The sequence below is a fragment of the Phymastichus coffea genome, unplaced genomic scaffold, assembly GCF_024137745.1.
Source record: "Phymastichus coffea isolate CEN01 unplaced genomic scaffold, Cenicafe_Pcof_1.1 PCOF00052, whole genome shotgun sequence".
Taxonomy (NCBI): Eukaryota; Metazoa; Arthropoda; class Insecta; order Hymenoptera; family Eulophidae; genus Phymastichus; species Phymastichus coffea.
The window spans coordinates 11,982-300,339 of record NW_026706863.1 but is presented as its reverse complement, the minus strand read 5'-3'; the positions used below and the strand labels follow the sequence as shown (position 1 = coordinate 300,339).

Below are 288,358 nucleotides of genomic sequence, written 5' to 3'. Positions count from 1 at the left end.
GAAGCTTAACTATCGCGTACATAATAGAGACGTCAAGAACAAAAGATAAAAAAAGAAAAAAACTTACACTATTATCGACACTATAATAAATAGTTGACGCAACTTTGCGTGTCGCGACATTATAGACAAAACCCACAAGTGGGCGAGGAGAAAAAGAGACAAGAACGATCGCTTAAGTACACGATATGAGCCAACATGCGTATATGAACGAGTGCAGCGATAACGCCATACTGGATTATCTCCCCCTTATACATATCGAGGTAAAAGTATATATATATATATACTTTTCTCGTTGCTCGTCTACCTTCCCTTCGCTCTTCTTCCCGCTACGCCCGCTGCTGTAATTTGCCGTTCCGTTATTATTTCTTGCGAGGGTCTCACTCTCACGGAGTAACTTTCAGTTTGCCCTCTTACTTTTAGAATAGTGAGCGATAATGTGTTGTCAAGATGCGCGAGCGAGAAGAGTATTACGATTGCTTTGGCATTCTCTTTAGCCTTGGAGTCGATAACCCCAACTTCAAATTTGGAAATTACTTTTGTATCGTATTTGCTGGAATATTTTGCCGTCGCTGAATCCATCCCTATTCGCGTATCTCCATCAATGGATCGCATAAGTGTGATGGCATTATAATGATCTTTCTAGCTTTTCTCTAAGTACGCCCGATCGTAGCCCTTCGATTAGCTTCATACGATTCTTATTTTGGACTGCACGATTGTAGTGTCGACGTAAATTAGTTTTATGACGCGAAACACAAATTAAGCATCAGCCTCAATTAATAGATTTTCACCGGAGTCACATTGTATACATTGAGAGATCCCCAAGCGACAAAAATTGTAAACATCGCTGTTAAAAATCACCAGATATTTGCTTTCCAAACAATTTTTCATAAGAATATGAATTAACGAAAAGTACCCACTTCAATATTTGTAACTTAAATTTTCAACTAGGATACATCGTCAGATAACGCGAATGAATAATTCTGAAATAATAATACCGATATCCTGGAATGAAATATCAGCCAACGGGCGGACCATAACTCACAACTTCACCTGCAACCACCAACAAATCAGACATTTTCCGCTCAATTCAGCCTCCCTTATAACCTTGCCGAGTCATCAATTTTCCTCTTTCTCCTGTATAAGCCTGCCAATTCATGAAAAAAAAAACAAAAAAAAAAAAAAAAAAACTTGAAATTCCCTGCGCAAGGAGAGAAACGAGCGCGGAGAACATTAGCCCTCGCAGGATACTGTAAATGTGGGTGCGGTTGCGTGGCGCGTGCGGGGCTCGCGACAGCTGTGTGCAGTGTGTGTGTCTGTTGCACCTGTCCTACGCCATCACCTTATGCTTTCTCTCTCTTGCTCGCCCGCTGGTTTTTTTCTCCTTTTTTTTTCCCTCCAACCTACCCTTCGGGCTGGAGCGTCAGATGCATTGCACGCGTATATGCGATAGCCGTTGCTGCGGACAAATTGATTGCATCGTCGTTGTCTGTATTTCTGCGAAAGGGCGCTGCTGTGCGCGCGAGAGGGATTTTAAACTGGAATCAGATTGCGGAATGCCTAGAACGGGATATGTTGTGGTCATGACTTTCGTTAGATTGATCGAGCGGACTTTAAAAATTCACTCTATTAGCGAACTTTGTAAGTGTGCACTCATTATCTTCGATATATTTTGAGATGTTTTTCGAGCTTCCTCGATTGCTGACTGATTCGATTTAAATGTCATGTAGCTGGCGAGTCGTCGTACACCAATACATTGTCATCAACGAATCTCCAATTCAGAAGAAAGAATCTAGAAAGACACAACAAATAAAAGTTCCGATTCCATAAACGCCATCTGTCCTCGAAATAATCACATAAGAATCAAAATGTCCACTCTCCATCCCTCACCCGTCAAGTAAATCATTACCCACTTCCGCATTCAGCAATAAAACTCCCAAGTGAGCAACGCCGACTCGACTTTCTCTTTGGCAGTCTCTCGAAATCCACGATACACGCAATCGAACGAGAGAGAGAGAGAAAAAAGAGCGAAACTTGTCTCAAGCTAATGAGCAGAGCGGCTTAGCGAGCATTTGCAACGCTCACTTAACTATTCAAGGCGGACGCCACTCGCGCTCGCGCGTATTTTTACCGATGCGCATTATGCGTGTTATTGTCGTTTGCCGCAGTAGCAGTAGTGCATGTGAGCGCGCCCGCATATTAAGACTCGGCACGCGTGTGTCGTCGAGACTACACGAACGCTGTACTTCTTCGGGGCTAACGGGATTTAAAGGCCGATATATTGGTCTCTCTTCGGTTTTTTTCTCTTTCCTTCTGTTTTTTTTTTCGTTTTTTTACTTTTCGGCAGCTGTTGTTCCGTTTACCACGTGAAAAGTCAATTTCTCCGCGGCTGGGATTTCATCGCATTGCCCGAGAAATATCCGTAGAGACGAAAAAATTTAGCTACGGACTGCTCGCCATGATCGTAAAACTTTCATCCTGGCTTTTCCGCCTATCCGCTCGGATGTGTACAATCGCTGAGCGCGCGCTTGACCCGATGACGGAAACTTTCGCGACGACGACGCGCACGGCACAGGATGCGCGTGACGATTGTGCGAAATGACGTCCGCGTATGTACTTATCTTATATATACTTGTACACGTTTAGCGTTCGATCGTCGTCTTCGTCTTACATAGATAGTCGCGCGCAAAATTATTTTCCCTTTTCTTCTTCTGTTTCAGCTGAAGACCGCTGATACAAGCTCATCGATAGGCTAATTACCGGAGGCTTTTCAATTTAGAACTCGATAATCTCAAACTCACGCCGTTTCCGCGCTGCACTCAAGTCGAACAATCATAGTGAACATTGAAATGCACGAAAGAATTTGTGAAGAATTTAAGATAAACGATATCCAAGCCATCGATGAGTCGTAGGTAATATGCCATATTTTTAATTTTATAACGACTGCACAGCAATTTTTCGACAATGAATATACCGCCATCTCTACTCGCGATGAACAGTGGCCAACTAAAAAACAAAAAAGGTATCATTTTCACGAAAGCGCGAATTATCCAGGCAGCGAAACTCGCGATCTGTCACTGGTCGCGGCGAAAGTACGAGAGAGAGAGAGAGAGAGAGAGAGAGAGAGAGCAAGCGCTGGCGTGCGGCGCGATGACAGATGTTGGCGCAGCATTAGATAATTAATCCGCGTCGCGCGGCTCGAGAAGGAGATATTGTTATTGCCCCGGGGCGTTACGAGCCCCGCGAGGTGCGCGAGGGAGAGAGTAACCAGGGAGAATCCCTTAGAAACGAGAGGTTTCCAATTACCCCCGTCATCGGCCGCGCGGGCTTCGTGACTGACCCCCCCAACGTCGGAATATTAAAACTGCGCGCCAGACCTTCCGGGTCTCGCGTCTCTTCTTCCGTGGAGTCGCTTTCGGGGTGTTTTTTTTTCTTTTTCCTTCGTCCTTTGTTTTATTTCTTATTCTCGTTGACGCCTTCGACTGATTTATGAAGCGACGCGGACTTGTCGCATCTTCGTGGCGCTGATTTGATTGTGAGCTCTCTTCGCGGGGGTGGCTCCGTGACGATTGGTTTTCGGTTCGCCGGTTCAAGCTTTCGTCGAGTAGCTGCGAGCACCGGTGACAGCTGCTGATCCTTTGCCGCCTGTAAGACTTTCTCTTGGCTCTTTGCAAAATTACCATTCGCTCGGGGTAAAAAGTGTCCGAGAACCAAGATATGACGCGTGAAACTGTTGTAGTCGCGATGGCCGTCTGACGAAAGCTTCATCATCGGCAGCTCTACCGCATTCCTTTTTGTGCGCCGCAATCAGGACCGAAAAAAAAGATCATTCCACCCGTGTAACAAGAAATTTTCGGGGCATTATCCTGGTACGTTCGTCTCGTCATTATCCGGCTGCGCGGCGGAACAAGAGAGAAACCATCGAAGAAGAAAGCCGGGAGAGAGGATCAATAGCTTTGCTCTCTCTCACTCATTTCCAACGTTACCCTAGTATTATCTTTTTTATATATACTCGCACATATACACACACAAGCCGGCGGCACGCGCCGGACAGCTGCCGCGAGGAGGTTCACGACCGCCGACGATCGAGAGACAAAGGGAGAGAGGAGATAACGAGCGAGTGCGCGAGTCAAGGTGAGATGTGCGGGAGACAGATGCTAAGGTGCTGCTCGCTCTCCCTTCCTCCAGCTTAATTGTCGCCTTTTTCCTCGACGCACGCTGTGCCTGTACTTACGTGCGGGAGATGGTCGTTGGAGTTTCTTTGGATGTGTGTCAACGGCGGCTAACTGTCGTTTTTCGAGGAGGGCTACGCTGATGCGGTCGTTGCCTTGTTTTAATTTTCTTTTTTTTTTAGGGAGATGGACATGACCGGGGCATTGGCACGCTAATTATTTTTACTTTCGAGCTGGCAACTTTGGTCGACGCGGCTTGCCGCCTTGTGGTTGTCAAAGCTGATGGATAACGATTTTGTTCGATATGAAATTTTGGACTGCAAGTCACGCTTAAATTCATCAGATTAGATTCGCGAGCGCAGCGTCTGTTTTACATGCGTTTGACGGAGAACGGTTATCAAGCTACTTCAACATCGAGGTCGCGTCAGGGTCAACAATGACGTTCACAGTGCATCAACGAAATAACGATTTGACAGTGGCATCCTGTTGTTACTGTCAGCAGCGGACAAACGACTAGTGTAGAAATCGACGATTTTTCAAATTCAACTGCACCAAAGATCCGTTCGATAAAAGCTCTATTTCCAGCTACGCACCGAGTCGAAAATCCAATCGGCCGAAAATTACAAGAAAACAATCTATCCAATCAAACGCCTATTTTCTCTGCACAAAGCCGGCCCTCAAAAATGTAAAACTACATAACGCATCTCCAATTAGCCTCGAAAATTACCCCGTAAAAAGGAAGCCCGGCAATAAATAATATGCCCGCCCGTAAAGTCCGAGAAGAAGAGTCGATAGAGAGATAAAGAAGGAGAAGAAGAAGAAGAAGCGGCACGCGCAGCCGCCTCGAGGAAAAAAAAGAGGGAAGAGAGAACACCTTGCCCACTGGCACAGACGAGAGCGTTGGCGCGTGCCGGCGTGTGTCAAGAGAGAGAGAGAGAGCATGTACTGAAAAATTGAATAGCCTTGTGCGCGGTGACGGCTGCATTGGGATCTGTCGTCGGTGGATCCGTGAATGCGTCGCTGCGCGGAATTGCTAATTATGACGCTCCTCCTTGCATTTATTTTTCGCGCAACAAGTGTCTTTATTTATCACGGTTGCCACCGCCAAATGACAGCGCGGCTAGCTAAGGATCGAGCGTGAATTTGACGCGTCGCGGCGGCGATGAGTCGCGTATAATCGGCGAGAGAGTGATTGCCTTGGAGCGGTCGTCCCGACGATCAAAGATTCGACTGGAAAATGTAATCGTGGCAATCGCCGGGAAATCCCATGCAAACTCGAGCTCTACAGTCCGGCCTACGATTCTCAGGACGGTTCCTACGCAGATCCAATCGCGCGCACTTCGAGCGTATACGCACACGAGAAAAGAATGACACAATCGGCTATGTGGCAGGGGGAGGGGGGGGCACTCGGTTCGCTCGCTACAGCTAGGAGCAGGAGGAATAAGTCGAGCAGCCTGCGCAACATCTTGCAAATGCTCTTTCTTTCTCTCTCTGTCTGTCGAAAAAAATACCTGTTTTCTCGGTGGCGGCTGCGTTTTAAAAGGGAGAGGAGAGCAGCAGCAGCAGCAGCACGCGCCTCGCCGTGGCACCTGCTACCGCAACTCGCGCGCGCGCGTAACTCGAAACGCCACGAGCCTCTCTCTCGCCCGCTTCTGATGATCTTCTCTTCGGGCGGCCCTGTTTTTTTTTTTTTTTTTCTTCTTCTTTCCTTTTTTTAATCTGGTTTTTTTATCTTGCTCCGAGCTGAGCATCGGGCTGCTGATCTTTCCGCCTTCGTCTTATCCTTCTGCTGCTGGTTTCCTCGAGAAGACCGTTTTACGCTCGCGTGGCACGATTATCTGATAAATTGCTGTATTTATCAGATATCGATCGGAATGAACGTTGTTTATTCATTGGGAATCAATGCGATTGACATTAAATAACGGATGAATTCGGTAGAAACGCACTGTTTTTTAACGGAAACAAAAAGAAATTGGTGAAAACACTTTGTCGCGAACACAAACTTATCGCGCTTTGCAATATGTATACGGTTGTAATTTGTGAAAAGGATATCGTTGCGAAAAGCAGCTCAACGCCTCTCCGTGCGCAGAGCGTCCAGGAAGTGAATTCTATGCATTCCAGCGAATTTCGCCTGTAAGCTGATCTCGTCAGCTTTGCGGATAAATAGCTTGCGCGTGAACATGCCACTCGATTGCGCAACGATGACACGCTGAGGCAAAAATCAAATGAACGACGTTCAATCGAACGCAAGCGTAAAACGGCACACAACGCGGACTTCCGAGGAGCCCGAAGGCAAACCGCTGCACAGCCAAACGCGAGCGAAAGGATGCTGCTGCTGCTAAGGCTGCGGTCAATTGTCTTTGTTTCTATCTTTTTGCGGCGCGCCCGACTGCCCAATTCAGCTTTTTCTTCTGTTTTGGTCTCTTGCTCCGGCGCTTATACGGCCGTTCACGCCGATTACTCACGGCGAGCTGTAACGTAAGCCGCGTCGTTTATTTTCGACCGCGTGGCAACGCCAGAGATTCCGCATTGCTGCGGACGGACAGATTTGCAGCCGGCTGCTGCCCTGCTGCTGGGCCGTCTCCTCTCGAGCGTTCAACTTTTTTGCTCGCGCCGAGTTTCGAGAGCACCGCGGGCGCTTCGGACGCGATTACGATGCGTCGAGCGCGATTCGGTTGCCGAACGGTAGATGCACGAATAACGAGCTCGACAACGTACGACGCGCCGACCGGGTGAACGCTAACGACGACGATACCTTAACGCCGTCTCTTATCGCGGGAATCCATCTGCGCGCGCGGCGACGCTCGTTGCCGCTCGAGAATAAAGGGAAAGAGGCAGGCGAGCGCGCTCGTAACCGTCCGGCGCGAGCTCAAACATCTGCATCCAAGAGAGTCGCCGCGCGGTAGCCGCGCGCAATTACCTCGGCCGAGAAAAACGCATCTCGGCGCGCGCGCGCCTGTGCCTCCCCCCCCCCCCCCCTTCCTCGGAATTAATCAGCCGCGCGCGCGCCCGTCGTCCAATTAGCTGATTGCGCTCGCGAGAGAGAGAGAGAGAGAGAGAGCAGATTCGGATAATGGCAGCCGGAGCATAAAGGTGCCTCGCGCGAAACTGCGAACATCTGTAGAGAGCGGCAGCTGGGATCGCGCTCCTTGCGCCGAGTCATCTGCTCGCGGCGCGTGTGCGTGACGTGATAAACATCCCCCTCTTCTTTGCCGACCACGCGCACCTTTATTGCCGCGAGCTCTCTCTCTCTCTCTCGGCATTAATGGATATTTATTAGTCGGCTATCTCATACAGCTGACACGCGCTCAAGAGAGAGAGAGAGAGAGAGAGAGAGAGAAGGAGAAAAAAAAATAAAGGAAAACGCTCGTCGCTTTTTATTGTGTTGCGGCTGCTGCGCCGACGCCGTGCCCGCGCGAATTCACGTTTACGGCCCTCGCGCGTAATTGCAAAAGCAGATGACGCGACTCTTGCGCGCCGCTCCCTCGGGTGCGCCTTGAACTCCCATTTTCGACAAAACTTGCCGAATGCAAACGATCGCCCAAGCGACTCGCGGTGCTTGTATTCGCGCGCGGCTAATCGCGGGAGTGACACCGACGATTCGAGAGCGGAAGCAATTGTCCTGCTTTCCCACAGGCGATGGGGATCCCGTGACAAATATTTGGCGCGCGTGCGGGGGTGCAACACTATATCCGCGCGCAAAGTCGACGCCACGTGAGAAGAGCACACAGACACACATATGGGACGACTTTGCGTGAGAGTGAGAGCGTATCATTTCATCCGGAAAGACGAGAGATGTAGCTTACGTAACGCTGGGTAAAAAGAGACACGCGCGTGGCGATCGGAAATTATATTAGGGGCTGCATGCTACGGGTGCGTTGGCAAGTTGCGGGACAGATGATCGGGATGACTTGATTAGCTCGGTTCAATTAGGCGACGTCGCTCTTCCGTCTTTTTTCATAAACAAGCACACCGTACGAAGGACGCGATGAAATAGTCCGCTCGCTCCGTCGTCAGCACCTCGTACCGCATAATTTGCCTGCTTTCGAGTACAATCGCAATTCATTTTCTATTCCGAGTTCCCTCCGAGACATTGAAATTTATTGGAAATAGTATCCGCGGACTTGTTGGAAGGAAATTGACCTCTCGAAAGCCACGAGCGTCGGCTAGTACGACACGGCATTGATCATACTTAACCGAGCGTGAGGCACACAAGAGATCAAAACACACGGAGCGATTATCGGCCAACAAAGGGATTAATTCCGCGTATGTTCGGTGCTAGTCATCGCCCCGCGTCAATATATACTTATATAAAAGTGGGCACCACGCCCGTAAAAGGTAATGACTCCGAAGGAAGGTCGACGAGGGGGGAGACTTTAGGGGAACCTTCCATTCGACAGCATCCCTTTTAATAGACTGTATATCGTGATTTACAGGCGAAAATTATCATACGGTCTTCTAGCTTACACATGGGAATTGCTTCTAACAGGCCTTCACTAAACTTTATCTCGCAATCTGATTTATATTACACGGCTCTTAATGAAATCAACGCTGTCTGTTCTGCTTTTTGTTCCTCTCTTAAGTGACGAATCCAAACGGCAGTCATTATAGCATCTGATAAACATCGAATACAATGCGTCCGCGTTCGTATATACATAGGACGTCGTGTTGTGCGTTGTAGGTTCTTTTGCATCTTTCCTTTTTCTTTGACCTCAGGTAAATTAGATGCTTATGAGTCGGGCCTATTGATTTTTAATCGACGGATACTTTTCTCCTGCCGTTGCTGCTGCTCGTGTGCGTTTCTGGATACTGGGCTTTAAGCTCGTGTTTTTACGCGTTTCTTTTTCGATATTGAATATCTTCAGAAACTTCTCCATGGACTTGTGTGGCGATTCCGGCCAGTGAAAGAAACAAGTTGCAGACGAAATACAAATTAGATAATGCGATCGCAACGGTTTTCTGAACATTCGAATTATTATTAATTTGCCCACAGTAACTAATGGAAAATTTCATACGGAAATTCGAGTCTTGCCAGTAAAGAAACCCACAGTTGTTAACGACTATTACCAGGCAGCAGGCAACAAAACTGGATAAATGGCACAGCTTTCAGCGCAGCGTTACAGTGTTATAAGAAAAGAGCAAGTTCACCACGGAGCTATCAGCGACGACTTCCGCACACACACGCGCGCGCACACACATACTCATTGAAAAAAAAGAAAGAAGGTGGGAGCTGTCGGTGGTCGATAACGGGAGGAGACGCGCGATTTACACACACACACACACACACACACACACACACACACACACACACACACACAGAAGAAGAAGAAGCGGGATGTACATCGGACACCGTATATCCTGTTATTCGTCCTACTGCTGCCAGACCAGTGAAGAAGAAAATCATAACACACCTATACGATTCTGTCATCCTCGGCTTTCGTTTTGAAAACCTCGAGTCGCCGTGACGAGCCGTGCGCATCCGCTTTTTCTTTTCTTTTTTTTTTGTTCGTTCGTTCGTTCGCGGACAAATACGACTGACTTTTCTCTCGCAACGCAGTAGGAAGCGGCGATCTTCTCTCGATGAAATCGAGGAATCGACCGTCGGCTGAGCTTGCGAGACAGGACTATCGGGATCGTATGGGTGGATACAGATCGCGAAACGAGCTCGGAGGAGATCGAAAGTCCCCTGAAACCCTAGCGCCAATCATTTCCAGACTGACCCCGTCGACTTTGCGAATTAATGTAGCTCGCACGGGAAAAATGTTGCTCGCCGCGACGTCGCCGTTCGTCCGATGATAAATTTCGCAATCGATAATCTTCAGTTTGAAGCGCAGTAGACGCTATTCATTGCGAGCTTCGGGCCTCGGCAATTATTCGCTGACGATCCCGCGAACAAGTCTTTCGCGATCGAAACTCGGACTTGGCCGTGATGTTTTCGCGCTCGGCAGCTGAATGGAAAGACGACACAATGACACTCCGCGCGCAACAATTGTGTTCATCGGAGCGACAGATCCCGACGAGCGAAAAGAAAAAAGCACGGATGATACATCTACATGCGAAATTGCAAGGCGGCAGTTTCTCCTTTTTGTTGTTTCGCTGCGGAGAGGACGCGCCGCGCTTGTATTATACTCGTGAATTATTTACACTTAAAAGTCACGCGAGTACACGGCCGGCCCTCGCTTACGTGCAACGCGGCAATCTCGCCTCGTGTACGCGCGCCCGCGCGCACGTGAGTTTTAAGCGGCGCGAAGACGCGTCGGCTATTAATTTGCGACCCGGCTGCGCGGCGGAGAGCCGGTGTCGCCTCTCCGCGGCGTCGAATCTGTCGGCGCGTCTCGAGAGGTGCTACGTAATGGCCCCGCGCGATCGCTCGCACGCGGCAAGAGTTACGCGATGCCCCTGCCTGGCAGCGCGGCGGCAGCAGCTCGTCGAATTTCGCGTGCCGCACGCGCCAGCTGTATCATCTTCCTCTCTGCGCAAGCGTCTTTATAACTTTGGTCTCCTTTGACGCGCGGCCTATAATTTGAGAACGCGCATCGCGTTCTTGTTTTTTCTTTTTTTTTCCTGTCGGCCGACTTGCAAGGTCGCCTCCCGTGGAATCACTTCCTCAAACGATTAGGAGAGAAGCTGAGTGGCGGATTTTTTTCTGTTCGCGAGACGAGTCACGTGCTTTTGTGCGTCTGCCAAGCGATAATTATCGCCGTTGCCTCACAGTCGTTTCGTTGTCCGCTACGATTGGAAGTCTAGTGTGCTGTCGTCTTGCCGACTATATTATCAGTCTTATGATTCACGTTGATTTTGCGGAGAAAATATTGAAATAACTTTGTCGTCAATTGCAAGTTCACCTCGTTAGATGCGTGATAAAATGTAGGATTGCCGCGCGAGTCGGACAAATCTCGTTAACGCCTTTAATTAAGACGGGCATCGGCGACGCTCGAGAGCCGTCGCTCCCGGAGCCATCTAGCGGAAGGTACGGAAGGATAAGCAGCTGCGTTTGTCGCGCGCGAGAGTCGCCCCGGCGAGAAAGTAAATGAGCCGCGAAAAAACGAAGGCGGCGGCGGCGCCGTTGCGCGAAAACCCGTACTCGTTAAGCGGCCGAGCCGCGAGGGATAAGATAGCCGCGCGGCGCGGACACAACCGGCTTGTCTCGCGGCGACTCCTCTTCTGCGTGGGAACTGGTCTGCGCGACGGAGACAGGATTAGCGCCCGCGCGAGCCGCGCAAGACAATGCCGCGGACTGTGCCGCGTTCCGCAAGGCTGGAGATACGCGCCGACGCTCGCGCCGCGTCGAGGGAGAGCCCAAGGTCTCTCTCTCCTCCGAGAGCTGCTGACGCAGTGCCGGGACGCGCGGCGGGCATCTACGCGCTTCCAAGGACTTCGCGCTTGGACTCTCGACCGCTCGATTGTCTTGCAAGATAGATAGACGACCGCGCTCGGCGACCAATTTCTCCATCGATCGCGTCGATCGCACGTATTGTGCGAGTGAAACACTCGCTTCATCTAACGAGACAAGCAACATTGAACGAGTATAATAATCACCTCGTTAGCATTCATGAGGAACAGTGCCAAACTCATTCATGACGACCAGTAACAAGAAACGTAATGATATATCAATTCTCGTTGATGCCAATTCACCACGAGCAAATTGACTTGTACCACTGTTTTTTTTTTTTGTTGATAATTTACGTCTCAGATAACAAACGAGAACCTTCTTTTTTTATAACTAATAATTTGTATTTTTAAAACAAATATATTTCACGATTGAAACATTTGTAAGAAAGATCGTCAGCGACAAAAACGGTAACTCAACTTTTTAATCAATCGCGTATCATTTCTAAGTACGCTCTTCCAATTTCGGTATGTTACGACGTTCAGCGACTGAGCACATCTTACACACGCATTCTCCTTTCTCAACCAATAAAAAGCCGCGAAGCAATTCAGGGACATCTGTTTTTTTTTCCATACATAAAACTTACTCTCTCTCTCTCTCTCCCTGGAGATGATTGTGCGCGTCTCTCATTATCGTCATCATTATCTTTCAAGCAATAATCATAATTCAGCGTCGCTCGCCTCCGCACAATATGCTACGCTGCTACCATACTCGACATGCGAGCTCACTTCCGCTCTCGAAGCTCTCCCTAATGGGGCTTCCAGCTCTCTTGTTCTTTCTCTCTCTCGCATCGATGCGGCGAGGGAAAATACGAAGCTGCTCTGGATTTACCGGCCATTTCGACTTTTCGCTGGTCGGGACGCGGAAAAGCTGTTAGACTGTGGCCCACAATGACCAGGGGGGGGGGGGGGGGGGGGGATAGTTGAGTCGCGTGACCCGGCGTAATTTTGTACGCCATCGCGCTGCTTTTTCGAAAATTTAATCGCATTACCAGCCCGAAATAAAGAAGCTCGCTCGAGCGATCGGCCATTCGGCATCGATCGCGCTTGGAAACTGGTGAATCCGTGCGCGCGTGGGGCTTCCCCTATCGGGCTTTCGCCGTCCCCACTCTCTCCTCGCATCTCCCGCAGCGGCGCTGAATCTCGGCCTTCCCTATTCATTTCTTCCCTTTTCTCATCTCTCTCTCTCTCTCTCTCTCTCTCTTTCTAGCTGCGTCCGCCCTCGCTCCCGCCCCCTCACCGTTTGCCGCAATGGCGTCTCTCTCTATCTCTGGAGGATTTCGGAGGAAAATAGCGGCGAAGGGCACCGGATATAGCGAGAGCTCGTTGCAGCGCTGCCAATTAACGTCGCGCGATTAACTTTGCGAACAGCAAGAGATTGGAGCAGGATTCGCGAGCGAGAGCGGAGACGAAAAGTCGTCGGGTTAATTAACGGAGGCGCTGCAGAGGGGGAAGATGAAGAGGGAATCCCTCCTCCTCCTCTGTCGCGCTGGCCGCTTTATTGATCGCGTGCGCAGAGCGCCGCCGGGAGACTCGAGCTCGCGCGCCTAGCCGCCGTCGGCCCGAGAGGACCAGCTCTCTCTCTCTCTCTCTCTCCTCCCACCTTGTAGGATGAGCCGGGTGGTTCGCGTTGCCGTGGTTACTCTCGCACACAACCGCACCCTCTCTCGTTTCTCTAGTTTTCTCTCTCTCTCTCTCTCTCTCTCTCTCTCTCTCTCTCTCTCTCTCTCTCAATTATTCACGAGCTTACCTCGCGAGGACAGAATCCAATGGTATCGAGTCGAGCTAGAGCTTTGTGCTTTCTCTGCTGCTTATTCGAGGCAGGATTCTTTTTACGCGAGAATTATGCATGAGGCAGATCGATAGTGCAGACGATGGGCGATGCGTTCGCTTGCCTGTCGGTCGAGATATGTTACATCGATTTGGGTGGATTTCAGGAGGACCAAGGCATCCGCCTCTGGTTAGCCAATTACTTTTAACGGCTATGGAAATCCGTTTGTGCGACGTTCACCGGTCAGTTCAGAGATGAACTCCGATGAATTTTTTTGTTTATGAAAGAGGTTGCGTGAAATGAGATAAGCGCTAGACGAAATGGCAATGAGGCGCCAACGAAGCCCAAATGGCTCTGTGAACAGTTCAATTTGAACGATCTCTCATCTCGATCTGTTATCGATGATCTAGCTTGCACTTTTGAAGAGAAAAATGTATATATAAATTTGTTAATTTTACGCTGTATGTACTTATTCGACGCATTATAATTTATGCGCGCAGCTAAACGAACCGCGTGAAAAGGCAAAATACACCACCCCAAATGATTCTTTTGCTTAACGCCTCTGGCCAAGCGCCTCCGCAGAACGAGCAATATAATTTCAAGAGTGGGTCTATACTCCCTCGCTGGTATGCGCGTCAAGACTAAGGAGATGGCTCAGCGTGGAAATCGTCATTTCCCGCGTGCACGCATGCCTTTCACGTGTTCGTCAATAATAAGCGTCTAAACGTTCGCGCGTGCGGCTTACTCCTTTGGGAGTCCTCGTCGGTGATGCCTTTTCGATGAGCTTCGGAGAAGATCGATCCCGCTTCCCTTCTCCGAGCATGACCGACTCTAATATACCTACATCAACGAGGGAGGGAGAGAGAGAGAGAGAGAGAGAGAGAGCGACGCGCTTATCGCTACATACCGACGATCTCGCGATCAACCCGAATGCTTTGCCGGTGGGAAACGCATCGATCGTCGGGCGACGCGGCGTCACGACGCGTTTGGCGGACCGGCACCGTCGAAACTAGGTCGAAATCGCATGGGACGCGCGCGGCGCAGTCGCCGAGGGAAAAGCCCGGCCGAGCGAGAGGAAAAAATAGACGTCCTAGCGGAAGGAGAGATGAGAGCGAGGTTGGCGGCTCTCGGCGCGGTTCGCTGCTGGCGGTGTGTTGGGCTTTACACACTCGAGCGTTGCCCGGGCAACGCGCAGGGAGGCAGCAACGGGTCAATACCTGGCCGCCAACGCCGCAACCGAGCGAGGGGGAGCACAGCGACGCCGGCGAGAGGAGGATAGAGATACCTGCGCCGATGAGGAGAGGAGATAACGCGGAGAACCGAGTTGCGCGCGCGTTTCTGCCAGTGTGTGTGGGTGTGTGAATATTCGTACGTTTGCGTATGTGCTGCGCGAACGTGGATGTGGGATGCTATGTAGAGCGTTTTCTCGTTCTCCTCTCGTTGCTTCGGGCGCGATGAAGGGCTAGACGACAGTTTGTCGCGGCTAATCGCAGTCGCGATTCCACCGTGACAATAGCGCTCGAAGCTGCAATCTGCGCAACGTACGATACGTGCATTATACGCCCGCGACGAATGAAAGATATAATCAAAATAGCGCTCTATTTGCGCAGAGGCAATGTCACAGGCATAGGCCGACTATAGTCATTTGAAAAGATTTAAAAATTCGCGCGACTTAAGCGATCATCGTGTCACACATAGCCAACGCACGACTATAGTCTCTCTCTCTCTCTCTCTCTCTCGTGCATCAATATTCACGAGTCTTCAACAAAGGGTTGGCAATAGAGTTATTACCTATCCCGTTGAAAAATTCATCGACTCTTGTCGCGCGCGCAAACTTTTTGACGCGGAGAAGGAAAGTTTTGAAAATTGTTGACCTCAAATGTATAATACAGGCGCGCACGTGTCTCTGGGACTTGGAGGGTGGGAGAGAGAACGAGAGAGTGAGAGAGAGAGAAAGAGAGAGTGAGAGAGAGAGAAAGAAGACAAAGAGGAGGAGGGTTGCGAGCATTAGCCGAGTCACTCATCCGCAGAGCCGGCCGGAGGGTTTTCAAGTCCAGCCTCTTCTTTTTCTTTCTTTTTTTTCTTTTTTACGAGGGCAGCAGCAGCCAACATGTCCGCCGGAAACTCGCCGGCAGTTCCTGCGCGCCCGTAGCCTGCTGTCCGAGGAAATTGACTTCCAAGCGCAAAAGGGGGAGACTCCAATGAGAGAGGAGCCGCGCGCACGATGTTTCTCGTTCGCGCGCTCGCTCTCGCTCTCCCTCTCTTAGCGAGCTGCCTGCGGGTTTGATTTTTTGCTCTCGGAGCTTGTGCGCGCCGAGAGAAGTACTTGCTCGAAGTTTCTCGCGTGCCGCTAGCTGTTGCAGCTCGTTATTATTTCACGTTGAGATGCGCGCGGCGATCGGTATCCACGTCAACGTCTGCAAAGTTTCCTTTGGAGCACTTCGTTCTGGGATTCGCATCGAAAATAGAAAGACAACTGAAAATTCACTCGAGCCGCGCACTTGGCGCGCGTTTTCTTATTTTCAGACTGAAAATGAATCCATTGTCGCTTATCCAGCTTGCCTTATCTCCACCCGCATTCGAGAAAATAAAAGAACTTGCCCGTTGTGCCCGAATAAGAGAATGTTATCGCTAAAAGCTTCAAACTCAACAAAACATTGTTCGACCTCAAAGAAATAAAAAAAGAAATGGAAAGGTCGCCTCGGGCATGGTTTTCGTCGCGCGCGCGAATCAATAGTCCGCGGAGGAGCTGTGAAAAAAAAAAATTAAAAAAAAAAATCAATGATACAATCTCGCCGGCGAGCGCGCTCGTCTCCGATGATTCAGCAAAATGGAGGCTGAAAAGGCCAGGTTAGGGGTGTCGTATCCCCACCAACGCAGCCGACCGACCGCCGCCATTATCTGTCTCTCATCCCGGCGCAGTTCGGCCCCTCTTTCTCTCCCCTTCCTCCTCTCGCTCGGTAGCTTTTTGCTTTGGTTTGCCTCTTTTTTTTCTTTTTTTTCTTTTTGTTTCGCGGCTCCGAGCGCGGGAGAGGAGAGCGCAATCGCCCCGGCGAACTGTTTTTTTTTTCTTGTTCTCGTCGCGGTGAGAGGATATTTGCTACCGAGCTTGTGGCTTTTACATTACGAACGTTGGCTCTTCCTCGCGTGCCACGGTTGTAGCTCGTTGTAAAACTCGTCGCGTTATCGTCGTATTTTATTCCCCGACGCGAACGTCGGATATTCACGAGTATTTATTAGGACAAACACGTCGTAGATCCGCCAATATGCCGATAGCGCTGATAGTTGATGGGAGCAATTTAGCCGAGTTCGCTGCATACGAATTGATAATTACGCGTCGTCAACAATCGACAACGCAGATCGCGAGATATTTGAATGTTACTCGGCGCAACAATTCGCAAGGGTTAAAACTCCGCGCAATAACTATCCTCTCTCATTAGTCCATTGTCCAATGCACTCCCTCGGTAGATCTCTCCCCATTAGCAGCGCGTATAACTTCTATATAAGACGCCACGTCGCGATAAAACTAAAGGCGAGCTAATTATACGGCAGCCGCAGGCTCATTTAAATAATACAGCTGGCGCTGGCGCGCGCGGCCCAAGTTTATTAACATCGTCATCTCGTTGCTTGTTTTTTTTTTTTTTTTTTTTTTCTTTCCTTGCTGCTTTTCGCGCTCATTTGCACACTCGCCGCCGAGAGTAAAGCTTTCTTATCTCCGAGCGATGGATGTCCTCCCTTTCCGCCGACCCCTCGCCGGCATCGCGGGATTTGAATATTTCTCGATGTATCTCGAATGTTCATCTACGACCGTGCGTACGTGCGCCGATGAAAATCATCCGTTCCCTCTTTGTCGTGAGCTGTTGCACGTGGAGACGATCGCTTCTCGGAAATATGTGTGTGTGCGTGCGCGCGCGCGCACGTTGTTCGACGGGGATAATGGCAATATTGCTCGAGCGAGTGCTCAATTATTTAGCTCGTAGCGGTGAGACAAGCGTCCTTAATACCTATCGAGCCGTCGTGGCCTGGCGTAACGTCTTAGCTCCTCGATCAACTGTCGCGTTCGTCAATGAAAAGTGCCACGCGCGAGCCAGTGGGGCGATCGTTCGTCAGCCGCGGTCATTACACGTTATCGCGCTGAGAGACGACGACCCGCGGACTTTTCCGCGCGAGCGGCAGCGACTTTCTCTTCCCCGAGAGAGCGAGCGAGCCAGCGAGAGAGAGAGAGAGAGAGAGAGAGAGAGAGAGAGGAATGCTCATCGCGTCAACGGACGAAAACAACGAATCATCATCTGAAAATGCATCACTGATTTTCGTGCAGCGAAGATGAGTTTTTCGAAAATTACCTTCGGAATCGTTTTCTTATGTGCTTATAACGAGTTGATCGTTATCTACCACGTTAACCTACTCAAGTATGCTCACGCGCGTCTTTAACGGGAAAGTATGATTGATCTAGGAAAACAACTTTTGTCTTTCTTTCTTTCTCTTTTCTGAATCAATTCCATTGATCTCGAGGTGTGTGTATATATATATATATATATATATATATATATATATATATATATATATATGCGCGAGGAGAAAACGCGGGACGAGAACAAAACAATTTCCAAAGGCGTGTCTTCGAATTAGCTAATTGGAATTGAAAGCCAGACGATGAACTTTTCCAAACTTTTAGCGTACGCGCGAAAGTGTCCTGGCGTATTCGGTAACGATATCGGGACATACGCATACGTGTGCACGTCGCGTCATCGTCGCATCCGAGATCGTTGAACTCGCGAGCGCTCCTCTTTGCTATTTTTCTCCTCTCCTTTGTCTTTCATTACTGTTTTGTATTCATTTATGGATGCAAATGATGGTATAGATAGTGAATTATTGATTTTGCTCTCTCTCTCTCTCTCTCCCCCCTTCTTTCTCGGCCATTCGGATTCTAATTGCAACGCGATGAACGAATGATCAATAATTCACGTGCTCGAGAGTAGCGCTCGCCACGTCGATTTTCGCCCAAGCCGAATCGCTGTCCTAACGAGTTGGCGCGGGGGTCGCTCGTCAAATCCCACAGAGCGGAGCCGCGCCCATTCGCGGCTAAATCTCGTCCGCGTTCGCGCCAGCCGCGCGCGTCTCGCTCGCTCGTGGCCGCCATTTGGCCGCGTGCGGTACGCGCGGCCTCTCTCTCTCTCTCTCGCTCATTCCGCGCCGATCTACCGCTCTTCGGCGCAGCGCGTTTTCCCGGCACGATGCGGAATGTATTGTGCTCCGCAAAAATGTCCTCTTCGGCGGAAGCGCGAAAGATTTCATCTTTTCCGGCTACGAATGTCCGTCGACAAGATCCTCATCTGCAAACGGTACGAGCGGTGATTTTCGCAAACTTACATTCCTGAATGTTGTTGTCCCTTCTATTGATCGACAGAAATCCACTCACCGACGATCAGTTCCAAGAACAAGGAGAGAGAGAGAGAGAGAGAGAGAGAGAGAGAGAGAGAGAGAGAGAGAGAGAGAGAGAGAGAGAGAGAGAGCCAACGTGCAAGTTGAAATACGATGATTTTTCCCCCACCGTCACCTTCGTCATTGTCGTTGTTGTATAGTGATCGTGCTGATCCGCTGAGCCAAGTATATTATATATAGCGCAATGTAAGTTGCTTACACATCGAAAATCTTCATTCGCGCAAACCTGACTTTCTTTTGTTCTTGTTCTCACTCTCTCTCTCTCTCGCCAGCTCGTTGGGACACTCGATATCTGACCTTGCGCAAGGTTAATCCGATTGCGCTTGCTCGAAAGGAGGCAGGAGGAGGAGGAGGAGGCGCTGAGCGAGGATGATCGCTGCGGGCAAATACAGAGAGGCCTTTGGGATTCCAGCTGGGGAGCGAAGGCTGCGCTTCGATCGCGCCAACGTCGCCTCCGAGACTTCCGCGGGTCTCGATCGTCCTCTCCCGCGCGAGGTGTCTTTCGCCGTACGACGCCTCGGTGGTAAGTCGAGCGCGATGGAAAAGGCGAATTAACCGTCGGCGGACGCGGCCGCGCCCTCCTTCGCGGACGCTGCGCGCCATATATATATGTTCATCGCAAAAACAGGAGGTGCACTTTTCCACGCAACCGGCTAATTATAAAAGACGATAAGCTCATCTAGAGAGCGCGTATAAAATGGTCGGCGCTTCATCTTATATATATATACACAGAGCTCTCGAGCTCATCCGGATGCGAGGGAATCAGGCGCGCGACGAGACAATGAGATGAGGCTATAGAAGCAGAAGTGATAGGCGCTCCGCGCGCGGAACGAGGGCGCGATGTTAATGTTTACGGATAATCTCGGCGCGATTATCTCGCCGCGTGAGAGCCTGCGTTGCGCACTTGTCTCTCTCTCTCTCTCCTCCTATCGTTCGTTTATGAAAAATTTATATTTCGAGCGTTGATTAACCGACGCGCGCGAATCTCGGACAATCGAGAACCAAAAGGAAAAAGACGAGCGCGAGATTACATTCTCGGTTTGAATCGGCGAATTATGCAAACTAGCCGGAAACCTAATGTCTCCTTCTACCTGAATATTCAAAGCACTTAGAGAGAGAGAGAGAGAGAGAGAGAGAGAGAATGAATAAGACTACTCGATCCTAAACATCGCAGCTGAAAAAGAAAGAAAAACGGAAGAGTCAGTCGAAAGAACAAAGAGAGCCCTCGGACGAGAAAGTCACCTCTACGCGCATACTCTCTCTGTCCGAGCGCGCCGTTGACGTTGCACACACGTGCGAGGGGTCCACCTGAGTCTCACATGGTTGCTCCTCGCTCGGCACTGCAACACGAGCACGTACGTATACAACGTTAGGGACATCCGGGCAGCTGACGCCGCCGCCGCCGCCGCCGCCGCCGTCACCGCCGCTGCGCACTCCGTCCGCCGAACGAAACTTACTTGGGACTTCGGTTTAACCGACTCCACATCCTCCTTCGATTAAACGGAATTGCCTTCTTCTCCGTCTCGCGCTGCCGCGGCCCGGCCGCCCTGTGCGCCGCGCTCACTTAATTGTCCCTCGCTTTTGCTTCGCGCGCGCCACCGATCTTCGGCTGCATTTCGAACGATCCATCTTGGCATGTCCCGCGGCTGCAGTGTACTCGCGCTTCCGAACAGGTCCGCTCGTCGAAAAAAAATAGTTGCGAAGGGCGGCACCCCTATTTATTTTCATGAGATTTGGGGAATATTGCCTTTCGTCTGGTTCGTAAAGTATTCGCGCGAAGTAGTTCAATACCACGAATGGTAACGGTTGAGAGGAGTGCGAGGCGATCAACGCTCAAATTTATAAAAAAGACCTACACGTCTGTACTTCAAATGTAAATACGATGTACGATAGTAATTTGTAGCGCATCGCGAGAACGAGCGAGTTTTGGAGCGAGTTGGCGCAGGAACGCCGGAAGAAAATTTGAAGAGTTGAATGCGTTACGCGAAAGAGGAGAGAGCAAAGGTTAAGCGATAATCCAAGATATGGATTGACCACGGATTCGGACGAAACTTTTCAACTGGATTGGTCGATCGACAACATTTTCAGGCGCAGGGAACTGAAGAACAATGTCGCGTTAATGCCAAGCGGCGTTAAAGTTGCACGAAACATCCATACCTACACAACGGCATGTAATAATTTGGCTTTCTACGTTTTCGCGGATAAATACTCGGCAGGTAAAATATAAAGTTCTAGAGATGAAAATGACATTACGAGTGGTGTGCCGATTTACGTATACGTACATGTTTTAGTTATGAGATTCGTTTGGCAGTAATTTAAAATTGCGATTCAGCTTATATGCGTTCGAGGATTTTGCCAACCAGCGAGTCTGATTCGATATTTTCCAAATTCTTTTCTTCCTCGATAAATACACGAGCATGGTTGCCGCTTCTGATTAATATCGTCTCAGATTTAATTTGCACTGATCCTTGACGTACGTAAGATTTTACTCTTATCGATTACTCCGTACAATCTACTATTACGATACTGTACATGTATCGCGACCGTTGGAAGTATGCTGGCGCGTATGCGCGTCTCGGCTCCGGAGCCATCTGTATGTATGCGAGTGTACTTCTCTCGCTAGCCAGTTTCCCTCCTTAGAGTATACTTTACTCAAAACAACAAAGTCCCCTTTTTCTATATAAGCTCTGGTTCTGTAATTTCGATGATGATTAGTATTTTCCAAATAGCCTGAAAGAGGTCACAATGCTTTTCTCTCTTGTGCGCAATACTCTTTGAATTCTATACCAATTCAAAAATAGGTATCGTGTCGTGACGATAATTAATTTTTCGATATTACTTTTTTTTTCATTTTTAAACTGAGTTGAATCGTTCGAGTAAACCCAAAGTATTCCTCTCTTTCTCTCTCGGTCATCATCGAATGAATAATCTAGCAGATATGATGATCACGAGCAATCATCTAATTTTCCGTAATGCAAAACGTTCCATACGGAACCTTCATCTCGCGCAATCATCTCCCGTTATATCTTCCACATGTGCAACGCGGGCGCACGCGAGATTATACTCGGAGAATCCTTTGTCAACTTGAAAATTTTCGTGCGCATAACGAAGCGACAATGTAGAGCAATGGAATCCCGCGGCGCGAGCGTGTAGGACCAACCGCAGGAAACGCCCGACATCCTCTTCCGACCGACTTTTTTTTGCCTCTCTCGCGCGCGCATGCTGGGATTTCGCGTCACGCGCGATGACTTTCGAATTTTGTAAGTACTCGAAATTCTAAATTCTCTTTTCTGCTGGCTTTGGACTTGGATGCGCGTACGCATAATTGATGCTTTCGCCAGGTGATTAGAAAAAGTAAGGAGATTAGCGTGGTTTTCTTTGTGTTTCAACATTTTTTCAACATCATATTTTCTTCGTGTGATTTCCTAGAGAGTAATTGACTTTTCTTCTTTACGTACCTTTTGACTTTTTCAAATATTGCTTTTCCGTTAGTTATTTGACTACTCGAATAGTCAATATCCAATTGAAGCTTCATGGAATTTTGGATAAGCTTTGAAAACGTTTTACAATAAGTACCTTTACTACCTCAATACTCGACGGTTCTATAATCCACGTGAAGTCGAGAAAAATTACGAGAAACATTACGAATTTACCGGTCCACTTAGAATCCCGAGCTTCACTGAAAAATTAATCGTTACTGGAAAGAAGATGCGACGCTCCGTTTAGCATGAGCGCACTTATTACACTTTTTCCACTCTCCCTGCCGTCATGTTTTTCGTTCTCTTCAACTGCTTGCGCAGAATTTATGGAATGTAACGTTCACTCTACGATTTTAGAGGACCTCCGGGTATCATTAATCACCTACAGGCGTCCTTGATTTTTATACTGGTATGTATATGAATCAGGTCGCGTGCAGCGAGTTGCACCGCGACATTTTTCTCCTCTTGTTGTTGCCCTTATACAGAGGGAGAATATAATCTCTTTCTCTCACGGATGCTTCTCTGTTGCTGTTGCGACAGCGCAAGTATTATATGCGTGACCGGCTAGTTGCGCACTTTTGCAGCTGATTATAAAGCCGCGTGCACTCGCGTGGGATCCTGGGCCTGCATTGTGCGGATTCCTCTGTGTGCAGCATCTGCGTAAGACTCGCTACTTGTGGAGTAATGTGTACTCCTTTTTTTTCTTTCTTTATTTCTTTCTCGGCTCTTTCTTGGACTTTTGTAGCGAGAATGTAATTGCTTTAAAAGAGTTGCAGGATGAACGAATCATGTATATGCAAGCAGTCGTTTTCTACCTTTTTTTTATTATAAAAATGTTCGTTGTTCTCCTATTTATGGCACACAATCAATTGTGGATGGCAATTTTGTCATTTATACAAATTTTTTTATATACAATCGTTACATTTCGAAAACGCGCTACTCGAAAAACAATGGACCTTTGCATCTAACCTTACCGAATTATGAATTTTACTATCGCATAATCTAGCAATGCAATACTGACTCTTTTTATTTTCGAATGCTCTGAATGTCATCTGACTATTTTCTTGTTGATTACATTTGGCATCGAACCGAATCTTTACCACATCAACCTGACGTTCTTTACCTATTTTAATAAAATGGTTGTCGTTTTTGGATCCATCGCAATCGTTCTTTGGGCAGTCAACGACGACCAGAAGGAATCCGCCATTTTTTATATTGTAGACAGCTGCTACAGGAACATCATGTTGACGTTTAGGTATCAGTAATTTATACAATAAAAGTTGACCTCTCTGATTGAACTGCCAGCATGTGATGCTTGAGTTTGAACTGAAGTGATAGCAAATGCCAATAGCTTGGTTGGCTAACGAAATCCCACTGAACCAATTGGATCTTGTGAATGGTGTTTCTTTTAAAATCAGCTTCTTGTAATCTGTTGATAAGGCGATATGTATTTCATACTTATTTGTTACGTTTTATGAACCAAATGTAAAATAAAAGTATACTTTGAATTTGACGAGTGAGAGAAATTAGACAAAACTTTTAAACAATACTCACCATCTTTCTCTCTGGTCGCGAGATATGCAATCGATTGTTTATCGTTGCGATTAAAAACAAAATAACCATTCTCAGAGTGTCCTGGTTCAACCGCTACGATGATGTCAATATCCCATTTGTCATTGTATATTGGAGTAGGCCAATGCTCCGGACCAGATAATTTCCGAGCTTTCTTGTCAAACTTAACAATGCCATCACCAAAAGTACAATTGGCTCTAAATTTACAGTCGTTCACCACATCCTTAAGTACTAGCTCATACGTATCTTGTGAAGCAATGATGTTGAAATACTTTTGGTAAGCCATTTCAACAGTGAACTGTCCCAAATAACTATGCACCGTCGTCCCGAAAATTTGGCATTGATCAGCCATGTGGACAACGCTTGTCTTTAAAATTGACAAACCATTGCTCGTCGTATTTTGCGATTCCATCCACATAATAATAACCCTATCACTGCCAAATTTAAAAACTAGTAGACTGTCATTCACAAGTGTTTTTGGTATCTCAGACTTAAGTGTCACAGTACACTCACTCGAAACGATTGTGGAATTTTCAAAAGCTTCGGCTGTTACAGAAATGATACATTTTTTACCTAATTGTGGCTGCGACGAATTGCATCGAGCGTAAAGTAACTTTGTATTATCATGCCACGGATGATTTTTGATCAATTGACTTTCCGTAAAATTGAATGTTCTTGACAAGATTTGAGCGTTAGCGAGATGTAAAAAGACTATCACAATTGCAAGAGTCGATAGCATGTTGCTGCTGTCCACGCGCAATTCCATTCGCAACTGACCACAAGCTGTGTCGGTGTTACTTTTAGATGCAGGTTGATTACTTGATTGCCTTTTGAAGAGTTGGAACATGTGCATGTAGTAGTTCGCAAATGAAGTGGCAATGATACTTAGCGCGCTTGCCTCAATTGAAATATACGAGGTTAGATAACGTTGACAATGGCATTTATAATCAAATTCATGAAAGCTGGAACGAAATTGATAGAGTTTATTACGGCGTGACACATACGAAAATATGTATTTATTTCTATACTTTGAAAGATACAAATTTCGAGATATTGTTTATCGAAACACAGATAACGCAGATTCGTATAAGAGTATTGTATATGGCTAAGCGAGATTTTATTTCATTTTACAAGCAGTTCATACATTTCGACAACTCGTCACTGGAGAAACATCGTACAAGAGTATTAAGACGAGTAGGGTGCTGGAATTTACTCTCACAAATTTGAATAACACAGTATTGACCTTTATCATTCTCGAACAATTTTAAAATGATATCACTTTTATCAGTAGTGCATCTCGGTTCTAATTTGAACTCCAGTGAGCCTACTGGACCTTTTTCAGTAACTTTCATCATGAAGAAACGCTCGTCGTCGACATCGGGACAACCACACATCGGTGAAGTTGATGTCATTACTAGAAGTTCACCTTGTTGCAGATTATGAACAGCTTGGAGATATCTTTTGTTTGGTAATTCGATTTCGAACTGCGTTTTCATGTTGATCACACCTGCTTGATCCCAGCGACAGCAAGAGAAGCTCGAATTTGTTTTGACGACGTTGTAACACCAACCCATTGCTTTGTTGGCCATTGAGAAGACACTAAACCAATCGGAATCAACGTATGGCGATTCCCACAGCATCTTTTTTTTGTAATCTTTGATAAAAGATTATTTGAACGATAGATTAAAAAATTGTTTCAGTGAAAAATCGAAAGCACAACCATAATTTATACTCACCATTTGAATCCTTAGTGACGAGATAAGTAACTAATTTGAAATAATCATGATTGACAATAAAATAGCCATTTGAGGGGCTTCGAGGTTCAACTGGCATTACAATACTGACAGCAGTTTCATTATTGAAAAGTGGAGTAGGCCAATGATCAGGACCAGACAGTTTCTTAGCCTTTGCATCAAACTTAAAAATACCATATTCTATAGGGCATTCAGACCCAGGTGTACAGTTGTTAGTTACGTTTTTGAGAGTGAATTCGTAGTAATCATTGAATATAATAACATTCAGGTTCAAACAACTGAAATCAATTTGCTGCTCTGCGTACTCGTGCACCTTGGCATCGAAGACCTGGCAATTATCAAGTATATGAATCACACTTGTTTTTAGCGTTAAAGATCCAGAATCATTTCGCGAACTTGAATCTTTCAGCGTCTCTAGCCAAACCAGAATAGCCTTGTCCTTTCCAAATCCGTACACCCAAAACACATTACTTATCTGTGCGTTCGGCATCTCAGGTTTGAGAGTTATTTTACATTCGTCCGTCAGTTCCGTAAAATTGTTGCTGGCATCGAGATTCAATCCGACAATACATCGCTTACCTGACTCTGGCTCCGTCGCGTTGCAACGAGCGTATACCAATTTCGCAGTATCGTGCCACAAATTGTTCGTTAAAATCTGTGTCTCCGGGAACTTGTAACTTTTTGCAATCGTGCTAGTTTCGGCACTACATAACTGTAGTACACTTAAAATTATAGCGAGAGCCGACAACATCATGTGTCGAGATGTGCTTTACTGACGCGGTTCAAGTCGTAACTGACACCACTACGTATGAGCATTTAGTTAGAATAGGCGCGATTGATTGGTAAATTGTATGACGTGACGTGTGTGACTGCATGTAATGCGTTGACACGACTATATCCAGTTAAATTCGCATTAAGCTTCTTCGATAAATCAGAACGTGACCGTGGACACTGATTTTGTGTGAGAATAAAATACTTAAGTGTAATTCATTTTTCTCCTATGTATAATGAAATATCGATACGATTGTATATATGTATTTTTGATTGATAAATCAAATTTTACAATTAAAATATTTTCAAGTAATATTTCTCATTGATGGGAGGAAAACCATTTTTTAATCGATAATTTAATTTTTTGAATGAATTTCGGCCAGATTTACATTTATTTATTGTTTGCACAGTATTACTTAGTAAATATTGTGAAATATGATAAAATTTAGAGGAAACAATTAATTCATATTTCCTTTCTATTGCATGGATCATAGAGCAATTTTCTTGCATATCTATTACAGTCGTTCTTCAGGCGGTTGATGTAGCGTAATCTGAATTAGCAACGTTTCTTCACCGTGATAATCATTGCCTCTTCCATATCTTACTTATTGGTGAAAGTCTAAGTAAATATTTCCTGCTACAAGTTGCGTTAGTCATATTGAAAATTTGACATTGATTGATCATAGTTTACAAATAAAAGCTCTTGAGTTGAATTATCTTAATAAATAATATCGCTTGTTCCAATACCTCTGCATCAAAACATGAAATTATAGAAAGATTCAAGTTGGAGCTATTCAGCTTTTACGATTGTTATTTAAAAATTATGAATAAATAGATTTTCAGTAACATAAGAAGGATGAGTGAAAAGAAAAACATATAGGTTTTATATTTAAAGTTTTTATATTCATAACGTTGATCATACAGAAGTGTTCGTTGAAAAAATGAAATTTTCATTTAATAAAAGCTTTCAAATCAAATAATTATTATCGCTTTAGATGAAATAGTTTTCCTCGGGTAGAAAATCTGACAATATTTAGAAATTCACAAAAGAGAAGGATAATGCCTAATAAATATGCAGTCATAATTTTCTGAATATTATAACTTTATTACACTAACAATGTCATTATTATACTAAAGTATATAAGATATTTATTTGTATTTGATACATTTAAATTTCTTTTCCGTTATTTATAGCGATTAAATTAAATACATATATAGTAAATTATATACTAGAGTAAAAAATTAAGGTGCAAATGGAGTGTTAATTTCGTTTTTTCCTTCTTGATCAAATTGCCAACAGGCAAAGGTTGAATTTTCAAGAGATTCGCACAAACTAACGTTATTAGTCAGTGAATATTTGTATTCACTGGCTGATGACTTGAAAAAAAAACTTGAACACTGCCACGCCAGAAAATTTTTTTCTTTGGAGCAACAGCGGAGTAATCATCTTGAATCTTTTCCGAATTAGTTACTCCGCTATCAGAAAATATATTTAAGAAAAAGACTTTTATACTACCAATAATGTTGTCTAATGATTTTGAAACGAATTTACCATTAGATTTTTTTCTAGCCAGGGTTATCTTATAACTATCAGTTATGTAATATCCTTGTGTGCCTTGAGATAGTTTAGCAGATTCAACGCTGTACCAACATGAATATGTACCATTAGAAAGTAAATTTAACCACAATTCCGGCCTAGTTAGTTTGCTATTTTTATAATCAAATTTATATAAAACGTAGTCACAGTGTGTGGGATTAGATTTACATATACTTATCTTATCTACAAGTAACAGTTCGTAATTCTCGTCGAAGATGATTACCTTTGGACGAAAATAATACAGTGAAACGAAATTTTTATGCTGAACTTCATATTTCTTCTTTGTTGCCTCAACCGTGTGACAGTTTTTCATCATGTCGATCACGCTTGTCTTTACGTTAACGGATCTAGTCTGATTATAGTGAATCGGTCAAATTTTGTTCCTTACCCCAAACGATAATAGCCTGTCGCTACCGAATTTGTGGGATTCGCAAAAATCCATGACCACACTGTCTGGCATCTTGGGTTTCAAAAAAATTTCACACTACTGTTAAACCAGAAGTTTCGTCAAAAGCACAGGATATCATGGTAACGAGGCATCGTATTATTGTATTTGGCTGCGATACATTATGATTAGTATAAATCACTTTGGTAATATGCCCTGTTCCGTAGCTCACGTAATCGGTCTCTGATAATGGATACAGTTTTGTGAAACCAGTAAATTTAGCACTGCTGATGCTGAGGAATGTTATTAAAATTACTGCAGATAACAGCATTTTACTGAAGCTATTTTCGCGTGATCTGAGACATAACTGACATTACTAAGTTCTGATAGTTACGTTATATATACATTTAGCAGTTGATTGAGAGAATTCCACTTATTAAAAATGCACTATTTCTATCTGTTTACGAGTAGACAGTGAAACTATAATAAACCTATTAATTTACTACAAGCTCACTATGTCACCAAATTAACTTAGTAATTTTTTTAATAATTTTCAAATAACTGCATCAATTATTGAAGTCTTTCCAAAAAAAATCGACATTACGGAGTAGTAAAACAAAATATGATATTTATTTGAAAATATTTAAATAATTTTGTGTTCTATTAAGTAATTTCACATCTACGCATTGTTGAAGTGTGTAATGTGTAATAAGTGTGGGAAATTTTTATTTACTAGTAATTTGAAAAAAAAGATGTAATATTGTATTATTATTATTATTATTAAAGTGCAATATTTACTTGCAATTTCTGTACTCAAGTGAATCATCGTCATGCAAAAATTGCCTCCTATTTATATAAACAATTTGTCAAACAGATAGATATTAAATAAAGTATAGTTTATAAAGTTTCCTCTACTTGACGTGGACTTTGCCAAATTTTCATGCAATTTGCACAATTGAAGAAACGCGCCATACGAATAAACTCGGAAGCATTACAATTCGTAATTGTTTGTATCTCATAAGCAAATAGCGGATATTGGATAAATTAACATCGTATTTGTTATTCGTATAATACATTTAGTGGTGCTTACATTTGTTTTTAACATTTTCTTGTGATCAGTAAATTACATTACACTTATTTAAAAGAAAGTTAACACATGATAAATTGAAACAACATTAAGCATTTTTATCTACTAATTATGAGTGTTTCTTGATTTCTACTTATTCTACATTTAACATTTTTAGAATTGAATTAGAAAAAGTAGAATTATTGTCACTTTGAAAATCATCGACTTTTTCATTGTATAATCCACGTTTAAGAATAACCATTAAATTCTAACTCGATTACATTTATATTACAAGTGATTAGTAGCAAACGCATTTCATTAAATTCTGAACCTAATATTCTTTATATTACTGAGAGCAAAAAATCATAAATCACAAACTCTACAAAGGCGACTTTCTATTGCAACTTTACATAAATTGGAATAAAAATATACAAATTTTAAGGAATGTAAAGTTATACTTTGTCTTTTAATACATTTTATATACCGTTGTCTATTGTATTGATTGAATGTAATTACTAATACAAGCCATTCAATAATCGAAACACTACATATATTCGTAATTGTATAAAATATACTTTCCGGAAGATTCGGTAAAAACACCTCGTAATCACAGAAAGTTAATACATGATAAAAAGAAAATATGCCAAGTTACCAGCTTAAACAACATGAATCAGCTGTTTTACCAACGGCACAACTGTCGTACCAAGTAGTGATGGTATCGGTTGAATTATGAAATTTATTTGTAAAATAAATGTTTATTGCATACAAAATTATCGTTAGGCATACAATATTTTTTAAAGATATTTTACCTGCTTAATGAGGCAGCTGTCAAGTTACAAAAAAATTTATTTACGCATGTGGAGAACTCGTCGGGAGAGAAGCACTGTATATAAGTATTTATCGAAGCTCCTACCGACTCTTTAGGTTTTGTTATCATTTTCGCCATGCAATATTGACCTAGTTTATTTTCGAAAATTCTGGAATCGTATATGTGTAAATAAGGCAAGACGATCTTGAAGTTAACTTCAACAGCCTTCGCTATACCTGTATTACCGATCTCTACCAGATATTCTTGACGTAAGTGGGTCCATACCGAAACTAAGAGTCCGCCATTACGTAAATTGTATACATGGTTTATAACTGGTTTGTTTGGATGTTCAATTTTCAACTGCGCTTCTCTGAGGATCTGGCCATTTTGATCAAGTTGGCGACAAACAAAAGTTGAATTACCAACAGTTTCACACAAGCCGATAGTAACGTCAGTCAGTGAGTATTTAATTCTTTCATGTGATTTGTTGAACGATCTGCTCCATATCAGCGGGTTATAGCCATCTTTGGAAGGAAAAGCACATAATAAGTGTCACATATGAGAAAATTTTCTCATAATGAAAATATAGTTTATAATAATGATATTCAACATATGTCAATTGAATATTTCTTCCAAAGAATGTGTTGAAAATACTAAGTTTAAAGCTTAATAGCTTTTACTGTATAATTGTGATACTCACCATTTGATTGTACTGTTATTTGTCCTCTAGCTAATGCAATCGAATGAGTATCGGTTATATAATATCCTTGTATGCCTGGAGATAGTTTGGCAGATGCGACGTTATAAAATAATGAGCATGTGCCATTGGAAAGTGAATTTGGCCACTGCTCTGGTCCCGTTACTTTTTCACCTTTGTTGTCAACTTTGTATAAAACGTAATCGCAATGGGTAGATTCAGGTTCACACATGCTTATCTGGTCTACAAGTAATAATTCATAAGTATCGTCGAATACGATGACTCTTGGGCGAAAACAATACATTGAGATGACGTTTTTGTCTTGCACTTCGTATTTCCTCTTTGTGGCCTCGACAGTATCACAATCATTCGACATGTCGACCACGCTCGTCTTTACCACGACCGATCTAGTCTTCTCATTTGGAGTTGTCAAGTGTTGTTCCTCTCCCCAGACAACGATAACCTTTTCATTGCCGAATTCGTGTGCCATGCAATGGTGCATAATTGTGCCACCCGGCATTTCGGGTTTCAGAGAAACTTCGCACTCTGCTCTTACGTCAGGAGAATCGTCAAAGGCGCTTGATATCACAGTAACGATGCATCGATTTGTTTTATTCGGCTGTGATTCGTTGAAACGGGTGTAAATTAATTTGGTCATATCACGTCTTGGTCGGTTTGTGTTGATTTCAGACTCCGGGAATTGATAACTTTTCGTAAAACTATTTTTTTCAGCATTACCGACGCAAAGTAAGGTTGTCAAAAGCACCATGGAGAGCAGCATTTTGCTGATGCTCTCTTCATTCGTTGTGGTTAGTAACTGGTTTATATCGAATGAAGAGGAGATCTGATAGTTGAAATACCTATAGTATAGTCGTTGATTGGAAAATTACACTTTATCAAATGTTCTATTTTTAGTCGTTTACAACTAGTCAACGAAATATTAACTAATTACTTCCTGACAGCAAAAATAAAACGTGTTCACGTAAATTAAATATTTTCTCACCTCTTTAGTTACAAATTATGGCGGTAGTTTCTTCAATACCTTTTTTTCATCTTCGCACCTGAATTTTTTATTTGTTTGACGTTCAATATTGAAACTATACTTACAATTTCGACAGGAAAAACAAAAAATTAACTTAAAGTATTATTGAAAACTCTTTTCCAGGTTTTGAACTATTTGTTTTGATTCCGTAGCATAATAATCAATAATAAACCTTACCCAACAGGCATTCGTGGTTTGAAGTAAATTTTGCACTGTTGTGTCGTGTTTAAAAAAATCTATTTTATTAATTATAATATCTAAATATTCTGCAATAAGTTAGAAGAATTATTTTGAATTTCATTTCGTTCTTTTTTCTGAATTGTTTTATATTTCGAATAAAATGTATACTATGGAGTATCGACTTGATTCGTATTCGGAAAGTTGTCCAATCAAGTTGATGGGATATAGCTGCTTGCAGAAAATTGTTATTTCAAATATATTGTTTGTTTGTAGCTAAGATCTATTCTCTAGAAAATGAAGGTTAAAAAAACTATTCGTTTGCAGTTTTGTCCTTTTGCTGGACATTTTGTACATATTTGACTTATTTGTGACCCTCGTCTTCTTTAGTATCCTTTTTAATGGATTCACGATGTTTACATATAACTAGGTACTTATACAAAAAAATTTACCAAGATGATAAATTATTCAACGTAATCATTTTGAGTGACGATAACAGGATATCGGATAATTTTTCGACCTATCTAATGAAGCAAGCGGCAACTGTATTGCAGATAATCTTCAGTATGAAAGAAATGAACGCTAATATTTTCAAAAAACTGTACCTATTAACTTTTCGATGCTAACAATATTCATCATGATTGGTAACACCAAAGACCATAAATCGTTATCTTTAAAAATTTACCTAATGATGGACTTCATAGTTTAACTACAGTCTATTACAACTCGATGCAAGAGTTTGATAATCTTACATTAGAATAAAACACATTCATTAATCTTAACAATTTTCAGTAATCTTGAACTCTAAAGTTTATCGACTTGTCTGTTGTAGGTATCATCTACGAAGATTTTATGATAAATATCACTATAATCAATTTAGGTGTGGCACTGCTGAGTCATTGATTTAAACTACTGAAATTTGGACAGATAAGCTAATAAATAACATGCAATAATGTATTGCTTTTAATTGAGTAATAAAATATCGTCGTTACTTCATACAAATACTTCATTGTATAGTTTCAAACATATGCCGTGTAACGTGCAGGTAATAGACGTGCAGTAATTTATGTTTAGTGAAAATCAAATATCAATTTTGCGTTTCGAATTATTTGAATATTTTGTAAAATTTGGATTTACGTACATTACTGCATACTACTAGCACAAAAATTTGAAAATGAAAATTGACTTCTCAAGCATTTAAACTTGCAGAACATAAGTTGTTGAATCGATTTGTGTGATTTAAAGATCAAATTTAGTCTTTATTTAATTTTGCTGATGTTTTAAGAGATTGTCCACTGAAAAGTTAATAGTTAGCTTAGTATCTGAATTGTTACCATAGTCATGACCATTTGGTCGTGTAAAAAGGTAAAAGAGAGAGCTTTCCGTCATATGGTTGTAACCCCCCAATGTAATAATATATAGTATATTCAAGCCTGGCAATTTAGGATCCCAGTTTAATTTTCATCTGGACTGCTCCGGAAAGCATTCAAGGCTAAACAAAGACAATGTACTACCAGAGGATGGGTCGAAAAATAAAAAGGTCGGCTGGCGCGTTTTTCGTGTAAAAAGGCAAAATAGGAGCTGAAGGGGGCCGACGGATGAGAGGAAGCAGCGCGTGTGCGCTCAGGTGTGACTCTCTCGCTTTTTTCCTTCTGCGCGCGCGCACGCGTGTGTGTATTATTTTTAGCCGGCGCAACCAGCCTCCTCTCCCCCTTCTCCGCGTTATTACCACTCTTTTCTCGCACTCCGGAAGTGCTGTTTATCCACGTCGGTCTGTCCCCTCGCTGCGCGCCTCGCGGAGATAAAAAGCCACCGATAGGCGCGCGGCTTACGGGCGTTACCGAAGGAGACAGAGATGACGCTGCAGCGCGCTGCCCTCGGCCGTGCGCGCGGCTCGCCCAAACTTCTCGCCGATTCGCGTCGCGAGCGTGCGACTCGGCTCGCGCGAGGCAGGCCCCGAGGGAGGAGCGCGGCCGTGATTGCACGGCGGCGGTGCCGCCGAGTCATCTCGCGCGCCCCGAGAAGGAGGCCGCGTTGTAAAGGCGATCGCACGGGTAGTACGCGAAACGAGCGAACGCAACGGTCGCGCGGGAGTCCCCGCGGCGTGGCTGGAACGCCACGGCACGCGCGCGGCGAGCGCTCGCGCGACAGCGTAACGTACTTAGCGGCAGCGCGCCTATCGTCACCTGCACCACCTGTCGCGAGCGGCCGGCACGCCTCGGACGAGCGAACGTCAAGGCGGGAAATATCTCCCTCGTTCGCTGCGACAGCGATGCGTTTTCTCTTTGATCTTGAGCAACTCTTCGATAGGCATAGTTTATCGATACCTAAGTTCTCGGCTCACTTCTCAGCGTTAATTTTACTTTGTGCTTTGTCATTGTAAACAACTTGAAAAGATCGCCAAGTTATAGAACCAGCGTGTAAGCTATCCGAGTCTTCCGAATGTATTCCGTAGCCAACTATGGAAAATACATTTTTTTCTTCGGTTACTATCGTTACAAATATTATTTGTTTTTGTTCCGACAAATAGAAAATTGCAAACAGCTCCGAAGTAACGTAGTCCAGCGAATGAAAAGGGTGTCGAAGTAGAGCAAGTCGTACAGCAATGAAAATCGAAAGTATCCGATCACTTGGAAAAGTACGTGCACGAAACGCGAAAATCGCAGCGCTAATTCTCGTATGCTTTGCAGTTCGTCGTCACGAGCCATTCCAGCGAGCAAGGCAACGATTAATCTCGCAAAGCTAGCGCGCACCGTCTTCCACAATAGTCCCATAAGCATGTGAATTTAAAAAAAAAGAAAAAAAAAAAAAAAAAAGCCGCACGACTATACGCCGCGCTCGCTACACATTCCCTCCATTATACTCGTTCTGCGTGTTATTACAGCTTTGACATGGCAATAATGTAACGACGTCTAATGGGCGCAGATTGCGAAAAATAAAAAGAAAGAGCACCGCGTCCACGAAAAGTACGCGAAGCGACTTGACGTCGACCTTGGCGTGAAAGAGAGAGAGAGAGAGACAGCATCGCGCTCGAAATTATTCGTTTTTCCTCGAAGCCCGATAAGAATTTAGAGCGGTCACCAGGCGCGTGAATATTCATGCGTCGCGCTGCGCCTCCTCGTCGGCGATAGAGTACGCGCGCGCGCGCCAGTGCAGGAGAATAGGCGGCGCGAGCGAAGAAGTGCCCGGCAATAATTATCGTTAATCGAGTCCTCGAGAGCTCGTTTACGTAAAGCTCGCGTGGCTCGGCCATTGTTCTCTCGTGCGACGGCGGCGAGCCGCTTCCAACGCGTCTCGCGTACTCGAGTATACCGCGCTCGGGGACGTCTTTTCTTGTTCGCCTGTCGTCGCGAGCGAATCTCAAGAGTCATCGGGATCCGTAAGAAATTATTCTCCCCGATCTTTCGGTGGCCACAGCCTTCCATGCAAAAGCCACGGGGAGTCAAGCTCGATGGGGACGTTATTCGAAATTATTGCCATAATAATAACTGGTGTGCTCACGGACAATTTTTTTTTTTTGCCGTTTGACCTGAATCTCTCTGTTCTATTTGATAGTTTCATATCGGGTCGCACGCGCTACAACGGCTCGTCGCGTTCGTTTCATCGAGCGAAATGAAAAGACTTGGCTTCGAGAACCAAGTTTCTCGACAGTGGCGACCTGTACTTGTCTATCTCAGTCTATTTATCCTATTTAACCGTTCCTACTTGTTTTTCCGGCGAGATATTCCGAGTTGCGTCAGCGGCATAGCGAGCGACATATATGGCGCTCGACTCGTTCTTTTTGCTAATTTCCTCCGCTAGATAAAATCGAGCCGACTGCGCGGCTAGAGGCGAACTTCCGATCGGTAATAATCGCAGATTCGACGACATTTCAAACGAGTCCACGCCTGGGTTCGTAAAATATGTGAGCGCCTAGGAAGCGTAATTAGCGAAGCAATTCAGTATCGAAAATGAAATCACACCGTAAAGATGCAAATAAGACGCCTCTGTAAACCGCCGCTGAAGAATTTTATCCGTAGTTGCGCGAGGTTATAGCTAGCTGCATCAAGTGGGACAAGCGAGCTCGCCGCGGCTAATTAGGGCTGTTCTGAATAGCGAAGTGAGGTCAGGACTCGCGTGTGTACGTACAACGCCAACGTCGCGCGGTGAGACGACGAGGCGGAGAAGGGGCCGACGAGACCTTTTCTTCAATTCGCACACTGACAGAGCGCATTGTGCCTCGTGAACTTGTGGTTTATAGTTTGATGTGCTTTCGCTGCGACACTGTAAAGCGATTATAGAGCGAACGAGAAGATAGACTTGTATAACGTGTCAGCGCCTTCATCGCGTTTACGCATAAAAGGCCGTAATTTTCTTGTTGCTCGAAGCGAACTTGGTTTTTCGTTTTCCTCTTCTTAACTAATACAGTTTTTCCAACTTTTTTGTGTAATCATCAATAAGAACTCGGATGCAACGCGATCTATTGCCAATGCAGACGCGCAACAAACTCTGTAATTCGACGTTTATGGTAATAAACTCCTTCGCCGCACGCACGAGACACAACAGCGAAGCAATTAAACAGATACGTGTAAGCTCTCCCCTCTGTCGAGCGCATTAACTCCTTCGAGTTGGCTTTTTTTCAAGCCTCCACGCGCAGAGGAAAGCATAAATTGTGCGCCGCGAACGCGCACACGTATGCATCCAAGTAAGGAGGAGCTGGGAAGGGGGGAGGGGGGCAAAAGCCAAAGCACCTAATCGGATGAACAGATCAGCGTCGCAGCGTGTGCTCTTGCCGCGGTGCATCCTCCGCGCGCGCCCGCCCTTTCCTATTAGCCGAGCTATCTGCTCCGTTGGTAATTTTTACTCCCCTCTGCATATGCTCGACGCAACCTGCCGTGAAATGTCTCTCGCACGCGCGCTCGCTCCACGCAGGCTTTACAGTGCGACCGGCGGCGAAGATTTTTATTCGCGCGCGAGAAACGTCTCTCGTAGTTACTCGAGCTGCTCGAGGAACGCCGAGAGAATGGCAACGTATCGAATTTTCGCAATTCGTGATACGCGGAGTGGTCGTCCGAGGAAGAGAAAGGGTATTTCAAGCTCGTTTCGACATTGCCGCGCGACGCAATGAGTTAACGATTCGCCGTCCGTGTCGTCGAGAGCCGACGTCAGCGGAGATGAGAAAATTGACTTGGTCGGCGATTCTCCGAGGCAAGCCACGAGGAAAATTATAAGAACACGAGCAATATCCACCGAGCGAAGAAATAAAAGTCAGGAGATAAAGTCGCGCGCGAGACAAAGAGAGGAAGAGCGAACGGACGAAGGAGAGGCGGGGAGTCGAAGAGCGCGCGAGTGTAGAGGAGGCCGAGAGCCAGCGGAGCAGGGAGAAAGAGAAAAAGAGATGCCGGAGAAGCGATGGTAATTCCTAGCTGGGAGACTCCGAGAGGTTTCCCACCTTTTACGGTTTCCCTCCTCCGCACAACTCCACTACTGGCTCCAGTGCTCTGCTCTGCTCTGATGTTTCTTCTCTTCCTCTTTCTTTTTCTCAACGCGTGTAAACGAAGCTTTTGCTTATGATATTTTTTATTAATGAGAAGGATCTTTATTTCGAAAATCATGATTTTGTATATTTGTTGATACTTTTTCAATCGGTAATTTAATTCATCTTAGAACAATGGGTAAGGTAATATTTCGATCGATCGCGATATACATTTTTTTCAAGATGAAAGTCGTCCGCAATGAAAGCTAATCGCCAATATACGAGATAATATATTCAATAATAAAACGCCGCAACGTTAAAATTCGAGAAACTCGCCTTTTAACAGCCCCATTTAATGATCGTGTAACGCATAAAAAAAAAAAGAAAGAAAGAATGCTCCGCGCCGTGCCGCGGCATATCCAATAACAGGGAGATGAGAGCAAACGTAAGCCGAGACAGAATGGGACCAGAGAAGTGGGAAATAAAGCCGGAGAGCGCAAACGCACGCACTACAAGTGCAAGCGACCTTGTCACTTCCGCGGATTCATGAATTTTATCGACGCCAGCATCAACGCGCGGCAGCTCGAAATCACTTCGCGCGCGCGCCGAAACGCTTTAGCGCCCGGGCAATAATTAAGATTTCGATCAATCCCCGCGTGACCCGGACTTGACTCTTGAAACGGCGCGTTTCGAGAGTTGCACGTTAATCAACGCCGTCGCCTCCGCCCGTCCCGGGAGGAGAGTCTTTGTCTCGCTTGTGCGCCGGGAAGTTTTGTTTCTTTCTTGCTGCTGCTGCTGCTGCTGCTGCTGCTGCTGCTGCTGCTGCTGTCGGAGGTTGGCGATTTGAGTAATTTATTCCGCTGCTGATTGCTCGACGCTACGATCCGTTGCGGATACGGACTCTATGAATCTCCGAAAATTATTGGTCTGACAATCGTTTAAATGGGAAATGCCGTTCGCGCGTGTGGCATTTACGTCGCGTAAAATTTGCAGAGTTCGTTGGGACGCGATTGCATTGACTCTCAAACGCGACAATGAAGTAATAGTTGAAAACTGTTCCGCGCGCAACGCTTTCGAAAATCTTAGCTATCCGACATTTTCGTGGATTTTTATTTTACGGTGAGCTATGGACAGCTGACATGCCGACCGAAGTGCATATCGGAATCCTGCGTGAAATAACACCCTCAATGTGAAATAATACCAAAAGACACTCCTGATCGCCGCTGATAAAGTCTCATTCTTGATTTGCTTAATATAGACGCTCGCACTGCCATCATTTTTGAGCAATCTCGGTCATTCTCTTAGCCTTTTCTCTCATGATATTCCGTCTGGCTGACGCTGCGGGTCTCTGTGTGCAAATTTTTGCAAATGCTCCTTGCGCGCTTGCAGCACCGTGAGAAACAGTTTACATGCCGCTTTTTTGTCTGTTTGTTCTAAAGTGGCCTTTAAACTTACATTTTCCGAGAAAATACACGCGTCGATGCGAAGAGAATCGTAACGGTCGAGAGAAAAAAATAAATAAATAAATAAACAAATAAGTAAGTAAAAAAAAGAAAGAGACGCTTCGCGGCAAAAGCAAACGCACTTTCCAAATGGTCATCGTTGTCGCGATGATTGCTTATGATCCGCGTAGCGCGGCGCGCATATTTTCTCTTTTTACTTTCACCCCGTGACCACGTTGATTTATGGTTTGGTGGGCTTCCGTCCTTCTTCTGTGAAAATCCCGTTTCTCGAACTCCACCTATGAAAACGCATCTCTATATACTTACGAGAGAGAGAGACTTCTTCGATTGCGAAACATGTATGCCACGTAATTAGCTGCTATGGTATATAGACGTCCGACGACGCGATGGAATTCTTCTAACCTATGGCTTTCGGTGTACTTATATGCCGATCTAGAACCTTCTCCTCCGCTTCATTTCGCTACTTCAGTTTAATTCATAAAGTACGAGCTTTGACTATTGTACTTCCAACAATTATTCGACACTGTCTGTTTTGTTGCACCCCTTCCATAAACTTGTCAAAATTCACTTTTTACTCTGCAAAATAGCATCTCTCCAAATTATATGTTATAATTTACTATTATTTAAGGGTCTATTTACTAAAAATTTTTATCGACATGTACAGGAACTTTCCAATTTTTACCGAATATTATAATATTTTAATCCGAGGTAACACTTGCTGTTAGGAGAGCTAAAGCTAGACTTTTGAAAATTTTGAAAATTTCGGTGACGTTGGTCGTTAACATAAACAAACTGTTGAATAATTTTCAAGCTCAGCGTGGTCAACGAGTTCGGTAAAAAATGACAAGCTCGACTTAAATTTTGCAAGTGCTGAAAATCTTACTGTAGTTGTTAATTAGTACACACGGTGGAGACTTTACTTTTCTTTACTAATAATATATTTTATAATAGTGGAGTCCAAAGTGAATAGTGTTTGGTATAGGAAAGGACTAAAACCCAAACTTGATTTTCTGAAAAAAACATAGAAACTTGAAAATTGAAATCTCGATACCGTCCACGAGTATTAAGAAGCACCGTAGACAATTTTGTATAACTTTTCTCAGTCATTTTTTTGTTTGAATCTGTAGCATCGCTCACATGCATAATACAGATTCCAAGCTCATCGTCAAGTGCAAACATATATATATATATATATACATACACACACCGATCAAAGATATAGCCAGTGGTCAGAGTAAGTGCCACGACCGTGACACATAAAATAAAAAAAGGAGAAGAAGTAGCGACACGATGAGCCGTGCATTGACGACGAGAGACATTCAGTGAATTCCATTGTTCCGCGTACGTTATCTGGGCCATGTTCCACTGCCTTCGCGCATGCACGCCAGACAGACGACCACGACCAGGATCGCGACGATGGTAATGGGATTCGCGAACGCCTTGTCGATCGATCGGGACAGAGCGGGCGTATTTCGATTTTTGGTCGCTTGCAAGAGTCGTCTTATCTCCGACCTCGCCACGGTTGAATTGGCGAAAATGCAGCGAAAACCACTTGGACTTTCGCACTCCCTCTGTTCTAAACGTACATCTTAAGGAGCGCTCTTCGCCTCGCTCTTCCATTTGAATTTTCAGGTGCGCGGAAAGGAGGCGCGCGCTCATCTACGATTTCTTGCTCACTCATACGTGTAACGCTTTTGTGCCTTTGTTCTATTATGTTATGTTCCCTCGATTACCCAACACGCAAATCGTAGCTTTCATAGTTTTCGGGCGTCTCATTGTCTCTTTATCTTCTCGTTAGACAATCGACGGCGCTTTGCAAAAGCGTCAAAAATATTAAAAGTTGCGCGCTGCTCCGTCGCTGTACGCAATGCGGTTATCTATCTGCACCTACCCGAGTGTAAAACTTCTTCGAGAGAAGTTTCGAAGCAGCGGTGGCACGAAGTATATACAACTAGGGCATGTCGCCGAGACATGGAAGAAAGAAAAGAAAAAGAGCAGAGCATACGTGCGGGTATCAGAGCTATATTTGTCCGCTGAGCACCAGTAGGAGAAAGGGAATGGGAGTGAGAGAAAGAGCCTGCGAATCGATATTGGCTAGGCGCACTTTTGCTACTCTGGCTCGAGCGGAGTTTTACGGTGTCATCGCTGAAAATGCTACACATTCGTCTATTCTACCCAGGTAGAGCGCGACCGTTACGCGACTACTCGCCTGCGTCTCTCTCTCTCTCTCTCTCTCTCTCTCTCTCTCTCTCTCTCTCTCTGCCTCTCTCTTGCAGTGAAAGAAAGCTTGCAAAACGAACCCAATGTGTATATAGTATGAATGGTACACCAACCATTGGTTCTGTCCGTCCACGCAGTGTAAATTATAAATGGTGGACAGAATTAGTTGTCAGTGAGGGTACATTGGAAATGGTTGAAGTTTCAGATTTTTTTAAAGGGTCTAGTCGGAAGAAATAGTTGAATCTGTTCCGAAATTTATGAAAAGCCAATTGAACCATTGTGTTTGACATAAACAAACTTCTGAGCTCGCTACCTTTTCAAACCAGAAAATGAACGATCATTCACCAAATTAAGTGTTGAATCTTTGTCTTCTTATTAACGATATCTCAGTCAATTTTCAATCTAAGAAACTCTCTTTGGGATTTTCAAACCTTACAAGGTCATGCTATTCACAAAAATTTTCGCGCCACATTCTTATTTTTAAAAAGATTTAAAGATTTTTAAATCAAATCTTTCAAAAGCAAAGACCTTCTTGATGCCAGGAAAAAAAATATTTTATGCCATAAAAGTAGTAGTGGAAGTCACTCAAAAAAAGAAAGAAAAATTACGCACAACCCTAGACTACCGCTATACCTATATGGTGGCGGTGGTGAACTAGGGCCTTCAGTGTTTTGATATCCAAAGCGTCATGTCGTTGCCGGTTCTTCCCTACTCTTGGCTCCAATGGAAGCAGCGCGGTCGGTGTGAACTTATCCTGATGTGACAGGGTCCGCCCGTCGACTGCTTAGGAAGGTGATGGTGATGTCAACGTCATTCTCTTCAGATGTCGCTGGTATGACGATATAATCGCTGATAAGCTTGTGCGTCTTTTTGCGTGAAGTCTAAAATTAGCCAAAATATCTTGTGACGCTACTTCTCTCCATCGTAGTCGCAAAGCTCGGCCGCGATCTCGGCTTGAAGCTCCATGCGGCTATAAAATATCAGTGTAAGCTCGCCTTGTATTGGCTTTGGCAGTTGCTGGAAAGCTGAAATGTTGCCGGTCATGATGTAAGCGATGAATTTTACAGAAACTTCACAGTAACTGACAGTCGGGCTGCCATTGGTATTTATATGGGAAAAGAAGTAGGAGGTATTGTTTTTTCTCGCTAGAAAAGGGTCACGTACAATGAATTTTAGATTTTTCTGTTTACTCCGTGCAAAGCACTTGTGCTTGTTATTTATAAAATTAGGCAATTTATAAAAAATATTGAAACAGTTTTTAAATCTACCATTTTTCTGCCTGGGCTTATACTAGCCCGATCTGAAAACATCTTCGAGCACAATAACGCTTGTGTCGCTTAAGTTATCGGAGTATCAAGGAGCTTACTCAGACTCACGTAAGGTCTTAGCTATGGTCAAAAATGTGTAACAAATGCGATTTCTTTATACCATTCATCATTTTTGAAGATTTGAAGAACTTATTACGGAATGCTTTGTTTTTTAAATGTTCATTTGAACAGTTTTAAATCGTTGAGTAGTATAGTATTGTAGGGCTGTGTAGTTTCAAAATTGACCAAGATATTAAAAAAAAAAACAGTAAATAGTACTCTTGCCCATTTAAACCCATTTTCGGCTTAGAGGAATTTTTTTTTATCGAGATATCATTGAATGAAGTTAAGTCTTTTAGCAGTTGCGCAACAACGTTAAAATAATAAGTTACACGGGTTAAGGTAATTGAGATTCAGGGGTCTGGCATTATATGGTCATAGATTACAGGAGACGGAAGTTAACCCATTATTACCCAAACAAAATCCAGATCAGATAATACCAAACTAACCATTGGATCACTGTCAAGATGGAAACAAATTTACCCGTGTTTATTTTTTTTTTCAATTTCAATTGTTTAAATTGAAATTATTGAAACAAATTTAATAAAAATTTTACGGTTTCAAAAAAAAAGATAAAGCCAATCACTTCTACATTTAAAAATACTTTGAAAATCTCTATACCATTTTTCTGTCAGATTCTATTTTGTTCGAGTATTATTGTTAGAAAATAAAATATTTAGCTTTATTCGGAAATCAAGATATTATTTTAACTAATTGCACGAGACATTTAGGCATGATTTTTTGTAACCGATAGTTTAGGGTTAGGTTTAGGCAACAGATTATATGTACAAATTGCAAAGCTTTTAATAATTTATTTAAATAATTTCGCATGAACAATTGGAATTGTGTATAAAGTAAAAACAAATTTTTTATCCGTTTTGATAGTGATCCCATGATTAGTTTGGTGTTATCTGGCTTCGATTTTGCTTTGTTAATAATGGGTTACGGCAATTGGGGTTCAAGGGTCACAGGCTACAGGAGTCTGAGGTTGGGTTGGGTTAACAAATTTTCCGATTAAACGTGTGTTTCCATTTGAATTCTAAAAGTATTATTACTTTTATGTACTTATTTTGAAAATCTTTCTTAAGGCAACGGTTGTAAGAAAAAAAAATCTGAAACATATCCACAGTATTCTACGTAGAAAAATAACCATTTTTTTCTTATAGATTTTCTTAGATTATTTGAATATACGGAGTTATGGAAAGTTGGAAAAAAATATTAATTCCTAGGAAAAATGGTTGTCCGCACATCAAATTTGATGAAAATAATTGTTTAATGGGTAATTTAGATAAGATTTTAAAAGAGCTTTAAAATGATGTACTTCAAAGTCTTTTGCGATTTTTTCGATAATTTTTTCGAAAAATTTAGAAAAATATTTGATGGAATTTGTAGAAAGAGCTTTCAATTACGATCTTGCTGTAATTGTAAGTTACTTTTCGTCAAAGATATAAAACTTTAAATTTTAACCAATTCCACTCGTGGGAGGATAAAAGTACCTAGCCGGAACTGTATGCTAGGAGCAAGCGACACTTGCAAATTTGTATATTCGGCGGCAAAGTTGTTTGCACTTGTAGAAATTACGTTAAAGTGATAACAATTGTACTTAGACTCTTTATTGTATGGCGTTGCTTACGTCACAAGTAGTATCGCTCTTCCAAATTATTTTACGCGGTACACCGCATAAAATGGAGACAAGCAAAGAACGATACCGAATCAATAACGTTTTATTGAGAACTCGCGCATACGTTGCAGAGAAGCCATATACTATAACTGCGCATTGTGAAGTTGCTACACTGCGCACGACGTATGCGCAAAGGACAGCAATCAGGCTCTTGACGCCTCGTTGGGATCTCGCGCATATACTGCGCAGAAGCGCTGTATTGTACTGCGCTATGTGATACTGTGTATAATGCGCACAGGACATCACTTTGATAAAGGCCTTTCCAAACTGAGGGAATATTCCTGTAATCTTCTTATTCCGTGTGATTTTTCACTTCCCGGAACATTAATATAGTTCACCGTCTACCTCCCTATATACGTAATCAGTGGTTTAAGAAGTACAGAAGGCGCGAAAACATTTGGTCTTCTTAACTTTTTAAACCACACAGTATGTTCGCAGACGTATAGATGATCGACTGTACGAATATTCCGGGAGGCACAAAATCACACGGAACATCACAGGAATATTCCCTCGGTGTGGAAAGGCTATTAAGGCTCCGATTTCAACGTTTCAAGACAAAGATTGCTCCAAACGCGCACGGGCCATGCAGACAAATCGACCGCGCCCTCACTATGGACGGAACATTTTTCAGCTTGTGACGCTGTGACGTCATCCGCCAATACGGCGCACACTTTTGTTGAATATTCGAATATGAATTCCGCTTTTAGGCTAGATATATTTCAGATCATATCTAGTCTACATAATAGAAATTTATTTTTATTTTAATCGTTACGTCACAACGCTAAATCGTTTATTTATTTCCTTAATTATTTTAAAAATACGATTTAAGAAAAACTGTATGTACCCCTTTTCAAAGAGTTTTCAATTGAAAATATAATAGTCATTATATACAGCAGTGGTTTTGTTGTATATTAGTCGACGAATAAATTAACGTTATCAATATATATGTATAAATCACAAAAATACTGCGTACACACTTAATATCTCATTAGTATATGCAAACATTTACGGATTTTTTAAAACATTTAATAATAAATAAACCACCATTCAATTCTTCGATAGGCGTATTATTAACAAATATACAAACTATTTGCTCTATTTACAAGCGTTTTCAAATGAACTTCGATGAAAATTAAAAATATAGCAAGTCATTGCACGCAACCTACTATCGTATCGTAATGATGAATTTTCGACGTTTGAGATCAAACTGTGTATTACTTCGAAACTGATTTCACATGCTATTCGCAATTCATTACTCAACAGTAAATCGCAGAATCATTCAATAAAACATCGTGTGATATGAATTGTTTGAATAAACCATCATTTGTATTCGATTTAAGCTTTTCGTAGAGAAGAGGGCAGTTGCAGTTGATCGACATTTGCCGTTGTTATCGAATATCTCAACGATAAACTTTATATTTTCATGGCAACAAATATCTTAGTTTATTAGACACGCATGAAACACATTGGCAAGAACTTTTAGCCATATGTATAGTGCATTCATTTACCACCTGTGCAAAATCTTTGAGATTCATATGGCATGAAAATCTTTGACAACTCACGGGTAATGGTATTTATTTTTCAGTTCTGATGATTGGTACATTTTGGTGACTTCATCGATATTATTTAAGAGTGACACAGCTGATTGATACAAACATTTTCTTCAATAGATAACGAAAATGGCAACACGAGTTTTAACGTTTCAAGCATTAATTAATCCATCGCAAAGTGAAATCTTATCCATTGTAGCGAGTGACACAACACGCGTTAAGTCGATTATCACGATGTTGCTTGCAGGTAACTTGTTTTCACTACCGGCAGGTTTGCCATCACGAGCGAGAAAACAGCAATATTTGAATTGAATTAACGGTACGATAACTTGTGTGTAAAGCTGTAGCAAATCATTTAATGTAGCTATCTCGTTCGACTTATATCACATTATATCGGCTACAAATTAAGACGTACTTGATACACAGCAGCAAGTATATTTATATATAATAAACAAAAAAACGTTTATTACTATTATTGATCGTATTTATATATTTAACCTTTTTCTATTAACAGTAATTTCGAACAAATAGAATCGAAAAGTATGAGCAAAATTATAACACGAAAATAACGATCTTTTTAATTTGAGTAAAATATCCTTGGCTATAGTATAATATTATGGTTCACCAAAATAAAAAGATAAGATTAAAAAATGTAATTAATAGATTCAGTTAATAAAATTGTTGTGCAAGGTTCAATTTTAGTGCTTTTATAAAATACTTTTATAAAGAAATCAAATTAGATGAATAATCGATAAAATTAAAAACCATTGCATAAAAAAATAATTTCAAAATTCGTAATTGAACGAATTCATTTTGAAAATTATACTGTAAGCAACTTATTGGAAGCACATTGTACCTGATCAATAAATATATAATTTAAACTAATTTTCAAAATATTCAAAGAATGGGTAGAAATTTACGATAAAATATATTAAATTGAAACTAGCCTGTAGAAGTAATCATTTATTTATAATATCATACACAAAGATACAATAAAAGAAATTATCATGTGAATATATTTATAGCTCTATTGATTCAATGATTTCATACAAATTAAAATACAAATTAAAATAATTTCAAAGTTTTGAGACAAACGTACAAATAATTTCAGTCTGCAAGTTTATCGGTAGCATAGCTACGGATGTTTTAAAGTCCATTTCTTCGGTAAATAGCTTTTCAGCGTTCTTGAGAAAAAACTGGATCGTCTGCTTTTTCAATTCGTTCGCATTATTCTTATCGGCTAATAATAGAGTATCATAAACATTGTCGAGGTTTAGTTGTTTAACAAGAATATATTCACACCGCTGTTTGAGCGACTCTAACTGATACTTTTCCGCGACTGCTAGAACTTTGTCGGCGAGATCTTCGATATCGTTCAATTTACCGACATAAATAAAATACAATGTTTTTTCTATTACATCAGCTTCGACATCTTCAATGTGTACTCTTCCTTCATTGCTCTCACGCATTTTACTCTCGAACATTGCATGGAAGACGGGACTGATAGCAGCAAGAATAGCTCGATGAACACGAAATTCTCTCTTTTCAACGATAATTTTAAAATCACTGAACTGTCTATTATCGAACAATTTTTTCAAGATTTCCTCTGAATAATTATGAGCATATTGTACCTCTGTGAGCTTATCACGAGTATTTGCTTCGCCAATACAAATTTTACAAGCTATCTTCAATTCATTATTTGACAATAATTCCTGTCTATTCCATAAATCACTTCTCAGCACAAAATCTTCGAATATTCCATCAGATTTACTTATATTTTCATGAAACAATATAGCTTTTCTTGTAAAATGTCTTTCGTGATCTTGATCGAGTATAGAAATTTCAACTGTAAACTTCTTGTCTTTGTGTTTTTCTTTATTCCACAGATAAAAAACGATACCAATATAGTCCACATTTTTAAGATTGTAACCAGCGACGTAGATGTCCAAAGTCCATTCATATTCATAATTAAATCCAATAAAAATAGGTGGTGATTCGTGAGCGTGTCCAAACCCACTAACATTGTAACAATTTATGAAGTCTTTTATGAGCCAAATATATTCATACTCCATATTCGAATGTCTAAAGTGTGATACTTTTATCATTTCTCCAGTTCTTCTTGTAATAGACATTATTAATAAACAATTTCCAACACAAAGAATAAATAAGAATCGAAAGTTTTATAATACACTACAAAATTAAAAATCAACCTTTCCCTAATGCACAACTCGATGTGACTGATGCTACATATAACTTGAAATATTCTGGTTTTTGGTAACTCGCTACTTGATATCATTAAGTCACGTATATTCGATATGACATGAACTTTTCTGTAAATACGTAAAATATCTCTTCAGAGGATCTCGATAAATTCAATTTATTTTATGTAACGCGCGTTTAATATGTAAAGGGTTAAAAACGGTTTTCATCATTGTACTTGTATAATAAATCAACAGGTAAGCATAGTAGTTATGTAGCTACAGAAGTTGATCTTTGCTATGAACCAATTTTTTTAGACTTACAACGAAATAATTTTTTTACTACAATTTTGAAAATAGTTTGAAAAAGAGTTTGGTGATATATTGTCTGAACAGTATATTTGATAAATTTGTCGAATAATAAAACATTTCAAATAATTATCATTATAAAAATATTTTACTGTTCTACTTGATAATGATGTTATCTATAACAGTTGTATCTGAATCGTTTCTGAATAATACCCAGAATGAAGAAACGTTTACATAATGCTGAGTATTCATTAATTCATTATTGATGAAGAAATTTGCGAATAATTTAAAAAATGCTGATTAAATCAATGTCAAATATCAACATTAAACAATATTTATTTAGAATGAATAATATCTCAAATAGTAAAATGTTTGTAAACAAAATTTATTTTTGTCTAACTATGAAGAATGTATTTCAGAAATAATTAATGATAAATTTATAATAACGAAAAATATATTAAACAACTACGGAGTTTAATCTATCAAAGTATCAATTATGGCTGTTTTTATATCTTGAGATTTTTTAATTTTAGGATAGGTTAAGAACCTTTTAAAGGTTAATCTTATTCTTAATATTCTGAATATTATGATAAACGTTCATTAGATTCAGCTGCTGTGTAAGAATATCTGCGCACGACAAATTTTAACTTTTTGATTTATTGTATGTGTACAGAATTAAATAAAACTATATATGAGAATCAATTACACAAATAAGGTCAGTTTGCAAGACAGCAACGGCTTGAATCTTCGCATGAGGTAGTCTTTTAATATTTTTTAGGAAAAAATTGGTAGCCTCTTTTTATAATTTTTTCTCATAGTTTTAGTTAATCAATAAGAGTATCGTACATATTGTCGATTATAAGTTCATTAACGAGAATATTCTCACACGAATGCTTAAGCAAGTCGAGCTGTTTTTCGGCAGCTACAAGAACTCTATCAGCCATATTATCGATATCCTTTAACTTGCCGATGTATAAAATACAATACCTTTTCCGTGATGTCTGTTTCAACATCTTTAATGTGCATTCTTTCTTCGCTAGTTTTTTGCCTTGTGCTCTTGAATATTACATGAAAAACTGGACTTATGGTGAGAATCGTTTGATGAACGCAAAATTTTGTTTTGCTAATCATGAGTTTCAGTTCACTAAATTTTTTGTTATACAATTTCTTTCAGGTTTTTAATATAATTAATTTTTGCATATAATTAATTTTTGAATAATTAATATAATTAATTTTTGCAGCCTCATTAATAATAACTGGCCAACCAATCCCAATTCTTATAGCGATTTTAATTCATTATTATTTGGCACCAGACCTGGTTTATTTCATCTCTTTTTAACACAGAATCTTTAAATATTCCGTCAGATTTATTGAAATTTTTGTGAGTTAATTAAAGTAAATTTTCTGGTGATCTGCTTTTTGTGGTCTTGGTCGAGTACAGAAAGCTTAATTGCGAATTTCATATGTTGGTGCCTTTCTTTATTTCTTAAATGCGGGCACATACCCACATAATCAGCATTTTTGTAGTTGTAACCAGTGACGTACGTATCCAACGTACATTTATATTCACGATTTGGACTAATAAAAATTAGAACTGATTTGTGAATGTACCCAATACCATTAATATCATAACATTTTGTAAAGATTTTTTATACGCTAAGTATATTGATACCCCCACTCGCACACACTTTTCAAGAAAAGTAAAATTTACATGCGAGAGTAAACCACCGCTAATACCTAGAACCTAAAGACTGTTTCGAAATAAATTTTGTATCTGCAAGAACTGAAAAATGTTATTTTAATAGTAGATTACGTATTTAAGTCGGCAAAGTATTAGTAAGTTCGTAGCACGTGAGAATTGACAATCGAGGCGGAACCGAGTCGAGGTAAAAATACATCAATACTGTACTGACCCAAAGAAACCATTATTTAAAAAAAATCTATTAATAAAATTGCTTATAATTTTGAAATAAAATATTAGAAATAACAGTCAGATTGTCTACAATACTTTCATTAAATTTAACACGTAGTATCTAATATACATGATTCGGTAGTCTACTCGTACGAGATTTTCCTTTATAATAAGATATGTTGTGACGTTTACATTTGAATACACTCAAATTCATAATTGCACAACATTATATTTTGAAACTCCATATGTTATTATTGATATGGCCAGTGTTCAAAAGTGGTAGCTAGCACCGCCATCTATTACGTTACGATCGTCATTTTTCTGTTTTGGTAAGCTTAAAATAGTAAATTTTCGTATAATAATGTTATAAATCGGTTATGATTGTTTTATTAAATAACAATACATATAAAATCCACAGTAAGCTTTTTTTTTTGGTTTTTTTTTTAATTGTACATAGTAAGAGGTATTTTTATTTAAGGATACATCGGACAGTTATTTAATTTTTAGTTCAACATGTAGTGTATTATTATTGAGAATCTATCTCAAGTAACATGATCTACAAGTACACAGGCAACTATGCTTTCCTCAAAATCTCTTAGAATTTCAGGAAAAAATGTAGTATTCACCCGGTTTGATTTTAATTGTGGAATATCATTGCAGAAATAATCGGCGGTCATCTCATTTATTAAAAAAATTAGTTTAGTGAATTATAGTGAAGAGATATAATTCACAAAAACATGGTTAAAATTTCATAAAAATAATGCGATATTGATGAAAGAATATCTTTTATAAGAATGAGAGTTCTAGTAAAAGATATATGAGATTTTATCCGTTAATTTCAACCTAATTAGCAATAACATTGTCATTATTCTAAAAACAAATAATCGCGGCTTACAATTTTTCTGTCTAGATATTATTGGAAAAGCGAACAGATGAACATGGTGCATGAGTATTCGTAGATAAAAATTAAAAATTCAGTATTAAATACAATTCACGTAAAAATAGATTTTGCTTAAAGCTTAATTATTAAAAATAAATAAAAACACTTGGAAAATCACCCTTTTTGAATCAAAGCACGTATTATTTCTATCATCAAAGACCTTGAGAGTAACTGAAGTTCACTAGTGAAGTCCTCCATGGTCGAAAGCTCTTCAGAATGTCGATAGAAAAATTCCAAAGACTTTTTTTGGAGAATACTAGAATTATTTTCTTCAGCTAGACGAAGAGTGTCATAAATGTTTTGCATAGTCAGTCGTGCGGCAATAATATGTTCGCATATCTGTTTGAGGTCGTCGATCTGGTATCTTCTCGCGGCAATGAGTAGCTTATCCGCCATAGCTTCGATGTCTTCCAGTTCCTCTTTATAGATATAGCGAAGTAATTTGTCCATGATCATGGGTTCGATGTCGTGAAGTTCTACTTCAACCGCGTCGGTATCGAATGTTTTTTCGAAAATAACACTTCGAGCTGCTAGAATGGCGCGATGTACCTTAAATACTTTTCCTCCAACGACCAAATGGAAATCGGCGAATTTCATAAATTTAAATATTTTTCCGAGCGTGTCTGATTGGGGACAGACCGTATGTGACATATCCATTCGAGTATGCGTTGCGTTAGAAAATATTGTGCAGCCAATCTTCAAGTTGCCATCCGGCAAAAGCCGGGGGTTCTTTAATAATTCCTCTCGCGAAATCAATGTTCTAAATGTTAAGTATAACTTGTCATTCGCAAGTATTGCTGTTTTTTTTGCACAATGCGCACCATCTTCATCAATGATATAAGCCGAAATCATAAAAGGCAAATCATCGTAATATTCCATATTTACAAGTAGTATTTCGAGTCCGACGTAATCGAAAGATTCAGCATTCCAGCCTGCGCAGTAGAGATAAAACTCCCACTCGTATTCGTGATTTGGGCCTGTAGAGAACCTTGGCGATGTCTTCCAGAGGCCAATCTGATCTGGCTCGAAAGAAAAGTTGCGAAAATTCTTGATTAACCACGCACACTCGAATTCTTCCTTCAGTCGATGTACATTGCGTTTTTGCGTGATTAGCCCAAACGAAGGCATTTTTGTTGCCTGCATTTTTCGCAATAATCACGTTAACTTATCTATCACAAAATACGATGTAAGTTTGTAGAAGTTGAAATAACAGTCAAGTAAGAGAAGTACTTGTTATTGAAATCAAGATATTTTATGCACTAACGCTGACTGCTCTGGCTGACGGTTACTTTTGTTGTGCTCGCACGCCTAATCACGAAGTATTTATATATTATACGGATTAGATGCGATGCTCACTTACGACTATACGCATTCGTGTGTTTATTACAAAATTTCGATGTGTCGAATGAAGATCACGCTGAGAATACAAATTCAAATATCAAATTTAATTTACTTGGGGCTTATAAAAATGGTTGATTCAACTTAACTATTAAACTGTATTGACCATAATTTTTATTTTTGTTATATCCTACTTTGTTCTTTATCGCACACACATTTTTTTCTTTCCCAGCAATTTATAATTGATTTTTTAGGTACATATAAATTATTCATTCACCTTTTCTACAAATAAATAAAATTCTCGTACAATTAATACATATTTTCACGTTATTTAACTACTGCTATCACTGGAAAATAGCAACGAATACAATAACAATAATTGGCTCTTATTTCCTGTTTTTTACGATCAAAAATATGTTTTAATCATTTTTTTCAATATACAGTGTACTAGTATCGAAAAAGTGATGATATTAATATTGTCCGATGCTAGCAATCAATTTGAAGTCACAATTTATTCAACGTTGTCAAAGTAATCTGGTATATACGCAAATAAATTAAAATATGTAAAAATCTGTCAATACTGATTTCTTCAAACGACAAACGGATCAAGTAAATTATGAGTGAATGAATCACAATTTGTCGTCAATTGTAACAATATCGAATTTTAATGTTAGTGTGAACTAAGATTAGTAGTAACATAATTGAAATTATACGACATACAAAAACTATTTGAATCAAACTGATCATATGGGAAAAAAATTATTTTTCTATGACTTAAGCACAAATGATGTAAGCTTGTAGATTATTATAGAGTGAAGAGGTCGTAACTTTAAAATCAATTTTTGAAGAGAGTTTTTTTTATTTATGATAATATCAATACTTTAGTTGTATTAGATGCGGCAACTGAAATTTGTTATGAATTACTCAATTAACTGTCAGAGAGCAATTTAAAATCTTTCCGTAAATCTTGCCATCTTACAAAGCTTTGAAAAGTTCTAACACTTGTGCGTTACTGGAGTGTTCTTGTTTAATAATCCCATGTACCAATTACGTTATCATTATAAATATCTATTATCATTGCAAAATATTAAAAAATAATCTTATTGAACATGATTGAAATAATCAATAAGATCAGGGTCAAGAAACTCTCAATTCTAAGTTTGTGACAAGACAAGCGTTAATTATAAATAGACGTCATAACGTCCAAATATAAAATTCGATGAAAAATTAAAAAATTATACTCGGTTCAAAATATCCGAAAATTCCAAAAAAACGTTCAACGCAGTAGCCCAGCAGTATAGAAAGGAGCAAAGGAGTTCACGGTTACACTTGGAACTTGGCTTCCGGCGTCACGGTATCGATCACTTCCTCCACTGGACGCATTGCAGCAGCCCCGCCAAGCAGCAGCAGAGGCAGCAGCATCTCGGTCAGCAAGAGGGTCGATAGACCGCGACGCCCCTCGATTGCCTCCATACATTTACCTGCTTGCGTATAATCGCCCGACGGCTTTTTTTTTTTCACTTTTTCGCTCGATTTTGTTATACGTTAATTTATTCGAAATTCAGCCACGCTTCTAAATTTGACGAACTCGGATGATGATTCCAGGCGCTGCGAGTCCGTGACAAGATTTTTCTACAAAATTAATTAGATCGCGAGTGCAGCGCACGAGGCCATATTTGGCATGCATCTGTATTCGAGGCGAACATTAGCTGCGAAATAAGATTGAGCGTTGATTTTGTTATATAAAATCGCGTCCTTTACGTAAAAATTTGGCATTCAAGGCACGATCGAAGTGTCTCTCGTACCATGCGATCGCAAGAAAGATCAACACCGCCTCAGCTTGCTATTTTTCTTTTTTCTTTTTATTTTGTTTTGTTTTCGGTCGCCTTTCACGCCATTCATCACCATCTTTACGTCCCTCGTGCTTCCAGCCTTTCTTCATGCTCATTTCATCTGTTATTCCGAGATTTATTTGCCTTTCTCTCTCTCTTTTCTGCCATTCTTGGCGATGTATCGCTCTGTGTACAATTTTGAGTTGCACGCGGCATAAGAAGTCGCACGGATTCGACGTAGACAGTCCGCGAAAGCGCACGTTTCACAATGGATCCTACAATTTTTGCGATGTATTCAATTAATTCTTCCGATCTTTGATTTGAATCCCCGGACGGCAATCACGCGTCGTCGTTGCAACAAATGGGCCGTCGCTCGTCGCTGATTCCACAACTCATTACTCATTAACGGCTCGGCTGCAGCACAGCGCATAGAGCCGATAAATCAGGTCTGTCGACCGGCGCACGCACAGTGGAGAGTCGAAGGCAAGGAGCGCGGGGGCACACCGCGGCAGCGTGTGCGGTGCGTAACCCGCGCGTCGCAGATGCGCCAACGTCACGCGCATACCAAATGATCGAAAACCGAGAGAGAGAGAGAGAGAGAGTTCAGACTCCGCGCGTTCCTCGTCACACGTCGATTGGAATTCAAAGCTCGACGCGGCGGCGAGCTTTTTTAGGTCCCCCGATACATGAGTGAGAGCTCGACAGTCGGTGGACTTTCAATTCGACGATATTGATGCATCACTGCGACACTCTTCTCGTTTTGTCGAGCGAGATTAGCTATTGTTTAGACGATTTTTTTCTTTCTTTTTGTTGGATGTTCATAAGGAACAATGGTCACGTACGTGAGTTGCGATTGAATACAATCGGAGACGTTTCCGTAAATGGTTCTGCAGGTGACTGCGCGATGTCTGCACTGGGCTTATTACAATCGGCATAGAGTCCAGCAGGGATGAAAAATACGTTCGTATAAGAAACTTTCATTGTAATCGTAATTCGATCGTATTCGGCTTTACAGTTACGTTGAAATCGGATTGTCTTATCATTCGCGATAAATAAAATGTCCCTTCAAAAAGTTTAATTATTCTTTTCCGACCGTAAATTACTTCGAAAACAACCTGAAGCTCACACGACGCGACACTCTTTGATTCCCCATCGAACAAAACCAATTACTCATCGAACAATCACATCCACCCGCGACCTCAAATTAGCAGATCTTTTGAATTCAAGACTTCGCATCGATCGAACAAGCGCGGCCCTTGATTCAGCGTTACAGAGATAAAAAAAAAAGCAGACGAGAGACCCATAATCCTGAAAAAAGAAAAAGCCACACAATGCGTAATTAGAATTCTGCCTGAACACGAAAAATACAAAAAAAAAAAGTAAAAGAAAAAGATCGAAGAGGTCTCTCAGTCATAAACACGACAATCAATCGATTGAGCTTTCTCGCTTGAGAGTGTCGAGAGCGCAACGACGATCCGGTAGTCGGGTCAGGCGCAGCGCTGAATTCTTATGCTAATGCGAGAAAGGAGCGCGCGCTCCAGCTGAGGAGAGAAGAGAAAGAGAGAGAAAGAGACAATGGATCCGCGCGTGTCGCGACTTTTGTCGTCGCGAGCTCTCCGTTTTGTGCCCTCTCCCCGGGTTGGCTTTATTATTTCTTTCGAGTCGACGGGCTTTCGAGAGCGCGCTTCCGCTGGGAGTGAGCTTTGATTTACGTTTTTATTTTATTTTTTTTTTTTTTTCGTATCGTCACGCTGATGACGAAATCGGATCGTGTTTGGCAGATGAGGCGATTGCGCTCAGCGGGATTGCAAAACTAACGTATATATTCGATTAGCCAATTCGGATAAACAATAATTACTATTCGAATCTGGTTTTTCCAAGGCGAAGAAATCAGTTTGAAAATCTCTCGCCAATCTAGTCGTTACAAAACTGTCTACACGTCTAGTTTATCCATGATTCAGTTGAAAGTAACTAATCGTTGTCTTGACTTGATTATATTAATCTCGTGCTGTGCAACATAGCTTCGCAACTAAGCTTCAAATATCACAACTCTTGTCCGCTAGATGATATCGTGCAAGTGTTATCCGAACATAGTCTTGTTATCTTTGGCTATTATCATTGCGCGAAAATATTGTTGGTTTTTGAAAGTTTCGTTGCAATAATTAATCGATAAATTACCAATATCGCATTTGCTACGTTTCTTATTCGTCACTTTAAGAAGTAGATCGGTATTGCATTTGTCACTTCAATTAGCCAAACAATAATTTCTATGAAAGCCGTGCGATTCGCGCGGCCTCCATCTCAGAGTCGTTCATGGAGCATCAGGCCGACCCACGCATTTGTCTCTGACGCGCCGCGGATCGTTGCCTCTTTCGGGAATCGAGCGCGCCGCTGGATTCGTTCGCGTAAAAGGCGCCCGAGAAAGCGATAGGCGTGGCTTATTGATTTCTTGGCGGGCCGACGCGAGGTGAGATCTCGAATCACGGACTTTGACTTTTAGACGCGCGCGCGCTGTGCTGATTCTTCTTTCGTTCGTCGTCAATTATGGCCAGTGACTCGATGCTACCGCGACTTCGAGTAAGTCTATTTTTCTTAAGCTCTTGCAGTACGCGGATTTGTAATTCGAATAAAAACGAAGGCAGACGTAATCCAATGTCACGCGAAGTTTTGTAGGCAGAGTCAACGATTCCTAAAACCAATCTACGAGCAAGCGAACGGCTCCCTCAGCGGAACGCTCGTACGCATTCGCGATGCACTTCGTCCTCAGAATGGTGATCATCATCAGAATCCCGCGGATGATCACATTAACATGCGTACATACCCGTTAGTTTACCCGATGATCATTTGGCTCTCACTCGCGAGCAAAGCTTCTTCGCATTCGTGTCGCGTGCGTCTTTCGAAAGAGACATCTCTTTTCTCTCTCTCTGGGAGAGAATTTCCTCCCGCGCGTGAGAGAGCAAGCACAAGCTCTTGGCACGTATTTTTTCCCTTGGACTTTTATATTGCTGCGGATGAATTACACTGGTGTTTCGGGCTGATTTATCGTTTAGGGCTGGCTGGATTATACGCAGGCTCATGGCGCTTTTAAAGCTCGCTGAGGTTTTTGACTTTTCACCGCGGATGCTAATTTTTCGTTTCAGTACGAGAAGAGTCCTTTGCCGAGCTGATGTCGCAGACATAATCCACGCGCCGCATTATGACGTTTGCGCTATAGGATCACACGAATATCAAGGTCCCGTGCACTGCTCCATCGAGACGCACGAATTTGCAATTACTATCCTTAACTGTCTCTCCCGCCAAAACGAAAGGAACGAACGCACAGGACAATAAAGTGAGCCAAGAGGCATCAAAGCAAACGATCGAATAGCCGGTAATCTGGTATAAAAATCGCGCGGGCTGAAAAAGAAGAGGCGCATTACGAGCACTGGCAATCATCACGCGTTATTAAACAGCAATCATCTTTTGTCCGAAAGGAAAAAAAAAATGAGCGAAGAGGCAGGGACTCGCTGTTTTTTCGAGGCAAGGCCGCGGAACATCTGCCACGGCGCGACGACGCTGCGGCGAGCGCACGACGGCGCAGATGAAATTAAAGAGTCACGGTCCAGCTGCTTCGACGACTGTAGCTTACGACTGCTATCGGCATTATATGCCCATCACGGTCCAGAGAATCCGCGCCAGACGTAACTGCTCTCGCGAGGACGTGTGCGAGCGCCTGCTATGACTCACTGTGTGTATTGTGGATGCGTGTATATTGTTTCTTGACGTTTCTGCACGATTGTCTTGTTTGTCGTGGATCAGTGAGAATCGCTTCGTTTCCTTTATTCTTCCGAGGATAGTTTCGATTTCGCATTTGCCAGCAATGACTAATGCCTTCGCCCGTGATAATGTACGGGAGAATTTATTTTAACATTCATTGCTGATTCGCCGTCCTGTCGTGAGAATTGATAAAAATCATTGACGTTTGCGAGATTACAGAAAGCCATAAGTGCTTCCTTGATGTTGTATCATAAAATTGAACGCGCGGTAGACATTCGAGCACGTGATCTATTATGTTAATAGCCATTTCTGCGATATTAATTATGTATTCACATTCTAACGTACTATACATTACACTGTACATCGACTTGTCCTGTTCCTGGCCAACTCATTTCAACGTGCTGGCAAATCCTGAAATGATAGGTATTCATAAAATAGACACACGCTGCTACTCGAACATGCCGATTTGCATCGCGTCGGGGATATGAAAGGAAGAGGATTTCTTTTACGTCGAATCGTTGATAATCCATTCGCGTAACCGCTATCTGCTAATAACCCAGTCACTTTAGCGAGGGGGGAGCAGAGAGCGACAGAAGCAGTGCAAGAGAGCGTGAAGAATGCGCGTACATGCGCGCGCGCGCGCGCGCGGCACATTTAATATCGGCAAAGTTAGTTGCTCCTCGTAATACACATATCTCGGCGGTGCGGCGCTGGCGTACAGTTATGGGCATACGGTATATACACACCGTGCATTTTTTATATAATAGCCCGTGCACGCATGTGCGAGTACGGCGAGCGAGAGCCACGAGACAGTCCGTGATTCGAGTACGGTTCCGTCCATTAAATGAAACTCGTCCACTGTGCTATGCGCTGTTCCTTTGGACGCGAGCCTAATAAAGACCACGTCTCTTTCGCCCGCCGTTTTCTCTTATGAAATTCTCTTGGCTAGGACGGCTTTATTTATCGTGCCGGGCAATTTCAAGCAGAAAATGCGGTAGCCAGAGACTCGTTTCTCTCTCTCTCTCCCTCACTCTCTTTCAAAAGCGAGATTCGAGGTTGGATTGGGTGTGAGATAGTTTTTGAAAATTATTGTTAGATGTTTAGAATGAATCGGAGTGACGAATGCCGCCATAAAGATATCAATCTCATTTTGCTAATCTTACTTGCCAATCTGCAAGAGAATCTTGATTTCGCAAAATAACACATATTTCAGTACTTATGTGAATCTTGAATGGGACGTTAGCTGAACATTACTACATGTGACACACCGGTAAACTAACCATTATTATAGTATTTATAATGCATTAAAATTAGATGGCAAGCGAGGGAGTCGATTTATTGAAATGTCAATTATTTATACAATCAATCAGCTTATCAGTGAGCTCTAAAATTTACAAGCTGCTTCAAGAATTACGCGGATTCAACGAAAGACGCTCTTCTCCTTATCGATTCGGTCGGCGTCTCAATCTTTTATCGGCAAATTAGGACGTCAGCGCGTACTTTCTCTCCCTTTGAAGCCAACCGCGTGTACCTTTAATCCGCTAACCGAACGCTGTGCCTTGCATCAATTACTTTTTTCGCAGCAAAACTCTCGCAGGAACACAGGAGGACATTTTGCCCAGCGCATAGAATAAAAAAAACCGGAATTATATTGTCGAGGGATCTAAATCATCTCGAGATTGTCGTTTCGCCTCTCGCATACCCGGACACTTTACCATTCAAATGGGCGTACGTGAGGCGACTTTGCTGACGAGGGTTTTTCAGGCATATTAATTTCGAGCTTTGCAGAGCAAGGCCCTATCCCGGATTGCGCTCTGTTCAGCTCATTTTCGCACAGTTTATCGTCGAATAATCGTAAATCCACGAATCTAACCGTTGAAATTCGCTATTCGAACGTCGTCTTTCCGCGTGTTTATGAATCAATCAGCTCAAACTGCTAATCCGCGTCGATGATGGATTACCGAAAGCTCGACTCGTAAACAGTTTCGAAATGCAGACTCGCAGACAGCGGCGCGCTGAGAAATCGCGCGGCTTTATTATTCAAGACCATTTCACGATATTACCTTCTAGTTTATCTTGGCGTGTGTCGGTTTTAGGCAATGCAAATGGGTCAAGGGGGCATATACGAATTCAAGCACACGCGCGTTCACGAGCGCTTGCTTTCTTGCAACACCGCACCGGACATTCGATATCGGGACGCGTTAATTCGATCCTCAGAGCACTGTTTTCCCGATGTTCCAGCGCGACACCCGCGAAGCGTTGTGTCGTAGCGCTATAACTCAAGGCCACTGCGATGTAACGATGTACGAAAGTGGATCCACGTAAACGCACCTCGCCCTCGTTGGGTCGTCGATGGCTTTTCTTTGTGTATAGTGGGTGGAAGAGACGACGAGGAATCGCACACGCGAGAGCGCAGCCACTTCCATTTGGTGGCACGATTATAACAGGCGGTCTCTGAAAGTTGTTTCGCTTTTCTAAATTGACACAGCGAATCAAGCAAATCTTTACAGCTGGTCTTTCGGATATTAAGCTTATTGGCGAGTCAGCGAGACGAAGGTGAAAAATTCTCGCTGTCGGTAGAGTTGAGTAAAGCCGATCGAATGGAAAATTCAATGAGACATTTCCTCGACCAGAGCCGCTCCGTTCCATCCTCTTTTTCTCCGAGTGGCGACGCATTCGGATCACGCCCAAGGCGCCGCAAGCACGTAACATCTTTCTGTTCTTGGGAAGAAGTCGTCTTCTCCTTTTTCTTCCTATACACAGTAACACCTTTGGCAGTAGCTGCTTTTCTGAGATTACGACTTTATCACCAGCGGCTCAAAGTCATTCTTCAAATTTTTATCTTTCGGCGTACTTGATGATAATAGAGAGGACATCGATTAGTTCATTTATTTATTTTCCAGAATATTTCATCTATTCGTCTCGTTATAAAAGCTCATTTCATACGATGAACATACAAATTCAAACAGTTTGTTTAAAATAACTCTGCATTATAATAAGCCGATTCCTAAAGTTATCAGTTCGAAGGCACCTAGCGACGATTCGGCAACGCAGATAAATATTTATACGATGCTTGACATCCAGCCATCGCTCATCGCGACAACTTCGGTAGAGCCTTCGACGTCGCGTTTCATCGGTAAAAATATATAAAGCGCGCGACCTCGCTTACGAAGGACCCGTACGTTTTATCAGCAATAATCATCGAACGGGGCGCCTCATCACCGGCGGACACGTACGGGCAGCACCAGGCGCAATAAGATTTCTTCGCTCGGGCCATTTACGGACGGGCCGGCATCCTGTCCGCGTTACGCGCGCGCACGTTTTATTTATGCGAGATGCGCGGCGACGGCGGTTGCTGGCACCGAGCGGCGAAAGAGTATCATATCATCCGAGAGCGTTATGGGCCCTCCTCTTGCCTCGTCGGCCGTATTTGGGCGGCGAAGCGTCGCTCGTATGCTCGATGCATTCCCAATCGGCATCTCTGCGAAATCGTCATTTCTTTTCTTTATTCGCTCCTCCGGGGCATCTTATGCGCGATTGGTATTCAATTGGGTGATTGGTGCTCGCGGAATGTCTTTTTCTTTACCGAGAAGCGCGATGAATTTGGCTGACCGAGCTGCTCGCCCGATTCTCCGAAGAGCCTGCGTTACATGCGATTTTCATCGCTCGTATTCGGTTGCGACCGCGAGGAATCAAGTACTCGTATATCTGATTCATTCTATATGATTGACAGATAAAACAGACGGCGTGTAGTGTGGATGATTAATTTGGAGAATAATAAAAATACCTGCATTTTCTCCGCAATTCTTATCAACTTTACGTCATAAATAATAAATAAATAAATACCAGCGAATTTAGAAACAGTGTACTTTTCTATCGCGTCTGTCGATGTATGGTCTAAGTGAATTGCTCGCACCACGTATCCACAGTAATTTACAACTACAGTGCGTGGCAGCGGTATTTTTCGCGCTGTTGGTTAGATTACTGTGGAACGAGCTTGGACATTGGAAGCGACTCGTCGAAGGAAAGCAATGGAAGGCGAACAATGCCGGAAAGGCTGCGACAGCGGGCGCGGCATGCGTACGGCCAATCTCCGAGTGAAAAGCGCGCTTCTCCTCCCGGGCGACGTCGACGCGACGCCTCGCTCTTCTCGTCACGAATGAGAGGGAGAGAGAGAGAGAGAGAGAGAGAGAGAGAGAGAGAGGAGTCTCGTCAAGCACCCATCGCACGATCGGCGCGCGACGAAATCTCGGATTCCATTAGCGGAGAAATTATAACGGTTCGCCCGGGCGTCACCTCCGTGCAAGCAGATACGCGCGATCGATCCTCTGAATCGTAAGTATACGTGCGACGATCTCACCGCGAGGAAGGAAGAAGTAACGCGCGAGAGAGAAGGAGATTCGATTAGAAACGCAACGCGCTGAATTTTAACGAGACTTCCTCTCTCTCTCTCTCTCTCTCTCTCTCTCTCTTTCTCTCTCTGCGACGCCTGCGGATGGGCATTTCTGTTCAAAGAGGTCGGCGAATCCAGCGACGAGACTCTCATTGACATTCATCGCGCCTGAGCTGCGTCAGCTAAAGTTATAAGGGATTCGGTTTTCCCATTATTACGTGGCAGAGATTTTCCACCTAAGCTTGCGTTTGGTAATTTTAACCGAATTGCTTGTTGTTGAGTATAGTAGAGGATATTACGTGAGATTATTGCACAGCATTACGTAAGATTATATTAAATTATTCTCCACCGTGTTAAATACTTACGATTCACATGTTTAAATAAACGTAAAGAACCGACGAAATATGTGCAGGTATTGACATCTACTGAGCTTTACTGTAACTAGGTTCGCTCGTTTTAATTTGCGAGCCAAGTTCAATAAGGACATTAATTTTCGTTCATTGACCATCACTAATGTGACACTTGGCGTTTTCTTTTTCATTTTGCGAGCTGTGTGTTTCTATCACTAAATAAAAACCCCAACTTTGTCGTTTCCTTCGGTCGATTAATGGTGATTTAGAACTTCGCGAATCGTAAATTGACTTGCAAGCTTCTTAATTGTTTTTTCCGTATTTATGGCTGTAATGCTATTTAAAACATGTCATTATAATAAAAAAAATTGTTTATAACATGAAGTTCAATTATTTTTCAGTACAGTATTTCATTTTTCGATGTTCAACAACAGATATAATAGGACTCTGTAGTATAGAGGATGCAAAATGCAACTAGTTATTTGCAGCAGTAGATATGGTAGGTGTTTATTACGTTGTATAATCAATTCAAGATTTTATAGGTGTAAATCGGGGATTTTTAAAATAATAAGTTGCCATTTACGTAAAATTAAGCGAAGAAAATTTGCACAATGACTATGGAACAAAGTAACAACTAACCTTTTCTCTATCTATTACTATACATATATAGATAATCATAGGTAATTAAAATAAACTTTTTTTTTAATTTTACCAATTAAGCTGGATAAAGATGAAAATAAAATTTTTGAAGTTTCAGAGAGTAGAAAATTTATTCAGATTATAGTTATGTAGAAATTATTTTAGGATTCTCCGCTCCAAAAGATATTTTTTTCGAAAATTTTGCGTTTTTAAGTTGTAAAGTGCATCAATCATTGTGACGGCTTGGTTCAAGTAATCGTCAATTTTTTGGACTTTTTGTAATTCATAAAAATACATCATGTAAAAATTTCTTCTCCACTCATTGGGAATAGTAACATTATCGTAAAGGAATGACTAATAATTGGTGATCTCGAAGGAAGCACTCGGTCAATTTACTGTTACAGTCACTTTATTTCTAGAAAAATTTGGAAGAAACAAGTGAATTTCCATTGGGCCAAGTGCTATTTAAATAATTAGATTAGGGTTCGTAAAGAAAAAACACACGACTGACCGAGATTAAATTTATATGCTTTACAGCGATGAAAATTAAGTGAATTTCAATTCATCATGAAAGAGAATCGTGTCCTAATATTTTATTAATGAATTGTTTAATACTTGGTTAATGAAAATAGGTTTTACCTAGAAAACCTTTTCTCATGAACAAATTAAAGAAATCCCGATACAAGCACCTGTAGCCAAATATTGCTTACGTTTATTGTTGTTTGATGTTTGATTATAGGAATTGTCTTATAGATAATCGAGAAGCATGATTTGGGAATTACTTTAATCAATGAATATGCATTGTATTGGCATTAAGACAAAGGTTCATTCGAGTAGAAACAGCCACACGAGAATGCCTCCATTATCTGCACCCGTGCAGAAAAATATTAACCTTTCCTTTTCTGCTAGGCTTCTGCAAAAATTCAAATAGCTTGAACTTTTTAAATCTCAGATTTTTCCAGCTAGACTTACGAATTGTTTTGAAAATTATTTAATACTGGCATAATTTTACTTTAGTATTTCAGCGCAGAACTAATGTACGTTGCGCGATAATATATTGATTCACCAGTTTTATTAATTGAGGAAAACATCTACTGTCTTTATATCGCTTCAGCTCATTTTCCTCACAATTTCAAATGACGATACATGAATAATAATATTGTAATTATAAGTGATAACAGGTTTTGTGTTCATAATTTTAGAAAGATTGACAAACTTGAGGGAATTCATCGTTAATAGGGTATAATTTTCTTCAGCTCGTTGAATCCAAAATTAAGGATACAGATCTATCAAAAGAAAGTATGAACTATTTTTTAAAATAAAAAATTATAATCTTTATTTTTTTTCTATCACACACCCCGCATTTTCCACGACAAAAAAAATTAATTGGTCGAACGTTACTAGCACATGTATAATCTGTTTCAACTACCTCGCATATAGTCATAAGGATTAATTCTCATTGTCACATTGTGGAATGTAATGCTCGACTAATACTATTTACATACATGCTTTCACACAATATTTCCGTTGTGTCTTTTTTACCTGCTATATTTTTTCGAGCGTTCGAACAATACTTTGGTTATAATCTCGAGTGGTATATGGTTGCTAATCTCAATCGAATGTGAGAGAGCAATCGTCGTTGGATTTTTCGTTCAATGAAAATTTTCAAAAACATATATAAATTGAGTAAAAGTAAAAACGCGTAACAAAAACAATTTTTCAAAAAAAATTTATCGTCTTCACACAATATCAAATCGCTTTCTCAAAATATGAATCCTGAAACAGCAAATTACTGACAATAACTATTAAAATTAAAAAAAATTTTTTTAGATAAAAGAAAAAAAAAGGAAGAAACTTAAAAATGTAATGTCAAAGATCCTAAATAAAAAGGGATTACAGAGAAATTTTAACGAATTTATAGTTTATCCACGTTCTTTTCTAACGTATTGAGCTCTTCGCTGATAGCCTTAGGTAGATCTTCTCCAACCTGTGAGTCCAAGTACTCTTTTAATTCCTTAACTTCCGTCTTCCAGAATTCCTTTGGCAGACTAAACAATTCCTTCAAGTCGATGTTCTCCTTTAAACCTTCCAGATTAAGTGATTCGGGTTTAGGTAGATAACCAATTGGCGATTCTACGGCAACGTCTTCACCATCGATACGACGAAGAATCCAGTCAAGAACACGAGAATTCTCACCGAATCCTGGCCATAAGAAACCGTTCGGACCCTTACGGAACCAGTTAACGTGGAAAATTTCTGGTAGCTGAGCATTCTCTACTTTCGACATATTAAGCCAATGGTTAAGATAATGTCCAAAGTTGTAACCGAAGAACGGCCGCATTGCGAATGGATCGTTCATGATGACCTTGCCCTGTAAGTAAAATGAATACTCAGCTTGATTGCAATTTTGAAAAACTGCATTTTAATAAAAGAAAACCAACCTTGTGCTCAGCAGCAGCAGTAGCCTCTGACCTCATCGTAGCGCCGATCAAAACACCATGTTGCCAGTTACGTGCTTGATAGATGAGTGGTACGCCAATGGGTCTACGTCCTCCAAAAAGAATAGCATCGATTGGTACACCTTTGGGGTCTTCCCAAGCTGGATCTATGATAGGACACTGCACGGCTGGAGTGCAGAAACGAGAGTTGGGATGGGCTGCTGGTGTTTTCGAGCCGCGCTGCCATGGTTTTCCATGCCAATCTGTGATCTAAAATTAAAAATTGATTTTTTACTAATTTGTATAAAAATAAAAAATCGTTTATCTTGATAAAATAAATAAACTCAAATAATTTACCTGAACGTTATCTGCAATTTCCTTCTCCATGCCTTCCCAGTATACTCCACCATCGCTGGTCTTAGCAACGTTGGTAAATAGAGTATTCTTAAAGATAGCAGCCATGGCATTGGGATTGGTAGCTGAGGTGGTACCAGGGGCGACACCAAAGAATCCATTCTCAGGATTGATAGCACGAAGTTTACCCTCCGCGTCGAAACGCATCCAAGCTATATCGTCACCAACGCACTCGACTTTGTAACCTGGTAGAGTTGGTTGCAACATGGCCAAGTTTGTTTTACCGCAAGCACTTGGGAATGCAGCTACGATATAACGTTTTTTTCCTTTGGGATTGGTTACTCCTAAAATCTGTTAGAATAAAAAGATTAATTACTTTACCATTCCATTTGCATGTTCGAATGAATTAAATGTAAATTACATACCAGCATGTGTTCGGCAAGCCACCCCTCGTCTCTAGCGATGGTAGATCCAATTCTCAGAGCGAAACATTTCTTTCCAAGCAACGAATTTCCACCGTAACCACTGCCGTACGATACGATTTCATTCTTGGCAGGTTTATGAAGAATGATGGTACGTTCGGGATCGCACGGCCAACTCTCATCGATTTGAACACTTGAATCAGCTTTTGGTACACCAACAGAATGAAGACACTTGACGAAGTCACGCTTGTCTAGAGTTTGCAATACTTTTTCACCCATGCGGGTCATTATACGCATCGAGCATACGACATACGGCGAATCCGTTATTTCGATTCCGATCTTTGACAGAGGTGAGCCTATAGGACCCATACTAAATGGAATCACGTACATCGTTCGACCTGAAATGAAAAATGATATATTTTGAAATATTGAAAATTGATTGATGAAATTATTTTCTTTCGTTAACAATCGACGCTTGGAGCAATCGCTATCAAAACTAAGCAATGTTTATCGTCGAGGTTACAGGCTATCAGTTTCATTAACGCATTGATAATCTGCAGTTATTTGATCTACTCCTAAGTCCATAAATCTTATCAGCATTTCTTCAATTACCTTTCATGCAGTTAGGAAAGCGTTCCAAGATAGCATTGTACATATCGTCCGGGGCAATCCAGTTGCCAAGAGTGCCCTTGACTCCATCGCGAGGAGTCGGTATCGTATCTTTCTTGTTTGGGGTGCTGATGAATGTTTTGCTCTCGACGCGAGCTACATCAGCTGGATTCGTTTTGGCGAGCCAACTATTAACACGGAGTGATAAATCTTTAAGATAGAACGATTAAGGCGCATTGCGTTTTGAAAACTTACCAGTTCTCATACTTGGGCAACGGTTGGACAGTCCCTTTGCTCTCTAACAGCTTCAAAAGTTGGGTATTTTCAGCTTCGCTTCCATCGCATACGTAAACGTCATTGGGACGGCACAATCTAACAGCCTCCTCGACGAAAGCACGGATCTTCGGTGCTAGCGGTGTACTAAGACTGCTGTAGACTGGTGTGTCGGCGATTCTATCGAACGAATCGTACTTGGTGCTCGATTGAGTCTTCGCTACTTGGGTCACCATCAGTCTGGCGACTCTGAAACACGCGAATGACTTCCTAAGACTTCCAATCAATTTGCTACTACTGCCGCTGCTATTCACACTAGCTATATGGCTTCGCTTGCTAACCCCTTTACATTCATTAGTCGGAAGGGATAAAATTGATTTGTTCGGCGAATTGTGTAATTGTGCTGATAGACATGACGTAATTCTCGATCGAGAATCTTTCATTTTTCTCAATAAACATATCCGGGAATGTATGTGTATAAATATATCGAGAGTCGTCTAACTTTGACACGACACCAAACACATAACCGTTAACGATGGAGTATTTTTAACAGTTTGTTTACTGTGTAGTAATGATGATTTCAGAACGCGTACTTAATTGAACGTTAGTACTACCCGAACAGCGACGGAGCATCGTACGTAAACTTGACATTGACCGGCGTCAGAGCAAATCTGTTGAGAATCGTCACTCGAAAGATCAATAATTTTGCTAACTGCGTCATTATTAGCACGTTCAATTACGTAAAGTAGGCGCATGTGAAGATTTTTTTTGCTATTTAGCGGTCAAATAAAGAAATGACGCAATATATTGAAAATAACGAATAAGCGGAAGAGTGAGTAATTAACTATAGGTGATGTTTGAGGACTAAATGGATGATAATGGATATTCGTAATAGCACCTATATGCCATTTTAATGAGATTTGTGAAAGACGATTGTCTAATGATTTTAAGTATTAGGTAATATTTATGTGAATAGGCGTATGTACTTCGCGTTTCATTTAACAGCAGAAGCGACAAATTAAAATTAGAATAACAAAGTGTCGTAACGTGATCGATCTCGAAGCGGCCCGGTGCTATTTTTTTATTTTGAGTGTTGGCTCAATTAGCTCTGATCCAAGCCTAATTCGACTACTGCGCGTAACGAAATGAAGCCTTCAATTGAATCACATCTCTGAAATAACGTATTCTCGACAATATAAGTGATTACGTCTATCATTAGTAATTTCCATATAACGATGATTAACGCTCGAATGACATGCATTTCTAAATTCGAATAAGATAAAAAAAAACGCCATCGAGTCATAACAAAGTTTTCACTTGCAGCCAAGCAAACCGAGGAAAAAGTCGTCTAGTCGACTCGACGCATAAAAAAACTGACAATATCAAATGACCAGCTGACCGAAGGCTCGGTCCAAACTATCAAGCAGATAAGGCAAGTCACACGCAATTTTTCACTCGCGTCTACTATGCCGTCAACCAGTGTCCGAAGTATCATTCATTACATCATCCGGTCGGTCCCCCCTTTCAAGTTCTCTGTCGCGTCGTTTAAAAAAGTATAATGTCTCGCGCGCAAGTTGGCAAAAAAAGAGCGCGTAAGCGAGAAACTTGTCTCTCGCGAGCGAGCCAACGGTGAAAGCTAGTAGCTGTACGGGAAATTAGAGGATTCGTATTGGTGGTCAATTATAATGTGGGTTACTGGCAATTTCGAGAAACGGCCAGGTTGGAAAGTATAGATGAGGCAACGTTCGAGAGAGCCTCGATATGTTGACTTGACGCGAGTGCAATGTTTCTTTTTTCCGCGCGCGCAGTGCACAAACACGTTGGCGCAGCTTCGTTGCCGTTGCCGATAGACCGTAGATGCGGCTCGCTCTATGAGTTTCAAGTAAAATTTGAATTTTTGAAATACAAATGAGTGATCGTTCGGTTTCCAGGCTACTCTGACGAGCTGTTTTGTACTTGGCTAGCAACGGTCACAACTTGAAAAATAATTCAACGGCAATTAGAAAAAGTAAAAATGGAATAAGCGCAGGCGTTGAAACGGTTTATTTATATAAGAGGCCGCAAACGGGTTTGTTGGAAGTTGGCTAGAAAGCGCGGCGTGCACGTGGACATTGGCGAGTAAACGCAAGAAGGAAAGCTTACTGCGGGTAGCAGGTCTCCATGGTAATGGGCATCTTGCCGGCGGTGGTCCCGGGTGCGGCCGATCTCCACTTGAAAGTCGAAAAGTCCCTCCTGGCGGCGCAAGTGGCGGCGGTGCGCTCAAGTGTAACGGCTCTTGCGACGTTTGATAAGGATGTGCCTCTTGAGTAGGGCCTTTTCGCCTGGTTCCAAGGGTACGCTCCTCGCAGGCTTGACCAGCAGTTGTTCCTCTGCAATCCCGTTTCTATCCATCGGATCGTTGACATTATGCCTGCAGCCGGCCGCGTCGCGGCTTTTATACTGGCTCGCGGGGAAAATCCGGGAGGATCGGATCCGCCGTGCCCTCTCTCGCGAGCCGAAGAAAAGCCTCCGCGCGCGCTCGCGGCGATAGGTAGGGATGGCGAAAAGCAGATTATCGCGACTTCCGGTGTCGCGGACGACGATGGTGGGGATGAGCGCGAGAAAAGGTCGCGTTGTAGGCCCGCCGCGGCTCAGAGATCGCGCGGTCAGCGAGGCGGCCGCGTCTGGCTGCTGGTCGACGGCTGCACCGTGTCCTGCACGTCCTCGTTTGTCAGCGCGACGAAGCGCTGGCCTCCAGCCTCTCGTGCCGTTCGCCGGGAAAAGGGCTCGCGAGCTACGCTGTCAACTGGCTCTATCGAAACTGCGCGCTCCGCGCTGCCTTTTATATAGCGCGCTCCGCGCGCTTGTTTTTCGACGACTATATCTTGCACGAGAGCCGTGCGATCGAGCAAGAGAGGCTTATTTACGCTCTCTCGGGCGGTGCTTGCTATATTGCCCTCACGTACGCGCGCACACACGCTACAGTGTTGCCAAGCGCTCAATATGCGCTTATAATCTTTCGGGCGGACCATCCCGAAATTTTCCTATGTCGCGAGAGCTTCGGCTTCTGCTCGCTTATGCGTCCTCCTTGCCGATTAGTCGAGTATCGTTCATTTTCACTCTTCTCGGACCAGTGTCCCTTACCAGTAGACAATATCGTAGATATATCCAGGCAAATACAAACTTTACGATATCGTCCAACTGAAAATATTCCGTACTATGATTTTTTTTGGTGCTGCTGGGCCACTTAAACAGAACGCTAGACTTTTGCCTAGCGCAGATTTCAAATGACATTTCAGTATCTGTCCAAAGTAATAAACACTTTGCTGAGATATTTTTAAAACCGATTTTAAGAAGGCACTCCAACGTGCGGCCAATTCACAGCTGGAACACAATTTCAGATAACGAAGATAGCAGTTTCATAAGTATGCGTGACGCAACCTTGTTGAACTTCAAAATTAGTGTACTCATCGAGCACGCAGATAGCATATTTGGAACGAAACAAAATGCATTACATCGCCGAATAGTAAAAGAGAGCCTCCCGTCAAACAAACGAAAAGTTGGGGGGGGGGGGGGGGGGGGGGGCTCGACGAGCAAATCGCGCGTGCGTGTCGTCGAAATCTAATGTCGACCAATCGCAACGGCCGGATGGTCGGTTTGGAGTGCCGTGCCTCCATATAACACGCTCCCGACAAAAACAAATCTATAGGTGCGATTAGGTAGACACTCTTGTGTGGCACGAAAATCGCCGATTTAGCCGAGCAACGAATGGCCCTCGATAGATTTATGAATCGGATTGTGAATCACCGGCCTTTGAGGAAAGTCCTTTTATTTATAGCCTTTAATTATTTATTTGGATACGGGGTGGTGAATACTCTTTAGTTTTCACGTGTGGTGAATTGAGTAATACATTTTTTAATAAACTTTGAATGAACGTTGCGCCAACGTTGGCACATTTGTTTGAATGCGACGCGCAGTTGACTGAAATAACAGAAAAAGGCATGTTTTATCAAGAAAAGAAACCACTGACATGAGGTAGTGCGTAGAATACAGATTTTTTACGGCTGCCCTTGCATGAAGATAAAAGAAAAAAGTGATAATCAGGATGAAACAGTTTCCTTATTAGATAAAACTAGAAGCTCGGATACGCATCATACGGGCTTGAAAAGTCCAACTCTCTTTATGTTGTTAGATAAAACCCCGTGGAATTGAGTGAGATAAAACTACACCATCATCCTTACGCACTGAAAGAAATGAATAGCGTACGTCATGCACGCATCGCTTTTACAGCCAGTAAGAAACAATAATTAATGATAACATTTTCAACATAATTCTTATATTTGGTGATATCTTTATGTGCTATACATACTTTTTCCTCGAGACCGTACGATACATGTTCGAGAAACCGATTCTCGTGTGACTTTCCACCCTCGCTTCGACTTCGCTCGGGCGTAGATGCCCCACACGAGGCAAGAATCTCATTGCCCGCACTCGCATCGCGATGTATTATTTTTTTTAGCTTAATCGTGCTCACTTAAAAGGTATATCTAACTGAGAATATACTTTGGCGAAACAAAGTCGATGAAGAAAACAACCTTCGCGAATGATTAAAAATAGGGCAACCTCTGCTGATAAAAGCAAATCGGTCGACTTTGAACAACGAGTTCTTTGTTATCCCCCTGTAATTGTGTAAATGGCATAGAAGGGGCTTCGAAAAAAAATCACGATAATGTAATTTTTCTCAACGTACAAGGTGCAGTCGATTGCGCTCAAGCTATATTTGCCGTAGTTTAACGATGTATGTGGCAAAAAGCAGTACAAACTTTCCGCGAAATTAGACTCCCATAGCAGCAACTTCATAATACCGTAAGTCGTAGTTAAAGGTTTACGTGATCACGTAGCTATGCACGAGTAACGTAAGTCGCGTGGACACGCGCTCCCAGACAGCTGGTCGTTGTCGTATGCAGTGCATTCGTCTACGCCTGATAGTCGCCACAACGGCTGCTGATAAACGGCTTCGTATCCCCCAAGTGCGATGTTACATCCCGTGGAGCTAATTTATCTTTCTCGGACTACGATTCATTAGACCGCGGCTTTGTTTCGCTAGACAGTGATCATTGCTAAAATTAGGCCACATGAAATCTTAGTGAACGTTTTGGCAATCGTGTGTCTGATTAGGTAGATTAAGATGGATTTCTAGTTAGAAGGTAATTTTAATGGGATTATACTTTGTGATGATTAAAACTGAGATGACAAAGACCGTAAATACTGTTGGGTAATGGATGTAAGATAAATGTTCCCTGAAGGCTTTTTAAACTATCCCGAAGATCAGTAATGTCTAGTTCAATAGTTCACTAGAAGGAAGGAGAGTGAAAATTAGAGTTTCATGTTATTAGAAATAATAACAAATTAGAACTATGTGTTCCAAAAAAGATAATATCACGACACAAAGAGATATAACCTTTCCATTCAAACCAGTTGTTTCGTTGTTAATCTATGGATATAGTCACGATGAACTTTGGATCCAAGCAGATAAGTTGCAATTGGATAAAACTAGATCAAGCCCACCAGAATTTAAGAGATAACGCGATGACGGCGTCTTTCAACAAATTATTTTTATATCGATTGAGATTTGTTTACCCGGAAGATCGTCATTTATACAATTTTTTCAAATGAAATGCCTCGATAAACGAATAAGGTCGTCGCATTTTTTTCGACATTCGTACAAGTGCTTCACGTCTAATGTTTTATTTAAAAAACTGATTTACATGTAAATGTTTTATCAACAAGGCATGTTTACTAAAGTATCAGCATTGTCATTGAGTTATCTGGTGAAAATTAAATTGTAAAATGAAGTTGATTAAAATTATTAGCACTGCAAAGAAGTAAATAGAGAAGCCAGCTTGCGATATTTTACGCAAATAATGTACAACCAAACTTATAAATTTATTCTCCTAACTGTATATTTTTTTTTTATTTTCACATCTCCTATTTCTTAAATATTTCTATTACAAAATGTTAATTTTCTTTATTACAAAACGTGAGTAATAACTGATTTAATATGATTTGGCTCTTCATAAAAAATATACGTCTAGACGATACATCGAGTATCATATCCATCTTACTGGAAATATCGCGCTTGTCATATTGTCTGCCTGTTAATTATAAGACATATCTATTGGCAAATGTACTTTGCCCTCGAACTTTTATCCAATTACCGCAATGCATCATTAGTATTAATCAGACGCGAGACGTAAAAGCTTTTCTATAGATGTATGTTGGGAAAAAAGCAAAAAAGTAATGATGAAGTAACTACTGTAGGATCATGTACTTTTAATACTTTTTTAATAAAAAAAAGTTATCAACTCATTGAAAAACTACAAAAATAAAAAGAAGCAATATTATTATATTCATTCAACATACTTAATGGCTGAATATTGCATTGATTTGCACTAAGTTATAAACTATTATCATGATATGAATATCGTTATCAAGCTTCGAATCTGAGATATTAAAATGTCAAAGCTCAATTGGAAGATTTGCAAGTACCGGGAAGCAATGATGGAATAAATAAAATTGTACTTATCACTAATTATCGATAAATTTAAATATAATCTTGATCGAAAAGTTACCAAGAACCGGACTTTTTTTGGTTTTACTTGTTGTTACGTCATATTACGATCACAAATTAGAATAAAATTTGGTATCTTAGACATTCTTAACTATTTGTCATTGTTTAAGTGAATGTAGAAACAAAGCAGAGCTCATCGACGCGAAGTCATTTACGTTTAAAAAAAATTATCAAACGACATATATTTCGATAAGTTGACAATGGCATAGGTTAATTTTTCTGTGTACAAGAGTCAATTTTGCAAGAAAAATGCATCACGCGATTTTGCTGTCAGCACAATTGTTTACGATGTTGTTCATCACAAGTGTTTTTCGCGCTCACGCGACACTCAATACCAATGACCAGCTTAGTCGACGAGCCCCAGAACACGGTGATGTCAAAATCGACATTATATTTCTTTTTTCTTATCTTGGAAGCTCCGTTGGTTTTCGATTTTTTCAACGATATCAGTAATTTCGCCACGTTGTCAACGTGAAGACATAGTCCTTTTTATGATATTGTTCATTATCGACAATCAGGCTGAGAGTAAATATAAATAATTCTTTTGAAATTCTTAATTCACATAGCTTTGTGAATGGATATAAACAGTGTCTATTGTGGAAATTTTCCTTGTTTACCGAATATAGATGAAAAATTCATATCTTTGTTATAGGTAAATCATTCGTCGGTAAATATACGTTGTTTCGTAAATTTCCTTTGAATATTTTTCAAAATAATTAAATACGTTCCAGTAATTCGATGGATATTGATTCTGACTACACAGTTGAAAACGTAGAGCAAACGTTCGATCGACAAAACATTAGCAATAAATCATAGTGTGCTATTAACAAAAACGATTGCTGGTCGCAAACAAATAAGGCTTTCGCTAACGATAAAGTATAGTAGAAACTTTATTGTCGTTTGGTGCGAGACGCTCTTGTTGAGGGGTCAAAGCAGCAAGCCGTGATAACAGCGTTTTGTAATAATCAACCGGTCAATGCATCGCGGGGGTTTCGAATAAAATTGATGTATGATGCAAGCTGTCTTTGCTATCTGATAAGAGAAGTATCAGTTCGAGGACAATTTTTAGACGTCGATAGTTTAAAAAAGTTTTTGAAAGTAAACCAGATTTGTGCCATTTTTTTGTTAGGTGCTTCGTTCCATTGAGATCAATGTTAGAGAAACTGGTTTTAAGTGATACCTTCGTATAGTTCAATTATATATCTGATATACATTTTGAAATGCATAACGATTTATAAATATAAGTGAGTCAGTGATATTAACGAAGATTTGTCCTCGTATATTGAAATTCTGATTTACTTGTGTAACGGTGGTATGATGAAAATATCGGTTCAATTTGCGAGATAGCTTAAACGTTGAAAGTAGAAATTTAGAAGGTGAATTGCATCATTACAAATTGTATCAAATTAAGAGTGAAAGAGAAACGAAATTTTTCTTTGTCAAGGCTTCACTTTCGTTTCGTTATCGCCGTAGTTGATTTATTTTGAGTTCTTGTAATATTCAAAGATTGATGTTAAAATATAAGTAGATAATTCTATGATTACTGAATTAGTAGATTCAATCTTTCTGTTTAACAAGGAAGAACTATTTATATCAAGGATAAGTTTTTTTTTAGTTATAAAAAATGTGCTAAAATAATGTAGTATTTGCCTTGACAACATAGAACTTTTAAACCAAAGAAACCTAAAGGCGGAGAGACAAGATTATATGGTAATTAAGTGGTCTTATCGACTACTTGACACTCAAAGAACTTGTATTCTTGGAAGAAATTAAGCATTTTTAAACCATATATATTTCGCATAAAGTTTGCAGATATACAAACAAAGCAAACTCGATTGTGTTATTCTCAGAAATCGCAAATATACATAGAGATTTTACTATTAGATATTCGGTTTTGTGTGATAAAAAATGATAAACATAAGACATTTTGAATTAGTTCACTATGTCATAAGCAAAATCTAAGATTTAAAAAAAATTATTTTCAATATTATCTCGAGGAAGTATCGTGCTTTTTGTATTCACTGGAGAAAGAATTTTGTAATTTACAAGAGAGAAGAAAAATCGGGAAAAGAGGTCCAAAATTACCTGAGCCAGCAGCGATTGGAAACATAATATTTCTAATGCACGCAAAGGAAAGAGCAAGTAAAGCCGACACATAAAAGCCTCGAGCTATCTGTCGGCGTGGCGGTCGGGCCCCCGGCATACGTCACTCGAGAGAGTCAATTCTCTCGGCGCGAGACGATTCTACGTCACTATGTTTGCGGCGCGCTTCGGTGTCGTCCGATTTGGCACATTATTGCTGCAGGCATTTTTCGAATAGGTCGCGTCGGGTTTGTTCACGGAATTTCTTTTCCCATTTCTTGCTCAATATTTTTGCAAAATAAATAATTTACGAGAGGTTTATTTGCACTTTATTTATAAATAGGCAGACATTTGAGAAAAACACGCTGAAGAACAAATGAACTTTCACTTGTCTGTGGCTAAAGGGATAATTGGATTTTATTACAAAATAAAACAGCAATTAGAGTGATTTTTGTTTCAATTTTTAAGCTTCAATTTTCTTCGCTTGTTGAAACTGCACGTTCCGGGTAAAAATATTTCACTCTCGGTTCTGCAAATGAATTCTCGTAAGCTTAAAATGGCTGAATTAATAAACCAGAATGAAAAAAGTTAAGTAGTATTTTATTTATAAATCTTTTAGTATCTTGACAGTCAAGACTTGTTTATCTTGAAAACATCGATGATTAAGGAGACCAGCCGAGGTCTAACAGTAAGGAGATAGTCTACTCCTAATAAGCTACAATTTTCCTCTATATAAGTACAATAAGTACAAAAATTTCAATCACAGATCCCACGAAGTCACTGTTTGCATAACATTTTATTTTTTGAAAAAATTTAGTTTTCCGTGCTTAAAAAAACCAAGAAATAGTTTTCTGAAAAAGGGCTCTGATTCAATCTCGAACACAGATGCCAATAAAGAAAATAAACTCTTCCACAGTGATTATCGTACACTAACATTCAGAAAAGTGTGGTAAGCTAATTTTTTTTTTTAAATAAAAAATGAAATGTTATACAACTGTGACTTCATTGGGCAACAAGGAAAATTGTAGTTTATATAGAAAGTTCTTTAAGAATAGATAAGTTTTGTGACGATATCTGTATTAGGACAAATTTGACACAGAGATTTAAAAAAACTATAAAATATCAATATTAGAGCTCGGATGGTTCCCTGGTTGAGTAATATAAAAAACATAATTCTTGTATAAATTTGATTCGAGTTGGTTGATTTTCTCGAACAATTTCTAAATAATCACGATTGCTGCTGCCGCCTACAATTAAATTTGGTAAGCTGAGCAAGCTTCAATAAAAGCTCTACAGAAATCTACTTTATCTGATTAGAGTAACAATGTTGTTGTTATGTATCGATCGTGTCATACACATAAAATTTTATTTATAGTTATTTCAACAAATCTTTCGCTGTGAGGAATTTTACTAGGTAACACTGAAATACTTGAACAAATGCCATTTACATAATACACGTTTTAAAAATATCCATCTCGCGTATCTTAAGTTTTTCACCCCGAAAACTTGTTTTTCTTTTACTCGTTTGTACATGTACCACGAACACTATCCTCGGCGGTTTTACACGGCCAATTTTAAATGGCTATTCTTAAAACATTTATTTATTTGTTAAAATAACAAAAAATAACAAACGTCCAATAAATACTGTAGTTATACAAGTTTGCAACGACATTTCAAGTACTTTAAATCATTCACTTATCTTGAATGTTCTGGATATAGAATTTCAAGCAAACTTGTTTGCTGACATCAGCAAAATACAATCTTCAAGAAAAAAAAAGTACCTCTCTCGCGCATATTGTCGGCAATCATCGGTGACTAAACGTCGTTCTCTTACTCGTTTTAGATAAAAAAAGTGCACATACAAGTAGGCCTCGACTCTATTCCGCGCAGTCGTAAAAGTAAAACATTCGTTTCCCATACAAAATAGAATTAAAGTGAAAAATATGAAAAAGGTCGATCGCTTCCTAATCAGAGGTTTGAAGAGTCAAGGGCCTAGCGCGACATTGACGGCCCTGACCGTTTCGACGTGCCCAACTGCTGCAGAGCGACAGCTGAGTTGTGCGTTGGTGGTTTAGATATACATACATAGTTTAGGAGGGACGAGTGGGGAGAGATTGGTTGGCTCATCAGCTGTTTGCGGCGAAAGCAGTCCAGCTGCGCAGCTTACAAAGGCGAGCCTCAGTAAACGCAGAGGCAGAGCGCAGAAGTTGAATCGGTGTGTGGTAGTGTTGGACTTGAGAATCTCTCTATCTCTATTTTCCTCTCTCCCTCTCACGCTTTCGCTTTTCCAGCGAACAGTTGACATGGCCGCTGCCTAGTATATAGTGTCGAAAAGTGCGACGCAGTGTACGTGCGAGAGAGGGAGATAGCAGCGCTGCCAGACAAAGAGAGCGAGTTTAACAACGCGCCAGAGAACTGGCGAAGCGAGGCAGTCCCCGAGCGTCAGTAGCTTACAAACAAACAACGCAGTTACAACTCTCTTTCGCACGCAGCACAACTTCTTCGATGTCGTGTCTTCTGTCGCTATAAGAAAAAATAACGACGCAGAGTGTAGTGCGCGTCTGCGTGTTTGTGTACGTGCGTCGTTGAAAACCTTTGCTGAACAACAGCAACAAGAATCATCAAGGCCAGGATGTTGGAACTCGAGGTCGTACCCGAGAGATCACTCGGCTGCGACCACTGGGAGTTCATTTTAGGTAAGTGAGAAGTATAAAGGCGTGACAACGAAGTATGTGCCTGTCGTTCACCGCTTTAGCAACTTCTATACACTCTTATCGCTGAGTGTCCCTCTCTATTTTGACAATGCGCGCATGTAAACAAACCACTGTCGCGCGTGAAGAAGACGCTATGAGAGTCTTCTTTTTTTGTCTTATGTAATTTTTGGAGGGGTTAATTGATTCGGGCGTTTTCGAGTAGATGACATCAGGATGTATGCTGATGCAATTGTATACGCCTTGACACTGCGCTTTCTCTCTCTCACTCCCTCTCTCTCTGTCTCTCTCTCTCTCTCTTTTTCATGTATGCAAGAATTGTGTGTATCTTTGTTATGGTTTCGACGCAGTTTACCTAACTGTTCCTTGACCCTCTTCGTACCACCATATTCTCACCGTCTAGTACACGCATGCACGTATACGTCTCAGCTGATGGGGTAAAACATGTATACATGCATTTTCCGCAATTTTGTCGATATCACTCGTGGTATTTAAGATAACACATTCACGTTTGGTCGATTGGGCAACAATATATAGATCGAACGTACGATTTTTACTTATTGATACAACAGCAAGCAAAATATTTTAATAAAAGATATTTTTTGTTTGTTTTTGTTCTACAGGCATGCATTTTTCCCAGTCTGTATCAATAATACAGTCGCAAGTGGGCATTATCAGAGGAGTACAAGTACTATATAGTGATACGGTATGTATTGAATTTCACATGAATATAATCATCTTAATTTTAAAGTGAGCACTGTGTATGTGTAAATAAGTCTTCCAAAATAAAATACATCAACACCTGTTAACAAAGCTTTAACAAATGAATATTCTGTCATGTCTAAGTGAAAAGTGTTGAATGTTCTTATGTGTAAAGGAATTTCTTTCATATAATAATGTTCAAGAACATTTGCAGAATGTTTTTGAGCTCTAAAAGTATTGCTAATAAAATGTAAATTCTTTTAAGTTGTAAAGAAAATCATTTTCTTCATTTTACACATTGTCAAACTGAAATATTACTGGACATGAAGTAATTGTATATTTATTCTCCTTTCAGAATCCATTAGAAGTAGATCTAGTTATTAATTTACCTCACGATGGGGTTCGGCTCATATTTGATCCAGTTGTACAAAGGCTTAAGATTATTGAAATATATAACATGAAGCTAGTTAAACTTAAATACTGTGGGTTGCCATTTAATTCTCCAGAGGTCTTGCCATCTATCGAACAGATTGAGCATTCATTTGGAGCAACTCACCCAGGTGTTTATGATAGTGATAAACATGTGAGTTGTATACATTTGCTTGCTTTGATTAAATTAATGTTATCTGTCAATGAACTGGCAAATATTTTTGATAAATTTTATTACATTCTTAATTTTATCAATTTCTATTTTAGGTTTTTGTGTTAAACTTTAGAGGATTAGCTTTCTATTTCGCAATCGACTCTGAATTTCAACCACGATATGCTCATGGCTTGGGTTCGTTACAATTCAAAAATGGATCTTCACCACTTGTGGTCAAAACAGCTATTTACATGGGAAATATGACACCTGGAGGTGGTTCAAATGGTGAGGAACGCTGTCTAAAAGATCCACCACCACCTCTGCCTTTGGTAAGTGTTCTAAATTATTAGTGTTTCAATTTTATTGAAGTATTACTAAGTGTCTATGTTTGATAGGTCTGTTATCATAACAATCTCTATTTGGAAAATGCTGAAGTGATAAGAGATAAATCTAGGACTACAGGAATCAGAATGCATCTATTTATGGAAGGTAGTTCAGGAAGTCGATTAGTTCTTGAACCTAAAAGACACAATTTAACAAAAGAGGTAAATATTGATAAATGTTTTTCCTTAAATTTTATTATCAGTTTAAATTTTAATTAAAATAATTTTTATGACTATGTGAACTAGAGTTGATTAATAAATTCTTTGATTTCAATTATTACACAGTTACAGATAATCATTATTGCCACTGAAATGTAATAAATCATTAAAGAGCTAATTTTTTTATGAAACATCTATTCTTGTGACTTCTTACATTCATTTTCTTGCTTGATATCGAAAATGAAATGTAGCTAATCGAACAAATAGAAAAAAACAGTCTGGAATATTAATCATGTGTATGTTTTCAAACAGATTCCTAAGCTGTATGTTTATCTAAAAAGATACTTTTATCACTGTTATTTTTATTTATATCCAGTAAACTGAATGATATAATTTGGAAAATAGTTCACTCATTTAATTAATGATTAATAATAAGTAATAATTTATTTCTTTCTATAGGTGTGGTTTGGTGATACCTGCGAAGATGTTTTAAGTGCTCTTGGGGCACCTTCTCGAGTATTTTTTAAAGCTGAAGATAAGATGCGAATTCATAGTCCACATGCTCATAAAAGGGACAAAATTAGACGGTCGGATTTCTTCTACAATTACTTTACTCTTGGTTTGGTGAGTGAAAATGCTAATTAATTGTTTTACCACTTATGGTATACGAAAATTCTTATATCATATGTTTACAATGATTTTCTGTGTACATAGGATATTTTGTTTGATGCAAGAACACAGTGTGTGAAGAAATTTGTACTGCATACCAATTATCCTGGACACTATAATTTCAATATGTATCATAGATGTGAATTCGCACTTACTTTACCTGCAGAAAATTTCAAAACAGATTCTGGAAATCTCATAGATGTTTCTCCAGCTCAAGTGACTGTAAGTAATATTATTTTACATTTATCAAATTTAGTTTCATTAAGTTCGTTTTAAATATATTTTTTTACTCGATTTTTTCCGCTTAATATTGTGTTAATTAAATGACTAAAATAGTACATTACGATATAAGTGCGGGAAAGTAGATTCTTGTCTCGTGTGGCGTTTACGCCCGAGCGAAGCGAGGGTGGAAAGATACACGAGACGAGAAACTCTTTCCCGAACATGTGCCGTACCGTATTTTTTGATACGACGTGTGGAAAGTGCGATTTTCAACGCACGTTTTCTGCCGAGCGTGCGGGAAAGACGCACTTTGCGCACGGAGTGTCGAAAAATATTTTATAGTTAAAAATTCTTATTTATTTATAAACAATAATTTTTATTTATTCACGAATTTTTTTAATTTCTTTTTACAGTTATAAATTATTATTCTATGCATATAGTTTCACGCTAGTAAACTAAATTTGAAATTGATGTCATAAAATGTACAATCTTCAAAATGATTTTACACAGTTATAATTTGAAATAGACATGCAGTTTTTATTGTTTATTCAAAATATTAAATCTATATACTTCTTTGAAAACTTAATTTTCTTATATTACTTAAAATTGACACAAAATAATTTTTATCAAACCATATCAGGATAATTCTTCAATAATAATAATAAAGCATCCCAAATTAAAAAATCACAATAAATACAGATAACTGCCTATACAAAGTGGGATCGAGTGAGCGAGCAGTTAAAGGCATCATCGCGTCCAGTGGTTCTAAACCGTGCAAGCTCGACAAACACGACCAATCCGTTCGGCTGCACCTTCTGCTACGGTATCCGTGACGCCATAGTCGAGGTGATGGCTAATCATCACATCGCTAGTGTCACCCTTTACACTACAAGCGCGTGACCCTGGTAAAATCAAGGTGGTTGCACATCTTAAATCAAACATACAACAAATGTCATAAAAAAAGAGAAAAAAGTGACCGCCGAAATGATTTGAATACAATGTTTCGTAAAAGCTCTGAGCAGTAACAGCAGTGCAAAGAGCGCCAAAAAAATTTAAACATGCTGCGTAAATCCCGTAAAAAAATTATAAAACAATTTGAACGAGAGATACATGGCGTAAAAGTAAATGCTTGACTTGGGACGAGGTGAACGTCGAATCGACGTTTGGTACTGTCCGTTATAATAGTCGAGCAGATTGAGAACAACTTTTGACAGTCGTAGTGAGAGAGCGTTCAAGTAAAAAAATTACAAAAAAATATCTAACTTGTAAGGATTATGAGTATTTAAGGCAAGCTGATTATTATTATAAGGAGCACATGCGTATTGTGTAAAGTTCGAGTTCTAAGTGTCATAGATATGCCATGGTTGTTGTTTGTGTCTTGATCGGTTACTGATGTTTTTATTTTAGTTCTTTCGACGACGTTTGACACTTGTGCTTTGAAAATTTTAGGCATCACATCTGGAGCCGTTGCGCGAATTTTAAATTCGTACGAAAGAGCTCTTGCTGCAATTTTATTCAATGAAATTCGTCACTCATGGTGTGTACGTGATTCAAATCATAAAATATATCGTCGAGTGACGAAAAGTTTTAGTTGTATTTTTTTATTCTCTGATACGGGTTTCTAAGACCTAAAATTTTTCTTTAGCGCTTGTGTTGAATTATGTAAACGTTTAGTAAACATGAAACCAGTCAATCTTTTTTTGATATGTGCAAAACAATACACACACATTCACGACTCATTAAAGATAATAAAGAATAAGATAAGTCTTTTTGTATGATGTACTGAAGTTGGCTATGTCTGTGACCGAAGTAAGCGGTAATCAATTTTTCTTTTTGTTACTTAAAAAACAAAAATCAACATTGGCAATATTGTTGAGTAGAAAGTCAGTTATAATGGAGATAGGCAAAATGCAAACCTTAAGTGATAACTTGTTATTTTTTTCGTAATGTGTAAAGTATAAATTCGATATACATAAACAATAAATTAATCTGATGCGATTCCGATTCATAAGTTTACCAAAAAAAAAAAAACAAACTCGAGGATGTCAAAAAAGAGCTAAATATTTTTATATGAAAAAAATAGCACTAACAAAATTTTTTTAATTCAACTTGTTATAGATGTATTAACTAATTACAACAATAATAATAACTACAATAATAATAATATTAATAATAGTAATTAATAATAATGATAATTAACGAATGATTGCGAGTGAGAGAATCTTTTAGAATAATTACTAAGCAAAAGCAAGTAAAATGTCGATGAAATTCGTAGAAATTATTTTGTGATAAAACTTGTGGGTCGGAATCGCAGTTACCTTTCTATGTGCAACGCAATGGAATTAGGTATGCGAAAATTTTAAGATACTATATCGAGCGTACATTTGATTTCGAGAACTCCGGTAAAATGAAAACGAAACAAAATTTGACATCACAACGAGACAATAATTATTTCACGCAGCATAACATAACAGATCAATATATTAAAGGTTCCGAATTTTCGGTGATGTAAGATAATATGTGTTATTGCGCACACATTATCTTTCTCTGTACCTTTCTTTTTTTTTGTTTTCTTTTTTATTCGGGGAAGCTAGTGTTCATTTGTAATACAAGATTGAGATTTTGTTAATTTTAACCTGCTATTGTTTATCGTTTTATTTACTTTAATTTACGAGGATATCTTTTTTGTTAGTTTATGTCCTGCTTTTCTCCTCGCCAAAACAAGCATTGTTAACAAAATGACTTTTTTTATCTTATAATTGTCGGATTGCCGAAATTAACCAAAAAAGAAGTAACACTGAAGTGTAAAATAAAAAAATTGTCTCAACGTATAAATTGTCCTTTTTAATAGTTAGAGTGCAAATGGATACAAATAAGCCAATAAGTTATAGTTAAATTTTTATTTAGCCATTTTGCACTGACACAGGTGCTTCGAGTTGTGAACAATTCAATATTTGCTACTTGATTATATGCTTGAATGAGGCTTATATGCCTCATTGGTAGGAGCTTTGTAAAGGCATGGTCGGATGGTTTTCTTTATTTTCATTTTGTCACACATTAAACAAACAAATAGATAGTTTTCTTAGATGTAATAGATTTAATTGTATTTATTAACTGGATTAGAATACATACTCGTTGGATTTTTATTTCATTCTATTTTCGAACGTACATTAGTGAATTACTTTCCAAACAAATGTTTTTTACATTCATGATTTTTTTTACAATCGTATAATAAAGAAAAACATTGGGGACGTTCACAATTATAAATATTAAGTTTTAAGATATATTTGCTGTACGGATCTTATATTTAAAATGAAGGTAGATAATCAATGAGACTTTGCACTGTGCAATAAAATCGTTTTACCATAGCCTTTAAAACGTTACGCTCCTACAGTTATTTTTATTCTAATTTCAAATAGCGTTGATCTCTTTTTCTCCTTACATTTTGTGCTCTTAAACTTTTTACAGTTTTGAAATAAAGTTTGTACATATCCGGAGTATCACTAAAACAGATAAACTAGTTAATAGCTATCTTTAACTAAATACGGAAAAAGTGCATAGTAGAAGAAGTAATTACCATATTAAGGAAGTTTTAAAAATAGGGCCCACAAATATTCGCGTTTTTTCACGTCAGAATTGTAAATACGTATAATGTACCGTTGTAGCGTATAATCTTCAAGTTTATCTCTTAACGATAAGTAAGTAGGGGACATAAAAAATGAAAATGGCAATTATTACGATGTTTAATGCTACACACGAATACCGAAATTATTTTACTTTAAAATCTATTACATATTCGTTTCGAAAGAAATTTTTTTGTACCGACATGTATATTTCTACATACATTTCATTCGTTACTATTGTACAAATAGTTTTATTTCAATTGTAAAGAAAAAAGTCTGTAAAAAATTCCAGCAGGATTTTGTATTTGTTCATTATATTAATTAAAGGCATGTTGATGTAAACTAAAAGTGTTTTAACTGCTTCTTTGCCAGTAATTTATTTATTACTTGAATAAAAATATCAAACTTTTATTCGTAATACTGTGTTGTATATGTTGATGATTCTGCGACTGTCCAATCCTACATGTTTCATTTTCGCAATTTCTCTAAAGTTACGAATTACCTCGTATTTGTATAATACAACAGTGAATTTTTTTCTGATGAAACAGTGAGGGATCGCGTGGAAACTCCGATAGCGTAAATGAAATGTCTAGATGTGTAAAAATAAAAAAAAGCAGTGTACAATGAAGCAAATAATACCTCTCTAGTTACAAATTTGTAATGTTCTACGTTTAAGTTCTTCGAATAAGTCTTTGCTCACTGAAAAATACAGGATACGTAGTTTTCGAGTGCGCTTAAAGTTAAACCGTTTTTTATCCTTCTCAATACTCACTAAATTTGTATCATTTTCAAAACTTGCGTGGATATCATTGAAGAAAAATTAATGCGATCGACTGGATGAATAACCAATTTTTTTAATCACACAAATTCTGTTATAACAAAATATTATAAAATATGTTGTAAATAATATCAGAGAGCCCTAATGGATATAATATTGGAGTAGCGCTTACAAGCCTTCTTAAGAAAGTACACTGGAATTATTCAAACAAAATGAGTCTAACTTTAAGGGCGCTTCCGTTAAATACAAACTTTTGAATAAGGGTACATTTGGAAGAGGATGATTGTCGAATTTTTTTTGAAGATTCGAGTTCTATCCATACTCGGGAAGCGCACAAACGTTTGCAATCATATGGTTTGTAGATGTTACAAAATAGTGAAATTACACGCTACTCCATTGAATTTATTAAAATATGTAACCTATTAAAATATTACTAGAAAAATATTAATTTATTAAAAATTCAAAATCATTCATTTTCTTTAGATATTCTGTATCGTAGCCTTAGAAGCCATAATCAACACACTTTTAGTTTTGTAAATGTTAAAAGAAAAAAAAGCTTTATTAACTTCTCGTCTAGGAGCGTGTGTATGGCAATTTGTTGTAGTATTCGTACAAAATTATTGCGTGATTTTTTAAAAGATAAAATTTGATGGCGTGAGTGATTATCACAGTAATACGTACAAGTTTAATTTGTACAATAATACCAAATTATGCTCAGTTTTTCCATTTCATATTTGTTGCTATCATAAAATTGCGCTCATACATGAGAGTATATTGTATAATAAAGTATAAAAAATAGTTAATTTGTGCGTTTAATGTTATTCGATCGCATACACTTCGCATTGCGTGACCTTTTGTATGTTATAAAAACCCGAAGAATAAAAGATCTCAAAAACACTATACATCATGTTTTCATTATTTACAATTAATGTTCAATTGTCTAGTTATTGTTTCATTGTATCAGCGATAATGTAGATGAAAAAATACTTGTCTTTTATTGCTTATCAAAACATTAGTTGAGTTAGAACTAGTCAAATCATTTATCTCAGTTGTTCTGCAATCTAGCTATAGCTTCATTACACAATACAGCATCGATCAGAATGTATTCAGAGATAATTGTACAATAATCAATTACCAAAGCAATCATTTCAGCGCTATTGAATATCGACTCTCTAATTTTCTTTCAAAATTACGCCTTTTTGGAAAATCGTCAAATGAGAGAAGCGGCGACGTTTCATTACCGAGAGAAATATTAATTGAATTGATATCAGTGTGAATTAAAAAGCTCTATATTGGCTCTCGTTTCATTACAAAAATCCGTTGCACTCTTGCTCACTCTCCAACGCGCGCTTTAATGAAAATTCCATTGACCTGCATGAGCTCGAAAAAGCGATATACGTTTCGCTGCCGAATTACGTATTCACTTTAGGTCGGGATCCAATGTTCTCTCTCGCGTTCTTTGGTATATTATTCACGCACGCAGCGTGTCGGAAAATCATTTGCTAATAATTAACGTCTCCGTGTGCTGTTTATCATTGCTCATTATACTGCACGCGCCTATATGTCATTTCAATGCTCTAATTGAAAAGACATAAAACAACGGCATTTTGAAAATTACGCAATGTATTTATGAGAGAATGGTAGTGGACGAGGATGGTGAAGCTAATATTTTTGAAAAGATCGTTGAATCATTTCTTTTCGAAGCTATCAGTTTTTCAGGCCCGTCAGTTTATCTAGCCGACTAACTTGAAAATTAAAACTCCCAAGGATAATTAAACAAACATTCTTAAGCTCGTAAACTTTGCACACGACAAAGAAAAAAAAATGAACGGGGGTCTCTTTCGCGACAGCCTGCAGTCTTCAAAATAAATTAAAACTCAACAAAGCTTCCCCCGAGCGTTGTGAAGCGCAAGTAAACTTACAAAAAACAAAAAAAAAATAGAAGCCGGGGTACAATGAATAAACGAAACTCGAAAGCAGTTTCTAAATCCCTTTTTCTTTCTCCTCACACAAAGCAACGGCAGCGACTTTAATGAATTTCTTCGTGCGCGAAATCGCCTCTCTCCGCGATTGGGCAGAGATTGAATATTAATGTCGTTACGCGTCACTTTAACGTCAAGTTAGAAAACTAGTATGCTGGCGGTGGCGTAGTGCACTGCTTAATTGAAAAATGGACCTGTAATGCCCTGAGGGAATGAATGCGTTATATCCTCGTTCACTTCGTGGCTTCTACCTTCTCTTCCGTAGATGTATATATATTGGCCTTAGTGTGTATTAATTAAAACAAAACATACGCAACTTTGTGTATATAGGATGGCGAAAAAAGCTATATGTGCTGTTATAGTCTGGCGTTGTTTTGAATTTCATATAGGGATGACTTTTTTTTTCCGGGAGCTGTAACACACCAACTTCCAAAAGTGTTTCATGAAAAATTAGTAATACAATAAAAGCAAAAAGTGAACGTATGTATCGGAATAGTACTGTACAGACAATTCAATATTTTTATTACTGTTTAATTATTAACGGTATTTGCGAGGATACGAACAGTAAAATCATTGACAAAGAAACGTTTCCTTTTAAAATGGTATTCAACTCAACGTAACAATGATATTTCATTACAAAGAGAAAGTAAGAAATATATTGAAAAAATTATATTGAATTAAGAAATCCACGTTAAAAAAAAGTATTATTATTTATTTGAAAAATTCATTCCTGATATGTATGAGAAATGATCTGTCTATTTATTAAATTGAATATTCAAACGACACGGGGTAAAAAATATTTTGGAGTGTAAAATTGGGATCAAAAGTCAATACTCGAATAAATTGCTAGTTCAGGAAACAGAGGAAGATGAATGTCTTCGGATTATTTTCATCAATAAAAAACATTTTCAGGGAAAATTACTTTTGCACACGTCCGATATTTTTAGGCTGATTTATTTTTTAGACCACCTAGTTTTTGTAAGTTAGCGTTGCATTTATCTCTCCTGATCATTTTTATTTTAACGCGCAGTGAAAAGCACTTAAAGTGCATCTCTGCGTGATAAATTGCTTAAATAAATTCACCTAAACCAGAGTATACATAGAGCTAGACTTGAAAATTACATTTCCTTTTTGGTATGACCTGTCTTTTGAGTTGTAATTATCCTCATTTCATTTTGAATGAAACTTTCATGCTCTCCAAAAGTTTAGAAAATAGTTACTTAATGAGTTATCACGGAAAAAGGCTTGAATGAAAGTATATTAACTTAATTTCACCTTATTTAATATGTTATAAGTAGTTTTTTATTTATTTTTTTTTCAAAGAAAAATAGCGAAGTCGAACGAAGAAGCTTTCAGTTTCTCTTCCGTACAATCGAAACCAAAGAATCGTCGATAAAATTATTTCCCAATGAGGGTGTCGTATTACTCCACGGGAGTCGCGTATTCCTTTAGGGACTCGCAAAGAGATTACGTTTCCTTCTTTAATCGGTTGCTCGCGTTCGACTTTCACAGGAGGATGGAGGAAATATTTACGTTGGCGTCTCTTGGTCATAACCGAGCGGTGACGACGACGGTCTCCACTGGGGCGAATAAAAAGTTCGCCCGTTGATGCGCGTCGAATCCTATTGCTTTATGTCCGGCCAGTCGAACGCGGTGACGCAGAAAACGAAACTGGAAATACACCTTTTCATGGGTGAACTGCGCGCTCGCTCGCCCGATCACTTGTTTCTCTTCTTTCTTTTACCCTTCTTTTTTTTTGCATCCGATATTCCATTAAAACTTTTCAATGCATGGTTTAATATCTTTTCTCTTTTTTTCTTTGTCGGCGAACAACTAAATACACGTGTTTCAAGGAAATTTATTTAGAAAAGAGTGTTTAGTTTAATGATTAATTCTCGTGCGGCGTAAAATTTCCATCAAAAGTATTTGAAGTAGTCTTGGTCAAGGGTGAAAAGAGAGAGGGGAAAAAAGTAATGTAATATAACGTTAGTGAATGCACTTCCGCAAAAAGGCAAGCTTTCAAGAGGGAAACGTGTCAAACATTCATTCCAAAGGAAAATTCAATAATGTGCCGAGAGAAAAAATACTTTAACCCTTTTCAGCGTTATTTTTTTAAAAATCAAATACTCGCAAAGAAAACAGCAACTGCGTATACAAACAATAATCGAATTTTCGAAGCGAACGTGTCGCTGTAAAACATTCAATTTCACACAGACGAAAATCACATTTGCGCAGCGTTAAAGAATCACTCGACTATGTTAAAGCCAAGTTTTTCAAGAATTTTTTTCGCCTTTTCGCTTCATCAGCAGTATGCAGGTAGCTTGGAAAACGTTTTGGTATCGCTTCGAAACCTGCGCCACACGCCTCTAGCTTAACAAGGGAGCTGTTACATGTGCATTTCTCTGTTACTGGCAGGACATACGATAGGTTTTCGGAATGAACGTATTTTGCAACCAAATGTTTCAATCTGCTGCTTGTCTGTATTTTTGTTGGTAAGCTTATGTTACAAGGACTAAAGTAAAATATGTAGATTTTTTATGCAAGTTTTGGTTTAATTACAAATATTTTACCTGAATTTATAATACTATATAATAGCAACAAATCTGAGCTACTTATACATATGTATATATATATATTAGTAGCTCAGATTTTTTTCTGTTCATATACACGTATATATATGTGTGTGCATGTATGAATAAATAAAAAAATTATTTTAAATAGCTGTCATTTTCCAAATTGAGCTGAAATCCATACAATTCGATTGCAAAGTTTAAATGAAAGAATTCATCCTGAATTCATTGCCATTGCGGTTTAAGTTTATAAATAGATATTTCAAATAATTCAATGAAACTCAAATATACTATCTTGTAAAATTTTTATTCTTGGATAAAGTAAATAAAATATATTCTATTTGATTGAAATTGAATTGATTTGAGTGCTTTCTTTAGGTAGGTGGAGCCATTAGAACGGCGAAAACAGGACTTTCTTTTATAATCTGGAAATTGCGGTCGAAGCGCATTCTATCCACCGTTCTCATACAATCTGTCACCATTTTTCCAGAAAATTAGAAGCAAAATTAATTTTTTAAGCTCGCTCCAGCGAGTTAAGCAACATCAACGTTGTAATAATTGATTGTCAAATTTTTTCTCCAGCCAAGAAAATTCAAAAATAAACGACAAGAAAGCATCCTTCGCTTTAGGTTATACGCGAAGCTTTCGAAGAGAGAGCGAGAGAGATGGTGGGGAATATAAAGCTCGTATAACCCACTCCCACCCTTTGCTCGTGCGCTACTCGGTTTGGCAGTGGTGGGAGAACTGGTAGGTCGAGCTTGCGCGTAAGATCACCCCGTGGTCGCACAGTTTGGTATGTCCCAAGGTGCAGTCGTTCTCTCTGGCTCTGGCGCGAGACCACGTGGCCGTTGGCAATCGATAGTGCAGTGTGTTGTCGCGCGGGGGTCACTCAACCCGAGCTTGCGCGCGAGGTCAAATCGTGATAGTTGTGCCACAGTCGGGCATCGAGCGACAGCTGCATCATACCCTCGACCGCGCGGTCGAGTCATTTTCCAGTTGCAGGTCGTTTCGTCGACGGCTCCTTCGGCCACGACGCGCGACAACGTATATTCGCTCGCGGTGCCCGCTGCGAGTTTGCAAGTCGAATAAAGGTGAGTGCGCGCGCGCGCGCGCGCGTTACCCTCGTATCTCGATCGAGCTTCGCGCTGGGGTAAATGGCCTAATTTCGCCGACTGCTCTCATTTTTATTGTTGTTTATGTTTATACTGATTAAGGATCAAAGGAACGATGGACTTTGAGATGTGTCACGCGCAAAAAATTTGGTTGAATGTCATAATTATGCGAGCAGGTTACGCGATTCCGGGTCAGCGAATTATCACAATGTATATTGAAATTTCAGTCGTGGGCTTGTTCTTAGAATGCAATATGTTGCACATGCTCTGAACTGAATTATTTTTGCCAAGTGACCGCGGAAATGCTTTATAACCTAAAATTCAAATAATTTCAACTGGATTTGACGCATCGATGTAAATATTGCTTGGACTTTATTAAAATGGGCGACGATACAAATGTGCATGAAAATAGAAGCACGATCACTCAGCCGGAAATACGTCACAAATGAGTAGCTAGCTTATGAGATATTTTATTTATTTTGTTCTTTGGATATCAACGTCCAAGAATACTGGCAAAGTTCAATATTACTGTATAAATCTTTTCCACAATGTGAGATATTCGTTCGCGCATGCACCTAGTTGTAACGTATTATCTTTAATCTACGCAGAAACTTTCAAATATTAGCTTAAAATACGACAGAGAGATAAATGAAGTTTCTCCGACGTACAAGTAAATCAAGATTCATACTTGGAAGATTTTCAAGTTACGGGTAGGTCGTTTACCTAGAGAGAGAGAGAGAGAGGAAAAAAGAAGCAGCGGCCTCTTGGACTTGGCGGCACAACTGTGTGCATCAGCACGCCGAACGAACGCGGAAGATTTATTGATTTTGGCGGCTTTTAAGGGTCTTTCTGTCTCTTTCTAGTTCACGAGCTTTCTCTCTCTCTCTCTCTCTCGGTTCTTTCCCATCGTGTGCTTTAGCTTGAAAACTGGGATACGGCCTGCAATCCTAGATCTGGCCAACTTTTGACTAGACACTACACTGCACGGGCTGCTGCCTGCTGCCTTGTTTCCATTTCTCTCTTTTTCATTCAACTTTCAGGTTGTTTTTCTCGAGGTATTAGTTTTCGACGTAAATGATTGCTCGAACTTTGTCGAGAACTTGCGAAGCCTCGCGTTCAAAGTTCACTTTGGCTGTGTGAATGGTAAATTGATACACGGTAATGAAATACGTATCGTCGCTTTTTAACGTTTCAATTAATACGATAATTTTATTTAATTGACATCCAAAAGTTTCGCAATAAATATTTTAAAGTGACATTTTCTTCTAATTCCAACGCTAGACATTTTGAAGTAAGTGTTCCACATTTTCAATTACAGAATGTACACATTACATTTTAGTCGACTCAATAATCTAGTTTTGTCCTTATTAGTGTCGAACTTGCTTCACCTGCGGTACCTTGTTTGCACAAGTCCTGGGTCATGATTACTCTTGATGCTTCGTGTAAACATCGAAAATAACTAGACCAATATCATAGTTAACGTATAATGTAAACATTGATGCATCTAACTCGAAGGCAATTCAAAATGGTAATGAGAATAAAAAATTGTTACCCTTTGTAGTTGTTTTGAAATATCCTTTTAATTCGAATATGCCAACCCGGCGTCACTAATGTCAGCACAAAGCCTATTGCTACCTAGGAAAAACCATTCTTTTACATTGCATGTGTATTGAATTTCGGACTACAAGAACAAATAATTGGAAAAAGTTTTGCGCTTTTTCATCCCCTAGGATCATGCGCTATCACATAAATCTTGTTTTGCTGCTGTTAGACTGTCTTTTACCTCAACTACTCTGTGTTCTACTCTCTTTAAAACTTCCGAGCGGTAAAGCAAAATTACACTTGTTATTCAATAAACATCTCGAGCGCTAATATTGTTTCGTATTTTTAATAAGTAATGGAAGATTCAACGAGGCGAAAGATTTTATTCTCGCTCAGTATGAAAAAAATCGATCTGACATCTAAAACCCTTTCACTTTATCGTTCCCAGCGTAAAATCCAAGTAATAAAACAAGGATCTCAAGAATCATGAATTTCCTCACTCGAGACTTCCTCTATATACGTCTAGATACATAGATCTATCCATCCTCGCTTCGCTCTTACCGCGAAATCCTGCGATAGCATTAGACTTCCGAAATCTTCTGCAGGATTTGCGCGAGCGTGCGAAAATAGGCTTAAGGGCTTTTTCGAGGAGATCGCCGGTAATTATTTTTTTTTATTTCGCTCCTCGTTGTACGTCGGCCTCGTCAATTATATCTGAACGCGCGCCGATCGGATTATTTCGAGTGATTGAGCGACGTTCAGTGGCGATTAGTTATAGGGCTTGCGAGCGAGACCTTAAGTGAAAATTAATCGCTGTTACGCTAGGCTCACTCTCTTTCAAGGTGCAAGTTTACCTCACTCAGGTGATCAATTTGTGCTACTCTCGCTTGGATTATGGCTCTTCTTGTTGTAGATTGTTGCACGTGATGAGGCAACTTTACTGCTTTTATCGATTCAACTTTGGAGGACTTTAAGTGATTGCGAGTAAGCTTCCTTTTCTTTTATTTTTCTTTCGCTTGGCAAGACTGCATGCTATTGAAAGAATGAGTATACTAATTTTTTTTGTCGTTTCATTACAGCAAGCGAAAGAAGTGATCTTCTGTCGTAGCTTTTCGAGCGTTTAAGATTACATGCTTCAATTCTAGTTGGCGCAACCAACAAAAGGAATGAAGCCTGTCAGTGAACCTAGAGCTCGATCTTTACTATTATTCCCAAGCAACAAAAATTGTTTTCATAATACACATCTCTGGGCTGTTTGCTTGCAAAAGAGTTATCATTGCACTGCATTTCTAATGGCTACATAAATCGTAAATTTTTTTTAAAGCTTGTACGATTGTTCGGTGATTATTAGCAAGAACAGTATAGTGCAGATCACTAGTTATTTTTATTTGTGGATTTCAATTACTGCACTCAACAAGGTCCCGCAAAGTGCACAATTGCTAAGCTTTTCCTGCGGTGTGCTAGTCAATAGAATAGCTCTTGGGACTGTGAAAAAGAACCGTGTGAAAAGCCTCGTTGAAAGCAAAGGGAAAAAAAACATTCAAATTCTTTTCTTTTTCATTAATTCGAACACGTAGAGAAGAAGCACGAGGGATTCGCTCAAAATTATTGGCCATTTAAGAGTAATTTGTGTGAGTTCTATCGAAATAAGCAATGCTAAAATAATAACAAAAATACAACGCGCCGGCAAGGGAAGGATTGAATAATGCATAACCTTGCAGCTCTCGCGATCAAATTATTCCAGCAGCAGCGAGTTCGCGCAAACGTCAGAGATTATACGGCATTGAACGGCGCCGCGATTGTTTTCGCATCTGTTCAAGATTCCGTGTGAGAGATCGGGAGCAAGGCGTAATTTTACTAAGTGCAATAATTATTGAACGTACTTCAGAGTAGAGGCATACGTTTCAGAAAGGAACAATTTTTTTTTTTTTGCACCCTGGAAGAAGAACGGAAAAAGAATGCCGAAAGGGATTCTTCTTCTTCCGGTGTGCTCTAAAGTATTTCTTTTAACACTGATTTACATTTTGGCACGCTGCCATATTTTTGTATGTTTACCTTGCTTCATTCACGCGGCTTTATATCTTGTGGGGTCAACGAAATTCTCTAAAATGTCTATCGCTCGTTGCTGCTTTGCCTTTTTCTATGTTGCATTGAATGGATGGATATAATTGAACTGGATATTTCAAATTGGGACGTGAAACTATTCGCGCGCGCGCGCGTGTGTCCGTGTGCAATTGTTTTTCAAACTATTCCAAATACGTTTCATATTCGACTATTGGATCAAGTTTTAAAGCAAGAACGCGTGTCTAATCACGTTCTTTCAGTTTTATCAAAGTGATCAATTAGTCTAAAAGTTCGAATAGAATATTTGAAAAATCGTTTTATTGAAATTTATGGAAAATTTGTTAATTAGTAAAACGTCAGATTCTAGTTCGTCGAATATTCCGCTTCCAAGGTTCCAATTTCATCGATATTAAATTTATTGGGCGTTATTCGAGTTATTAATTGGCTTTCATACTTCACACAAATGTTTGTGAATATAAAGTAGCTAAATAACTTCCTTTCATCGAACTGTGATCAGGATATACGTCGTAACGTATATCCAAATCGCAGTCTATTTAAAAAAATATCCGGATCTACGCTTATGTAGGGAAATATGCAAGTAATAGCTTTCTTTGCTTCGCTACGGAAGCTACTAGTTTTTTGTACTAGATGTATATTTTCATCATTACAATTACACGAAAAGCCATTGAAAGAAAGATTAATTCGATACTTTAGAGCCGTGAGCAATCGGGAAAGGATAGCGTTGACTGTCGCGCGTAGCGTACGAATATAAATGCGAGAGAGAGAGAGAGAGAGAGAGAGGACGTCCATTTGACTTGGCTCTTTATCTTCGCTTCTAATTTTCTCGGGGGGCAATTCGCGCGGGCTTTTTCGCCCGAGTCGAGAGCGCGGTTGCCTCAGCCGCTTCTGCCTCTCTCCGTTCCCTTTTGTCACGCTTTCACTCCAGGTATACAACTTTACGGCGATTGTCGGCCGACATGATTAGCTCTACTTTCCTGCCCCCCCCCCCCCCCCCCCCCGCTTTAAAGTGCCGTTCACGACGCTTTAAAAGGACTTAGGATTTCGCTGGCTCTTTTCACGGTTTCTGCTTTTCTCGCGTTAGAAATTATGGGCGAAGTTTCAGAATGCTGTTTGTTTCTGACTTCTCGTTTTCGGTAAAGGGAAAATATGGAGCACGTAAGGGTAACGAGTTCACATTCACTACCGACTCTGTAGAATTTCACTCCATTCTTTGGTATTTCACAATATTTTCAAGTGTAAACATTTGAAATAACCTTCCTTCTTTTAAGAACCGTGGAATGCTGTTATTAACGAATGTTTCACATAACTATCGGCATAGAAGCATCGTATATAGGGCAAAAACAAAAATTCATTATCCTCAAGGAAAAAAATCATCAAGTTTACTAATAAGCATTCCGCAATTTTCTACGCTTAGCAAAATTATACCGCATGGCGTTCTTCAAACAATAAGAATTTCTGCGGTTTTCTACTCCCCCCCCCCCCCCCCCCAAACAAAATTCCTTGCTCTAAACATGAAATCGGTATATTGGATTACTTACGTCGGTAGAGCTGAAAAAGTATAAATCAAATGAAAATTCCTCCTCGAGGTAACAAGTTGTTATCATCTGACTATTTTATTGTATTTTTGGTTCGTAAATGAAATTACAGATGTTGCAAGTACTAGCAGTGTTTCATGGAATACAGCTTCATATAAAATAAAAAAAAAACGCGCGCAGAGTATTCATCAGCCCTCAAGCATTTTAATGTTTCTAATGAAGACGCGCACGTAGAACACAGGCAGTGCGCCCGCGCGTGCTTTTAAAGAAAAACTTAATTTCCTCCGTAGCATGTATGTACATACATTTTCTTTTTGCGCCTCGACGGTACAATAATTAGCGGAATAAACGACACGTGGATGATTCGTGTAATTTCCAGATAATTAAACGCAACGGTTGCTCGTTGCTTTGTATGCAGTCATATGCTTGTGTGTGCTCATTTTAGTTGCATCCAATTTGCTGTTTTTTTCCCTTTCGCGAAACTAATGATTAACTACACCTTACATCCATTACAATTTCATTAATATCAGAAGCAAAGCTCATGCTAGTACCTAGATAGATATGATATTGCGAGAGCGAAAGTTCCCTGTGTGCGCGTGTGAGTTTTACTACCCTGCGAGTGCCTTTGTACACACGTTGGCTTTGCTTCAATTCCGCTGAATTAGAAAATGATTCGTGCTTCTAGCGCATGGCTTCCCGCTCTTATTAACAAGTCGAGCTTTCATATATGCCTTTTCCTCTATCTGCGTTCTTTTACAATACTAAAACGGACTTGTCAAATGTCTATTTTCATTTAGAAAGTAATTTAACGAAATTTCCTCCATCATTCCTTCTTCGATTAACGGAAAATTTGTTTCTATTCCGGCAACTCAGTTTGTTTTCGAAATGGCACATTCACACTTGCGACAAAGATTTTAAAGCATTTCATTTTTGGGATTCATCATGAAATTATCTTTTACTACTTTTAATTGACCTTTGTTGAAGATGTACGAATATTATTCTGATTTCATACTGGAACTATCGAGATTAATTTTTCTCCTTAACGCTCGCTCGATACTTTATCTGTAATTTAAATATTTTTTATCAAGTTATCTTTTGAATATTAATAATTAAGTTGATTGACCTCGAAATAATTTTATATTGAATTTCCACATTTTGTTTCGTGAATTGAATTTCAAAACGATTTTTTGTTGTTGATAGTGAAAATTTATTCCATTTATATTTTATATATTTTTCAAATCTTTAAATGTACTTTTCGCGAAGCAAATTGTAGACTATTTTTATACTCTGTCCGTGCTCGCGGTTATGCTAATCCCTCCTTTGCACGGTGTACCGCGCGAAATTCAAGCATTCTTAATCTTTGTTCTAAGAGTGCTGTGTATCTTATGTCGTTCACATTTTTCGAGGTATCCTAATTGCAAATTTCATGAAATTCACTTAATGAATGTGTATATCTCAATGAAATGTTGATCTAGTATATCGGGCGAGAATCGTAGTCAAGTGTCGAAATTAGGTCATAAAATTTGATAAAAATTCATTGCTTCAACTGAATATACGGGATAAAAATGACATATTTTGATCGGAATACAAAGAGTGTCTTTTATCAATTTTTTTTTTCAATTTATTAGGAATTCATAAAGCCTTTGTGACCTTTTTATCAGAAAATAAAAAAATAACCGTTAGTCGTATCTCGATGAAATATCTTGACATATAAATAACCGTCGACACACTCGCACACATCTAAACATAGAAGGAGCATAGTGGAACGTTGCTTTCAATGATCATCCGTCCGTCCTACATATACGAGGGAGACATAAGCCACGGCAGGGTTATACACGTCGCATCATTCACGACGTGTCAGTCATGCTAATTCGTGGTGACAAAAAGGGGGTCATCACCTACATCTTTAAGGTATGTGTATGTTTCGACTTGGCCGGAAGAAACACGTTTTTTTTAAATGTTACTGTGAGGTTAATGTCAAATAACGAGTAACTTATGTAATCAATACATTTCTGGAAAAGAAATCTGCAGGATTACAGGATTCCAGTTACAGGACACGAATTTGGTATCGAAAAGTATCGACGGAAATTTTTTCTTGAATTAAAAATATACTTTTGGAGAAGAGAGTATCGATTGATGTCGATATTAGGGCGAATGTACAAGTTATAGAGGTCAAGCGCTTGATCTTTATATGCGAAAGAGGACTGCTAAAATGTAGGACATTGGATTCTAGCAGATTGAAAGGCAATATGGTTTATAAACAGTCAGAAGATTACGAGTTGATAAATAGTTGATTTTATTTTTTGTTCAAGTGAATTCAACAAAATCAACAGTTTACTTTCTACTTATTCATTGTATTACAATATATTTTTTAAATATTCGTTTTGATTTATATGATTGGCGGATTTTTTACGTAATACCTTAATTTCAAAAGTATAAATAATATAATTTACAAAATTTGCATAATCGATTTTGGATAACTGCCGTCTGACCAAAACTAATTTGTACTACTGCAAGTTAGATAATTTGACCGTTATTGAATTTCATTTTAGGATTATTTCGAGAAAGCCTATGTATAAATATCTTGGAATTTTATTTAAAAAAAAACTTTTCTAAGAAGTACTATGAATACTAAAGCTAAGTGAAATTATCTATGATATATGAAGATATAGAAAAATCTGAACGTTTACAAGACTCTAAGCATTTCATTTTTTCTCAATGATTAAACGAAATCTCACGGTATCCTCTCTCCTGCACGTGTTCTCTTGGAAATCCTGTTCGCATGAGTAGACAAGTCGTCGGCTCAATCAGATCGCCAACTCGTAAGACTTTTTCCTTTACAAAAGAGAGATTTAACGAAGGACTTGAGCTTACACGTGTACGTAAACAAACCATTCGATCAATATTCGACCTAAAGCTGTTGTTTGTACACCTTCTTTAGGAAACATAATCTTCTATATGTCTTCAATAATGGTGAACGTATACGCATCGCGTGAAAGACAATGTTCTCGTTTTAATTGGAATAGCTGGATTCGATTTGGCATCGTACGTATTTTGGTCACTGGAAGGTGACTGTTAGTTTGAATGGATTATCGTTAAATTTTACGAATAAGTCCGTAGTATTTCCTTACGGTATAGATTCAGATATTGAACCTTCCAGAAACAGCTTTTACATCGAAATAAGTATTAGATTTCATAATTATTAGATTACTCGCTTAACTTGGCATGAAAGCTTACATTTATTTGATTATAACGGAAATTATTTTCAAACAGTAAAAGTTTCGAATTACGATTGTTAAACTTAAGAATGGTCCAACGATTCAATATGAAAAACGATTTGATTTTGATGGCATCCACTTCAAAACCTACAACAAAGAATAGTTTAAACAATAACTAATCAATCAATTATTTGTCAAATGCTTTACTGTGCTCTTTTACAGACACCTTTTCCCCTCTTCCCCTCTACATCATCGTCGTAGTGCACTCTGTGTCTACGTATTCCTCTCACACTGTGGGGTTACGCTAATAAGTGGGCTTACGCTGCTTCGCTAATGTATTCCATTACACGTGTGCGCGCAGGGCAAAGTAAGACGGAGTAGTACGCGAAATAAAAAAATCATCATTCCTCCTTTGCTATTTTTTTTTGCGGGGTATCGTTTATTATGTGGCTTGACTCGGTGAGTGTTTATGTGTGTGTCACGTATTTTTTGGTCGAGAGGAAAGAGAGAGGCAAGAACTAATGCCTCGGAGTGGCTTCGCTGCAATGCCAGCGGAACTTTAGTTTTTTTTTCTTCTGGTACGCACTTTAGCTTCAGAAGCTGAAGCATTTTCTCAAGCTTAACCGTTTTTTTGCTTCCCCGAGCAATATATATATATAATTTTTTTTTTCATATGGATGTCGGACAGGGAAGAGTGAGGTGTGTGCGTTGGGGAGGCCGATTGTGCGCTGAATTTTGATATCTTTCGGTTCTTATTTTTTCTTTTTCTTTTTGCGTGTAATCTCCGCAATGGTTCTATAATAATTCATGGACGTTCTGTGTTTTTAAAAATATTTATCTGATGGCTATTTTTGCCGTAAATATTTAGGGTTTAAAAAAATACGTTCAACTTTTGAACGCTCTTTGTTATAAATTTTGTAACGTACTAAAATTGTTCATATATATATAGGGTTCGTTTAGAAAATAGAACGAGGTCATCCGTAAGATACATTCATGACAGTAATTTTTAAAGGCTTATAACTCGGCTAAAAGAAAAAGCCCCTTAATGTGTGCTCTCAAAATCTTTTTAGAATTTTTTTTTAGACTAAGCTCGTAAAGAAAAACTTTTTTTGAAAACTAGACACATTTTTCAGCTTGATCTCATTCGGTAAATTGTAACTCTCATTAGTGTAACATATATATTACGCAAAAGACTGAGAAAATTACGTATTAATCAATTAGACAAGTCTCCCTCAGTGGAATTCGTGTTCGAACGTACACGTCGATTTTGATCGTTGAATTACAAGGGAGAAAGAGAGAGAGAGAAAGAGAGAGAAAGAGAGAGAGAGGAGAGAGAGAAGAGAGAGAGAGAGAGAGAGAGAGAGAGAGAGAGAGAGAGAGAGAGAGAGAGACGACAAAGGAATATTGCTATTTCTGTGCAGCCGACAGGTCGATCGGCTGGCGAGACCTTTAGTGTCTTTCTCTCCTGGTAGTTTTTCTCGGAGTTTCTCTCTGTTTTTTCTGTGGCTTTGCTATAGCGCTCTTCGCTTTAACAATTTTTCCGTAGAAAAGGTAAATTAACAACGCATAAGTACATTTTTTTAAGCTTGTAAATTTAAAAGGATTCATTACTATCCGACCAAGTAAATTTTCAATCGCCACACACGTTATCCTTCACATTATCGTTTTAATCTTCCGTTATCTGCTTTACCGTGTTGTTATCAATGTCGGGGAGGGAAACTTTCATTGCGCGCACGCTTTACCAAGGATTTTTGAGCTATCGATAGCAAGGATCCTTAGAACTTGACAGGTAATTTCAAAATTTTATCTGAATCCATTTCGACGATCATGAAACTGTAACAAGCGTGTGACTTTTTAACTAGCAAACTTTGTACCTTGTTTCATTGAGCCTTTATTGATGGGAAAACTAACTGAAAATGATATTTGTTTGTGAAACCTTAGTTTCGCGGAGAGTTCATAAAGTTCCGATCACGAGAGCTCAATAAGATCATATAGATAGATTATAAAAAAAAAGTTTGGATAAACACGTATTCGAAAAAATAATCTAAGACCGTAATTTCGAGAATATACTGTGCAAAGTAGTAGTAATCGATTTCGATCCAACGTTCACATATAATCTGTCCGAAAACACTGCAACGAAAATTCTTTCAACACTACACGCGAGCAATTTTCCATGAGCAAACAGCACGTAATATGCATATTAGAAAAGACATAATTAAAAAGTAATACGGCAGAGTCGCAGTCGATATCGCTAATTGCGACAATGCTTGGTACGGCTGTGCCATTATCACCGCGTCGCAATTGCTATACATTCGAAAAGTATTTCTCCTCCTTCTGCCCTCTTGAACATGTCTCTTATCCTACTGGCGCCCTCCTCCGCTCTCCCTTCCTCCTTCTATCGCGCGAAGGGGGATGATGATAGAAACGCATGCGCCGTCGGGTTTGTTACGCTTTACTCGCGAGTCTCGCGCCAGTAATACGTGAGGTACGCTGGCGAGCGGTTGCGATCAAAAAAAAAAAAAAAAAAACGAAAACAATTCGTGTGCGCTTTTCTCTCCTCCATTTCTCTATTTTTCCATTCTCGACTGTCTTCTCTTTTCGCGTGTGTGGACTTCTCTCCCCTTCTCTTTCTCTCAAACTATGCAGCAATCTGTCGTTGTACAGCAATAGCCATGAAGGTACAATCAACCATCTTCCATTTTCTTTAATTATTTTCAATTACAACTCTTTTGTTTTGCTTTCGTTTACGCGTGCTAGTCATACTTTATGCTCGTAGAGCTGACTGTTAGTAGCTCCTGTTTCATTAGCGCCACGCAAGTCGCGCGAACTGTTTTGGTTTTTCTATTCTGCGGTGTCAACGTCTTGACGTGAACTCTTGTTTGATAAAAAATCCACGAGTCAAATGAGTCTTTTTCAATGCTATTGCAATGTATTTTTTTTTCTCGGAGCAATAAAAGAAAGAAAACACAGTGACTCCATTTCGTAAATAGACGAATATAGGTATAGAGCGTGGCGGCTACAATGAATACGCTGACAATTGAATTTTTAACAAGACCGAGCTACACAAATCGATCGCAGCCTTTCTATTTTTGTTATTGTGTGAGCAGGCTTGATCCCGTAATTAAATTATTTATCTTGTCTAGATAACTGTCCTAAGTAAAAGTATCTGGTTATCTACACACCGATGCAGCGCTTTGCTCTTAGGGTTTCATTCGCATTCGTAGATGTGTGCGTTTAAAGCTAAACTCGACGTTACACGCCAGCTTTACCTTGGCGCGCGCGATCTTTTATCGTCGTGCATTCATTCGATGTTTCGCCTTATCGCAGACAGGTAGATTTGATATTAAACGTTAATGTGTCTCGTGCGAAAGATTTGTTTTCTAAAAGAACTTTAATATCACAAGCGATTGGATGTGCAATTCATTTCCTGTTGCCAAATAAACAAACGGCAAAATATCGGCGTCCACTCATTCTCGGGATAAAGAATACGGGGATGGAGGAAGACGCGTACGAACTCGCCAAAAATTGTCCGTCGTCCCGTGAGACGTCGACATTGGCCGCAGTGGGGGCAGGGAGGTCGTAATATCCCGGCAACGAACGAACGATCAGCCGGCACGGATGATTGACTCGACTGTTCACTGGCGCACACAATAAGACGAAGGAGAAGATTACGCTACGACGCCTTTGGCGTAGCGATGACTTTCAAAACAATATTTATCCGGAAGGCCGAGCACATTCTGCTTGGATGCACTTGTCGCCGGCTAAATTTACGGTCGACGTATGTGTTGCTTCTCGCTGAGGGCAGCAGCGATAAATCGCGCGTTTTTCGAAACAAAAAAATATTACGTTGATAATTTATCTGCCTGTTAAATGTGTCTTCTGTTTTCATTGGCTTTCTTACGAACGACGTTAAGGCGAAGAAAAACAAAAAGAAAAAGCTGAGCAGTCGTATGGAGACACTTAGACCTTATAGATTTTAACTATGAATAGAAAAGATCTATATTCTCTTCGTTAAGGAGTGTTTCTTAAGTGTGTCAAAGCAGCAAGTGTCAAGTTTGCTCAGATAAACTCAGATAAACAAGTAGCGTTGTATCTAATGCTTCATTAAAATATTCAACGATCAAGTTTCGCGCGGCTGTCAGTCGATGCAGTACAAACTTTATCATTCGAGAGGGCAATAAATCATGAAACGTATATAAAAGTCTCTTTATTATTAGGTCAATCTTGATAAATCCATTATTTATGAGCATCATGTAGAGTGAAAGGATGATTTTGGTGCATCTACTAGAGGGTGCGCGATGTCAGATTTATTACAAATTATAGGCTATATATATATATATATATATATATATATATATATATATATATATATATATATATATATTTGCTCACAACTATTATCGGAAGCGCTTTAAAGTTATGACTGATAACAGGCAGCTGGCCAACGGTTTACTCGGAGACTAATTTCCGTTTTGGGTGTTCCACCCCTTTACTTCCCCCCTCTACACATATATATATATACATTCTGAATCAATATTTCAACTTATAGGAACTGCGCACCAGCGTGAACTGTGTATACTTATTATCTTTTTGTGCCTAAAAAAGTGGAGAATTTTTCCATTGAAGAAAAAAGCAAAAGCATTACCTCTTAAAAGTTTCCAGCATTTGTTGAATCTTATGAAAGGCATATTTTCTTTCCAAAATTAATGCAAATTATTATTTCCAAGGGAGAGAGTTTCATGGGCATTTTCCCTCTTAATTGCCAATATTAATTCCGCAATCGGTAAATAACAAGCGAGCTTCGAATTTTCAGGACGCGAGTACCAATATAGGGAAGACAATTTCATTTGTCCTCTTTGTGAAAGATATTAATTTTCGTTTGAAACGGAAGATTCTATGAGTTCCTCTCTGCCCAAAGAAATAAGCTAACAAGTTTTCTCGGACTTGAAAGTTAAATAACGCGTGATTTGCTGCAATAAAATATAAAAAAACATCTTTAAATCATAATAATTTAAATCTTATGGTAACATAGCTTGTTAAAATAACACATAGCGTGTACAAGTTCCATAAATAGTAGATTACTCTACTAGGGAATACAGTAGGCAAAGTACGCACCGTGTAATATTCACACAGTGTGTGTTTGTCTACTTGTAGTCCAGTGTTGCGTATACTAGTTTTCCGCACACCCCCGTAAAGGGGTGATATTGCGCCCTCAGCAAGCAACACAGAACGGCATCGACTATTCAAAGGTGAAGTGAATCGCGCATGCGCGCGATACTTTTCTCTCGGACTGTCCATGCGGTTCTATGCTCCCTGCTAGGAGGACGCGCGGTCACCACTTTAAGCGTAGTATGGGGAAAAATCTCTTACTAAGAGGCCACTTTAGCGTAGAGATGCGTGGGGGCGACTATAAAAGATTTTATGAAATTTCGGATAAAATTCATGCGCGCTGGTACGCATAAGAAGCTGTTCTCTTTTTGCTTCGCGAAAGGCTCGAACTCTCGTCATAGCTCTCCGGGTAAACTTGGAAGAATTCAACGCAAATGAAAATTCTCACATTGTTCAAAATAAAAAGTTGTCTATCTTGAGGCACTACTGCGTCATAACCAGGATAGTTGTGCTAAGAGCTTGAACTTTCGTCGCTTTAGCGATTTAACACGCTCGAGGGCTGATTAACGGGCGCGCAGGAGGTTGTTTGCTCGATAAAGTAACGGCGTTGCACGCGCCTACGGCGAATATCAAAGGGTATGGAAATACCTTCAATGTTTTTTTCCTTTTCTTCGGCAAAAGTTGAATTTCTTCAAGGATGCTAGGAGGCATGCATCGCCGCGTTCTCGTTTCTCGGTCTTATTAGAAACATTGATTATCGATACGAAATAAAAAAGCAAGAGTTTTTTTTTTTTTCATTATTTATATATCGCTACTGTGACAGTGACTTGGTTCACGAGAAAATAACGTGGATATTTGTAATATTAAATGCTTAGCATTGGTGGTGATAAGTAATGAGATAAGTAATGGCCTTAGTCAGACGTCCCAATTTTTCGTACGAAGAATATCCTTTTTGGAAATTGCGGAATAGTTATTACGGAACTTGAACTTCGATCGCTTAATCGCAATCTCATTCTAATTCTTTCAAACCTAAGATTTTCCCGAAAAAAATAAAACACACGCACATTTGTACTTGTCAGCTCACCCATTTTATTTTCAATCTAGTCAATCAGTTTTTCTTGTTCTCATCGGTATTAAAATAACTCCTCATTAGAAAATATCGCATTATACTAAAAAAGAAGACGATCATTCGAGAAAAGTAATCGGAATGAAATGAAACGTCGAATGGGAAAATTATGCCAATTGAAACGTCGTTGCGTCAGCAAGCGGTATAAGGAGCGTATACGTTCCATTGTGCGTTCACCCCGTTGATCGCGCGCTCTACGCGCGGAGTAGAAATTGGGTCGGCGAAAGGTTACAGGTTACTGTCCCGCTTTTCCCGACGTCAACGAGCGCAGAGGAGTAGAGGGGCAGAGAAATGCTGCGCGTCATCCCCTCTTTTACTACAGTTCGCCTTCCCTCCCTTCCCTTCCATCTTCTCGCGGGATGACCGAGCGAATGCACTCGTCTCCCACTGTGTTTCCTTAGCTCCCACTTATTGCGCGATATTGACACAGGTGCAACGGAGATTTCTGGGATTGAGGATCTAGTTTTGTTTGGTTGATCGAAGAATCAATCATCGCGATGCGTTGTTGTTATTGATTGTGCCGCGGAGATTTTTGCGAATGTAGGTTTGCTCCCGTTTGCCTACGCTGAGCGCAGTTGTTCAACCATTCTTTTGAAGCATACTCCGAATTCCAGAGATTTTTTATTTTAATTGCAAGTTTCCTGTTGTATAAACATTCATTATATCCGAGAACGTTGAAACGTTGATTGGGAATATTTCACGGGAAATATTTTCTATCAGCGCATTTCTTAATTTCTTAATAATTCTTCATGTAACTTCAACAACTGTCGAAAGCAGCGGTCTTGAAATTCATCGACAGCGTCACGCCCATTTCGTAGAATGGCAATCTCAACGAATTTCAGTAACGTCTAGTAATTCGATTACAAGGTTTCTAAGAGCTTTGCGCTCTCGCCGAAAATATAAATTTATTACATAACAAGAGTGTGACTGCGCGCGCGATTACATTACCTGTGTCGTTGTCTGCCTACAACAGCAAAATCACATTAGCGTGTACGTCCGTTTCGAGACACCGCGGAAAATCCACGTTACTTTGCGAACTTTCATAACAAAGTGCGATGTGATTCGGTGAATAGCGGGCACGTACACGCGTCGGAAAAACTTTTCACCGGCTGTAATATTGATCACGTGCGCCGTCGTTGTTTATCTCCGCGACTTTGTCGGGGCTCGCGCGTATACGCGAGCTTCGCGGCCGAAATGCAAGCCGAAAATGAAAATGAGAGATAAAAGATTTTCGGCCTTCATCGCTGGTTCGCATTAAGTGGGTGGATTCGGATTACCGCTACTTATCGTTTCGTAATGCTCGCCCGTTCTGATACCTGGCGATGCATTATCGACGCAAATCTGGATTTCACTTTGTTCCAGTACTTGTTAGTTGCATAATTCATTTGTAATTATTTGCTTGATTGGGTTCGTTATAAATATAAAAATAACCGACCGTCGCGTAAGTTTTTCTTTTTTATCTTTAATTTTGCTTCGACGAGTGATTTTCAATTGGAACATGTCGAAGCAACTCATCTCGACGCTCGTTTCGATCAAAAAGTCTTGTCGTTCGTTGTGGCTTTGTAAATTTTCTCGCAGACCACGTATGAGCGCAAGGGTTCGTCGGTTTTTCTTGGCGAAATTTTGGGGAGGGACGATACGAGGGACAGTGCGTGTTCCTGCAAGATAACGCGCTCCCATTTCCCGTGTACAAGCTGCTGATCAATATTTTCCATTCTGAATTTCTTCCATCGAAAAATGACTTCACGAGGCTAATATGGTTGACATGCTGTTGTTAGGAAAGGTCGACGCGTAAGATTTTTACAGACAAATATTAAAAAAAAAATATTTTCGCTTGCTGTTATTGTAGGTGAGCTTTGTGTTTGTTACTTTACGTAAGTCATGTTTAATCCAGCGTTTCACTTTGAACTTACGCAATTATAAAGCATGGAAAATAATAAGGTCGATTGGATAATTGGTAGATTATTAGTTTCTATCGATATTTCCGTTTCATCGAAAACGTGTTGTTCTTCGAACAAACTATGTCGAGGATAAGCTAGCGTTCATTAAGGTCTCAGATTAAGAAAAAGTTATTCATTTTTTATGATGATCAAAGTCATAAAAATATTTCAATGTTTTATATACTTTCAACGACATCTACCTTGATAGTCCAATTAAATTTATCTTATAGTATAGAAAGAAAATTTTTTAATTTTCTCTGAAACGTTTTTAACGGAATTAATTACTAAACAAGAAAATAAATTGTCATTTTAAAGAGAATTTGATATAAATCACAGGACTTCGGAAAATACTATGTAGATATGAGAAATTAGTATATTTTCAATAGTCAAATATTTATACATCGTCGAGGAAACACATGTATTTTCTTGAATAATACGATTTATGTTGTTACGGCTTGTTCTAATTGCGTAAGTAAATTATTTCAAATTAAATATATCACTATACGTCTGATTCAAGCATAAAATACACTTTATTGAGAGCTTCACGAAAGAAGGTTGCGAAATATATTTAAATAAAATACTTAAGATATGCACGAGCAAATGTTATAATAGGTACTGAAGCTCTATGGAACTTTTTTACAGTCTCTCAATTAAAGAATACCGGCTACTTAGACTTACCTTTTCCGTAATGTACTCTCATAATTCACAAAAGAGATATCGTCTCTTCCGATTAAAAGCAAATCGAAAACCTCGAGGTGGCTGCTTTAATAATTTATCTCGTATCGAGCCAAGCAAGTAAGACTACTAGTGTCGCTGGAGACAAAGCTTTGCAAAAGAAAATAAAGCGTTCGCGCAAGTAGAGTAACCTGGTCAAATCTAATTTTCCATTCCATTCTAAGTAAGTTTTCCCCGCGATTAACTTCCTTCGAACTCGAAAGCTATTTAAGTATTTCAAAGTTCGCACGCGCGCGCTTTCTTTGATACAGCCGTGAGGCGTTATAAATTAAATACTTTAGGATCCATGCTTTACTTCGGATAAAAATCTTTCGCTTTGAGTAACGATTGAATTTTGACAATGTAATTAGATTACAATATGCCTTACGCTCGTTCAATGAATATTACATTTTCTTTTTGGCTCATAATTGGCTTTCGGGAAATCCTATTTTCACGTTCTTTTGCAATGAGATTACAGATGCATTTTCAGTTCTTCCACGGATCAATCATTCTCGAAGAAATTTTATTTTCGTAAAGCGAGCATCGAAATTCAGATCGTCGACTCATCGCTTGATACCTCTCTTTATCGATCGACCCGGCAACGGGCAAAAATTGAATAATGTATAAGTCGATCCAATGCTGAGCAGCACTGTAAGTGGTTCAAATCGATAATTCAAAAAAGCAAAGAGAAAGGAAAAATCTTCCTCCAACTCTTTTTCCTGTAATTTTCGGAGCCTTGAAGCGCGATGAATTCATGACCATAATAACCCCGAATAAGAGAAAGAAAACACGTGCGAAATATCTGCGCGCCAACGAGGCCCTGAATCATTCGGTTCGGCTTTAATAAAGATCACCGAAAACACTTTCCCAGCTAAATCACCCCGTCGTGTAATTAGCGGATCCTTTTACTGCACTTTGACCCAAAATCACGTCTTGCTATCTACGGATCGCGTTGTGCGCGTAAAATGTGAAAACTGACAAATTTTTTCTTTTGCCACCTCGCTCACATTTGACCGAGCCGAGCGACGGTGTATTTTGCATTATCAATTCACGGAAAGCCTCGAAGCGTGCACGGCAACGTAATAATTCACGTCCCCAAAGGAACGCAATTGACCCACATTACAAGCAAGAGCGTGACACATCCCAAGAGGTATCCGAAATACATCGGCGCGTATAATTGGTCAAGCCTTGGGAAGCAGCAGCAGCGAGAGGCGATCTTGCTTTAACGACACTTCGAAAATTCAATCTCGACCGCACCGTTTACCGACCAAGAGCGAAAGAAATTCAAAGCTCAACGGAAACAAACACGCTGTCGCCCTAGGATTCACTTGGATGTTCTTGGGACTTTCTTTCTTTAGACGCGTTAGTGATGTTGGTATCTTGACAAACCTCAAAGCCCTTTCTCGTCATGCATTATTTCGGTAAGGCTCCTTCGAATACATTGCAGTGAAAATAAGATCACAAGGCGCTTGTTCATTATTAGAATAGAAATAGCTTGTATTTATGCGAGTACGTCCGTCTATGTATAATATAGTGCGTTCAAATGTCTTTTCTCTTTCACGGAATCTCATTAATTTTTAAAATTGAATGACAATTTGGAAATTGTCATTCAATTTTAAACTTGCTTCGTGAATGTGGATGCGACTTTTCGATCCTCTTCTAATATCGTTTTGCTTTCTTCGTAGGCCATTCAATTTTAAAAGACTATTTCTGTTATAATAACAAAACTTTCGAACAATTGCTCAAAGAAACACGTAATTAATAAAACAGTGAATAGAAAAGTTATATCATCGATTGTAGTAAGCAAACAAGGGTAGGAAGCAGCCATACGCTAACGGTGTCTTAATGATGCATATTATTTCCGGCATAAACTACGTGAAAACAAAAAAAGAAACCGAGCGAGCGGTCTATGATTATCCGAACGAAAAAAACGGATCGAGCAGTGGAATACGGAGGTTTAAAAATAATCATCGATCGCGGGTGTGAAGCCCCAAGCGCGAATTTCATAGAAGACAAAGTGCTCCTATAACGAAGGTGGTGTGGCTGCAATTTTCACCTCGTCAAATGTACACATGCGAATTGACAAACACAAACACTTGCGCACATAGAATGAAAATTCTCGCTGACTTGGTGTGTTTACCTTGGCGGAAGGTGGAGAGCCGGGGGGGGGGGGGGGGGGGGAGGGCTTTTGCGATCGACGTTCCCTCCGTCGGGACTTCGATGACAAGCTATATAGGCAAGCAGCAAGTTCGTTAGGCGCGCGCAAAGTGCATTCTGCAATTTTGACAGGCGAGTTAAGCGGCACGTACACAGAAGCCTTCGGTTATTGGTTTCCACCGTTTCCCCGCAGCCGCCGTCGCTTGTTTTCCCCCGACCCCGCGTCGCCCAGCGGCCGCGCATTCGGCCGAAAGGTAAGCCAGGCCGTACGACTAGTTTGTCCGCGCGCCTACAAGTCGAGACTGCGGGCTATCGCGTGATGCAGTTAGCTGATGAAATACACCGAATACCGCGCTTCCGTTTAGCTCAACTTTCACGGCGGTAATTGCTTATTTCCCTTCGATGAATTCCCATCTATTAATCCACTGCCCCGCGCTCGCATTCAAATATTATTTGGTCGGGACAGCATTTGCCCTCCGCAGTGTAGTTTCCAGTCAAATGTTCATCGCGTTAAATTTAATCGCGACAATTTAGCGGAAATTAATTGACTTATTAAGAGACTGTTGATCGTAATGGAACCAGTCTGACGAGAGTTCCAGAGCGGTTTTAATCAACCGAACTTCCAGCTTCAGTATTAAACGCCCAAGCATTCGTGGTACTGTTTCAGGGTCGAAAATGAAAAAGAAATTCTTGGTTGTTTTCTTCTTTGACCACGCGGTATTCGACAGGAAATTAAGCAATTAAACTGGTCTTGTCTCGAAACTACTGCCGTTGCCAGATACATCCGTTTCCGGCATGTCGGTTATATATTGATCGTGAAAGAGAAAAATGAGATCGCGCTTGATCAATTTGAAGTGAAAAATGAAAGATTACCGCTTGGAAAATTCTCGTGGCAGTAACAGCCTCACAGAAGTTTGTATGTATGCATTGTTGGTTCTGTGCAAAACTTTATAGCAGCGCCAGTCAAATAACAGCAGCTTAAGGAGTTAGACCTCGGTGCTGTAAAGTTTCGCCTCGCGATAATAACTTTGCTATCTAGTCTACATGGAATATAATAACAGATCTGACATGGGAAATCTGTCTTGGAAACTTGTTTGCTGACTTTTTTAATGAAAGTTTATATGTCATTTTTATGCTCACGAGCCTTACATTGTCTTGTTATATTGAGTTTACAATTTCAGTTCGTATGACTGGCGCACATTTGCAATTGACTACAAATTGCGCAGCAGTCAGAAAATGTCTGATAAATTACAGCAATCAATTATCGATCAATTTATCTAGTTAGCTAATTACATTACTTTGCAAAATAAACTACAAGTGATAAACAAAAAATTACATAGAAATGACTATACATTTTATTTCTTTTGCCGAAAGTGAAGTCTTACCGCTTCTGCAAATTCACACCGTACAGACCGACTCAAATCTCAAATACATTCTCAAAAGAAATTTAATAGAAAAAAGTCAATTTGAGTTCGGAAATAAGACATTAAATGCATCCCGTTCCATACAATTTTCCCCTCAATGTACCAACTTTAGCTTTCCCCATGGCAAAAAAGAGGGGCTCATTGAACTTGTACTACTTCGATGTAGGGAAAAAAGAATTGGTTTGCCTCACTTACGTAGATGGATCCAAGCGATTTCCGTTACTTTAGGGGAGGATTTCTCGCTCTCACGTTCTGATCTCTTAGCAAATGAGTCCGATTTGTGATTCCTGTTCATACTTGGGTGTATGTGTGTGTGTGTTTGAAAGCAGGGAGAAGTTATCTATACGAAATGTACAAAAAAGACGAAGATGTACGTGGGGTGAGATATCGATGAAGTATCACGCGTCTTGCTAGTAAATCTCGATATCGTTGGGAATTTTTTTTTTGATTAATATTGTCGGATTGGATGGTGTGGATTTTTCGGAATCTACTTGTCTTCTAATGATCTTTCAAAACTGTTACAAATACGGTGTTCTTGTCGGAGTGGGCACGATGTTATTGTTTAACCGAACCCAATCCAATAATCAAATTATTACACCATGCTCGCACGCGCTATTTATACCAGTCATTCAAATAACATAGTTAATTACTGTATCAATTGAATATACTGAAAAATATGTCTATTATCGCGCATTGACTAAATGTCATCGATGTTTACAGTGGTAATTAGATACGTAGTACGGAATAGCATATGCTGATCGTACACAATAGTGAATATCGAAACCTTAATTTCCAGGAATTGCGCATCTCATTAGCAATATTAATGCGGTTGCGTTCAGCTGTAAAGTTTTGCTCGCTTTGGACACTGTCGGGCGAAACTCGCTAGACTTTTATGCTCGTCAAATGCCAATACTCGTGCTTCGAGTAAAGGGGAGCCAATAGAAAATAAATCTCTTCAAGATAATGTACACAATTCCAAGCTAAGAGCTAAGCTCGTCGTTTATCCTCACTTTACGATCGACAGTGTAAGGCTTTTGCGAAACTCTTGTATAAAGTGAAATCCATATACACGCCTATCAGCTATCAAATTTTAGCTTCGAACAAAGTTTCGCAGACCGTCTACGCGGATTATACCACCCATGCAGGGTCCGTCGCTTGCATAAGAAGACGACGAAGCAATTGCAACGCGCAGATCGCACACCTTCATCGAAACGTTTAATTTATGCCGCCTGCGAGTGGTTAATATTGTTTGCTTTATGTCTTTTGAATAAATGACGCGGTGGTGACTTTCAATTTCAGTGGCAATTAAGCTTGAGTAAATTGTGGGCGTTAGAAGCGGCGAGCTTAATTTATTCATCGTGCGCGCAGTTCAAGGATGAAATCATAATTGTGACGCGAGCAAAAAAAAAAGTGATTTATAATTGTTTTTATTTTTCTTCTCTCGCGCCTAATGTTTAATCTCGGTTGGATCGTCAATCATTTTCGTTGATGCGCTTAACATAATTTATACGACGTAATAGCACCTGAAACCTCTTTCAAAAGGTAACGGCACGCGCAGTTAACGGACACGCTATTTTAGACATAGATACGTTCAAGCAAGCTGGTTCGCGATGAAGAACGAAAATTGTATAAAAGCTAGAGCAGCGATGAAGTGCAGGTTGATGGTGAGCTTGTTTCCCCGAGCTATAGCCAAGCGAACTACATTCGTATCGACTTATTGAAACATCAGCTTCTAGCCTACAATACGCTCACATACGCTCGGTATGATGCATCATTATGAATGTATAGTAGCGAAAAATTTCTTTGCTATTGAATGTTGTGCAAAGTATCCCTCGTAAATTGATTTTATGCCGTGTGCTGCTTTTTTCTTTTACGACCACGCTGCTCGCGCACGCGGTCAGTTTACGACGTGAGATGCCATTTTTCTATAATATAAAAAAGGATTTTTTTACGATCACGTTTTGAATTCTTCATTGTGTGTTGCTCCGAAGAAAGGTATTAGTAGAACAGTATTTAATAATACGTGTTTTACGAGGGTACATGCTATAAGTTCAAAACAGTACTTTTGTTTTTTGACTCGAGAGAAATATTGTGGTGATAACATTCAAGTATTTTTCAATTTTTAAATGTAAAATATAGTGGACTCAAAGGAAGCTTACCGCGTAAAATTTATGATATAAATAATTTTTGAAGGTGGGAATAAATAATTAAATCAAAATATAGAACAGTTTACTGAACCGCAGTGCATGTATTTATTTCACAGTTACTATCATTGCTGTTTGAATTTCACGACCGAACTGCACTTCCAAACATTACGACGCAATTACTCGTCTGGTCATGCATTAGCACTCTCGCGCGAAAGAATAATGGAAGGTACTATATATAACAATGGAAAGACACTAAAGTAGAAATCCTGTATATGGATACTTTCGTATGTAACCGCAAGTCTGATCCTGTTCGAAAATGTACTTTTTAGTTCTCGTTGGTTTACAATAATTTGTTTTATCTCATCTACAAAGGTCTTTGTGCGCAGCGTTTGATTATTTATACCTTTTTTTCTCTCTTGGGTAATATATTCAAAGTTTCCCTTGCGTTCTCATTTATTTTTCTCGTATTCGCGGAGCTGTCGGGAATATTCGAAACAAATGGAGTGTAGGTTCGCGCTAAGGAAGAGAATAAACGAGAAAAATTGCCCCTACTTTTGATTTTTTCTCTTTTGAATTCCGTTTTTTCTCTTTCCATTTCACGGAACTGAAAGCGTTTATTAAAGAACTAATAATTGTGAATATGTAAATGAAAATTGATTGTTGGGTAGAAAAATATTCCGAACGATCTAATTAACACGTATACAGTTTTTTCTTCACTGGAACTCAATAGATCGAATGAAGTTTTCCCCCTCCTACGATGTAGAGAATAGAATTTGAAATTGGGTCAACTGACAGCCCTTCATATCCGTTCAAAGCTTGTGCTAATAAGAGGGTTAAGGATCCAATTGTTTCAGAAGACTTTTGTGTTTTTTCTTTTTCTCCGAATATTGAAGTTCCACGCTCGTGGTAATTACGTTTTTCCAATTTCAAAATGTTTGCCGAGAGATAAGAAAACAAAATGTTCTTTCCGACAATAATAAGTTCTTACACGCCTGGTAAAACACATTTTGCGCCATACTAATCTGTTTTATTGCGACTTAAAACATTTATTCGAAGTACTGCTCTAACACTTTCACGTTAGATCAGTAGATAGAAAGAAAGAGAGAGATAGAAAGAGACGTAAATATAGGCAGTTTTCTCGTTCAATTTTCCAAAAGTGACTATGCGTAGGCATATCGAGATCGAGCGAACGAAAAGGAACTTGTTTAACAGAAGTCATCTCTTCAAGAGAGAGAGAATCGTATTACTACGTGCTCGATTATGTGTGTTAGATCCGATCAACTTTATTCTGTCGATGTTAACTTTTTCTCGTCCTTTAACACAGCAACCATCGGCACACAGACTATAAAAAAAATTCTTATTTTGAGTATGCAGTCAGCTTGAGAACTTTTGTACTTTTCTTTTATCGTGCACAATCGTATGGTTCAATCTTTTTTTTTATTGTCGATTCAAGCGATAAGACCTATCTATTTTTAGATCATTTTTGCAATTTCGTAGTTGAAAAAAGTTAAGTTCTGAAATTTTCTGAGTACTTATTTTATAAAGAAATTCTCGGAATTTAAAAAAACCTTTGTTTATAGTGACCATACAAGTTATATGATCATAGCTGACATTGTATATATACGTATATTCGGGCGAGAAAAAATCGTATTATTCGTTAGATTAGCTAAATATTAGGATGTATCTTTTAAATGACACCAAGCAAAGCGAGTTAAAAATGTCTCGAGCTGTGGGCGTATATATAGTCTGTGACGAACGTTATTTCAATGTTCGAAATGCAAAAGCGTGTACTACGAAGCTACTACTTCTATAAAAACGCGCGCGACAATGGGAATGAGCAAGTGATGCAGAAACAAGACTCTGGCATTTCAGTAGATAATGTAAATTCAGTCGCAGTGCGTTCAATGCGAAATGAACTCTATCCCTCTCGAAAATGAATGCGAGCTTAGCTCATCGAACGATATTTGTTAAAACGTAAATTATAGCGCATCGGAAGAGAGACGCGACCGCCGACTGGAAAAGTGCACGGCGTCGCACACGTGTACCGCAGACGAGCTTGAGCCTGTCTTTAACCGATATCGCTTTCTTCGGTTAGGTTTTTCGGGGTCTGTTTCTAATTAGGCATCTTTCATCGTGCTTGTTATAGACCTCGTGATGAAATTTGCTTCCGGGTAACAAGAGTCACCCTAAACGAAAATGGCGAAGGCGAAAGAACGGATTATCATGCAGGTTGACGAGGTGGTCAGCGTGGGTGTGACTAGTGAGCCGGCGGTGCGTAAGGTCTATTAAAAATGTGTATCCCCGGAAAAGTTTCGACGATGGAGGAAGAAACAGAATAGTGGGGTACTCGGAACGCACCGAAAAGGAGAAAAGAAAACCTTTGGCTTCTTGAGCTCGAGCCAGCGAACTGACAAGTTGTTCTCTCTCTGCAATTAGAGCGGCACGCGAATACTTTGTAAACTATGTAAAATCTCAGAATTCCCGTCTTTTTATTATATTTATAGATTTAATAGTGTCCACTTGGTTATATTGGATTATTCCTCTTCGCGACAGGCTTCTTTATGCCTTCATCTATTGCCGCATTGTATTCTGGATTGGATTTAATTTAAATAAAACTCCCTATAAAACTATTAAAAAATTTAAATAAAAATATTTATTCAAAAAGTACGATATACTCATTCGGCGTATTCAAAATTATTCCGGCTCTCATCATTAACAATAATTTTTAACCCGTCTACGCATCGAATTATACTCGTATGAGTACAAATACTTTTAAGCCCTTGCATTCGTTATTGAATTCACTGTTGCATTTTTAGAAGCTATTGTGCTCCTGGCACAATGCCACGGGATCTTTTCATACAATGGAAAATCGTGTCTTTTTGGATCGTCATTCACGCAATGAAAAGTATAATTAAAATTTTATTCTCTTCATTTTGCTATTTTACAAAAGCTGAACGATATATAAATCTTCTTGTATTCGAGCGGCAAATCACTTCATTTGCATCCCTTATCGGCAGATAAATCATATCACCTCTGAAACAACGTGACCGTTTAAGCGTGTACGTGTATGCACTTCACGTATAACCAGTGTAATCTCTTTTGAAAATCTCTCAGACACAGCTCGACGACGCGACCGGCAATTGTTGTTGTCGTAACAACAGAACGGCATAATTATGCGTTTTAGGAGCTGCACGATTAAAGCCTATAATTATGTCCTCAACGTGGCAGTCGACGCCTAAGCGTTACGATAATTGAACGGTTAGTGGTCGTGCAGCAGCTAACTCGAAACGAAATGCACGCGTGAGCGTCAGATGTGCTTGCACACCTTAAAGCTTTTGCGCGCTCGACCTTATTTCCGTAGCCGAGGAAGATTACTACTTGCGGCCTGCTTTCTTTTCGTAGTCGCGACTGCGATGTATGAGCTTCTTAGTGAATTAACGAATTCGCCTGTAGTATATATTAGCATCACGACTCATTTCACTTGACTGGTAGTTAAATGACAGCCTAGTAGTCTGGGAATTGTAATGAAATGCAATTTAGTGTATTGGAAAAAAGTCGTAACGCACCTAACAACATTGTTACATATCCTTTTTCGTCATATATCGAGATATCTGCCAATCGCAAAGGGATACGTGTACAACACTTCAGTCTCTCAGTGAAACTTGGCAAAAAGAAAATACGTGCTGCTCATCTCAAAAAGTTTAACTTCATCTCAGGCACAAATTACTCGTACAAATTTGTACAAGACAATTGCAATGGTCTTTTTTCTCCTTAGATATATGCTCAGTGAATTGTACGCGTTGCTTTAATATTTCTAGCGTGGAAATAACATTGAATAATTATGGAATAAAAGATTATTTGTTATATAAATTGCATTGAGAACTCATTCTTAAATTTCTTGCAAAAGAAGGACGTTGTTCTTAATTAATGTTTTCCACTGTGGAGTCTTAATGAATTTCATTTGGTTAATAACGTTAATTGATACGACAATTACGCATTGCAGAATATGGTCGTTCACCAATGAATAATTAACGTGATGTACAACGTTGTCTTTAGTATTGATAATCTATTAGCGACGTGACATTGTCGCTAAGACAATATCGAATCTCCATAACTCGTTAAGTCAAATCGATTGTAAAGCCTGAAGCTTTGATGTTAATTAGATAGTACCATGGATGTATGTATTGTTATAACAAAAACTCGTCACTCAATCTAATCTAATAAGAGTTTGCAAAGCGAGGAACACGAAGCAAATGAATCAATCTCTCTGATGCGAAACGCGTCTAACTCATATCGAAAACAGCAGCCTCTTTCATTTCCCTAAAGCCAAGTTCCAAGGCGGCGGTTATGAAAGTTCAACGTTTCTCATTAATCGCCGTTGGCATGTTACAGGTCAAAGTCGTAGGCTGCCACAGCAGGAGCCACGTAATCGGACGTTGCTGCCGGAGTCGAGTAGAGTGGCAGCAGAAGCTGCGGAATCAATAAGCGGAAGGATCTCTCTACTACGCCTCTAATTCCATCCGCGGAGGTGAACTCAACCACTATAGCTGTCGGAATTTCTCGCTGTACTGGTGAAACCGATATTATGCATTTCGCGCTCACTGCCTAAAGAGCTCGACACCTCTCTGCTCGTAATTGGATATCTGCCGAGATAGAAAGGGAGCTTTTTTTGCGGTGTTGTCGCGACTGTCGACCGACGAGTGCACAACTCATGGATTTTTTTTCGTTTTTTCAACGACATTGCCGTTACACTCGTACCAGGCATATAAATCCAAGCAACTAAACGTCCGCGGAGTTGCATTTCTCATCCTTTGTTCCGGAAAATGTTAAAAAATAAAATAGGGCCTTTTTACGTTAAATGTAAATAAACTTCTTAAGGTTCTGATTTAGACATAATCAATCGAATACGCTAGCTACGTATTCGTAGTGAGATATAGAATATTATTTTTCTTAAATCAACACGTGCGTTTCATTCACTTCCGCTCAATCAAACATCAATATTAGATGCTCGTCCCACTCTGTTTCATTCATCCCCGCATTCGTGAAGCATTCAATTCTCTGCTTGACTACGAAGTTGAGAGGAAAGAAATTGCGTTGGATAGAAGTGTGAGAAAAAAAGATTGAAGCTTATATTCCACTTTCAGGTTATATTCATGATTGATTTTATTTATTATTTCACGAAGTGGAAATTCACGTCTAATTGAAATAATGTCGAGTTACCGAAGAAGTAGTTTTTCCAAATGTGCCAAATCGATAATGCAATGATGTCTGTTTGTTCGCAGTGCAACAACAGCGAACGAAGCCCCGGCAGAGCAGAGCCCGCATGAATTGGCATAGAAAAGAATAAACAAAGCCGAAGCGTCAAAGCAAGAAAAAAATAAATAAATAAATAAAAATAAAAAAGCGGCGCGCGAAACGATTCAGATTGAAAAAGCTGGGTCGCAAGCGGGCCCGAGGGGGGCGGGAAGTGCTGCTCTGCCGTGAAGGAGATAAAAAGAGCCTCGTGACGGAGGGCCTTCGCACGGCCCTGGCGCGGCTGCGGCACGGCACCCCTTCCGGGGGCTCCCTGCCGAACACACCTAATCCATCTTCGACGCCCGAGCACAAGGCGCACGTAAGTATCGTTTGAAGTCGACACCTTTTTTTTCAAACTGTTGATGTTTCGGGGGATATTGATTGGTAACTGTGTACAAACTAAACCGTGACAAACATAAATGAAGTAAATAATAAATAAATCAGTGGACTTTGTGTTGACTGTATTCTATGCCTGTATGTTTCATCAAAGTCCAGATATGGGCTATACATGGGCATGCTCATTATTATTTTAATGGACATGAATATAGTAGTGGCAGCTTTTACTGTGACATGAAAGTCCCGATAAATCGAATGTGCAGGAGCTCTTGTGTGTATTTTTTCCGGATGTAATATGTCGAATAATTGTGATTTCAAATACCTATATTGCGTTGGTTATGTAGTAATAGGCTTAAAAACTCCAAATTCCTAAAGCTATGACGATTAATATTATCTCTTTATCGCACCTGCGCATAATATACTGCACGTGCAACCTAAACTTCACAGACTCGGTAATTGCTATTGTATCTACAGTTCTGATTTATCGACATAAAAGCTTTACCACTTTTGTTCGTATTCCGCAAACAACAATCCGTAGCGAACAAAAAAGCAATGGTACTCAAGAGAGCGTGAGAGAAAGCCAAACGGCTCTTTTCATAACTGGTTAAAAAATGTTCCTTTTCCCTCGTCTCCCCGTGGTGATGGTAAAAGCCTTCGCGTTCCCGTGAGGTCGAGCGAGATAAAAAAAGAAACTTGCAGATTTCGCAGAAAAATCTTCCCTCTTCTGGCAGCGCAATTCTGCAGCAAAAAAAAAGCAGGCAGAGCCAGACGTCTAAAAATAAACCGCACTGCAGCATTGGCAGCTACCGCCGAAAAACGAGCCGCCGTTCCGCTTGATAGAAGAGAAAGAGAAGAGGTCGACTTCGTTCCTTCGGCGTGCTCCTCTTAACGCCGCCGCCGGGGAGAGTTGGCTCCCTCAGGGCCATGCAAACGAGCGACCCTAGCAACTGACAGATTGATCATGCGGATTATGCCTCTTTGTTTTTTTTCCCTTTCTTGCTTTCGTCCTTGTTTTCCATTTCTTATAGATAATTTTTCGATTATGCTGATTCAGATACTATGAGGCAATTCTTTCTTTCTTTCTTGTTAGCAAGACGCATATTTTCGATCGAATTTTTGAAAGCTCGGAATGTCTAACATTGTTAAACCGAACAAAAATCATTACAGATCTTAGACTGCTCTGTTTTTCTTTTCTCATTCCATTCCAATTTTAAATAGCGTTGCTGTACTGCTACTATAAGTTTCCTGCCTCATGCTATTTTCTCCAAGGTAATGGGGTAGTTTATTGCTCGTTTAGTCCGTTGGCCGTGCGGCGCACTAAAGGCTGACTATTACTACTACGCTTCGCAGCGGAATCTTTTTACTTTAACTTCGTTAGAAGCAAAAAAAAATGTAAATAGGGCAGCTGGTTTCTTTCATTCCGCGTGAAAACAATAGCATAGAAAGAGGTGGCTTGTATGCGTGGAGAGCGTCTAAAGATATGTGCAATTTTTTAATAATTAAATTCTATGTAATTCGCTTGTCAAAGATTGTTCATTGGGTCAAACAACAAGTTTCGTGAAAAACGCACACGCTTATAATTTTCAAAACATTCGACGAGTAAATCGCATTCGTAGCGCTATTCTTTGAACGACATTTATTGTGAATTGTGTTAGAAACGAAAACGCACAGTTTTTATTTTGGAAAAGTGCTTCAAAACACGAGTAAATAATCTTTCATGTAGCTTTTAATTGCCATTCAAAGAATTTCCGAAAGAAAAAAACTAACTAAACGCTGAGTAAAGTTCGTCGGATGAAATTGTTTATTCATACCGTCAACTCAAAGCCGACATGGCAAATTAATTCACTCGTTTCGTACACACAGCACACACAGCGACCACGTCTGCACGCCATTACACCCAGAAGCAACAACAGAACTAAAGTTAGCAAACTAGCAGGCATAATAATTATTCTCCTTGTCGTGCGTTGTATGTGTTCAACGTATGTGCGAGCATGTCGGCATTCTCTCTTAGCTTCCGACGTGACTCGCGCATGATTTTGCGCATGCTGATTAGACACGAAAAGTCGAGAAGGACGGCGCCACTGGCAAACGAGAATAGCAGCTCCCCAATAGCAAAGTCTAACGAGGTGTAAATAACACTTTTTCTTCTTTCTTCTTTATCGTCTTTTTTCGTTGTGGAATTATTGGATTCTTTTTTTTTTAGTTCTGGCATTGTGGTTTTATTCACGAGTGTACTATAAGCTACTTAATTCTTTCCGTTTCGACGCGCACACGAAAGAGCAAAAGTTGCTTAATCCGTGGCGGCAGTCCACGAAATCCGCGAGACGAGTTAAGAAAACCAATTATACCGCGTAAAAAGAGTGAGGGAAAGAGGGAAGCAGTGTCGTCGTTTATATTGCATTCTCTCTCTCTCTCTCTTTCTCTCTGTTACTATATCATTGCTGGCTTTCAGCGACACTTTTTATTTCTTTTTCACGAGAAATTTTATAGCCGCTGTTGCTTAATTACTTCAGGAATTTTTTCGCTGACTCAAAGATTATTTATCAGGGTCAATTTTGTAATTAATTTTCAATAGATTTTTTATTCCATTTTTCCAAGTTGATTTAATTGCGACAACAAGCAATTGTTGCAAATTGAATTGCATCGAGTTTACTTGTATCTCAGAATGATTGATAATTTTGTCGAAATTAAATAGAATTTTCTTTCATTTGTTCACATGACGCTTTGCACAATTGCATTTCTTCTTCACCCAAGGCAGAGAATTAATTAATACTTCCAGTGAAAAAGCAATGCCATATGAACTCATTTCTTCGTTTACGAATGTCCATCAAATAGATTTTCTATTGTGCGCACTTGAAATACGCTATCTGTTGAAAACAGCTATTTGGAACAATAAAACCGCTTATTGATTCAGTACTTCATTTATTTTTGATTACGTGCTATGGCCGTAGATAAATGAAAAACGTATAGGTAAAAAGGGTTATGATAGTAAGGCTGAGTCGCGTAGTCTGTGACAAAGCGAAAAATGAAAAAAATAATAGACACGAGTCACGAGACATGAGAGCATAGCCATGCTCAAGCTGCAATTAAAATTAATGAACTTCGCCACAGTTGAACACCATTGCACGCACAGTAAGCAAAGTAAGAAGTACAATTATGTCAGATAGCCTTTCAAAGTGCGTGCATGTGCGAGAACGGTAACAGACTCATGGTGTAAATGAAGTTTTATACTCTTATGCTTTTTTGAATGAAGGCTTGTGTATTATGATTAGATTTGTTATTAAAATTGTATTTTTTCGGTGAAGTTAAAATTAAAAAAATATATTTCGAAAAAAATATTGATCCATCTGGAGAGAGACGTTATTTATGAATATTAAATTCAAAATTGGATTCGGATGAGAGTAGCAATTCGAATTAAGCTCGATCAATTGATTTTGACCGTATTTCCAGAAATTTTAATTTCGATTAGAGTGATTTTGATGCCATTTTCATGATTAATAAATTCAAATCATATTTAATGACAAGGAGAAAGTCATTCAAAAACAGTCAATGCCAGAAATAAAACGCTTAATTAATTTTAATCGAACGTGATATGCAAAATTATTCGAAATATATTCTTTCATTTCATTGCAAAAATGATATCTACTTATTATTAAATTTGACTGACTGAGCAGTAATAGGTATTCGAATATTAGATTTATATCAATTTATATCTGTCTGTCAAATTTATATTTAAAAGAGAAAATTACTATCGAGTTGGAAAGTTTTCTAAAAGTAAAAAAATTAATCCAAAAATTTGCTAGCTTTTGTTTCGTTTTCTTTTTTATTTGTTTGTCAACACATAATTAATTCGCTATTAAGAGTATAACGATAGTATTGACAATAGGTTTCTATTTGTTAGATGATAACAGTTAAAAATCAAATAGAAAAAATTAAAAAGAACACAAGAACCGAAGCATACGTACAACGCAAAAGTTTGAAATTATGTCGAGCTGTTGTGATTTACCGAACTGCATTAAAAAAGATAAAGACTTTAAGAAAGGAAAAAAATATATACAGACGTGATAGGAAAATAAATCACACCAAGTAAAGAAAATGTATAAGGATATACTTAAATTTTTTTTATTTTAGCATGCATACGCTTCATATCTTTTATTTTCTGCTGAAAATTCAGTATTATAACTTGAATTATCTTCTGGCATTATGCGGAACTTTCATGTGCAATAGAACTTCCTTTTACAACGGAACTGTCACTCAAAAAGTTCAATTATGTTTCTTTGCAAGGAAAAAAAAATTACTTTATTTCAGTTGACACTGAAATAAAATTCAGAAGCAGCAAAAGAAAGCAAAACTTTAATCCCGCAAATTAAGCCACATTCGAATAAGAAACATCATGTGTTCACATAATTAATCCAATAATCCTTTGGTAAAGTCAAGTCGATCTTACGAGTGCGTGCTCACAAATGAGAGTAAGAGGCAAAATTATTTCGCGTTAGTTCGAATCTTCTGCCACTCGACGAGATTACGCAAACAGACACTCGAGGTTAGCGTTTCAGGACGACGACGTTGAATATACTATGGTGGAATCTCGCTACGTGCGCGGTTACTGTATAAGCATCTCCGGCGCATTGTGTCTGACGACGAGACGTTGGAAACGAGAGATACATATGAGGGGGCCTTATAAACTTAAATTTGAAAATGATCCGCTTAAATTTATTTAGTTGCTTGAGTGCTGCTGCGGCGAATGCGGAGCTCTTCAAGTGTGCGCCAGAGCTCTTTACTTGATTTTCACTTACGACCCATCGTCGTCGTCGCTTCATTTGTAATGGAGTGGATTTTTTTTTTTCCTTGCTTGAAATTTAATTTTGGACGAAATTTTTTTTCGAAAGCTTCGGTTTTATTCATTCAAATTCCGATAAATTTCTAAAAGGAAAGGAAGAGGTTGTAATTAATAATCCGATCCGTAAAACTAAGTTTATTAGTGCGCTGTTTCCGTTTGATAATACCGATCGATATAAATTATGGTTTTCCATAATATTTTAGATTTACGTCCTTCCAATCTTTTTTTTATGCTTATTACATTTGGCAATAACAGAATCTTGCGAGCACTACATTAAACGTAAATACCTTGGTAATCAATCGACGAAACGCTAGTATTAGTGGCGTATACATCAATCCGTCGGGCAAATTCCGCAGAGGGCTAAAACAGCTGAGGCTCATCATTGAGCCTTGCGCAACCCATCAGCAGTCCGTCCAGCCATGTACCAACATATATGGCGAATGAGATCAGCAAAGCGCTGAAGAGGCAAATCCTCTCAAGCGAGTAATGGCTGTAAAGCATTCGTGTGCTCCTACCTGATAACCTACGCACACGGGTAATTGCAAACCGGGCTTTTATTTGTATCTTCTTAATTGGTTGGCCTGTTTTGCTGATTAATCTCTAGTCTCGATGATCATGATGGTGATGATGATGATGATGATGATGATACTGTCGCTTGGATGAAAAGAGCTTTGTTCCCGGATCCTCCATTGTTATATCTCTTGAGCGACGTTCTGTCGTCTGGACAGGCGTGCGTGTAGCGATATATTGTATATTCTCTTCTTTTTTTTATTGTAATTCGGGCTTGGACTTCTTTTGTGGCAAAGAATTGAATGAAATTGAATGGAGAAATTTTTGATGAGAACAATGGTTCCGTAATGAAAAGCTCTTGCATGTTTTAATGCGATGGAATCACGATTCATATAAGTACTCGTATCTCGTGCTTGTATGCGAGTTTTAGACAATTGCAAAATAAGTGGAATCATTTTTTTTTTCAGAACAAAAAAGTTCGAGTTATACGACCTAGATATCGTATCAAAATGTATTTGATTATTTCTTACATATTCAATGCGAAACTTGGGATGATTTAGAAATACGAACTAACTTTCATTGATAATCCATAGCCTCTCCTAAACTTTCAAATAATTTCTTCTTTACATACAGCCGTTTAGTCGACGAAGGAAAAATCTAATGTAAGAGACTTTCTTCGATGTAAGGCTCAACTAACTTTACCATATTTAGCCCCTTTCATTACAGTGCAAAATACAGTCCGAGCAATTTATACAGAACGAACGCAACAGACGGCATGGACTTTTTATACGTCATATTCATTAATTGAGCATATACAATAAGCACGCAATAAAATAACTGCAGCTGTTTCCATATGTGACTTATTGATTTTACTTCTCTCTCTCTCTCTCTCTCTCTCCGTTGCTTACCGAACCAATTTTCAGCGTCCACATAAATTCCAGGTCCACGTTGGCGGCAGTAATCAGTAAAAGACAAATAGCTAAGGCGCTTGAACATCCTCGCGCGTAAAGCGTGTTATACGCTGCGACACGTAGCCGTCATATCGGACAATTTGATCAGTTGCTTGTTTTACATGCTATGTACACACTGCGCGAAGGGTTCGTCGTTTAATGGCTCTCTATGCGGACTATATACGGGAGACAAAGGCGCGGAGCTTTTTATTCTTACTTTCTAATGGTGTACTCGTGCTGCTGCTACTTTTCATGAATTTTCTTCGGGCTCTAACGATGTCTACGATTTTTCTAACTAATTATTTACTAAACGTAAGTAGATTAACGAATGTCAATTAATCTCGAACAAACCAATTTCAATTTTCCTATTCACTATCTTGGAAATCGTCTGCAAACACAGTTATAGTAATTGCAAATAAAATTACAGCTTTTTACAAAATGTGTATAAGTATCAAACATACGAAGGTCGGTAACCACTCATTAACCTCTAGTGTCAGCAAATATCCCTCAACTTTGAGGCATCGGTCACTTGTCATCTAAACAACCTCTCTCGTAACTTTAACGTTCACATAAACAGACCTGACTGCCCGTTCTATAGTCAAGGTAGAAAGCACAACATACACGCATACGCACACGCACGCACACACACACACACACACGCACGCACACACACAGATATAGAACGCTCAGTAGAAGCAGCGGTAGCATTAAAAAGACTTTGCTTAGTCGTAAAGACATTGTGTATAATGCTCGTCCGTGGTACTGTCAACAATGCGCGCTAAATCGCCAGAGGCCTTGCACTTGTGGACAGCCTCCCCAAGGATAAGACGTTACGCGACCTACATCCCCAAAACGCCGACTAATAACACAATGAGGGAGAAGGGGAAAATAGGCTTATGCTCACAAATCGATCGATTCACTCTCGGCTGAATAATAATGTAAGCGGCGATGAGGAGGGGGCAAAGAGAATCGATCCGCGAAAGAAGGGAAGATAATTTTATTTATGTCGGAGGCTCTTAACTCAAAGGGGATTTAGACATCGAGTGGAACCACTCGGTGGTACTACGTCGAACTTTGTACAAGCGAAGAATTTATGCTATGTACAGTTCGCGTCTGAGTCTGAGCGAAGGGCGAGATAGGCTGAAGACGTATAGCTTTACTGTTGTACGAGAGGGGAAGGATTTCTGTGGGCTCTCTTCCTTTAGAGAATTTTTTGGCAGTGTACATTATTTTTATCGGAATTGAAGACTTGTTTAACTGAAATAATTCGTTCGAGATGAATGTTAGCCCGGTCATTTTATTAACGAGGGATAAGAAAACTGTATTACTTTTAGTTTGTTTTTGTAAGCATTTAATACTGTCGAGGAACTAGGAATACGTTTTTTGAAGCAAACATAATTATTTCGAAGCACTGACGCAGACAATATGATATCTGCATTTGAATTTTGCGAAATTCAATTATCTGGAGGTACTTTCGACGCTGGAGTTTCTGAGCACGTGTCGTCTATATGCAAACTTTTCATCTCATCTCTTTTAGCGAAGAATAAAAAATTACTTGCTCCACTTTCAACGTCGCCGAATAGAATTTTCGGAAACTAGTTTCTTTTAGATTTCAAAAAAGCGCACGGAAATTCATACTTTCATATATTGCATTTTATCGCGAAAAAGAGAGATCATGTCGCTCAATATTGCTCAAAAGAAAAAGCAGATATTGCTTTTTCATAAACTCCAACGTGAGAATCTCGAAAAGCAACGAAATGGCGAAAAGCTGCTGTTCGCCGCAAATAAAAATATCAACATTTCAATGACTCGAATCGTAAGCCTACTGGTAAAGACCGTTAATGAAAATTCTTGGTGGTTTTCAACAATGCAACCTGCAGGGATGCTCGGAGCAGCGTGGTTCGGCGGGCAGGAGTTCGGCGGCGTGGGTTAGCCATTCAGCAGCTGCCGGTACCACGGCAGCTGGCACATCGGGACGTCACCACAACGGGGATCATGGTTCGCGCGGTGAAAGTGATCTACTCGCACACGCCGCATCGGCGCTACGTCGCTTCCATTTCAAGTCGGTTAGCCGTACCGTGCCCAAACTAGTCATCATGGGCTCCAGTACTGCATCCGAAAACACTATCAATACCAGCACTGACAGTGCCAATACTATGGTCACGATGGTTAGTATTTTCCCTTATTTTTTGAATGAATGATTCAATTGTCCAATCTGCAATTTCCCAACGTTAATTGTATTGGTTAGTATTATATTTTGGTTTTTATGCGAAACGGGTAGATTTTTTCAATTACAATACACAGTTGTACTGTAATTAGAAGAAATACTTTGATGTTCTATTTTATTTGAAATAATGAAGAGGTTTTTAAACGATCATTTTTATATTCTTTTTATGTTATATTTATCAATTTCTTTTATTTAAATATCTGAAAACTCAAGTGTAAATAAAAGCCTTTGATGGATGTATTTATATAGTTTCTTCCACGTATAATTATTAGTTTAATTTCATAATTTTCATTAGTTTAATTTTTACGGAAAAGTTAGTATTTACGTAATTATTTATTTGCTTAACTGACATTTTCGACACTGGCACGTAAAATAAGTAAAAAAATTGTAAATACAAACATAATTTGATTTTTGTTGCATAAGACAACCGAAAAAAATGCAATTGTTTTCGCCACAAGAATAAGTATTGATATCATAAGTATTGATATCACTGCGCCAAGTGCATACAATATAGCTTTCAGTGTACATAAACGAGAAATACGCAATACGCCAGATGCAGGCATCCGTCAATTAAATTGAAACCGCAAAATGTTCGCGTTCACTCGTATATATGTGATCAAAGGATATCCTTGAAATCAAACAAGGCCGTAGACGTATATACGCATGTATGTTGCTTTTGATTGCAGGTAACCACAACGGACGGTGAGCCACACGATGATAGCTTGGATCTGATGGACATACCACCGGAGCTTTCGCCGCCACCTGTGAACGACGTCGTCGCACCAGCACCAGTTCACAATAATGGTATAGTCGTCGCGAATTCGACTATTGTTACTACTAGCATGAATGGAGTAACAGCGCCAGTTACCGTTGTCGTCACATCCACGTCGCCACAACTACAACAGCAGACCATCGTTAAGCCATGCGAAAATGGTCTTCCTGTCCAGTTGGTAAATAAACAACAAATTCGCGCGATATTCAGTCGACGAAGCACTAGTTTCACGTTCGTGAATCACCGCAAAAGTTAATCATCCGAATTCATTAATCATCCTTCGAATGAAGGATAGCACGTGAGCTGGATTGAATCACCAAGCTTTGTTTGTGGGCAGAATTAAAAAGAAAGAAACGAGCGTGTAGAACGTTTCCCGAAATAAACCGATATGTGGACCTAGATCAACCTTGCGTACACCTATTATAGGTAAACGGAACTGCAATGACCAATGGACCATCTACCATAGTTCAAAATGGGCATGGTGTTGCAAAAATAGTGCCAACGTTGTCTTCGGCGAACTCGGGTGCAGATAGTCCCGGTGCGCCTCCACCAACACCAATGGTGGGTTCGCAGCAGGAGTCAAGGTTTACCTTTACCTCTGAACAACGTGCCAGAATACCAGCGTTACCTGATCTCAAGGCTCTCGACTTCTTCAGGTTTGTTTGATTATTACGTTATCATCGCGCACGAAGAGAGAGAAAAAACTTGTACAAGCGCTCGTGATGTCACTTGCTCGGCTCGCTCGCGAGTGGGTTTAAATTGCTTTCATCCAAGTTTCTCTCGCGTGACTAACTTTATTATCTGCATTACAGTACTTTTACAAAAGTAATAATTCCGTTGAATATAATTTTATCGGGAAAATTGTGGGGTAATAGTGTAGGAGAGAACATTTTGTTTCTTTTTTTTTTTGTTTTTGTTTTGCACACGTGCGCGCGAATGGTAGGAAATCACATATTTTTAGTAAATTTATGATGGCAAGATGTGCGGCATGGCAAATAGAAGCTTCCTTTTGTACGCACGTGTCGTCGAACTTTCCAAATTGCTCGAGGCGTGTCGATTCCCGTACGATTCGCACGTGAAGCTGAAACTTTTCCTATAGGGTACTCCCTCGTTTTCTTTTTTCTTACTCCCTACTTAACCGATCCCTTAGGACACACTTACTACATGTTTCTCTCTCTTTTCTATATTGGAAGAGTATATACGCATCTATAGTTTCATTTTTCCTGTAATTTCGTTGGCCGCAGCGAGGCAACCTCGCCTCGAGCCAAATGAGAAAGAGGTCAAAACGTGGTCGGAGCTGGATTTTTCTTTGACTACATATATATTTTTTGTATTTCGTGTTTTCAGATGGGACGCTAGTTTTGTTTAGCATTGTTATCGACAGACTGAAAAATTCGATTTTCATTAAGAATTACGTTTACGATAAAATTTTTTACGAGCCGAAGCGTAGATTTTTTAATGTGTCAGATTACAAAATAAATGTTTTAATTTCCAGCAGTTAGAGTAATTTCTGAAATCTTAATGAGTTTTTGAAATTATTTTCCAAATGAAAAGAGATTTTTATAGTATCGGATAGCTGTATTTCTAACAAGCGAACTTCGGAACAACTTTACGAGCCAATCCTTTTTGATTAGCGCTGAAAATTCCATTTCTAATGCTCTATATACAGCAAGAAAAGCAAGAGATTCCGAGATTTCGCATTGAAAAGCATTTCCTACTAGAGATACCTCATAAAGCTCCGGCGAACTCCTAAAATACAAGAAATAACGCATGTGGCAGAGAAAAATCCCGAGCTAGCATCAACAGATATCAATAGAGCTAGGTGTGCTACTGGAGAAGTTATATAATGCACATAGAAAATAAACGACTCCCATTTCAGAAACTGCCATAAATCATTGATGCGGGAGAGAAAGCGGTGAAAAAGTGGAAAGACGGAGTTTGTTGCGCTAGCTGGTGCTACTGCTCGGCTGCAATCGATAAATTCGTCTTTTCAACCGAGCAAAGGAAAAAAATATACGAAAGTAGGCGACGACGACGAGCCGTCGAGAAGCTATGCTCATTGTACCCTTTCTACTTTTGTTGAATAATCTTTCGCGTTGATACAGATGCTCGCTAGTCACGCTCTCTCGAAAATTTAAAAATTCCTCCCAAATGAAGACGTATCTTCTTTTTATTCATCGCAGATTGCGAAATGGGTTTTTCGCGAGAAAAAGATCTTCCGTAGCAATCTTCTAATGGAATCGAGAGTCGAAGAGGATAATTACGCGACTCCGTTTGGGAAACGTTGGTCCTTTTGGAATTCAATGAACTCACGTATTTTCTTCGCTCCCTAAAGTTTTCGATGTGAAAAAGATTGAAACGTCTGAGGAATATTTAATAAGTTTAAAAGCTTTCATCATAATGTAGTCTTAATTCAAGAAAACTGATAGTTTAATTGAAGCTTAATTTTAGTAATTCTGCTCAGCAGAGACTGTATAATTGCTTTAGTAACGTCAAAGAGGCGCGGCGGTCAACTGTTCATTTGCTGCTTAGGTTAAACATGAAAAGTTCAGAATTATATTTAATGGCTAATCTAATGAATTGGGCTACATTATGCGCAAAATTGAAAGGTACTGAGATTACACCTGCAAGAGCACAAATCTAATTCGCTATTGGTTTTGCAATATTGCTATGCGTACACGTTTTTCAACAAATTTCTACGAATCTCTACGGCAGGAAAAGCAATACTCGAATTTTTCCGCGGCGTTATTCGAAAGAAGCACTTTTGTATTCGTGGAAAATTGTAAAAAATGCAAGATCGTTATTGCTTTGTCTTACAGCCAACCGGTACGAGGCTCAGTGGACGCAGGCCAACCAGCGGACGCTCAGCAGATAAGCTCGATGTTGGCACTAGTGGCGGCCAAGGACAAGTTGAGAAACGGCTCGGTTTCGCCGCCATCGTCGGCAGTCACGACAACCAACTTTGGCGCTGCGACGAACGATCATAATCATCATAATCAATCGATAACGAACGGCGTCGCCGTGACGAACGGCGAGAAAAGTCCCGTGAGCGAGCAGTTGAAGAAAAGCCCGACCAAGCCAAACATCAACGTGACCACGAATCCGCTCGACATCTCGTTGTGCACTACACAAATCGCACAAAATAACAATGCTGGCACTGGAGCACGAAGCAGAAATGCAGGTTAGTTGCAAGCCGATGGTATCGTGATAATAACGGCAAGGATTTTGACGCACAGGTCTTTGATGATGATATTATTATTATTATTATTATATGCGTCTTTCGTTTTTGTTCGTAAAGTTACATACTTGTTACGTATACCCGTTTATATACCTGCTTGTTCAAGTTTCTCATTATTATTGTAAGCGTTTATAATGCAAGTGACAGCTATCTCTCTCTCTCTCTCTATCTCTCTTCCATGCGCTCTCTTGCAACCTTGTGTTTTGCGATTTAATGGATCCACGTGGAATTTTAGCCATGACTGTTCCAATTAAAATGTTGAGGCTTTTGTGTGCCTCGCGACCCGAATTATTAACTCGCTAATGAACCCGTCGGTTTATACATGTATATTTTCTTCAATTAATGACACACGAGAAAATAAACATTTATATAGTAGAAAGTAGAACTTTCTGATCAATATCAGACTGTTAATTGGAACATTCAACAAGAATTGCTTAGTTGTTATAAAGCTTCCGTCTCTCGCCGTCTTCATGCTATAACGCGATCGATCAATGTAATTGGCGCTTTTCCAGAAAAACTTTACAACATCTAATTATTATATCATCATCAATCAACGTTTAGAACTAATTTTTAAAAGGTTCAGTCTTGAAGATCGTAACTCAGATGCCATACTTTACCTTTCTGTTCTTTTTTCAAGAATGACATTTTTTATATGCAAGCACCTACTTCTATCGTAGTTCTCTGAATTCGTCATATCAATTCTTATTCTTTTGTTGTCGTATGTTCAGGGTATCTTTCGCGAGAAAGTGACAACTTGTGAGTGGGAAGAATACATTGCATTGCGAAAATAGATAATCAAAATTATATTCTTCCCGCGCATAACTGCACAAACAAAGCGTATTCCACAAGACAAAAAGACAGACGAAACAAAAAAAAAATGATTTGATGTTCTTTCTTTCAGAATCTCATCCCCTCGTATCGACCATTCATTCATGGGTCAGGCTCTTTTTCCCGTTTTGCGCAATAGGTACATAGAGATGTTTTTGCCGCCCGAGAGGTGAGAGAGAGAAGTCTAGCACTATTGTTTGTGTGTGTGTATCTTTCTTTCTCTCTCTCTCTCTCTCACTCTCTCTCTCTCTTTCTCGAATCTCGCGCGTGCACGTGACGAAATAAAATAAATAAAGCAAAATACCAATCGATGCGTGCTTTTGTGTTTCTTCTGCGTGCGCTTGTTCACACACTTTGCGGCATTGTGGCCGAAATAACGACGATGCAGTTATATAGAATGTCACAGTGTCCTCGTTGATTTCGGCCAATCACACACTTTGAAATCTCGTGCGCAATTTGCTTACGTAGATATATCTATCTCTTGTCCGCTGTACAGCTTTTTACTGGCACTCGCTATTACAATACCGAATGCATTGCGTTTACTTTTAGTTTAGGAACCAAGGGAAGTTTCGTAGCCGATGCAAGCAATGGGCTTCTCCGGAGTGCATTTTATGTATTTCAATCTGAGCACGAATTTCGATAGTGGCTTGCTAAAAAAACCCATTGATTAACAATTTAATCGTTTCAATGGTCATAATTAGTGTATTAATCAACTCACCGATATTATGAAAATGGCCATGCATTCCTCTTCACATATCGAATCCATGGAATTTTTCGGATCCAAAAAAAAAAATGTTGAATAGAACTTGAGATATCTCAATTTTAGTTGAATGGTTTCGTTTAGCGCCTGCCTTGCTGATTCGCGCTCGCGCTGCCTATGCCGTGTTATTGTTTCTATCTCGACATTGTTCGATTCTGAAAGAACCGGTGCATTCGATATTGGATGGTAAATACACGACACATTTCCGAATTTCAATGAGATGATCAATATAATTCTCACGGTCATTTAATCATTTACTTCGTTTATAACTAATTCCTCGTGAATTTCTGGTTAAACCATAATCATAATTCGTATTTAGTAAGTCAAAATACATAAAAGATGCGTTGATCAATGAACTAACCACGGCCGTTTAAACAATTAAATCGTTACTGACTAATCGTCCGTAGATGTTTGAGCAACTCACCGCTGGAATTCGTAAGTGGCTCGAAATATACATAAAATGCATTAGGATGGAGTACGTTACCCCCTTCGGCCACCAAACCCCCCTTGTATCTTAAACTATTTATATTCGCCGGCAGATGACGTACCGAGGGCACACAATCGCTCACTCTCTCTCTCTCTCTCTCTCCCTCTATCGGGTTTATTTGAATGGAACCTTACATAAATCGAGTTGATCGTATTAGAATATCTTGGCAGATATTGTGCTGGCGCAAGAAAGACTGAAATTTGCACGATGAATGCCTTGGGTATATTGTGTGTATATATATATATATATATATATTTGAACGACAGAGCTGTGGCTGACTTGTATATGGTCTAAATTTAACGTTTGAGTGACAGATAATGTCCGAGTGAGATTCCAGATCATTTCAATTTAGTTAATGATGCCGATCTTAATTTGGAATCGTTTTTTGAGAATTTATCGATCGACAATTAATATAGCTGCCTTTATGACGATAATTCCAACTAAGTTTCTATTTTATGAGCTATGCAAATAATGAATATTTCACCGGGACAAATACAAAAGAAGATGAAGGTATATACTCACGATTGTAATTTTTCAAATATCTCCACACCGTAAAGTAAAAATTTATCAATCAATAAAGACTTATCGAATTTGTTGCAAAAAAAGGCTATGAATAGAGACGTGATCGGTAAGAGGGAGAGTAACTCGATTGAAAAAAGCACTCTATTTGAATAAAGTTTTTAATCTCTCTGATACACTCATGCCTCGCTCGGTACGTCAAATACCAACTGACTCATACGCACACGCGCACATACAAGTACCACCCAACTAATTCCTTTTGATCATATACGCAGATTGGAAAAAAAACTAGCCGCGCGTTTGATACATACGACCGCGGCGCATTTTATACGTATGTGATATGATTTAACAGTTGCATGCACACGATCACTCCGAACTCGCGCGAAACAAAACGTTTTTTCCCATACACTTCTCGCGAGAGTGCAGCCAATTCTCGAAGCTCGATTACTTTCGCGCGCCCGCACCACCGCCTGTTCGGCTGTAAAATCAGCGAGGGTGTGTATGTGTTTTGTTTTTGCTTTGTCGCACAACCGCGAGACGCTGTCTGTTTTTTTCGCTGCTTTTTTGAACTCACGCGCACACGTGGCTGCGCGCGCGCGCGCGTACATCGAAATTTTATTTTTCTTTCTCGGTTAGCGGTCCGTGATGAACGCAGTTAACAAGAAAAAGAATGATTTTGCTTTTTGCGATCAAAATGAGAGTGGATCGATTTGGAAAGAGCGAGGATCAAAACATTTTTATCGGAAGTACCGCGTTGTTCCTTATTGACGTTTTGTATCGACATTGTCCATATTTTGTGAATTAGGAATGCGCTTGCAAACAGTTCAATACGATATATCCACACAAATTATGATTGAACACGCTTTCGTTAGTGTTGTTTTATTCTAGTGAGTATATTGCAAGGTAGACAAAAGCTTGATTACTCTTTTCAGTGTCAGCGCTAATATTGATAAATACTGATTGCCACACTATTCTGTATTGCTACACATAGCATTGTATCGGACTTTATAAACACAGTTGCATTGAATTTATTGAAGAAGAATACCAAGATGCAATTAACTAAGAAAATCGCTCATGAACTAATGCAGACGTTTATTCTAACAAATGCCAGTAAGATAAAAACGTTGAATACCGCTGATTGAATGTTCTGCCATTAATCTTTCGTTGGTTTTTTCAACGGAAGGACCTATAATGCTTTTCATGCGCAGGCTTTCAATCGGTTTGCGTTTGTTTGATGCGCTGTAATAACAGTTGCAGAAAACTTACAGATAGAATTATTTGTATACAAATTTTTGTATTTCATAACATTAGAATTTCCTAGATGAACTGAACTGTTTGCACAATTTTGAGTGTTTTTTTTGGATAATACGTCAAAATAAAATTTTTGAGTGCAATTATTGTTCTGGAAAAGAAATTTTGAAACAAATAAAACAGAAATTGATTTTTCTTCTCTGAACGTAAAATAAAGTAGCGTATAATCGCATTCTCTGTCTTCGAAATTAAAAAAAGAAAAGAATAATGGCACACAATCGCACGAAACTGGGTTGACATAGAAGAGCGTTCAAAAGAGTATCATAAAACGCCGCTATATACCCATCTTATCCAAGTACTTTTTGCACGTGAAAATGTTTTCGTGCGCGAGGTGCGACTTTACTGAGGTGCGATTCGCTGTCTCAAGGATTCTTCGCGGTAAACACGCGAAGCTTGTCGGATAGCGAATTTCGCCTCGAAGTTCCGCACCCCAAGGCCGAGGACACTAATCGTTCAAACTCTTTTTTTTTCCTCTCTCCTTCTCTCTGTCGGCTTTCCCTCTTGGTTATTTCTCGTTGGCGTTGAAAAAAAAAAAAAAAAAAAAAAAAAAACAAGGCGGGAATCCCACCACTGGAAAAAGGACTGCCCAAGCGACCATTGTTGTTCAACAACCTTCACTGTCATTGGACGGCGGCCCTGCTGCTACGATTTTGTTGAGGCCTACCGATGCCGAGGCCATGAGGAGGGAAGAGAACATGAGGCAATTGTTAGATGTGGCTAATACATTGACTATGCAAGAGATACATGATTTTGAAATGAGGTGAGTGATTGCAAAATTAATTTTTTCTATTATTTCTAAATTGCGTGCAAACGAAACCTTAACTTGATGTTTGTTTTGATTTACAAAACTAGCTTAACGACCGATTTAGAGTTTTGAATAATTTAGTATTCCATAAAGGATTAATTTGTTATTCATTGTAGGCAATTCATTAACTAAATTGCAATGAGTCAACAGAGTTAGCGAAGTGGTTCCATTACCGTTAATCAATGGAAATTATTAATTAATAATTAATAATAATTAATGTATCATTTTAAAACCCCAACAATCTCACATTATAATTTTGAAAGGTCCTTTTAGGAATTGTAAGAAAGTTTAATAATACAATTGTTTTTCAAACTGAGAGTATATCATTCGATTTGTTAACATTTTTAATAGAAAAATTGAATAAAAAACCCAGAATAACTTCTCTCAAGCTACTGTTAATGGATAAAAACTATTTTGAGAAAAGTGGCACTATTCAATGTATTGAATATAATTTATTTATAAACATTTATTATTCTGAAATAATAATACAATTCTGAAATAATTTTGGACATTGTTATTATATTTATTTTTGTCTCTTATTTTCGAAAAATTATTTCTATTTTCCTGTATAAATTTACACAGTAAGATCGAGAGTGATGACCTGAGGTCTTCAGGTAAAATATTTTAATGCTTTTGAACTCTTCTCTGTACCCTTAAGAAACAATTTAACGAGTGAAAGGATCGTTAGAGAGTAGATAGTCGAAGCTGCTCTCTATACGATTTACAAAAGGCCTTCATTAAGTAAGAGCAATTTGCTCGTGATATATAATTTTGAAGTGGAGAAGAAGAAGACGAAGAAGAAAAAAAAATTATATTGCCCCTCCTCTGGTCTGTAAGGCTCGGCTAATTTATTAAGACAAGTGACGAGTATAGAGGGCGAGACAAGAGACAGACGGCGGACTAAGGGGTTGGCTTGAGAAGATTCTTCGAGTACCATTAGTATGGCTTTCGTAGATTTGTGTAATGTTAAATTTCTTTTTTGACAGAGCAGAATCGTAATTTTAGTAGTGACGTTTCTATTATGTTGAAACTACTTCTAAAACTATTATTTCAGTTAATATTCTATTTTGATTGTTTTTCTTCAGAGAAAGTACATACTTTGAATTCATCGTAATATAAATAAATACCCATTCCCCTATGAACTCAAATATCATGTCTCTATCTGCCGAGTTATGTTGCCATCGTTCGATCGATCTTCTTTCCAGAACAATATTTTTTTCCTTATTTCGATGGAAGTCAGTGCGTATACATCAGCACAGCGTGCTATAGCTTCGTAAAGTGCGATAGCATCGAGGTGATGGTCAGCGTCGTTAAAAGCGCTTATAAACCTCGTTCGTTCTTCCCTGTCTATATCTACGTCGTAGCTTGTTTCTATCTTCCACTGCTGCTTGGAAGTTTCCTGCTCCGGTCCTTTTTCTTTCTCGTTGTTTTTACGATAGGCGTGTGCGGAAAGTTTTTCTAATGCAATTTTGATCGTGCCAGTTTTAATTGAGATTGTTATCTGAAAAAAGAACAAACAAAAAACTGCTAACTATTGTATAGTGCCTTTTTGCCGCTAAAAGCCAGCGAAAATGAAAAATTCCAGCCGCGCTATTTTTGAAAGCTACGATTTGAAAGTAATTTCACGCTGACGAACAATACTGCGCCTGAATAATAGATTTCGAAAATATAGGCCGCGGCGCGTAATAATGGCTACATCAAAAAGAAATGCTGAAAACGCGTATTTTTCCATTAAAAGGCATTTAAGAGCTTTCTGATAATCAAATTCTACAGCACGTACCGCACATTATTTTGTTCCTTTTTTTCGTACTCACTGGAGGTCCACGCGCTTACGTCAAATTACATTTCAATTTGTCGTGTAGGTGTCCTTGCCATACGCCCGTTATTTCGAATACGAAATTTTATACTTTCTCATTGCTCCCGGTATTTGACTGTAAACGCGCACATATTCATATTTTATCAAGTACGTTCCACTTTTTCTTCCCTCGCTCGCCTACACTTTCCATTGAAAATGTGCTCGTCGAGCGCACGAGGTAATCGACGGCACTTCTTTGATGTATCGTTCAATGCGCCTTGCTTGCGCGCGACGAGTGCGATCTATTATGAAAATGCGGCCAACGCGGAGACAGACTTTTTCTTTTGGAACGAACGTGCCGCACCAAGTAGCGTACAACTCGTATTGCAGTGTACTTTCGCAGGCGAGCCTAACGAAATGAGATTGCAACTTTTCTAACGATTGGCGAACAAAATGAAACACTCGAATCCAATGCGGTTTTGAATGTTCGTCTGTTTGCCAATTCAGCTCGATCCTCAATCTTGATTACGGCTCAGACGTTTATGATTGTCATTAATTTTGCTTGAAATTCTTCATGATGTACGCAGAAGCAAATGGAATGTCTTTTGTATTTTCTTTGTCTCGTCTCGTAAAAAATAATGCTTGTAGTTCTCGCCACCTTTCCCTTTTCACGCCCCCTTTACATTGAGCAAGTTTAGGTTAGTACGTCGTGAAACAAGGTTCTTTAATTTCTCGTGCTTGAGTATGGACATCAATGTTATAGATACTTCCGTTTATTCTAGTAGTCATTAACATGAAAGTACTTGGCGAGTTCTCATCTATTTTTTTCTTTTTCCTCTTCAATCTCATTACTCGGACAACATTTAACGCTCTCAAGATAATAAATTTCTAAAGGCAGTTTTATAGTTTAGTGATTTGCCAAGTCAAACCAAAATAGATAAAGTTTAAGGCAGTTAAACTCTCTGACTATTTATTTCCACCAACAGCACAATTCCAAGTTAGAGTTGAACATCGCGCGAATAAGTTGAGAATCGACCAATTTAGGGAAAACTTTTGCAATGTCCATTCGCTAATTGCTTTCCATGTTGTGTACTAAACTGTAAACAAAACTAAAAAGTCCATTTAAGTTACGCACGACGCAGCTTTGGCAAGCAAATGAACTAACTCAATTAATCAAACTGTTAATAACGAACGGGAGGTACAACAAAGTTACGGTGGTAAGAAATTCGATGGCTGCCTCGATTTTTCCATATATAAAAGAGCGAGTGACCGACACACAATGGACACCGCTAATCCAATGGCCCTCGCTTTTTCTTTTTCGCCGATTCACTGTCGACCCGTACACACCACGCGATTACTGTGATCGCGCGCCCCCGATTTCTCCGATCTAATCTCGGCCATTAAATCCCACGAGTAGCAAACACCGCAGCCCAGTTTGCCTTCTTCTTTATCGTTCGATATTCTCTTTCGACCCAGCGGTTCTTGCCCAGGAGACTCTCTCTCTCTCTCTCTCTCTCTCTCATCTAATCTTTGCCCGATGGATTTCGAATCATACTACCATTAATTATACGGAACTTCGTGCCAAAGAGACGCAAAGCACGTAATTATAGATGTGTCTCTTGTATTTCTTTCGTTTGTCATCGTGGGATCTCAGAACGCTCGTTATGATGAGCTAATTTTACGACGTTTGCATCGCGGTAATTAAGAATGATAGCTTTCGCATTTAAACGATGAAACACAGTATTCCTATTCAAGCTTAATGAATATTTATAATAAGACTAATGAAACTCTCTTGGAAGCAATTTAATATAAAATATTTTCTGCGGGAGAAAAACAACTTTTCACGATAATGAGATTAACGCCGCGAAGGAAAAAGACCACTTGGTTATAGTTAAAGAAGCACGTGATACTACGTCCCACACTCGTCGGATCGATAAAGTAGCTCGGCTAGTATTTAGGTACAGGCACGTGTGCTCATCTAGCCCACTTAGCAGTAGCATAGGGACTGGCTAATAATTCATTAAGATTGTTTCGCGGCATTGCGGAAGAAGAAATTATTTTCTGTCGCTTTCATGTTTGCTCAGTTCGACTTTTTAATTTGCTAATATTTCATCAGCACGGCAGCAAACTAATTAACCGAGAGATAAAAAAATGCGTCGATAGCTCGACACATTTCGACGCTAACTTCTGAAGGCTCCGAACGAATTTCAACATGATTGATATGTGACGTGATGGATCTTGGGTAATTATCTTGTTTGCATGTTTGTTAAGATACTCGCGCAGCACAAAACAATGTAGATTGATCTAATTGTGCAAGCTGTAATACAGCAAGCACGTGAACTACATGTTTACGTTCTTTACGTTCCTTGTAATCTCCGTTCTTTTCCGGATCGCGATTTTTTTCCTCTTCTCTCTCGATAACAAACACGTTCGCATGATGCATAACGTAAAGTGCGTGTCTAAAGGTAGCGGTGATATTTCCGTTTACACCGCGGCTCTTGGAAGCGAGTAATCTACCTGAATTATAAGGAGAAAATAGACTGCCAGGAAAGAGCAGGCATATTGCACGCGAGTCGGCATTTAACCTATTCGATCAATATATCACGCTCCTTTACCCTGCCAGAGCTGCTCATCTCTCTCGCTTTTCACGTACCTTTTCTGCTTTTATTTTTCTCTTGGATTCGTGATCATTTCTTCAACTTATTGCATTTTATTATCCGAAGACGTTCTTTTAATATCTCGAATATCTTTTAATTCCTGTCGAAGGAGATAAAAAGTTGGAAAAAGATTATTTTTTTTTGTAATTAGTTACAAAAGTATTTTTTGCAAAATTTTTCCGCGCGATGCAATGTTATCAAGTTCAGCTTCAACAATCCTTGGTGGAATAAGAATATGTTTTTGAGCATTGTAAGTATAAAAAAAAATGCTAGCGAAGATGTGATGGCCTCTACTGATTTAGAGAACGGTCAAAGAAAATACCGATTGTACAAATGCGATCACGTTTCACACCCTTTCATTTTACTCACGCTTCGCAAGTAAAAATTGTAGCGTGCACAAGAGGCGAAGTAGACTGAGAGGCGAGGAGAAAGGACAATTCAAGCCTCCTTCAATAACCGAAGAGCTCCTTATACTTACGCAAATCACGAAAAAACACAAAAAGAAGAAGAAATGAGAAGATAGAGAATGTGACAATAAAGGATTTGCTTCGCCACTCGATTTTATTTGCCAATGAAACGGAAGTCCAGGATCCATACGTCGTTATGAGCCAACTAATTACCGCCGGCGCTAGGGCAAAGTACTCTTCTATCTTTCCGAAGGAAAAAAAGCGAATCTCTCCATCGACTTTTAACCCGGATAAGCTTTGGCTGTCTGATAGCATTCTCATTTAAGACTTCCTCCCCTCTGTCTCTATCTTCTTGTGCGTATCGTTTTCTCATTTAATCCTTTTTATCTTTGGAAATTTATTGGGGACATGTTCATTTTTCTCTGAAATAATCATGGACGATGGTCATTTAGAAATGACTCGCTTCACAAGGGAACTTGAGGAAGGTGAGCAAATCACGATTAAAATAGCTATTTTCATGTGGAGTGATCAACTTTGAATAGTTAATTATTTTAAACACTAGTTACTGTTATTTTTTAATCGTATCAAAGTTTTCTTAGTTTGTATTCGAATCGTGACTGGATAATTTACATAATTCAACTGATTGAAAATGCAATTACTAAGATTGGCTACCAGCATATTTGTCGCTTTCAACCGAAGATATATGTGCTTATCAAGAACTTTCGATATATCTAGAAAAGTTTGATAGTAATATTTCGCCAAAGATTGATATATATATATATATATATAAAAAAAAATAAGACAATTTATCTCGTGTGCCGTTGAAAATTTCGTAAGTTGCCGAAAGTAACTTGCAAAACTTTCAGGCGCATTCCCCAACAGGTTTATTTTCCCCAGGATTCCCATACATATTCGTAGCTCTCACTACTTTCTCTAGCTTCCCCTAATTCTTCGCTTTTCTCCATTCTACTTTATCCGGTGATAGACGTGCGCGAACCTCTTGGTTGCCTTGAGTTACGAGCCGAACGATCCGGCGAGTGTACTTTATTTAAAGTTGCGTCTTTGCGAACTTTGCCATCCTTTCTCGACTGCATTAGAGTAGTTACTCGCTTCAAATGTAAAGTAGGACTGAAAAAATATGACGTTGCTCGGTGTTGGTGTATGGCTTAAAGGAAATTGAAAAGAACTCGTTTTCGGCTTTTACGAACAATTTCCACCCTTCCACGCGAACTCAATTTTCTCTTTCAGGTCAATATGAAAATCCGCTTGACGCGACAGACGGCTTGCTTTATTTTTACGGCTATCAGAGTTTCTTGTTGGGGGCAAGTTACTTCTTCTAATTTTCGTGTAAAGCATTTTAAAATGTTCCACCTGACTATTTTTACGCTCGTTCCACTTGGGTCACCGCTTCGTCGTGTTTCAAAGCGCTCACGGTGGAAATTACATTTTTGAATGCATGCATCATACACAGGACTTGGCTCTTTGTTGGACATAATATCACTTTTATATTGGACACGTAAAGTGATCCCTTCTAATTAAGCTGCCGCTCGCGCGATCTAATAATCTTTTCATTTCGTTATAGAGCGGAAAATAAATGCCTTTCTAAACGACCACGTGATTCCATAAATAAAATTGGCTAATGCTGACGTGAGGTTAAAGTAACCTCATAAGGCAGCTCTGTTCGTCTACTTTTGCACCGACTAACGCTCGGCTTATTTTCACCCGTCAAATGTTCCAAGGATATGACTCTGCGCGCTCGTGTAAGAGGTGCGCTAATCACAACTTTTTATGACAGAAATACTTTTTAACCGAAAGGGCCGTCACATACTCTTTTATTATTCATAAGATATGGTTGACCGTTGCGAGACTCTAGCATCTCTTTCATGATAGATAATATTTAATAAATTCTTATATTCATTTCATAATTGCTCAAGTTTTAGCAGTTAATCCAATTTTTTTATATGAAATTTCACGATAAGCAAATATCTCCTTGAATACCAGAAAATTAGCTATTTCCTTGAATATAATCCAATGGAAATCTTAACACTCATCCCTTGTTTGGTAATGTGCCTTACGTTGCTTGTGCTAGAAGTTTGTTCCGGGAGCGTAAGAACACTCAAACGTTTTTACAAGATATCCGAAGAGTTTCAGAACACATATAGTGTAGCGTGCAATAAAATCACAATTTGCTCATATAACGGTGTCGCAAATATCTTGTCCTGTGTCAGACCGAGCATAGATATTTATTGCCGAAGTCCGATAGTGTCGTCGAGAAAAAAGGGAGAAAACTTGTAAGCCTCTTTAGTGTACTTTTGTGAACGCTATCATTTCTTCTCCCCAATGTTGCTTCTAGTTCCTAGCGATTGTAGTATAGCATAGAGCAAAAATCTAGAAAAAAAAATCCGCAGGGAATTGTATTAGCTAAGTATACGAGTTGTAGAAAAATATTACAGAAGTTGTTATGGAACTTTTGTTGGTGTTTAACTCTAATGATTATAAAAAGTTGAATGACAAGGTTTTGAGCAAGTATTTTTACCACTAACACCAACTACTTAGGAAACATTCAAATTAAAGTTCCGCTTGGAAAGGTATATTTGAACAATCTCTTAAGTAGAATAAAACAAACTCCATAACAATTCGAATTCAGAATAACGAATCACTAATTTTTCAGCAAAAATACATCGATTGCTTCGAAGTACCCGAAGACGTATTTTTTCAAAGTTCAAATAGCCAAACCCAATTCACGATATAGGAAGAACAGTTCTCTGTCGAGAAAAACGGATGTTTTATACCGAATTGAAATCCAGCGACGGAATGACTTCCAACTTTTCGCCAGCGCGCGAGAAAATTCTCGGAGTCTGCCGAAAAATATGCTTATGTAAATTGCGCGTCCCGCTTGACCCGAAGAGCTTTCCTCAACGTGTATACTCTCGCGCCAACGTTAGCATTGTAGATTCGGAACGAAGTTTTGCGAGGAACTTTATTTTTTGTCGTTTCGTCTTCGTTAAAAGAAAGATATAGTCGTCGTCTACCGTGAGTTATTTTGTTTAGAATTGCGGTCGCGCGGGCAAAGCCGCTGAAAACGGCTTTCTACATTCCACGTCCCGCTACCTACTTTCTGCTTCTTTTGTTTAGTACTAAAACTGCACGCTTTATTTATTTCGCTCTCATTTTCTTTTGTTTTATTATCAGTCCTATATTAATCTTTTAATTCTTGTTCGTTTATGCTTCAGCATCCGTCTTTTTCTTGTCTCTCTCTTTTATTTCAGTAATCCTTTCTTATCTTGTTTCAATTATTCGAGAAACAAAAAGTTATACCATCATTCTCTTTTTATTGTAGTCTTGCTTGCGTGAAAAGTTAAACAACGTAATTAAGAAATGACTATAAGCATAAGTTATTTCAACAGTATTTCGGAATTGCCTTTCATTCTGTTATACGCCAACAAAAAAGTATAAGTGCAGAGAACGAAAGACCAAAGAAAACTTTTTTTCTCGTTGTTAGCTCATGTTTTCCAAGTTAATCTAGCCCCCTCGTTTCTTCTTCGCCAGACATTCTTCAACTGTGCCAACATTTACATTATCATTTCCTCCCGTGCACTTTTAATTTAAGTAAATAAACTTACTTGGAGAATGTTGAAAAATGTGCAGTCTGAAATTCGGTGACAGCTAGACAAGTTAGTTGTTGCTAGCCGTCAAAAAAGCTTTAGTGAAAATAAAAAAAACGAGATGATTAAGATACAAGTACATTGCAAGGTTGCGAAAATTTCTGTTGGGATTAAAAAAAATGAGTGAAAGATGCAAGGTTATATATAATTTGCAATGTAAAAAATTCATCTTTCTCTCTCTCTCTCTCTCTCTCTCTCTCTCTCTCTCTCTCTCTCTCTCTCTCTCTCTCTCTCTCTCTCTCTCTCCTCTCTCTCTCTCTCTCTCTCTCTCTCTCTCTCTCTCTCCTCTCTCTCTCTCTCCTCTCTCTCTCTCTCTCTCTCTCTCTCTCTCTCTCTCTCTCTCTCTCTCTCTCTAGTAGATTCTGGACGTGACGAGTTAAAAGATAAGGTAAGGGAGGAAGGAAAGCATGTTGATTATATAGGATAAGATCACTAATTAGAAATACAGCGCGTGAGAAAATCACTCGAGACTCTTGAATATTCATCGGAGATTCCAGAGAAAAAAAATGCCGAGTATTCTCAAAAATAATGTTAAAAATTCTCCAAAGTATAACTCAAAAGTATATTCATTTTATGGCAGTACGTAGACCAGGACACTTTCAGTAAACATCGCATTTTTACATACAAAAGTACTTAAGTATCTTTAATTAAATTTCATATTCAATCTCACTGAAGGTATATTTTTTGTGAAGCTAATGCGTTTCGTAGAAAAAAGAGTGCTGTGGAAAAAATCCGATTACGTTTCGCGCACGCGATAGAGAGAGAGAGAGAGAGAGAGAGAGAGAGAGTTCAGAGCGATCCTGCCAAAAGGATTTTTTTGTGTCTTCCTTCTAAATTAATGTAGAAAATCCTATTGCCAGAGTCTTTGTTCATAGAAATCTTTGCAAATCAACTTTTTGAAAGATCTTCATGTAGCGATTTTGTTTCTGAAGACCTTCGTATAATAATTCCAAAATAGCAGATTTAGACTTCTGTTTTTTATATTTCTTATTGGAAAAAAATTGCACGTATGCAGCAAGAAAAGCTTCAACATATCTAGCTATTGTTCGTACAGATGAATAATTTTTCACTTTCAAAGTAGCTATAAAATATTTATTTTCAGATATTACAAATATAATTTAAAAGAAAAATGTCGATCGAAAGATAACATCAACTGTGGCTCTCAAATTTTTTCATAAATTGTCAATAAACCTAATATAATAAAAATTCTAGGCTTCTAAAAAAAAGAAGCATGAAAAACTTGAGCGGCTCGAGCTTTAGCTTGGCCAAGCTTAGCCCGAGACAGCTTGAATCTTCAAGATCTTAAAAATTGTAGGTTTTTTCAACATTTTTTTATAATAGTAACAGATTATTTTTTTGTGACTCAGTAAAACTTAGTCAAATTGTTTGATGAGCTAGAAAACTCGAATATTCCGATAGAGGTACGAGTCGAACTTCAGCCTACGTCAGCTTTTGCTTCGGAGCTCGAGCCAACCTGAGTCTTTGTCAAGGCCTACACAATTCTTCGATAAATCAATGAGTAGTATACTGAACCAAGTGCCTACAAGCTAATAAAGACATAACTCATTGTCATCAACGAATTCTTCAAGCGACGAGGCATGAATAAAGTCCGCAAGTATGTGCGCTCCTTTCCGCACAACTGCCTATTCGTGAAGTCGATCGAAAGGAGAAGCGAGACGATGATTCGTCATTCTTAAGTGGCTCAACGACAACGGTATAAAACAAAATCATCCGAGGAAGGACGAACGAGGGAAAACGAACACATAGCCTCTGCCAAGTCAGGGAGAAAAATGAAACTTTTAACGAGGCGTGCGAATGAAGAGTCAAAAGACTGGACACTTACCGTGGAGGTGAGAAAGCACTTTTTTGCGGTTGACGTGACATACTTTTTTTCAGCGCTGCTTTTGAAAAACTACCGAGTCCTGTTTGTTTTGTGCCGAGAAAGAAATTTTTTATGACCGCGTTACATCAATCACGCTGACGGCATCTTTTTTTAACGTTAAAAATACGTTTTCTTTAACGTTACCATGATAATTCACTTATTTACCTTCTGGCAGTGATTTAATTTAATTAGCCAGCTAAGTGAAATGATAAGCGAAGGTAAATTAACGTCTAATATCCAATTTCCGTACACTACAAAATGGAATTTACGTACTATAGAGAATTTTGAGAACTTTGACGTCACGGAATCTATCACTTATACATCTTCATCTTCCCTTTCGACCCAAACACAGTGCAAGAGTTGAAACGCGCAATCTAAACAAAAACGCATAAAGTAAATTCAAAACGATAACTTGGTTTGCAAAGAGTAAAAACGAAAGAGAGTTAAAGAGATTTTACGTCTAGGAAAAAAAAAAAGAAGCGACGACGACGTCGAGATAAACAGAGCCTCCCTGGAGCAAAGTGTAGTTAAGCCGTCTGAACGAAGTCTGCAGGATCAGTCTGTATTGCGCGGCTGTTTATGGTCAGCTCAGGGACGGGAACAACGTTTGAGCTCAGAAGAAGCGCTGATCCTCCAGGAGATACGATGCGCTTGTGTGCCCTCTCTCGCCAGAGATTTTTTGGCTATTGCACCACGTTGTGTGACCGTGAAAGTTTATTATGCAACCAGATGATTTTCTTTACTTTTTTATACCGCACTTTTGCTTGATCTTTTCAAGAAATTTAAATTGACTCTTACTTTTGACAACAGCCTCATTGACTTTTAAATGCCGAGTAATCAAAACTTGGAAATGCATTTTAAAGTGGCCCCGTTGAAAGCTAATGCCTACTCTACTAAATCTAATTAAACGAAGTTTAATCTTGGAACTAACATTCATTAATGTCCATGCTTATACTACTTCATTACAAGGGCTATTTTATTGTCATTTCATTTTCACGGAATACAAAGCTAAATGTTAGTTATATTTTGTTTCGTGGAGTAGTTTAGCCCGAAACACTCAAATTTTCATTACTAATGGAAGTTTGATGTTTGGCCATATAACCGACTTATTTCACTCATGGCAATAATATGTTCTCACCAACAAACTTATATTTCCCAATAGCTTCGCTTGAAACATCCCCATCTAAATCGTATATTTCACGACCTTCTCGAGTTTATTAGTTAAAATCCATTTCTATAATAAAATAAAACAATCACTGTGGCACTTTCACATTTTAATACATGCCCATGACCGTCACGAGCATACGTTTTTTTTTATAGCGGTCAATACAATTCGTAACTCGTAAAAATTTCTCATAATACTAATAATGCAACGTTTCCTTTTTTAAAATCAAAATTGACCGCATTTTCATTCTTATTACTGCTATAAGAAAACTCTTGTTTTATAAAAAATATAAGAGCCGCTGAGATTGACGTTTCGTTATAAGAGCATACCTGAGTTTGAAATCACCCCGATTTTCTATTTTACGATCGCATCGCTCAAGAATTCTCATGGAGTCGCGCACACACGCGTCTATATACGATGCGCCAGCTGCGCCGATGCTTCTGCGACAATGCGCGCCTGACCAGAGGCCGAACTTTGTCACTTGAATAATATATGAGCGGTAAAGATCCCAGAGAGGCAAAAATGTTCTGCTAGTGTTGCTTGTGAAAATAACTTGTGAAAAGGCTAGAACTACTCAATTGCATAAATTTTTGAAAAACGAAAGATTTAATTCACGATTAGCAGAAACGAATTTTACTTTAGATTTAATATTTATGGATTGTTCAAATTATATTTAAATGTGTTATAAAAGTTAAGTCAATAAATTCATTTTTATCAAACATGGATTATAAATTTATTTTTACCACTATTTTCTGATGCAATTATTTTCTATATTTAAGTTAACAAAATGACGCTAGTTTTTCAGAATAAAAGGTCTCTTGAAAGAATGAAGAATTTAATACTTCTGCCTAAAAAGTCTTTCAAGCCACAGTTTTAGAGTGCACTTAAAATATCTTAAAGGTCTTTTTGAACCAAATTTCAGAAATGTACGCTCAAGACAATGCGCAGCCTCTTGTTACGGCTTGATAAACTATCAATGTGCGCGAGTAATTGAAACATTAAAAAATAATTTTACTGACTATAAAATAAGCAATAAGTTTTTGTATTCTTGGAAGAAATAAATCGAAATATTACAACATTTTGATATTTTGATATAAGTCAATTCGAAATTGTGTACAAAATAAGCAATACAGCAGTTAAAAAATACCCGCATTTGCACAAAAATGCTAATCAAACCTTCTTTACACACTCACGCAAACGTACACACACTTATATATACACACCAAACAGATTTACTCGAAATTCGAAATTCGTAGACCGTCGGCATCCGGGAAATTCCATCGCCAGCAATAATGCAAGAATCCCGCGAAGCCGAGATACTTCATAAAACTTCAAATAGCTAACTAGCAGCCTCTTGCAGTGGCGTGATTCTGACGTGACTGAAAATGCAGCCTGACAACGACAAATCCGGAATCAAAATGTCTCTCTTGCGGTTCACACAACTTTTACTGCCGTCGAAGAAAAATCTATTCACCTTTGAGAAAACAACTAAAGTTGCTTATGTTCCAAACGTAAATGGAACAGAAGAGAGAAAGAGACTTTCGTCGTTGTGGCTACGTTTGCTTTGAGAAGTCGGCTGTAGATTTTCCTCTTTGCATGTTTTATTTTCAGACTATATTGGTTTTCTTCGACACTTATACTGAAAGTTTTCAGAAGAGGGCATGATTACATGAAAACTTTCGTTCCGCACACTAATCCGGTTCGTTGATTGTTAGCCAATTAAATTGAGTTTCCCTAAACAAGGCACAGCTTTGTGCCTTGCGCGTGGTGGGTTGATCGAATGTATTAAGTTGAAACTAATTGTCCGGTAGTATTCTAATCACAGTATAAATTAATGTGTTCAAAACTGCTGTTAATCTATCACGCGTTCTCTTTTTATAAATTAAACCCGCGTAAAGTCGAATAGCCCAGAGTATGCTACAAATCTCAGTGTCGCGAGTGCAATTAAAAAATATTCCACCTGCCTCGATAAAAACAATAATTAACGTGTGATTAAGGTGAGTGAGAGAATTTTAGAGTACATCGTGCGTTTGTGTGCGTGCCAACTAGGCCATTTTCTATTGTTGCAGTTCGCGTCAGTAATCAAACTGTGCATTGCTGCATCATTACTGGAGGCCGACTTTTCGGTATTCCCCTTGGATGGAAATTGTTTCATTGATTCGATGCATGACATTGTTGAGACTGATTGCAATTAAACTCTGATGGGTGTAGAACTAGAATTGAAAACAATTTTCATGTACTGTGAAAATGCGAACATTATTCTTCAAATATTTTCACTCATGTGAAATGTTTAATTGCTTTTCCTATAATAATAGCGGATTCCAGTTGTTGACTATTTATTGTTCCATTGTGAATAAACAAATTTTATTAAAATACCGTTCACACTTCAACAATACATTTTTCATGGAACAAATTGAACGATGCATACATTTCTTCGTGTCGGCTGTAGATTTATTCATTATGATGAGAAAGTTTTTAAAACGACTGTATGTAGATGGCTGTAAATAAAACTTTTGAATAGTTAAATGTTGTGATATTATATACATCGAATGTTATTTCCGAACTGAATAAAAGCGAATTTTTTATTTATAGTTAGAAGTTTTGTCGAATTGTGCATGTCGGCTTATTTTACATCAATCAAATTTGATGCTATTCAATATATGAACTATAGGTTTTTTATATTTTTGGAATACTTCTAGGATTTCTTTCGGACCTAAGTAAAAAATAATATAAATGAAATTTAAATTATTGAAATTTTTAATTTCATTTGAAATCAATATAGTGTAGTTTTATTGTTTAGAGCATTTTTCAAAGAATCGATGTTGTATCACATAGTAGTATTTTTGTTTTGAATATTGAATAAAAAATTATATTTATGTTTAATTTGTAAATTAAATATTATAACTTAAACTATTATGGTTAGCATATACTTTTATAGCACAATATGACTTCTTATTATATATTGATTAATAATATTTCTTTGTGAAAATGTTATTAGTTTTCTTGATATAAAAAAAATATATTTTTATTATGATTCTTTTTTTCATAAAATCGATTGCTTTAGTTAGTTTGTCAGTATGACTTTTATTTTGATGTATTCTACTGATTTTTATTGTAATGTATTTATACAACATTTATAAACAGTCGGAAATAAAAACGTATATTATGTTTTTTGCTCACGTAAAGGATGACGCATTTAATTGACCATTGTAATCCCATTTATTTTTAGCTTTCACCTTAACGGGCTTTACCAAAAGAGATACAATATATATGTAAATGTACATTTTGTAATTGCATTTTGTTATATTAGAAAAAATTATGAAATGGAAAGAAAAATATGATAGACTCTCAGTAAAACATTTTTAGTAATTTAAGAATGATTTTTATTTAGTTAAGGTTTCGTTTACGGTTATTCATTGTATATAAAACAAGTTTATTGCGATAATATTATTAATCTTTCAATCCAACTGAAGATAAAGCTTACTGCTGTGTACAAGCCGAAAATTTAATCCGTAATTATTTTGTTTGTCAATTGCAGATATGGTAGCCCGCACCACAGTCGTTCGCAATCGGTAAGGACACCAGGTTCACGAGCGTCTGGTCGTCCTAATTACTTGTGCCTGCCGCAACAACGTTCCCGAGTTGCTTCAATGCCGAATACTGGAGTCGAGGAGGAATACTATCGACTACGCCACTTCAGTATCACTGGTAAAGGGGTGGTCAATCGTGGCGATTCACTCAAAAGCCGACGATCCAGATCCAACAATAGCGTCGCCTCCAGCAACTCGAGGTACGTGCTATTGCTTTTTTGTCTTCGAACGTCGCGCGGCTTATATTTTTTTTCCTTTTTCTGTTTTCTCTCCGAATTACACGGGGTGCTGACTCTTTTCATGGGGCACCCGTCCGTGATTCTTTTGTCAACGAGGCTGTGCTGCTGTTGTGCTATATTCTCGCGCTGCTTGTGTCAAAATAGGATGATCGCGTGGTTGTACGTTGCTAGACAAAGACATTTTTACGGATATTCCCGGGATTTTGCTATTTGCAAAGAAACATACTTCCTCGTATTTGGATTTTTATTACTACGTTATACATTTTGGGTAATCTCAGAGATAATAAAACGAACAATTTTTTTAGCATTATTTTCTCTCGCAGTTCCCTTATCTTTTTGGAAGTAAACACTTCGTTAAAGCTGATGTAACGTAATTTTTACTTGTTTGTAATGCCGTAATTACAGAAGCTCCTTGAAAGTCCAGGAAAATTGTTTACAATGGTATTAACCCCATAAATTGCGTTATCTTGTAGTTGCTAGAGGCTTCCTTGAAGATATCTAAAGACATTATCTGATTGCGCTGATAAAGTCGAGGACGAAAGAGAGTTCATTTACGTTTTAAATTAAAATCCTGAAAGCTACTTTCTTTTAGCTTATATTTACTTGGCGAAGTTACTTGCTGCTAAGTAGAGTGATCTATATACCGTCGTAAGAAATTGAAAGTGTGAGGATATAGCTTTGAAGAAATAAAAGGAATGTCCGACTGCGTAACTAAAGCTTAAACTTGAACCTATTTTAAGTTCAGAAAGTTGAACGCCAGAAAAACATTGAAGTTCAAAGTTTGTAAGCTTGGCTACAAAACTGATTAACTAATATTTCAGTTAAGTTCAATCAGCAAAAAATATTTTTCCTAGCTCCAGATGCAGACTCTCGCAAACTCTCGCGGCAAAACTTTAGTTTTCTCATACACCTGACCATAATCGCTTCGCACTACTGGAAATTTTCCTTTTCTTGAGTCGTTCAATGTTTTGAAGAGGAAGGATGTTTAATTCACATGAGTTCCTCTTCCGCAGCGCTGAGTAAATGATCTCACCATTTAGCCTGCTAAAGCTAGTCAAGCGAGAATTGTCAATTCCACGTCGTGGCAGCAGATGACAATGGCTGGGGTGGCACGTAGTTCGCCGCTGTAGAGAAATCAGTCAAGCCGAAATTCCCGAGGTGTCGTTCGGCAGGTGCACCGCAGTGGCTTTAAGCTTGTACCTCGTTATCCACGTGTGTGCGCACGCCGACAAGGGGGTTAAGCAAATTTCATTCGTCGCAGATAGTTAAGCTGTCAACGTTCACTTTTGTGCATTTAGGAAGTACCTCTCCGTGGTGCGCCGAGACGATGGATTTTCTCGTTGAGTTCCTTTTTGGATTTTCGAGCTTCGGTTTGTACTTGTTGATTGGAAATATTTTTAGATTCATTGATTTTTCTATTCTACTTGTATCTTTTCTCAGGTTTTCAAGGTACCTCGTTTACTACCTGTATGAGGCGTCGTTTCTTCTTTTTAATATCCTTTTTTTGCTCTTTATGCCCCCTTTTCAATCATCGAGATTTATCAAAATTTCGCATTCCAAAGTAGTTATTATTCGCCACTATTTATTTCTTGGTGTAAGGCCTTCCTTCTCACGGGTAACTGGAGGACGCCACCAATTCCCTCCAGTTACTTGAGTAATTGCTCAAGCTGGATTTTGAATTAGTAGAGTTGTGGTGATAATTTTGGCATGTACTTTTGTTTAAAAAATATATTGATACTTACTAGAAATCGAACTAAGGCCTCCCTTAGTTATAAAAATCCTACAACTGCGGCTATCTGATTGATTGATTTTGTTGCGATTGCCTTACTTTGATATTTGAGAGAAAATATTTAAATAGAGACAATGAAAATGACCAGTAGTTTGAATAAATAGTGAAAATTAAACAATCATTATTATTACGTGAATTGAAAAGTAAAATGATTTTCTGATTGTTTTCTGAAAATGGTATTGAATGAAATGTGTATTTTTGAATACATAAGTAAACTCTATACACGATTAAATAAATACATTGGCATCGAAGATAAAAATGTATATATCAAAATCAAAGTTTGGTATTCCAATAAATGTAAAAATCGAAATGACATGAAAACGTAATCACAGTTTTTCCCCTCATTCTCCAGGATAAAAAAAACAATGTGCGTTGCTTGTTGATTTGAATGTGAGACATTGAAAAGCAGCGCACAGTACATTTGCATTAGCTTAAATATTTAACTGATGGTGTAAAATACACTCACAGTCCAGAAATTTTCTTTTGCCCACGATAAGTTTTCCGAAGGCGCGTGAAATGCAAAATAATTCAAACGAGTAAGAGAAAAAATATCGAGTTGAAACACCTCCGAATCGAAACTAAAAGGGACGACGCTAAAGCCGATTTCCAAGTCTTTCCAAGTTTATCTCAACAAGATCAACTCTCTCTCTCTCTCTCTCTCTCTCTCTCTCTCTCTCTCTCTCTCTCTCTCTCTCTCTCTCTCTTTCTATCACCAAGGAGGGTGGCGCGTTAAAGTGACCAGCATACGAGAGAAACTGAACCAGTGGAAAATGGAAATGGGTTTTCTATTCAATTTGAATTTAATAGATACGTAGATTCCACGTAATTAAATTCACCTCTTGGCTATTTATTTACTTTACCGTTTAATTAACAGTTGTTTGTGATATTTTCCAATGTATTGTAGTTTTATAATCATATTGAATAGATATTGAGGTTTAGTGTTACTGATCTTGCGAACATGCTATGCATGCCTGAAGTAATATTATTATATTCGTAAAAGGTTAATAGCTTTCGGGGGAGATCCTATTTGTGTTATCAATGTTATGGTATTAGGGAGTCACATACCCCTATACCCTTGGCTTTACGAAGTAACATGATCCATACAGTTCTATCAACTAACGACCAAATATAGGAGATTCATCAGATATTAGTTAGGTAAATAAAATTTCATTGGAAAAGGAAAATTTCAATATATTATTATTTTTTAACGACTTTCTTCCTTTTCCTGCAAATGTCCGAGTAAATGGAAATGTTTGTGAATTAGTCGCGAAAAAAATGGAACTTAGGTAAAATTGAACTTATTAAAAATCATCCTTCTCGCACGTGGAATACATGTACATTAGAATTGTGCATCCAAAATGAGTTGCATCATCCTCGCAAGACCTACCCCTTTACGATTCGGGATCACGACATTTTAGACGCGCCGCGCTCGCGGTATGTTCCATATTGAAGTATGTAGCTAAATCAATTATCCACATCGCAGAGGTATCGCATTAGCATGTGCATCGAATTCTCCACGCGCGAATACATATACGCGACGAAAAGTAATTGTGGGACGCATATTCATGCCGCTCAACAGAACTTCGCCTGTATGCATATGCAGATCTACGTGTGTATGTATGTATATATACATATGGGGCTGCTTTGATATTGGAATCTTTAAATTACACGTTATTTTTTCTTATTTCTCAATATCACGCGGATTTTTTAATCCAAGTTTCTCTTGTACGTATATTCGAGTTATTTTCCAATGTACTTTCGTGTTTTCTTTATCGTACTTGCGTGAAAGTGTATCGTCGTACGCGTGTGTGTTGTATATAAATGAATGTTTAGTTTTTGTTAGAATTAACTTGGTGCGATTGTAAGATATTTTATTCATCTGCACGAAACGAATTCTCGAATATTTCAATATTTCGACGGCGCGAATATTCACGAAACGCGAGGCAGTCACATCCTGAATCAGTGCATCATCGAACGAATGTACGTAGAATTAGTGACGCCAAATTGATGTCAATTGGAGCAGCTTAATAGCAATGGCGGACCGACCGACGGAGATTTTCAGCAAGATAAACAGCAGCGTCCGAGGCTCTAGATCGAACGCGTGAGTTTACGTGTGGCGATGAGGCGACGTAGACACACGTGTTTGACTTTAGAGAATCGGGCCAAAGTTGCAGCTCCTCCCTGTCTACCACTACCAAGATTTCCAACTTTGTGCCTGCGTGCTCCAGGTTATCGAGTCTTCAACAATGCTGATTGGCTATTGTGCATGTGGTGTGCCAACTAGTGTTAATTGAATTACTTGTGTAAATTGCCCACAATTGAAGGTGGATCTTGAGGTCTGAATACGAGTCTATTGGATGCGATAAAGTTTTGTATTTGAGTTCGGAGCGTAAATAACAATGATATGCTACATTTTCTACGTTATCAATGACATGATCCATATTTGTGTTATATTTATTTATTTTTTCGATTTTATAAAAAGCCAACGTTGATAATACGAATTATTTTACTTCGAAGATAAAAGTTTGAGCAATGTTTCGTCTATAAGTTTTTTTCTATCCGGGCTTATTTTCGTACATTGAATTTAACAATTTAACGAAGTGTGAAAAATCTTGAGAAAAATATTCCGTCGATGTCAATGTGTAAACTTAGAATTTAATGTTCTCCTTTTACGTGGGAAATCATACGGAAACGCCAAGAGGAAATTACTACTGTTTATCTACGAATTTCTCCTAATTCTACCTACGAATTTCCTAGTTTAAGTAAACTTTTGCTCATGGTTTTCCAGTAAAACTAGGGCAATATAATTAACGATATTAGCACTGCAAAAGTTAAGAAAATATATTGAGGTAAAAATAGCGAGAAACAAAGGAATGTGTTCTTTTTTCATATCTTGTTTGCATTGCACACTGAAACTTTTGCACAATAACATTAGAACGCTTTTATACAAGAAATCAAAAGACCAGAAAGTTTACACTTAGTCTCTCTCGGAGAGGCGCTAAACGATGATCCACTTGCGTCAGAGGACGGAACACAACTAACGGGAGTGCCCGACCGGTTGTATCAAGGGGTTTTCTTTCCCTCCTTGGCTCTCTACCTCTACTTCAGGCCCAAAGGCTTTCTGTCAATAAGGCGTCGTGCATCATCATCCCCTCGCTAGATGCTCAATTTTCCGCAGGGAGGGATTCCGCTTTTCTCTAAGACCGTAGCGTGTTCCGTTCGGGGCATGATGAGCCGTCTTACTTTCGTAAGTACTCATACGCGTAATTCGGGAGAGGTGGTGTCGATTTTGCGATAGGTTTGTTTTTCGCGAAGGAGTTGGTTTTACGCGTGGCCGAGAATGTTTCTTACACATAGAAAATCGCCTTTGATACCCGCACGCTCACATATAATAATCCGCTGCGAGCTGTTACATTTTCATTATTTTGAGGGGGACGGCGATTACAAAGCAGCTAATACGCTTCTTTTTTCAAGTTCTCCGGCGGACGCATCACCGACTAATTATCGTGCCGGTACCCGAGAAATACGTCTCTCGGTTTTTATCTTTATCGGCCGGCTGGACATTGGGTTTTCCCCGATCGTAAAAAAATTCGACCAGGTGTCGTAAACGTGATGAAAAGATGTCTTCCTTTCATACAGGGAAAGAAACGACAAGTTCAGCCGAACACGTGCGCGTCGTAAGGCTCGGAAATTTCCTTGACACCGGCGCATCTCTCGCAATCAGATTCGCTTTGGGAAAATCCACACGAGCCCAGGTGAATGACCTATAATGCCCCGCAGCATCTGTTTTATCTCGATTCGGAACAAAATAAGTACGAACCGCACTTAAAGTGTATTTTCAAAAATGGACGTTTATATCGACCATAATAATACGTATTATGTTGAGATGTGTAGCGGAAAAAAATCGAATTTCTATAAGACAAGTTTATTTGATTGTCAGCTGTGACATGGGTTACTTGGTGTCCAGGAAATTGCACCGGGTCGCATGCTCGTGCGTCATTCCGATGTCTTATCCACCATCAGATTTATTACCAAGCAACCGTCGGCTTATTTCTTAACTTGTTTCCCTCGCTCGTAGCATTTCTCTGTATTCTCTCTGCTCTTCTTTGAGTCGCACTTCACTTTCTGTCTCGTTTACTTCGAGCTCATACATATGCTGCATCTCCTCGAGATTTGCTTTTCTTCTTTTTATTTCAATTTCTTTTACTACTCACTGGATTATCTACCATTTTTTCAAGGATGAAGTGAATTAAGTTGCCATGGAATTTGTTCCTATTTAGTCTCTTTCGTAGATTGGGAATGGTTTGAGATTTTTTTTATTTAAGCAGAGACACATAATCAGACACTTAACGATATGGATTACTGCTCGGTGTGCATTATTTTCATTAATGTATTTACGAAATCTGCAATAAGCTTGATTATACTAAATATGAATATTCATAGGAGCATAATTATATCGTATTGATTATCAATTGATATTGACAATTGTATTAATTGATGCGTAAGGTGAGAAAAACCAAATTCTTATATGACGTGAATTAATAAGGATGAAAATAAATGAGAGAACAAGTTTGAATGGAATTTTGCGAAATCACGGTGAAATAAAGCCGTTTATTCTGAAAACCTTATAGGTATAGCTACGTTATATTGCATCGACCTAAAGCGTGCAGAAAATAGACTTACGCGAGAATTTCCATCATGTCATCTTGTGTGCTTGCTGTGAACATAGGGGCTTATAAAAGCAAAAGAAGAGAGAAGAAGCCTTGGTTAAAAGCCTCGTTAAAGTATACACCTGAATGGTCTCGTTCTCTCAAAACACACAACCTCGGTTAGCCTTCTTTTTGGCCAACAGAATTAGTCGGGTCAGTTGTGCGGCAAAGGCGGCTTCTCGTATACGCGCAAAACTTATAAATGGGCTTGACGGAAAATTGATTTTCGCGCAGGCTTCTCCTCTACATAGCCGTTATGGATGGCCGAGGCTATAGGCAAGTGCATTCTAGAGGGCGAGATTGATGAGGCTGAGTTTCCATGAAAAATGAGTTGCGGATGAGTTCGTGTAAACACTGGCTCGCTGCTCGCGTCCCGTTACGAACGGCTGATCCGTCGACGACGTGACTTTTTATGAATGAGTGGGCCCCTCTCCGTTTCTCTTGCGTGAACGCGGGTACAGCGACATGCGAGATGTGAGCTTGGGCATTTTTATGATCGCGCAACACAAATACCTCGTCTAATGCACGTTCCCCAATTAACGAGAGAGTACACTTGATAAAGAAAGGAAAACAATAACAAAAGACGACTGATTGCTCGTCTACGTCAGAGAGCTGAAAACGAAACGTCTACATTTCCCGCGATGATAAAGATTATGTTTATTCACGGAGGGGTCGAGCCACTCGTTTCATTCTGCGACACTTACAAAAGAGTATGCGGATTATTTGGGTACCGACTGCTAAGAGACCGTGAATGGAAATTGCCAGGATCGCCATCTAGTTATACAGTCAGAGTTTCTTCTCCCTCTCCCTTCTCTCTGCAAACTTTGCATTATCTTATCTATCCAAACAATTTCCAATTGTACGGTGAGCATACAGCGCGTGAGCATTACAGCGAATGCTGAGGGAGAGAGAGAGAGAGAGAAGTTACGTAGCTAAATCCGAAAGCAATGCAATTTCGATTCTATTCCATTGATCGCTCTGCGAATGTCGTTCATACCTTCGACGAAAAAATTAATTCATGTATTTTATTGTGCGCGAATGATTGGTATATTAAGTAATTGGTATATTGTAGATGTAATTGATTTGGAGCACTATTCGACGAATAGGTTGATTTGTAGGCTTCAGAACACTTACCAATAAAGTGGATATTTCGTAATGCCGTAGTATTTACGGTGTAATTACCTAATCAAGAAATTCATCATGCTTCTTTACATATAAATTGTATGCAATAGTTAACATTTATTTTTTGTTTTTTTTAACCATGAACGGGTATACCATTATCAAATACACTGCTGATTCTTTGTAATGTTTCGAAAATATTTGGTCTATCAACATCATACTGAATTGAACGTTTGGAACGCTTTAATTCTGTCATAAAGTCTATCATGATTCGTTGGATATACATAAAGTATTCAGCAAGATTTTCCCATTTTCTGTTCTTGACTTCGTTTAATTTCTTGGTAAGACGAGTTTTGTATGGTTCTTGTAAACCACGGATTTCTTCAATAGTCCAGTTATTCATTGCATTGATCACGTCATTTTGATATTTATTGTAGCGAGCTTCAATCGATGACCAGAAAACGACCATCGTAATGAAGAGAACCTTAAAGTGAATTAAAAATGTACAAGAATTGATTTTGTATGATTGTAAATTAAATGTCATACCATTTAATAAGGTTTTAAGTTTTAACGAGAATTATTATAATAATAATCGAGACGACAAGTTAATACAATTTTGATATGATAAAATATTTTTATATCTACGATTAGTTTTCGAAGATCTAAAAATCACAAAAAAAGAAATTCAATTTTAAATGCAACATTGTCATAGTAAGATAAAAATGCTATATCAGTGAGGAGGTATGAAATAAGATCGATTCTGAAGTAAACTTGATCTCAGATCTAATAAAGGCTAATACTCACAGAGTTGAATACTTCATTTTGACTAAAGCAGACGATTTACTAGACTGATGATGTAACTAAGGTATGAACGTTTATTTTATAGTGCACTAAATGCTTTATTTGTCTACCAGTTATCACTGTTTTTTCAGAAAAAAAAAGAATTGTCCTTGTTTACGAGCATAATTTTTTTTTATCAATCAAATGATATGGCTACAGATAATCCAAAACGATATTCCGCAAACACAGTATTAAATGCTCGTTAGTTGAAATAACTTTTAAATTTTATTGTATGACCTTTTGACCGTCTCTTATCCAATGACTATTCACATTGCAAAAGACTTTTACGTACTGAGCGATACTAACTGTTTCTAAAGTAATTTCCGTGACAAAAGAGGAGACAAAATAATTTTAATTTAATGTAGGTTTCCCATTGAATCGCAAGCACATTTTATTTCATAATAATGATAATTAAAAGCTATGTAAGCGTATAATCTATAAGCTCTTACATCTTAATGATTTTTTTCAAGCGATAATCATAATAAAGTTGCAATGTCAAGATAATAAAAAGACATATTACGTCCGATTGCTGTTACGTTTATTCACTTCAGCATAAATCATCAATACGTTAACATTGAAATTACTTGGATAAAAAAGTTACTTCTAATCATTATTTTAAAAGATATTTGATTGTCGATCCAAACGAGTAACAGCGTTGGGTACAGACTAATATTCACCACAATTGTTCTCCCAGAACATCTTATAATATAAATCATTTTGACTTGCAGAATGCTTTATGCGTTTCACTTCATTGCGGAAGGCCCTTATGTTTCGTTTGAGATGCACAAAATATTCACCAAAGTTGGTGGCTTCGTTAAATTTATTAGTAATACGTATTTTGTAAATATGGGGCACGTCAGGCACTTCCTTGAATGTCCACTTAATCAATCATAACATCTTGATATTTATTCTAGTGAGTATCAGCTGATGAACAGGAAACGACCAATGTAACAAAAAGAACTTTACGAAAATAATTATAGTATGTTGAAATAGAATTTTAGGCAATTTCTGATGTTTTCATTGTATTCTATAATTTTATTACCAACACTAAAGATTTAAGAACCGTAAAATTTCAATAAAGTTTAATGAGAAAAACGTTTGGTAAAAGTGTGCACGATATAATAATAAATATTTAAAGAATGAAATCTCGAATATATTTAATGACGGTAAGCTATCGAAGATGAACGTATATGCAATCTTAAATTTTAAAAAATATCTGCTGTATTGGAAATGAATAGCACAAAAAGGAATGGGGTAGCACAATAGAAATGTTCAAGTGTTGTAAACCCAACCCACATGCACACCTTTCAGAAAAGGTAAAATTGGTTCGCGAAAAGGGTGCAGGTGCCTATAGTGACTGTTTCAAAATCAATTTTCCAATACGATGTGTGCGAGACTAGATTTGAAGCACTCTTGCTTTCCTGACTCTGTGTAAGTCGATTCCTTGCGCACGGAGGAGTATCGAGAAAGTTTTTGAAATTCATAAATAAAATATGTCTCAACAAATAATAAAACCGACGGTCGTTGATGTTTAAAACTTTCGCTTTATGGTCACAATCAAAATTATAATTCCTATGCGTTAATTTCTCACAGCACTTGATGTACAAGTATCATAAATATTAATAAATCCGAATACTTAAGATTTGTCGCCCCGGCAAATCCCTTATAGTAAACACTGATAGATATTTACGTCCGAAAGTAACAGCTAAAGAACTTCCTCTTACCGTTGAAGAAGCATTTGTAAGTTATTCTTCATTACCTACACGGATTTGTTTCGTCTCTACGATATGATTAATAGAACTGATTGGCGTATTATAATTAGAATAAGTAAACTACAAAAATCTGCACCGGTAAAGAGTAAAAACAGATCATATTAAAAGTCTTATAATGTAAATAGGTCTCTCAGAACTGTATCAATCGAGTTAAAACCTTTTCCGGGTGATAACGCGTAGCATAAAGTTTACGCTATTAGGCATATCGCGAGGTTGTGTGGAAGTGACAGAAAAAGTAAGTGACTTTGGGCGGAGCCCGGAACTGATATCTTACTGTATAAGATAATAAGTTTTGTGCTACTTCATAGTTACTTCTTGTTTATTCGCATGTGACTCGCTACCGAGAGTCTTGATGATACCACGAATATTAAGAATTGTGTTATACGGCAATGTCAAATACATCATAGCATTTATGCATTAGTCGTTGACCATAATACTACGTGTACAATATTTTCCATTATATACATGGAACGTTGAACAAATGCCTAAACAACGGTAAGATAAATAGATAATACGAGACCTGAAATTTTCGTGTTTACCAATAATATATTCGATCGCTGATATTTGCACACATACAAACACATATACATATATTTATTTAAAATACAGACGATAGTAACTCTACATAATATTAGTAATGAAAATGGATGACAAAAAACATATTCTTAATTTTTTTCAATTAGTAAATTTTAGTAAACAAATTGCTTACTTTCTGAACTTTTTTAAAAATGTCATCATTATCACCGTGAATATTACGCTTCTTTTTGGACTGCATGAACTCAGATACGAACTCTACCATTGTTTGCTGAATATACTTAAAGTATTCACCAACATTTTCCTAGTGTTTATTTTTGGCTGAATTCAATCTGCTGGTAATGTGACTTATAAGGCTCTGACAAATCATGCATTTCTTCAACAGCCCATTTAGTCGTGGCATCGATCACATCATCTTGATATTTATTATAACACGCCTCAGCGGATGTCCAGAAAATAGTCAGGGTAACGAAAAGAATGCTGTAGAAAAACAAAAGGAATGTAAATTAAAATTTTTTTCTTAACTTTAAGCTGATGAATAAATTTAAAGTCTTTTATAATACATACATTCTAATTAAGTCGAATAATCATTAGAAATTTTAATTGCAGACAGTTTTTGATAGATAAACGATAAAAATAAATATACGGCTATTAATTTTTCATTCATGAAAATGCCTACATTATCATTCAAAAGCTTCAACATTTTTTTCGAATAAAGAAAAAAGATAATAGAAACGAATATAAAGGTTTTAAATAATTAATATTTGGAAAAATGGAAACAGTTAAGCCGTGTGAACTAAAATGTATCTTGGAGGGAATTTGAAAGTGTAACGATTACTCACAGTGCTAAAAATGTTGACAATATTTCAGTATATTATAGCTGTGATATAACTAACAATATTTAGCAAATTAGTCCATTTTATACCTTGAATTCTTGAATACTCATTAATATAAAAATAATACACTTTGTCACCGATAAGAATGTAATTAACTTATTTTCATTAAAATATATCTTTGAAGGAAGTGCACATAGACTATTAAAATTTATTGTCGCGTATTTTATATAATAGTTTCTATTCGTAAAATAGAAAACATGATATATTTTGTGATTTAACATTGTTATCATTCTTCTGTGTAACGATTACGTTAATTAATGTAAAGAAAGTAAATTTTTGAAAAATATTTGTATACATAACTCACGGATTTGAAGCTTTAAGAAGCTGTAAGAAAATATTTAATGTTATCTTACGCAGTGACGCAATTAATTAAAATGTATACATATATATTTTACTATTAGATGTCATTATATCAAAATACACATATTATTCGTAAATTGCGAAGATTGAGCTTCGTATTCACGATAAAAGGATTTAAGAATGTTTACAAAAATAAGTATTTTTAATATCGATACTTTCGCGTAGCCGTTATAATTTTTCAAAAGTTTTGCAACGTCAGAGAATTCTTACAAAAAATAAGGTCCATACTTTATAATTCTAGTATAAGTGATCCTACTCTAACGCTGTATTTATTCAAGCATAATCTAGATAAAAGATTATTCGAATAAATATTCGAACAATAAAGAAAAGAGCATTGTTCGAACGTTAGTCTAAGCGGATATCCTTTTCATTTCACTCAGAATATATTTATACGAACGTGAATCGCAATAAATCTCAATTACAAAGTCACAATTTTCATCTCTTACTCTCGCAAATTCATATATACCAGAAATATGACAAATTGAAATCAGCAATTTCCAAGTGCGTGCGCCATATACGAAGAACAAGCAATAATTTATAAAGGATAAAATAGAGTTAATCCTTCCATCAGCGTAAAAAAAGGACCATCAGAAATGCGGAGGTTTGCTGGGCAACCGCAACGTCACACGACAGGGGGAGTGGGGTTTACGGCGGTTAATCCGCCGAGCGGTAAATTCGAGTGACAGTAGCGTCGACCGACCGCCACAAAAGGAGAGGGGAGTAGCACATGCAGATAAGCCCCGGAAAAGACGGCCTCTCTCTCTGATTTACGATTATTGTTTAAGACGCGTACACTCTCCTTATCGATCTACGTTATGACGCACGAATCAAGAATATTAGTCTTCCCTATTGCCGCATCAATCAGCATTTTTAAGTTGGAAAAAAAATTTCAGGGAAGATAACGTATTATTTTAAGGAAGACTTAGAAAAGAATAGGACGCTTGCTTCTTTTCGGATAATGTTACCAATTTTTCTGTCGGCTTCTGGATTTATTCGACGAGCTACTTATGATATTATGATGTTATCGGTGTCTTCGCGTCAATTTTTATGGAAATTTCTGAATGCGATTGTGTGCTGATAACTTTTATTATTATGCAAGCGTGCTCTGGTGTAATGCGATGACTCATCTCTCTAATCATTTCTCACGATAATGATTCATTATGAAAAATATATAATTTTTTTATGCGAAAATTGCACTCAGCTAGAAGAAAAAAACGTTGTGTTTGTATACAACAATGTAAAAATATATATTTCAGGCAATAAAATACGTAAGTTTATTAGTGGCAAATAACTCATCGATGCTCGGGCGATAAAATCTCATGGCCAACAATTTTTCTCTACTCTACTTTTAGGCTAAGGGTTCGACGCTCTATAGTTATACGATTTCGCTTGAGTGTGTAGCTTCTTATCACGGAACTGTGGAGGTAATCGAGTAGAAGCTTTTTTTTTCTATATCTCGTGGGAGCTTTTTTCCTTTCTCCGTCTTATTGTATTTGACGTGATTATCGTGTCTCGTAAAAGCTATTGAAAAGCATATACGTTACATGTTTGACAATCTATTGTTGGGCTTGACACCATTTATGACATTTACGTGTGTGTGCGTGTTATGCTGATCGACTTGAGGTTATAGTTCTTCGAAGTGTTTTCTTGCAAATTTGAAGAAAGAAAAGGGTAACTCAGTTTTGTAGCCGGAGTTTTGTTGCCTCAAGTTTTATTGATTTTGCATTTTTCTCGCATACTTTCATCTATTTTATATTTGTCGTCAATATCGATTCAGTTTTATTAGAAAATTGTACATATATAAGTCAGTCACTAGTTCTTAAGGTATTTTTATATACTAATCTACGCGCTAATTTCATATTATGAGTTAATATCAATAATTACGCATACGAGTCATTTTTCAATTTGACATTTCATTCTCGGCAAAACAAATATTCTTCCATTACTCGATTATTAAAAGTTAATCTGAATATTAAACACATCGATCAAACGCTCTAGTGAAATTTACAATTAAAAAGTAAAACACATGGCAGAAATATGAACAGAGCAGCAGCGCCTCATTATTTTGCAAAATGAAACCGAACGCGATGGAGAATTAACAATAGGGTGGAGCGGGAGCAAGGTAAGCGTCTATGAGCAATATAATAATGAAAATTACATGGTTTAACAGTACCGAGCACTTGACCGCCTCGTATCCCGGCACAGCGCGTAACTCGGCCACCGGCTCACTAGCCAGCTCGAGAGAAAGCAGTGCCTCCCAGGGACCAGCACCATACCGCGTTCTCATGGTTGGATCTGCGGCTGTTGGCAAAAGTTCCCTCGTGTCGCAGTTCATGACCTCTGAGTACCTACATGCCTACGATACGTCTATTGGTAAGCTTTAATTTTCTTTCTTTTTTTGTTAATCTATGGAAAATATATGGAGTATGAGTTGACTTCGCGACGCTGTTGACTTTTGATAAACATATTAATATCCAACGTGTATATTTTTGCTTTGAAAACTGTTTGAGAGGAATGTGCTAAAATAATGTATTGCAAAATACAGCGCCGAAAATTGCTTTCTGTAGATTTTTAATAAAAATATTGTTTTGAGCTGGCAAGTTTTTATAAATGAATTATAGAAAAGCTTTTATAAATGAATTTCAGGAAACAAAACAAACAACAATTTGGAAGGAATGTTTTTCGATTAAAAGTTATTATAGATTTGTTTACTTAAAGTCTGTATAACCAAGCTCTATCAATGTACATTTACGGCCTTTTATAAACAAGTTCATAAAGATGCCCCTTTCAGTAGAGAAAATTATTAATGTTTTATAAAAGGTTGATAAAATTAAATTGATGCTCAGTTTTTTTTGAGCCTATACCCGAGAGTTGTTCGCGAGTAGTAAGCGAATCCACCTTCGTATTCGAAAAAAAATGTCGTCTCGCAATTTCCTACCAGACATGTGCGCGGGCGAAAAGAAATCTCAAGAACCCACACAATCCGAGCTTTCGAAAGAAAAAAAAGGAAAGAAAAGCCAATGAAATCACGACGTAAGTTTATTTCATTTTATGAGCGACACGGGACCGAGAGCGAGAGAGAGGAAAAAACGCAAAGATTCGCGCACACTCCAAGAGACCTTATCATTGCCGGCCCGATAAGTTTCGCGGGATTATTGCAAGCGCAAGCGAGATGAGAAAAAGAAAAAGCTGAGCCGGCTTATTCCGGTTCTTGCTTCTTCCATCAACACGAGCAAGGACAGCTCTTGCGCTTTTTTTGCTGCTACTGCTGTTTGATGAAGCAAGATGCCGTTTATTGGATATTTCTTTCTTTTTTTCCTTTTCATCGGCTGTTTCATACATTTTTTGACCCAATGCATAAATTGAAATCGATCGTCTTTTGACACGACGCATAATTGTTGGGGTAACGTCAATTTTGAAATACAAAATGATTGATATAAATCGATTGATTCTTATTCGGACGTGCGTGTGTGCATTCATTCGCGAATGTCAATAAAACGTCGAATCACTATGGAAAATGGATTTTCCATCTTCCATTTGTGCGCCTCTTATTTGTTTTCTAATGGACTTGTTCCGCTTTTTTATTTCTTCTTTCATATTTACGCCACGGTAATATTGACGATAGATAATTGGGGAAAAAAGTTACATTATGCAATGCTAAAGTACAAAATTGACAATTTTCAATCGTGTGAAATTATTTCGGCTAGATTTTTGATTTACAAAAAAAAACTTCGCTCTGCGGTACCGAACATTCAAATAAAACATGTTTTTGTTACCCGTCGAGTTTCTATTTACCCAAAACACCAAATTAGAACTCCCGTCAATGGAAACTGGTAGACATGCACGCACAACGTATCTGACAACAGAGAAAAAAGTGTTTTTCTCATTTGAAACTTTTCGAAATAAAATAGCCACATGCAAACAGAGCAGTGTTTTGTAGAGAAATTCCGGATGTATTTTTACCTGCGAGCGCGACGGAAATTTCATCGTTTCTCTTCCTCTCTCCTTGCACATAGTAGTTGTCCGGTCAAGTTGGCTTCGATTTGAAATTCAATTGCGATAGCCTAATTTGATTTTTCTCATTGTTGCCGGCATGATGACAGTTTTGCTGTGTTGCAATATTTGTGTGATAACATTACGCAGCCTAGGCGCTAAATCTATTTTCTCTTGCTTAACCAGATTGTAAACATTGTAATTGAGTATGTTCCGTTCAATAAACGAATTTTGTGTACAGGTAAAGTTTCGCGATAAAGTTTAAACTCGATTTATATATTACATAAAAAAATCGCTTGATGTCAAAAAGCTTTTACAAAACAAAAGCATATTATATTATAACATAGTGTTTAATCTAAACATTATAATTCGAGAAAAGAGAAAGAAAAAAGGAATAAGATTAAATTAAGTAGAAACTATCTTTAATGACAGGATGGGCGGCTTGGGGGCAGGTGTGAACGATTAAATGGAACATTGTCGTTTTAAATAGAAACTTGGCTCTTGAATGAAATAATAAATTTAATATAAAATACAATCAAACTACACTAAAAGCCTGAAATTCAGCCATTATAAAAAAACTTAATACTGGAACGAAGAAAAAGCCATTTAAATTCAGGGTATCTTTACAATGGAAATAAACAAAATATAATTTAGAAATTATTTAAAGCGGATAAATAAATTTACGAATGCTCGCTTATCCTGTACAAAATGCGAGTTGAATGGCCATTCACAAAATTCTTACCAGCTCGACACGCGTATCAGCGGTAAGATATTCACCCAAGTAGGGAGAGTGTTCCCAAACCCACAGCACAACGCAGTCCGCGGCCCTTTGATGGAAGAGGCCCGATGCCGTTGAGAGGAAGTCAAACTTTAGAAGACGCGGCGTACCCTCAGCTAGGTAGGCATCGAAGATAGCCGCACGTAATCGCCAAGATGACGCTGGATACACTCTCGCGTGAATGCCATAGATCGAACGATAGGCACTTGACGGAGTAAAACTGTTGGACCCGAGGATAAGAGATTTCAGACGAGAACGCACGCTAAAGGCCCAAATTTTCCTGAGAGACTGACTGGCCTCCCGACAGCGCTTCGCCATTGCGAGCAAAGGGAGCAACTCCCCACCCATGGGCCTCTTTGCGTAGGTCCAATCAGAAGACGCGAAATAAGCCAAAGAGATAAAGAGGCCGAGCGGGCTATCGGTTGTCGTCACAGCTCTCTTCTCATAAAATTAAGATTTATGCGAGACAGACACGTGTTAGTGTTAATGGGTTTTACGCTAGTTTGTTGCTATATCTCTCTCTCCTACTCTCTGTAGCCTCGCTTAGGCAGCGGCCTTTGGCCTACATGGCAACGACATACGGGGTTGTTCAGAAAAGATGATTACCAAAGTAAAGGTGAAAGCGCGCTCAAATTTGCTAACACCTGGCACGTATACGGCGCGAACATACATATTTTACTCTAAATAAAGTGAACAAACACGCGAATGAGTGACTTCCTCGATTGGACTAAAAGTGACTATATAATGCTTCTGCTCGTGCAGTCGGAGGTTCTTTCTCTTCCGGTTTTCTTTTTTTTTTTAACAAATATGCTTGTCGCCTTAATTAACAGTACTAGGCACATACGCGAGCCAAATTGCACAATTAAATCTTATTGCACGAGTGAGCAAATCATCGCTCGTTCTCGCTTTTACGCGTATCTGAACAATAACGAACTCTAATAAGCGCAATTAAGCGAGCTCACGAAAATCCCTCCAATTTCCTTTCCATCGCTCGGGCACTTGTGTTTCTATATTCTTTACGAGTGGCCGCGCGGCGACAAAAGTGCTAATTTTGTGCTTTGATTTCGTTGTTTTTACTCGAGCACTGCTTTAACGCGCGCCAAGAAAAAATTCCAATTAAAATCGTAATAGTGCTTGCTTTTATAATGTAGCGTACTTTATTACGTTCGAGAACGATGAAAGCTTTTTCACGCGCACTCACCATCTCGACGGTTGATTGCTGTATTGAGAAGGTTCGTACTTAAAGGAGTGACACGTGTCTTAATTTCAATAACACGAATGATGCAGCTATTCAATAAAATTTACTACCATATTCGATATTCCGTGAGGTTAATGTACTCTACAAATAGAATCAATGAAACTATCTATTCGAATGTAAGACAATCACTACTTGTATTTTCATACGAAACAACGTAAATACAGCAAAGTGCATAAAAAAGGTTGACGGGGTTGATATACTATATATATATGTAGAGGGTTCGCACGTTTAATTTACGAGCGGCAGAAGCTCCACGTCAAACGCGAGCGCGCGGCACAGCAACTAGTGACGAGGTCGAAAAGTTTTACTACCAATTAAGCTACTACCTAACGTCGTAAAACGCCAACGTTCGCTCGCTCACACACACACGCGCGCGTGCGCGCGCGCACATACACCCTCGCACACTCAAGTGTGTGAGTGCGCGTTGACTTATGCGCCGGAAATGTCCGTAATGATTTATCGCCCAGTCCCGATTTTCCGCAAGAAAAAAACAGCGAGAAGGAGGGAGAGCCAGACCTGATCGTGCATGCATACTTAAGGATACGGTCGTGATAGTAGACTGCTAAAGAGATTTGTCATCGTTTGTCCCTACCCTGCGTTTGGTTGGTTCTTTTTTCTTTCGTCGAGGGTTATGAGATGATTTCGTGCATGTTATTAATTTTGGGGCTTCGGAGTAGTGGATGCGCGAGGGGCGGGCTTTCAAGCTTGTGCTGTGTTTTGCTTGATGATTACTCGTGGCAAGACAAATGGTGAGTTATAATGTTTCGCTTTAGATGCAAGCGTGTCATCGGGCAAATAGATCTCTTTTTCGTCTATAAATTTTGCAATCGCACGCCGGGAACCAGACGTAAATTCAATGGTCACTGTCGCGTAAATTTTATTAACGACGACTGAATCCAAGTTTAATTGATTTCATGTCTCGAATAGTTTGCTTTTACGAAAGAAATATTTGCGTCGGGTGAATTCCACAAACTCGAATCTAGAGCAATGAACATGCCTGTGTGCAACTATGTCAGACTAGCGAAAAACATTCCTGTGCTCAAAAGTGAGTATACAAATTCCCAAAGCAATATCACAAGTTGAAGCTATGTAAGGTTTGTCAAATTGCAGCAGCAGCGTGTGTACCATCTTGACACACTCTCTCATACGAATATAGTTCTGTCTGCTCGAGGGCGTAAAAGCAAATATGCGACATAGAAACAGAAGGAATATCGTCTCACATGACAGTTGCATGTGTGCTTTCAGACGATGAGTCCGGCGAGAAATCGGTGAGCGTGCTGCTAGCCGGCGAGGAATCCGAATTGACTTTCATCGACCATCCTTGCTCCGAGATGACGGTAAGTACACCGCTATTTCTTCTCTGTGTGTGTGGATGTGTGAGTGCGTGTGTGCGCGCGCGTGTGCGTACGTATCGGTGCACGACATGATAGCCTTCCAATGAGTCCTCAACGTGCCTTTCTCGCGCAATGGAATCTCATGACCCACTTTTCTCGCGCAGGATAATCATTGAACTCGGCTGGGATATTCTCGGCCATCGCCGCGTCTTTCGCGCTTAGATTGCTCTTTCATAGCAATCAGTTCGAGAGTTATTGTTATGATAAAACGTCTCTTCGGCAAAGTTTCGAAGAGGTCTTGGGAAAACGATAAGTGGAACGTCAATGGCAAAGGTGGCCGACGCTCGCACGGCTCGGCGGTCTCAAAGAGTAGCGCGCGCCACATTTCAAGAACGCTGGATTATCGGGGAGCAAGCTAATTTGCCCTTGTGCGTCGCTTTGTTGATTGTGCCGCGTGTTGACACGACGTCGTGCCTTTTGCACTGTGTGCGCGTCAATTTTGCAGCCAAACGTACTGCCTTCCTGCCTTCACGGATATCGATGTTTGCTCGATCTCTTCGAGGTCCGTATACACATACGATATCACTTTGATGCGCGGCTTTATGACCAGCCGACGCTTAGTTTACGCTGCGAAACACACGCGCACACACATACATTTAAAGGAAATGTTTCCTGGTGGAACACGAGAAGGATATTTTGCTTGGGGAAAACTGCAAATGCGCTATCAGTGTCACCCGCGAGGAAGATAAATGGCCAAGTGCACTTGCGGAATGTCGATAGTGTGCAGCAAGCACCAAGAGAGATTTTGCATTTTCAGGTTATATTACCGATCGATTTTTTAATTTTTGCCGCCCTTTTTGCACGCTGTGCGGGTTTTTGTTTGCTTGATAGCTAGAAATTGTTCATTCAATCTACGATAACAGTCTTTTTATACGAGTTTTGTATTACGTTATAAACAATGATTGGAGGGTATATTGTTTATGTGGCGGCTTCATTGTTCTATGGTTAGCAGAACGTAAATCGACAGTTATTAAATTCCAGACTCCACTCAAACTAAAACCAAATAAAAGTTTGACATGCATTTTATATCCTGTACGTACATCCAGTGTCAATTTTATAGTACAACTGCTATGTAAGTTACAAAAGCAGCAAGTTTACAGTGTTAAAGTTTGACTGCCATTGCAATCACCCTCTGCGCGACGTATTTATTATTAGAGCTGTGAGAGAGCGAGAAAGAGAGAGAAAGAGAGAGAAAGAGAGAGAGAGATAGAGAGAGAGAACTAATTAAAACAAGGAATGACATCCATGAATATCCGCCATTTATTTTTCAAGGGATGTTTTAATTGGTAGCTTTCTATAGTATGTCGCACGTATACGAGTCACCAGTGACTTGTATAGCACTACGCGCCGCTCAGTCAAGGAAGTTAGGAGTCGCTAGGGGATCTATAAAGCTCTGCACGTGCGTGAAACGGAATTCATAACTTGCACAAAAAAATAAATAAAGAGAGCAAAATAGAGAGAGAGAGAGAGAGAGAGAGAGAGAGAGAGAGAGAGAGAGAGAGAGAGAACAAACGGATATTTCGTAAATATTTCTTTTTCGATGGGCGACGCAACAGCAAAAGTTGCTCTCTCGAGTTGGACTGGATTTTTTTTATTGTTATTTTTGGTGCATTAGCACCGTGAAAGTGAAAAATGTTTATGCCCTCGTCCGCTTGATGTGCACGTGATGAAAATGATAGACAAAATGTGAATTTATTGCGTTTACTTTGCATGCGATATCGATGGTGGAATATTTTCCTCGTTACCCCTTTTCCTTTCTCACGCGTGTAAATATTAACATTTTAGAGCCAACGAACAAATATTTGCCATGCTTTCATGAATATTCTCCCGAAAACTCGAGCGTTCGATATTCTTGCCAAAGCATAATCATCGCCTTTACATACAAATCCAAGTAGAGTAAGCAGAATTTCAGGTAGCCGAAAGTATTTTTAAAATCCTCAGATAGCTTCCGATTCTCGGAATATCTACCTCTAAGATAAGTTGCAGGAGGATCGCATCAGAGAGGCAAAGTAGTTTTCATATCTAACAAGCCGTTCAATTATTCAGTCGTGCGACACGCTAATCCTGATGCTAAAAGCGTATGTCCCTTACTACTACATACCTTCGAGTTTGCTCTCCGCTGAGAATTGAAAGCGATGGGCTTTTGTGCCATTCGTGAATTGGAACGAGAAGTAGGATTTCTATCGTGCAAGGAAATCAATTTGATGCGGCTTGTTATCGCCGTGCTCATGTGTGCGAGGACGAATTTTCGCGCTGCTGATGTGCATCGAGTGAATCTTATTGGGACACTGTGCTCAAGTCGGTTGTTATAAATTTGACTGCTTCAAGGATGAATGTACCTTCAGAAAACTTTTTCTACAAAGCTACAGATTTTGGCGTATCCAAAAATATACCCGCAGTGCGCAAAAAATTTCATCTAATTTCATTCCAATTTGCCAATATACTTTTAATGCAATTTTCACAAGCAGCATCCGTTATTTATTATTATTTTTTTAAAGAAAGATATGCATGGATATCGAATATAGCGAGGAAGTTGATTTAACGCGATTGTCGTTACTTTAGTACCGCAACCGCAATAACTAATGTGAAATGATGATTTATTGCAACGAAAAGTGAAGTGTTACACTTTCCCAGTACTCGAGTGTGGGTAAACTTTTTTTGGCTCGCTCAACCCATGTAATTCACGGGTCATTGGCTTATCTGAATTATGACTCGGCAATTCTCTCCGAATATACATTCCGCGGCAGTAGTGAAATACAGACTCGCACATATTTGAAAAACAGATGCGTAAGCTTTTAAAACAGCATCGAGCCACAATGAATATATCAGAAATTAGTTGGGTCATCTATTATTTTACTTTTTATCTGCCGACTGCAGATTTATTCGCATTGTCGACGAGGACGGCTGTACCACTCGAAACGAGGACAATGAAGCGAAGCGACAGCTTGCTTCGAGCGAAATAGCAAGATAAAGCGTTTCATAAAATCCTGATCTATCGCTTGTTCTTTTTCTCGCTTTGTGTTGTTTTTGCGGAGCAAAGTCCTTGCGCTTGACTGAATTTTTGTTCTCCTCCTGACCCTTTAAACTATATATACCTCACCTGCTTATTTTTGGAGTCGTTATTTTATAGCTTGTCTTGCAGTATCGAACTTTTCTGGTGTAATCGCCTTTCCGGGTGCAACTTGGTCATTTTATCTTCATTTCTCTGAGATTTCAAGACGGCAAACAAGTTCGATAACAAAAAACAATAACAACTGTTTCTCTTGTTTTACAATTTTTTTTCTGATATGGTTTTTATGCTAATTTGTTATTGTCATTAATCACCGTTTTATCTTATTAATATACTTTCAATGACAAACACGTGCACATTTACTTGGGTCTCTCGATAACAACATCGAAGCATTATTGCAGAAAGTGCTGAGTTTTTAAAAGTTTAATAATTGGATGACCAAGCACTTGGTGGCTTTTCCTACATTACATTTTTATTATTTCTGAAATTCATGAAATATTTTATGGAATTTGTTTTTTGTAATTTACTCGGAGCTACAAAAACAGGGGTTGTTTCTGCAATGTTACTGATGAGTTTAGTCAACAACCCCGATGACACGCTCAGTACCTTAGCAACAGCCTTTCTATATTCCTATTTACGCTATGGCTTGTATCACCAAATATGTATGCGATAATATTCCACTGGACTTTCTAGTAAAGTTCCGCAAGATAAAATTTTTCACGCTTTCATAAAAATGTTTAGTATCAATAGTCGCAAAGAGAGAATCTTAAATCTTTTGCAGAATAATTTTTGCATCAGCGAGCTTTTGCGAGAAATAACAGGTTCATTGAATCCACCAAGTTTTGAAGTGAAATACAACTTTGAAAAGTTTTTCTTGCAAGTTACGGGGAACACGAGCAGACTTTACATAGTAATAACGTTCATTAGAATAAAAATGAAAATATATGACTGCATTCTTGTGCAAATGTAACTCTAGAGATTAGAGTCTAGTAAAAAGAAATAAAAAAATATGTTCTCAAGATGTGAAATTGGAATCATTCATCTTCCGGACATGTTAGAGAGATAGATGTTTTGAAAATTTTCACTTAAAAGTTATGTTATACCGAATTTCATTTGAAAAATGTAAAAAAAATTTCCATCAATGTAACGAATTCTGAGAAGAGATTGTTATCATAGTAACTTTTTACGAGATTATAAATATTGTGGAAAACCTAATACGACAATCGACGAACAAAAGTATTTGATAATAAAGTTTCAAAACGTTTTTATATCAATACGCTTACTAAAAATACATTGGAATGCTCACTTTACCATGAAAAGCATCATTTTAAACAGTTTAAAAATCATTAAAATTGGACATCAGTTCTACAACAGAAAAGAGAAATCAATTTCAGATCGAAAAAAATACCCTTGTTATAGTCACAGAACAAAAACCCGTCCAACATAGGCTTACGCGTCAACGTCAAAATCTCGAGGATATCGAACAATACACACAAGAAAATGACCGGAATCGACATATTCACACCCATACGTATACGTAAATGTTTTATTCAGCCAACTGAAATAGCGGTTTCCGAAATCCATGACATCAATTATCAATCTGTCAAAGTTGCATAATCCCTACGAAACGAAGCAATGCCAAGTCAACGGCCACGGTTCAAAACTTTGATTGGGGCTAAAAGTTGCTTTCCACGCACTTACACTCGAACACCAAACGAATTCTACACTTGTCGCAAAGATAATTGAATAAGTTTAATGCGCACGCGTGCACCACACATTACGCTCGCCGACAATCGCTTGGAAAATTGTTTTCGCGCGTGTACCATTCTTCGCTCTTGATAACGAGCTTTAGCCCCGTAGTACTTCTATCGATAGGATTTTGAGTATATAACAACATCAGACGATGCTGATCTCGTTATAGCTGACAGAGTGTCGATATCTATTTTACATCTAAGTTGGCGGTATATATACTCCAACTCAAATCAGCGAAGTTTGCTGACTGATAGAGTTATTACATCTTTCGTGTGTTATGCGTCTCTGATGTTCGATATTTTATACTCAAATCTTCAATTTTACATCAACGTGGCTATAAAGTTGTGATACCGTATTTGAACTTTAATTTACATGATGGCATAAATAAAATATCTCAATTGTTCAATGTTTCATCATTAAATAAATCTTGCATAACATGAAAACTTTTTTAAACTAAGTACATACTTAGAATAGAAATGTCATTCTTTTTCAAGAAAATTTTCTTAGAGCTTCAATTTTAGAAGATATTATTAATCTAAAAAAATTTTCTTTTACAAGTTGTATGGCGGATGCCATCACGCCAAGAATAACGAATTCTTTTTGAAAATATAATTTACAGTGACATTTTAAAAAAGGAAATTAAAACTTTGATCAATAGTAACAAGAAAAATAACAATAAGCACGTAGAAACGTACCAAATCATTCGAAGCACTAATCAAACAATTAGCATAACCATGCGAATAAGCAGAGAGAGAGAGAGAGAGAGAGAGAGAGAGAGAAAGAGAGAGAGTGTGGACAGTCAACAATGCAGGAAAAATCGAGGTCGGACGAAATGAAAAGCAGCCGTGGGTAGCTTGGCAATTAAAACGTCTTGTTTTGACATGGTTATGGATGTTAGACAAACGAGGCCGCGCCTGATTTTGCTTTCTTTCTGCCGAGGAATCTCGACGTTTAATCATCTGGTTGAAATTGGCAGGCTCATTGCGAATAATTGCCCTTCTTTCAGCCTCTGAATTTGAAATTGATTTGGTTATATGAAGGGAATTATATTGTACTTTGCATAGAATAAGTAATTTCGTATTATTTTTATAAAATCTACGTCTGACCATACGGATACATCGACTATTTGACAGTAGAAATTTTCATTTTCAACTAAAAATTAGACAATCACCAGGTCCTTTTCATTATCGCCTGATGCAGTAGATCTGCATTATTAAAACTAATGATGCAGGTAAATCGTGAATTTTTGTATTGACATTTCGCTAATGAGCAGTTGACATTCGAGATGTTTCGACTGATCGTTGCGTTCCGCGTCTCTTGATGTTCACTATACGTATATATTTAATTGCGCAAACGTTTGACGAGCACACACAATCGCGCACGTGCACCAACTCAAAGGTGGACTGTGTAAATAGTTTCGTGGCCATTTATTTAGAAACGACCGAGTAAATCGAATTGTAATTTGCCTTCCTTTCGAATGCTCTCTGTAGAAAGATTACAATGAAAATTGAAGTTAGAGTTAATGTGCTCTATTAAGGTTTCACTGAAGATAGATCTATTATATACCGTAGTCACGAGCTGGAGAAAGATTTCGCGGAATTCGGTTATCAAATGAAAAGCATCAGCACAACAGACTGCATATTGCGCATTATACGAGGTTCCCGTGTAAATACGAAAATCAAGTGCTCTGCTTAGTTAGAAAACTAATAACTAAAATACGTATGTCGAGTAAATAGGCAGAGTTACAGAGAAACATGCAGATTAAAGTTTAGCCGTCACTGGCATCTGTATTTTTTTCACGTGATATCGTTTACGTACGTTTTCGCTAGACGACTCTTTCGTAATACGATCTTAAATCAAAGTTTCATAAAGTATGCCTACTTATTTTTGATTATTGAAACAAGTTTGAACTTAATTATATGAATAATCTTCGAGCAACTGTAGCAAGTAGTATTTTATTCCAACATTTCGAAATTTTTAAAATTATAATCTTTGTTATCGATCTAAATATTACACTAAAGGATAACAGCGTAAATGGTCCTAACAAAATATATCCCATATAATTAGCATATTATAAAAATTCTTTGTGCTTTGTACATTCAAGTCCAATCAGAATATCGACATAAGCAGCCCTCCCCACCTACGAACTTCAAGATAGTATGTTATTCATGCGGGGCAATGCGCAGCAATGCAAATCCCAGCGGAGAGTCCTGGTTCTTTCTCTTTGACTAGTCGCGCGCGCGCACGTGTATACGAATTAAATGAAGCTATCTGGGGAATAACCGTTGAAGTCGCGACCGACTTAATAATTGAACTGCGTCGTAGTCCTCTCTGAGCATTACAGTCCTTGAGTTTTTGAACTACCTGCGCTCGTTTTATAATTTTCTCTGCCTCTCTCTCTCTCTCTCTCACTGTCTCCTAAAAATTTAAATTGGGAGTTGGAGTTATTTCCATTTTCACAAGTTGTTCGGTGCGAGAAATTAGATTAAAAACCGTGATACGGCTTGAGGTCAATATAAATTTGTATGCTTCTTTGAAAAAAATATAGGTGTGTTTATTTTTGGCACGAAACAGAAATTAACCTCTTCATAACTCATGTGTATTTTTGAAAATTTCATTCCACGACAAGAGACTTTGAAGGAAAGTAAATTAGCAGACTTTAGCGAGGCGGATTTTCACAATGGTCATTTAATTGCCAGCCGAATAGTTTTCTTTAGCAGAAAAAACCCATGACTTTTTGATGCTGTGTAAACGCCACACCGTACCCTCGAGGCTACGTAAACCATGTTATTTTTCATTGACGAGCGCGAGACAGTCGGAACAAGAACATAAACTCTACAGTGTAGCGGAGCGCGAAAATTCCGTCATACGACGTGGATTTATACGGTGGATATTTTCGGTATTCAACCATACGCCGATTAAATTGATATGTACGGCTTTGTTGTTTTAAAGCAATTCATTTTCATATTGAAATGTTTGTCTTCATAAAATTAGCTGCTATACGCTTCGACGATAATATTTATGATGTTGGCGCATTATATTATCACTCTGCTTGAAAATATTTGGACTATAAGTATACGAATTCCAGATTACACGACGAAAAACGTTTAATTTATCAAACATTCACAAGTGAAACGAAACGATTGTCATTCACATCTAGTTTTCCATAAGCTCTTTTATTATAACTATTCCACTTGCAAATAAAAAAAAGACTAGAAAATGAAGTAACGGCCTTTTATATACAGCACAATTCCCACAGTAGACACGGAAAAGTAGGCTCGAAGTCGACACACGCAGAAAAAAATACACGCCGCGACAGAAAAAGAAGATGAAGAGGCAGCACTCGAGAAAGAAGCGTTATGTAAAAAAAAGAACTCGAGAGTAATCAGACATTAAAAACACATGCAGACACAAGCACATACTGACAAAAGGTGGCAGATGTGAAATCGCTGCAGTGCTTTGTGCGTCGTTGACCCAGATTATCTTTTCCTTTAGAATGACTGTCCTCTCTCTCTTTCTCTCTCTCTCTCTTCAGCACTGTCGATTATGCGAAATTTCGTGCGGTGACGACGACGCAATAAGGGAGGAAGAGAGAAGAAAAAAAAGTAATTGAAGTGAATGCACAAGATCTAGGACATCCAAGCTTTAGTTTTAGGGCGACGACGCGACAAGTGAGTTATTGAGGTCCGCGTCGTTGACGGCGTTAATGTGCAGTTTGAAGCTTCACTCACGTCCTCCGTATTGCGCGTATATAGATGCGGTAGATGGAAATTGAAATTTCTTTCTTTTTCTTTTTCGGTACTTGAATTCCACACAAATAGGTTAAGAATTTTTTTCATCAGAGACTTGGTAATCGATGACGGTAGGCGAAAAATACTCTTTTTGATTTCGGCAGGAGCTTATAGAATTCTTTATACTAATTTTAATTAGTAATGAAGCTTCCGCAGGAAAAATTTATTTTCAGATATTTTAAAAGTGGTTACTTTGATCGGATGTTTTATTTACTTGTCGACATAATATGAAAGGAAGTGATAGTGGGGAATATTATGACCGTCGTGTTATTAGTAAATATTTGTCGCCATGAGATTTAAGAAAAATTAAACGTACTATACCATGCGCAGTAACATTAGGGAGCGCTGAATTGCAATTTTAAATATATACATTTTCTGTGTTTCATTTTTTCCGTCAGCATTCAATGCATAGTGAAAAGGTTTGTTCGAGTTTTTTTCCTGGATATATTCGTTGTATATTTTGCAACAGATTGCTGGGGGGATTTAACTACCATTTCGACAACCTCTCCTGAAAAGGAAAAGACAAAGTTACTAGCACATTTTTATCAGGGTTTTCTTTCTATTCGTAGCGCCCAATATGAAAAAATAAATGAATAATTGAAATAAGTTTCGAACGTATAGCAATTTGCTCTAGTGCTCCAAATTAAATTTTAGTATAGAAATTTCTCTGAGCTGTTATAGGAGAATAAATTTTGAAAATGAAAAAGATATGAAAAATTGCTTGTCATTTTTTAACTGGTAAGTTCAATTAATATAGCATTATAGCATCATTTGTTAGGTATTTCTGGTTACGTTTCGGTAAGCCAATACTGAATATTCATTGAAACTAGTTTTCGCCGTAAAAGTCTTCGTCCGGCACGTATGTTAAACAAGATTTGAATTTAAATTGAAGTTTCAAGTATCCCGCGGGCGACGCAAACGAAAGAAAAATAAGTGCACGAAAAGGGAGTAAGAGAAACAATAAGTTGGAAATAAGGGAAAAAATGAGAACATGAAGAAGAAAACGCATTGAAGCGAATGGCCCGAGTATATATAGACAAAAGGTATAGAATTTGAATAGCACTGAAAAGAAATGGGGCTAATTCTTACTCTTACTTTTACGACTAACTTTTAAAAGATTAATCGACACTCGAAAACGATACTCATTTTTTTTTTGAGCCACTCATACTTCGTGTATTATACGTTAGTGAACAAACGAATTTAAAAAAGTGAGTTTTTCTCAGAAGAAGAAAGCAGCTTGACATAAATGGACTTTGTCGGACAGTGTCTCTCAGTCTCGAAGATAAATAGAATAGTATAAGAAAAATGAAAAGGACGTAATTAAAACTTGCTATAAAAGCCATTACTCTCCACGAGCGCTCATGTCATAACGACTTTTCCGCAGCATATGGGGAAATTGAATGTCACGCTCAGTCCGAAAAAAGAAACTGAGATTTTATCGATGAGATTTAATTGTCTGATAAGGAAGTAGGGCATTAGGTTAATCAAAGCCAACGCTTGAGAAACATAATCTTTGTTTCCTCGTTAAGAAATTCATCCCTCGTATCTCTTCAATCTGTCAAAATCCATTTTTCTTTTCTTTACGTAATATTCATTTGGATTCAACTTGTTTAAATGACAAATGATTATGCAGACTGGTAGAATCAATATAGATAATTACGCTCATTGATCGCAAAACAGACAGTTGAAGTCGTTCAAAATACAAACTTCATGTTTTAATGTTTGTATTAGCTTTGAAGTCACGTTTCTCTGACAAATAAAATACATTTTTTTGCTATGTTCAACGAAGATTCTCTTGTTAGTAGTAGCGCACATTAAGCGCACATTAATTTTGCTTTTCATTGGACAAAAAAATTCGAAGTGGATGCTCAACTTGCCGTACCTTGCCATAATAAGAAGACATCGAGTAGAAAAAAAGGATGAAACATAACGGTCGAGAATATTCACTAATGACGCTTACAATCGCCAATTAAAATCTCTTGCTCTGAAAAACTGAAACGGAATTCAAGATATACGTTGAATCTTTCATTTTTTTTTATTGCTGACGGAATCGAACATCACAATTACAAGGCTTTGAATCTTTCTGCTCGTTCAAATTGTCAGGTCATTGATCCGAACAACATATATGAAAGATTCGTGCTATAATAGGATAAACCCCTTTTTATGTACGCTCGATTGCATAGTTTAATGAACGTGCCACATCCTGTACGTTCGTTAATTTCATTTAAATGCCTATAACGTGATATAGCGTTATCATTCGGTGAAATTTTCGCTAAAATTCGCTAAATCGGCTGCCTTTTATGTATAGTATCATGGAAATTGCTCGAATGAAACGCGCTTTTTCCTTAGTTAATCAAATTTTACCAATAAGTTATATTACAAAAGTTTCATATGCAGTAAAGTTGAATGTAGAAATAAAGTTCACGCTTACATAATGTCATTTATATAGTTCGGTTTTGTAACGTTTAAAATAATGGGTACATCAAAATTTCCCCCGATAAATATAATAATGCTCAGACCTTCATTGACTATCAAGTAGCACAGTTTGTAACTCACTGAAAGATACAAATAAATATGTATAATAGGATAACCGTATTAATCCCACTGATACTCAATTATACCATAGTCCGTCAATTATACCAAATTCCGTCAATCATTCATTCAAATTCATTGCAAAATATAACATTAAAACTTGCAGTGCGCTCGCTCACGTGCCGGCAGGTACTCATCTAAGATAAGCTTTTAGCAATCGGTGGCTCCTCGTTTGGATGATATTTGATATTTAGGCGCTCCCCTTGGGCCATGACGAAGATGGCCTTGTCCCACTGGTCCTTGGATTCGGGACGAAAGCTGGACGTTGGCTGAACAGGCGCGAAGGAGTGTATTTAGCAGCCCGTGATCACCGGTAGGCGTCGGTCTTAACGAGGAGTCGCTTGAGATGTTAGTCCCTTGACACGTCCCAGACGAGAGAGCAAGAGCCGCTCGTGCTACGCATGAGTTGCCTCGCCAAAATTTTGATTCGGCGTCTTGAATAGGCGATCATTTCCCCGAATCACCGATAGGAGCCCACGCACACACACGAGTCGGAAGCATCCATGTTTCGTGCCTAAATGCGAATTCTTATCTCGTTACAGTTTCCCAACCAACATAAATAAGTCGATTGATCGCACTAAATAAAATTAATACTCACCATTATCGTCAAAGCAATTATTTTAGCATCGTCAGCTAAGCTATGCACGTTCGGAGTCATGGCAAATAGTAAAACGATCAGAATATTGCGTGGCCACAGCATGTGAGCCGACTGCCTATTAATTTTCACACTCCGTTCTGATAATTGATTGCCAGAGCAGAAGGCAATTAAATCGCTTGTAATTCGCATCACAATCATTGGCTGGCAAGTGGCTAATGTCATTGTAGAGTTGAGAGAGTAATTTGTTAGTGACGAACTCCGAGAATTCACATACGCAAGTTCGGCGCACATGCTATTTTTATTTTATTGGAGAATTTTTCGATCCGTTAGTCTCTATCTAAATATTCGTTGTTGGCAGTTCATTGAAGTTGCGTTTTTGTTCGTTGTTTTACAATTTACAGCTCGTTTGTTGATGAACGCCATTTTGAAATAAAATTACGTAATGTCTTTTGAAATTGATGCTTTTGTAATGTCGCAGTTATTTTATTTTCACGGAAATGTTTCTATGGGATATCCAATATTTAGAAATAAATATTCTGGTTACGTAATATTCAAGTATAAAAATGAAAAACAATAATTCATGTAGGTTCCGCATAACATTTAAAAATATCCAAAATTACAATATATAATTTATCGCGCGAGATAATAACTCGCATACCTATATAGTTGCATTAGCAATTGCGTATTATTCGATTACAACAAGAAAGAACATTAAATTTCACATCATAATATATTCATAGCTGCAATCATTATAAATACTCGAGATTAACAATATGCAACGTTCCAATTGATTCGCACTCAAAGCGAGAGAGACGGTCACGTCGAGAGGATCTGTACGCTCACGGGAATAAAGCACTTGCTTGCTCCGTGCAGAATTGCATGTAAATAAGCGCTCATTATCGTCGATAATTGGAAAACAAATGATTCATCGCATGTATGCACATGTTCACCCTGCCAAGAGACCAGCAAACAGCCAAGTACGCATGGTCAGCCGACAAGTTGTGTTATAGTAGCAAGGCGAAACCGCGCACAGCCTATTCCATTATACTGAGCGCAGGAGAGAAAAAATATATAAACAAAGTTTATGAGCTTTAACAGAAACAGATCTTTTTTCTAGTACCTACGTGAAAGCTTCGTCTACTTTTCCTTTCATTTTTTCAAGAGCTACCGTAATTGTAGTGTTTCTCTCTCTTGCTTTAGACGACGATTTTAAGACGTTATTGATTGGCAACTGTACGATGCAAGTTGTTAAAGAAGTAATTTGAACGTGCTCAAGCTGCAGTAAAACTTTCTCTGCGAAAAACTTGCAAAATCACAAATTGAAAAAAAAAAAGAATCTTTATGTTGTCTGACCATACACTGATCACATCTACTAACTTTCCAAAGCAGAACGGAGCACAAAACCAAAGAGACAATACTTTCTCTGCAAACGCTTGCTCGGAATAGATAGAGCTAACAACACAATTGCCTTGGCAAAACATTATTTCATGCTTCACGGAGCAATCATTAATTAATCGCTAAACACAGCTTATACAGGATGGAAAGCTAACAGACAAGAAGTGACCCAAGAAATTGGTTAACGGCCAAACACGTGGGAGGGAGAGTGAGGCCGCGAGCGCTGCTACGTCAACTTCTGCAGTACGCCCTCCTCTCTTTTCTACGTGCGTGTTTTAATGCGTTCCTACCCGCAATGCGTGTTTTTCTTTTCATTTTTTCTGACTTTGTCTTTGTAATGGAACTTTATCTCTTCTTCCTCTTCTTCTCCGTGTGGTCGAGAACCTCCACTTGGTGGCTGAAAAGCTACTTTTTTTTGAAAGAATGCTTCTTTAATGTTAAGTAATTTAAGCGTAAAATGCAAATGATTGTAATTTGTTACAAACCAAAAATCGACTCAATAGTGACCCAATTGAAAAACTAAGTATTGACAAGAGCTTTCGAGTTGTCGCGGCCATAAAATCGATTAAGCTTCTTTTCTCTTTTGAAAATAATATTTTGTACTCCCGCTTATCAGCGTGCTACTTTCTTTCTCCAAAGCCATACTTTTATCATCAACCCTACTTCCGATATGGCAGTTTTACCTTTGAGCATCTGTTATTGTCCCATGTGAAAATGCAACATCGATGCTTTCCTTTTCGTGCTCTAGTTCCCATAACGTATTTCGCATGAATCTCCGAGGGAATCGCTTTTTACGAGCGCACGCGCATAGCTTTGACTTGATGTTGCAGGTCTCGAGATTTTCGCAAAGTCGAGCGTCAATGCCTTACTACCGTCTGTCGATCTCCTTGTAGAATACACAGTCGTGCAAGGATTTACACGTGAATATTCTCGCATGAAAGAGAGAGAAAGAGAGAGAGAAAGACGTTTTTCCTTTGAAGTCGTTGGTCGCGCCAAATGTGTTTCGATGGAATGCAATTTTCCTCAAAGCTCCTCATCAAATATTGATGAATTTTCAATGTAACGATCCTATCACTGCTACCTCAATTAGCATAATCTCGCATACATACACGCCAATCTCGAAAATCGATAAACAGTAAACAAGGCTGCACAACAATAGCCGAACGACGATATCTTATGGCATTCGGTGAATGCATAGATGATCGATCTCTCCCTCTCTCTCTTCTCTCTCTCTCTCTCTCTCCCGGTCGACACGCTACAGCAAATCGTCAATCAAGAGTCCTCTCTCTCTCTCTCTCTCTCTCTCTCTCAAAGCAACTGAGAATAATACAACGGCATACATAGACACGTAATCATCTGTCATAGCGATTGAACTGCAGCAGCTTCACGTCTACTACCACCTGTGCGTCCGTCTTGAACGTTTGATTCGCTCGATTACTGAAACCATCAAGAAGTTAATGAAGTACGTCGCAGTGAGAGAGAATTGACCTCGGGTGCACTCGACGACGAAATTGCTGTTTAGTTGTCATGTCATATAATGAGTTGGTGTGCGTAAACGACCACCGAGGTCGAACTCTGCGTTTCCATTTATTTTTAAATACAGCCGAAACTTTTACTTTTTTTTCCTATTGAAATTAATGTTACATTTGAAATCTTCACTTATGGAGATATAATCCGATTCGATGTTTGCAAAAGTGTAACGATATCACAAAGTTTCAGCGCTGTTCGTTTCACGGTGAAAATTCGGAAAATACCGCATTTCTAGAATGTCGTTTTGTTGTAATTTTACTTCTGCGAATTTCAAACACTAAACTCGTTTAATGTTCAATTGTAACATATAATATTCATTAGGAAGTGAAAACAATATACTCAGTCGAATTACAGTGTAAGCAATGAAATGCGAATACCTCAGAAGAGAATATATATTGTACCTTCGACACAAACACCATCTCAGTTTTAGCGGTTAATTTTAGCACCGAAGCTCGAATTCATTTGCGGTCTTTTACGATCATGACGACTGTAAACGCTACTCTACCTATCATTTATTGCTACGCGTATCGCTGGTTTGGAAAGACATGGAATATAATATTTCTTTCGGAAATTCAACCCCAATAGTTCGTAGTTATGTAATTATATACGTACGTATAGATATACTATCCATACGAAGTGTGTCAGAATTAAATTATATATTCATCCGTAGAGTTATGACTCCTGAAAAGTTATTGCTATTTAGTGAGCTTTGTGATTTTCTACTCAATTTACGTATTTCTATAACTGGAATACCTTACATAGCTGTTGTATTGAATTGTAATATTTAACAAAACTGATCGCACAGGAAAATATTCCATGAATTGCCAAATGTACGAGTATACAAGGAAAATAGAAGTCACTTTCGGCATGGAAAAGCCAACGATTTAAACTAATCGTCCGTCAAACTTTTTCCTGAAGTTCGTCCAATAGCTATCTACTACTCGACGACGGTTAAGGGAAAAAAATAGGAAAACACACGCGAAGGATCAATCGAGCTATACGGAGAAAGATAAATGTACCGAGGGCTTTCATCCTCCCACGATGGTTCGAGCTAAAGCTAAAGTGGCAGTCGCAAAAGGTGTGCAACGACGACGACGCTCTTAGGGATCATGTAATTTTTCTTACCAGAAGCTCTCTTTTTCGAATTCGACTTTGCTGCTTTTGATCGATAGAAATGCTCTAAACCTTAATTCACATAACTTGAATGTTGTATTTAAGAAACTTACTTCGTCATCACTAATGTGCAACGTTTGTAAAATTGATGAAATTTAAAAAAAGTTGTGTAGTGATTGCAATCCTAATTATCGTCTTTTGAAATGTAAGTGGATGAGAAAGAAAATAAATGAACTTTTGTTGTCCTCTGTGTGGTGTTGTGCTTTTTCCCGCACAATTTCTCGCAGAGGCTTTTTCTTTTCTACAAGGCTTTTAAGGCAACGAGGAGTTGTTGTCCGACAGGAATTTATTGCGGTTAAAAAATGTCTTTTTCGTAAATGAGTTATGTCGAAGCAATAGATTTTGTCCAGGCTTTTTTTAGTAAATGAAACGAGGGAGGATGGATGTATATGAAATTATTGCTGAATGATTCTAATAATGCGATTTTCGCGTAAAAAAATTACATCAGGTGAAAACTTTTTTTTGTTAAATAAATAGTTTCACCTAAAATGTACTGGTGATTGACAATCTGGATTGATTTTCAATTTCAACATTTTTAAATTTAATAGATTTCGTAATTCGGCCAGACATTGAAACTTTTTTGATCCTATTCGAACTAATATTTCTGAAAGGGACGGGATGAGTACAAATAAGAAGTTTTGTTTTAGTGGAAAATAAAAAAAATGAAATTTATTTGAAGTGAAACAAAAAAAATATCAAAGGCATAAAAAACTTGTAGGGAAGGCCAAAATAAATGAACAAGTAAAATATTTAAAACCAAATTTTTTTATAAACAAACTTTTACCAATCCGGTCGCGAACAAAGGAACTTACCTGTCGCACGCCTAATTGTGAATAACGAGAAATCAAACAAAGACTGTTGTCGGCGCATCTTACTCGAACTCATGCTCGCTAGCCTACCGGTCCTCAGGTCAGCTTTGTAGCTTCCCCTTACCGTCCCTGGGTGACCTACAATCCCTGGATTCGAACTTCCCGCGAGGTCTAACGGCCTCCAAGCGTCAGACTCTTGGAGCCAGGAATTGGCTTTACGGCCACGAAATGCCTTTATGCTCGTACACGTTAAGGCCGAGCGGAGCTGTTTGATAAAGATTTTGAGCATACAATATACATAATTAATTTTGTTTCAATTAATAAACACATTCGCGACGGACATTATACTTTGCGCGAATACAATAAGTAAGCGGCTTAAAACTAACGCAGACTTATTCCAAACAACTTCGCTCATATTCGTTTTATAAATAATATTTTCTATAATTATCGCTCCATCACGATTTACAATACAACACCGCGAGGCCACATACAGGTAGTTCTGCGAGAGCAGCTGCACTTTTCCCTAATAACCCAACGTGTCTAAACGTTTTTCGCCCACACGTCTTAGGGTTTTCTAGTTAGTATCGACGACAGTCAGGTGGAAGCTTTTCGCACGGATCTTCACTACCTGCGTCTTCGCGAGTTTTCTTCTATTGTGGCACGTTGACCAATACGTGTTCGAGATTATCGCGCGTCGTTTTAAAACTCCTACTCCTACTTTTTTGTTATTTTAAAAATTTTTAGGCCCTTTCTCAATGTTTTTAACAATTTCTAAATCACAATGAAAGTATTTTCTAAATAATCGCAAAGAAAGTACGTCTAAGGTAACGTAAATATTAATAGAAAATCACTTCCGTAAAAAATGTTCACCAATCAATATCCCAATCAATCAAGAAAGCAATTGCTAACGTAATAGTCTGAGACACGCGAGCAAAATCAGCATAGTAGCGGTCCAGTGTCTTTTTAGGATGAGCTTAAATCATAATTATCGTCATTGTTTCGATTACAGTAGACGAAAGTTTCAATACGTGCAAAGGATTCTCCACAAGGGTTTTGTCAATTTAATTTGCAATTTAAAGTGTCCACTCGGGATTTCAATTACTTTTCGATTTGCATTTGACGTTCAAGTTTCCATACAATGAAATTAAGGGAGATTCACTTTCAATTGATCGCGAAATACCTACTAGGTAGCGTAGTTGTCTGTGCGTATGGAAAAAAAGAAAATTCTTGTCGTATTTTCTGACGACACAAAGGAAAACTGCGCGACCGTACTGCTATTCAAATAAACGCGCGTATCCGAGCAAACATGGATCTTATATTACAGTCGATCGCCCCGGGATAAGATGAAGCGCTTCGTTATTCCGTGCGATTTGTCTTTGTACTACTCTACGAATTTTTCCATAGCAAAATAGCACGCGAACTGTCGATCACAATGCTTTTTTTCCCCTTTTTTGCATTTGATTGTAACTCGATTTTCGAATAGCTTTTTCACACGCTGACGGACGTTATGCTGCTGATAGATTGTTGGAAATTCAGTGAACTGCCAGGAAAAATCAGTCACGAAACTGCCGGGTTACTCGATTGATAGTTGTCACCGATTTTTATTACCTCCTCCCCTCTCTATCTCTGCTAAGTTCTTTTAGGAACTAGACAATTTACGAAATCGATGAATTGAATTATTTTCTTATACGCAAGAAATTTTAAGCCTAGCATTTCAATTTAATGTGAATTTCAAGTCCATAGTACAAGAATCCATCAGACATTTGGAGACCTCAATAATCCATCCGCATACGAAATTCACGAGATCTTACCTCATCAGCATATGCATTATTTGGCAGAGTCGGCTGTAGGAGGGACAAGGAATCAGGTCCCTAGAATAAACAACAAGGTGTCAAGTTAACGGATAATCGCAACTGCAGTAATTTGGCAACAGCCCGACGCTTCACCTCTCCCCGGGCCAATCAAGTTCAGTGTATTGCTGCTGTTACTGCTGCTGCTGCTGCTGCTGCTACTGCTGCTACTGCTACTACTGCGAATCAATAGCATAGAACGAAGAGCTTGCTAGCTCGTTCTCTCCGTGTTTATCTGATTTTTTACGGAAGTTCGCAGGAAGCTTTTTTTATTTTACGGCATATGCAACTACGGGATTGTCAAGTAAAAGGTAGCGTCTTCGTTTGTTACGAGGAGTTGTATTTTTGCTGAAGGTTTAATTTATGGATGAGAATCATGCTGAAATTGAGATGACGCAATGGTCGAGCTTTGATAAGCGAAAGATTTAACTTCTAGCGATAACGCTGCGGTCGAACAGTCTACGGTCTACACATTTGTAATTTGGCACAGTTTTCATTTACAGGATTCGGATTAATCTCGTATCCAAGCGCACACCATTAAATAGGCGCAGTCCTTGTCTTATTTTCCATGTTTATAAAAGACAACGAACGACAAAAAATTCAATTTCCATGACCGCATAAACATACCTGACAATAAGAGGAAGCGAGAGTGAAAGGTTGGCAAACGTATGTAAATGTGATAATCTTTTTTTCACCTCTGAACGAAATATCTGAAACGCCACGCGCCACACACTTCGCATCCATCTCTCGGCGCCGCAGGAAATTGAAATTTCCCGACGAAATTAAAGTGCGCAGCTGTGCTCTCTCTTTCACACACATATACATATGTGCTGCGCTCGTGAAAAATCGTCTTGATCCACACAACTATGTGTAACTGAAAATCCACACACACGCACGTACGAACGCACACACACGTTTACTCTTTCGCAAATTGGCTTGCAGTTGCATATGAGAGGTTGCACACGAAGAAACTTTCTTGGCCGGTGCGGCTCAGCTGCTTTTTACTTTACTTTTTGGAAATTTGACTGGATAACCGTGGCAAGGACGGACACAAACTTTTATTCCGATCTCACTTCTTGTTTTCACTGGGTGCAAAAACTTTCATTTGAGTGGATGATTTGTTTTTTCAGATTATTGAGTATATGAATGTCTGCGTGTGTATACGTGGGATGAAGGACAGGAAGTCAAATATTGAAAAAACAATTAATATGGGAGAGTATACATAACGTTATCTGCGTGTATCAAGCATGACAGAATATTTTGCTTCGAAAGTAAAGTTATGTACTATATTCATCAAAGTTAAGTGATAAAAAAATCTTTGATAACTCGACTGTAAGTAGAGCTTATCAGTATGTTGTCAGCCAAATAATCAACTCACCTAAATAATCCTGAAAATTATTAAAATACCATTATCGACTTGATGGCCTCCTTCTAGCTTATCAAAAAGCCTCCACAAAATAGTCAGGCAAAATTTTCATGGACGTGTTAAGTGAAGCTCGAGCGGTATACTGAATGCATGAAGGTGTTAATAATTAAATATACACACATATATACGAACACAGGATTCTACTACGTCATATTCAATATTCAAAATGGCCCAAGCTTCAATTATTCATGAGCGTATACATGTTTCAGTTGAATCGATGAGATATCAGGTTGCGTGTTTGCATTTATATGCGTAGATTTGCTCTATTTCGTTTTTGTTGTTTACGTTACGGGTTCCTAGTCGCATCCCATATCATTCACACAAATTGGTTTTTATTTTGTATTTTTGTAATCAATATATTTTCTTCGATTATCGATCAATCGAATTCGGATGATACACGCATCCATCGAAAAATCATTACCATTAAGAATAGTAGTAGTGGCAATGGGCTGTGCGCTTTGGTGAAAAATAAATGAGTCCGAAAAAGGAGCAAGAGATCCTCGAAAGATAAAAGAAGACTAGCGAATCCATCGTTGAAAGTGGAAGAAAATAACCGTAAATAGAAGAGAAAGAATGACGCTATGTACATAGTCTCAAAGAGCATAGTAGCGCAAGTGTTTTCGCAAACTGTCCAACGACTGCATAGGACGTCGTCCTGTATATTGTAGGCGTCGAACGAAAAATCCTCATATAAAATTCATCGTGGACGTTTTGACCCTTTCTCGCTTCTCTTCTCTCGTTTCCTTCAGCGTTCATTTTCTTCATTTTCTCTTAAGCTAATGTTTTATTGTTCTAGCTTGACTGGATTTTTTTTTCTTCGTCAGTCCAGTTACCCGCTCTGCTGAATTTTACAGTGTGGCCTCCTTACTTTTGCCGAGTTGACTCTCTGTACAATTATGGAATTGTACGTGATATTTTTTCTTTTCCTCCTTTTCACCGGAGAAAGAGGCTACTTTTGGCACTACCTCTTTCATGAAATTGAAAATAAAAGCCTTGTTTCTTAACAAGCTCCTTTCAATTTATAAAACTTCTTATGCACTTTCTGGAGAGTTTCTTTTTACCGTCGATAGAGAGATTATAATTCTAGAGTGAAATATACATCTACAATGAAATCTGCTAATATACACTTTCGTTCGATTTCGATTTCATTAATAATTTCATTAGGCAGACAAAGAATTCACTGCAATTAAGATTCTTTGATGAAATTCTCTCACATATTTATAATCAGGAAGAAGAATGCAACGATCTGTTGATAACTCTCGTGCGCACAAGCTCAATTAGCAAGTATATTTTATTGCGTTTTAATGAAGCGATTAAAGCGATAATCGCTCGCTACATCAAGGGAACAACAAAAAGTGGAAATCCAATACCCGCTGCTCGTCTCTCTTATTTTTTGTCCGAGTTAATATTCTTCCTCGTGCTTATCTCGCCGGCACGGGGAGTGCTTTCGTAGCTTGTAATGTTTTCACTCGGCGTGCGCTGGAAACTCGAGACGCTGCGGAGTAATAAACGCCAAAGCGTCGCGACTACGACAAAGCAATCCCGGTCACTGGAGGGATGTGCTGCTCTCCACCTCGTCTCCTCCTACCCCCATTCATTTCGTTCAGGTTATTGCGAAAAATATGAAAATCTCCTCTTGTCTTGACGGGGGTACTTCGTTGCATTATTATGAATCGTCCTATATTGCGGGCTTCGTGTTAATTCGTTCTGTCGGAATCCCTCGTTCCGTTTCGCTTTGATAACGATCTCTCTTTAGTGAGATTTATTTCCTTGTCATGTTGTTGGCCTTGCAAATAGTGAAATTATTTGGACGCAACTATGAGAAATTATTTGGATGCGTTGCGTTTTTCTTAAGTCATGATCGTTTTGTCCAATAAATGCCTGCTCTGACCAAAAATATCATGACATGTTTGTACGATTTAAAAATAATGCGACGAATTTAAGTGATTTTTCTGCATTGTTGAGCCCGCAGTGGTGAAACAATTGTTGGAACGCATCCAGAACTAATTTACCAACTATATCCAAATCTAAGCGGCAGCCTGTGCACGGAATTAAATTCAATTACTGCAGAAATTCGTTGCGAAGCTTACGGTGTCAGACATATAATTTAACAGGCTAGTCGATCAAAGTTTTCGTCGTGCCTGGCTAAGCCGGCTTTCGTCCGTATAAGAACTTTCGCGAGCGTTGCACCACAACGAAATCAACATTTAATGAGTGAGCTCATCTCTCACTTTCTCTCTTTCTCTCCACATATCGTGGACAAAGGTGTATATGTAACAAGACAGATTACCGAATTTGTCGCGAAACCGGGTGGAGACAAATTGAGCGTCATCTGCGTGAGAGTGTAGCTAATTTATTAGTTTAGATGGGGCATCGTCTTGCTTGCGGGAAGATAATCGCTTGACATTTTTCTGGATTACTAAGCGAGCGACATTTTCTTCATCACGGTAAAAAGTTGCAATGGATTTATATAAATGTTCTATCTCTTTAAAAAGTGTGTATTATTGAATGATCCAATTAATTGAGTTTTAAAAGTTATATTAAAATCTTTTTCTTTAAATGGCTTGGAAACTCAGCTCGTTAGTTCATAACTCACGACAAATTATCAAATTTATATGCGTTTGGTTAAACTCGACTAAGCCAATTATATATTTGCATGGTATTGCTGCGGCTAATGAGACTTTAAAACTTTAGCGTCGAGCGTAAACAACAAATTGAAAATTCCAGGTGAGCGTGTGAAACAACGGTAGTTAAGAAGACTCAATTCAATGTTGTCTCACAAATATTACTATTTTAATGGGGGGATGGGAAAAGGCTTTTGCAGTCTTGTGTTTTCTGAACTAATCAACGGATCCGTGCGCAGTAAACCGTCATCAAAGTTATCTCTTTCTCTCTCTCACTACGAGGCACAGAGTTCGACTTAAAATAATAAACTTGCACCTGTATTCTGCAATTTAAATAAAGGCCATGGCGGAGGCGGTAGATTCAATGCTCTGCAAACGTTCGAACTCCATTGAACATCTGTTTATACGTTTATATAACGGCGCAAGGCCGCGGGAATTATTCATTTTCACGGAGATCGTAATGCCTTTTGTAGTGTTGGAAACAAAGTGTTATTGATTTTCGCGTGGTTTTTGTAGGTCATAAGTACTAACACTTTGTGAAAAGGTTCATAGCATTTACATACGCAGAGAATTTTTCCATTTCACGAATAAAGGAAACCCCTCGTGAAAAATAGCGAAGGATATGATCGAGGACCTATAAGCGTGATTGTTGGCGTTCCATGAAAAGAGGAACAACAATAAAGCCGTTCGACTGCGAGGCCGCGTCACCACCACCCAGGCGACAGACAAAAAAAGCGACTAGATGACAATCGAGTTTGCGTGGCGAACCGAGTCCTTTAGCCTCGATTGCCCCAACAACGGAATAAAGAGAGTTTGAGGGGGAGAATCCGCATACGTACGTACGTACAATAAAGATCGTTGGTGCGAAAGTGGTACGGGACGACAGTTACCGTCGGTCCTTGAGAAAATTATCATCGGAAATAAGTTTGGTCACTTCCTTGTGAAATTTCATTCGTTTACTCTTCCCGAACTTTTTCATCGTAAAAGCACGAGTGTACGAAGAATCCTGGAGCTGCACACATAATGCATGAATTATTTCAAACTTTTAATTAAAAAAAACGCCACTTTGGTCTCCCCGGTGCTGCTGCTGCCGCACGATAAATATGAAACTGAAGGAATCGGTACGCCCTGTTACAAGTACAGATATTCAAGCATACTCTATACGTGGAAAGTTATCCAGAAAATGAGAGAGAGCATATGTCTAACTCAATATGCGACCTGTACAAATCCTTCAAATATTGTGTATACCTTTGATACTCATAAAACTGGAAATAGTCGTATACAAACACACAAACCGATAGATCGTTCCGTTTTTCCGCTGATGAATTTTCAGTTTGTATATAGCGCGACAGCTCCCTCTTTTCCGACAAATATTTGATTATATCAACGGATAAATGTCATTTAATTCATATATCAAGAATAACTTCAACATTTAATTAGCCAATTCATTACTGCAAGTTACTGTATCGTGTGTATCTGTCACCGGTCTGCTGTAACGAGATTCGCGAATGTCTAATTAATTTACGCCGAGAGAGTCCAATGCGCTTAATTACTATTGTAGATGTGTAGGTTACAGTTAAAAAAATATTTTCCTAATACCGATGATATCATATAGCAAAAGTCGATTTCCGAGTGTTCAATTTTCAAGAACCCAGTTTGGCCTTGTCAGCATTTGTCATTATTAACCTACATATCTACTTTTGCACCTCTCGCTTTTATATTTATCGCACTCTCAAATCATCGAGCTTGCCAATAAATTCATTCATCATTCTTTCGCGAAAAGCCATTTTTTCGTTTTCCGTGTATGTAGTTGGCGCACAACAATCAAAATTTCAAGCAGACTAAAAATAACGAAAACAATTGGCTTTGTCTGAATAAGCCACGAGGCACTCTTTGTTTTTACAACAGTGGAGAGAAAAGCCATCGTTATCACCCACGCTTACAAAGGAATTGAACAGTTGCATAAGCCGAGTGTGAGAGTGGGAGAGAGAGAGAGAGAGAGAGAGAGAGAGAGAGAGAGAGAACGCAACATACACAAGCTTAGCAAGTCTATACGTGGTCAGTGAAGCGGTCGCGTACACGAGCGAAGAGAAAGAGCGGTCAGCCATTAAGTGTAGCCAAGCGTTAAACGATCAATCCCTATGTCCGATATTTCAATAAGAGGCAGTGTGGCTTCAAAGTATATCCCTCTGCCACCGATGCTCTACTTGTTCTCGATACTCGTCCTCTCTCTGGAAATGTCGTCGTGCTGATTTATTAGCTATCGTTGGGTCGTTAATTCGAAGATAGTACTTGTAAGTCACAACGAATTTTTATCCGTCGTAAAAATCTACATTGAAGAGATAATCAATAAACGTTAACCGAAAAACTAAAAACTCTCGTATACACGAGATTGAATATCCTAAGTTTCAAACTTTCACGCTCGAGCTAAAAAGTCGGCGGATTTATCTAGTTTATAGGCTTTCAAGACCTCGAACATATCCAGTATCAATAATCTAAAAATAACGCAACTGCTGCGCGACGGGAAAAACGGAAAAAACGTAGTCCGTTACCAATACGTGCTTCGCTAGCGACGAGAGAGAATCTGTTGCGAAAACTATCGACGGACAGTTATTGAAAAGGGAACAGCTTAGTTTGTAGTTGCAGTTTGTGGATTAACGTCAGATGTCAGAAATGCCTTGATTCTGCTTTCTCAGTCTCTTCCACGATCGTGATTCCAATGCGTCATTGAAAAAAAAACTCTTCTAACTAACTAATGTAACAGATTTAGAATTATAAAAGAAAACAAAAAAACTCGAAATTGCTAGTACATTGCGATATACTAACTTTCAAATCACTATTGCCAATTGAAAATTCACCTTTGCTCGGCAGTCCTAGCCCGTCAAAGTGCGCCTAGCAAACCGTAACGCGATATTAATCAGCGATAGCCCAGGAGCGAGCATTGATTCTAGGTAAATGGATTGAGTGGGGGTTACGTAGCATGTAGTATGCAAGCTCTTAAACCTTATTTAACGGCCGAGCAAACCATATAGCCTCTCCTCTCGATTGGAAAATTGAGTAGAGAGATGCTGATATTGAATGATGATGCGATTACCGCTGCTGCCTCGTCAAGAATTGGTCTTTTTCCGCGCTTCAAAATTATGTATGTGCGGGCGACGATAAATTGTCTGAAAATGCTTTGTCATGGAATTACAAGCTAGCTTGTGATTTCACGATTTGCTTCCATCTTTCACAGAGAGAAAGTGGAGTACGCGCAATTTTTTTATGACATTGCCCGTTAGTTTAATTTTTTTTTTGGGACGTGGAGTTTGTTAACGAACTTTTTTTGCTTTGTGCGTGAGGATAAAGGAGGGGCAGTTTCTCAAGTTTCACTATACACACCTTACGGTTAATGGTCTAATCCGTTTGCCAAGTTCGCGGTCGGTCGGTAGAGTTTACCTTTAATTAAACTACGGAATAGAGACTGCTGGGAAGACTTTTTACTTGTCTTCGAGACGTTGCCTCTGCTCTCTCTCTCTCTCTTTCTCTCTCTTAAGGATATATAGTGTGTATGTGCGATCGAGTTTACTAATAAAGTTATGACTCCTCATTGTCAATTATTTTACTTTGAAAAATATGGGTCGAAATTGTTTCGGAGAAAAATAAGCTTGTAATATCATTTCGCTATATTCAAGAACCTAATCTAACGCTGCAGCTAGAAAAGTGAAAGTAAAGTTTTTCATCAAACTAAAAAAACCACCTGGCACTAACAAAATAATTTCTTATACAACAGCGTGCAAGGATGACACTCGTAAAGCAAAACAAGAAGGAAAAAAGGTCAGAAGTTGGTCGTTAAACTCTCTTTCTCTCAGCCAACACAGAGGGAAGTGGTTTCCACTGTACCAAAGTTCTCTCTCTCTCTCTCTCTCTCTCTCTCTCTGTCGGTTACAACTTAAGTCTCTTCATTAAGCGAGCTTCATCGTCTGACGTTAGCTTTCGCACACGAGGCTAATCCAGTCAGAGAGGGAGGGAGAGAGAGAGAGATAGAGAGAGAGAGAGAGAGAGAGAGAGAGAGAGAGAGAGAGAGAGTGATAACGGAAAAACCCTAATCACGTTATTATGTCTGAATGGTTGAGAGAGGTCAAAGTTGTGAGAGTTCAAATTGAAAATTGTGCATTAAAACTCTTACGCTCGAGTTGAGAGGTTAATTGAATGGTGTTCAAGTGTCACTTTGCGTTTAACCCTTTGAAAGGATATTTCATCGATGATTTATTAGTTTTCGAAATTATTATGACGACGACGATTCGTCTGAATCGTTCTATTTTTCGTACGTGTTGTAACATACAAATCAAAACAAAATTTTTGCTATGTGAGATATTTTTCTAGGCAAAATAATTTTCGTTAATAATGAAAGCTGTTACTCTAAATGAATTCAAATTACGTTGCTCGCGTACGTGAACATATCCTTTATTAAATTGAATTTAATTAAAGCCATTCAAGCGTTAATTGTATTCTGTTGACGATATCTTTAATTAAGTTGATGTGGCATATTGTTCGACTGGCTATATGCGAAATTCATATCGTTATTGTGGTATACTATCAGTGCGAAAGTGTTACGGTCACATAGCATTTTTGAAGCACCTGCATAAGGCAACCCATCGTACACATGATCATTTCAGATTAGAATAATCAAAGATCAGGTGCGAATAGATTAGTATATCTACATATGTTGTTGTTGGCGATCAAATCTATTACCATGTATGGAACATGACGTCATAACCATCGTCAGGTACAGATATATCCATTATGAAAATATTTTACTCAATGATTTTATTTGTTTCTATGATATCTCAAAAGTTATATATGCTTAATATAATGTAGTGCAGATAATAGAGATATCGAAATATCACAAAATAGCAAAAAGTTGAATAAAAAGTCCACGGTATGATTATACGTTAAATAGTTATCGGAAAAACACAACAATTATTTTAACAAAAAATATGTATTTATACTAAAAATTGTCATACGTTGATAATCGGAAAATAGATTTCAAACCAAATGGCCTAAGAAATTATGTATAAATACACCTCGCTGACTGCAGAAAACCCAGTTGTAATTTTGCTATCAGTCGTTTACTACTGAGAAATCTCTCTGAAGCTCGGCAAGGCACCGAAAGATTAATAAACTCAGCTGAATTCCTTGGACGATTTTTTGATTAAATGAACTATGCTCAGCAAACTGTTCCTTTACCTAAGAAATCTTAGAGTTTCATCTCTTGAGGATTAAGTCCCTCTTCAGCAAAAAGTGGATCTTAGATTGTTACCCTTTAACTGTGATAAGAGTTTTAATTTTATTATGTGACAAAGCTATCAGACCTATATCCATGATAACGTCGACTATATTAAGTCATATTTCAATTGATCCCCACAAATTAGACTAAGTAAAATTAGTAAATTTCTTGAAAACAAATTAAAGTTATATTGTAGGAGTAGAATTCAAATTTTTACTGAGTAAAATGATAGAATATTTCCCTTAAATTTTTACGTATATCAGTTGAGTAAAATTGTAGTAACTTTCATTTGTATTTATTTTATTTGATGATAGAATATTTCATGTTAAAAAACTCGCATTTTCTAAAATTTTCACGAAGAATTTTCATTTCGAAGGGCAGGTACGAAAGGGGATAAGCTCATTTAGAGTATTGGTTACTACTAGCTTTCGTAGCGTAAATGAGAAAGCTCACCGTACAAAGCTTTGAAATCGAATAGGGTAACCTGGGCAAAAACTTTCCGTAATAACCTTTTTAGAATCATTATCATTATACATATATTATTTCCGTATTAACCTACTTATTATATATTATTACCGTAATAACCTTTTTAGAATCATTATCATTATCATATAATCATTATACGAATTTTAGAATTAAAAATCATTATCACTGCAAGTTTTCTTTTTTTTCCATGACTTACAATGGTATTTGAATTCAATTAATTATTATATTATTATATGATTTACACTCCGCTTTAACATAAAATGTACCATTTTGATCAGCCGAGTATGATATTTTTCATTCTGATTTTGAAATTAAATTTATAGAGGAAGATTTATTAAAATTCGAATTCGTACGTAAAACTAAATTAGATTATTTTTCTGCAAAAAAGTATCTTTTCTCTTATTTAGCTTGTCAATTCGCCTGTAAGACTAGTAGTCGTAAAATGCTCAACACGAGAAAATGATGTCGCCAGCAAGTATTTCGTCGTAAAGTCACGGCAGCATGCATTGGAAATACGAAAATCCGCCAAGCTCTCTGTCGCTTTCTCGTCTCCTCCACACGAGTATTACCTTTGCTGCGCGACGACGACGTCTGACTCGACGACTTGACCCGTAAAACGTCGCATATCGCCGTTAGCAGTCAAAGGACGAATCGCGAATGTCGCGTGCGACGTCGAAAGAAAGGACCAAAAAATTTACATTTTGCTCTCTTTCGTTCACGATTCTTTGAGAAAAGAATAAAGGCGAGAATTCCGTTTACGAGATAGAGGTGCTCGCGTGTGTGTGTGTGTGTTTGAGGACATTCTTGCAAGCTGCATCTCGCTTTGAGTTTCTTTTCTTTTTTTGTTGTGAAAATATTTATACGAATACACGTCGCTTCCAAATATTTATTCAATAAATATATTAAATCGTGCGAACGTCACAGTGACATAAAACACTCCTCCCTCGAAATTCACATTTTATCTCCGTTTTCTAAATTTGCTCGATCAGCTGTAAACTCTGTGCAATCAAACAACAGAGCTACATACAACTGCAGAACTGAAACTAGCGAAACTTAAGCAAAGAATGCAAAGCGATAAAACTTGCTCGCGTGCGCCCCGCGAAGCGAACTTCGCGATAAAAACTAAACGATAATATAGAGAGGTAAACAATTGAGTCGAGCGCATAATGCGGATGCGTGTTTGCTTTTGCTCAGTGCCAATTCGTTCGAAAACTCAATTTTTCTCTCGTTTCTGTTGCAGGCGGAGAATTGTATAGCATCGTACGAGCCACACGGTTACTGTGTGGTTTACTCCATCACTGATCGCCACTCGGTGCGCATTGCCGAGGAATGCCTCTTGTCACTTTGGCGGAGCGACCATATACCTGCCAGAGCAATCATTCTTGTTGGGAACAAGGTAGATCTGGCTCGTAGTCGTCTTGTTTCTACCGAGGGTAAGTTCGTTTGTGAAGATCTTTGACCAATCCAATAATTATGAACAAAGTTATTTCGCTGGAGCAAAGCCTTCTTATAATTAGGAGGCAATTATTTTGAAGAATTCTAGTGATAACGAGATGATGCCTTCTGTTAAAAAGTTACGCATACTATTAAAAAATGAAATGTAATTTGGCCGTCTTTCGTGAATCATGTTTCAGAGGGTAAGAACTTAGCAGTGACCTACGACTGCAAGTTCATCGAGACATCCGTAGGAATAAATCACAACGTGGACGAGCTATTGGTGGGTTTGCTCACTCAAATCCGTCTAAAATTAGAAAATCCCGAGCGCAGTCGCGACCTATTCAGACGACGCTCGCGACGCAACCGAAGTCGCTCGCCATTGGGCTCGTGCTCGGAGACCAACTCGCCCAAGAAGTATCGCGGCAGCCGTACCAGTGCTAGCCTCAAGGTGCGCAATTTACTTGGCAAAGTATGGGCCCGCGACAGCAAGTCCAAAAGCTGCGAAAACTTGCATGTACTCTAAAGTACATTAACACACAGCATACACATTCACACACAGACATACATCTCCAAGACTGACTGCGCGATTATATGTATGAGTGAGTTTTAGACCACCACGCGGTACGTGGAATCGATCCTGCGTGTATATATAATGCGTGTGTGATGTAAGTAGATTTTGTTTTAGAGAAACGAGCATACGTATAGTTAGATTTTTTTCCAGAGTTATACGATATATTTTTTATGGCATCTTTGCGCGCTGGAAAATGCTAGTTGTTTAATGTTTGGGCAGTGGTTTCGTCATGAGAAAGTAAATTTAAAGCCTTTAATATGCGATACACACTTTGTCTAGACGATATTACAACTGTTGCAGAGACGAGAGATACAAAGTTCGAAATGTAATTGATGTACAAAACTAGTATTGAAAGAGATATATTCTATTCTAGACGCGGAGGATTCAACAAGTTCGAGTAAAAAAAGTGAGATAGTGACGTATAGAGATAAAGATAATAGTACATAAGGAAATGATATGCGGGCGTATTTGCCTTGGGTTGTTACCATAAACCTTCTTCAAAACGTGTTTATTGTAAAACCAAAAGAAAATATTTTACGTTCGATACCGATAAACGTGTATTCCTAATTAGTTTTATCATGCATAAAACCTACATAGTAGTATATAGTCATTGAACTATCGTTCAAAATACATAGAAAATCTACGATCTATCTTTCGGAATTCTCTGAAATGTAAAGAACAAACATTCATTCGTTACATTAGACGCACAAAACCCTATTATAACTTGATACAAACATTATTTTTTCTACGTCATATATATCTTTATACTGTAATTTCACTCTGTATTCGCAGAATATCCATATTTTTCTATACACTGTGAACAAACCTCAAGCCAGAAAGTATCACTGACAAAGCCATATAGACACGCAACAGAGATTCGAAAGTTTTCCGAATCCCTTGAAAGTATATAAACGCAGAATCGATTCCAATTCGCTTGTCGTCGATATTTTACGCACGACAAACAACAACCAAAATGATATGTAGGTATATGTATAGACAGTGCGCATGCTTGCCTCGTCTGAAGAAAAAATCAGAGTATGGAGTGTCGTTAAATTTTAATCGGTGTGCAAGTGTGCGCGAACGATAAATGCAAAAATCGCTGCCACGTATAGCGGAAAGAAACTGTTTTAGTTCCAAGTTTTCAATGCAGGGCTATAGTTGGTTTTTTTTCACGAGAAAATTACCTTGCTCGCTACACTACATGGCAGATCTTTTTTCTCGACCTTGACTCGTTGCACGGACGTATATATACGATATTTTCTTTTAGTTCTTATTATTCTTTCGTTCCTGTGTGCGGCACCGTACAGGTTCCTTTCATCTTTAGGATGATGCGTTATCAAAGCATAAAAAAGTTTCACGCTTGTATTTCGCTTTAGTTTTTCAAACGCCTCCGATACTTAGTACAATATTCTTTGAAAAATCATTTACATTGTTTGACAAATTGTCTCACCATCATAGTTTTTGTTTTGAGGCAAAACAAAAAATAAAAAATCAAAAAAAAACTGTTGCCAGTAAAAGTAAAGTGTGATGATGCTAGATGCTAGAAAACGTTGTCAAGGAAATTGCTATTTAAGTAAATATGTTGAAGTTGCTTGATTCTTTGCACTTCCGATACGTATATACGCTCGAAAAGTATAAAGTATATTATAGGTGCTACTATAGTTACAATAGAATTATATTTATTCATGTGTGTAAGAGCGAGTGAAGCAAAAAGTGCCATATGATTGCACTCGATTAGATTATAAAACTTGGCGAGTAAAATTCCTTGTGTGCTTTTTTTTAATGAAAAACAAACCATATAGAACGTTCATCGTAATTTTAGTGGAACTTCCTTCGAAACTCTCTTTGTCATTGTAAAATATAGAAGATAGATTTAAAATCAAGACATACATATATGCGTGAGATTTATGACGAAATTATTTGAAGAAAGAAAAAGAAGTTTGTCAAAAAATAAATTAAAAACATTTTTCAAGAAATTAAAACGATGACCATGTATGAATTTACACAATTTTTTACATTACGATTTTATACGTTGAATTAAAAGTTATAATACAATTAAAAAAAAAGAAAATCAAGCCCGTGGTAAAAGTTACGCGAGAGGCTAAGAAAAAAAATATATATAATATATTATAAATTGAACAAAGCGACTTAATCAAGCGTATTTGTTTAATAAAATAAATAAGCATGTGAATAACGTTTGAAGAAAACTTTGACCATTAAGAACAAAGATAATTTTAGCCAATACGATATAATACATTTCACGTAATATTCAAACGTAAAATGATATTTATTTACTTTGTTTCATTTTAAAAAGAAAAAATTATTTATTGATTTCTTCTCGTTAAAATTAGAGGAGAATACATATCATCAATTTTGATTATGACGAAAAAAGAAATTATTAATAATACATTTGAAAGCTACAAATCTTTACTGGATTTTTTTGTCGCTTTGATCGGAGAAAACGAAATGTTCATTAAATGATAGGAGACAGTTTTAGTAATAGAAAAATGTCGATGTACTGTACTCGTGTTAGCTTTGTCACACATCCACCCAATGGAATAAAAGTCATGTAAAATTTATTCCAGCGACGAGCGATGGATTAATTTTTTGCATGTGTAATTTTCGAATATAATATTGCGATATGATTACTAGATTGACGCGGGCTTACAGCTGAATCGTCGATTTTCCGAGTTGAGTTCTATTGTAAATACAATATATTAAGATTGGCAATGTCATTTTTTGATACGAATACTAAATTATAATAATAATATACTGAAAAATGAAACTTCGAATTACGTATATTATTCTTTTATATTGAAAAAAATGTTACTACTTTTTAATGTTGGAAAATCTTGAAAAAAAGAAGAAAATCAAAATAAAATTAGATACGAAAAACAATGAAGCAAGAATGGTCTACAAATCATTTGATTGCTTGCAACGATTTGATCGAGCCTGAATATTCCAGTTTCCTTCTTAAGCGATGTAATGAATCGGAAAATAAGACGATTCCTCGTTATATTTCCTGAAAGCCCAAGTACAACGTAGTTAAGAGTAAAATGAAAAAAACGCGAAAGTAGAACTAAAAAAACGGGGCGCGAATTGGTCAAGAGTTATAATTATATTAAACTCCTCCATCAAAACGATATAATAACAAGATAAGAGCAAATCCTAGATGAATATACATTATTACTATTACTATTATTATTATTATTATTATTATTATTATTATTATTATTATTATTATTATTCCAATCCGCTCACATAAACACACACCCACACACACACATACATGCTCGAACGACTGGGTACGCGGTCCATTAGCGAATAATTATCGAAGGCGTTAGAGCCAAACGCTCTCGATAATTCCCCATTGAAATATCGTTGATGAAACAAGTAGGCCGAGGACGCTGGGGTTTCGTGCACCAATACACATATGCATATATTCGTTGCTGCGCGCACAATTAATCGAACGCCAAAGTGCTTAATTTAACTTCTACGTTTAGTCGAAAAGCACTCCTCACCTAAAATTATTGAATAAATGAATTTTTTTATACAAGTGCTTTATAATATTGCTGCAAGAAAAATTGTGAAATTCAAATGCCGTGGCTCATGGAATTATATTTTCATTGTGTGCAATCGGTATTAAACGAGGTAAATTGCATAGCGTACATAATTCAATATTTCGATTACCATTTCAGAAACCTTGGAAAAGCATTACATTAATAAAAATGTAAGGCTATATTAATGAAAGAAGATTATATTATCGGACTCGCTGAGCGAAGAATTGCACTCTGCATTCGAACGGCGAGCATTTGAATAATCAAACTAATGTTTCCATGAAATTTTACCATTGGAAAACCGGTACGCAAAATTTGAATGTTTAATGCACAAGTCGCCGCAAATAAATAACTCTTTATCTTACCTGAAACTCATACTTTACATGGTAGAAATAAATATTTTTGCGTGGACCGTCTTATCCTTTTTTAAAGTGGTGAAAAAAAGTATGTACTTTTAACTAAGTTTATTGCAAATCAAGAGATATAGATAAAAGTTTACCCTTTCAAACTAAAGCTGTTGTTTGTCGGTATTCAAAAACGCTCGACCTACATTCTTTTTTTCGCAAAAGAGAAACATTAAACTTTTTATTGACCTCGAAAGATCACAGGTAACATTTTCTCTTTCCTTTATAGCGTTATCATATTGTCGACACAATGCTACGCGTGAAAACAAAAGGTAAAAATTGTTAGTGTCGCGAAACGACCTGTGAGCTACACGCTATAGGTGTAGGTGTACCGCCGTTACCTAGCAGCAGCGGCTCGCAAAAGTGCGGTCACGTACACTTCTTATCGCCGCAGCAGCTGACTTTGGTTTAATACTGTGACCGACGCTCCTACTGTTACTAATGGTTTTCCTATGACGAAACTTTTGTTTCATGTGTCACAAAATAGATCTGTAATTCTGTAAATTCATACACAATGATTACTTTATTCGCATATACAATGGATTAAATTTAAAATTCTCTTAGGTAAATGGTTTTTAATACGATCGAAAACGTTAATGGATTATTTATAAAAAAGGTGATATATAGTGAAATGAATTACAAATGAATAATCATGAATTTAATGACAGCTTTTGAAGCGTTAACTCTGCCAACGGCATCATTGGAGAAGCGCTCAATGTCACATCTCTCTTATTTGTAATTAAAAATTTGACAAACGTCAGTTTATCCGAAAAAGAAGAAAAACGTTTATAAATACCTGACATTATGAAAGGTCAATTGCATTTTGATGAACGCGTAATAATACCAAAATCGGGTTGAATTTTAAAATTCAATACGTTAAAAAATATAACAAGAGCATTCACGAGCTTTTTCTCACAGTCGAGAAATATATACACACATTATCCTGCTTTATTTTGCATACATTATTACTTATTTTGAATACATTACTATTTATTTTGAATACATGCATGAACATCACTACAAGCGTTTGCAAACAGTGAGCTATACAGTTATTGTTTTTCTTCGTGCACTTTATCAATATATTTAATCTTCTCGTTATTCAAAACATTGCACTTGGAATGAAATAGAAAGAAGTGATAAATTGCTACATTACAAATTCTTAACTACTGAGTACTGAAAAAATTACCTGCTGTTCAGAAAAATATTGAAAATTTTTAACTAAAGTATCATTTCAAGAAAGTACTCTATTAAATTAATAATTCGATACATAATGAAAGTAATATTAGTACATGTGTATAAATTTAAAAGACTAATCTATTTAATGAAATTAAATAATACTTTAGCATAAATTATCTTCATACGAATGTTTATGTGCGGTCAATCTATAAACTTTGAAATACCACAAGGGACCAATGACTGTAAAGCTTAGCGCATGGATATCTTTCTCAATCAAAAGTTTGACAATATATATCAACCACTAGATTAATACTGAAAACAATGACGAGGCAGCTAACAATTAAAAAAAAAATTTGACTCCGAAAAAAACAATCGTGTTCAATCCGGCTAGTAACGATCCAGTGCTAACGAATTTCCAGTCTCGTGCAGATAAAAATAACAAAGCCGACATATTCACACACTCACGCACAGACACACACACACACCTGCACACACATACACACACATACATCTATCCATTGAAAAGAAAAAAAAGATGCGAGCGGAGTGCCCATATTTATTTTTTTTTGCCCTTGCGGAGACCAATATTGTATATTCCTAGTCGCACAGTCGCGCGATTTTGTCGAGCATTCGATTTTATTGCGGTACACGAAACGAAAAGTCAAGCTCTCATCAATTACGAACCAAGCGACGAAGCAGCAATTGCTCTTGTTCTACTTTTTTTTTATTCACGTTGTTGTTTTACCTTCTCGCTCCTTTTTTTCACGAGAGTGAAGTTCGAGATTGGTTCTCTTCGCGTCTCGGAACATTTATATCTCTACCCTTTTTCTCTCTATCTCTTTCTATCTATCTCGCGCTGATGTGATCCCTTTTCGACGAAGTGACGCGCACACGTACTTATAAAGTAATTAAAATCTGGTTTAGTTACAGTCACAAGGAAATACCAATTTTTAGATTGCCGCGGAAATGTACACAAATCATTGTGATAATGATCAGGTGCACAAAAGTGATTGTATTATCGTCTACGCTTCCTCAAGCGACTAACACTTCCCCTATATATTTTATGAATTTGCAGGCAAAACAAAAAGTTTGATTTAACAAAGACAACAAACATTGCTCGTTGAACAATCGTACGGTGTCGCTCGAAGAAGGGATAGATGATTTTACTTGAATGTTCAATAAATTACTCTGTCAAGTACTAAAACGATATATATTTTTATAAGTAAAAACTGATGAACGTCGTGTCAAAAAGGGATAAACAAGGCGGAAATTTCTTCTTCCCATTATTTACCAATGGGATTCTTATAGCTGTATTCAGAAAAACTAATAAAAAGTTTTTCATAAGTATACAAGTGCAAGCTTCGACCAATGCAACAGATATCTATAGAGAGGCCGAAAAGAACATAATTTAAGAGAACGCAGGGTTGTTTTACCGAAAAATGGGAAACCATTGTTAAGAATCACTTTCAAATATTTGAGAATATAACACTTATTTAAAAATTACGAAATTCGCGAAACGATGGACGTTAACAAAATAGTGTCACATAACGCGATACGAATAATAGTGACTTTTCGGAAAAAAAACCTCTTCATACGAAGTAAAAATAAAAACAATTTTTGAATTAATCGTTCGTTAGAGAAAAAAAAATACAATGGTGAGTGGATCAAGTAGTTGATATACTTCATAACCTTTAAAAAGAAGAAACCTTTCGGACATTTACAGACGTGAAGCTGAAGAGAAGAACGTAAGATGAGTGAAGTGAAAAAAAGGAAATGAAAAACGCGAAGAATAAAACAGAGCATAGGTGTACTAGAGAGAAAAGTCGCTACAGACCTTTTCGTTTTTATTTGCTTTTTTTGCAGCCGTTATATACGCATACATACACACGTATATGTGCCATGCCGTCATTTTCGTCGTTTATACCCCTGGGAGATTTTTCCACGATGACCAACCCCTCAAAGGTGTATAGAGTTGCTAGACGAAAGTAGCGAAAAATGCGTCAAGAGAGTCGAGTCCGTTGTTTCATCTTCTTTCTTTCTCTTTTTTGTTCCTTTTGTCGTCTTATATATACGACATGTACGCTGTATTGTTGAAAAGTTTGATTGATATGGTTCTCGTAAGAATTATTAGATATCGCTATAGAATTGAGTATCTATATCTTTATAGGTAAGTTTTTGTGATACATGCTTTTTTTACTCGATTATAAAATAAGTTCATTGGTAGTTGTAATGTTAAACCAAATTGCATTGTGTTTTCTATATGTAACCTTGAAATAATTTTTTTTGAGGAATTGAAAAGCCATATTCTATGAAAGTATCTCATAGAAATATAAGAAATCTGAACAAATTGTTGATTTTGGAGAAAAGATCACACGCGTATGATGGTATCTCGATGGATAATCAAACTGCGCTACACTGTTGTATTTGAAATCGTAAACGCTGCGTTTCCTTTATTATTAAACGTTGTACTGTATTGAAAATGCTTAAAAAGCATGCTTTCAACAGTTTTGCGTGTGCATGTGTGTGCATAAATTCGGTATGACTGCGCGATTGATAGTTGATCAACTGTACGGATACACGAATGAGTATACCAAGCAGACAAACTGTGAGAGACCAGTTGGAATTAATAAATGGTAATAAATAATACAAAAAAAAATATTATTTGTTTGTCTTTCACTATTCCTATCTTTTTCCTTCCCTTATATATATATATTATAATTATGATATTTATTTTTAATACTGCGATAAACCAGTGAATTCATGGAACCTCATTCTTCGTTGTTTTCGAAGCTCTCATATGTAGAATTCATTCCGGAAAGGTAAGTGTAATAGAGAAAAATGCAATTTTTAAATATTGTTAATCAGAAATTGATTTTCTATGGAAAAGTGTATCTTATTTTGTTTCAATTAAAAAAAAAAGTTATATTTGTTACTTTTATTTATTATATTTTTTGGACACATTATATAGAAAGGCCATTATTTGGTATAATATTTGTGTTTATTATTATAAGGCAAGACAAAATCGTTAGTGATGGAAATAACCGAGCACGAAATTTCGTTTATTTTTCGCTTGTAATGCACGCGATACATCATTGTCGTTACATTTATAAAATATTGTTTTTTGTTGAAAAGAAAATACTTATGAAATCAGTTCCAGTTGTTTGAAATATCATTGTCAGTGGCAGTATTGCTGACTCAAAGGCTTCCAGTCGAATTGAAATTTCAATAAATGTTCATGTCAGGAGCAAAACTCCTGACCACAAAATTTTGTCGCAGCTGACGTTAACATTATACATTTTTCACGATCAAAAACGACGCGTCGAGCAAGGACAATTTTTTTCACGATCACAGCGAGATTTTCCATACTTTAATAGCCTCGTTCCGGTTACGGTCAACTTCATTAAAAATCCGCGTATTTGACTGTGTGAATATAGAACGACCATAACACATGGATGCCGAGGAAAATTCATTGCGGATAAAACATTTCTCACGCACATACAGAGATCACTGAATTCACTCTCTCCTATTTTCTATCATCTTCGTTCTCTTGAATCACTCACTTTTGATGATTACCAACTAATGATGAATTCTTTTATATTTTCGAATTTTGTGGTCGTCTAAAATGTGATTTTTGAATTTTCGATCTATAAAATGTTTCCTCTACGTTGGTAAAATTTATTTAAAAAATGAATTAACTGTTAAGTTGCATGCATTGCCATACGTTTGCGTTTTATAATATTTATGATGTGAATTTAAAGCCAGCTTTCGAAATTTAGTACCAAAATTAATTGCAAAATCGTTTTAACTTTTCATTTGTCAATGTATAATTTTATTGAAAAGAAACATTCCTAATAAATTAAAAAAACCATCTGTTGAAACAAATATTTTACGATACCTGACGTGATGACAGTGCATTAAATAAAAATCATAAACTAAAAATAATTTTCATGTAACAAGATTGCAAAACCTATGCTTCATCCGTGTCTATTTGAAGAAAAAGCCACAGAAGCATAGAAAATGAGAGTAAAGTAAAAACGAGAATGGAAAGTTAGCGTCGGAAAAAAGAAGAGGCGTGCTTATCTAAATAGTTCATTCGATCATGCATGCGAGATTAGACACTGAAATAGTCTTGGAGAATAACGTAGGATTACTCAAGGATGTCTGTTTTGCACGTGATGGTACGACGAAAAAGTTAATTGAGTTGTGCGGAAGCTTATATTTTGCAACGTGATAACGAATACATGAATTTCGGAAAATCTGTTCGCTATAGGTTGTCATAGAGGGGATTCGGATAATTTGAGTAAGAAAAGATAATTTTTTTAGGCAAATAAATCAGTGAAAACGATTTATTTGCGTCAATGTTCAGTCAACATAATTCCACAGAAGGTAATGAAAATTAATGCTGTATAAGAAAAATTTTTACAGATAAATGAGTGCCTTCAACACTTGAGAAGTAACTCGAATAAAAAACTATAAATCTCTACGAAAATTTACGTTTCATTCTTTTTCAATGAGAATAAGAACATGATGTAAATTTGTTTATCTTGAAAACTTATCGATGAAATTGATTGATAAAAAGATAACTTAATTTCAAGTTTTATTTAATTGTATAGAAATTCTATCATACAGAGCTTTTAAAAATTCTTTGAAACAAAATACTATGATAAGCAAGTGCCTAAGCAAGTGCGCCATCGGAAATGTAGATTACTGAACCAATAAACACCCACTAATAGATTCATCTCGCGTGAAAAGTCTATCGTTTAAAATGTACAAGTGGATCTGTTGTGTGGCTTCACTCAATCAAAAAAACGCAGGTGTGCAACAATACAACTCGTCTTTTTTCCCCGAACAGCAAGGAGATCGCGTGACGTTTGAACATAACCGCGCAGACGAGCGGGAAATTGAAAGGAAGACAAATAGATCGGATGAGATAGATGTCGAGAGAGGAAAAAAATTGAGCGGCTATCGCGTGAACGAGCCGATAGATAGGATATTTCCTCTATTAATTGAGATAGTACGTTATTAAGTGCTATATTTTATTATTAACAAGTTTTAGATTGGATTAATATATAAAATGTATTGCTCAACTCGAGTATCTTTTTTTTAAATATAAAAATTAAAATAAATTTATAGTCGATGTCAGCTTTATACCAAATGTTTACGTATTGAAGTAATTAAATTTTTTGAGTCGCAAACTATATTCTATATCAACATTCGTAAAATCAACATACATTCAAAGTAAATTGAAAATGGAAATGAATAAAATAAATTACGCCCAAAAAAGAACGAAATAGATAGAAAATAAATTTTAAAAAATAGTACATCGTATCGTAAAATAGATTTCAGTTAGATAAAAATATAGTTAATGAAAATAAATTACGATGGGAAGAATTCGGCTTTAGACCTCGTATAAACTCCTATCCAGAGCAATGGTGAAGTTGAACGATTTTATACTATGCCTAACTTACCTTTTTCGAATATGAATCGATAAACATTATAGTTGTATTGTATACATTTCTTAGAACGAATGACATATAAACATACTATAAAATCAACGATCATCAAAAAAAGTTTGATACTTTTTTTATAAAAAATGAAACATGGTTTTGTAAGAATACATGAATAGATATAAACATCGATGTTTTAATGTTTAAACTTATTTAAAATTCTTGCTACTACATACAATTTTTTATGTCGTTGTAATGACAGTAAATAAAATATTGATTATCGTGGCAGTAATTTTTCGTATTTTGCATTAACAGTTCCGTCAATCGCTATCTGAAGCATTTTAATCAGTAATTTTGAAATAACAGATAGGACGTTTGCTCATTTACGCATTTACTATTTTGAGAAATTTTTCAAAGAAAATTGCTTGTAACAAGTGAAATACAGCAACGTAGCAGGTAAAAGCATCTATATACACTGAGTATGAGAAACGCAGGCATGCGAAACGGTGAAAACGATCGAATTCAACATTTCATTTTCCTCGCGCGTAGAGCAATTTTTTTGTTTTTTACTTTTTTCCACGCGCCGTGAAATTTGTAGATCCATTTGTTGTGCGTCACTCTGAAACTAGACATTTTGATGGCTAGCGCACGCGGTCCGACGAGGATCCTGATGAATTGCAGAGAAATTTCTATGATTAAGGTTTCGCTACCTTCAAGATGAAATGTATTAATCAACATATAAACTAACGAAAAATTAAATTGAATTGCATATTCAAACAAAGCAATATTTTATTATTTCTCAATTATTACAGGATAAAATTCACGGTGTTCGACATTTTCATCGAATAAATTTATTTTATTTTATTTCGCATGAAGTTCTTCCAACTGTAAAGGAGTCTGAAAACAATTAATTTAATCTCTGCCAAAAGAAACCATATAAACCGATAAAAACACTGGTATCAATGTTTAATTGTTGTTCAAAGCATTATGAAATTAACCGCAAGCACCACACAAGATTACGTAACTCTGATACTAAAAATCAGAAAAGAGCGAAAATCTCGAACTCCCTTGGCACTTCGCGCATAAACTAGGAGTTCAAAAACAAGGCTGCATTTTCCATGCAAACGGTAGTTCAACGGGCGGAGGGCATTAAGCTTGTACATATAATAGCGTAAAGGAATGCAAAACATTCTTATTTATTGATGCAGTAATCGACAGAGGACATATAGTAAATTATGTTTAATACGATGCATAAGATTTCTTTTATTTATATATTGTTATTTGGTTTCGTTATTGGATTTGTATTTTTAGTAATGTTTATTTGAAGATTTATTGATGAAATTTCATATTTATTATGTGATCAATTGCAGTGAAAATATCAAGTAATGTAATGATTATTCTATTTTTCGAAAAGTAACGACAAATCAAACATACGTTACTATATTAAATATGGATTATAATAATAACAATATTACAATAATAACTTGTTCTATTCGATATAATACAAAATGTCGTAATAACGTTCAATTCAAAGAGAACGTAGGTTCACTGGGTATGGTTCGAATCGCAACAGCTACAGAGTGTATATACTAGGGCGAGCAAATCTAGAATTGTCTGCTCCCATGAGCTTTCAAGCCGTTGATATCAGTCTTGATGAATGTCAAAGATGACGGGCAATAACATTGGTTGCTCTCTATCCGTTCTATCGAACTTACGAATTTGTGTCGATCAATGTGATCTTTCTTGCTGTATAAAGCACTGAAAACCGTTTGAACAAAGATTGGAATTAATACAATTTCATGACTGTATTGCATAAATTACAATTAAAAAATTCTTTTTTAAATCATACATTCAGTGCGAAAATCAGACTAAAGCATCCGTCATTCACGACAGGCACGTACGCGTAATTATGATTGTGCCACTGCATCATTGTCAACTTGATTAATGCGAAACGAGTAAAATGACACTATGAATACGCTCTTGCTTTCTACGTGACGATCCATTAGTAAAGCCCAAACTTTCCGTAACATTTTCTATGGTAGAATACTTTTAAAAAAAACTCAACTGAGTATCTTGTAAATCAACATAGCGAGGCCTAAAAATTTAAAGTATTGAAAAAATATAATACTGCATGTATGCATACATAAATTAATTTTTCTTCGTATTTTTTCAATGATAAACATTGTTTCATACAATTATTAACATTGGCATTGAATTTTTTTTAATTATGATATTAAACGGAAATTTATAATTCAAAATGCTAGCAACGTATTCAAATAATCGCCATAAATAATTCAAAAATTATAATCTTCAAAAACGTCTTGAACATTATTTTGGCTGTTGATATATTTGAAATATTTAATTTTTATTATTCTTAAATAAAGCAATCATTTGCCCCTAGAAGCTAAATTTAATGGCTGGACGAACTTTCAGTTACAATAAACGACTAAAAATCAATAAGTATCTTTTTCAGATAACGAAATAAATTTTTTTTCTACACATATTAACTGTACTGGTTATTAACGCTGCTTGATTACTCAACTCTTTTCATTTTATAAAAAAATGGTTTTAAAATGTAAATTTTTATAGAAAAGTTTAGATATTTTTATTGTACTTTATATTAATAGTTTCCAATATTAATTGATAATCCATTCCTGTTTTACATCATTGACTTGACTAGCGGTCATTTGTGCACGTAATTATTATTGATGATCGAAATGTACGAAGAAATGTATCCATTATTTCGCGAGCGACGAGTAGTCTTATAATGTTTATTTGAGGCTTATGGTAACGACAAAATTTGTATTTAATAATGAATGTCTGATTATGTGACTTATAACCATATTTTTTAAAATCCAACATAATAATAGTTATATTTACTAACTATATGAATAAACTCGCCTGATATGTAAAGATGATTTCACATTATGGTTTACTGAAAGTTTAGACTAACAATTATATTGTTGAGTTATATCTCCTAGTAATTTTTGGCAATGTATATAGAATAAATAATAAGCATAATTATTCAAATATTACTTTTTCTTAATTTTATTTATTAAATATTAGTTATATCTGATGTTTGTTGTAATTGTATTTTCACAATGAAATTTCATACATTAGGATTTGTTATCCTGAATCAATTTATATTCTAATTTAATTCAAAAAGTGAATTGTAACAATGCTGACATAATATTTGTATTCAAAGAATAACACGTAATCGAAATGTCATCAATTTCTTCATTTTATCACATAGCTTCGGTACATTTATTTACTATAGATGGTGCCACGTACTTGATAAGAAAGATGTAGTATAACTGATACAGAAAGATATCTGCCTTATCTTCATTTTATCGTGGTAAAGTTAGCTTTTCGAATACTAGATGGCGACAGCAAAAAATCAACACTTAATCTTAAAAGAGGATATACAATATCTTAGTCACACCTATAAGCCTTTATTAAGATCGATGAGGAAGGGACAATAGATGAAGAGTATATATGTTAGTTGAAATACTTGATTTCTCACTTTAATTTTGACTGTGCTACTATTTATTCGTTTTAGCCTATAATAATTTGACTACGAGAGAAATCAGGTATACACATATACTTATAATTATATGATTTTAAAATTACTTGTGAAAACTCTATTTTTAATAATTTGTTGTGTTTTTTTATTAATAAAGCCTGAAGAGGTCAACAAATGTGCTGACGAAACGTTGCTGAATATAATTAAAATTAAGTGATTTTCCATCTATCACTATTTCTCTTCGTTCCATCATTACAAAATTTATCAGTTAAACAAATCATAAGGGAATCAAGACAGTATGTTACGTTTAGGTAACACTTAATCTCATATCGTAATCTGGGAGTGTATTTTTCTTACCAGGCGCCCGAGAAATGCGAATTTCCAACTGCTAGTGTCCAATAATATACATCCTACGGGAAGGAAAAAGGCAAGCTTATAGCTCATGTTTGGCATCCTCGGCTTCATCACAAATATCAATTTACATGAGCCATAAGCTTGGCAATACTTTACGTCCTTAGACGTGTAATGTACTATTTTTTCATGAGTTAATAAAACCAGTATCTCTCTTTAATCTGATATCGATTAAATTCCTATGTTAATGGGGAAACAAGTCAATGGATGTAAATTGACAGTTCAACTTATAATCTGATTAGCAATAACTAACCTATAATCCGATCTCGATGATTATTTTATATGAATTTATTATGTCGTATGTTACCTGAAAAAGCAATTAAAATTTCAATGATTGTAAAAACGTATGAAATATAACTATAATATGTTCAGAAATACTTATACAAAGATAATAAAGAAATAAAAAGATATAGGAAACTCGTACAGAGTTAATTAAAAAAGACAGTGGTAGATGAAGTCAATCTCTCAGATAAATCGGCTTAGTTTCATTTTATTGAATCACCTTCAGAGATAGAGATCTCTGCGCTCTTACATTATTTGTTCTTCGTGTCGAAGGGAAGCGGCTTTTAGGTCGACTAATGCAGATTTCATTTTCTATATGAGACAATCCCTGGAGATTCAAAGATTTTTTCATTTTTCTATATAAAAGTATAGCTTGAAAGCATACTTTACAGACACTTTCATTGATATTTTTATCTTTTAATAATATGCAATGTCATAGATTTTATTTCTTATCAACGCCAAGTCTCAAAAACGTTATTTTTTATATTAACTTTTTAAGCAATACATAAGTCAACTAATTCAAATGTGTACTTTGTTAAAGCAATTATATTTCCAAAATGATAAATATTATTGAATTTCTTTGCTTGAATGCATACAGCGCAATCAATAAATGAGATATATACATCACAAGAATGAATTGAGCAAAAGCCGACTTCAAATTTCGTTGCAATGACTCATAAATTTATGTTTCAATAAAATTGGTAATGAAATTGGACCATTCCGAAACATACACTTTCAGCTGTACCCATCCCCACTAAAATAGATTGAACGTTTCAGAGATGTTTTCGACAGTATATAAAAACCAATTCAGATCGAATACAGAACTTCCATTTTTCAAAGTCGGCAACAACTTAGTTATTTTTTTTATCTTAGTTTTAAAAATGAAGAAATAAAAAGAAGCGAGGAAAAGAATCTCTAATAACCACAATAATTCAGCGGCTCGTTGTGAAGTGGATCCATTTCGGTCTTTTCTTTTCTTCCCTATATTTTTTTTATTCTTTATCCAGCGCACGACGGATCATAAATATAATCTCGACCAACGTTATGGCGTTTCATCGGTTGGCAGTCGCAATGCGTGTGAAGAGATGGCTTACTCACGTGACCCGCAAGCTGACTACGGATCAAGAAAAGGGTTTGTAATTGACGGCTAAAATATCCTTCTACTGAGGGTTGCAACCATAAGAAATAATAGTTTCATACAAAAGGATGTCACACGTGTACTTGAACTTTTACTTCAATTCTGAATTTGAAAGTTTAAATTGTTTTTGGCATTGGCAATACATCAAGATAATTCACAATTTTTAAGCTTTTTTAATTATAATATGATCATAAAGCTAAATTTTTCTAAAAAAGAAGTTACTTAGCTCTCAGAGTATTTTTGAACATCAAAAGTATTAAAAACTAGCAGATTTTTCTTTTTGAAAATTTGATTTCATTTGATAAATAATTTAAATTTAAACCAAGCTAACGACAAGAGTGCAATAACTCTTTATCTCAAGGATGTTAAACCGAACTACGTTGTTAAAACAGTTGGTAACATTCTATTAATACTAATTAACACGTCACTAAAAATTCATACTTTATACACTTTTCGTTTCAAGATTATAAGATAACTTGTTTATCCTCAAGTTAGTATATGACTCGCATGATAACTATCTAACCTTGTAGCAGAGGTGTGGTTACAGGCATAATTTTTAGTAAAAAAAAAATCTGAATCGTTCGGGTAATGACAGCTTATCGGCCATTTTTCATACTAATCGAAAAGACAAGTATATTACATCAAAAACCTGTCATTCGAAATAAAAAATTTTTAATGTTTCAGCACAGATATATTTTTTTAAGTAAAAAAATTATCGAGACAGTGATCGAAACATATTTTTTAGAAAAAAAAATTATTACCTTCAATAAATATATAGCTAAAGCTCAGTGAATCATTACAACTATAAAAAATAATTGATTAGTTCAATCATCTAATAAGTAAAATAAAATTTTCTATAGTTTATAAATAAGTCAGTGATCTCGGCAGATAATGCGATTTATTGTCCATACGTGAAATATTTATCTATATTGTTACGTACTTAACGTACAATTATTTCTCTTACTCTTTTATTTAAGGTGAATTTAAATAGAATCGTTATTTTATTTTATTAAAAATCAAGATTGATAAGTACATTATAGATATTTTAAAAATATATTAATGTAATTTATTATGCTACATTTATTTCCATCATTTTCATCGTATTTTCAGAAGGTACAAACAATCAGAAATTATTATTATTATCATCGTTTTTCCTATAAAATTTTCGGTCAAAGAAGCGTAATATTAACATATATAATTCTGATTCCATGACAAAAATAACATTACTAATAATTCGTCTATTTATTGCATATTCATTATATGCCGTCTGTAAAGGTAATGTGACGTGTTCTCTTAAATAAAAAATATCTTAACATTTTTGTGTAAAATAATAAATTTATTGAACGATACTTTTATGAATTGCATACATTTATATAAGAATATCCTTAAAAATACTACCTAGGAAAAGAATAAATAAAAGATCAGGCGAAAAGATGATCGATTATGAATTTTGCTACAACATTGTTAAAACATCGAACTATAGTTATTTCATCATAGCAACTGTACTATCAATTATTTTTGAACTAAATTAAGCTCTTTTTGTTTATAAACATTCTTCTAACACTGGTCAATTGGTTATAACGTGCTCTTGCGCTGTTAAAACGTGATTCTTAGTAAAAAGAACAGCTGCGATTCCAAGACTTTTTCTCGTGCCCGCGGCCACAATACCCTAAATTACCTGTCATGAACGCTAATTTACAAAAATAGTAATGTTTAAAATAATGAAATATTTTCAAAGCTAATGAACTTACAGTTATTATGTAATACTACGTGTTTTCTTTTGTTAATTATTTTTAAGTATTTTTAAGTATTTTTTCATTGACTTTGGAGATTTCATAGAATTTGTCAATAATTTATTAAGTGAAAAAATATGCCAATATACAATATTTCGAAAATCGATGACTTCACAAGATTGAGAAGACAATAATAAAGTTGATATAATATTAATTGTTATAATATTAATAGGCTTAATATAAAAATAGTATGTTAAAATGGTCAATCTAGAAGTTTTCTCATTTTAGCTACTGGAAAACTGAAATTGTAAAATGATTCCGATGTCTCATGAACTTATTAATAATTGTTATTGCTATTTCAAGAAATACGTTTATTTCAAACGTTGCAAAGGTTGTGAATGAATATGTAAAAAAAGTTTATATTTATAATTTTAATTGTTTACTGATTAAATTCTGTCATAAATATATTTTGAAAATGTTTGGATGTCATTGGATAATTACTTTAGACAGTATTATTATTAGTTAATCCATGAAAAAATCTTTTGATAATATGAATAATATAGATAGTAAAAATCGAATGGATGTATTAATTATACGTGATGAAAAAATTATTTGTTTTTTAATAATAAAAACTTCTTGCAAATATCTATCTGTAATGAATTTCATCGATATAAATTTCAATGACTGTTTACGTGTTTAGTTTTCTTTAATCTTTAAACAAGAAATTGCTCATGTTTGTATTGTAGCAACTGATTGAATAACATGAAAAATGAATTTTGATACCGTCATAAATTATTCCTATCAGTGCTGCGATAACACTATGATACCTTTTACAAGATAAGACGTTTTATAAGGGTAACAATTGCACAAGCGAACCAGCTTGTTAAACAAAGTCGACACGTACCATTAAACGCTTGCTTGAAGAAAGTCAATAAATTCGTATAATTCACTTGTCTAAGCGCTGTCATAGAGTGATTAATTTAACTGCTCTACTATCTGCCGCATCATGTTATATTTCAATTGACTACAAAATCTGATGACGCGGTACTAATAAATTGCGAGCGATAATCGATACTTTGTAACAACTAAGGTACTTCTTTCCTTTATTTGAGTATTTAATTATTTCAATTGTTAATATGATTTCCTTTCAGACTAGCTAAAATACAAATCCAGTGAATCCTAAAGTGAATCACTCAAAGAAGTGAAAAAAACCATAGCATATCCTTGAAATTCATATCTAAAGTTTGATCTCAAGGTATAAACAAGATTCGATAGTAGACTAAAATCAAACAATCGCGTGGACGAGTATATTCAAAAAACATTTCCGGATCAGTGTGTGTTGTTTGAGCACATATCGACTGTGACCTTCTATGTACTGTCAATTCTCGCTCGCGCACAATATATTTAAAGTACATGATAAGAAGCTCAATGCAGGATATACATTCCCCTCCTTCGCGTGTAGTAAAGGTGCTCCTGATTGGACCTGCACCTATACAAATGAGAGTGTAGAGAGCGTTCGCCAGTCAAGGCTGCTCTGCTCTACAAATCCGGCATCTTTTATTTTATCTCCGTCTCTCTCTCACCCTTTTTTCCTTTCCGCTCTGCACGCGCACTCAGCGAGTATACATGCAATTGCCTCTCGAGTCGTGATTATTGCGCCCTTTTCTTTCATCGGGATTTCAATCGAGATAACGCGCATCTGTTGATCTGACTGTTGTAACAAAATAGCAACAAGGTTGACAACAACATAAAGAAATTGTATTTGAGTTTAATGTGATAAGTTGTACATCTTTGACCATCCCACAAATTTTCAGTTGGATATTAGCATTTACAGTGATGCATTTTCTTGTAATAAAAATGGCACTTACAATTAGATTTTTAATTAATATTATAAATGTAGAATAATAGATATTTTAAAAGTGAATCAATTAAAAATTCAATGGAGCAAATATTGCGCGATAAGCATTGGATGGAAATGAAAACTAACATTTTGAAATTGCGAAAGAATTTTCATGAAATAATTCATAAAAATTTATTATGTGAGAATTTGCTAAAAATGGTTTCAATCATTTTTGTTCCCATTCTACGGCTCATTATGCATAATCATTCTTTATTTATTTCAGCTCGAATTTACCGACGAAGTGTACTGGTTTACCTTGCACTCGAATGTCCAAACACTTGCTACACGACACACAAGGGGAAGACTGTTGGAAAAATATCGACCATGTGGTTGAATGAACTTGCCACATTCCACAGAACAGAAGAAATGAAATAAATACTGCTTGTTCATTTATTTTTCTAGAAATATTTATAGATTTCTTGAAACGAATTATCGACAGTTTTACGGAAGAACCTTAAGCAAAATGTCAACTATTACCATAAAAGAAACAGAAATACTGTAAAGTCAAATAAACGTTCAATCTCATTAAATAACCCAACTCAAGATTAATAAAGCATGAACTTAACCCAATGCCTAGGTTACAGTAATCAATTTGAATGTTCGATTAGATTACCTGTGTACGATATTGTCTTTCTTTGATGTCTATAACTGCAACAGGATGTGTGTGAGTGTGAGTGTGTGAAACACATCATAGTGCAGGGAGCTAATAAAGCAAGTGTCGATTGAATTGGTGTCTCGGCTAAAGACCAATGAAACGCAGAATGAAAATAAAATGAGACCTATTATAGTATACTATGATACATGTGTCTTAAGTAACCCATACTATTGCACGGCATGATATTAATGCTCGAGCTCAAGCGAGGGCGATAATCACACGGTACAGCGATGGGATACTCGCGTCACAAGTATCAAACAACAATTTATAGAACTGCTATAAAATCAGCATTTTTCGGTTTGCCTATCCGTGACTTAAGATGGATCAGTTTTGCACCGTGAGGTTAGGGCATGAGCGCCAGCGAGTGCTCTAAGCACGGTGTCAAAATGAATTACTAAAGTAACAGATAGACTTTAAGCTACACAGTATTATTAAGCTTTATTATGTAGTATGAGCTCGTCGAACTCGCATAGCATTCTAGCTATAAAATTTGCTTCTGAAATGTTGTATATTTTTGGATTTCGAAACTTAGTAATGCTCATGAAATTTATAATTTTTCACGAATTTTTATCGACCAAAAATTCTTGTTAATAAACTTGAATGTGGTGTAGCGTTATCAATTAGTCCATCACAAAAATCAATTTCTCAACATTACGTTTGAAGCACATCCAAATTCCAAGTCTCTCTCAAAGATCATACGCGTAACGCATCCGACAAGTCTCATTAGATACAGTCACGTCAAACGAACGTTTAGAATTATTTAAAACTAAAGGTTGTTCGAAGAAAGTATACTTGTCAATCAGATGTCTATGTATGATAAGCATGAACCAATTTTTTGTTCACTATTTTTTATAAATATAAAATCAAGGTAATATCAAACGCCAATGTTACCAGAGATTAATTAATTTTCAGTGGACTGGCCTATATTTAAGATCGATTACAGCGAAGATAAATTAATTACTTCAAAAAATCGAACGGGTAAATTTATCCAACGTGAATCATGGAAACATGTCGACACGCACACTCGTTTATTGATGCATAAATAAAAAAAACATTAGGTGCTAAGAATAACCTACACCATATAGCGAACGATGATACTCACGGAGATCGAGTGAGCTTTGGCACTTGCAACGCTAATTATCACCGACTCCATAGGTGAACCTTAGATAAATTATACTGATATATCCTTGGAACGCGTAATCGAATCAATTAGTGTAAGCTACCTATTTGATTGAATGTACGTAATGATTAATACCTATAGAGTTGGGACTATCTTTTACCATTATATTTTATCTTCTCCTTAATATTCTTAGATTTATAGAAAAATTGAATTAATTCATGTTAGTGTATCTACGACTAAAATGTTTATCATTTGTATAATTAATAATCTGGCATATTTAGTTTTATTCCGATATTATATTGATTCTTTTAAATTATTATTATTTAAAACTGTTATGTTTCATCAAATCTATAGAATTGATATTAGTGAGCACAAAAAATCTTATCTTTACATCATATGAAAATTGTAATAGATCGGTAATAACTATTTCTATTCCAAATAAATCTTCTATTACCTCTACTCTATTTTCTAACTAATAATGAAACTCACTCAAGCCGGATGGTCTTTATACTTATAGTTTCTGCAGCTTGTATATTTCAAGGTGTCATACGCAATATTCTATAGAAATTGCAAGTATAATTACAATTGAACATGAGTTCAATTTGTATCATCCAATGTTATCGAATAACATAACTGCTCATTTTACCATTGGAAAAGATTAATTTGAAAAAAAATTCGTTATCCTAATTATGATTAGGATTGGTTAGATAATAAACGGTAATTACGTTCTAATGTGAACGTACCTTAAGCATACCTAAAATGTTTATAGATAACCAATCGAATTTCGGTTTGTAAACAGTACAGCTACACAGTTTGTGACGCTAGTTGAGCTCAGCTGTACTAATATGTGATATTGAATTGTTTAGTTAGCTGTATTATTGAAAAAATGTGCGCTGTGACATAGTTCTAAATTATATTTTTATGATGGCAATACAGATAACAATATCTAAGAGTACTTGCCTTTTGTTAGGAGCCGGTTTAGGAGTCATGATGGCTTTTATTCTACCTCCGTCGTGCAATGCATGCAAAAAAAAACAAAAAAGTATATAATTATTTGTTTAAAGTATTCGATCAAATACGTACTATAAATTATTGAAAAAACAATTTGTGTAGTAATAAGTGTTATTACTATCAAACTTTGGACAGTTTTAAAAATTATTTTCAATATATATTATAAAAAATTTAAGATTTATATATATAGATTCTTTTATATCCGTCTAGACAATAAGAATGAATGTATGCATGCAGCTACAAATACTGATAAGAAAGATGACGAAAAGCCAAGCAAGTTATATGGTGATAAAACTATGAGCGACATTTTAGAAAAAGCTAAATTGAGTATTCGTAAAGTATGGAATGAAGGGTGGAACATCAAGCTTTTGAATACCAAAACGACAACTACTCTCAGTTCAGATATTTTTGTTGACGCTCAATCTAGCTTTCCAATAACGAATAGTCATTCTGTAAGTATTATTTTATAAATTTTTAATTTCAGCAGAAAAAAATATCATAAATGTCTTTTAACTGTTATTAGAAAGGCATTTTCAACCCGATCTTTGATTCAGATGATACTGAAAGCTTGAGTACCATATACACACCTGTTGGTAAACTCAGCGTTTCGCAACGTTCTTCATTGAGGGACACAGTTAAGAAAGGATTCAAAGATATAGCTAAAGGTATTTCATTTGTTATGTCCATAATATTTTTCTACAATAACGATCGTATTTTTAGGGTATAAAAGATCACATACCTCAAAAAATGATAGCATCTGTAAAAGTTATCCGAAGCATGCGTCAACACTTATTGAAGTTGAAAATAAGTCTAAGGTACAAGGTGTTTTAGAAAATGAAAATACTCAAATGAGCAATGAATTTCATACTAATGAAACTAATAATGAAAGTCATAGCGATCGGAAATTAGTGTTAAATTTCAAAACATCCTTTAGCCCTATAATCAGGATATTTCAAGCTATAAAGAGTACGACACGTAAGCGTACGATAAAACGTGCTAAAGACGGAAGCGATAAGAAGAATAATGAAATTCTTAAAGTGGTAGGATCTGGCATAACGATGTAATCTCGATAAAAATCGAATTATCTATTTTGATTTCTTTTATAATAAATTCTCAATTTTTGTTAAATATGTCGAATTTTTATGACATTTAAATTTCTATATAAAGAGGTTTTCCATAATTTGAGAAATGAACTGACAAATTTGTTTCTGAAATTGTTTCTTACACTCTTTATTCAGCAAAGTATAATGCATTAAATCAAATAAATAAAAATTTGTTTGATTGAATGATGACTAAATATTGTGAAATGTTCGCGGTTTTGTCAGATCGCAGACAGCGTTTGGCTAAAAAGTTATAGATAGGTAATGCCAGATTGGCTGAGGAACCTTTCTGTTTTCATTTGCAAATATAATGTAATCCAGACTATTGAATTGTTACCTTTTAAACTCTTCATTCTATAATTCTATCTTGTACCCTGCTAAGTGCAAGAATCAATTTTTGTTGTAATTTTGTATTTGTAATGTAATTTTTGTTGTTGTATATGCCTACAATGTTATTTACAATTGTTGTAAAAACGTAATACATTGTTAATACTACCACAATCACTGGCCTTTTAATACTCAAAATGTAACGCACGACTTTTTTACAGTGGCTTCATAAGAGCAAAGGTAAAGATGTGCTATATAGGTAGAACAATGTCTTAAGAAAAATAATCAAGCAGCGTTTTGTCCGTTATATAGTCTCATCGGCAATTAGGTGACAGTGATATCAATCGCAGCGCAGCGGTACATACAAGAAAGATGAGGAACAAACATATACAACGCAGTTGCCACATGTACAGTCTGGCATCTCGACCCTGACATAATAATTGCCATAGGATCTGGACAGAAGCATTAGAAGATACACCGCAGTAGTAAGGGGAGCAATACGCATTAGATGTGCCGACTACATACGTCCTTCCCGCTTCGATAATGGCATTAATAACACATTATTTTCAAAGCACAACGCGCGACGATCAGCTGCTGCTGTTGCTGTCTGGTGCTAAAACCTTGCCGATTCATGCGCAAGTTAGAGCGGATTTTCATTTAGAAAACCAACTTTATCCGTTCGCTATTCAAGGATTTCCTTACCAACGGTTCCTGAGAAATAGCATCGCTAGCATTACTTTCTTTAAGTTACATTACAAATAGAGAAAATTACTTCATGAGAAACTATTACCATGCCGTGCAGGATTCAAAGATTCTAGTAATATGTGTATTGATGTACAGCAGACATTCTGCTGTATAGTTCACATTTTGACACATTCTAAACGAGAAATATTTTAAAAATTATACATTTACTTAAGAAGTCAATACTCAAATAAACAGATTTTCTTTGCATTTTTGAACGTGTTAATTAATGTTGCTCACTAGCTGCGAATCATTTTCGTTAATAATCAATATAGAAAATGACGTACACTTGGTCAATCATGAACTACAATGTTCTATAAAACGAAAAACCCCACCTCTGAATACAAAATTATATATTTTTTCTGAGAATTCTTAAATTAAACTTACATTTTTTATAGAAGAATAGTGCTCCCTTATAACGAAGTTTTTTTACATAATGAATTCACCACATAAAAATTACCTTATCATATCGATAAATGAAAATTGAATCTGACAAGAATCAATTGGACACGAAATAAACGACAATTTTTGTAAAAGATGATAACTATTATTTATAAACCAATCCATAAAAGAAATTTTTTCATTATAAAAATCCTATTAATGTGACAGATATTGTATATTTGAAATTGAATTGAAATTTAATATATAGTGATGTAACATACTTGTTCATAAATATTTGTTGAGCTCTACCATGGCTTCCTCTTATTAATTAACCGAAAAGCCTAGATGGTCTTTTATTTTATATCTTAACTATTACTTAATCGAATTGTGGAAAGGCATTTACAATTAAAAAACAAAAATTACACCTACAACCAAATAGCTAAATTTCGAACTTGACTGTTTAAAAAATTAATCTGTTTACAAAATACTTATCTCGCATACGACGTATTTAAGTACATGCACAAGAACTACAACTTCCTTGAACTTATTCAAAACTCGCAAACATAATTGATTTAACACCATGAAAGATGAAGTTCTGCAAATCAACATGTTTCCATCGAACGCATGACAGAATATTTCAAAATGAGTTAGAAGAAAACATAATACGTAAATAATCGAATTTGCTAAATTTCTCAAATACTTCTCAACATCTGCGGCCAAGGTCGTGATCGGAACTATATATTACACGTGAGAGCGTAAAAGCGAGAGCGGATCTGAATGTAATGATTTGGTGCCTGTGAACCAGCGACGATTGACACATCAAGGCCGACGATAAGCATGCGCCACTGACGAGAGTGTGATAGTACATTTTTTTCTTTCAAGGGTATATACCTACTAGATGTTTAAATCAGGAAGATGCTTAGAATTCGGATATTGCGGAAACGAAAAGAAAACTTATCTATTCAATATTTATAAAATAAGATTTAACATCCATCTTTAGATCAAATTCTTCCTGTATAAATAGCTTATTTAATCTGCAAATTTACTAAGGTTATAGAAAATTTATTTAAAAAACTAAAAAGAAATTACATTATTTACTGTCAATGTACAATCATTCACTTTGAGATTCTGTGCACTTGCAAAGTATTGCTCGAACAGACGTTTTCATTCATTTTCTCATGCACAATACCGTCTTTTTTATCATGAAATTAGTAAAACTTTAATGAATATTACAGTTTTCTGTAAAATAAAAAGAGCAAATAAAGAGTACATAAGACTTCACCTAAAATCGTAAACTTACATCCTGTAGAAGCGCTTTTTATTTCTGAGACCATTAAGCAAACACGTATTCGAAAATCAACAAAACAAACAATGTTTTATTTAATGCTGTAGGGCGATCTGGGTATGCTGTCTATGTGTATATAAAGACGTAGGCGTCACGTACCGGGTCTTTGGCCATGAAAGTCCCCAGGCGCGTATTGCATGAACGCGTGAGTGTTTGATAATGTGAGTTTCATCGTTTTGATCAATTTGCCTCAGATTATAAGATGCATGGTTGGCAATCTTTGCTTCATACAAAATTATTGGTTCTCACTATTCTCTCTTATATCTTTTATGCATCATGTGTTTTATAGTATTTTTTATATCACTTATACATATGGTCGATTTTTTAAACTGGAAAATTTAGAAGTTTTAGGGATGCTTTTAGTGTATTTAGGCAGTATTGATATTTAAACTCTAACGGAATATTTATATACTAATAGTTAGTACATTGACGTGGAATTTTCGTGATGAAGCAAAAAGTTCTGAAACGTGTAATTTTTATCTCTTATATCTGTCACATGCATGTTCTTAGATTAACGAGGTAGATAGTTGATTCTGAGTAATTAAATCATCGCGGCAATACCTTCAATAAATATAAATGGCGAGATCATGACATGTGGATTAGTAATTTACCTGTAATCTTGAAAAATAGTTCTATGGATAATAACATCTAAGGAACCGTAGTTATTTGGCATAATACTCGATATTTTCATAGTTATAGGCTACGACTGTTTAAGCGATCAAAATTCATTATTGTCTTTTAATGTAAGTAACTAGTAATCCAAGCTTTCGTATTATCACGCAACAAAAGCTCAGATTTAATATTTTCTATAAAAAATAGTTGATTTAATAAACAGCAAATTTTATCTAATAAGTAAATAATAAAGTTTGTTTCAGCTTAACTTTTGGTTTGGTTGTTCATTTCAACAATATCTTTTTTCCATGCAAAGGTTCTGATCTTAGCTTCGATTTTATGATATTACAAAAATTTTATATTGCTTGGTACACGATCTATTTATATTATAAGAAAATAATGTATTTGAACAATTTCTACGAGAATAGTCTGTAACTAGGAAAAATCTAGCACTAGACCGAACGGCTGTAGCTTCTTTCCTAGGTGATCCGCATTTTGTGGTTTCTTCTAATAAATGATAGCTTAATTACAAGAAACAAATATGTGGTATACTCGTTAAATAATATTTTTCTGTTATAACTGATTCTATAAAATTTGCTCTCATTCATGAATGAATGGTTGAACACGATTCCTTTCTCTACTTTTTTTCTTAACGCACAAGACACCTACAATCTAGCCAGTATTACAATCTGATTATGTCGTAAAGAAATTGTTGCGCTGACAAATTTTTATGCAAATTGATACTTGAGTTTATTGATGACGGAAAAATCCATGAGTTTATAATCATGATAAAGTAGTGCACATTCTATTTGTGTCTGCATTTAATTTGCAAAAAAGTATGTATTGGCGTTCTGACAGCAGAACAAATTTTTTAACCTAAACATTGTTTAAATTAGACGATGCCATTGTGAATAATTCATAGTGAGTAATACTAATAATTCTGGCATATATTGTGAATGCACATAGGATATTGAAATATTTGTTGTTTTTCATCTTGACTTTACATAATTAGCAGTACAATTTGATTGAAATAAAAATTTTATTTCATACTTTATTACCCATAATTGTATTTATTTCGTCCTTTATAATAAAGGAGCAATATGTACCAAAAATTATATCTATTTCAAAAGAAAATGCAATAAAATGAAACATAACTACATATTTGTAATGGTTAATAGTAAGGAACAAAGATTTTTTTCCGTGATCACTTCCAAACGTTCATAATAATTGGAAATCGTTTGGTATCTTACAGCTCGACAAGGTCGGTCGGCACATGGAGATCGCGTGTTGCGTTATATCACTCATAGTGCAGTCGTTCGCATTTCTGCAGTGTCCAATCTTAACGTTCTTGCGCTTTATTAAACACTACAATTATTAGATACCAGAATGTCCTGATCTTTTCCTTGTGATTGGTTCATTGGTTTCTTATTCCCTTAAATGTCTAGATGCTGCTACCTTCTCAAATTATTCTCAATAGAAGTTTTTGATCTTTTTGATAATTTTTTCTGTTCTTTTTATAAGCAAACAAAGGTGTTTTGTACTTCATATATAAACAGACTTCCTATGCTTTACAATAAATTATTTTAAATGTAACTTTGATAGTTGAAATCAACATTATTGATTAACTTAAATGATGTACATAATTCAATTTGTATAAATGACTAATACAGGAAATTAGATTTACAATTATGAGCGATAAATAAAATTAAGCGATAATATTTGAAGCGAATCATCTTTTTCTATAATCTGATCAAGTTTCTTTTCATAAAAAAAAATGTTTACGTTTGAATAATTCATTATAAATTCTAGTGCACTGTATCCAGATATTGCAAACTTGAAAGATATAATATGACTGACTGTTTCTTCTTCTATTTAAAATGCCATATAATTATAACAAATGTTAAATATCTTCTAACAGCTTTTCTTCTAAATAGAATAATGTCACAAGGCTCCACATTATGATTACTATTGGTTCCAAGGTTAATTTATTAAATAAACAGACAACTTTTTCATAAATTCAAATGAAAAAGAAAGACTTTATTATGATGCGATTGATCATTCCAGATGACTTATTAAAACTTATGAAAGTGGAAGACCATAAAAATTAATTATAAAATGTATGATTGTATAATTATTAATTCTTAGTTGGAAGAATAACTATGACAGATATTTTTTAAAATTTTGACGATGGAAGAAAGTCTTATGCTCGGCCAATAAGAAAGACATATAACTCAGCTTTTACGTGACTTTGGGCACTTCCTACTGCGATTCCTCTTTATCATCTGGAAGGGCAAAAATAGTCTCGTCTACTTTACTCGAGAAAGTAGCGGAAGCATCTTCCTCATTGAATAATGTTCATCCCCTATTTTAGTAAGCCGCATTCTGAGACGTTGAATAAAATAAATATCAGCGAGAGTGAAATTGCTTTGTATATCTTTTGAAAGATTGCTGCTTCTCTATTTTTATACTTTGTTCTAAATATTTGATATATTGCATTAATTTAATAATTTTATATTACAACAATGTATATTAAAGTGATATACCTGAATAATTATAACTGCACTATTAATGTAATTAGATTTCTTGTTCAGAAATTGCTTTTGAAGGCGCGTCAACGTTTTATAATAGGTAATCGTAGTCACACACCCACTAACGTGCCTTACCTATTCAAATCCGGATATCATCCACTGACACTTGTAAAGTCACTTAGCGATTGAATATAACTGCATTCTCATTATAATGTTTGCATAACGGTGCAAATGGTTTCATATTAAAGACTTTTTTTCGAATGTTTTATTTCAGGTAAACGTCGATGATTCACTCGCATTGTTAAAAATAGAGCTTAAAACATCGTGAAATTGATGTTTCCTCAAGTTGCTAGTACAAAATGTAGTGAAATTTGACAACATTTATTAGAATTTTTTTAAATTACTTTTAAGATTACAAGATATGTTTGGATATATTGGAAGATTTTGTAAAGATATTTCCAGACTTAAAATTTCCAAAATTCATCTACAACGATAATAAAAATTAAATTTATCTCCGTTTCTTTCTGATGTCTATTATTAATATCGAATAACTATTGTACATAAAAATCTACATAATCTTTTTTTTAACAAATAAGAAAAATGTTTGTGAAGCTAGAGACTATTAATTAGGATAGATTTTTAGACAATAAAAGTGAAACTAGAATATTCTCTAAAGACAATCCTGCCGAAATCCTCAAAAAAATGAGTACGATTATATGGCGCACGTCCGTGCTTTTTTCTTCCCCCTTCTCTCGCAAAGTTAAGTGTGGGAGTGGTCGAGAAAATAAAGACCCTGAGAGCCGTCATTGTCGTAGTTGATGATCGGACGAAATAAAAAAAGATTTCTGCGTGCAAGAGGCGTGTGCGACGCATGCTGATATAAGGAGCGCGAAAAATCACAAGATTTTAACGCGCCAATAAAAGAATAAAAAAAACTTGATCAGTATTCGTACGACGCAGAAGGTGTGTGACTTTTTGCACTCGTTTAACGTAACTTGCACGAGTTGTCGCATAATTAGCGGGATTACGTGAATTTTATCGCGGCGTATCGGTAATTATATTGTATATGTTTCGATGATACGTTATTATATGAAGTTTATTTAATCACTTATTTAGTAATATTGATATGTGCGAGAGTCAGTTGTTTACAATTCAATAAGAATTTTGTGAAAATTTTATTTCTAGATGCCGAGTGGCAAAGCTCCAATTATTTTGATGTACGATAACAATTTTTTTCAAACATTCAGTGTCGGTTTGGCAGCTGTAATGATTACTCTAAAATGCTTTTGAAATCGCGATTTACAATTGTATTTCAAGTTTAATGACTGTTTCTATTTTTAAATCTTTTTCCATTTATTAAGCGTTGGCTCATTGGCAATAATTTACTTCCGATTAATGGCCTGTAATTACACGAACATAGCATCACTCTGAAAAAAATAAATACCAAAATCTTGACTGTTAAATTTTCCAATGGAATAATAATAATGAAAATTTGATAAAAAATTTATTGATTGATTTGAAGATGGAACTCATAAACATTGTTAATTTCTCTTAATTTAATGTTACCAAATGCAGTAATATGTTTCGTTCACTTTTTATAAAGATTTATATAATTTTTCAAAGCCAAACCCACCGACATAGCTATTTTCAATCGATAGATGGTTGTAAGTAAATTAGCTTATCACTACAATATATTATAGTAAATCCGGAAAAGTTGCGAATGGATCAACCGCGACAACATTTTTTTTCGAATAATTTATCAACAGTGAATTGGTATTATACAAAACAAGATTGAATACATTGAAATTTTATTGTGGCTCTTGAAACTATAAATTATCTAAAGTAACAAAAACGTTTAATCTTTGATTTAATCTCAGTGAGATTTCGGACTGAATGAGATCACGCAGGAATACTATAAAGACAGAAGTATGCCAATAAAAGTAAATAAGTTAATTCTCACTCGACATACCGAAGGTTGACCGGTTTTAAAAGTACATTACAGGTCTCCTTATTCTTAGAAGTCATGATGAGTTGTACTGGATCACTAAACAATTGTTTTAAGATTTGAAATCATTGATATTTATTTAATAGATACCTAACTTTGTCACTTTAAGTCTTTCGGAACAGTCTGATTTGTGAGTCGTATACGTTGAAAAATTTGTAAAATGAACTTGAACTTAAAAAGAAGGTGAACAAGATAAATATTTGACGTGTACGGGGAAACCCAGATTCAAGAGATCGGGCAAGTGAGGAATCTTCAACGAAGCAATATAAGGGACTAAACTAGTTTAGTCCTCTTCATTATACCGTTTACAGCCTTCTTCAATACTTAAGCTTTCGTTTCTGTTCTGACGAATAGTTTGAGATGACACACGTACATGGAGATTTCCAACGTTGACGACAGAAAAAAAAGTGATCTACAGTCAGGAAAATGATTTAATTGTAATGAAAATTGTGACGCAAAATTGCAAAAATGCTACAATCTATATAAATCGTGACAGAAGATTCACTCTTCAGTAGTCACACATGTACTTTCCTCATTTGATGTATATATGTATATATAGAAAAACCAGTTTCGAGCCTCCAAGTTTTTCAAGCCGCTACGTAGCTGCTGCGCGAGATACACACATTACATATTGTCCGCTCATTCGTTATCCTTCGAGATCGTTATCAGCGTATATGCAAGAATGAGTAATTCTCTGCAGAGATCCGTTCAACAATCCAAATAATTACACATTAGGATATGTATATACACGCGCACGTGAAGATTGCATGTCTATGAGCTTCCATCAGATCCTTTTAATTCTATCGTTAATTTACGAAATTGTCGTTATTTATTAATTACATACGATTGAAATATTGATTATTAAAATATTTTGTGACTTCTTTTTTAAAGCCGTAATTGAATGAACATTTCAATCGTAACCTTTAGACTACGTCACGATTAATTGAATCGAATCAGTTGAAAAGGAATTTTTATGAAAGAAGGAAACTTTTTTTTGGTTAGTTAAGGACTTGACGGCATGTGTCGCATGAAATATGTAACTCTTTTATTGAGCGCTTTGATGAAAAGCTTCATAATCCGTCTCTCATTTACCTTGACTAAAGCATATGAAAGATATATCAACGCGAGGAGACGAAGAACAAGACGTAATATACGTACAAATCATATTGATTTTAAAATCCGTATACGTCTGATCATGCATTCCTCTAACATACAATGTTTCTTTTTTTGCGTCTGTGCGCTATCATGACGTCACGCTTGAACGGATGTCGATTTGATTTCTCTGCTGCACTCGATGCCGGCGAGAAAATCTTTGTCTCGCAATATTACACACAACCTTTTTTATCTTTCTTTCTTTTCTTTTGCGGCGTGCCGAATGAAGGACAATGATCCACGCTCTAGCCTATATAACGTTGACTCCTAAGATATTACGCGGCTCTGTTTCTCATAACATTATTTTCCGTATTGGGTAGCTATTCCGGTTTCATAGATATAACCGAACTGTTGATTTTTAATTGGTTAATTACAAGTTTTACATAGTTAGGAAAGTGTAAAAAGTTTCTTTACAAGATATTGAATCTTATGTATTGAAAAATTAAGCTGAACCACTCATACTGTAGTAACAGATAAGTAACGACTAAAGTGATTTTCATGAACAAACATTTTTACAATTGAACAAAAACAGTTACAATTTTTCATTGCTACTTATTATTTTTTGTTAGAGACTATTTGACAAATAGTAAAAATGTCTATGTGTTGGACTTTTTAACTTTGATAATTGTAAATTTAGTTATTTGCATAGGTAAACTTTTTAATTTTTTTTGTATTACGTTACGGTCACATTTACGTATGTGCGTTGATGTATTTAATTTTGAAAAATGGACAATTGTTCTTTTCAAATAATCAAGATTTTATGTAAAAATGTTTATTCGCAGAGATCACTTTAGCCATCGCCTATTTATTGCTTTATGAGAACTCTTTGGAACTTATGAAATCAAAGGAAATTATAACAAATTTATTAAATAGGCAACGACGATCGAGTGATTGAGCTACTTTTGTATTCTATTATATTGTGTTACGCAACTTCTATATCTCAAAAGCAGAAATTAAATGTCGTGATGACTTTATTATCAGTACATCGTGCTGCAAAAGTTATCTTTGTCATTAAAAGTTTGTAATTGTTTTGATAATATGCATAAAAATATCTCGTAGCAATTAGTTACAGAAATGAATGATAAGGCATGTGCTGTTTCTCATAGCAGCTTATTTTTCTATGAATTTGATAAAAGATTTGACCAAATTCTACTGACGATGACACTTCAAAACATCGGAATAAAAATATATCCATTTCAAATAGAAGTCAAAGGAAACAAAAGAAAATCAATATAATAGTTATATTTCATTAAAATAAACTCATGTGGTAATTTTAAAAATTTGGTAGAGCCATTAGAACTGTATTCGTAAATAAAATTCAAAGAAAAAACCCTTTACACGCGTCAATCGCCAAGAGAGTATCTGTATTTTGAAGCAATATATGAACAATGAAACATTATAAAGCTAACATAGCTGTGATTTGGCTCGTTTTCTCTCTCGCTTTTATAGATCTAATTAACGCGAATGTGTCTAATGAAGAATTTACGCATGCGTTTGCGTGCCAGTCGTACGTCGTTCAATGGCGCCGCGGACAATAACGCTGGCTCTTTTTTCTTCATCTTCTTACTTACGCTCGCGAGCGCGCAAAGCTTAATATAGGTCAGTGTCGATACGCTTGGATGCTTCCGTCATTCGATGTTTTTCCCTCGCAAGCAGGAGGAGAGGACATGAGATGCGCGCGATAATTGTGTACTGTGTGAGAACAGATGCTAATTGATTATATACGCGCCCCGTTGGTTAATCTGATTGATGGAATTTTCGAACGCGACGTGATTATAAACAGCTCTTTGATAGAAATTAAACCTTTACGCGCCTGATATATAAATATCGATGAATATTCAGTATATTTCAGAGCAAACAACTCCTTACAATATAAATATATACATTTTATCAAATGTTTGTTATGACTTTATTGATTGCACATTGTTGCTCGTTTAAATTAAGGAGCTAGCCAAATAACTAAAATGGATCGATAACCTTCATTATAAGTTTGTCGTTGCAGGTGCGACAAAAAAAGTCCAAATTATCACGTCCACACCGTTGTAGCGATAACAATTGCGTCCGCATGTATCCATGTAAGAGTGAAATCGACGAGTTTTTGCGCTCCGACGACGACGTTGACCATGGCATTTTAAAACATTTTTCTTTGGCGTTCGCGCGTCTAATTGGATTACGCAGATTTGACAGTATGTCGCACAGGTGCGAGTCCATAAAGTATGTAATGTTTTCTCTTTCTCTCCACGTGTAAATAGTGAATTTCGAACGCAATGTCATTGAGACGATAGTTTCCAGGATAGGAAGAATTGCAATGATCTCGACTGTACCTACTATAGATTATGGTAATTTTTTGTCTGGTAACGATGACAGTGATTAATTAGATATCTATGGATTAATCAGTTTGTTGTAAGTAACAATTATTGGGATACATGTATAGGCATCAGAATGCTCTGCACTTCTCTTCGATTTATTTACATCTATTCCGCGATGTGTAGATTTTTCTTCTTTTTAATTTGAATGCTTTTTTTAGATTTACATTGAAAGTCAGAAATACTTGAAAGAACATGAAAATTACCTAATTATATATATTGTTATTTTTCTTTCATTTCAATCTAATCTCACAAATGTAAGATTTTTTACTTTTGCACCTTTCTAGTGAATTTCAAAACTACCGATCACACAAAGACATTATTTTAGACAATTCTACTGAACAAATAGTAATTGACCAGTATATACCGAATTCAAGTTGTGCTTGAAATAAGATTGACAGGTTCCACAATAGCTGTGGTGTCATTGGCACAAGGGCCACTCTGTCACCGACCACACTATACGCAGATTTTATTAACAATAAGTGGATCGAGATTCGATTTCGTGCTATCTGGTAATTGAGATCTCATTTTTTTCATACATTGTACCTACAAATGTGTTTTTTCTTGTAGATGCATAAACAAATTAGTTATTTATATATAAATAAAAGCTTGGAAATCACTTAAATCTTCATCATTTGATTTGTCTGGATTGATGAGTTTTAACATCTGCCGATAATTAAAAGCTGTTTTCATTTATTTTTATTTTTAATTTATGTACTGGAAAGAGAATTGACTAATAAAAATATGTCATAAACAAATTATCAAATGCTTTTTTCTATGAATCTCGACAATTTTCCAAATTTTGATAAAATGTCTAGACTAATGTACTTGTCAATATGTGGAAAAGAATTCGCTAATACAAATTTGTAACAGCTAGTAATGACGCACATTTAGACGAATACGAGATCTCTTTTAGTTGTAAGCGATTAAACTCCTCGTCAATAATTGAGTTGCATATCATGACTTCAATGAATCGTCTTGGGAACAGTTGATTGATGTAAAAACTATTAAACGGATTTCTTCGAAGGGAGTGATTACTCCGGTCTCTTGTTGGCAAATTACTTTTTTTTACAAATTCATTTAAAAAAAAAATTAATAAATTATGGAATAAAATGGTTTCGAATGCACATTACATACGAAAAATTAATAAATTTTGAAATGAGATCAAAAGCTGATGTTGTTTTGTAATATCGAGAGTGCCTTTGTTAAGATCGCGAAGTGTGTTACGTGAAAAGGAAAAAATTGCTAAAAGCAAACCTATTAACACTAATAGAGTGTAAAAAGCTAATGACGTTCAAACGCATAGGCTCGATCCGACACACGCATACATAAAAAAAGAACGAAGAATCGACGATACATAATGTTATAATGATTATCATAATCGAGCCCCCGCACGTTATATGCCTCCAAGGATTTTTTAATTGATCAATTTGCATTGAGGAACTAATTATCGTCTACTATGTGGTTGATTATAAGAATATTAGCATTTAACTCGAATCAAGATCATCAAGCAAAAAGCTCATGAAACCTGTATAGCTTGCGAGCAAGAAAGATAAAAAAGCTGCGCGTACTCAGTGTACTGTGATTCATTGTAGACTTCGATTGTATCCTCAAAATACGAGATTTTAAACAAAAAAGCATTAAAACAATTTGTATTTAAAGACTATACGGAAGGACAACTACGACTACAAAAATACTAAAATGGGCGTGTTCGTCGAACAAGAAAAAAGAGCTTGATGCATTTGCATGCATCTAATTATTGGAATTCCATTATTTTTAGCGTTTTAGCGATACAGATGTAAGGTTTTTTTTTCTTCTCCGCGAGTCTGGAATTGCACCTGTTATGCTAATGTTGAATCTGATATGTTTTATGGAGACAAAAAAAAAACTGTCAGTGTGCAACTTTGACCGATTTTCGAGGCGATCGACCCGCGTGAACGCTGTACACCTATGACTCATTTGGTGAGGAAATCACGTCGGTCTTATTCACGCTGCACTTTTCAATAAGAAATAATTTGATTTTTAATAACGAAAAACATGTTAGAATTAACTACTCTCGTAAATTTTCCAACTGTAAACTATTTACAGTTGGATTGACGTAAAGCTTTGGAGAAAATTCTGCTGGTAAGTAATTATTGTAGCACGTCACAATGTCAAAACATTTCATGCGTCATAAATAGCTTAGTGGAATATTATATCTGTAAAATTAATATCCGTAAGCGTGCGTGCGTAACTGGTTGAACTTTCCTTAATTTCAAAAAAAAATAACATTTCAATTATACGCGTTGACGCAAACTATTGGCGAAGTAATATGCTTAAAAACTTAATGATTTCTCGAAGACCATCAGTCATCAAATCTTTTTGATCATGTAAACAATGCGTTAGTCACTGAAAGTCTCGTAAATGCTTTTGGATAATGCTCAGAACTGATTTAAAACCAATCAAATACATCAGGCACGTGCTACATTACGTATCTATCCGCGCATGAATTTGACGTCTTTAGATTTCATTGCATAGAGAACATTTCATAGCTTCTGTGGAATTTTGTTACCGTAGGTGATTTTTTTTTCACGAAGGCAAACTTTTTTTATTTTTATTTTTTATATATTGAACGTAGTACAAGTAGTTACCACGGACTAATGGTAACAAAACCAAAGTCGATGCAACGAAACGGCATTTGTGAAAAAATAAACGTCAAAGTCGGCTCCCGATTGTCTTATATGCAGTAAACTAGATAAAAATTTGCATAATCGTCACAATACATACTATAAAAATATGAGAAACATCCTCGCGGAAGAAAAGCTACCGAAAAAAAAAAATTGTTCGCGTCACACTGATAGATATAAAAACAATCGGATCGTGGTACCTATCGTAACGATCAAATGACAGTATATATCTCCAGCTTCCGTATAAAATGCAAGCAGTCGAAAAAATCGAGTAAGAATAAAATTCGACCTCTATAGGCGCTTTTTGATCGTGCCTGCACGGATATCAGTGCAAAGAGCCACCCAGTTTCTCGATATATACGTGCTGCCGCCGTGTTCATGACCTTGATATATAAAAGTCCATTCGTTTCCCTTTACCATTCCAAGCGTCATCACCTGCCGATCGGTTTCACACTCGTGGAAACTATTAGATTACGATGTTCAAGCATCGTCCTATAATAATATTCAAATGTTGCCTGTGGATACGTCTCGTTGTATCATGCTACAAACATTTTAAATTATTTTATATGTTGCAACTCTGTATCGCGGACATTGTTTTAAATGTCATCAGCTGCTGCTGATATGCAATAATTTAAAACGCATTTGAGAACTTGATTTGAACTCCTTCTTCAGCTGAAATTGGCAAAACAAAGAGATTAAAATTCGACTGATCTCTAAAATTATTGGATTATTACGTGTTAATCGTCACGTATTTCACTTTTTATATCATAAAGCTCATTGGAAGATTAAAGCAATCATATGCAAAGAGGTAATTAACGAAAAAAAATTAATCTGTGCGTAGTTAAAACGCAATCGAAAGATGTTTTTTCTGTTACTTGTATAATACCGATACATGTGTAAGATTTTTTCTTTTTGGGAAAAAACGTACTAACTTGCATAATTTTACTTCAGCTATTACAATCGAGATAATTGTTAGGTAAATTACGCAAGGTACGCGCGATTGCATTATCGTGCCAATTTGATACCGTAATGTCTTCATAATACGCTTCGAAATTCATGTTAAATCCGTGAGCTTATAAATATCGTTCTTTATCATTTTTATCTCACGTCGAATATGTTTCAAAGCTAACTTTTGGATAGATGACATTTGCCCTACAGACGAACAAGGAAAAATCTTTTAGAAACGTATGGCAGATAAAACCACGACATTTTAGATTCACAAGGTAAGTATATTTCCATCATCGCACAACCGAGTGTCGTTTAAATTTCCACTGTCAAGTGTCGGAGGATGTATCAGGACGAAACATAATTCAGACGATACTTGATCACACGGAAAATCCATTTCTGTACGCACTTGCGTAGGAAACTGTAAAAGAAAAAGCATCAACAAGTAAAAGAGCATCGGGGAAGATCCATGTTTTGCTTCTTCAAGGAATACGGTTGAGCAAAACGTGTTTTTCAGCAGGAAAGTAATATTAATTAAGCGCGAAAGGAACCGCGTGGTTTCTCTCTCTCTCTCACACACGCCCACACACACACATACATCACTCGAGCGAGTCAATGAGTTGCCGCGCGCGCACCTGCGTGCGTCGTGCGCGTGCGAGTACTGTCCGTTTTGCCTACGTCATAATGCGTGTCAAACGCGCTGCAGCAGCCGCTCGTGTGACGTAGCTTCGCGACTGTTAGCCCGATAAACGCATGTCTTGGGAATTTTTCTCGAAGCTAGATTGTTTACGCACAATTTATCTTGCCCTCGACTTTTTTTTTTATTTATTCGCTTGTTTGTTAGTTACGGGGGAGTACGGCAAAATTTTCTAAGGCATCACGTGGCAAGACGTTAATTGGCGATCGAGAGGAAAGTTGTAAGATGATTTTTTTCTTAATTAATTGCTGAGAGCAATTCGTCGATACGAAGAAACTTCCACCAGGGAAAAGTTGTAAAGCGATGCTCAAGGAATAATTTTTTTCCGTTTAGCTTTTTTCGCTTTTTGCTTGACTAAAATTATTATGCACGCCCCAATTCATTTTTGCTGATTGTCCACGATCACCAAGTTATTTTATCAATGGAAGGTCGATGTAAATGATAAAAGTTTTTTTTCTACGCTGGGAAAAATCTATAGAAAATTAATTTTCGCAGCATGACTGTTTTACTAAACTTAAATTTTTGGGCTCTATAACGAAGGAAAAGTAACAGTGAGGAAGCAAAGCGGATATTCCGTCTCGTAATGTAATTATTCAAGGACAGCTTGTAGAAGAGTGCATAAATCATAACTGTTTTATGTCGATTAACATTAAATTTTATTGTTCATTGTTACGTATCACTTGATCCCCATTATTTACAAGTAATTTCAAATAATCATCGACATGGAATATTAATTTAATGTAATAATTACACATTTTATAAAGTAAACTCCCCGCGGAAGAATATTTTCTATTACTTGTAGGCAAATGGAGCTACGAATAATTTTCACATTCTTCATTTGAGGATAAACCATTGTTCCTGATTGACATGTGTAAACAGAAAGTCTTCGAATTAGCATCTAAGCACTTGAAAGAAAAGTGACGCGTCTATTTCTTTTCCATGCCCGGCTCTTTTCAGTTTTCTATCTAAATTTTAAATGCTTGTACATGTAAGATTTTAAATATAGACTTTATAATAATAAAACCATCATATTATTATTTGACACTGATCTCTTTAGCAATACGAACACGCGTTAATTAAAAGCAAATAACAATATGCATATAGCAAAATTGTGAATGAATAATAAAATGTTTCAGACCTGAATACCTGCGAGAATTTTTCCCATAATTATTTATAACGATTCTGTTTATTTAATCAATCGAATGCTACAAATCATACTATATACTTGAAGAATTACTTAGTAGCACTAGCGTCCCGTAGTGATCTGTCGCATAGGTCTTAGAATAATGTAGGAGTGGATTTATTTTTTTTTCTCTAAAAAAAAAAGACGATCGAAACGTTGAAAACAAATTTATTGCCTCGATAATACTGGTGGTTCGACTCATTAACGAAATATCTTACGCAACGACGATCATCTTACAGCACTCGACTGCAAATGACTAACGAAGCTGAGAACACTGCTCAAAATAATAGCCAAGATTAAATTTATTTAAATGGGCTACTTTTCTTCAATCAAATACCTGCATTCTGATATATATTTTGGTTTTCCCCCGTTATTTTTATGTTAAAGTATTTGCTTTGAATAGAACGTTACGTAAATTAACGTCTTATTTTAGTATTGATAATGTGTGGCAACAATCAGTTTTTTCAATAAGGTTGTTCAAGACGAACAAAAATTTTCAATAAAGCGGCCAGAGAAATCTAAATGCAGATACGAAGTATCGGTATCTTGAATGAATAATTTATAATCTATAACAATTTTTATTTGACACACTGGATAAGAATAATTTGTTCATTGTCTGGATGATAGTTTAGTGAAAATACACATGCATACTGAAACATATCACAAAAGTCTGTTTGAGTAATATTTGACTGAACCAAAAATGGTCAGAAAAATTAAAGGCTCTCGAACACTCGAGTACACGTTTAAAAATCATATGCTCGCGATCCACACGGACAAGTGTACATCGGTGCATTTGCAATGAATCACAACCAAGATCAACAGTATCAGACGTAGCAATGAAATCGGCAGTTGACCACCCGAAGACCTTGTCAATCTGGCTTTGGCAGTCGAAAAAGAAAGCAAATCGACAAACAAAAATCGCCGAGATAAAGTAAAAAAGGCGTAATATGTTAGTAACGCGCGCGTAGATCGTCGAGCGCGCGGAGCGTTGCGCGCGCGTTATACGCGAGAGGCAACAGTAGCTTGGAGCTGGCGCTTGACGCGAGAGTGAGATAGAGCGAGAGAGAGTGGGGGCACCCCTGACCCCGGCAACAGGCTGCTCGGTGAAGGGAGGCTGCGTTTATAACTGCCGGCAAACCGCCCTGGAGACGCATTCGCTCGTTCGCTTCGCCCGCAGCAGATCAGGCTTAGGAAGCCCGATTTTAGAGTTGGCTTGAGATACGGTGCAGTTTTAGTTGAGACAAAAAAAAATTGCATCTTTCAACGCTTTCCTAATTTTGTTTTCTTGGCTAAAAGACGCCCTTTTATCTCGCCACTTAAACTTCATATTTTTCGCGATCTCTCGGGACTCCCCGTTTGGCAAAAGGATCTTACTTGAGCGCGTAGTGTCGCGACTGTTGAAATCTTTGATTTGAAGTTTTTTTTCGTACGAGAAAAGTAACAACAATGGCTGTTGCTGCCGCACAGAAGAACCGCGAGATGTTCGCCATCAAGAAGTCTTACAGCATTGAGGTGAGTTTTCATATTACAAATTTGGTTTTTCCATTTCTAAGAGCTGCACTTGTGTAATGTGAATAATTCAAGTCGATGCTCTCTTTAATTGTATTTGAATCATTGTATTTTTCCAAGAATCCCATTTTGTATAAGTTCGTTTAGTGATGACGTCTCCCGTTTATTATGGTTACTAATTTTTATAAAGCAGTCCAAGGTTACTTATCTATGTCAGAGAAACAAGTATGACTATTTTACAGACTCAAAACTAACTTTTTTACGAGAAATAATATGCCGTATAAAGTGCGAAGCATCTGAAACTGCAAGTGTAACTTTTATGAATTCAATAATGTCCCACCGTAAAATTAAATTTGAGCTTGTCATTCTGTTAAAGAATAAGATAATAATTACCAATAAATTTTGACTTTACGATTGCAAGAAAGAAAAAACGTCCAATTACTCGCGAGGCATTATTTTTATGACAAATAATTTAGTCAGAAGTACACAAACCGGTCTATATCTTGCACTTGTTGCATTCAAAATGACGCGCGGGATTTGAATTTTACGGTTTCTTGTACAATGACAACAAATGTTGGATTTTTTTTTACTTCGCTTTCGTTGCACCTTTTTATTAGCTTATCAATGTTGATATTATTTACTAGTGATTATTATCTTTTTATAATAAATTATATTGTCTTATGCAAATCTGAACTATCTTTGAAAGTCCGATTAAATTAATTATATTGTAATTACAATGACAACGTCGTGTGATATTTTTCATTGACTCGCTCAATATTAGTTCAGCATCACGATTACTTTGTTACACTTTAACTTTTTAATCTCATTACTTGAAACCAATGTGCAAAATAAGAAATCCAACTTATGATAGTCAATTTTCTTTTGTAGATCACATTTTTGTGCTTATGTTGTAAAATAAGTATTTTAATAATCTAAATAGCTAATTTTACACATTTTTGACCGACAGTTTTCGAACATAATTTAAAAAAAAACATAAAAAACATGGGGAACCGACGTGAAACTATGAAATGAATCGCGCTAAAGCATTTCCGTTCTTTGACCAAAAAAAAGAGGAAAAAAATCTCAAGTAGTATGACTCAAACAATGTCAGTTTCACCTTTTTAAAAATCACAAGCCGAAAAGCCAAACGGACTACAACTTTCGCATTGCAAATAGTCCCTCTACACTTCTGGTAATTTTTTTCGGCGGAAATCATGTGGCTACGTGACCAACAGCGCGCGCTTACACCTTTCGTTAAGAAAGAAGAATTACATCAGAAGCGGACGAGTAAAGTCGTTGCAAGTAACGCTTCTTCTTTTTCCCATAAGTGAAATTCTGAGCGCGTGCGTACAGCTTGTAAACAGTGACGAGTTGTCGAGCACCATCTAAGAGAGAAAGTATCAAACACACGCACACAGGCGCGCGACATGTACGCACAAGACACTAGAGCTGTGTGAATTTCAACGCGTTAGAGCCTTGGAATTTATAGATGATTTACGGCCTTCTATGGACCATACATTTTTTTCTTTTCTTGAAAATTGTGCAGCTAACTAGATGAACAGATTCAATTTCTTTTAGTCAGAATCGGAAACTCGGATTTTTCTGTATGCTTGTCCAAATCATTAACGAATACATATAGTAAAAAATAAACTAAATTATTATTTAAAAAAATATTCCAGCTATTAAATATCTTGATTGCCAGTATAATTATTAAAAATATTATCTTCGGTAGATTGAATAATAATTCACGTCGATCTTGTTGTCAAAGACATTCAATAATTAAAATACATGTAAACGAAGACACTATAATTATTTAAATAATACACTTCTTTATGATAACAGAACAAGCCGTATGCTAATTAATTATTTTGCCGATTACATGTAGATACAAATGACGTATAGCGGTATTTAAATAATTATAAATTCAATGTGTCATTTATTTATATTAAATGACATTATAGAAACTTACATGTTGATCCATTTTTATATACGCGGCAAGCTTCCTCATACCTTTCTCTTCCTCCCTCCCCTCTTGCTTTAACAACAAATCTAGCGACAAACGTAACACATTCGATAAGTAGATGATTATTCGGTTGGAACGCGCTTGTTACACGCAACAGACGTAAGATTCTGGAGAATACGCTTCTAAAATCACTTTTCACACGCGAAAATATGTAAGATACATCGAATCTTCTAGATTTTTTTTACTTTTTACGTCATTTATCTCTTGATTGTAGAATGAGGTTTTCTTTCTTTTTTGTTGTTTCATTTACATTTTCACGTTTGATTCTCATTGAACTCGTGCCAAGCCTCTGCTGTAATCTTTTTTTTCTACTCCGGCATTGAATCTACCTATTCGAGTGATTAGTTAAAAAAAAAAAGAAGAAAAAAGTGCTTTGTTAATATAAAGTAAAATCGCTCCAGTTGACAGTGGAAAAAAATTGTCGATCGTTTTCACAAGAAACGAGAAGTATCTCGAGATATACGCGGGCTGCCGATTCCTTATTCACGTGCGCGTCCCTGAACTCAAATCAAGACACCTGTGGTATACATCGACATCGCGACATTGTCCGATCAGCTGTTCGCGTCTATAAAAAATGGATATACCGGAAGAATGGCAGCAGCGTGTCGGTCTGTCTGTCTTTCTTTTTTTCTACAATGTGTAAACCTAGACGCACATCTTGCACACGTGATTGCAAGCACGTACTTGAACGCACTTTGACGTCTCTCTCGTGCAACCGTTTGATTTATGTGTAGATACGTAATTAAGAGATCCGCCTATGCGCGTCTCTCGGAATTTATTTTGGAATATTCATTCGCATTTTTCTTCTCTCGCGATAGACAGTTCAACTTTATGTTAAGCGATTCTTCAACGCGTGAAATTTAAATAATTATAAGAACGATCGGTGAGATATTCGAATCGATATGAGTTACGAAAGAAAGAAGAAAGAGTTTTAAAAGTCGCGCATGGTATAAGGAAAACAATATTTAAAATGATGCCGATTTGAAGATAAATCTTATGGTGAAGTGGAAAAAAAGAACTTGTTTATAAACACATACTTTCCGATAGTTACGCTCTCGTGCTGCACTATCATTCTCTTGCGCGATATATATACAAATGAAGCTCGTCTACCTCATTATCCACGTGCGCAGCTTGTTCATTATGAAGGAAGGGTAAAGAACGCTTGATTACTTTGAATATCAGCTTTTTTTCAATACAAACATATTTTCTCGATTTGTTTCATTTATCTTTTTTTTTTATTCTTACAAACGCCCATTGATGATCTCGACGCCAAAATGATAATAATCAACATACGCTTTAAACAAGTACATTGGCATAAAAAATTGTCACATCGAAAAGCAAACAGCCAACGTCGATCATCATGCGTGCAGTGCAAAAAAAATCAGAAAAAAAAAAAAAAAAAGAAACAGGTGTCTTAGACTTCATCAGATGAGGAATGGATTTCTCAATCGATCGTCCTTGCCAGTATGGGCTCTCTCGTAGCAGCAGCTCTCCGTAATTATGAATATCTTATAAAATCGACGATCTACTTGGCGCGCGTGCAACAAAATAACGCGAGGCCGCAAAGAACAAGGCTGGACTCACGTGCTGCCGCCGTCGCGACCGTTAGGAGGCTCGCCCCCACATGCATGCATACACACAGACGCAATTCATTCCAGTTATGTTGATTAAGCCTGTTGTTACCGCCTCTCGTGGATAAAAATACGTTTGAACCTGTGCGCCGATTACGTCGCGATTTTTCGTCGGAGGAAAAAAAAAGAAAAAAGGAGAGTGAGTCTGCAACAGCGTACGGTAATCGTGTCAATGCTGCAGTTACAGACGAAAAAAAAAAAAAAAAAAAAAAAAAAAGAAACGTACAGAACGGAAAGTTAGCGAAAAAATGATAAAGATCGCGGTTATAACGGAACGTTTATTCGCGAGATGACTTTGTGATCAAGATTACTGTGACATGTGATGTGATTGAATATTTATATTGGGCATCACAAGTACACCCGGTTTTACGCGAATATACGCGAAATCGATGAAAAAAGAAAGAAACAGGTAGGAAAGCGTCAGAGTGTCGTAATAAACTGGCGGCGGTGGTGCACACTCATCGTTCGGCGATCTCAAGTCTCGAGTACTTGGCCCACTTTTAGCGTTGATGAGCGCGAAATGCATCCGCGGCAAAAACGCGACCTTTGACTCATCGTGATTCTGCCTTTTTTTATAACTGGATTTTGGAGTAACTCATGCTTAAAATTGAATCTCATTGATTTGCAGTGCGTGAAAATAGGAATTAGAATATTTCCATTTCCTAAAGCTTCAAGCGCAGACCAGTCCAAGCTTGTCAAGTGCAATTTTATTTTCTGTCTCCCTTATGCGCAAAAGGGATGGAGTCGTTATAGGACGGAAATGACGTGTGGCCTTTTGTTCAACCACCTAATCGTCGTCAACAGTGCGCTATTGTTCTGTAAAGGATATCTCTAGGTCACTCGGCTAAGTTGTCCCTTTCAATTCGAGTGAATTATAAGACGAAACTTTTTAATTAGAGCTAAACGAGTGGAATTCTTTTTTTTCCCGAGCGTGAAAAAGGTTCCTTTTTTGTGAGATGTTAATGTGAATGTTTGTTTTTGATTTCAGAACGGATATCCAGCAAGACGTCGTTCTCTCGTAGATGACGCTCGTTTTGAAACACTGGTGGTGAAACAGACGAAGCAGAGCGTGCTTGAAGAAGCACGCCAGCGAGCGAATGGTAAATTTTCGATGTTGCACGGCAAAATTATTGTAGTTTATATTTCCTTTCTTCTCGTTGTCAATCGATGTTGCATGTTTTGTGTTTTTCCTTGTTTCGCTCAAATTAGATACCACCGATCCAACAATTTATGGACAGGAGCAGATTAAGAAGGAGGATCAGCCTTTTGCCGACTCGTCGACTGAATCATCTAGCGATGACGAGCAACAAGAGACTCTTGCTTGTGCTGCTAAAGAAGGAGGTACGTGATGTTGTAGTGTTTTCTTCTCTTCGTTTTGTTACTTTTGCACGTTGCATGACAGTCTTAACTTTGTAATTTATAGAAGCTAAAGCGGAAGCTTCATCCTCTGACGGCGAGGGGAAAGGTGACGACGATGATGAACGTAAGTAGAAAAAAAAGAATAAATAACTCGACCCCGAAAAAAAAGAACTCGCAACGGTAAAAAGACCTCATTTAGAGAAAGTTCCCCTCATTGTCGTTAAAGACGAGTGCACTTCTTCAAATATCTCGAGTGCCTGCCTTCTTTTTCTCGCCATGCATTTGAAAATTTTGTAAATTGCGAGACTTTCTTTCATGCCCAGAATTATTGCCGAGAATTCTTTCGAGTCTCATGTGTGAACCTTCTAATATTTGAGTCAAATTTTTTTTTGAAAGAAATTTTCCCCAAAACAATTGGCAATCTGTTCAGCATTAATTATTTATACGAAGAATATCATAATATTCCTATAATATTGAAATTTTCAATTTTAACATCATACACGGATACCGATTCTCAATCAACTCTCACAACCTCACCAATATATAGACAGTGATATATTTTAAAGGTCCATTGCATGGCTCGTGAAGCGTGTGTATAACGCAGTTAGCCGTGTCCCCTTTTCACCCGGCCACTCGTCGCTTTTACGCGCGCGATCACGTGCACCGCCTAGGCACTCTCACTTCTCTTTCTCCATTACCTTTATTACCTTTGATGCCCGGAAATGGACTTAAAATTGCTGCTAGCCAACCCCCACGCCATCGTCTCGACGCGCGGAGAATTCCAAAAGACTCGCTAAGTGATTTCTACTTGTTCTCGGTAATGACGTCACTTATTCCGCGTTGTTACGTTATATCGGTTAATACTTAAAAATTAATTTTTTCTCTACAATCTCCATTTTAAAAGCTAATCCAAATTGAATTAAAACAACAGTTAAAGAAATTTTTTACAATTCTTATAGATTTTGGCTTAACCGAGGAAGAAGTTGTATTGGCGCGCACCATCTCCGAGAATCCTGACGATCAGTCATTGCAATCAGCCGCAATGGTTCTGCGCTTGAAGGAAGGTATGACTACATTACCACGTATCCTCAAGACCATCGAGAACTTCAAGGGTCAAGTGGCTCATGTAGAGACGCGCCCATCGAAACGAGACAATCAATTCGATGTGTTGGTCAAGGTGAACATGAGTCGACACAATTTAGCATCACTGATCAGAAATCTACGTCAAGGATCATCCCTCGGTGGATTAACTCTTTTGCAAGACAAGACTAACGCTGTCACCGTGAAAGATCCATGGTTCCCACGTCACGCTTCTGATCTTGACAACTGCAATCATCTGATGACCAAATACGAGCCTGATCTGGATATGAGCCATCCTGGTTTCGCCGACAAAGAATACAGAGCTCGTAGGAAGCTTATTGCCGAGATCGCTTTTGCTTATAAATATGGAGATCCAATCCCAAGCATTCCATATACCGAGACCGAGAACGAGACCTGGAGGCGTGTATTCAACACTTTGGTCGACTTGGTACCCAAACACGCTTGTAAGGAATATCAGCGCGTTTTTAAGAAACTCACCGAGGAGAAGATCTTCCAACCACACTGCGTACCACAACTCCAGGAAGTCAGCGATTTTTTGAAGAGGAATACTGGTTTCACGCTTCGCCCTGCTGCTGGTCTACTTACCGCGCGTGACTTCCTATCAAGCCTTGCATTTAGAATATTCCAGAGCACTCAATATATTCGTCATATTAACAGCCCTTACCACACGCCCGAACCGTGAGTATATGATATATCTTCAATTTTCTTCATAAAATATTAAATTAATGAAGTGCAAGGGAGTGTCGTCGGGCATGAATTTTTTCAAGTGAATAAAGAATCTAGCAAGTCATGGCGTATGCACAAACGTGTAAAATTTATGCTTCATTAGCACAGTTCAATCAAAGATATGCACTTCTGACATGTCAAGTTGACACCTCGGAAACACAAGCTCACGTTCTCGTTCGCCCGCTGGGCAATCAATATGAGCCAACGCGGTATATAGCATACGCTTGCGTGCAATGGCAAAGTGTCCTTTCGCTCTCTTCGAGCGAACGATAATAATGGAATCAGTTCTGCCTCTCTAAGCTTTTAATGGAACTCTAATTGGCTTTTAACGACACGACGATGACGCTCTCGCTGTGTTAATTCACTTGTACGGCACTCGTTTCTCCTTGCAACTTCGAAATTTCGATATGCCTTATCGATATAAGCTACCAACAAACTTCTATTGAAACGCAATTACAATTTTGCCCCTCAGTGATGCAATCCACGAACTGCTTGGACACATGCCTTTGTTGGCCGACCCAAGTTTTGCTCAATTCTCCCAGGAAATCGGTTTGGCATCTCTTGGTGCTAGTGACGAGGAAATCGAGAAGCTTTCAACTATCTATTGGTTCACCGTTGAGTTTGGTCTCTGCAAGGAAGGAAATGAAACCAAAGCTTATGGTGCTGGTTTGCTCTCCGCTTATGGTGAGCTTCTTCATGCTCTTAGTGATAAATGTGAGCACCGGCCATTCGAACCATCCACCACTGCTGTTCAACCTTATCAGGTACTTCAATTGTTCTTCTTCAAAATTATAATTTATTATTAATATAATTTGTACGAATGTTGATTTGTATTTTTCTTTGAAGGACCAAGAATATCAACCAATCTACTACGTAGCTAACAGTTTCGAAGATGCCAAGGAGAAATTCCGTCGTTGGGTATCGACGATGTCACGACCATTCGAAGTAAGATTCAATCCCCACACGCAGAACGTTGAAGTACTTGACAGTGTTGAAAGGTTGGAAGGTGCAGTATCACAGTTGAACATAGAACTAACTCATCTGACAAATGCCATTAACAAAATGAAGACATCGTTCGCGTAACCGGCAACTACTGAAAACGAAGACGACGACGATGATGATGATGATAATGATGAAGAACACGAGGGGGTAGATGATGAAGATGAGTTGTCGACCGATCAAATGCGCCAGGACTATTCGCTCAAGGACCAACTCAAGAGACGCGCGCGTTCATCGTGGATCAGGTATCGGCGACAGTTCTGCCATGCCCTTTAAGCATATATATCATGATAATGTATATATAAAGATATTTACGCGTAGATTAGACATCTTCAAAAGGGAAAAAAGTATCATAAATGTTGGTGTTCTAAATTATAATCGGTAGATATGTTGCCGTCACATTTGGGCAGGCCGATATATAGGATTTTTCTTATATCTATATGCCAGCCTTTTGATTCTAAGTGTCGACATTTGTGTCTTTAATTTTTTTTTAATTTGTCCGCTTACATAGAATGGCAGAACGCACATATAGTACGCAGATTTCAAACTTTATTGTTGTTGCTAACTAAAAAAGTACACGTTATCTCCAGTTCGTAAGAATGGGGTAATTGTGTTGCTCTACCAACGAATGCTTTAGAAATAAGAAGTGAACTCTTGTTATTTGATCGTTCATTCATTCTCAACACATTAACTATCAAAGAAACGATATGTTCGCTAGGATTATACAAATTATATATTAGAAACATACTAAGCCACGACAAACACGACTTTTACCATTTTACACATGTATACATATACACATATGCACACACACACACACGCGCGCGCGCGCACGCACGCACGCACAGAGTTGCATACACGCATTTTATGGCAGAAAATTAATCGATATATTAAACGTATGTACGTTGCAGTCGGTGTATACGTGAATACAGTAATATTTCTTTTTCCTTTTAAAAAGGTTATTTTTCAATAGTTGTTCGATTGATGTCTACACTCTCGACATGTTTTTTTGGAAGATTCTCACTGAGACCAGAGTTAATTTGTATATTGTCTTCGGAAAATTACACATAGCGGCCTGAGAAAATCCTTTGAGACATGTCAGAGTTCAAACAATGTCGCGGTTATACGATTGCATGAAAAGAAAATATTTGATAAATACGAATAATCGATGATTTTTTTCATTATCGTGTAAAGATAAATACACGCACACACGCACATGTACACCTTCGTTATCGTTCATCAGGTTTTATTATTCCTTATCTCGCCCTTTGTATAAAGTCTCGCTCCTTCTCCATTTACTGCGTTCGATTTTTATTTTATTTTTACTTCTCACTGTTTTCTTTTTTGTCCCTTTCTCTTCTATCTTTCAGTGTATTTTCAATTTTTCTTTTTCAAACTTTTACGCGGAAGAAGCGCACGTGCGGTGTAGCATATGCGACCTGAAAGTATTATTAGTTTGCGGATAAGACAACACGCTCGGAGAGTCGGACATTTTTTTTTTCATTTTTCTATAATGACGATCTTTGTAAAATTATTCGGTTGATGTGAATTTCTTTTTTTTCTCTCTCCGACTTCTGATTTTTAAGCGCATGCTCCGAGCGAACCGCACGTGCACATAAACACTATTTGTTTATATTATTTTATTATATATTTTATTGTATTAATTGTGTATCTTATATCAATATGTTATTCCTATGTTTTATTGTTAGCGTATTTCTGTATATCAGCTAATTTAAAAGAACAATCAACTAAAACAGCAAGCATCTGCCTGAACTGCTAGGATTGTACAGATAATTATCTACACTCTATATGCACAGTTTATTCGAATACAGTGTATTTTGTTTATTCAAAGTTGTCATAGCTAATTAAAAACCATAGTTAAGAGATTAGAATCACCCTTGCTCAAGGTAACAAATTTCATTCTCAACTAATGGACAATAAATATTCTTTTTTAAGACTCTTAACTGTTCTGGTTAGCAATGATACTTCTTGTGATCTTGTTAGTTAAAACCGAAATGTAAAATTGATACGTTTTTCATCTATATAAAATTTGTTGTTTTTTATAATTATTATTATTCTTTTGTGTTTGTGTATGAGAAAGTCAGACGCGATTATATAATCCAAAATAACGAGTTGCGCGTGTTAATTATTCAATAAAACGTATCAAAGAAAGTACATGTATTAAAAAACAAATAAAATTTATGCATTCCATATATCAAATAACGAGTATATATTTCAATAAGATCTCTTTGCCGACCTTGTGTAAAAGATGTTTAGCGTGTATCGGTTAATTGTTGGTATTGTACTTAAAAATGTTTGAGAGGATTAAGATATAGAAAATCAGTAATTACTTTCACGACAAAATTTCTTAACTACTTTTTTTGACAATTATAATTACTCATAGTACACACTATAAGTATTACATTTATGCCTCTACGTAGCAAACATAACCAGCATTAACAGATAGCACTTAAATACCTATGTGACTCACTTCGTTTGTATTATATTGTAAAATATCAGCATAATAAATGAATTTAATGAGAACCCTTGCTTGTGTATTTTATCTCATCTAAAATTCTTCACCATTCCTAAACTGTAATTTGAAATGAATTAATTGATGTTATTCATAAACACGCTTATTAAACAAATGTATCTTCCATAACCTGAACTGACCCGTCATTTTCAAAAACATGCACTCTAGATATCAACAAATTCCTCAATTTCTGCTAAAATACAAATTTAGTAATCATTTTCACCCATGGACATCATAAAGTCAAAATCAGTGAATAGTGGTATGCTTTTAAAAACATCGTGTTGTCACGATCACTGCGACGGTGAGTTAAGTAATGCTTTCTATCAACCTCAATGTATCCTGTTCTAAAAAGGTTTTTTTTCTATAATATAAAAACGAAAGCTCATTAAGTTGATAAATAAATTTATTATTAAGAAAAGTACTGATTCATATAAAATAACAATTAAAATTTTTTTATTTTGCTTGAAAAATGTAGGTTGTCAATCGACAGATTGGTTGTTCAAATGGATCACCACTGCACGTCGAGCATTACTGGCTTTATTTATGTTATCAAGCATAATAATTTACTGTATTCCACACACGAGAAAGCGTAAATATATTAGGTTAATCATGTCGATTTACGAAATTGCAAAAAGTAACCAATGATTTTTTTAGCTGCTAAAAGGGGATGTCATTTATTAATTGATCTGGTAGCAGGAAGTCTCAAAATAATCGTTGGTAAAATTGAAGACTCTGAACAAATGAAATCTAATGAAGAGAGCTCTGAAAATACGAAATCGTTGATTAATAGCAATAGCATTGATAGTCCTCAAGAAATTAGAATTGCTCCAGATATCATGAACAAACTGGAATCGTCATCTTTGTATTCTAAAAGAGATACTATTCAAAAAAATGAAATGTTGCAGAATCCCAAACAATATAATGTCAGTTTTATTGTGCCAGAATATAGGAGAAAGAGGTTTGTTATGTATCAAATCAATGTAATAGAACATTGATGGGAACTGTATATGATATAGGCAGGAGAAAAAATGTTTACAAAATGAAAGTGATTGGCTCAAGCATGGAAATGTATTATGTGAAATACACAGACCACGTGAAATGAAACTTAAGGAGAAATCTGTTAAAAGAGTTTCATTGCCACTGATGCAATTTGACACTTTTGAGCATCAGAAACTTAGTAGTGATTCTACGTCGTTAAGTTATAATTTTCGAGGATTTCAGAGAAAGTATGGTATTTTTTTCTTCAATTGTAAAGATATAAATACTTACAGAATTGTTTTTTCGTCTTTTTAAAATTATTTTTAATTCGATTTCCAGCAATGATAATAATATTATAGGATCTATAATTCAGGAATACATATTTTTCTATAGAAATTTTTTTATGATAAAATAATTATAATATATATTCCATTTCATAGAGACCTCAGAAGTAATAAGTATCAAAAACATTCAAAATCATACCCATTTCATTTTTCTAACGATGACTCGTACAACTATTTTGAATTATCCGATTTTGAGACGGACAATGTAAGTAAAGAGTGAATCTTCGTTTATAACATGTCTTTCATCAATTAAATTTTATTATATTGTTTATATCCTAAATTTTAACATGTTTGTATTTTGAAGACATCGTTGAACGGTATGTTAACGGATGATTCATTTGGTGACGCTTTGCAAGCAAGTAAAAAAGCGGTAAACAAAAACGTTCAAAAATCTAAAAGATTTGATGTTGATGACAGTAAGTATTTCAAAGTTGTTAAACTTCTATCATATAATATTTTTTCCTTTTTCTTTTTTAAAATATGTAGATCCAAATCGTCTCACGAAAGCAATGTCTTGGTTAAGCGATCAAATTCATCAATTCGAGTGCTCTTTGAAAAGTCTTTCTGCTAGTATAAATGTGAATATTGCGCAATTAAGAGATATTAATTTAACGGAATCACAGTATGGTAGGATTTCAACAAAAGACGTAAATGTGTTTTATTATCTTTAGAATATATTTCATATTTTTATTTTGTCTTTATTTTTCATTTATTATAATAATTACATTACAGTCAGTAAAACCGAGTATAATTGGACCACCTTTTACTAATTATTCTCATGAAATTGTAGTTAACAAAACTTTCGAAGCAAGCCAGAATATATCGACACGCGAAAAAGCAATAGATAAATCTGGTGGGACATAAATTTGCTAATGTCAACTAAAAATATGAAAATTATTTATGATAATAAATATACTATGATAATTGTTATAGTGATGACCGAACCATCGACATTATCGCGAATATTCGACTGGATTTTTGGAGAGGCAAAGCATGGTACACAGATGAAAGAGAAAAAAATTTTGAATATTGTAAAACAGAAGTTGTTGTAATTGTTATTTGAAATATATGCTTTTCTAGAAAATCAAAATTCAAAGAACCGAATATGTTTAAATACAACGAGCACGAAAGTGCTGACATCATGCTTACCGAAGAAGCTCTAAATGAAACTATACAGCGCTGAAAGCACAACAGGTAAGGTAGAGATTTATTTTATCAGATATAGTTTACTATCTATCGTTTTTATTGGTAAATGTACGTATCAAGAGTGGTTTTTTTGAATAGTTACCACTGAGGAGTGATATTTTCAAAGCGAGGCGAAAAAACTACTCTACATACATATACGAAGAAAAAAAATCTTACGTTAACAGAAAGATTACATTTATTTGATATTGAGATCTCACAATGAAATATTACTAAAATAAAAAAAAAAAGAGTAATTTATAATTGTACTGGTAAACGTAATAATTTGTGCTTTCGGGAACAAAATAATATGTATAATAAGTAAATACACAATTAGAAATTGAAAGCAGTTTTTTAAATCAAACGTTTACATGAAAATTAAGGTTTTATTTTTATCATATAATTGATGGATATATTTTGGCACAAAAAACATCTAATTTTCTATTAGATTAGTAAGTTCTGAAAATAGCAAAAATTATTGGAATGGATTTTCATCATTAATGTACGTTACTTCTAATATTTTATCATCGTACGCATACACATAATTCGTGTCAACAGCAAAATAATAGAAAAAAACATAATGGAAATATCAGCAAACTAATATAAAGAAATTGAAATAACAAAAGTATAAAATACATTTGTCACGATGAATATTAAACAGAAATGTTCTAAATACATAAAACGAAACTACAAAACCTTCATCAAAATTATGATACATGGAAGAAGGTATTTTCTTTGTATACAACACACGAGTGATATACGTGTTTTACTCGGCTGGCGAGGAGTTTAAAAAAAGAGATAAAAAGGGAGTAAGAGAAAAGCCCGCGCTTTAGTTAACCGCACGCGCCGCATGCAAGAGAGAAGAAGCAGACCAAGAAGACGCAGACAGTCGGGTTCGGGCCAAGAAACGCGGTGGACCATGCGGTTTAACTCCAGTTCTCCTCTTGGCTACACGTGACACGAAAGCCTCGCTGTGGCTTCCATGAACTTCTATCGAAGAAGCACTTTCAATTACTTTACTATAGCTTCAACGAGCTGATATTCAAGCTTTCATTTACAAATGTGAAGTTTTCAGTGTGGCGAAGCTCTTTTTATCAGTTTTTATGTTTGTTTTGTTGTTGTTTGAAAAAGTGCCGTAGTATGAAGATAAAGTTGCATCCGTAAAATTTTAACATTTACTGAACTTGCACATTTTTTTTCACTAAAGTGAAGTAAGTTTTTTTAATTTTAACGTTCTTTCAAAACCTCTGATTTATTTACCGTCAAGAAATTTCTTAACAATATATAGTAGCATGTACATTTCGAAGTATAAAATATAACAAAAATGAATATGCAATTGTTGTAAATTCTTCCTAAGTGTAGAAATTATCATTATTGACTTTACTTTACGATTATTTTGAAATGTATAAAGATATGTCAAAATTGTTTTCTTTTCCAAAAACACAATTGAAATATAAAAAAAGATGTCTATTATTATGATTGCTTTATTAGATTAAATGGATGAACAAATCTATACAAATTTGACTTTCTAATAATAAAAAAATTGACACGCATTATATTTAAAAATCAATAATCTGACAAAGAAAACCACAAAATTCAACGATCTAATAACAAGCTGTCAATTTGTATCTCGCAACTAATGGGAGAAAGGGAGGGGAAATTCTTGCGGCTTTCGCCTCCAGACAAAAAAGCTCGGAAAGCGCCACACGGTGAAACTAAGTAAGGAGGTCAATGCCTTCCCGCGAAGGAAAATCACTAGGCACTTTGACCCGGAAATAAAAAAAGAACAAAAAGGGAATCAAGTGAAAGAAGGCATTTATAGGCTTACTCTGCCGGTGCGTGCGGCTAGAAAGAGAGAATAACAATTTTGAAATGGAGGTTTGTTCTTTTTAGATTGGTGGCTCGATGCCCCGATCATGACGTCCAATGCGATCAGGGGCATACGCAGAAAAAAGAGCTCACTTAGCGACGTTAAGGTAGCTGTGATTGGCGCGCCAGGAGTTGGCAAAAGTGGTGAGTCTGCTTATTTCCTTATTTTCTCGGCTATATTTGGACTTCAATCGTGGCTGAATTGTGAAAAGCGACGACCAGTAGCGTTGAAGCCAATCCACAGATACTCAATGATCTAGCTTTATTTAACTTTTAAAATCAATGGTCATCAAATTAGTTTTTTAAATAATAAAATAAAATAGTTAGCGACGAATGAGTTAAAATTGATTTTGTTGATTCAACGTTAGTAGAGTGCAAAAGTATATGATATTTTCATGGTCTGAAATTAACTTCTTTCCATTCATATTTTTATGGCTACCTGTAAAATCCAAATTGCAGTACATTAAACGAGTTAATTAATGTGCGCAAAACTTAATAGCTTCTAAAATAATTCACTTTGTGTATGTAGAAGCAAAATTACAAATCTGAAATTGCACACTCGTGCTCATTTTGAACTGCTGCCAAGATTATAGGAAAAAACTTTTTGGAATGACATCAAAAACTTGAAATCATCTTTGAATCTTATTGGAGAAACTTTTGGGGATTCGAATTGTTACATGTCAATAAATTAAATATTTTGTATCACGATACATTTAAAAGATTTTCAATGTTGATTCCTATGAAATGTGAATTTGGTCAAGACGATGACAAAAGAGAATCATTTCATGTTGTTATACTTGATGAGTCTATTAGTCGAGGATCTTGCTCACTACTAACAATTCTAGTCCACCAATTCAAATTCTCTTCAATTAAAAAAAAAAATATGTGATAAATAAATCAAAAGACCTAGCACAAAAACACTGTAAGCATGGAAAAATTCAATTGTAGATTCAAACTGATAATGCTCGAAAACACATCGCAAACTTAAAGCAAAGCTTAAGCCAATCGAACGGATTGTATACGAGAAATATTCCGGACGAAACGCAGCAACTTCAACTATATTTTATTCGTCGCAATATAGAATCTCGGGCATGTTTACAAAAGCATTTTGCATACTCGGGCGCGGAAAATGACGCGTGGAACTTTAAAAGATTCGAGGGAGGCACGCACGTGTTGCCCCTGAGGAGAAAAGAGAGCCAAGCCGGAATTTTCGGGTAATGGCACACGTGCTTTTGCGAGAAGTCGCCGTGCCGCACGTGGGATACATAATTCCGTCACTCTCTTTCGGCTTGCGAACTGTCTGAATCACCATCCTACTCGATTATATTATCCTATCGATCGACTTCGATTATACAAGCACCTGTTATTAATTCGACTATGCCTTTGGAGTTTGTAAGTTAACTCTATTTTGATATGATTTCATTTTGTTTTAACGGTTAATATACGACGAATAAAATTCCGATCTGAAACGATAATGAGATTTCCAAAGGCAAAGCGATGATATTTTCTATTACGACAAGAGATCTATGGTTGGCTGCTGAAAGTCATTGTTCCAAGCTCCCTTTTGTCTTTGGTCAGCTGTACGCTTTTCCATTTGTTGCCTCTTGTCTGCTTTTCATACCGTACGCACTCTGTATGCTCGCACTCGTTGCTTTGCTATTCTGCGCTTTATGTGACAAAAGTTGCCATCACATTCTGTCAACCGGTAAGCGTTTAAAACTTCGTAAGTTGTACTTTGAAATAAGAATGGAGTGATACCAACTTGGTTGATGTATTTTAACAGTTTTCATTTGGCGCGGAATTTTTCAAAAAATACTTCAGATCAGATAACACGTATTTTTTGAAAAATTCCGTTGATCATTTCCAACTGTCTAATTTTATACTAAAATCTGAAACTCTCATTGGATGATCGATTATTCTTCTCGACTTCCTTAACTGCATCGCGGTGTAAATACATAAACGGGAATAAACATCGTAAAATTTCCCACGGAAACAATGCAGCTGGTATTGTAGGAACGAAGCTTGGCATTCCTCTTCCGCCATTGGCAGACCGCCCGCGAGCCTTTTCAAAATTGCTCCTTCCTAAATAGAGACATTAAATTAGCGTGTTTACACGAACGCCGCAATGATAGTCTGTTGCGTTCATCGCTCCTTCAGAACTCGCAGTCCGCGAGCTTAGATTATTGCAGTGCGTTTGCAGGCAAATTGTTCGTACCGTTTGTACTATGAAGGCATGTATATGTATCATGGACTATGGACTATGTATATGTATCTATATGATAGTGGCGTGCTGTTGATTATTTGAACATGTATTTCTATGTACCAAGAATGTACGTAAAATGGTTATATTAATTCCTGTACTATAGATACCATCAATCCGTCGCTAATATTGCCTTATTTTACAAACTTGATGTAGGATATGATTATAAAAAGATTTTGATAATGTATAATAAAAATCACTGACGTTATAAAATTAATCAAAAACAAGTTAATCAAATGCCCTAACTTATAAATTAGGTCCTTCCAAAAATCAGGTAGTTGTCTATCCTGATAAAACGCATGATAAATACTAGGAATTTAGTCTCGAGCCATAAAAGAGAAGTAGATAATGTATTTTTGGGCAAAAGCTAAACCATATACCGATAAGACTATTTTCAGCTTCTTCGTCACTGGATCTTGTTTCGATTTTAAGTGCTTCGTCCTAATTTTTCATTGAAGTTATTTCGTCATCACTACTACTTTGTAAGATCGGCGTCTCGTCTACATCATCAAAATATATTGACAGCCGTCTCGTTGCTCTATTTGGGTCGATTCATTTTACTTTTGACAACTTTTGATGACTGCAATGCTTTCTTTTTCAAGATTTATTCAGTTATTTTGACAAATTATTTCGTCGTTATAGCAATTTAAATGTGAATGGAAACGTGTAATTACTATAATTTTCACGTATAAATCTTGGCTTAAAAACATCATTGTTGAAATAACAAGTATCGGAAGATTTTCAAAATTCATATCCTGTTATTCTAATAGAGTTATGTGCTCGGCTGGTTAGTGTCAATCACGCTTTTGATGCTTAAAATAGGCGTTAAAGATTGCTTCTTTATTTCCGATGTATACGATTTCGAAAACAGCTTTTATTTTTTTTGCATTTTGCCACCGAACTCCAAAAACGTTTCATCTCGTGGCTGTTCTTGACTAAATATTTAGTCTGTTAGCATACTTTGAACATCAAACTGTAAACCCGTCATAACTTCGCTGAAAACCTTTGGTTTTCATATGAAAAATCAGAAAGTCTTTTTGGCGGACAGATATTGCATACTTATTTTTAGTCAAAATCGTGTAAGTATAATCACAACTTTGCTCGCTTAAATTTGATAACATCAACAAACTTTGGCTCTCGTAAAATCATCTTATTTACACGGTATCATCGTGCTTTATTGATTTGTCCGCTACAATACGCTTCTTTTCACATGAATCAGCCATTTATTACAACCAAACTTAAATAATCGCAATTTCTTTTATCGACAAAAAAGAAAACCAAAATCTCATAAATCATAAAATCACAAGAATAATCCATACGTATAATATCAAAAAAAAAAATAAAAAAATAAAAAGCAGTAATCTATAGATGGAATATCCGAAGCCAAGCATTACTCCGGTAGCCGCAAAATAGAGGAAGTCGCAAGCTCGCTCCAAAAATCAGAGTCTCCCAAGCGCGTTATATCACTGCCCATACTTGCAATGTTTATGTGCTTCGCCCGCACATACACGTCAGTAAAAGAGCGAGAGAGAAAGAGAGAGAGAGAGAGAGAGAGAGATAGGCAGCTTCCACATGAGGTAAAAATAGTGTGGTACACCGCAAACCGGGTCACTGGGCTGCGGGACTCGTTTCGCATTAGCAGTGCTCAAACCCGCCCGCTGCGCCTCACTCTTTTTTTTTCTTCTTCCTCCTCAGCATATTGCATAATCGCGATATTCCGCGATAATTTCGATGTTTTTGTTCTTCCGTTCGTTCGAATATATTTTTGGCGTCGGCCCAATATCGCGATGCTTGTAATTTCTTTTAAATAAACTTTGAATTTGCAAACGAAAAACTGTAGATTTTACTTCGAAAATATAAATTGAACTTCAATGATACGACAACTGCACATCAATTTAAACACAGTAGAATGTCTAGACAGGGTCTTTCCGTTTACTTTTAAACATAAATTAGCTTCGCTGGTTCTATTTGAATTTCATCAGGGGCCAGACTTGAATTGAATAGGCAAAGCGAGATTCAAGTTTACCGTTAGGCAAACTTAAATTAGCAATTCATTGTCAAGTATATTTTTTCTTCTGTTTTCAGCCTTAACAGTGAGATTTTTAACCAGAAGATATATCGGCGAATATGATCACCAATCAGGTAGGAATGATTGATCGAATTCCTTCCAGACAATAAATTTCAAAAGTTAAGACCTATTTGGGTCGTCTTGCCTTGACTCGATACCATAAGAACTTGATACGACAAAATTTACATCTTCAATAAATGTAAAAACGAAATTGGTAGATACAGTGACTCTTTCGGAACTGAGAGAAAGTCTAAACAAACGATTAACCGGGTAAAAGAGATATTTGTCAAGGTTCTTCCATTGCCTTAACACAGCGCGCGCCGATGATCAAGGTGGCACGCTTTGAAAAATTGCCAGAACGCGCCGGACCCATCTCTTCTCTCGTGCGCCTGCTGTTGCCGGGCTAAATTTATCAGACGACAGCCGATTTGACATTAAGACGCATCTCTCGCTCTCGCGTAGAGAAAATTTCCAACTATCGCTTTCACTGATCAGCCGATGATTCGCCTTCACATTACGTCTATTTATTATTTTTCACGATCTAGACTGATGTTATAAAACAAAATTTCCGGTTTTATTTTTGCGTTCAAGTTTCATAACATACTTTACTATTTTGTTTTCAGAAACCAAGTACAAACATGAAGTTCTTGTCGATGGAGAGCCTATACTTTTTGAAATTTTAGACACTTGTCCTAAGGTAATTTTAATTGAATAAGAAAGCGCCCGAGCATTTTTAGAGAGACAAATTTTTATGAAATTGAAATTCTTCATTTTATCTCTTCGCAAGCGCTGTAATTGTAAATCCATACAGCCATTCAAAACCAACAAATCCTTTCTCGATATTTGTTACAGAGAGAGGATGAGCTTCCATCTTCGGAAACGTTACAGTGGGCTGATGGATTGTTGCTTGTATATTCAATAACTGACCGTAGCTCTTTCAACTTCGTACGGAAAGCTAAAGAAGCACTAGCAGTTGCCGATCCAGAAGCTGCTATGCCTCTTGCGCTTGTTGGCAATAAAGCTGACATGATTCACCTAAGACAAGTTAGCACAGAGGAAGGAGAAATTTTAGCTAAAGACTTTGAGTGCTGGTTCAGTGAAGTCAGTGCTGCTGAACAGGTAAAAATTCTTACAGTATTATAATAAACAAAATATACAAGTATATACTTTGAAAGAGCAAGTTTGCTTCAATGTTTGGAGAAATTTCCTAAACCTCTATAAACCTTTTTGAGGTAACTCAAGTTGCGGAATCCTTCCATGAATTATGCAGAGAAGTTCTTTCAGCTAGAAGGAGAAATAAACAATCATTACTCGACAGAATGCTTGGTGGCAAATCTACCAAAGTTTATTCCAGGGGAAAAAGCGATTCCGCATTGCCAAAAGATTGATGCCTTTTTTTTTAATGAAACAAGTATTCTAGCAATATCAATGGAATTAGATAAATGTTAAGGATCCTCACATGAAATGTCTATTTTTTGTACTTCCAGAAAAATGATTGAGCTAATAAAAGCTTTTCAGGTTTATTGAAATTTAAAAAAATTTCATTTTGTTCCTTGCGATTGTGTTTCTCCTTTGTAAAGTATGTTTACACAAAATTAGATTGTATTTTTACCAAACGCACTGAACTAAATACATACTTTTTTTAATATTCATTATATGATTGTTGCTTTAACATTCTAAAATATCAAGATTATATAATATACATTCCTTTATAGAAAGTAATATTACTTGTCTATATAAGATTTTATTTCAATGATAAAAATATATTTTGCTTTGTATAAAAACAAAAATAGGTTTTATTTGAAATCTATTTGTACGATATTTACACGATACTTTATAAATTAACATTCATCTGAAAAATCTTCAATTAAATGTTTCAAACTATAATGTGTAATTGAATCATCAAAAAATTTACAATATCGTAGGTTGTCGCAAAACATTTACAAAAAAATGATTACATGTAGTTATTAGTGTACAACCCTTCAGAAAAAGAAGTATAATCAATGCATAGTCAATACTTCTGAGCATATCTGATAATATTAATCTTGTCATTCATGATTCTGTACTTTATATGCATATTTTTTACAACTCAATTGATACACTATGCACTCATGATTGTCTTGATAGAAATCCGAAAGTATAATTGTTCTCACTTTTTATTCTATTGAATTATAAAACACTTATATTTTGTATATAATAAAAAAATTCACTTATTATCATCATAGTTCTCTAACACATCAGCCAAATGTTCATTGTCCCTTGGCTTCTTAAACTGTTTCTTTTTATGATTAGGCTTCTTCCTCTTGATTGGTGCTAGCTTTTTAACACCATGATCCTGCATTGATCTGATTCCTTGTTTTTCTAAGTATTCATCAATTTTAGCATCATCCATCGCATCTACAGCAACTGCTCTCCAAAACTTCTGAAATTCTTCATCTATCGGAATTTGAGCAGTTTTATCGTTATAGAAAACAATTTTTTTTTTGTCTTGTGCCCTTGTTATGTAGAGTATTTCATTTTGAAGATTCTAAAAATATAATTTCAATTATTAACTCTTATAAAATATTTAAAACTTATGGAGTGATATTAAAAATGTTCTATAATATAGATAAAAATTGTTCTATAATATAGACTTTTCATTCCAAACACGATATGCATTCACAAAATAATAAGTATTAATAAGCGAACCTTCAAATGCCTTTCAGAATGAGGAAGACTTTCTTGAATATCTTCCAACATAATTCCTCCCAAACCTTTCAAATCATGTTGTTTTAATAACCTAAGAAGTGATTTTTTGTCTTTTATTTTATACTGTGCTTTAAAAATATATTTTCCTTCCACGGTTACTTCTATTTTTGGATTTTGAGGTAAAGCTTCAACTAACAGCCATTGTTTATTCTGAAACAAATATTTATATTTGGAATTCCTTAAGTGATTATTATCTATGTATATATGATTTTACTTACTCTTGAACCAATGTCAAGTTGATTCGTTTCGTCAAGGATTTCATCAAGTGTTAGTGGATGGTCGTCTCCATCTTGATGTCTTGCTTTCATGTGTTGTACAATTTTTGTTAAAATACCAAATCTGACATTTGAGCTACCAGATATAGTTTTGTAATTGGGGATTTCCATCTTTGGCCCTGATGATACTGGTGGCGGTTTCGGTTTCTTTTTTGGTGGTTCATCTCGTACAACTTCCTTCTCAGGATCTCTTTTCTTTTTTTCGATACTACATACAAAAACAATAATGAGAAATGTAAACACTTTTAAAACATCTCATTTCACACAATCAACACTTTTTTAAATTTATTATTAATTAAAATTGAAGTATGAAGGAGTTTGGCTTTTACATTTTTAATAAAATATACATACAAAAAAACTATTCCTATTATTTCAATTAATATCATAAATGGTATTATGGTATTTGGAATTCATATAGGAACTAAATGTACAAATATAAATATATTATTTGTATAATTCAGCTAAATAAAATTTTAATTATTATTCTAAATATAATTATAAAATTAAGATAAAAAAGGGTAAATTTCTTATGACGTTTAATTTTTAATAGACATTGAATATTACTATTCTTAAACAATAAAATTACTTGAAGGTAGGTCTTTAGGTTAAATATTGTATTAGTGGCTTTTGAGGAAAACTCACGTTGGAGTTGCAGCTGCTCTTTTCTTGAAAGCTTCATGTTCTCTGAGCAAAGATGGATCCATGATTACTGTTATTTATTAAATAAAATTTGTGACTATAGTGGCTATCAACAACTGAACAATATCAAATCCGCACTACGCCAGACAGTAATTGTCCAACTGAATACTGAGCAATGAGCAACAGTTCTCGTTCTGGTTTTTGGCATTATGATCTGCTGATTGCCACCGGCCGCTGACTGCGACGTTGTGACGCTGTTCCGACTTGCGCTGTGCGCAGAACCCTCCACCGTGCGCAGGACTCTGCGCACCTTAGCGCCATCTGTAAAAATAGGAAAATTAAAAAACAAATTGTGTAGATTTTACATTGATGATTACATTTTAAAACATTAAAACATTATTTTATTAATATAAAACTGAAATAAAATATAAATGATTAATTAATTAAATATAATTTACAATTCTTTTCTATTCTGTCACAAAAGAGGTATAAACTGATTATGATACTAGATATGCAATAAAAGGTAATTGTCATCAGCTGATTCTCTACCTTTATCGAAAAATTAGTCCTTTCATGAAAATCAAAAGTTTGTGTTTGAAATAACTTGAGTTTGAAGTATGTGCATTTATAATTGAATGTTATTTCAAAAAATATAGTAGTGATATATAGTTCCTTTTGTCTCGAGAGGCATTAAACTATTTAAATTAATATTAGAATTATTCAAATATTTAGTCTCAAATCATTACGTATTTAAGTGTTCATTCAACAGATTATGAATGTAATATTTTATTCCGTCAGTGCGATGAAAGTTTCATTAACTGTAAGTGACTGAAAGTTTCATAAACTATGAGAAAAAGATCAAACCATTGACAGCAACTTTTTTTGCTTTTACTTGCCAAAAGAATCGCAGTTAAAATGTCTAAGCGTTTTGTTTTCGCTCTCTCTCTTTCTCTCTCTCTCTCTCTCTCTCTCTCTCTCTCTCTCTCTTTTTCTCCCGCAAAAGAAAAGCAGCGAAGATAGAGGAAATTACCAGAGGTTTTTTCGCGTTTTCGTGGGGATCTCTGATGTTTACAGGCGTCGCAGTTTCTCCGGTTTCTTTCTCGACTTCCTTCCAATGTCGTGCTCCCCCTCTCTCCCCCTATCTCACACAACACAAAGCGATATAAAAGTGGCAAAGCATGAGTTTAAAAGGCCAGAAAATCGTCAACTCTTTCCTCCCTTCGTGCACTCTTCATTTGCATACAGCCTTTCTCGTGCACTTTTTCTTCCTGCAACTTTGACGCGACTTCCTCTGAATTTACATGACTGTTTTGCTTGCATCCTATTTTCTGATACTGCCATTAACTATTTGAATAGGATGGTGTGTGTGTGTGTGTGTGTGTGTATACACACACTCAATATATACATTTAAAATATATAAATTTCAAAGCTTATATATATATATATATATATATATATATATATATAAGCTTTTAAATGTATATATTGAGTAAAAAGCTTCTATATTCGATATTAAAGTGATATTAAAGTTTGAAAAACAAAAAACCGACTGAGATGGTAAGTCTAAGAAAGTTTTCCTTATGAAAAACATTTATCGTATCATTTTTCTCTTCTTGCTAAACGTATACGTACCACGTTTTATCCAACTCATAAGCTCCATCATTAAATTTATTAATTCAATTTGACATTTTACGTATGTTATTCCATATCCAAGTTTAGTCAACTGTTAACTGACTAATTCAAGTGCCACATATCACACAACATCAAAAGCGCAAGCGTTCTCCAAGAAAAAAAATGTTTACATATTGATCTCACTCGTAATTGGAATGAAACCCCATCATCAACCAACTCGTCGGCTGTCGAGCCGTTTGCCACCTCCTCATTACCGTCGCTCCTTTCCCGACGACGTTTCATCTTTCTCCTCCCCTCCCCCCTCTCTCTCTCTCTCTCTCTGTCGTTGCTGCGAGCGCGTTTAAACTTTCAATCGGGATTTGCATAATTTATATTATGCAAAGTCGACCGAAAGTTGAGGTGTAAGCAGCAGCAGCAGCGTCGGCGCGGATATGACAGTGCTTGTACGACCTAAGAGTCACGCCGCTCCGACGACGACGACACTGGGATATAGGGCGACTCGGATTAACAAGTTTTCTTAAGTACTCTACTCCTTGCTGCACAGTATATGTATATATATGTGTATGTATATATAAAGTAGTCAAGTCTTTGCCCGCAAGCACTGTTGCCTGCAAACGGCTAAGAGTTCTGGGAATTATTATTATAAGCCAAGGACGTTTTATTATTCGTTCTGTTTTGTTCTTTTGATCGCTCATTGGAATTAGTTTTTTTACGTCACCATTTTAAGATTCGTCTGTTGATTGAGTACGTACTTGAATATGTAATACGATTATGTATTAATTTGTTCAATATTTTAGAATTAGTATACGATAGTTTCAAATGAATAGAACAAAATATATCATAATTATGCCTTCAACAGCAACGAAGGTTTGATGACCAGACTAAAATGATAGTTTTCATTCTGGTCATTTCTAATTGCTCTACAACTATTCAGAAATAATCAAATATAAGTATAAGAAATGATTTTGATGCTTGACAAGTCGCAGTCACTATTATCAAACATCACTTTGAAAAGTAGTCATTAAATGTAAAAATGTGTGAGCAATGGATCAATACATCTTGAATTCGTTGAATAGAAATTCCTGCAAAGATTAATTATTTATAATGAAAGCCCATTTTATGATTAAAGTCATAAACACAAGTTTATACGGAACAATCGCATATGCTCGTAAATAAATCTACGTGGACTCTGTGAATACTCATATGTAAGTATGTACTAATGTATTGATTGCTTTTGATAAAAATTATTGATTTCATGAACAACGACAAAAATCGACTGTTAATTAACTATTCAATAAGTAAACTTTATTATAATTTGGTTTGAACAATGATTGATTCGAATGAACTTAATTATTATAAATTGATCAAAACAGTTACGATGAAAGTTTTATAAAAAAATGAATTTCTCGCACTAGCAATTAGATTTGTTAATAAAGTAATAACGTAAAAGAACAAGTAAAAAATATTCACAATGTGTACGTAATTATGTTATATAGAATATAATCGATCAAGCAAGCGAAAATATTGTCTTCCTATTATTTTAATGTCACTCAGCTGTCGTTTCGACTCGCGGCAGGGGTTTTCTTCCATCGTCGCGCTTTCTCTCTCATTTATCTTCCGACGTGTCTCGGCGTAACTTTGTGCGTTCGCTCGCGTCCCCGGCGACTTTGATTCGTTGTCGACGTTTTGGCGGATGTTAACTCGCGGAAAATTACGAAAGTACGAATAGACGGGGGAGAGGTAAAAGCCACAGTCATACGAAGTTATACGGGAAATTACGCGGTGCATAGGGGGCGGGAAGCAAGCCTTCTTATACTTTGCCGTCGTTTTTCTCTTTAGTTTTTTTTTTCCAGACTGAACATTTCTTTTTTTCTTTCCTCGGCTAGGTAGCAAAAATTTTCTATCTTTAATTCGCGGTGGGTAATTTGAAAGTTAACTTGCGGTTCTTGAGCTTGCGCGAGCATCGATTAAGTTAGCTGCGCACACCGCTACTCGGCATTAATTTTCTCCAAGTGAAAACTTCTCTTGTGACTCGCGCGCGCTGCTCTGTGCCTTTTGAATTTCTCAAGTTTTCTGTTAATTATGAGGCTCTCCTTTTTTTTCAACTATCTTTCTTTTATATCGATCCAGTACGGTTGCGCCGTTTATTTTGTATTTCAAAATGGCTAAATTTCGATAAAACGTTATAAATACAATTTTCCCATTGTATCGTCTATTTCACTTACCTGTTTTGCGAATAAAAATAAAATTGAATTCGTGCAATGGAAAATAAACAGAGGGAAAAAATAATTCTATTTACTGAAATGGCTGAAGATAACTGTACCGTAAAAGAACGTGACTACGTAGATGAGATCAAATGAATGCACTACATGGCAAGTAATTCTTGAGATAAAAATATATTCCAAGTTTCCTTTTTAATTAGTATTCTGATAGCAAAGCAAACAACGGCACATAATAATTTTTGTTCGCGTTATAATATCAATATTTTGAAAAGACATAGACAGACTGTTCACTTGGAAAAATAAACATTTTGAGCTTCCACTAAATTCGGAATTGCAGAATTATCGTATAAAACACGCAGCTTAAGTCAACGTAAAGAAACCGAAGTGTAGGGAACTTGACACAACGACAGTTCGCATCCTCAAAGGTGCACTTGAAAAAGCAACAGCGTCCAGTGTCAGATACTCATCACTACAGCGCGTGCACATTTGAGGCAAAAAGCAAAAGAAGGAAAAAAAAGGAAGAAGAGCTTTTTTACCTCTACTCTCGTCTCTGTTGCAGTAGCAGCAGCAGCAGCAGTAGCAGCACCAGCAGCGAGGGAGTGTAACGCTTGCGCGCGTTAGGGCGTACAAAGGTCGAGAGAGAAGAGCCGAAGGAGGGGATGAGAGATGTGGCGGGTACTGCCTAGCGTCCGGGGTTCGTTGGATGCTGGCGCGCCAGTTTGTGCCAGAGCCCCGGCGCGCGCGCTATGTCGGGCTTTCGTTATCGTTGCACTGCTGCTTCTGCTGCGATCGAAATTTTGCCGTGATCATTCGAATACATACGGATATACATTTTTTATTTTCTCACCGGTGATGAAACTTTCAAATTTTTTTCGTTGACAGTGCCAGAAGAAGTTTTTTGTTGTTAACATCGACAATATCAATATTTTTTATTCTGTGCTGCAATATAAATTATAATGCTGCTCAGGTTGTTGCTGATTTTGGTGGTCGGTGTGGCTGTTGCCGCCAAGCCTGCTGCTGCTGACAAAATCGAGAAGATTCCTATAGGTAAGGTATTGTTTTTTCTTTTTGATTGCATGTTTTCTTTTTCTTTGGGAGAGATGTTATAAGTTAAAGGAAGTCCTCTAATTTCTCGGAATTGATTGTTTGGATCAGCTAAGTTGTACTGAAGAAACTCAATTTATTATTCTCTATATAAATAAAATTATTAATATTTTGAATTATAAAATTAAAATCTATCACATTGAAATCTTACCATCAGAGACAGTTACTTATTGATACATACATATTAATTATTTAACTGATGGGTGCGATTAAGTGTTAAGTATTATTAAAAATCTCAGATCCGTATGACGGAGTGAACATTTAAGTCTTTACAAGATGTTTGTAAAGTAATGATCAGAGACATCATTAATTATGCTGCTTTTATATTTATAATGTTTTCAATGAAAAGATAAAATTATGTTTTAACCAAGTTCAATACGAGGTCTTAAGACTTGCCATGGGGTATAGAGTATCTATTCGTATATGCATCTTTCCTTCGGAAATGAGGACTTTTAATTTAGGCTATGGATCACCGTACTTACGAAATTCTCAATGCTTTAAATGACAGGACGTAGAATCAGACAAACACAGTCTGAGTACAAAATGTATGTTATTGAAAACTGTTTTGAAATTTCAAAATGAAAAAAATTTAATATACAATTTAGCTATCCCTTTACCTTATGGATATAACATTAAGCGAATTTAATTTTATCCTGTGTTAGAATGGAATCTGGTAACAAAATTAAAAAATCTGATTCTCTTAATACAATTTTTAATGTTTAAAAAAGATTTTAATAATAATAATTTTAGTTTTTTTACAAAACTCCAAAGAAATTGATGATGGGTATATTGATTATGCTGTTTATTTCCTCAGCTGGGAATATAATTTTATTATAAAAAAGAAAATTACGAAGTATAGTTCGATTTTCATAGTTGAAGTAATAGATTTGAAAGAAGTCAACAAATTCATAGTAGGTATCAACGGTTTCGGAGCCTACATTTTTTTCCGATTCCAAGAGTATTCTCACGGCTGTAAATTTCAATCCCTTTAGTAGAGGCATATCACGTCTAATACTTGATATTAAGAAAATTATTACTTCAAACACATCTTACATTTATCAATAAAAATTATATGGGTTCCATCTTATTTAGGAATCCAAGATAATGAAAATGTCGATTTTCTAACCAATGAAGCTAGGAGAAATTGTACTTTATTCGAGTTACCAATTTCATTTTCTGACTTTTATGCATACGTTTTAGAAGTTTGCTACAATAAATTATTTTTAAAGAAATTTTAATCTGACACTAATTGATTGGTTTCAAGAACTTTTACTGCTACAGTATTAAACCTTTTATAGAACAATTGGGGTCTCTCCAGATTTTATATATCCTCAATTAATAGATTAAAATCCAACCACTATAATTTAGAATATAGTTTATTAGGTAAAAATTTAACAAATAGCGAATATTGCTCTACTTGTAATAACGTTATAGAAGACATTAATCATGTTTTATCGTTTTATCCTAAATTTGAATTTCAAGGATTAGTCTTACTTAAGTGTGTCAAAAACTTCAAGTGCTCTTTTCCTTATGACAGTGTACATATTTTGAAATATCCTATCAGTGAGTTTTCTCATTTAATAAGTAATTTTTTCATAGGGGGAAATTTACAGATTTAAGTACATATTCATTATATTCAATCATTTCTATTATTTATTTCGGCAATTTAATATTTTCCTTTTATCTTCAATTATTAAATTTTTTACTTCTCTTTTCTGAGAATTTTTCCTATCCTTTTCACTTTTCCTTTTTTCTTACTTTTTTTCAATTTGCGGAAGTAAAGAAGAGAAAAATTAAATAAAAAATAAATACAATGTGAGTGAAATTCTACACAAAGCTGCTATCTATGAAATAACGTATACGAATCCTGGTCAAAACCAGCTTAATTTACAATTGCTTTTAAGTAACAAGGCAAAGCCATAAAATCAAGAAGAAGTTGAGTTGTTCTGTAAACATTTACGATACTTGAACGATTCCAGAGATTTTTCCTTTTGAATTGGTGGTAAGCAACGATGAAAGAGAGAGACTTGCTCCCGTCACGATAGAAATACTCTTTGATGTGTCTGTCGCGTTGATTTACTGTCGCGTTCACTCAACTACAGGTTAGTGTTTCCGTAATTAAACTTGATCATATTTGCTGCTAATTACTTACTCGGAGAGCTTACGAACGAGCGACATATATTTCTAAAACGGTAATTAATTCTAAATGAAAAATGAAGCATTAAAAACTTTTTCGCGTTACTTTTTTCAGGTTTCTTCTGCCGTTGGGATTTATTCAAAAATGTTTTATCGCTCTAGAAGCTTGACATTTTATCTTTAGTATTTTTTTCATACACAAAAATATAAAAAAGTAAAAATATAAAAAAATAAAAAGCGTTACGAGATATGACAGATGCTGTTAAAACAATATAGGTATATATATTTACTACACGTCAAAGAGCTTTTAAAATGAATATTTTTTCATCTGACGAGAAAAAAACCATCATTCGCTCACGCGTGAAAACGAATGACTTTGACAGCACACGCAGTAAGTGTACTTCAGCAAAAAACTCAATTTGTAACATTTTAACTATGACAAAGTATTTTCTTGCAACCAACGGAAAATGTGACTAAAATTGAAATACTTTGCAACGTTGAAAGGTTTTTCTTTCAATACACATAATATATTAACTAGTAGGTTTTGATGATTTGCAAAATTTCCTTATATGAAATTAATCAACATCTAACGTATTATCAGTATATAACGCGTAGAGCGATGGGGCAAACGAAAAATAAAAGAACAGATAAATTTTATCACTGTTTTACGCGAATTTTTTTTTCATCGAAGGCACATAAAATAATGCTGCAGTCAAAGGGAAAAATCGTCAATTTTTCTGGCCGTAAAATCGCTAGGCAAATAAAGTTGGCACGTATACTCGCTTCGCCGAACAATTGTAATACCGTTCGTTCGTTCTTTTTTTACTTGTGTCATCCCAAACAAATATCGTATGTAAGTTTACTCAGCCTCCTTTCTTCCAAAATAAAAGGAAAGCGATGCGGAGAGCTGACCTCTTCCTTTATTTATTCTGCAGATGCAAAGACCTTTGGGTTCAAGCTTTGGTTTCATAACTTGGCATCATTTCATTTTGCCAGGTAACTTTAACATAATAATACCTTTAGATAAGCGTTATGCCGATGTATAACGTAAAAAGACTTTTTTTTCTTCACTCGGCAACCAATGTACGTCTGGAAATGCACGATTGGATACAAAGTAAAACGGGCATTCATTTCGAGTATACGCACGCGCACATGATGCATGAAAGCAAGCATATAGCCGAACAAGTGCGAATGGAGCCAAGCAAGACAAAAACAGAGGAAAAAGTGTAGGCAGAAAAGAAGAGATAAAAGACGAGGAAAGTACAATGCACAACAGCTTTCTCTCTCTCTCTCTCTCTCTCTCCCTCTCTTGTATGCGCGCAGCATCTCGCGGATTATTGCCGCGTCTTTCTTGCACAATAAACGCGCTTGCGCGCTAGCTACCTCTATCCTTATGCTTGTAAAAACGCATGGGAAAAAGAGAACGCGCGCGCGCGAGTAGTGCGCGAGCGAGATTGAGAAAGTTTTTCATCGCGGGCAAAATGTCAAGTTACGAACGCAGCGGAGAAAGGCGCGAAGAACTTTGTTTTAAGGTCGTGCGGACGTTGCAACAATTTCGAAGATTTTACTCGCGTCTCTAGTGCGTTAAATTGTCCGCGCCGCGCGAGAAGAGTGAAATGCGCGTTTATTGCATCTTGGATGTTTGACTGCCGCTACCGTCGACGCCAAGCTGAAGTTAAAAGCCCCGGGTTCACTTGATGGATTCTTTCGAAATTAAACTTCGCGAGCTCGACCCTGTTACACAGCTTTATTGAATGGCGCTTTTGCCTGGCGCGATGAACCGTTTGACTCGTCAGATTTTTTTAGTTTTTCAAACAAGGTTAATTATGTTAAATCTTATTCATCAACTATATTTTTCTTATGCCACAATATCTTTTTGTACAGAATGGCGAAAAGCAATTCTGCAGTCGTAGAGCGAATGTGTCCAGATGTTTTGACTTTCCAATTGATGCTGACTGAAAATTTCGATCAAACAGCTGACTTCTATACTGCTGAACCCTCACTTCTACTACAGCCTTTTGGAGCTTCAGACTTCAAGTCTGCAATCAACGACCGTCTCAGAAAAACACTTGACTTTAACGTGCAATATTTCAAATCTAGCGATTGACCACAAATCAATCTCAAATGCAAAACTTAACCTAGCGCCGCTGCACGGATATTCAAATAATTAAAAAGCTCACTAATTTCTCTGGAGTCACAAATACTGGCGCTTCGAATATATAAACAAACCGGTGGAACATGGAATCGATAGCAGTTGCAGGCAAGCACTACGCGAAATTGCCTCGATGTGATAGGCGAACTTGGCGTCGCACCAATATATATTTCAATTAAAACGACAGTCCCAGTTATGAGTAGTCCCCACCGACGACGATCAAAATAACACAAATGATCTGTCCACCAAAATCGATTCGATCTTTCCTCCTATATGTGATTACGTGCGAAAGAAACGCGGTAAAAATTTATTGTTATCATAGCTGTAGGCTGAGATTGTTCATAATTTCGATTAAATAATTTTGGTCTAGATCCATGTTGTAGTCTTTGTTATTTTGCGTTGCAACGGCCAATATTGATGTTTTTAAAAAGCTGGAAAACTAAAAATTAAGCATATAGTTTTCATTGATGTAAATTGATATGTTTTTGCATATCATTTTTTTCCGATATTAACTAACTGCTAAGTAGATGATATATATATTCTTTTATTACGTTTTTCATGAATACCTCTTTGACGTATTAAACAAAGATGAGGACGATATAACGAATCATTAATTTGCAATGTAATAAATGCAAAAAAAATGAATAAATCTTAACGACGTACATACATATTGTATCATTCGTAGATTGCGATCCAATACATTAGTGTTATATTGAAAAATTAACTTTTTTCATTGAAGTAAATAACAATTTTATACTCACGTAGAAACTGCCTCGTCTCCCTCTACTTTTTGTTAAGTTATGCTTATTTCTAACGAATTAATCTTATGTACTTTTTTCTATCTAAAAATGGTTCATCGATTGTAATACTTATTGAATGAATATCTGACGTAATTTCTATCCTAATTTGTATACATGATAACTCTATTCAAAGGTATAACGATGGGCTTACAATCAAGAGTCACATTCATCAGAAAAATAATTTTTACCGCGCAATTCCAAGCGAGAATCAGGGAATCATAAACAGAAGAAAAAAGACTTTAACGAGGCAACCGTGAAATGTAAACATCGAGTTAATCGCGTAAAAAAGCATAGGAGCATTTTATTTGGTTGAAATATCATATGTGCGCTTTTTGAGAGAGCAATTGTAACATTTTTTCGACGCTACTTCGTTATAAAACCCATCTTCGCGCTCTCGAGCCACAGTCGATAAATCGCCTTTGACGTAATCGGTGGTCGTTCGTCATAAAAAAAGAGGAATATTCGGTCAAAGGAAAAAAAGCAGCAGCCCAGAGAGTCTCACTCTCACTTGTTTTATTTTCTCATAATTCACAGGTCGCAAGGTCCTCAAAATTCCAATAATTTATATAGATCAAATGATGCGAGGGGAAAAGAAACTCAAAGGAGACGAGAATATATGTTTCAATGGAATAAGGTTAATGCAGAAATTAAAAATATTTCCACGAGAACTTTCGAATGATATCGTAAATATGATTCGAGCTCTTTATAAACTTACGTGAAAGGGGATATAAGTCGTATACATGGGATCTTATATTCCTTATGATGCATTTAAAATTTCCCTACCTGTACCGCGGGTAGGTAACAAGAAATTACGAATTTACCTAGCTTTTGAATAAAACCTTTATACAAACATATGGGCTACAAAATATTTACACAAAACTCCTTTATTTATTGCAACACGTTATGCGAAAAAAAAAACAGAAAGATGTCATTTTCCAGATTATTTGCCCATAAAATCAGAGCATATAATCGATAATAAGCTCCTTTCAAAATGACCATAATGGACGTTCTCTGTTCTCCCACCCAATAAATACCTTATTTTCCCGCACGACAAAATAATTTTCCACGAAGCGCGTGCTTGGAAATCTATTATCGATGCAGCTCGCGCGAAATTTTAATGGCATTCCTGGCCGAGTTTTAAAAAATAGGCAAAAAAGAGACAATGAGCGAGGAATGGAGGGTCGGAAGAAAAAAAAAGATGTGAATGAGAAAAAGAGAGCTGCCGTATTTGAAAGAGCGAGAGAGAGAGAGAGAGAGAGAGAGCGAACTCATGCAAAATAACGGAGTGAGAGCGAGAGAGTGAATGGAGGGGAAACGCCTATAGAAATGCGAGTCGTTCTTCTTTTTCTCATTTTGCTGGAGAGCCTAGGTACTTTACGGGAAAGTCGATAGGCCGAGGTTTAGGGAGATTCGGCGCGCGCGCGCGCGCGCGCCCGAGGAAGATTGTCGCTTGCGACGCTCGCCAGTCGAGAGAGATAGCAGATGTATGTAGATGAAGAGGCCGACAAGTGCGGCGCAGAGGGGTTGAGATAAGGATTTATTTCGTAGTCCTGGACAAAATACTGCGGGAGATGTTTTACTTTTTCCTTTCCCTTTTACATTCGAGTTTTGTAGCTCGCTGGGATTTTTGGTTGAAGCCTTACCCTCTCAATCGGATTACTATTTTATGCGTCGATATGGGTATACTGTTAGTAATGAGTTTCTTCTCTACATTTACCAATCGACCTCGAGTGCATTTAATTAGCCAATTGGATTTCTCTAGTTTGTATCTAGAAAATTATCCGATTGAATTTTTACATTTATTTAATACAAGGAGATCATCATTTAAATAATCGTAGTAAGTTTCAATTACATAGTCAGTCATGACATTAATAAAATCTTCAGCTTAATAATACTTAAAACTTTTATCATAATTTAGTTACAATTACTGGTGTGATACCAAAATTAACAATAATTAAGGTATAATTTTGTTGCAAGTACTGGCGTGATTTATTTTGTGGGGATATTTTGCTCGAGATTTAATCTTTTCATAATCAAAATTTACCACTAACTACAATTTATTTAATGTTTTTCATTTTTATCAGTTTCATTTGAAACATCCATAGTTTATATGTATAATCAAGCTTATAAAAAATGTTTAGTCGAAAAATTACCTATGCAAAATGTCTTACTTTTAAAGCATAAAAATCGACTACGTTTTTATTCGAAGTAAAACGAAATTCGATGCTAGAAAATTTCTCCTGATAGATTAAATTTTTTGAAGTACCGTAGTGGATAAAAGAAAATCGGCTCAACTAAAATTGTAGGTTGAACGTAAGAAAAAGCGCTGTGTAAACGATATTTGTCTTGCGCCACACGCCATTGGCGTGAATTCTTTTACTTCGATCACGTGGTAGCGGAGGCTCGATAAATATCATCCAGGAAAAAACTCGAGGGATGGAGAGCGCTAATACGAAGTAAACGGGCTATCTAAAAAAGGCTCCATATCCCGAGTATATGTGCACGCGTGGATTTTATCGCAACGCGGCGCTGGGAAAATGGATTCGGTACTGATTTCTCTTCTTTGGCTGCAGCGCCAGAACGAGTGGAATACCCGAGTACTTTGTAACCGCGCTCGCGAGGGAGGCGAGTTGTATATACGATATATATAAATCTGGATTTATTTTTTAAAAAGCAATTCTTCCTTGAGAGCCACGCGAGCGATAATTTTTATCGAGCGAATATTTTTTATTTCTAGGGATGTGGGGATGATAAGACTGAACAGCCGAAGTTCTTGGTTTATCGGGCGTGCTGACAGATTGATGGTATCATTTTTTGTCAGTAGGCTGATATTTTTTTTCTGATACTCGAACAAAAACATTATATCACCGTATAAAAAAGTGTAAACTAGCGATCGTTTTGACAACAATTGATGTGTCTATCGAGTATTTCTATTTTGCAATTTGACACTAATTTTATTAACTTTCTCTAAACTAAGAAAGGAATATTAAGACAATCAATCAGTGATATATAACTATCAAGAAGTGTCAGATGCCATATCACCTATAATGTGTAGGAGTATTAATGTAAAAATCACTATAATTGAAGTTTTTTTTTCAGCTAAAGCTTGGATTAGCGTTATTTTAAAAAGTAATGTAGATAGTAATAATCAAGAATTTTTTTTTACACTTCAAAAATAACAATTTTGGCCGCTACTATTGACAATATAAAAATCATTCAGAAAAGACAAGACAGTTAATATTATGCATAAAATGCTCTAAAATATCAGATTTTTGTGGTGGATTTCGTAGATTTTAGCTCAAATCTTGAGCAAAAGCAGTCAAATTTAATGTTCGTGACTTTTTACTTTAATGTTTGTAATTTTCCACTGTGTCGAAGAATGAAAACCATAAGACACTTCAACCGGTTTACCGGTTTTAATGGGGGGGGGGGGGGGGGGCTCAGTTGAAGTATGCTCCATAAATGATCCCGATCATTATTGACTTAATTGTCGTATAACTATCGGAGTAATTGTGAAAAACTTCACTTTCTTGAATGTTTAAACCATCATACATATCATATTTAAAAATTAAGTCTTTCAAAAATCAACTCATAAACGGGCGTAGTTTTTCCTCCAAAAAATATAGCTAATAATTTAACTTTGAAACTTCTTGAAACTCGTAGAGAAAAAAACTACGGTGCGCGGGTCAGGTGTCCGATTTACGTATTTGCATATAGATCATGCATCGTGAAGTCAGTTGGTGCCGCGAGGCAGTCGTAAGACAACGCTAAGTGTTTGCATCCTGGGCCACCTTCTCTCCTCCTAAACTTTAAAGCTGCTGCTGGTGCTGCATGCAGATACTTGAAGTGTATGTGTATATATTGAGAGGTAAGTGCCAAGGTAGAGCTTTAAAGCTGCAAGTTCCATACAGCGTGGTATTGTTACATACTATAGTAACGCGAAGACTTTCAGGTGTGTAGCATTGATCTTCGGCTTGTTCTATCGAACTAACGCTGAAGTTTGTTATAAGATGATTGACAAGTGAACTTCCTGTCTCTCTCTGTCTATACTGCTGTATACATTGAGTTTCGGATTTGTATAAGTATAAATGCTTAAATCTTTAGCCTTAGTGATGAAGTTAGTTTGATGATGTGATTTATGTTTATGAAGTAAATATGTTTTTAAACAATGATTTTAATAAATTATGTTAAATTCAAAAAGCGCATTGTTATTTGATTAATAGACCTTTATTCAAGCGTAAACGTTGTTTTCCAAGCTATTGATGTTTTTAAATAAATGCGCTGATTCATCTAATTTGGAGGCGATACATAGCGAAATTCATAAAAAATCAATTTTTGCGAGGCCGAAAAGTCGCAGAAATATTTTTTTTGCTAGTAGTGAGAGTGAACAATAATTCCTAAGAGTAATATAATATAGTCAAAATCAAGAGTTTCTATTTTATATCTTTTTCTAACTGAAATTAATGCTTGCTGTTTTAACTAACTATACAGATGAATAATAATATTAGAAAATATTATTTTCGATTTTGTAAGGTATTAAATAATAGTACTCGATTATCATTGTCCATCATCACTTTTTACAATTGCTGTACGTAATTAGATTCTACCTTAAGCTACAAGCGAAAGAAGTCAGTTTTTCTTCATTCAGTACTCAGTAATATAAAAATTCCACAAAAAATAGTTGCGAACTATTCTACTGTTCACGAGCACTTTCCGTCATGATATACCTTGAATAAGTAGAAGAGAGGAGTTTGGAAGTCCTAGCAAAGATGATACTTTTTAATCACTATAGAAGATGAAAAATGTTTACGTTTTAAAAAATAGTCAATCAATTTACGAACACAATCACGATAAATTCTTCATCGTTGAAACATCTCAATTAGCGATAGACGGAAGTCCTCAAGGAAAAAAAAGAGCAGCTTTTCGCAGCAGCACGAGCGCTCTCACTGCTACTGCTCTCGTACTTGGTACTTCCTTAGAAGAGGATACACCTCTCTCTCTTCCTCTCTCTCTCTCTCTCTCTCTCTCTCTCTCTCTCCCTCTCATTCTAGGTAGGGAAAGCTATAGCACCAGAAGCTACGAGCGCTATCTAGTCGGTGTGCTCGACTAATGCGATTAATGGTACGACTTCGTGTTACCGGGCACACACAGAGGCACTCCTTCGCCCTCGGCATGTAAGTGCTGCGAGTTACGCGTCCGCGCGAGCTTGAGAGCGGGAGAGAAGCTTCTGGCGCGCAGCACAGAAATTTAGATAGCAAGACGACTGGCTGCAAATGAGATACGAATATTAGACGAACAATGACTAATGATATTTTGGACTTTTATTCTTAAGGATTCGTCGAGGTGCATGGAATGTGAAAACGAAGTAGATAGCGCATTGTTGATCGTAGCGAATTTCTTTGAGTTATCGAGGTAGTAAATGGCAACACGAAATCCTGCACTTCGCGCAAGAACGTAGAGTTTAGAGAGAACGTTGTGGCACACGTGCACAGCAACGCACGGAGAATCAGGAGGGCACGCACGACTGCGCAAGTGTGCGTATACTTTTCAGCTGGTGCTGTGAGTGTGGGGGGGGGGGGGCGAGTTCGCAGACCTCCACGTCGGGCTAGCGAGAGAGAGACATCGTGCGACAGCCGGAACTGTCCTGCAACAGATGCGCAATTATCACTCGCGGTGATAATTCCGCAACTGCACGGTGGCAGCTACGAGGAGCCAAGCGCTGCTCAAACTGCCGGGAGGGTATCCGTAAGCTAATTAGTAAGTTCATTGTAAACGCGCTCCTGAACAAGAACAACTTGATTGGGAGCTGCAAGTCGGCAATAGTAAAAAGTAAACAGCATTTTATAATCTTATATTTGTTCAATAAACGCGTCGGTGTCTAGAAAACTCCGTATGAGAAATTTCAATCTGACCGTTCATGCATGACGCACTTTTTTCACGTTCTATCGAGCATGTGCATATAACTTCAATTCTTTTGACACTTGCATCGCATCTCACCGCGAATGCGCTAATGCTAATGCGATAAAAGCATAAACAAGGTCGCATACTCCGAGCGACATGCAGTGACGCACGTAGAACAGGGAATGAGAGCAAGCTGAGCGGGATTATAAAAGAAGGGAGTGCCTGATGCGTGATCTGTCAACGCTATCGTCGGAGTAGGCCTTGAGCGAACCACCCCAAGACCTTCGCGCATGCCCTAGAAGCCCACCCTTCCAAGCAACACGACCGAGGACAAGAGGTATGCTAATAGACACGTTACGAATTATAATTTTTTATTTTCATATTTGATTGAAACTTGACATTTCTGGTTAGACGATTGTATCAAATTATTAAACTTTTACAGCATATCTGACCATTTTCAAATTCAATTAAAAGATGAGTTTATGTCAGCGCCGTAACTTGATAAATAAGAGTCATGTTTAGAGCTTATAACTGCGGGTTATTAAAATTATTCCGCTCGTGTTTCAAACATAATTTCAGTTTGAATGTTTAAATTGATAATGGATTTGATGTTTGTCATTAAATATTCTATAAAATATATGGAAGTATAACGGGAAATAGATATACGTTCAATATAAAATACAGAGAGGGAGTCGAATAATTTTCGAAATAGACATTGAAATATAAGAGTTTGTATATATGCTTTCGAATGTGTAAGTTCACTTGATTTGGCAACTGTGTACCCACTGCAGCAGTAGATAGAGAGAAGACGAGTTTGGTAAAGACATGCAAAACTTGCCAAGTTAAAATCTTGACATGCTGGTGCGCTAACAGAATCCAAAATGAGCTCTCTCTCTCTCTCTCTCTCTCTCTCTCTCTCTCTGTCTGTCTCTCTCTCAGTCGATAGATAGCTAAACTCTACCACTGGTAAAACTTGGTGTACTCTGAGTACACATCTATAAAATGCTTAGAGGAGTTTTGAATTCTTTTGTATACTCTGCTCTCTTTCACTTTCCTGTTTCTCGAGATAATGGTAGATAACGTGTAAACCATTTATAAACTTTCCACGTCAACTGAATATTATTCGCTCCGGTTTTATGAGAGTTCGACAAGTATAATAATATTGTTAGCAGTTCATTGCTTAAGGAAAATGTCAATATTATCTCAGGACTTATTCGATCAATAATGGATATTTTATGAGCAGAGCTTTATAAATTATGGAAGCTTGAAAGGGTGTACACGGAAGCTCTGATCATGCCATAACAATTTTTATAACTTTAAATTTTAGATAAGGAAACGCAAATGGTGTTTAGAGCTTATATAAATAAATAATTTAAGCCCGAAGGGGATATGTACAACATCGCAAAAAATCCATTACGCGTCGTGACCTAAAACAAACTTTTTTTTGTTAAATTGGATACGCACAGAAATATGTCACTAGACGCAATGCCGATATATACATATATACTCGCGAGCGAATTTGCCTAGCACGTTTCAGCTTCTCGTCGGCAAATAGCTAGCAAATCGAATTGGCGCGTGCACTTGGAATCTCGAAATGTAAGTGTGTCCTTGTGAGACGTGCACATGTGTTTAAGCAAACTGTAAAAAGGGTTGAAGTGACATTTTTTCTTCTTTTGTGGCTTCCTTTAGAGATGTCAATAGACTGTACGTTAGAAAAAACAAATAGAACGTATGTCGAACAAGTTGGAGATTGTATATTTTCAAACTCAGTACTCATTGGGATATAGGTATATATTTTTTCTTATTTAAATCGATCTATCATGTTATTTGAAAAAGAAATTTCTTTTTCGAACTTTAGATCAAAAGTTCAGTGAATATCACATTTGATATCTAAAGTTTGTAGGTCGCTGTGAAACGAATTCCATACCAAGTTTCTTTTAATGTAGAATAGTGGGTTGGTGAGCAAAGGAATGACGTTTCTTTTAAGCTCTTCGCTTTTTCGGTAAATCTGATTAAGGATGAAAGTTTCCAGCTTTGTAAGTTGTTTTGAAGTGGTTTGAATCCACAGAATTAAAGCACATATTACTTGTCATAAAAAGAGAAACAGGGGAAATAAAGTTTTTTTGATCCAATGTAATATACTGTTACAAGTTTGATTTTTATTGACTCAACCGATCTTTCAATCAGGAAAAAATTCCGTGCTTTTATTGTACGTGTTTCCATTATCGATCAAAAGTTTAAATTCGTGCGAAACGGGGAATAAACAAGATACGATAATGCGATATTGAATTTCTCTGCGATCATCCATCAAGTATAGCCGAGCGATTCACAACAGTGGCCACTTTGAATACAAAATTTACGTAAAACCTCACGCTGCGTTACCTGCCAATACCCCGTTCATTTAGTATTTGTCTTTCAAACATTTCTTTCGTTATATTATATAAAATATACAAAAATTTACTTTTATATTTAAATCATTTTGAATAGATGAAAATACTTGTTACTGTATGCTAGTTACACGTCTGTTTTTAAAAATAAAAAAGAGGTATTTTGCTATTTTACGGCCAATAAGTACTATCACTAATTTTTTTAATTTTCGGTACAAGAAAAGCATAATTTAGTCGCTCGAAACATGTCGCAAATACACAATCAAGAATAAGATCTTTTAAGAAATTTAAAAAGTCGTAGCTAAAACGATATTCGGAACACAAGTATGTAATATTTTTTACCAAAGGAGGTACGTACAAAGTTAGAAAAATCGAAAACCCACACACATGGCCCTCTCCTTGTCAGATACTTAGAAAAATTTTTAATTGAATCAAAATAATCGATTGTACTACATAGATTCCTGGCATGTTTCTTGTCATTCTTTTATTTGAAAATATTGATTAGAACTAAGAGTTATTTTAATATAGTATCTTCTCTTGCATTTAAGAAAACTGATTAAGTAGTAATGAATGATTAAATGGAATTATACGTTCTATAAATAAACTATATGAAAGCATAGATGACTAGATAACGAACCTTTTTCTTCTGAATTCCGAAATATATGTTGAAATACATAAACACTTTAAAAAGAAGATGAACCTTCTGCGGCTGGCAAATAATACCTCGCGTACTCGTCGGCTGCGTACTCGTGCGTAGTCACAACTCTACATTATCGCATCCACAACACGGTGAGCGCACTTCCATCGCGACTCATTGTCACTTTCCTCGTGCACATATTTATTCGTTTTGCCCGCTCCCTGTCATCTGGCGCAAAGCGAACTCTATCTAGCGAGCATGAAATCGTTTATATCATCGCGCGCTTCGGCGATGGTGGGCGGGACGGGGAGAGGGAGGGGGCGCATAATTTTTCCCGCCTCGTAATTACAGGCTGCGCGACCGAAATGCCGAATGCGATCGGGCCAATTTATCGCTGCGAGCGGTATAATCGCGGCGCCTGCGTTGTTTCTGTAATTGATGCATCGGCCCTCCATTAGAATGACAAAACCGCACACCACTGCCGTCGCCGTTGCGTTGCGTCGAAACCCTACGATCATATAATGGACAAACCAGTAGGCGCAATATGTACCACGTGAGTTTTGTGTGACTGCAACTACGGAGGACCTCGTTATTACACATACGGATGGATTAGATTTTGCACCTCGCGCCAGTCAGAGAATTCAGTTAATAAGTGTCACTGTGGTCTGCTTCTGTGTATAGCACTACCCGTGCTACATGTGTATCGGATGTTTGGATTGTTGGTGCACTTCCGAATGTTACAAGCCATACTAATTTATTTACGGTCCCGCTTACTCGTACGCCCTTCAATTAGTCACCTTTTAATACATTTTATATATTCCTTATTTATTTGCCGCTCAATTATTTTCATTCGTAGTCACTAATTTGTCGGTAGATGTATTCAACTCATATTTAAATTTCACTTTGTAAATTCAAAGCAAATGCGAACCTGTTAATGTAGTTATTCGTACAGAAGATTTTTTTTTAATAAATGCAAATTCTAGATGAATGTCGAGTAACCGTAGTTCCATTGACCTGTGAAATAACGTATGCGTAAGATTTCAATGTTTTAAACATATTTTTTTATAAATAGTATGCTTTAACTAAACGATGAAAAAACAGTAGCGCAGTCGCAATACGTGTGACTAAACATTCAGTTTTCTGCTCATTTTTCTCACAATGGAAAAATAGACCACTAGACTTTGATTATTGGTCTGTTTTGGTATTATGAGAGAAGGGAGGTATTAACTATTCAGATTTCATTGGTGATTGTCTATAACATTATCCTATATATTAAGTCTTCCACAAGGCGAACTCATGCTTTTGATGTTGATTTGCTACAACTGCATGCTATGTTTGAACAGTTAATGCCAAGTAAGTGACTCTTGACTATGTCAGATTTGCATTTAAACAGGCATGCGTAACTAAACATTGTTTGATGATTCACGTAATAGTAGACACATTTATGCCTTTGAGAATAATATCCGTTGCGAAATTGAGAAGGAATTATTTATAATTTTTAATTGAAAAAGTATTCTATGAAAATATTCTCGAATTTTCAAAAAACTGTAACATTTTTCAAATCATATAGTTACTCGGAAAATGTATAATGGAAAATCGGACAGAGAGAGAGAGAAAGAGAGAGAGAGAAAGAGAGAGAGAGAGAGAGAGAGAGAGAGAGAGAAAGAGAGGGAAAGAGAGAGAGAGAGAGCAATGAACTTTCTTAATGAACTGGTTCGTATTCGTAACTGGCCGAAGTGCATAATTTCAAATTCATTGGGCAGAATTTGCGTGAAACTGCTTGTTACCCGTGCTGGTAATGCTCTTTGAATCGAAATTCAAAATGAAATTCGGAAGGCTAACTTGCTATAACGGCTATAGCTCGTTTTCATGCATTGCCATTCTCATGACTGTTCTGCGCGCGC

General features: G+C 37.3%; 11 protein-coding genes and 1 long non-coding RNA gene across 16 annotated transcripts; 6 read left to right on the top strand and 6 right to left on the bottom strand.

Annotated features, from left to right (window-relative positions):
- Window positions 1-23,054: 23,054 nt before the first annotated feature.
- LOC131665511 (uncharacterized) lies at window positions 23,055-24,681 on the bottom strand. Its single transcript, XM_058937425.1, has 2 exons — window positions 23,805-24,681; window positions 23,055-23,679 (listed from the first exon to the last, which is right to left on the bottom strand). The coding sequence occupies exons 1-2, from the start codon at window positions 24,673-24,675 to the stop codon at window positions 23,156-23,158; spliced, it is 1,395 nt and encodes a 464-aa protein (XP_058793408.1). The 5' UTR covers window positions 24,676-24,681; the 3' UTR covers window positions 23,055-23,155.
- A 228-nt stretch (window positions 24,682-24,909) lies between these two features.
- On the bottom strand, window positions 24,910-26,379 carry LOC131665512 (uncharacterized). The gene is made up of 2 exons (XM_058937426.1): window positions 25,559-26,379; window positions 24,910-25,476 (listed from the first exon to the last, which is right to left on the bottom strand). Exons 1-2 carry the CDS (start codon window positions 26,328-26,330, stop codon window positions 24,950-24,952), a joined length of 1,299 nt encoding a protein of 432 aa, XP_058793409.1. The 5' UTR covers window positions 26,331-26,379; the 3' UTR covers window positions 24,910-24,949.
- A 2,630-nt stretch (window positions 26,380-29,009) lies between these two features.
- Window positions 29,010-31,700, bottom strand: LOC131665524 (uncharacterized). The gene is made up of 2 exons (XM_058937445.1): window positions 30,904-31,700; window positions 29,010-30,727 (listed from the first exon to the last, which is right to left on the bottom strand). The coding sequence occupies exons 1-2, from the start codon at window positions 31,679-31,681 to the stop codon at window positions 30,201-30,203; spliced, it is 1,305 nt and encodes a 434-aa protein (XP_058793428.1). The 5' UTR covers window positions 31,682-31,700; the 3' UTR covers window positions 29,010-30,200.
- A 15,231-nt stretch (window positions 31,701-46,931) lies between these two features.
- Window positions 46,932-47,987, bottom strand: LOC131665478 (speckle-type POZ protein-like B). Its single transcript, XM_058937373.1, has one exon. The coding sequence runs from the start codon at window positions 47,985-47,987 to the stop codon at window positions 46,932-46,934; it is 1,056 nt and encodes a 351-aa protein (XP_058793356.1).
- A 17,178-nt stretch (window positions 47,988-65,165) lies between these two features.
- Window positions 65,166-70,408, bottom strand: LOC131665561 (phosphoenolpyruvate carboxykinase [GTP]-like). Its single transcript, XM_058937515.1, has 7 exons — window positions 69,761-70,408; window positions 67,601-67,867; window positions 67,349-67,533; window positions 66,740-67,134; window positions 66,318-66,665; window positions 65,964-66,230; window positions 65,166-65,893 (listed from the first exon to the last, which is right to left on the bottom strand). The coding sequence occupies exons 1-7, from the start codon at window positions 70,021-70,023 to the stop codon at window positions 65,438-65,440; spliced, it is 2,181 nt and encodes a 726-aa protein (XP_058793498.1). The 5' UTR covers window positions 70,024-70,408; the 3' UTR covers window positions 65,166-65,437.
- A 7,717-nt stretch (window positions 70,409-78,125) lies between these two features.
- Window positions 78,126-84,574, top strand: LOC131665546 (PHAF1 protein CG7083). Of its 2 annotated transcripts, XM_058937480.1 has the most exons (9): window positions 78,126-78,525; window positions 78,602-79,006; window positions 79,645-79,727; window positions 80,079-80,306; window positions 80,420-80,635; window positions 80,702-80,851; window positions 81,308-81,472; window positions 81,563-81,739; window positions 82,439-84,574. In XM_058937480.1, exons 2-9 carry the CDS (start codon window positions 78,943-78,945, stop codon window positions 82,637-82,639), a joined length of 1,284 nt encoding a protein of 427 aa, XP_058793463.1. In that variant the 5' UTR covers window positions 78,126-78,525; window positions 78,602-78,942; the 3' UTR covers window positions 82,640-84,574. The 2 variants fall into 2 exon arrangements, with proteins under 2 accessions (XP_058793463.1, XP_058793462.1); XM_058937479.1 differs by having other exon boundaries at window positions 78,126-79,006.
- Window positions 84,575-102,684: 18,110 nt separating this feature from the next.
- On the top strand, window positions 102,685-210,604 carry LOC131665565 (uncharacterized). Its single transcript, XM_058937527.1, has 14 exons — window positions 102,685-102,862; window positions 119,194-119,329; window positions 120,084-120,415; window positions 128,613-128,900; window positions 129,646-129,909; window positions 130,158-130,387; window positions 132,551-132,912; window positions 133,871-133,936; window positions 137,430-137,634; window positions 152,789-153,040; window positions 167,269-167,471; window positions 172,373-172,464; window positions 202,067-202,259; window positions 202,461-210,604. The coding sequence occupies exons 4-14, from the start codon at window positions 128,829-128,831 to the stop codon at window positions 202,784-202,786; spliced, it is 2,265 nt and encodes a 754-aa protein (XP_058793510.1). The 5' UTR covers window positions 102,685-102,862; window positions 119,194-119,329; window positions 120,084-120,415; window positions 128,613-128,828; the 3' UTR covers window positions 202,787-210,604.
- A 14,395-nt stretch (window positions 210,605-224,999) lies between these two features.
- LOC131665538 (uncharacterized) lies at window positions 225,000-227,547 on the top strand. The gene is made up of 5 exons (XM_058937468.1): window positions 225,000-225,222; window positions 225,402-225,643; window positions 225,715-225,856; window positions 225,912-226,858; window positions 226,931-227,547. The coding sequence occupies exons 1-4, from the start codon at window positions 225,102-225,104 to the stop codon at window positions 226,253-226,255; spliced, it is 849 nt and encodes a 282-aa protein (XP_058793451.1). The 5' UTR covers window positions 225,000-225,101; the 3' UTR covers window positions 226,256-226,858; window positions 226,931-227,547.
- A 9,740-nt stretch (window positions 227,548-237,287) lies between these two features.
- LOC131665549 (uncharacterized) lies at window positions 237,288-238,254 on the top strand. The gene is made up of 3 exons (XR_009302034.1): window positions 237,288-237,596; window positions 237,668-237,785; window positions 238,036-238,254. It is a non-coding gene; the product is annotated as an uncharacterized LOC131665549 (long non-coding RNA).
- Window positions 238,255-244,411: 6,157 nt separating this feature from the next.
- Window positions 244,412-255,125, top strand: LOC131665503 (tyrosine 3-monooxygenase). Of its 2 annotated transcripts, XM_058937407.1 has the most exons (7): window positions 244,412-244,751; window positions 249,391-249,502; window positions 249,612-249,743; window positions 249,826-249,885; window positions 250,721-251,540; window positions 252,061-252,352; window positions 252,435-255,125. In XM_058937407.1, exons 1-7 carry the CDS (start codon window positions 244,686-244,688, stop codon window positions 252,669-252,671), a joined length of 1,719 nt encoding a protein of 572 aa, XP_058793390.1. In that variant the 5' UTR covers window positions 244,412-244,685; the 3' UTR covers window positions 252,672-255,125. The 2 variants fall into 2 exon arrangements, with proteins under 2 accessions (XP_058793390.1, XP_058793391.1); XM_058937408.1 differs by lacking the exons at window positions 249,612-249,743; window positions 249,826-249,885.
- Window positions 255,126-258,464: 3,339 nt separating this feature from the next.
- LOC131665513 (ras-related and estrogen-regulated growth inhibitor) lies at window positions 258,465-265,354 on the top strand. Of its 3 annotated transcripts, none has more exons than XM_058937427.1 (6): window positions 258,465-258,835; window positions 259,518-259,637; window positions 263,839-263,895; window positions 264,445-264,518; window positions 264,674-264,940; window positions 265,054-265,354. In XM_058937427.1, the coding sequence occupies exons 2-6, from the start codon at window positions 259,541-259,543 to the stop codon at window positions 265,207-265,209; spliced, it is 651 nt and encodes a 216-aa protein (XP_058793410.1). In that variant the 5' UTR covers window positions 258,465-258,835; window positions 259,518-259,540; the 3' UTR covers window positions 265,210-265,354. The 3 variants fall into 3 exon arrangements, with proteins under 3 accessions (XP_058793410.1, XP_058793411.1, XP_058793412.1); XM_058937428.1 differs by having other exon boundaries at window positions 259,503-259,637; XM_058937429.1 differs by lacking the exon at window positions 258,465-258,835 and adding an exon at window positions 259,137-259,459.
- A 243-nt stretch (window positions 265,355-265,597) lies between these two features.
- LOC131665531 (transcription initiation factor IIE subunit beta) lies at window positions 265,598-286,535 on the bottom strand. Its single transcript, XM_058937454.1, has 5 exons — window positions 286,455-286,535; window positions 267,487-267,804; window positions 266,788-267,052; window positions 266,510-266,719; window positions 265,598-266,348 (listed from the first exon to the last, which is right to left on the bottom strand). Exons 2-5 carry the CDS (start codon window positions 267,546-267,548, stop codon window positions 266,028-266,030), a joined length of 858 nt encoding a protein of 285 aa, XP_058793437.1. The 5' UTR covers window positions 267,549-267,804; window positions 286,455-286,535; the 3' UTR covers window positions 265,598-266,027.
- Between the last annotated feature and the right edge of the window lie 1,823 nt (window positions 286,536-288,358).

Bases quoted from the DNA above. Each gene is read 5' to 3' on its own strand.
- LOC131665511 (XM_058937425.1), bottom strand. From the start codon at position 24,675: ATGCACATGTTCCAACTCTTCAAAAGGCAATCAAGTAATCAACCTGCA. The intron at 23,680-23,804 runs GTGAGTATTGTT...CCTTATCAACAG, and splicing joins CGCGACCAGAGAGAAAGATG to ATTACAAGAAGCTGATTTTA.
- LOC131665512 (XM_058937426.1), bottom strand. From the start codon at position 26,330: ATGATGTTGTCGGCTCTCGCTATAATTTTAAGTGTACTACAGTTATGT. The intron at 25,477-25,558 runs GTGAGTATAAAT...CTTTTATCAAAG, and splicing joins CGTCACTAAGGATTCAAATG to ATTACAAAAAAAAGATGCTG.
- LOC131665524 (XM_058937445.1), bottom strand. From the start codon at position 31,681: ATGCTGCTCTCCATGGTGCTTTTGACAACCTTACTTTGCGTCGGTAAT. The intron at 30,728-30,903 runs GTGAGTATCACA...TTCCTTCCAAAG, and splicing joins AATAACAGTACAATCAAATG to ATGGCTATAACCCGCTGATA.
- LOC131665478 (XM_058937373.1), bottom strand. From the start codon at position 47,987: ATGTCTATTACAAGAAGAACTGGAGAAATGATAAAAGTATCACACTTT.
- LOC131665561 (XM_058937515.1), bottom strand. From the start codon at position 70,023: ATGTCAACGATCCGATGGATAGAAACGGGATTGCAGAGGAACAACTGC. The intron at 67,135-67,348 runs GTAATTGAAGAA...TTTTCATTTCAG, and splicing joins CTTTCCTAACTGCATGAAAG to GTCGAACGATGTACGTGATT. The intron at 66,231-66,317 runs GTAAATTATTTG...TTTTAATTTTAG, and splicing joins AAATTGCAGATAACGTTCAG to ATCACAGATTGGCATGGAAA.
- LOC131665546 (XM_058937480.1), top strand. From the start codon at position 78,943: ATGTTGGAACTCGAGGTCGTACCCGAGAGATCACTCGGCTGCGACCAC. The intron at 80,636-80,701 runs GTAAGTGTTCTA...TATGTTTGATAG, and splicing joins CACCACCACCTCTGCCTTTG to GTCTGTTATCATAACAATCT. The intron at 81,473-81,562 runs GTGAGTGAAAAT...CTGTGTACATAG, and splicing joins ATTACTTTACTCTTGGTTTG to GATATTTTGTTTGATGCAAG.
- LOC131665565 (XM_058937527.1), top strand. From the start codon at position 128,829: ATGGGCTCCAGTACTGCATCCGAAAACACTATCAATACCAGCACTGAC. The intron at 128,901-129,645 runs GTTAGTATTTTC...TTTTGATTGCAG, and splicing joins CCAATACTATGGTCACGATG to GTAACCACAACGGACGGTGA. The intron at 133,937-137,429 runs GTACATAGAGAT...AAAAAAAACAAG, and splicing joins TTTCCCGTTTTGCGCAATAG to GCGGGAATCCCACCACTGGA.
- LOC131665538 (XM_058937468.1), top strand. From the start codon at position 225,102: ATGATGGCAATACAGATAACAATATCTAAGAGTACTTGCCTTTTGTTA. The intron at 225,223-225,401 runs GTATATAATTAT...ATATCCGTCTAG, and splicing joins ATGCAAAAAAAAACAAAAAA to ACAATAAGAATGAATGTATG. The intron at 225,857-225,911 runs GTATTTCATTTG...TCGTATTTTTAG, and splicing joins ATTCAAAGATATAGCTAAAG to GGTATAAAAGATCACATACC.
- LOC131665503 (XM_058937407.1), top strand. From the start codon at position 244,686: ATGGCTGTTGCTGCCGCACAGAAGAACCGCGAGATGTTCGCCATCAAG. The intron at 249,503-249,611 runs GTAAATTTTCGA...CGCTCAAATTAG, and splicing joins AGCACGCCAGCGAGCGAATG to ATACCACCGATCCAACAATT. The intron at 249,744-249,825 runs GTACGTGATGTT...TGTAATTTATAG, and splicing joins TTGTGCTGCTAAAGAAGGAG to AAGCTAAAGCGGAAGCTTCA.
- LOC131665513 (XM_058937427.1), top strand. From the start codon at position 259,541: ATGACGTCCAATGCGATCAGGGGCATACGCAGAAAAAAGAGCTCACTT. The intron at 264,519-264,673 runs GTAATTTTAATT...TATTTGTTACAG, and splicing joins TTTTAGACACTTGTCCTAAG to AGAGAGGATGAGCTTCCATC. The intron at 264,941-265,053 runs GTAAAAATTCTT...AACCTTTTTGAG, and splicing joins AAGTCAGTGCTGCTGAACAG to GTAACTCAAGTTGCGGAATC.
- LOC131665531 (XM_058937454.1), bottom strand. From the start codon at position 267,548: ATGGATCCATCTTTGCTCAGAGAACATGAAGCTTTCAAGAAAAGAGCA. The intron at 267,053-267,486 runs GTGAGTTTTCCT...TTTTGTATGTAG, and splicing joins AGAGCAGCTGCAACTCCAAC to TATCGAAAAAAAGAAAAGAG. The intron at 266,720-266,787 runs GTAAGTAAAATC...TATTTGTTTCAG, and splicing joins AACTTGACATTGGTTCAAGA to AATAAACAATGGCTGTTAGT.